The sequence below is a fragment of the Sebastes umbrosus genome, chromosome 4, assembly GCF_015220745.1.
Source record: "Sebastes umbrosus isolate fSebUmb1 chromosome 4, fSebUmb1.pri, whole genome shotgun sequence".
NCBI lineage: Eukaryota > Metazoa > Chordata > Actinopteri > Perciformes > Sebastidae > Sebastes > Sebastes umbrosus.
In genome coordinates, this window is record NC_051272.1 from 26215551 (window position 1) to 26438484 (window position 222934).

The window sequence follows — 222934 nt, forward strand, 5'->3', positions numbered from 1 at the left end:
TTACAAAACAACAACAAAAAACATGAACAACAACAAACAAATAAGAAACAATTAATAACAATATATTGCAATATCAAAGGATAAATGTAAAAAAAAAAAATGAACAACAACAAAAAATAAAAAACAATTAATAACAACATATTACAATATCAAAGGATATTTGCACTATCTGTTTATATCATGTTCATTTTTGTTTATAGCTTATTTTGTATATTGTATATTGGTAGAATTTCATTTTTTTATTCTTATTTTATTCTAACATTTTTATCTATTCTTTTTGTTATTATACTGCTTATTTGCACCAACAAAACCAAAGCAAATTCCTAGTGTATACCTCTTACACCTGGCAATAAACACCATTCTGATTCTGATTCTGATAAATGTAAAAAAAAACATGAACAACAACAAACAAATAAAAAACAATTAATAACAACATATTGCAATATCAAAGGATAAATGTAAAAAAAAAAAAAACATGAACAACAGCAAACAAATAAAAAACATTAATAACAACATATTGCAATATCAAAGGATAAATGTACAAAACAACAACAAAAAACATGAACAACAACAAACAAATAAGCAACAATTAATAACAACATATTGCAATATCAAAGGATACATGTACAAAACAACAACAAAAAAACATGAACAACAACAAAAAAATAAAAAAACAATTAATAACAACATATTACATATATTGTATATTGGTAGAATTTCAAAAAAATGTATTCTGATTTTATTCTAACGTTTTTATCTATTCTTTTTGTTATTATACTGCTTATTTGCACCAACAAAACCAAAGCAAATTCCTAGTGTATACCTCTTACACCTGGCAATAAACACCATTCTGATTCTGATTCGGAACTGTGCTCGGCGGTTTAGGAGGATAAATGAATCAAACCTGGCACCCCGTGGTAACCAGACGTCAGTGGTCTGCGGCTGAAGCGTTTAGTGAGTTTGCTGCTAGCTTTTGTTCGTTGGACAATAAACCCCCCTAAACCCAGTAGCTATCAGCTCAGTAACACACGGACAGAGATACAACACACACAGACTGCTGTGAGGTGTGCGACGTTGTTCAGCTCGGTGAGTATAAACAACACAAACACACCAGGAGACACTGAGGCATGTTACTGAGCTAGCTAGCGAGCTAACGCTTTACATGTGTGAGACTGAAAACACTACTAGCAAGTCTTATTGTTTACAAAACCTATTTCAGATGGATACGTGTGTCTTTAGCGACGTGAACACGTTCTTTCATGGTTTTCAGATAGCGTTATTCACTGTGGACATAACAATCGTCCTGCTCAGGGAGACACACATCAGACAGCCTGCAGCATGTGTCTGTCTGCTGATGCTCGCTTTGTTTATGCTGATGAAGTCGACACTTCTGTGAGGCTGCATGCCTTTGTTTCTGTCGTTCAGCTTAGTTAGGTGACTAGATAACGTGTTTAGGTTACAGATTCAGTGTTTTGAGTAAATGTTGTGTCACACTGGAAAGCAGTAAACTGTTATTTAATCTCGTGTGGCCCTATCCACGCTGAGATTGTGCCTTTAACGTGTGTAGCTTTAACACTAAGGATCCTCCATGCTCTCTCTGATGTGTAACATAAACTAAAGGCTTGCTTTGCTCAGGGAGTTCACCACGAACACTACATGGAACAATATGAAGTCTGTTTCATTAGTCAAACATTAAAAGTTAGGCCTTATAATGCAAGGACCCTTTATGTGACCACACACCAGTGTTTCTCAAAGTGGGGTTCGGGGACCCCTAGGGGGTCCGTTGCACTCTGTCAGGGGGTCCGCGAAATTATTTGCTATAAATTATTAAAGGGAACTTCTTACACGCATAAATCAAACCATGCACGTTCGCGTGTGGCTACGCTGTTCAGACTCAGACTCCAACACAAACTATACAGAAGCACCAAAACCGCAAAGTTATATCTAGTGAAGCCCGTCTGTTAAACAGTGTTGGCCGCGGTCGGAGGACGCGGGGGAGACCGTAGCTTTGGTCTCCAGGGCCGGGAGTCTCTGCTGTATTTTGCTCCTCTGCCTGCCTGCTTGCCTTCACTCACACGCTGCGCTCGTTCTCGCTATTTCGCTCCATGTGCATGCGCGAACACTCCACACAGCAGAAGAGTTAGTAGCTCTGACAATATCTAGTGAATGTGCAGTGGACGTTTGTGCAGAAATAAATGCTGCAGCTCCTCCAGACCACCAGAGGTTTCCTGTGTCTTGTGAAGTGACGGGGCTCCGCAGCGAGAAACGTTATCGTCGCCGACCAAAACTCCGGTGTCTCCCTCCGGCCGCGGTCGGGAGGCTGAGGCAGGAAAGGCCAACACTGGGATCAGCACTGATTCATGGAGAGACCTTCGTCTGGTCAGCTAACAATACTGCCAAGCAGGTGAAATATAGAGTGATAATATTTATTCCTGCTTTGGTGCCATTGTTTTTGGTGGAGAGATGGTTCCTGCCAAAACTGGAACAACCAATTTTTGCCAAAAGTAATAATTTTCTAAGGGACCCCTCTGCTAACATCCACTTCACTCTCTGTAGATTACTAACACAGCTGTGGATCTTTCCTCTGATTGTGGCGGGGGTCCTTTCCCTAGCTACTAATCTATATTTGCCTTGAGGTTTGATGCCATTTTTGTGGCTTGGTGTTATGTTGACTCAGGTTGTCCCAGCCTGTCTTTTACGGCCCTACCCTAACCAGTGGGGCTATTTTTACAGCCAACCAGTAGTTGTTAGCTGCATTGTTGTCTCACGCAGGCAGGGATCCTGCCCCGAGCCGGAACCGGTGGTTGAGCCCCCTCCCGTCAGACTAGACCAGCCAGGGGCTTTTAATTACATCGGCTACACGTCTATCACTTGTGTAGGCTCATATCTGCAGATTTGATCTACTCAATCATTAAGGTTGAGCAGGGTTAGCCATGCGTCTACACACATACAATGAAAGTAAGGATGAGGATTTTTTTGTAATTTCTGACTTATATAAACCTAATTAGTTTTGTTAATGTGTGCTCCAGTGTTTGCTGTACAACACATGACTTGAGCTAGTATACTACTACAAACGCATTGTCACCATGTTCTTAAAAAAGCCACATTTACTGTATTCCGGTCAGACAGAGTAAACCAGTTTACTCCTCTGCACTTGGGAACTTTATTCATATTTGGAGCAACTGGTGCTAAAACTTAGGAGACAGACAACTGTAGAGCTTCATATGTTGGCTGGGGGAGTTTTTTTCTTCTTATACAAATTTGAATAATGTCACTCACACAATGAACATAATATACTTTAACTTTGATAGGCCTGATAGAATGTAGTATAAGTAATGTTTGCTAGTGTAAGCCTACTACAGCCTCCATAGAGGAGGTGAGTTCATCATCCTTGCCTTCCATGTTAAAAATCTGTCTACAACTTTTTTGAGATAGAGCTGTAACGATTAGTTGATTAGTTGTCAACTATGAAATTAATTGCCAACTATTTAATCTATTAATTGGTTTGAGGAATTAAAAAAAAAATAGTCAAAATTCCCTGATTCCACCTTCTCAAATTCTAATATTTTCTGGTTTCTTTACTCCTCTATGACAGTTAACTGAATATCTTTGAGTTGCGGATAAAACAAGACATTTGAGAACGTCATCTTTGGCTTTGGGAAACACTGATCGTCCTTTCTTGCCATTTTCTGACATTTTATAGACCAAACAACTAATCGATTAAACAAGAAAATAATCATTAGTTGCAGCCCTATTTTGAGATACCTTATTCGATAACAGTCAGACAGACGTTGCCTTCGTTGGTTGTGTTGGCTAGGTTTAGGCATGAGGAGTGGGATTGGTTAGGGTTAGCGTAAGAATATCAGGGTAAGCCAATCAGAGGCTGAGTAGGAACACAGGGTTGAGAGAACATATCACTGAGGGGACATAGACACGCTCCCGAGGAGACGAGGACATCAACAGGAGAACCAGATGGCTTAGATTATTCTCAAGTGATTCGATAGTCAAAAGCAGGTTTAGATATCATCGTCACACGTATACATTGGGACTGAACAGAATCTGGACTTGTTTTATACACTGTTACTGTAAATCTATTTGTTTGTTTTGGCTCCTCTCTTCATGGTTATTGTACCAACTAGTATGCCTGCTGTTAGGTAGCACATACATATAATACCTGATGAGGTTAACTCCTTTACATACTTTGATGGGAGTGTTTGAGTTGTAATGACAGTCTCACAATAGAGTCATGCCTGCCAGGTTGAAATAGACTCGAGGTAAACACACACATGCACACTGCTTACTGCATAATCTCAGCTCTGGAACATGTTGTGCTCCCAGCGGTAAAGCTCAGCAGTCAGAGAGCAGCTGGTCCAAAGCACACTAGCAGTCATGCAGCAGGTTTTGTGAATGCCAATCGATGAAATCAATCCCCAGAATGAGGATGGGATGGTGCTTAGATTTCATGAATAAACACAACAGAAGACATGTCTTGGTGTAATATAGGAACAGAAAGGCCATCCTCAGTGTCCCTCTGGTGTAAGGTAGGAGGCAGTTACAGGCTCTGCAGGTCTTATGTAACCTGGGCTGGACCCTCAGTCAGCGTGGAGCTGGTTCTCATGAGCTCTGGTGTTGAGCTTGGCAAATGTGTAGGCTATGTGTGTATGTGTGTATGTGTGTATGTGTGTATGTGTGTATGTGTGTATGTGTGTATGTGTGTATGTGTGTATGTGTGTATGTGTGTATGTGTGTATGTGTGTTGGGGAGTCATATATCTCACAGCTTCAGGTCATTTGAGGCAGCCCAGCAGATTATTTTTGTGCCGGTTTCTGTGTATCTGTACTGTGTATGTGCTGTATTCGGAAAGTTCTTTGTGCGACTTAAGACAAGTTTCATTGCAGCATGATGTTTTTTATGAGAGTTTGTTTAAAGCAGTTCATAGTGTATCAGTTATGTGTTGACTTCATAGACTGTATATAAGAAGTGGACGTAGTAGGGCTGTCAAAGTTAACGCGATAATAACGCGTTAACACACATTTGTTTAAACGCTACTAATTTCTTTAATGCATTAAAGCAACTTGTGGTTTTCAGGTTGTAGCAGGCTCAGTTTTAAAGCTAGAGTGAAGATACTGGTATCATATGAAACTAGAAAACCTAAGAAATCCATTGGTCATAGTCAAGTCAGCACACTGACACACTGACAGCTGTTGTTGTCTGTTGGGCTGCAGTTTGCCATGTTATGATTTGAGCATTAATTTTTTTATGCTAAATGCAGTTCCTGTGAGGGTTTCTTTCTGGACTATATTTGTCATAGTTTTGTGTTGTTAATCGATTTCCAATAATAAATATATACATACATTTGCATAAAGCAGCATATTTGCCAACTCCCATGTTGATAAGAGTATTAAATACTTGAGAAGTCTCCTTTTCAGGTACATTTTGAACAGACACAAAAAACGTGTAATTAATTTGGACAATCATGCAATTAATCGCGATTGAATATTTTAATTGATTGACAGCCCTAAAATACAAATACTGCAAAGGTGATGTTTTGACCTTGATTTGGTTTGTCAGTCAGCAACAAATCTCAAAGATATGTGAGCAGATTTTCATCAAATTTCAATGGACAGATAGATGTGAGGCCAAGGAACAACTGAGTGGATTCATGCTTGAAAACAATGAAAAAATCTCCCTTTTAAGGTACACTTGAATAGATAACAAATGTGCAATTAATTTGCAATTAATCATGTTTAACTATGGACAATCATGCGATTAATCGTGATTAAATATTTTTATCGAATGACAACCCTAGGACGTAGTAGTAGTGACGTCACCCATTGATTTGTGGACTACGGTTTTGAAGTTGAGTTTCTACACTGGGTCTGTGGTTGGTAGCGATGAAACAGTATGTAAATTTCATATCACAATTATAGTGACCAAAAGTATCCCGGTTATCAGTATTATTGCGGTATTGCCACGTCTGGAGTTTTACCGTGAAACCAGTTACCGTTTCATCCCTAGTAGTTGGTTGTAGATGGCTGCATCTGTATTACTCTGTATAACTCAGCCAGGTCATCCATGCAGGTAAAATAAGATTTTATCTCAGTGCACATGCTCTATCTAGTATCAGGATTGTTCCCCGAGGGCAGCACTACCTCTTCATGAGTGGCTAAATGGGGAAGGAGTGGTTAATACCACATTCTACATCTCCCTGCACCCAACACCTCCCTTCCTTCCCCTTGGCACAGCAGAGGAAACACTTTCTCTGAACACTGCATGAGGGGATAGAAATAGAAACAAAGCCACTGTAAGGTTGTGTTCCTAAACCCTAATGTTGTAGGGGGCTAGAAATAAACTCGATCAGTGTTTTTCATGGCGTTTGGAGCAGGCAGCCAGCGCAGCCAAAATGTATACCACGGTGTGAGAGTGAGCGCGGGCCAGGGCGAACTTGATGTCGTTGAAAGCAAGTCAAGAAGTAGACTATGACGTGTGACTGAACGCTCTCTCCAGAGCTGTCTCTACGCCTGTACGTCACAGCCAGCAAAACAGCTCTGCTCCCTCAAGTGCAAAATGTTTTTACGACGTAAAACTTTCTGCGTAGGACTGTGGACTGAATGGCCATAATGGGTGAATGCAATTTTTCCAAGGGTTGGCTTGACAATCCCAAATATAAAGCCTGGTTGGCTAAGGATTCCGAATGGGAAAAGAAAGCTAGATGCAAACTTTGTGTAAAATCATTCGACATCTCCAACATGGGGGAGGCGGCAAAACTACTGTAGTCTTCACAAGACAAGTGGTCTGAAAGATTACAGAAAAGTCTGGAAATTTGAATTGGAAAATGTGTGGGGACCCTGTATCTCTGCAGAGGTTATGTTTTTGTCTTGATTTGGTTTGTCGGTCAGCAACAGATCTCAAAAACATACAAACTGATTTTCATCAAATTTCGATGGACAGATAGACGTGAGACCAAGGAAGAGAGACTGACATAGTCATGTCTGCATTGCACATAAGCTGACGGATATGAATAAGGAAATTGTTGTGCAATAAAGTGCAGCAATACATGTTGATAGGCTAAGGCTATATTGTTATGTATATGACCTTGAAGTGAGATTATGTCACTTCAATCTTGCAATTGAAAAGTCAAACACATATAATAAAAAAGCCTTGCTCAGTTCTGAATCTTGTTTTGCAGCCACAGCTGTGAAACTAATGGAGAATTGATTCCATATGCGGAGAGTATGTGTGTTTGCACTGCAGGGTCACAAGATCAATTCGCCATTAATCTGAATTCATTAATGTTTGTGGGTGTATGTGTGTGGGTAATGCAGGTAGATATTGCATAACATATATATATTGTATTTGCACTACACTCGTGTACTAACATTTAAATGTCGACAAGCTCTGTCCTGACTCCTAACTTCTCTTTTCCTTCCAGATAAAAACAGGAAATACTGCAGTGGAACTCTAAATTGACACCAGCATCTTCCTCCACCACTGCTCCCACCCTCCTCCCATCCGTCCCCTGCTCTTATTGGTTGCCTCCTCCAATTCTCAACATGGCGACTTTGTTCCTGCTCTGGCTGTGCCACTGACCTCCACCCTGGACTACCACCATGGAGAGAAAACGCAGAAAGAAATTAATCTAGCTGCTCAGGCCGTTTGCAGTATGAACTCATTTTTGGAGATCTGGACTTGAAATGCTCTGTCCCAAGCCCTAACCCCTGAACTAGGTTTTAGCTGCTCAGTTTTCATCTGAAACAGCACGCCTGCTGCTAGAGTCTCAAAGGGCCTGCTCAAACTGATGGTTTGCACTATATCAAAGCTCAAAATGCTCCTGCTTCCTGTGTGGGCATCCATGCTTTTGGGGCTGCTGATGGGCTTCCTTCCTGTGGTGGGGATGGAGTCGACGGGAGGAGCCCAATCTGATTCCGACCACGCCCCCAACACAGAGCCCCTCCCTTCATCATCGGACTCCAACTGCTCCACGTTAACCGTCAAACTGGGGTTCTCCTCCCGGGTGGTGGAACATGGTAAGAAGAAATTGTTCAAACTGCTGCATATGTTTTTAATTGTGTCTTTTATAAACTGTGGAAACGCTTCTGTTGGAAACATTTCCAGAGTTCCAAGGAGAATTTCTCAATTATTTAAAGATGATGCTTATAGTAGATTATTGCACTGGAAGAGAGAGAGGTTTTTATATTTATCAAGCAAGCAAAATGACACAGAAGTTGATAAGGTGGAGCCTCAAACACAGGCTGTCTCAATCCGTTTTTTTTGTTACATATGACTGAAATTCATTCAATAAGAAATACTTTTATTTATTCTTACTATAGTTTTAGTTATGGCTGTCAATTGATTAAAATATTTAATTGCATGATTGTCCATGATTATTCATTATTAATCGCAAATTTTGTGTCTGTTCAAAATGCACCTTAAATGGAGATTTGTCAAGTATTTAATACTCTTATCAACATGAGAGTGGACAAATATGATTGCTTCATGCAAATGTATGTATATATTTATTATTGGAAATTAATTTACAACACAAAACTATGACAGATATTGTCCAGAAACCCTCACAGGTACTGCGTTTAGCATAAAACATGTGCTCTGAACTGAAGTCCAACAGGCAACAACAGCTGTCAGTGTGTCAGTGTGCTGACTTGACTATGACTTGCCCCAAATTGCATGTGATTATCATAAAGTGGGCATTTCTGTAAAGGGGAGACTCGTGGGTACCCATAGAACCCATTTTCATTCACATATCTTGAGGTCAGAGGTCAAGGGACCACTTTGAAAATGGCCATGCCAAGTTTTTCCTCGCCAAAATTTTGCAAAAGTTTGGAGTGTTATTTAGCCTCCTTCTCGACAAGCTAACATGACATGGTGGTACCAATGGATTCCTTAGGTTTTTCTAGTTTCATATGATACCGGCATCTTCACTCTAGCTTTAAAACCTTAGAACCTGCTACAACCTAAAAATCCCAAGTTGCATTAATGCGTTAAAGAGATTAGTGGCGTTAAAACGAATTTGCGTTAATGAGTTATCACGTAAACTTTGACAGCCCTAGTTGTAGTATAAACTAGAGACACCACAACAATGTGGGAGAGATCAAGATAAAATGCAACAAATGTCCTAAGAAATTCAAACTGCAGGTACTTTATCAACTGAATGTCAAGATGCAACCCCATCTACAAGGCCTTTGAGACGCACCCAAATTTCAGTTACATCAATCATAACAGTGGAGCTGTCGTGCTGAGCCCCGTCCAGCTAGTTTGCACAACTTGCTATTCAGGTTCTGTCCTCAATGTATTCTGACAGATTAAATAAATACTGACACAGACTGACTTTTCCTGTTTGGAAAGCAAATCAAAAGATATTTTTGTTGTTTATTCAATGAATGATCTATCTCAGGGGCTTAGAAAGGAAAGACTTAAAAGCTAATGTAAAACACCTGACTGTTCATAATAACTGACAACAGGCACTTGGTTCCTCAGTGAGTTCTCACAGTGAAATTGATTCCAGATGAGATTTTGTATTATTTTTTTTACATTGTTTATTAGCTGTACTGTCTGTCCTTTTAAAACATCCTCTTCTCCCCTCTCCGTCTCTCCAGAGTACATCATAGGGTTCACGGGGTATTTCTCGGCCAAAGCTCGCAGCCTTTACATCAGCAGCGCCCTGCGGAACACTGAAGACGGAGCGCTGGAGTGGCACATCGTTCCCAGAGAAAACCCAGCCTCCGACTTCCCCAGCGACTTCGAGCTGGTCCACATCCGCCAAGCTTCGCCCAGCAACCTGCTGACCTTAGAGGACCACCCTTACATCAAGAGGGTGACGCCACAACGCAAAGTGTTCCGCACGCTCAAATACATTCCCTGTAAGTCTGACAATACGGTGTTATGGTGTAGGAAAAAGGATCTAAGGTTGGCACGTCCACTCAAGAAATCTAAAACTCAGAAAAGATACAAAAAGCTGTTTGTCTGCTACAGTTCACTGAATGTCTCTTTGTTTGTTGAGTCACAGAGGTTGCATTTCTCTCTCCACTGTGTTTGTGGTGTAGAAAAGGATTGTATATCTTAATGTGAAGTGCAGGCCAACTTGGGGGGTGTTGATGCTGTACAGGGTGTGTCTGTGTGTGGTGTTGGGGGATGGGAGGAAGGACAGAGAACGTCTGTCTTTGCTCACCCTAGGAGGGAGTAGGTGAGTCAGTGTGGTGGGGCTTGCCTGGACAGTGGGTGGGGGGTGGGGGGGGGGGGCACGCCCTGTGCCTGGCACTGGATGAAAGAGTCCAGTGTGCCCCCAGCCTGCATATACACACATGCAGTATCAGTATTGAGGCCATGTGTCTCTGAAATCTTTTATGTCCTGGATTCCTTGAAAAGGAACAACGAAGTCAGAGTCTTTTACTGATTTAAATCCCTGCTTAAACTTCACTTAGCTTTTGCTACGTTTATGCCCACATTCACTTCCTGGTTGGTTCTTATCAGTCATGACGTGTCCTTCCCTGATTTGTCACGCCCCAACACATGAACCTTTTCTGTAATATAACAAACGACACCAGCCTCGACCACCAGTGGTGGAGGCAAGCTATTATTCGATAGCTTTACATCAATTCCAGTGTCCAGCGTTTCTTCCTGTTTACACCGATGCTATACATGTTTATATATATATATATATATATTTACATTACATTTTCTTTCACATATGTTGAGGTCAGAGGTCAAGGAACCCCTTTGAAAATGACCATGATAGTTTTTTTTCGCCAAAATTTAGCTCAACTTTGGAGCATTATTTAGCGTTCTTCCCAACAAGCTAACATTAAATGGTTGGTACCAATGGATTCCTTATAGTTTATATAATAAAAGATAGGCACTTGACATCCGTGTATCGATACAATATTACAAAATATCGCGATACTATGCTGTATCGATTTTTTTTTTTTTGCCCCACCCTTACTACCTGGTTGCCTAAAAGAATTATAAATACACATAAAAAGCTATTTGCATTTTCAATAAAATTATTTTTAACCTAATTATTTGATACTTTAATGATAACAACAGACTCAAAGCGTGCACCTGCCCATATTCATATGATTTCTGAAAATAGAACTAGCTGTCAAAGCTGTCCAAGGGGATTTGCCTGCAGTTGTATTTCAAACAAAACGATTAGACTATTTAATTGACCAAACATATTGAAATATGCCAATTCTCTCCAAGGGAGCGCTGCGGCACTCAGTCCGGGAGCAGCTTCAGCTAGAGAGCTCTTTCTCCCCCCGCCTACAGTAGTGGGAAGATCTAGGCTAAATAAACAGACAGATTGTTTCAAACAGTGTTTCCTTATGTTGAATAGCAGCAAGTCAAGTAGCCCTTCATTAAAGACATGAGCCCTACATTCTGGGGTTTAGTTGTACACAGTTTCAAACAAAGTTGTCCTCAACCTCAACAAATCTTTTATTTGCAAATGCAATAAAAAAAAGTCTATGTAAATAATACTAGGGAGTATGGACTGCACAATGTCACACAAAAACAGATGCACATGGTTAAGGTCGCTAGGTGAGAGTATCAGTATAATAAATGTAATAATAATAATAATAGCTGTAAACAATGTTTAAAGGGAACACCATTCAAATTAAGAATTCCAATATGTTATTTCCATGGCCTAGGAAAGTTCAATCAGTATTTGTGAACATGAGCTGCTCTCTCTGAAAGCCAGAAACCAGAGAAGTAAGTTTCAAACTTGTGATGTCATAGGCAAAAGTCTCTAGTTGCTCAATAGACAATGAATGGGAGACTGATTTTTTGGACCCACAGAATGTTTGTTTTCTTTTTTATGCCCAAATGAGCTTTATTCTGTTGTAATGTTGTCAGTTGTGAAACAGAAAATGTTCCCATATACTCAGAACATCTTTCCCAATTCATTGTCTAGGAAGCAGTTCCACACTTTATACCCTATGACATCACAAGTTTGAGTTTTAGCACTCTAGTTTTTGGATTTGGGAGAGAGTTGTTCATGTTTACTAATATTTTTTGGACTGTCTTAGACCATGACATGACATGGCATGATATGACATGATATGACATGACATGACATGAATTTTAAAAATGGACGTAGTTCCCCTTTTAAAAAGAGCTTAAACCGGAGCACTCAAAGGTTGATGGAAATACTGCAGAGCAAGTTTCGCTATGTTTAGCTCAATAAGTAACCAAATGGTTGGTTTATTAACCGAAGTGTGTGAATTTATTCTGAATGCATGAGTGCGTGTCAGACATGAGCACCAGCTTTAGATTATGTGCATTGAATTGATTTAATACAAGCCATTACTGAATGCCATATCAATGCTGTAGTGTGGAGACTTTGACTGTTGTAATCAGTGGAGACTATTTGGATTGAAAAACCAAATAGAAAGATTGATCGCCTGAAGCAATCGGTGATTAAAAAGTGACCATATTGTCGATCTTTACTCAGCCTCCTCTGAATGTAGACTGCTGTAGATAAGACTTGAACCTGGTTATACAGTAGAATACCTGAGGAGGGATATGTGTTGCATGAGTCCATTTGTGAGTCCATGAAGCAGCTACCTAGTGAGGTAATTAATTAGTAAGAAAGATAAGAAAGTAGACCTCAGCTCTGCATTTCACTCCTACTTTAAAAACATAAGAAGGCCTGCAGGGCTCTGCTGCTGTTTGCTAATGACCTTGTGAACATTTGTTCTGTCCAAGTGATTCATATTGTGATAAGATTGGCTTAAATGAGGCTGGTGATCAGCAGCTAAAAGATGGAAGGAGGGAGAGAGACGGGAAGAGATGAGAAGTACAAGGGAGAAAATGAGGGACCAGAACACGATAAGCATGATTAGGTTAACAGGAAGATTGTGTTGTCTGCAGGGGGGGCTGTAGTGGCAGACGGGGCATGTAATTATTAGCTGCAGCCCTTCATGGAGGGTGAGCTGTTCATTGAACAATGCTGTAAGTCAAAAAATATCTCTGTATGTCCCAGTTAGCATTTCAAATCATAAAAGCAAGATACACTAAAATCTAAAATTCAAACCTGTAGTCACTTGATTACAGATAGTCGTAGACTTTTTAATTTGACCCTTGCTTTAACCTCTTCTACTCCTTGAGGGTGCAAGTGCCTGTAGCAGACTCAGTTTTAGAGCTAGAGAGAAGATACTGGTATTATATGAACCTAGAAAACATAATGAATCCATTGGTTCCATGTCATACTAGCATGTCGGAAAGGACGCTAAATAACGCTACGAATTACGCTAAATTTTGGTGAGGAAAAACTGGCCATTTTCAAAGGGGTCCCTTGACCTCTGACCTCAAGATATCTTAATTAAAATGGGTTCTATGGGTACCCACGAGTCTCCCCTTTACAGACATGCCCACTTCATGATAGTCACATGCAGTTTGGGGCAAAAACCATGCTGTTTTTTGCATGCAGTACAAATGTGTTATTTTTGCCTATTCTAAAATGGTGTGTTTGAATATTTCTGCATACGGGGGTCCTTAAACAGTCTTGGAATTGCATACATTTAGTATCACTGTAAAGCTGAGACTCTTGTGGATCCAATGAACCCAACTGTATTCATGTGTGATGATGTTAGTCCCCATAGTAGCCTTTTCATTTTAGTGAGGCCATTTTTTTAAACTTGACATCACTCTATACAATGACCTGTGGGGACCTCCAGGATAATCACAGCCTCATGAAACTTTACAGCCACAAACTCAAGACCTAGAGCATTCAGAGGATGGATGGCATTCCTAGGTAGATTGACAATAAGGAGGTTTCTGAGCAGTTTCCAAAGCAGAAGTGCTCGCCATCCAATCGCCCAAAAATGCAATTCTTATGAAATGTCAAAAGTTTTTGATACCAAATCACAGCATGGCTTTTTCTTTGGTGTTCCTCAAGGTCTTGGTGTCCTAATTTGGTATTTTGGAGGGATCATTGATCATTTTTATCCATTCGCTAGTGGTAAAAAAAATGGTTAAATTTAGCACCAAATCTGATTAACAAATGGTATCAACCCAAAAATTGCTGCAACAACTTATGAGACATAATAGAGCATGAGAATTGCCGTCATAATATACTAAACCCTTATACACTCTCACGGTTTATTTGAATGAATTAATTTATTAAGTAATCAATTATTTCTTATTTCTGAGCTGCATCTCAAATTAATCTCCAGGTTCCCAGCTTTCAGATAATGTACACCACTTCTATGTGACATATAGTGTAAAAAAGACAAAAAGCGGTCTATGAAAAAGAGTGGAGTGGAAAAGGTTAACACAGTTGATTGTGTTCTGTCTCCGTAGCACCCGAACCTGCTGCACCCTGCAACACCAGCGGCGGGACGCAGTCGTGGCAATCGTCCCGACCTTTCCGACGAACCAGCCTGTCACTGGGCACGGGTTTCTGGCACGCCACTGGTCGCCACTCCAGCCGGCGTCTGCTGCGGGCCATCCCCCGCCACGTCGCCCAGATCCTGCAGGCAGACGTACTCTGGCAGATGGGACACACCGGTTAGACCTCACACCTTTGACTTCTCTGATCGAGGGGACTGGGACAAACATCTGCCTCAGAATGTTTATATGATTAAGCAGAAATGAGGGATTACTTTTAATCAAAGAATGCTCATGACAAAACTAAGAGAACATCTTTATTTGTTTTTGCTCTTAAAAATAGTGTGCGCTTCTGGTATTTTGTTGCTGGAGTGATTTAAACTCTCTTCTGTGTGTGTGTAGGTTCTGGAGTGAAGGTGGCAGTGTTTGATACAGGTCTGAGTGAGAAGCACCCACATTTTAAGAACGTAAAGGAAAGGACCAACTGGACCAATGAAAAGACACTGGATGATGGTGAGGAGGAAGAACATATTGGTGGTGATGATGATGATGATGATGTTGTTGATGATGATGGCTGATGCTGATGATTAGGAATGTAAATGATAAAGACATCCATGTTAATTATTTTATTGATGATAGTTATTACTAGTACTACATTATCGGGATGTACTGTGTATGTTGTGTATTTGAGGCTGCAGCTGCACTGGGAGTGCTGAAACGAGACCTATAGAGTGTGTGTGTGAGAGATAAAGATGGTTGGGTGATGATCCATGTCTTAATTCCTGTTTTTCAGGTCTGGGCCACGGTACATTTGTAGCAGGAGTGATAGCCAGTATGAGGGAGTGTCAGGGCTTCGCCCCCGACTCAGAGCTGCACATCTTCAGAGTGTTCACCAACAACCAGGTACATACATGCCCTCAACATACCACCATGCTGTAGTCCAGTTGAAGTAGTATTGGGGAATGAGCCGTTCATATCTACATAGGGAGCGGGTCCTCTTCAGTCCGCCATGTTGTACCGCCATTTTTCTACAGTAGCCCAGAACGGACAAACCAAACTCTGTTAACTTTTCCTGCTTGGGCCGTAGTTGATAGTCGACTCTAGAGAGGGCAATTTGTGTTTTTGTGTCAGCCACTGTAGTTCTCCTACACGCTCGGGAGAGCTTTCAGTTGGTTGCAAACTGCAACCTCACCACTAGATACTGCCAGATCCGGCTCCTTTAAAGAAATAGTTCAATATTTTTGGATAATACGCTGAACATAACCTCTGTAAAACCACAAATTGTCTTTTAAAATGAGACTAGTTTATGTATGGATTAAAAAAACATGGTATGACATGTTAATTCCTGAGCTTTATCGGTGCTGGTAGGCAGACCCTTTACCTTTGGACAGAGCCAAGCTAGCTGTTTCCCCGTTTCCATTCTTTATGCCAGAAAAATTGTTAGGACCGGCGGCGGCGGGGGTGGAGACGGGGTGTTGAGCAGCAAAACTCGGAGGAGTGGCTTGTCATAATGAGAATAGCGCTGGTCCACCTTAACAGCCCACCTGAGCGAGCCTGAGCTGAAGTTGTGGCTAACTTCGGGGCTAGCCTCCTTCACTTTATTTAGCAGGTGGCAAGCAAGATATGGGAACTTGGCTTGTGTCTACCGACAGCCTAAACCATACACGCACTGCACTGCTAGACTCACAGCTATACTGTTATTTTCATACTCGCCGTCAGTCTGTTAAACACACATGCTCCCTTGCTCTCTTTTTCTCTCTCTCTCTCTGTACCGCACACACACACACACACACACACTCGCTAACGTTAAGCAAACAACCTACGCACTTAGCTATTCATTAAAGCAGTTTGCTACTTGTATAACACATTTTAGTTAAACAAACATTTTAAAAATACATAATTCCCCAATGCTTTGACCCGTCTTGGAGTCAATTTAGGCCTGGCAGGCCACCACGCTTGCAATACACTGGCGGAAACCCTGATGTTGAATGGGCAGACAATAGATTGGTTATAATCTTCTCATCTAACCCTTGGCAAGGAAACAAACAATTGTATTCCCCAAAATGTCGAACTATTCCTTTAAATAGTATTGTCAGGCAGTGTTATTTATTACTCGTAAATTTCAGGATTCACTTTTTTATTCAAGTGTTCAAGTGCAGCTTCATGCACAGTAGTTATACTGTCTGACCCAACAACAAATAACTAAAACTCCGATTACACTGATAGTGTAGTAAGCCTTCTCCACAAATCAGTGGTGTAATAAAGTCTGTCTTAGATCAGATTAATTTGTGTTTTTGATGCGTTGGAGTATGTGATGTTGTGACTCTCCTCACCTCCCAGGTATCGTACACCTCGTGGTTCCTGGATGCTTTCAACTACGCCATCCTGAAGAAGATTGATGTTCTCAATCTCAGCATCGGAGGGCCTGACTTCATGGACCACCCCTTTGTTGATAAGGTACAAAACACTAGTAGTAATTCAGAAACGGGATGGGTAATGTTGTCAGAAAGAGACACACTCAGGAATGCTAAAGTCACATGATTACATTTGTCCAGCTTTGACATTTGATATTTAACCAGGTCGATGAGAACTGGTAGCAGATGTTTTGATGTTTGTCTAGGCCTAGCAATAGTTACCAAGCCACCCTCCCTCCCTCTAAGTTACACCCATTTCATAAAGTGTTAATGAGCTGGGAGATAAACAGGTCAACTGTTGGCGCAAATGGGTCAAACTAGACAAGTAGCGTAGTAGAGCATATTGTTAAGATTTAAGTAAAGTGTGAAAGAAGCAGTCAGAGCCGTGCCTCTGGCAAATGATTGAAGTCCACTTGTACTATGTTTGTGATCTAATTGCAGTCCCAGTAAACAACATCAAAAGTAGTAATTAAATGTAACCCATTGGGAATACTATATTTTTTCCCAACCAATTTTCTTGTTTGATTGACAGGTGTGGGAGCTCACTGCCAACAGAGTGATCATGGTCTCTGCTATCGGCAACGATGGACCACTGTATGGGTATGCTAATCACTTTAACTCTTAATCCTAAAATAATGTGATCTCTAATCATCTCTCCTGTTTCAGTCAGGGTATCTGTCGGCCTTTTTTTTAAGTCTTAAACAGCACTGAATTCAGTTCCCCAAAAAAGGTCTCTTCTCTCTTTAAATGTAATTTACTAGGGTATTGAATATTTTTTCTTGCCTGCTTATATTGCAATTTTAAATTTATTTCAGACACACAGGAGGGTCTATAGCAATAAAAGGAAACAAAACATACAAGATAAAACCATAGCAATTCATCATTCTGTGTGCGTGCGTGCGTGCGTGCGTGCGTGCGTGCGTGCGTGCGTGCGTGCGTGCGTGCGTGCGTGGTTTGTGTTTGTGAGGGGGATATTGGATTAAACATCTACATTGACTTCTGGGCAATAGAAATCAAACATAACAATACGAGTGAAAAAAAACCCAGATACATGGACAACATGGGGAAAGCAATTACAAAACAGCAATTAAATGACCCTTTAAGCAACTTTTGAAACATTTAATAGATGGACAGTTTTTTGATAAATACCACTCTCATGTTGTAGTGCTGAGATGTGTTTGTGTCTTGTACATTAATTAAAGCAGCAGTAGGCAGAATATTTTTGGCATCATTGGGCAAAAAAATTCCTTAATTACCTTTCAGCATATTGTAATTCAAGCGTTCTGAGAGGAAACTAGACTCCTGCTCCTCCTCATGGCTCTGTTTTCAGGCTTTAGAAAATCTAGCCTGTGACGGGAGACTTTGGCCAATCACAGGTCATTTCAGAGAGAGAACGTTCCTATTGGCTGTTCATTCAAAGTAGACAGCTGTCAATCATACTACATACAATCAATACTGTTTAGCTGTAAAATGAGAACGTTTGCTCCAGCTGGTGGGCGGTGCTTGGTATTTCCTCAACTGATCTCAACATGGCTGCCGGGTCACAAACTTCCTCATTTTACAGCTAAACGGTACACTACAAGATGTTTCTGAAAACATTTTATACGAGAAATACACTTTACAGTAACAGAATATTAATTCATATTTGCTTGATTGTTTGATCGGAGTTCGCAAGTGATTGACAGCTGCTCAGAGACGGCAAGGCTCCAGCTCGGCTCTGATTGGTTGTTTTTTGTCTGTGAAATCTTGCAGATGCCATTAGGAGCACCGGAGGACACAGAGGCACATGATTTTTTTCAGATTACCTGTCTCATGCACTACTGTCAGGATATAGTGACCTTTTTTTTAATCATATTCGCTCCAATCTGCCTACTGCTGCTTTAATGCTTTGCAGCATTATCAATGTGATTTGTAGCCAAATTTCTTCACCATTAGTTCAAATGGATATTTTCCTCATTTTTTTCTCATGTAGAAGAATTTCTCTGATGCTGTTTAATGAAATTCTTGTTTAGTTACATAAAAAATGCTTACCTCCCCTTCACCACTTTGACCACTTTAATTATCCAAATGAACCCCTGGCCAACTGAGTTTTATGACCCTGCTGAACATCTGCTGACTCGTCCTTCTCCAGAAAAGACCATTAAAAGTACAAAATAGCACTGTCACGTTGTAGTGCTGCGATGGAACTGTTCTGTTAAATATTATACATGAATTAAAGTAAGTTTCTCTCTGTCAGCACCCTGAACAACCCGGCAGACCAGATGGACGTGATCGGGGTCGGAGGGATCGACTTTGAGGACAACATCGCCAGGTTTTCCTCCAGAGGCATGACCACCTGGGTGAGTCTCTCCAGGAACACGCAGACATATCATTCATCAGTTTTAGAGCATACTTCTACCCTCTGCTTTATAAGCTAGTCAACCGTAATATAATCTCCTGATCTCTCATCCATATCCCATCAGCCATTCTCACACACACACACACACACACACACACACACACACACACACACATACATACTGTACGTACACACACACCACTTTTTTATCAGTCATAGCCCAAAGCAGACATCTGCTTTGGGATCTGATTAAGACGTTCTGTGATCCAGTCAGTCTCTCTGCCCCCTCAACCACCGTCAGCCAGCCATGAAGAGGCACAGACAGCGCCCACTCAGTTCTCCAACCCGGATACATAAAACACATTTTAAAATGCAGCCTTTTTAAAGGCAGTTTTCTCTACTTTTGTTAGTTTTCTCCTATTTCCTAGCCTTTTTTTCACCCTCTATTTTCTAGTGATTTTTTTCTTTCTGCTCAGTCCAGTCCTATTTGTCTCGTCCTTTCTGTTTGTCGGCGTTGTGTTTACCAGTCTTTTACCAGTGTTTACCGAACTTTTCGCGTGGCACGATTAAATCCAAAGTTAATGCAAAGAGGTGAATAGACCATATTTTCAACAGTAGTAGTAGAGCTTAGGGAGAGTTGTACTGTATAGTGGCATTAAATTGCCTCTCTGTTTTAGCTGTTGCTGTACAGAAAACAACTGGTGTGTGTGTTTGTACATCATTTCAGTTAAAAACAATTGCACAATACACTCTAAACAGATAAACTGCAGTAAATGTTATATTTGGTTTCCTTCTGTGCTGCTTTAAACCATTTTAAAAGAACTACTTCTCAGTCACTGTCTTCATCTCATGACCTGTATCTGTCTCCCGTCTCTGTGCAGGAGCTGCCAGGCGGCTACGGCAGGGTGAAGCCCGACATCGTCACCTATGGTTCTGGCGTCCGGGGATCGGGGATGAAGGAGGGGTGTCGCTCTCTGTCTGGAACCAGCGTGGCCTCTCCCGTGGTGGCTGGTGCCGTTACTCTCCTGGCTAGGTCAGTATCATAAACTGGACTCTGATGTCATAAAGTGACGAATGTTGGATCTTTTTATACTTGCTAGAAAAGGCAAGAATGTAAAACCGTTGGAATTTTATTAGGTTGTTGTTCAGTCGTGTGTTTATCTATGTTCTCTAGTGGGTCGTTTAGGTGTATTTTACCAGAAGTTGGTTGTTAAGCTGTGAGCTGTTATTGGCAATTCGATTTTATTATTATTTTCATGGCGAGATATCACAGCTCCAGGCTTCTAACCGCTAGCAAGTTGTGATGATTTATTGTACTGACTAAATGTTCCTCTTGTGCATCATCTGAACATTTTTTTTTTGTAATTTGTCCAATACTTTATGACTAAATACCTGCAAAACTAATGCCGTTCCCATCAGCCTCAGGTGTACTTTGTGTTTTGTGCTAATTAGCAAATGTTGCCATGCTAACCCTCTAAAGTAAGATGGTGAACATGTTAAACTTTATACCTGCTAAACATCAGCATGTTAACATTGTCATTATGAGCGTGTTCGCCATCTTTTATGTGGTGATGTCCAATAAGTGTTGATTGTAAATGTAGTCGATTGAAGCGAGTTAATTCCTCAGTGCTGCTATATTGAATGGTAAAGCTGAGTTCTCCTGCTCCAAAATCTGTTGTTGTTGTTGTTGTTGTTGTTGCAAGAAAGAACTACAGGCTATTTAGCTTGGATTTCTAGTCTCTGCTTCTGGTTAGTCAGGGAGCGTGACATCAAGGCCAGACAGAGGGTCCATGGTGAAATTCCTGCCCTGGGTCTGACTAATAATTAGAAAATCCAGCTCTCTACAGTCTTGTGGGGTTCTAAAGTTAACTAAATGTTCAATATTTAAAATGTAAAGCGGCCAAAAATATGTATGTAATGTATATGTTTTAAGTTGTATTCTGGCAATCTAGTCATGAAAACATGTCTCTTGTAGCACGGAGAGTCACTGAAAACTGTGCTGAGTAGTTGTAGATGAAGTCCGGAGCTCTCTGAGGCTCTTCTGTGGGAGCTGAAGCGATGACACTCCCAAGTAAGAGTGTCCAATTTGAGGATGCCGTTCCAGCTGACCTGTAGAGGAGTTTGACATCCGAGGATACATGTAGGCTGTTAAAAAGCTTGATCTGGTGCAACGATCTCTCGTGCTGTAATCCTGAACATGAGCAGGCAGTGAAATGTGTCCCGGAGGAACAAGGCGTGTCGCTGATTAATGTCGGGTATTGTTCTCAGTCTGTCAATATTCCGCCTTTACACGGTGAAAGCCCTCTTGTTACATAGCTGTAACCGAGCCCATTTAGTGTGCTCATGTTGCCGGGCTAAACATCATACCACCCTTGCTGACAACAGGCACCTCTCCCCTCTCCCAGGGGGATGACACACACACACACACACACACACACACACACACACACACACACACACACACACACACACACACACACACACACGCACGCACGCACTAATCCCAGCCCATCCCTCTTCTTTCCTCCAGCGCTGTTCTGAATTAAAAGCCGTGCAATCTGAAACCAGCAGATACAAACTAACCCTGCCTGTCCTTCTCTGTCCTCCAGCACCGTCCTGAACAGGGAATTGGTGAACCCGGCCTCCATGAAGCAGGCTTTGATCGCCTCGGCCCGACGTCTGCCGGGTGTCAACATGTTTGAGCAGGGCCACGGGAAGCTAGACCTGATCAGAGCCTACCAGATCCTCAACAGCTACAAACCTCAGGCCAGGTACACGTCTCACAAATACAGGTCCTAAAATGGCACCGATTCATGGATTCAGAAACCTGTGTACACATAAAGACAGTCTGTTCCTCAGCTATATGGATCTAACCGTGTCCATAACTGTTGTCCTGCACATGTTGGCATATACACGACCATTACACACACTAAAGGAGCCACAGCCTTCCCTCTTGGGAGGAATAGGATGGGCTCAAACTGGCAGAATCAGAGTGCTCCACTGAAAATCTATCTCTTGAGTATCAAATACTCACCGCCTGTAGGCTTGCAATGTGGCTCTGAAAAGTTTGCAGCCGGCTCCTTCTTGAAGGACAGCAGCTATAGTCTGTTTTGGATCATAAACGTTACAATGGATTCCAATAGCGACCCAGAGTCACAGTAAAAATAGACAATTTTGGAGAAGCGGATTATCCTACAGGAGTAGTATGAGAAGTTTGTATTGACATTTTAAGATACAGTGAAGTATTCTACTAAAATCTTTCCCCATGATTATAGTAGCACCAACACACTAATCTGGTCTTAATGTGGCTGTCAAAGTTAACGCGATAATAACATGTTAACGCAAATTTGTTTTAACACCACTATTTTCTTTAACGCATTAATGCAACTTGCGGTTTTTAGGTTGTAGCTGCCTGTTGTTTTAGGGATGGGTCACGATTCTCGATCGGTCTTAAAAAAATATACATTTCCCTTGTATTAACTGTCGCAGTCGCTGCCCGGTAGTAACGTTACTACAAGTAAAGCGGCCCCTGGTAGTTTCAGCAGGTTGATCAGCTGTTCGAGCAGCGGAACATATCGTCACTCAAACCCGACAGAAACAAAATAAAACTCACCAAAACCGTCATGATTCTTCTTTCCACTGGCCTCTTCCACTGTTCCAACAATATGGTTGAAATAAACTCTTAATCCATAGCGTTAGATGGGAAAATGTGCCAACGCTGCATGTCGTTTTCCCCCCATGTTCCTAGTTTGTTTCAGTAAAAAACACATTTCTACAGTATCCTTTCCCTTTCTTGTCTCCTGCCAGTCTTTCTCCCAGTTACATCGACCTGACAGAGTCTCCGTACATGTGGCCTTACTGCTCTCAGCCCATCTACTATGGAGGAATGCCCACCATCGTCAACGTGACCATTCTCAACGGCATGGGTGTCACAGGCAGGATTGTCGACAAGGTGCACACACAAAACTACACTAATCAATACAAATCTTTTATTTTTCAGTTTCCTTTACTCCTTTACAAACAAGTCACGATTTAGTGACTATTACTTTCCAAGTTCCTTAAGAGGACAAGTGAAGGACGAGTTCCTTTGACTGACCTAGTTCTGCATCATGAGTTGTTGAAAACATCTTTGCTCTCTCCTGCTCAGCCCATCTGGCAGCCCTACCTCCCTCAGAACGGCGACCACATCGACGTGGCGGTCTCCTATTCACCCGTGCTGTGGCCGTGGGCCGGCTACCTGGCCGTGTCCATCTCCGTGGCCAAGAAAGCGGCATCGTGGGAAGGGATCGCTCAAGGTCATATTATGGTCACAGTGGCGTCGCCTGCGGAGAATGATGTGAGTCACCGCAGCAACACCTGAGCTCTGTCTTCTAAGCAGCTTTCACTTTTTCTAGAGCAGCGCTTCCCAAACCACATCGCTATCAGACGATGAGGTCAAGTACCCCTTCGTCAACAGCCGACTCATCATGTTCCAAATGTCTTTACTTAAAGGTCTTATTGATAACATTTTTATGTAGACGAATATTTAAAAACAAATGATACATCTACAGAGCCTTTAGAAAGGTGCTGAATAAAAGTATGTTTTTTCCTGATGGCTGGTTTACTTAATCAAGATACTATAAGGTGTTGTGTAAATTGCAGTAAAAATGGTCAGGAACGTTCATTTACGCATTACATTTCTCACAATTTATAGATAAGGCCTATTGTGAATTGGGTCTTGATGGTTTGTCATTTTTAATAAGTGAGTCACCAGGAAAAAAAATTTGGAAACACTGTTCTAGACTTCTAGAGTATCTATCTTGTGTAATTAAATACTCTTCTTTAGTTATAACCTGGTCATCTTCTTGACCTTTGACCCCTTGCAGTCTGAGGTGGGCGGTGAGCTGACCTCCACAGTCAAGCTGCCCATCAAGGTGAAGATTGTGCCAACTCCCCCGCGCAGTAAGAGGGTGCTGTGGGACCAGTACCACAACCTGCGCTACCCGCCCGGCTACTTCCCCCGAGACAACCTCCGCATGAAGAACGACCCACTAGACTGGTGCGTGCGTGCGTGCGTGTGTGTGTGTGTGTGTGTGTGTGTGTGTGTGTGTGTGTGTGTGTGTGTGTGTGTGTGTGTGTGTGTGTGTGTGTGTGTGTGTGTGTGTGTGTGTGTGCGTGTGCGTGTGCGTGTTTGCTTTAGTTCTCAGGACACATTACATGTTTTGACCTTTACCAACTGAAATATTATTGATTATTTTATGTTTCCAGGAATGGAGACCACATCCACACTAACTTCAGAGACATGTACCAGCACCTGAGGAGTATGGGATACTTTGTTGAGGTGCTCGGAGCACCCATCACCTGCTTTGATGCCAGCCAGTATGGTAAGAGCACACAAAATCACACACAACAGAATCAGAGGATTTCCAATTGAAGCAGCTCCAGGCACTTTATGAAGCTTTCTTTTTCTCAGTTTGCTTGTGGTTGATTCAAAGATAACAAGCTAATGGGCTGTTTGCTGTTGTGTCTCTGCAGGCACGTTGCTGATGGTGGACAGCGAGGAGGAGTATTTTCCTGAAGAGATCACCAAGCTGAGGAGAGACATCGACAACGGCCTGTCGCTCATCGTCTTCAGTGACTGGTACAACACCTCGGTCATGAGGAAGGTCAAGTTCTACGACGAAAACACCAGGTATTCACCTTGACTTTGACACTTTACTACTTCTGATTATTGATAGCACAGCAATAACACTGGCTAATGTTAAAGGAACATGAGTAGGATTTTCCTAAAAAAAAAAAAAAACAACGTATAGTCTCATACATAAATAATCCCTCTCAAGCGTCCCTTATGACCCACTCGAATGTGTGGCGTTTCTGGCTGTCAACCTCATAAAAACATAGCAATCAGGTGCCAGATTGTAAGCACCAGCATCCAAGAGGAAAAGGCAGAAAAAATGCAAACATAGCGAGGTGAATGCCAAGCAGAAAAATCTTGTTCCAAAACAAGAGTGAATCTGGGGTTGGCTTTCACCCACTGGCGAGAATCACAGAACTAGCGGCGATGAAGGCCGACTGTTGCGTCCCCTCACGTCGCCTTTGTCTTGGCCGACAAGATTCATTTGATCAAACTGCAAAGAGTACAGCCGACATAAAAAACTGAGTCCACTACAACCTAAAAATTAACGCAAGTTACGTTAATGTGTTAAAGAAATTAGTGGCATTAAAACAAATTTGTGTTAACGCGTTATCGCATTAACTTTGACAGCCCTAAAATATATATACCTGTTTTCAATAACTCCAGAGCGTTTTAAATTCCAAAAGTCAAAATCTATTGAAAAAAGATAGATGTAATCATTTCCAAAATCCACAACATGTTTTTATCGGACTAATTGTGCATCAGTCCATATTTGTTGGTGTTTAGCCTTTCAAAAACATTTCAATGTTCTGCTCTCGCGCTTAACGCACACAAAGGGAGGCACGCTTATTCATTAAAGAAAGTTGATTTAATGAAAAAAGAATAACTCATTTAATCCAATGAATCACATCAATTTATTCAAATTGAGGAATTTGTTCGAGGATTTTTTATTTGACTTTTTTTAGGGTGATGACATTCAAAGCTTCATTTCGAAAACCTCAATAGAAGCTTCAAATGTAAAAAAAAAAAGACGACATTCGGTACAGCCATAATATTTGTAAAAGGGGATTCTCCACATCCCTGCAGAAGTATAAAACCGTTCTCACTCTGATCAAAAAAACTAAATTGCAGCTCAGCAATTCCAGAAATCCAATAAGTAATGCAGAGTGTTTTGTGATCAATGAGTTATAGGAACAGTATTGTTGTGCACAAGTGCTCTAAAGTCCTCTCTGACTGTGATTGCTCTTGTCTGGGAAGCTCCCTGTATCTATTTCTTTAAAATGATCTATGTGTCCTCTCCCTCCATTACGAGACGGTTCGATGATTAAACCGCTATTACCTCAGAAGCTCCAGCTTTCACCAGCAGCTTCATCATGTCATAATGATAGCAGGATAAAGCGCATTGTGTAGTTAACAGCCTGCTGTATCACAGTTTCTGTCCGACTCCCTCTCTGCAGTGTTGCGTCCTCGCTCTGTAATAGATATAATATATCACGACTCCTCAGATTCAGAGCTCCTCATGCAGAGCTAGAAATTACTCACGACTCCTTGCTGCTCCATTCATATCCTTCCCAAGCTGTTGCACAATATCCAGAGGATTAAAAGAGTTAAATATAGTCTTTAGGGCTTCAAAATATTATGCTGAGTAATTCAGTTTTAATTGAATGGCGACGGCTCATTTCCGATTTGTTCATTCACTGCTGCCTTTTCTGGACCCCGAGACAGAGAACTGAATTAGGAACTCAGATTTTTTCACTTCATGAATGTACTGCTTTTGTAATGTTTGTATTCCTTATTGTTCTCTTATGATTTACAACATGTAGCACTGACAGCTAGTGATTTAAAATGGGTAACAGCAGTCCAAATTCAAAACGTTGGAGCCGAAGCCCTTCTGCTCCGAAAGTGTGACTGATAGCAGTTAGCGTGTGTTAGCATCACGGCGTTAACCTCTGGCCAGCAGTAGTCAGAATCACTTCACCGGCTGTGTGTCTCAAATACTCTCTGCCTTGTTAACCCAGCTGCACACGGACCACAGAGAGATGTGCCGATTGCTTTTCAGGTCAGGTAGAATCTAACGTTAACATTATCTCTGTTGATCCGGTTCGTTACCTTGCTTCCATGGCTGCAGAAGGCCGTGTTTGCATGCCAATTGGTTTCCTATGTGGCAGCGGGGTGTTGAAATGGGCAGTGGACGGGATCACACCACTAAAATCAAAAACAGATTGTCCAGACCGGGATGGAAATTTCAAAGGAGAACATACTGGCTGAAGCGTTTTTGTCGGAGAAGCCAGTATTTCAATTTAGCATGTTTCCTTAATCTCTGGTGACATCCATCCATCCATCAATCCATTATCCGTAACCACTTCTGGGGCGCGGGGGGGCTGGAGCCGATCCCAGCTGACATTGGGCGAAGGCGGGGTACACCCTGGACAGGTCGCCAGACTATCACAGGGCAGACACATAGAGACAGACAACAATTCACGCTCACATTCACACCTACGGGCAATTTAGAGTCAACAACTAACCTAACCTGCATGTCTTTGGACTGTGAGAGGAAGCCGGAGAACCCGGAGAAAACCATCTCTGGTGACATATCGTGGTCAATTTACGATTTATTACAGTGAATATATTACAGATTGGTCCTTTTTAAAGTTGCCATTGTTATCCCTTAAAACCTGCAACCGTGTGTTTTATTCCTATATTTCCTGCTTTATTTTCCTTAATCAATCCTCTGTATGCGGCGGATGTCAAACTGAAAGCAATGCTCAGTTCTGTCTTCTAATTTGCAGCAGTGGGTGATTTCTTATGTAGATTTATATTAGGGCTGTCAAAGTGAATGTGATAACGCATTAATGCAAATTTGTTTTAACGCCACTAATTTCTCTAATGCATTTACTGCAACTTGCGATTTTAAAGGTTGTAATGGGCTCAGTTTTAAAGCTAGAGTGAAGATACTGGCATCATATGGAACTAGAAAAACCTAAGGAATCCATTGGTACCAACTGTATCATACTAGCTTGTCGAGAAGGGGTCAAAGGAGTCCTTGACCTCTGACCTCAAGATATGTGAATGAAAATGGGTTCTATGGGTACCCATGAATCTCCCCTTTACAGACATGCCCACTTTATGATAATCACATGCAGATTTGGGGCAAGTCATAGTCAAGTCAGCACACTGACACACTGACAGCTGTTGTTGCCTGTTGAGCTGCAGTTTGCATTGTTATGATTTGAGCATATTTTTCACGCTAAATGCAGTACCTGTGAGGGTTTCTGGACAATATTTGTCAATTGATTTCCATTAATAAATATAATATACATACATTTGCATAAAGCAAGCACATTTGCCTACTCCCATGTTGATAAGAGTATTAAATACTTGACAAATCTCCCTTTAAGGTACATTTTGAACAGATAAAAAATGTGTGATTAATTTGCGATTAATCGTGATAAAATATTTCAATCGATTGACAGCCCTAGTAGATTTATATTTGTCTTGTATATGAATGGTTGTAGAAATGGTTTTCTTGATGTAACCTGCAGGCAGTGGTGGATGCCAGACACAGGGGGCGCTAACGTACCGGCTCTGAACGACCTGATCTCAGTGTGGGGGATGGCTTTCAGTGATGGTCTGTACGAGGGAGACTTCACCTTGGCTGATCATGACAGTAAGTCACCCACACACAAACACAAACACACCCTCTTCAGTTTCTGATTTCATTACTCCTCTGGTCACCTTTTAGTATTGTTTTATTCACACAGTCCCTCTCGTTCTCAGTGTACTATGCCTCAGGCTGCAGCATCGCCCGTTTCCCAGAAGACGGAATAGTGATTGCCAAGAATCTAAAGGACCAAGGTACCAGCGTCCCTCTTAAAGTATTGAACCCAGCTGAGCTTAGTGTAGCGCAGTGCTGGCCAGCAGCCACGCAGGCTGACAGGCAACTTTTTAATCTTTAGTTCAGATATAACACCACACTGTGTGTGTGTGCGTGTGTGCGTGTGTGTGTTCTTTTAACAGGTCTGGAAGTGTTAAAGCAGGAGACAGCAGTGGTGGAGGGAGTTCCCATCCTCGGACTATACCAAACGCCGTCTGACGGGGGAGGTCGCATCGCTCTCTACGGTGATTCTAACTGTATAGACGACAGCCACAGACAGAAAGGTAACTCCTCCTCAGTGTGTTCCAATGTGTGTGTATGCTTTTTCACTTTTTATTTACAACAACTGAGCCAATATTAATATTAATATTGTAATATTATCACAGACTGTTTCTGGCTGCTCGACGCTCTCCTTCAGTACACTTCCTACAGTATGACCCCTCCCAGCCTCAGCCACTCCCACAGCAGGGTAGCACCACCCACAGGCACAGAGCGCCCACTGCCACTGAGACTGGAAGGTGAAAAAGTGTACATTTCTCTGTCCTTGTTGTGTTGTGTGCAAAGCAGCTTTTAAGCCCTGCTTCAAATGAGTGCTATTATCATTCTAATGATTCAGATATATTCTTTCCATTCTTCCAGGCAACCATCTCTACCGCTACTCCAAAGTTCTAGAGGCTCACCTGGGAGACCCAAAGCCCCGCCCACTACCAGCTTGCCCCCACCTGTCTTGGGCGAAGCCACAGCCACTCAATGAGACGGCACCCAGGTAGGTCTGACAAAACACTAATTAGTTAAAGGGCGGGAACGTCTATTCCTTTAATTTTTAAGTGGAAACGCCCACTCAGCCGTTGAAAAAAGCAGTGACATAGGTTACTAAAGTAAGCTAATCGAAGCTAATCAATAAGTTTATGAATAATGTGAAGGCTAGACCTAGCTGAGTCAAAGTTTGGAAATAATTGAAAGTAATGGTTCGGAGGTAAAATTATTGTCTTTGTGAATGGAGTCTGGTGGCTTTGAAGAGAGCACAGATAACTGTTTCAGTTCCCCGTCAAAAAGGGCTGTCTGACGGCGAGGTAAAGCGGTTGTGGATGGGAGCATCAATTTAAGTGTACACTGTCTTCAAAGCCAGCAGACCAGACCCCATTCACAAAAACAGTATTTTTACCTCACAGAACACAAGAGTTGATGGTTTTACCGCTGCATTGATCAGTTAGTGTGTTTGTGTTATTGTGTGACTTTCGGATCTGAACTAACGTGGCGTCCACAGCAGTACATTGCTTAGCTTCCGTGCCGTTACTTCTGTGTGCTTCTCCAAACTGGGAGCGTGCCGACCGCAATATAAGTTACTGTATGTAATGTTAATACACTGACTATAAGGATGTAAATATACTGTACATGTAACAGCGTAAACATACAGAAACCTACAGTACATCAGGTCACATAGGAAAACGCTTCAGAAGGGCTTGGGAAAATAAGATTTTGACGCTAAAACATACATACTTTGACCAAAATTTGAATATTCAGATTTGAATACATAAGGAAACCCCAAATAATGGAGCCATCCTTTAATAGTTTAACATTCCCTTTTAGTCATATCTACATTTGTGATGCTAAATAATAATTTCTCAGACATCAGTTGTCAATCAAACGGTGTGTTCCGTGTTGTGACGTCTTTTTCCTTCGATTTCTGGTGATGAAATTTGAATGTCTGTGTGTGATGCTTGGATTGACCACGGCAGCTTTCTCTGCTATATTATATTTCTCAACATGTCTGAAAGAGATTACACTGAGTTATCTTGTTTGTGCACTCTGCCATAGTCAACATTTTAACAGTAACCTCTCCTTCAGTCACAGCACTACATAGAGGTAGAGTCTCCCAGCAACATATTTCAGTGGCACAATACTTTGAATCAGTCGTGGGGTTCAAAAATGGAATTTTTTGTTTTTTTCTGGCAGCAACAGTCTTTTTTCCAACCTGTCAGCAGAGTGAATCAGTGTAAAAGCAAATCAAATTCATTCATCAAGACCTTCTTAAACTCCAGACGTGAACGTACTGCAACTCCAGGTGATGTCAGTAGCTGAAATCACCCGGAGAACTGCAACCCATGCATTATTTATGATCAGCCTCACCTTTTCTGTCCCATTACTGCCGGCTTTGCGCACACTGGAACTGGTCTTTCTGCCGGCCCATACTGCCGTGAAACTACAGGCCAAAGTCCTTTACTTGCAGCAACTTTCTTTTTTTTCCATCCCGTCAACAGAGGGAATCAAAGTAAAATCAATCTCATGACGTAAAGCTTCGGTTTTGTGACGGACTCAACGCAGGCACACATTACACCGCATACGTTAGACTCTGTCTCACCTTCTCTCTTTCTTTCTTTCTTTCTCTCTCTGTGTCGTGCTCTCAGTAACCTGTGGAAGCACCAGAAGCTTCTCTCAGTGGATCTGGACAAAGTGGCTCTACCAAACGTGAGGCCTTACCGTCCCCAGGTCAGACCTCTGTCTCCTGGGGAGAGTGGGGCCTGGGACATCCCTGGAGGTAACACTCGGTTCAAAGTTATTACTAAAAGCAATCTGACTTGGGATTAGTTTTAAAGCAAAAAAAAAATTGTTAAAGACTTTTATACACAGCAATGGACTACATTGTTTTGAAACCGTTAATTTAACTTAACAGTAGCATTTGCAATAGAATTGGTATTAATATAAGACATAGAAGGGGACATTTGTCACTCATTCATTTTTTGTTTTTTTAATTTAACACCATTAATTATCCAAGTGGTTGGTTATTATTATGGTTATTATAAGTCTCAGCAATAAAATTTAGGATTTATGTTAAAATTTGCAGTGCAATGCTTGATAAATATATACAAACTGTTATTACCCATCTTGACATAAAAAATAATTACTAAATAATATCATTTAATAAAATCAATGAAGCATCTTATGGGTGCTTATGGGTCCAAACACCACTTGTCTTCATGTCCCTCAACTGTGGTCTCAATGTTGAGATACGTAAAATGAGCTAATTCAATTATATTATGACATTATTTCAAATGGAATTGTTCCATATACATCATTACTTTACACCATATTAAAAGGATTTTTTGTTTACAAATCATTGATATGATTTTTTTTTCATCTAAATGCACCTGTCTCACATTTCTGAGTCCTTACGTAACACTGAACAAATACCATAGTAAAAGTTTTATTCAAAGCCAAACAAATCTAGTGAAATCCACTATTTTTAGAAAATGTTTTTATATCAATATTTACAATGATGCACAATGATGATGAAAATTAATTTAAATTTCTTAAAAAATATTATAGAAATTATAAGAGCAAAATTATAAAATAAACATTATTGTAATGTAAGGACATTTAGTAAGAAAAAGTGATGAAAACCATAAAAAATAAACATGTTATGGATTAAAATCCTAACCACTATATGTAATCTTGTGTACCTGTTTATATGTGTCACATACTCTGATGGCTAAAATTAAAATTCATAGAGTTTGATTTTTCTTTTTCTATTTGGGAGAGTCAGAAGTGACCGTAGTTGCAGAAACCCCCCTAAATGAGAGAATGTATAAAAGGACAATCTCATCCATAGAGCAGAAAGGTCTATTTTCTCTCAAGCATGAAGTTAAATAGACTAAGAGATCCTTTTTTACAACAACTCATAGCGATAAAATGACATGTTTCATATTTCATATGTGTCAGTATGTATTAAGTAATATAGCAGGCTATTTAAATAAGATAAGATAAGATATAAGATATTCCTTTATTAGTACCGCAGTGGGTAAATTTGCAGTGAAAGGAGTCACTGCAGTGTGTCAGGATAAAGATGTTAAAGGTGGCTACTGAGGCAGCCCCATGTGACCTGTGACCTGTGACCTCATCCCCTCAGGGATAATGCCCGGTCGCTACAACCAAGAAGTGGGCCAGACCATCCCCGTGTTCGCCTTCCTGGGAGCGATGGTCGTCCTGTCCTTTTTCGTGGTCCAGCTCACGAAGGCCAAGAGCAAACCCAAGCGCAGGAAACCCCGCATCAAACGGCCCACATACCTCCAGCAGCAGCAGCAGCAGCAGACGACGACAACCGTGAAAAACCCCACAGTTTGACTGGGACTGCAACTCTGAGCTGCTGCCGTAGACCTGGCTTCACCTCCAGAACTGAGACGCTGTTAAACGGACAACTCGTGTTGAGCGGCAACATTGGAGGTGTGGAACTACATGGGAGTCTAACGGACCATTGAGACTCTTAAACTCAAGCCTGCCGGACGCGAACGTACCGCGACTCCAGGCGTCTCTTGGATGCTGATAACAGTTTTTGTGCCTCTTGTCTGTTCAAGGCTGTCCGTGGGTGTTTGTGTGTGTTTGTGGACTAATGAACAGTATTAGACAGCGTCACACACATGATGTAAAACACACAGTATACACCTGGCCCTAAAAATGCCTGATTTAGACAGACATGTCTGCATTTCCCTCTCTCTTCTTCGACCAAACTGTTTCTTTATGGATGAAATGTGTCTGACTTTTTATATTTATTGAATTTGTTCGTACCCTAAAACACATACTCAGAAGTACAAGAGACTTCACACACACACGACACATACTGTATGCACTTTAAGAATAAAGCAGTTGGCATACACACGGACAGAAACACACACACACACACACATACAATCATACTGATATTTAAACATGGATGATCCAAGTTGTCTTCTCCACTGTTTTGTAAGTCCTGCTCATATCGGTTTCGAATCACTGTCTTTTCATTGTTTTTATATTTTCTATAATGAATGAACTCTGGCCAGGCGTTCTGTTGATACCCTCCTTCATGATCTCATGGTCAAAGTAGCATTGACAGACTTGTTCAAATATATCTCATCAATTAAAAAGCATAATCAAAGTGACCGGCTTTGTTGTTTTTGGGCTTCTAAATGTTTTGGTTCTGGGGTTGCTTTTCAAGTCATGTCTAATGGCAATTCAAGATACACAAAACGTAGCACTTCTCATGGCGCATTCACACCAAGAGCGAGGCGAACTTTTCGTTCATTTCGTTTTGCATATTCAGTCAGTTAAGAGTTGAGATATTTCAGCTCAAGCGAGAAATTCCTTGTGAAACTTGTGCGAGTAAAGCAAGGTGAAAATTAACTTTGCTCTATTATGTGTCATTCCATTATGGCCTGTTATACTGATGTTTTCTTCTTTCCTTCAAAAACGGCTATTTTAACAGATAACAGTATAATTCAGACACCAAATGTATTATTAACATCTGAAATAGTTTTGGGCCCCAAAAGAAGCAGAATTAAATGATTAAAACTTCCATTTAGTCAATGTCCCCACAGTGTTGTATGAGTTGGAACCACTCTCCTTCATAGCCTTCGATTTTGAATTCGTTTTCCAGTCCAGTGACTCTCGATCATTATTGAACCACAACGGTGCAACTGGGCTCTAAATATTCAGTTAGTCCATTTTTCTTTGGGCCCTCTGCAGTCTACTCAGTGGTTAGATTGAAGAGGTTTAAACTGATTGCCAGTTAATAGCATGTTCAGCTGATACTCCAGTAGTGCTATTGTGAAGTTTGAAGAAAAGCTTTGCTAAAGCAACATGCCTGTTAAAGGGGAACTACACTCATTTTCAAAATTTAAACATGTTGAAAAAATGACCCTACTTCTCACTTGATTTATTACCTCAGTAAACATTGTAAACATGAGTTTATGGTCTCAATCTCTAGTTTCAAGTCTTCTTCAATCCAGCATGATGTTCATTTGGTAAATTATGGTCCCATTTAGAGTCAAATAGACCATAAAGCAGGGGATGCTTTAGGACGTGGCTACCTTGTGACTGGTCGCTACCACGGCGTTGTATTCGGCGTAGAACTTTAACTCTTTCACAGCATGTTTTCAGTTCATGAAAGTTAATTACAACCTTTTTGGTTGCCCAAAAAATGTCTTATTCAGCGTTCGAACTCGAGGCTTCAAAGCGTCAGTCCACCAACCAATGGGTGACTACGTCCACCTCTTATATGGTAAATGGTAAATGGACTTCATTTATACAGTGCTTTTCTAGTCTTCCAACCACTTAAAGTGCTTTACATTACATGTCAGCATTCACCCATTCACACACACATTCATACACTGATTGCAGAGGCTGCCATGCAAGGTGCCAACTTTGCCCATCAGGATCTAATATAAATACTCATTCACACACCGATGGCTGTGCCTTCGGGAGCATTTGGGGTTAAGTGTCTTGCTCAAGGACACATCGACATGTGACCGGAGCAGCCGGGGATCTGTGGACAACCTGCTCTACCCTCTGAGCCACAGCCGACCCACCGGCAGTATATTACTCTATGGTTTTCCTCCTGTGGATAGAGTGGAAATCCATGTTATTCCAATAATCACAGAGTTAAGTCAATACCTGTGAGCATGAACACCAAAAAGTAGAACACCAACGATGTCAGTGGTTATATAATGAAGAGACGACACCTGGAGCTTTTTCAGTGTGTGTAAGTTGTGTGGGGAAAAATTGTGATCATCGAAGCAGAATCATTAATCTTTTCAAGATAGGAGTTTTTGCCTTTATTCAACAGTAGACAGGTGAGAGTAATGACGTGCATTTTGGCCACCAGGACACCCTGAAGATTTCCTTCTTTTTAGGAGGAGCATGCTTGTACTTGCACACATGAAGACTGAATAAGACAAAATATATACAGTATATTCATCCAGTTAAAGCTGCTGTGGGTAGAATTGGAGCAAATATGATTAAAAAAGGTATTTTTATAGTACAGTATAGTAGTGCATGAGACAGGTAATCTGAAAAGAAATCATGTGCCTCTGTGTCCTCCGTGGCTCCTAATGGCATCTGGAAGATTTCACAGACCGGAGGAAAACAACCAATCAGAGCCGAGCTGGAGCCTTGCTGCCTCTGAGCAGCTGTCAATCACTCACAAACTCCGATCAAACAGTCAAACTAGGCAGCGCTGATCAAATATGAATCAATATTCTGTTACTGTAATGCCTATTTCTCGCCTCAAATGTTTTCAGAAACATCTCGTAGGGTACTGTTTAGCTGTAAAATGAGAAAGTTTGTGACCCGGCAGCCATGTTGAGAACAGTTGAGGAAATACCAAGCACCGCCCACCAGCTGGAGCAAACTTTCTCATTTTAAAGCTAAGCAGTACACTACGAGATGTTTCTGAAAACATTTGAGGCGACCGTTTGATTGGAGTTTGCGAGTGATTGACAGCTGCCTCCGTTGAATGAACAGCCAATAGGAATGCTCTCTCTCTGAAATGACCTGTGATTGGTCAAAGTCTTTTTGAAGACACATTTTTTGAAGCCTGAAAACAGAGCCATGAGGAGGTGCAGAAGTTTAGTTTTCTCTCAGAACACTTGAATTACAATATGCTGAAAGGTTATTATGGATTTTTTGCCCAATGATGCCAAAAATATTTTGCCTACTGCCACTTTAAAATGGGAAATAATTGTGAATTGCTTAGTCAGCAATGTCAATCAGTAACATGCTTCCAGTTTAAATCTTTATTTTTCTTGCAATTTCTGGCAATATGATGGAACCTGCCAAAACATTTGGCTGCAGTCACCACAAACAGAAAAGTGGAGGTTAATCTCGTGACATGAGTTAATTCCTTTCCATTCTGCAGGTTTGTGAAATACTGTTTCCTTGGCAGACTTTTGAGAAGGAATAATTGCATCTTTATCTGTGGAGTAATTATAGATTGAATGGACTAATACCATCTCACTCGTGGTTTTGCGTATTGGTTATGGGCTGAATTCAGTGATGCAGGTTGATTTCATCAGAGGTGATGTGCGTCGGTGTGCTCGGGGGTCTGGGCTTTGGCTCCTTATCCGAGCCTAATAGGCCAGATCAGCCTGTGAATCTGTCACCCGTCCTCTTGGATGACGGCCCCACTGGAGAATTAATCTCCCTCGGAGCCTTGGGAAACTGGGAAATGACCCCGGAGCCAGCTAGCTGTGCTAACAAGATTTGGGAAAGCTGGTGGTGAGTGGAGGTCACATGCCCTCTTTCCCTCCACGGTTCCCAGATGCCAGGACTTCCTGTCGGGCCAATCAGGTCGCCTGCTCACATCCTGGACAGCTAGTTGGAAGAGACACCGTGGCGGCTCTGAGCTGAACCCTCTACCCACTCAACCCCCCCCCCCTCCCATTCATCAGTTCCTGCCTCCTCATATGTCCTACCAGCCTGTACCTGTCCCCGTCCACTTCATCATTTAAGATCTGTGCGAGCATGAAAGGCTGGTTAACGTCTACACTCCTGCTTCCCCTCTTGCCACACCTGTTTGTTCACATGTCCTTCCTACTCCTTTCATCAGTCCTCCTCCGTATCTCCCATTTGTCCCCTCAGGGCCGAGACTTAAACGTAGCGCTGGCTGATTTGAGTTTTTAAAAAGGAGCCGTGACTCAAGTTCACATGACTTGGACTCGAGTCAGACTCGAGTCATGAATCAGACAACTTGACGTTTGACTTGAACACAAAGGACTTGTGACTTCACTTGGACTTTTAGCCTTTTAACTTGGACTCACTTGATATCCTGTCCAAGCCCGAAGATTAAAAATGATGATATAACAAAAGTGCACAGCGAATCAGCTGACACCATCTAACTCATCTGACAGATACGCTATAGCAATCGATGAGGAAGCAGCCGATGATGTTGTATGAGCAGGTAAAGCAGTACACACCAGCATAGTAGACTCTGCTTTGGTCCTCAAAAAAAATTGGCAACATGCAAAACATTTGCATAAAAATTACAGATAATGTTATTATTTGTATCATACGAATTAAATAACAAGGCACAGCCAATAACATAGGTTTTAAATGTTATTAAGTTCATGCGAAAGAAATAAATTAAAATTTTAACAAGGCACAGTGGTGCTTTTAGCAAAATGCTAATGTCAGCGCTCACAATTACATTGGCCCTGTTCAGACCTGGCATTAACATGTGTCCTGAGTGATCCGAACACAAGTGGACAGCTTTAAGTGCGTATTTTAATAAAACACAGTTGTACTGTCAGGATACAGTAGAGCACAGAAGCCGTTTCCATGCTGCGAGGCAGACAAGCGCTCGTTTCTGCCTGTCTGTTCACATGAGGAGCGCAAAGACCCGCGGATCCCAGCGTGACGACAGTTCAGTAAGCGGTCCTTAATGTGGCCCATGCAGGACACATTCGCGTTCACACTACTAAAAGAATGTGGCCATGTGTGGCCCAGACCACTTCTGAATGTGGTCTGAGCGATCGGATCTCAATGCGTTTTCAATGCGTCTTGAGTGTGTTCACACCTTTACTTAGAGCTGTCCACTTGCGATCGGATCACTCAGGACGCATGTTGATACCAGGTCTGAACAGGTCATGAACCATAGTACTGGACAAATTGAAAATGGTTGTGTTTAGAAGGTAAACAAATTGCGAAAACTTGCAAAAACTCTTGTGAGACTCGCTCCCTGACGACCTATCCTAACCTTGACCATTCAAGACCTTAACCATCTCGCGAGATATTCACAATTTGCGTGTTACCTTCTTGACACAACCATTGAAACTTTGACCTGATGATGAAACACAAGTGTTGACAGTGGCATCCCTGGAGCCATTCCACCAGCGTGGTTAATTAGGACTTAGACTTGACTACTTGGGACTTTCCAACAGTGACATTGTTCTTCTTCTTATCCAGTGACATCTTACGGCAGTTAAAAGGACCTCCATATTTACACTCCTCCCACCCATTATCTCCATACCCAGTCCAGGTTGGTGGCTCGCTCATATTCAAAGTGAGCTTTTAATTTTCCTTACTGTTCCTGTAAATTCTAAACGAAAAGGTTATGCATGCAAATCATCATAAAAATACACGATTCAGTCCACATCCTTCCTTTTCCTCAGAGAGCTGGCTTCAACCTTCGGGGTACAATCTGTTACCCTGTGACTGTACTGCAGGAAATTGATTTGTGTTGCTTTTTCATTTTCATCCATTAAAAGTCAGGAACTCAATTTCACGAATGAAATAAATTGAGGCTGGTGTATTTTTTAGGGATGAACTCAATGTGTTTTTGTCTTTTATACCACCAAATCAATTCTTTGCATGACATTTACAAGTTGATGTAGCCGCATTACCACTGCTGGACATTTCTCGACTATTGAGTAATAGTGACTGCTTCGTGTTTACTCCTCCTTCCAGGCCATACAAGCTTGCAGAATGATGAGTCATGTACAAAAACAATTCAGAAATCATTCTTTGTGTTGACATCAAAAGACAAAGATGATGAAAGCTTTTAATGTGGAGGAAAGACAGTGAGGGGAACAGGAAGTCTATAAAAATAAAAAAAGTTGTCACGAAAAACTTCAACAAGCCATTCAAATTTTGCTCCCCTTCCTATGTCACATGCAAACTCATTAGAATATCGCCCACGGCTTGAGAACTACCTTTGCAAAGGTGCACCATATTTTTCTTGCAAGCCAATCAAAGCAGACTGGGCTTTTTCGGGAGGGGAGCTTAAAGAGACAGGCGCTAAAACGGAGCGTTTCAGACAGAGGGTGAGTAGAGTTCTACAGGAATGAGTCCTAAAACCCGGAAATTAGTTAGCAGTTTAGCACTTCCGGTTCCCCCGTCTGAAAGTCAGTGGGTTTTTTGAATGGGTTTTTAATTAGATGCCTGAAATAAGGTCTGTAACTAACACAAGTTGGAGAGATTTTAACGTTTCCCATATCCCACTCGGGAATTTTGAAGCCTTAATGTGTCTTAAAAAAGGCGATTGCTAACAAGTGGCTAAATGAGACTACTAAACGTCATCACGCCAACTCGTCCTCCTTTACAGCCTCGTTGTTTATACTCATGTGACCGTGGTGTAGTTCGTTTATAGCCTAACGTTAGGTTTTTACATCTGACGATTGTATTCACACTTCAAAAATCATAAAAGTGGTGTTCATTTGTGAAGATTACCTTGCTGAACAAAACGTGTAAGTATCATAAACGTGTGTTTGCCGCAGAGCTTACTTTCTGCAATAATCCAAAACCGAATGGAAAAATCCTATTGGCTTTTTGTCGAGGGAACCAGGGCGATGCTAACTTCCTGGTTGGCCTAAAAAATTTCGTCATCCCTGGAGCACTCTATACAGGTGTATTCAGACAGACAGTATGAGAATAATAATGTGTTTTTTTTAACAATAAAAGCTGTTTCACACCAAGCTCAAATTTTCGTCCGGAAATTCGCACGGAAATTTATAAAAACTGATTTTGTGGGTTCTTATGAATGCTTGCAAACCCCTGTGAAACATTTGTGCAGGGGGAAAAATATTTGGACGGACCTTGATTTTAGAGGATTTTTGTGTGGAGTGGACACTCTTTAGAGGGAAACTCATTGAAAAATGGAACATGGATAATTAGCACTGGTGTGCATAGTTGTCAATGCGGTAAATCTGCATTGTACTGGTGAGAAACAGCTTTAAAGCATGTAAACGTGTTCTAGTAGAAACACAAAATACAAGGATGAACCTGAAAATGAGCATTATGTCCCCTTTAACAGCAGTAGGTTGTTGCATCTTTCTCTGAAGGTGAATAACACAGGTCTCTGTGCTTTACAGATAGATTTATTGGCCCGTCTTACAGCCTTCCAACACCTAAGTAAAGGCGAAATCTTGTTTGAAATGAGCAAATCAGGTGAGAAACCCTTCCCCGCCTACTCCACATCACTCATGACAGATATTGCTAACGTTTTGAACATTTGTCACAGCCTAAAGTGTAATCAGATTGGTTTCACCTACATAAAATGGCATCAATGATTGGTCTGATCTTTTGTCCACGTTGGACTCTATCACCTCCCTAATTCCTCTTACGTCTGACCTTCACTGACTTAACTGCATGTGATAGCCTGGCCAGCCGGGACGCAAGACATTCTGGCCCCACACAGACGTCCTCTTGCGCAGAGATTGTTTCATTCAAACTTTCCCATTCCCCACATTTTCTTCCCCCTCACTTATTGACATCACCATATATGACAGTGAGCCAGGCAGCCTAACACACACAGACACACTCCCACACATACTCACTGTCCCCCACACACTGCGTCTCTTAGTTATATGGGAATATTTTGAGGATTTTAGCAAAATACACAGCCAAAAAACATTTTCGAGATGTGTCCTGTCCTGTTTGTTCAGTCTTACCTGCTGCCAAACACACTGTATATAAGAAGTGGATGTAGTCACTGTGACCCACCCATTGGTTTGTGGACTCTCGTTTTGACAAGTCAAGCTCGGCATTTTGGCCATCTTGGTATTTGGCCGTTGCCATGTTGTTTTTTTGCAACCAGAAGTGACACGAGAGGGTGGAGCTGAGTACAACCGAACGCTGAATAAGACATTTTTAGGTGACTATAAAGGTTATAATTAACTTTCGTGAACTGAAAACACACCGAAAGGGTTAAAGTTGTAAGACGAGAACACGGACAACTCCCAGACCGGACAACGCTATGGTAGCGACCTGTCAATCACAAGGTAGCCACGCCCTAAAGCATACCCTGCTTTATGGTCTATTTGACTCTAAATGGGACCATAAACTCATGTTTACAATGTTTACTGAGGTAATAAATCAAGTGAGAAGTAGGCTCATTTTCTCATAGACTTCTATACAATCTGACTTATTTTTGCAACCAGAGGAGTCGCCCCCTGCTGAGCCATTAGCGAAAATGCAAGTTTAATTCACTTCATCATTAGCTTCACTTCTCAGAGTCGCCCACTGCTGCCAAGGGACTGCGGATGAAAGCTTTAAAAGGACTGTTTGTAACTTCTTACACGTATTGATCAATCTGGGTTGGTGTCCCATAAGCGCTCGCGTGTGGCTACGCTGTTCCGACTCAGACTCAAACACAAACTACACGGAAGCACCAAAACCGCAAAGTTATATCTAGTGAAGCCCGTCTTGCAAAACAGTGTTGGCCGCGGTCGGAGGACGCGGGGGAGACCGTAGCTTTGGTCTCCAGGGCCGGAGTCTCTGCTGTACTCTGCTCCTCTGCCTGCTTGCCTTCACTCAGCTCGCTCCACCTCACGTGCATGCGCGAACACTACACACTGCAGAAGAGTTAGTTTAGCTCTGAGAATATCTAGTGAATGTACAGTGGACGTTTGTGCAGAAATAACTGCTGCAGCTCCTCCACACTAACAGAGGTTTCCCGTGTCTTGTGAAGTGACGGGGCTCTGCAGCGAGAAACGTTATCGTCTCCGACCAAAACTCCGGTGTCTTCCCTGTTCCCTCCGGCCGCAGTCGGGAGGCTGAAGCAGGAAAAGCCAACACTAGGATCAGCATTGATTCATGGAGAGACCTTCATCTGGTCAGCTAACATTGCTGACAAGCAGGTGAAATATAGAGTGATATTGGTTTTAGCTGACGTGTGTAGCCTCACTGTTTTTACGGATGCTCGCTCACATTCATTTAGCGCGTGCACACGGGTGAGCGCGAGCAACAGGACGCTGACTTTCATTGACTTAACGGCCACAGGTGTCGCTGTTACATTCTTACAAACAGTCCCTTTAAACTAACTGTGATAGTCTGCAATACATCAAGTAGTAACATCTATGTTTACTATCTCAGAATACGTGGCCCCTTACAAACATATCAATAAAATAAAATAAATAAATAAATAGTCAGTGGGCTGACAAATCATGCCAAATTATTATTATTATTATTATTATTATTTTATTTTTTTAATCATGATTTGATCATGACTAGTTTGGGGACCATGGAGTCCCCTTATGCTGGAAATAATAACCATGGTGTGTTTTGTTATGATACGCAGAAAGTTATGGTAAAGTTGAAGCCTTTTCATTCATAGAAAATATTCATAGAGGTTAGATGCATATTCTTGTCATATTTATGTATTAAAATGTCATTAAAAACGTAGTACAGAGTCCCCTGTAGTTCTCTCTGCAACAGTGTCCGAGCAGCACCTGAAGGCAGCACCTGAAGGCAGCACCACCCGTCCTCCCTCCTGCCGGCTCTCCTCTCTCACTGCTCGGCCCTGGGTCCGGCCCACAGAGCCCCGCGCGGTGCTCAGGGAGTGGTCGAGAGCTGACCCGGCTGCTCGGGTGGGTGTATCTATCTCTGTAGCTTGAGAGGACGCGTGTGCGTCAGTGTGAGTTTTTTCCCGCCGGTGTAAGCATGGAGGAGTTAGCCAGAGAGAGCATCAGCCTGCTGGCTTCAGCCTCAGCCAAGCCGCCGCTGCACGTGTCCGCCGGGCCCCGGCTCGGCTCCATGGGGGCCATCTTCATCATGCTGAAGTCCGCTCTGGGAGCCGGGCTGCTCAACTTCCCCTGGGCCTTCGAGAGGGCCGGGGGCATCCGCAGCGCAGTCACCGTGGAGCTGGTAATGGAGGCCTTTTTAAAATATATAAAAAAAACATTAAATGAAGATGTTTCTGCAGAAAGTTGATGCAGCCAAACTGTTTTTGTTAAAGGTTATTTATCAAAACAGTTTGATATGTTTTTCATTGGGAGTTTGTTGCAGAGGAGATGCATCTTATCTGCTGAGTGCTGACTGAGGTCCACTGAGATCAATTAAGGAGATTGTGATCTGTCCCACCTGACAGGAGAGGTCATGGTAGACTTGACCTCAACCACCTCTTTAGATTCACTTTTATCAGTGTACTGTGGCTCACACCACTGCTTTACTGAAACTGATTTATTATATATAGCATAGTGTTCTGCCAAAGCCAGAAGTCATTGTGCGTATCCTTTTCACTCCAGTTAGTCATCACTTTGACCCTGGAAATTGACTTGAATCTCTGTTTTTTAGTGATGTGCAAAAAAGTTCCCAGACTGCCCAGAACAAATTATTTTTGTTCTTGGGGGTGGGGTAGACTTGATCTCAGCACCTTTTTAGATTCACTTTTATCAGTCTACTGTCGCTCACACCGCTGCTTTATTGAAACTGATTTGGGGATTTTGTATTTAGCATAGTCTTCTGCCAAAGCCAGAAGTCATTGTGCATAACCTTTTCAAGATTCAAGAGTTTTATTTGCCATTTGCACCTAATAGAAGTACATTGTAATTCTGCGCAGTTTACACCGAGTCAGCTTTAAGAAAAGAAAAAAGGTAGAATAGTCATCACTATATCCCTGAAAATTGACTTGAATCTTTGTCTTTTAGTGATGTGTAAAAAGTTCCCAGACTCCCCACAAATCCAAGGACAAATTTCTTTTTTTGGGGGTGGAGGGTGTATTTCCCATGTGGATTAGGGAAATTCTGCTTGAGAAACTGTGCCCTCTAGTTTTGGAGTTTGTCCTGAGAGAAATCAATGGGAAAAACTCAGTCTGATAAGCAAACCAAGCATTTCCTCTTTTACTTATTTTTGTATATCTACAGCTCAAACTGTCCAAGAGTTTAATAGAAACATATAAATCATTCCTTTATTCTCCTGCCTGCCCTGGCTGTCCTCTTTTATAACTTCCACTTTGTCTTTTTGGATAAATCACCTGGAAGTAGAGACAAAGGGCTTCGATTAAAGGAGACTTATGCTCATTTTCAGTTGCATACTTTTGGGTTTCCTACGGTTTGTTTAAATGTTTAATGTACATGCTTTAATGTTAAAAAAAACCTCTTCTCATACCAACTGTGCTGTAGCACCTCTTTTCACCCTCTGTCTGGAACGCTCTGTTTGAGCTGTCATTTTTTTCCTTGCTTGTAGGCGGTTTGATTTGACACCATGTGGTTTCCTTGTCATGTCCTCCAATTCCAAAGTTGAATGTGAAATCCAATGAGAAGTTTTTGTCCACCAAAACTTCTAAGATATAATTCGAACACAATTTTGATATTAAGTTTAAAGGTGCTCTATACGATATCCAGAGCATTAGTATAGCATCAAACAACTATTGTCTATGTAAAGATATAGAGGAGTAATGTCTACCTGAGCAGAGAATGAAGTCACTCTCCCTCTGAGTGTGTTGTAATCCGAGTTTATCCTGGCTTTGTTGACCTAGCCGCAAAGAGTTTAGAAGCAAAGAAACAAAACTCCAGTGTTTTTTTTGACAAAAACCTATGCAGCCGTTGCCATTTTGAGAGCCGTTTAGGCAATAGAAATGCTCCCAAATCTCATATTTAGCACCTTTTTAAAGCTGCATGTATTGATTTTTTTGTCACATGGAGGCAGAAAAATGTCAAAACAAGCTGACAGATGAACAGCCTCATATTACAAGCTCATGAAATTGGTAACATGAGTAAGGACTTATCTAAAACGTGTGGAAAATGCCAGCTGTGCCGCTTTCATCCTTTTTTTTACCAAGGTGCTTGGGATGTTGTGCTCCTGTCGCACCTGCCGTTACTAAGCAACCAAAACCTGCATGCTGCGATGGCGATGATGATGAAGTTGCGGCAATTAAGCAGGAAGTCTCACTGACTAAACTATGAAGATAAATGGATTTTGGTCCCAGCAAATGCTAGTTGCTAACATTGTCTGTCTGCTGTTTGGTGCTTTTTTTTGTCTAATTCAATTGTCTTCAGGTAGTTGATAAAAGCGGTGAAACTAAATAATACATTACATGTGCTGTAAAACCAAAACAGTTAGCTGAAATAGGCTAAAAAGCTAAATAGAGCTTCAGAAGGCCCCTTAGTATTATACACAGTGTCATTATGAGAAACCTCTTTCACACCACAGTCTGTAGCTCACTTTTTGAATTGAATACTGTTCAATTTAGGACTGTCGTTCAGACAATTGGAGGCAACACTTAGGCTTTGGAAAATTTGACAGTGATTGAGACAATGATTAATTGAAAAAAATGATATCTACATGAACTAATAATGGAAATACTAGTGTTGTCAATCGATTAAAATATTTAATCGCATGATTGTCCATAGTTAATCGCAAATTAATCAATTCTTTTTTATCCGTTCAAAATATACCTTAAAAGGAGATCTGTCAAGTATTCAATAGTCTTATCAACATGCGAGTGGGCAAATATACTTGCTTTACAAAACAATGACACATATTGTCCAGAAACCCTCACAGGTACTGCATTTAGCATAAACAAATATGCTCAAATCATAACATGGCAAACTGCAGCCCAACAGGCAGCAACAGCTGTCAGTGTGCTGACTTGACTAAGACTTGCCCCAAACTGCATGTGATTATCATAAAGTGGGCATGTCTGTAAAGGGGAGACTCGTGGGTAATCATAGAACCCATTTTCATTCACATGTCTTGAGGTCAGAGGTCAAGGGACCCCTTTGAAAATGGCCATGACAGTTTTTCCTTGCCAAAATTTAGCGTAATTTTCCTTCCTGACAAGCTTGTATGAAAAGGTTGGTACCAATGGATTCCTTAGGTTTAGTCCGCTACTACCGCCGAAAGAACGGTCGCGTTAAAGGAATTAGTGGTGTTAAAACGAATTTGCGTCAACACGTTATTATTGCGTTACCTTTTACAGCCCTAGAAAATACTAATCAAATAACTGAAGACAGCGTCATATGATGTTGGCTATTAGACCCTCCAATAATCCTCTACATCTTGATCTGGGATGACGTCCTGCACTACACAATGTCTAAAGATTAGTTCATTTTAAATATATTTAATCAATGGCAGTATTAACTGTTGCTGTTAAGCTCATTATGCACCGTTTTTGCAGCTTTGATGGGGTTTTCCTCCTATAATCTCCTAAAAAAAAAAAAAGCCTGGACAGTGTAATTGGTGCTAAATGAGGTCAAAGACCTTAAACCATGTCTCCCCGTTACACTACAATGGTTCTAAATATCTGACTGGACACTTGACGGTAACTTTAGAGCTTAATTGGATCATGGACTTTTCTAGTTTGCGCCCGAGCTTACTCTTTTACACTCTTCCAAAGTCCCTCCTACGTGCATTCCCTTCAGATTTTCTATGGAGCTTATTTGCATAATTGCTGCTGTCATTAATATGGCAATGTTGCAATGACTAATTCCAGACTTTGACCTTAAAGCTGTTCAGCAGGGATCTATAACCCTGGAGGATCTGTCCTCTCTCCAGTGTTTTTCCTTCCTGTTTAGGTTGTGTAGCTGGTGTTCTTATTGTTATTGGGGAAACACTTTATCTTCCACACCTCTCATTAGAGTCAAGTAACTCCCTGCTTCTTATTAGCATATTAGAAGAAGACGCTGACATTGATCCTGATGCATTGACCCAACCTCCTGGGTTGTGAAAGTAATGTCTTGGCACACCTCTTATATAAAGGGTTTGAAAGTTTTGACTGGAATGTTTAGGACGGTCACAAATAACTACCCCATTCCCTTTGGACTGTTATATTATGGCAGCTATAGGAAATACAAGCCAAAATGGGATAATATGGTTAAGTTGGCCGTGTCAGTTCATCTGTATCACTTCCATTTCATTCCATCCCAGGCCTCCAACATTCAGAGCAAGCACAAAGACATATTCTGTATATTTGCGTTTCCATTTGACATCCCCATAGGGAGGCCTTTCTAATAGTTCCTATCCTTATTAGTTTTGCCTTTGTGTCATTTTCACTATCTTCACTTTTCATTTAATAGACTTGTCACACTGCTTTACAACCTCAAAATGACACTCATCCACCCAGGCATTCAGCAGGTGTATTAGTGTCATTTGTATTTCAGTCAGGAATTATTTTTTTTTGCCTATTGTAAAATGGTTTATTTGAATATTTCTGCATACTGGGTTCCCTAAACAGTCTTGGAATTACATAAATTGGGTACGATTGTAAATCTGAGACTCTTGTGGATCCAATGAGCCCAATTATATTCATGTGTGATGATGTTAGGCCCCATAGTAACCATTTCATTGTAGTGAGACCATTTTTTTTTTTTTAAACTTGACCTCACTGTATAAAATGACCTGTGGTGACCTCTAGGATAATCACAGCCTCATGAAACTTTACAAACACAAACTAGAGACCTAGAGCATTCAGAAGATTGATGGCTTATTAGCTAGATTGACAATAAGGGGGTTTCTGAGCAGTTTACAGAACAAAAGTGCTCGCCATCAAATCGCCAAAAAATGCAATTCTTGCGGAAATCTCCAAATGTCAAAAAGTTTTTGATACCAAATCACAGCATGTCTTTTTCTATGGTGTTCCTCAATGTCTTGGTGTCTTAATGTGGTATTTTGGAGGGATTATTGATCATTTTTATCAATTCTCAAGTGGTAAAAAATGGTTAAATTTAGCACCAATCTATGTAACAGATGGTATCAACCCAAAAATTGCTGCAACAAATTTAAGGGTTAATTATCAAGATTGTTTATTTTATGTGTCTTTGTAAAAATGCTTTGATACCATGCTCAGCGGTTCGATCGCCACATCACTTTTTTCAGCATTCCAATGAGATGGTGAAGCGTCAACCAATCCTATGTTTTTGTTTCACACTGTTCCATTCCATCTAAAAAAAGAAAAAAAGTTCCCAGTGCTATTTAACGGCACAACTATGTGAACGAGCGCTTGAGCAGCACTTCAACGGCTACTCGCCGACAATGTAGCTAGCCACGCTGGCAGTTTTGTTGCTTTTGTCGCTCGTAGTGTGAACATAGCATTAGCTCCATCATTCTGCCTTCCTTCACCCCCCTCAGGTCTCCCTCGTGTTTCTGATCAGCGGTCTGATCATCCTGGGCTACTCCTCGTCCATCAGTGGCCAGTGCACTTACCAGGCGGTGGTGAAGGAGGTGTGCGGGCCAGCCATCGGTCAGCTCTGTGAGATCTGCTTCGTCTTCAACCTCTTCATGATCTCTGTGGCCTTTCTGGTTATAGTGGACGACCAGCTGGAGAAGTGTGAGTTGGAGAGTCTGTAGAGTGTGCAGGCCTTAGCACGAAGTACTGATTTGTACTTTTTTTTGTCGAATCTTTTTTAGCTTTATTACTTATACTCATTTTTGTAAATTACCCATTTGGGTTTGAACAGACCTCATTTCATAAATGGGAAAAGGAAACATTACTGTGATCATGAGCACTTTTTTACTTCTAGTCCGTTGCCTCCTTGAACTTGGCTTTGAATCTCTTGGTGTTTTTTCTGTTAGTGGCCCACCTCCACTATTCCTCTCTGAAGTAAAAACCGGTCGATAACGATCCCTCCCCTCCTCTTGTGTTAGAGAGGAGGAATCTCTGTGACCTTGCTTGGCTTTTGTCTCCTCTCAGTTAAAAGCAGATTTATGTCCGTTACTTGTAGCGTTGAGTCTAACCTGATAACAGATTGTGGTGAAATGGCCACTAATATTTGGCCACATCACAGTTGCATCTTCAGAAAATGATACCTCTCATGTTCCTAATCTTTAAGGCAGTTTGAATTAAATCTCTGATTATTTAGCATTTTCCATGCTTCCTAAATCTGTACTTATGTGCTTGCATGTTGTCATGTCTGTGTGTTGTTGTTGTTGTTTACCTGTCAGTGTGCGGCTCCCTGTATGAGCTGATAACTGATCTACCGGAGTCCCAGATGCCGCACCACTTCTACACCGACCAGCGCTTCGGCCTGGTGCTGCTCTGCGTCCTCCTCATCCTGCCGCTGTCCATCCACAAAGAGATCAGCATTCAGAAATACATCAGGTCAGTGTGGGAGTCATGCGTATGTGGTGTGGCAAGCTACACACATCCACATTTTTTTCCACACATACGGTTTAGAAATAAGACATAGCAGTACAGAATGTTTTGGATTTGAAATAGTCTTTACTATAATATTTTTGCCAAGTTTTATTTAAATTTAATTATAGAGTAGTTTTAGTGTGTGTTTGGTATAAAAACATAGTTTTTATTTTTGACAACATAGGACAACAACTACGGGCCAGATCAGTCAGAACCAGATTTCCACAAAATACAAATGCAAATTTCAATCTAATGTGCATATATTTCATGTGTATTTCCATGAATGCACTTAAAATCTGTCTCTATGAGCTTTTCTCACACTGCCACCTACATGTCAAAAAGTCCAATTTATACACAAGATATCTCCTAACCTAACTGGCAGATTGCCATTGAAAAAGCAGTTCAACACCCCCTGAAAATCATGTTTCTGCTGAGCTCCAATGGTTAAACTTCTCATCTTGCTGCAGTGATGTAGGAGTGGTGTTGTCACGATACAAAAAATATGACTTTTAAAAATATTAAATGTTTCTGTAAATGTTTTTAATTCAAAATGTACATTGTATGCAGTAATTTCATGTCCATCTTTGATAGTTAACTTTATATTTGCAAACCAGATATCGCTCATTAAACTGTATTTAATAAGGTAAAACAGCACCCCTGCCGGTGCATCGGTAACAGTTCAGTTGGACAGTGGTACTGCAGCACGGGAGGAGGTGAGAGGCTTCCAAAACAAAAACAAAAAAAAAACGATAATAAATTCAGATGAAGTTCTGTGAGAAGTTGACGAGAGAAAAGATGCTAAAATCAGGAAGTCACCACAGTAACAGGACAAAGCGCTGTGTTGTGTTGAAGTGGTGTGAATAGAGGGAGAAGAGTCACTCACCGGACTGCTTTTCCTATCCGTCCATTCACGTTACAGAGACACATGGTAAAATAATACTTTAACACGTGCTCTTTGGTAGATTATAGGTTTGCCAAATTACAGGAGATGCTTGGACAGATCCAGAAAAGATGGTGAATTTAATTTAACGGTACATTTGATCAGTAATTAGAGCCGCGCAGTTATTGTCCTTGTTTTTTTTTGAAGGGAGTTCTACTCAGACAAATGCTCAGAGAGAAAGACTGTGCAGCCGCTGAGCGGTTCATGACCTGCTTTAATCTTCTTTTCAACTTCACTTGTTGAATCCATCATTCTGGTTACCACTACAGTTTAGTTTTATAAACGCTTGCTCCCACCAGCAGCAAAGTTATAACTGCCTGCTCCTGCAGGGTCCCAGTCCTAATAATTAGATAGATAGATAGATAGATAGATAGATAGATAGATAGATAGATAGATAGATAGATAGATAGACACAATGTCACAATGTTTTCATTGTTCTATTTAACATCTATTTGTTTATGCTGAAGAATACTAGTCACACACTCTTTTGTCACAGTCATGCCCGTGTGTGTGTGTGTGTGTGTATATACTGTAGATAAATGACCGGCCCCACTGAAGGTCCGGACCCCTGCGGTCAGTTTCCAGTAATCCACTCATCTATTGCACTTTGATTTAAATGTCTCTGTTTGTCTGATATCTGTCTGAAGCAGGTGCTTTGTCTCTGTCCTCTCACAGTGTCCTAGGCACTCTGGCTGCTACCTACCTGACCGTCGCCATCATCATCAAATACCACACCTCGCCTGCTGTTCTGGTTCACATCGCCCCGCTCTACAGTGGTGGGTATGTATATATGTGCGTGTGTGTGTGATGGGATCCAGGGCTCCAAACTATCTATTTGCACCACTGGTCACAATGACTAGTGAAGTCAAAATGAGTTTAGAGAGTAGATGTGTCAGGCAAATTGGTTCCATCAGGAGTGCTGTGAATCATCGATGCTGTAGTTAACTGACTCGTTTTCAGTCCTGCACAGCTACATGTTTGTTATTTTAAGAACTGTCTTCCTCCTGTTAGCAGTGTTTTTTTCATGACATTATGGGAGTTAACCTTATTTACAGTCTTACAGAGAGTTAGATAAAAATACCGATACTGCTCTCATATTTGTCTATTAACCCCGGCTCTTTTTTTAGTGGGTGACAGGGGATGTTCAGAGGAGGATAAAAAGTCAACAGTAGATGTCACATAGAAGTGGTGTACATCATCTGAAAGCTGGGAACATGAAGATTAATTTGAGATGCAGCTCAGCACTGTGTGTCAAGTTGTTAAAGTCATAAATCAGAAATAAACAGGAATTAATTAATTATTTAAAAATAATTGTATTGGGCTAAGAACATTATAATGGAAGTATATGATGGCCATTCCCATGCTCTATTATGTCTCTTAAGTTGTTGCAGAAAATTTATGGGTTGATACCATTTGTTACTCAGATTTGGTGCTAAATTTAACCATTTTTTTAACACTAGAGAATTGATAAAAAATGATAAATAATCCCTCCAAAATACCACATTAAGACACCAAGACCTTGAGGAACACCATAGAACAAGCCATGCTGTGATTTGGTATCAAAATATTACTACATTTGGAGATTTCTGCAAGAATTGCAATTTTCGGTGATTAGATGGCGAGCACTTCTGTTCTTGGAAACTGCTCAGAAACCCCCTTATTGTCAATCTGCCTAGGAAAGCCATCCATCCTCTGAATGCCCTAGGTCTCTAGTTTGTGGTTGTAAAGTTTCATGAGGCTGTGATTATAGGTGGATTTGTTACCTTTGGACAGAGCCACGCTAACTGCTTCCCCCTGTCACCAGTCTTGATGCTAAGTTAAGCTGACCGTCTGCTGGCTGTAGCTCCATATCTAACAAACAGATATGAGACAAGTGGTAATCTTCTGATTTATTGATTGCTGTTGGGATGAAATGAGCAATTCATTCAAAATATGTTTTTGAAGAACACTACCAACCCTAGCTTTAAGACACTCTTGTCTGGCTCTCTGACTTCCCTCGGCTGCTGTTGTCAGCCGTGCGCCTCTGATTTGACAGATGAACTCTAAAGTGAAGTGTCTCTAAATGCCACGGCATTATGAACGGTGCCCTAATAATAACGGCTTATTTCTTCTTCTTCTCGTGGCATTTGTGAACTCCAGAAAAAAATGACTCTGGTGTCTCCTGTCTGTGTGCAGGATCAGCTCCTGGGCCTCCATGTTCAGCGCCATCCCGACCATCTGCTTCGGTTTCCAAGTGAGTGCAACAAATCTGAAATGTATTCATGTAAGAGCCTCTGAGACCTGCTTAACATGTGTTTGGAACATCACGCTGTGGTAAGGCTGGAGGCCACTGAGTGCGCAGCTGTTTGTGTGAAGGTTTATGTATGTGTGCCTGCATGCTTCAGTTATGGCTGCAAAATTGCAAATACATGCAAGCGACTACATTTAAAGAGGGATTCTCTAGCCTTGTAGTTTAGCAGTTTGGGTTTTACAATATTTGTCCAGGTCTGTCTCTGACATTTCTGCCTACACCTCAAAGGCAACCGTGTTAAAAGCTGTTCCGAACAGCAACACGTAAAGGAGGGAAAAAATCTGCTGCACGGCTCGCCTTGTGAGAGCGTGTAGTCTATGGATCTCACAGAAATGCGTGAAATGACCACGGCCTCTTTAGCGCACGGAATGTTTCAAAATGATATGCCGCCACTAATGCGTGTGCGTGTGCGTGTGCGTGTGTGTGTGTGTAAGATGGACTATTGACCGCATTGCTTGTATAAGATATTAAAGCTTCAGTAGGCAACAATGTTTTGAGATACTAACTCATTCCGATAAAGTTTCTCATTATAATGACTGACGGGATCTTTTTTTTTTCATTACATTGGCGGAAATGGGCTTCCGTACATATGAGACAACAAAGTCTTTGGATTATTCTAGAGAAACAGGGAATCTGATTCTGGAAAGGCACACTGATTATTGATTATTTTATAAATATAATGTTTCAGTGTTGTGAGCACCACAAACAAAATTCCATTCACTTCCATTGTATTGGGTTGGAGGCAGATGTTTCAGAGAAAAACCTGGACAAATAAACCAAACCAAATCTACATGGAGCAACACCACTAGAGGTAAATGAGTGCTTCAACATATTTGTATGATGCAACAGTGGCAGATATTGACGTGATACTGAGTGTGTTTTATCAATAATCTTAAGGAGCTGGACTTTCTCAGGACAGAGTGTTAAATTGCAGTAAAGGTCATCAGCCGGGGGCTGCTGTGCACTGCAGGATCTCTGCAGAGTGAGCATTTCATATTTAATAGCAGTGTAGAGTACGGGGAAAAAACGATCATTCTGTCAATCTAAAGCAAGACGGACTGATGTGTAACTTCCCAAGTTGCCAAGGTAACCCCTAAGGGACCCTGGCAAGATCTAATAAAAGGGGGGTGGGGGGGTGGAGAAGGAATGGACTGATGCATGTCCTCTCACACAAACACTCACAGAGACACACTCCCGCAGGGTGAGTGATTGCACTGCAAAGGGTTGAAAAGCGAGCTGATGAGATCCTGAGAGGAGTGGAGGAGGGGAAGCCAGGAAAGGTAAAAACGAGATTTAAAAGCGGGCGACGGCAGCTGGGATCAAGTGGGGACAAGAGTCTGTATCCTGACCTCTGTGATTGTTTAACTCACTCCATTGTGCCGCTCGTAGCCCATAGCCTTCATTTAATTCCCTATCTCATCTCGGTTCATCACACCGGCAGAGAGATCAGAGATAATAAGAACCTTTGGATCCCTACCCAGCACCGTGAGCTCCAAGCAGATGAGGAAAATCCAAGGTTGGCTGCTAGAGAGGCACATAATCCTGACCAACAACTAGTCTCTGTTTTATCAGTCAGTGAATCTGTGTTTGGTCTCACCCTGGAGTTTATTTCCAACCCAGTCTTGGAACCTATCGGCTATCGGTCTGACGGCGATTTAGCGTCTGGAGGCAACGTTCCGGTGTAGCCAGATAGATGGCATCTTTACTGATAGCTGGGCCTCTTCTGTGCGCCGGTCATTGTTTACCATGATATGTCATCAAAGATTAAGGAAACCTATTGAATTGAAATACTGGCTTCTCCAACAACAATGCCAGTATGTTCTCCTTTTGAAATTTCCATTCTGGTCTGGATCGTCTGTTTTTGTTTTTTACCAGTGTGATCTCGTCCACTGACCATTTCAACACCCCGCTGCCACATAGGAAACAAATTGGCACGCAAACACAGCCTTCTGCAGCCATGGAAGCAAGCTAACAATACTGTATCAACAGAGATAACGTTAACGTTAGATTCTACTCGACCTGTAAAGCCTCGGCACATCTCCCAGTGGTCCGTGTGCAGCTGGGTTGTCAAGGCAGCAGAGAGTATTTGAGACACACAGCCGGTGAAGTGATTCTGACTACTGCTGGCCAGAGGCTAATGCGGTGGTGTCTAGAAGGTAATCCTCAAATTGCGAAAACTTGTGCCAACTGCTGTCGGTCACACCGGAGGGGCGGACGGGCCACAACTCCAATGTTTTGAATTTGTACTGCTGTTACCCATTTTAAAACGCTAGCTGCCAGTGCTACATGTTGTACCTTTAAGCGTTCTGTCAGTTCCTGTCGGCCTACACATTGGTAATGCTGAACACATTATTTAAAAGTTTGTAAACAGGAATAAAGGTGCAGATAAATAATGTGTAAAATGTCACAAAGCACTCGCTTGCTGTACTACCATGTGAAAATGGCCAACGCCGGATTTAAGTGCAATCCACATGTTCACATTAGGGCTTTCAATTGATTAAAATATTTAATTACAATAAATCCAATGATTGTCCATAGTTAATCTCAAATTAATTGCACAATATTTATTATTGGAAATCAATTAATGACACAAAACAATGACAAATATTGTCCAGAAACCCTCACAGGTACTGCATTTAGCATAAAACAATATGCTCAAATCATAACATGGCAAACTGAAGCCCAACAGGCAACAACAGCTGTCAGTGTGTCAGTGTGCTGACTTGACTACGACTTGAAACTGCATGTGATTATCATAAAGTGGGCATGTCTGTAAAGGGGAGACTCGTGGGTACCCATAGAACCCATTTTCATTTACATATCTTGAGGTCAGAGGTCAAGGGACCCCTTTGAAAATGGCAATGCCAGTTTTTCCTCGCCAAAATTTTGCATAAGTTTGGAGTGTTATTTAGCCTCCTTTGCAAGAAGCTAGTATTACAAGATTGGTACCATTGGATTCATTAGGTTTTCTAGTTTCATGTGATAGCCCGCTTCAATCTCCTAAAGGTCGGTTGCATTAATGCATTAAAGAAATTAGTGGCATTAAGATGAATTTGCGGTATTGCGTTATCGCGTTAACTTTGACAGCCCTAGTTTACATATTATTTGGTATAAGAGTAGTAATGTAATGTATGTGTGGTCGAGCGACAGAGAGAGAGATGCACTCAGAGCAGATCAACTGTTTGACGATCGATCAATTCAGAGAAGAAATTAGTGGTAAAGTCACCTCATGTTATTAAATGAACATTGACACATACACACACTTTTTGCTCTCCCCACTTGTGAAATGAATCCGGCACCTCTGATCAGGATTGGGCATCTTACCGGGGACCGGGGAGACAAGTGGTGTAACGGGCACTGCAGCATTTTTCTTGCCATAAAAACAATTAATAGGTCTCTTCATATGGAATTATGTCGCTCGAGGAGGAGTACAGGGCGCGGTTTGACACATAGACACACAGAGAAAGACCTGCTAAAGGTCAGGCGCACCGGTGTGACCAATGAAAATGTTTTGTGGCACTTGACAGATTTTGCAGTCTGGAGCTGTGTAACTTGAGACTGGAGTTTGAGTTGAGAGATGACATCTATGACCGGATTAAGTAGCCAGTTTACTCTGCATATCAATGAAGATTAAAAGCTAAATCATCATCAGACGATAGCCAATGGGTTCTGAGACTGCGTTTCGGGCCAATGTGTTCCGTCTGTTTTGCTCTCCACACGGACTGTTTACCTGCATACAACCAAAGGCCGCTCAAACGTGATTGGTCAATACTACTCAGACTACAAACGGAAATCGGAACGCTTCCGGTACCAAAATCTTGTCCCTTTGCCTCCAGATTCTGCGTTCATATGCAGACATCGGTTTATAGAGATTAATTCCAACCAAACACAACACCAGTTGATCTCACCTTTAATCATCTTGTCTGTGTATTTTGTTCCAGTGCCACGAGGCGTCCATCACCATCTACAGCAGCATGGAGAACCAGCGTCTCTCTCATTGGGTCTTCATCTCTGTGGTCTCCATGATCTTTTGTCTCGTCATCTACTCCCTCACAGGTCAGACGAGCCTCTACTTCCCCTCTCCTCTACCCGATACACCCGATTTCTCTCAGTGCAACATCAGCACCAGAGGAAACATATGTAATAATAAAATAATAAAATGTGTGTGTTTGGGTGGTTTTGATACAGAGACGTCTGTTCCTCAGCTGTACTTTGTGTTTAGAGCCAACTGGAAAATGTCAGCATGCTAAACTGAGATGGCGAACATGTTAAACACTATACCTGATAGATTTCAGCAAGTCAGCGCTGTCATTGTGAGAATGTTGGCATGCCGAGGTTTGTATTTAACGTCCCTCTTTCTCTGTTGCAGGGGTTTATGGGTACCTGACATTTGGAAAGGCCGTGAAGGCTGACATTCTGATGTCGTACACCGGCGATGACATTCTGATGCTCATTGCCAGGCTGCTGTTTGGAGTCTCCATCGTCACCATCTATCCCATCATCCTGCTGCTGGGCAGGTCAGGGACACGGTCAATTATTAGTCAATTTATATCACTTCAGTTGAATCTTATAAAAAGTCTCAATCTTTCTCACTATTTCCCTTACAAAGTTTCTACAAAGAGAAAGTTTAAAATGTTTCCTACATGAGTTTTATTCAGTGGTGGAATGTAACTAAGTATATTTACTCAAGTACTGTACTTAAGTACAATTTTGAGGTACTTTACTTGAGTATTTCCATTTTATGCTTTCTACTCCACTACATCTCAGAGGGAAGTATCGTACTTTTAACTCCACTACATTTATTTTTAAATTTTAGTCACTAATTACTTTGCAAATTTAGATTATTGATAACAAATAAAAGTAAACTAAGAGGTTATAATATATTATTATAGGTTAAGCCACCCAGCAGTATTTAGAGTAATAAAATTAGCTCAACCCATACTGGCTATAAAATTAAATGGATAAACGAACAGATTAACTAACTAATTCAATAATATAATATATATGTTTCTGAAATAGGCCAGTCGTTATGAGTATTTTACTTTTGGTACTTTAACCCTCTGAGACCCACAATAGACTTGTTTTTGTCTTTTTTATGGCGATGCAGGGGGTGTTTAGGGGGAGATAGTAGGTCAACAATATATGTCACAAAGAAGTGGTGTACATCATCTGAAAGCTGGGAAGATTAATTTGAGATGCAGCTCAGCACTGTGTGTTAAGTTGTTAATAAATAAACATGAATTAATTAATTAATATATTAAAATAAATTGTGAAAGTACAGTACTTACAACGTTATGATAGAAGTATATGATGGCCATTCCCATGCTCACTTATGTCTCATAAGTTGTTGCTGCAATTTTTGGGTTGATACCATTTGTTACACGGATTTGGTGCTAAAAGGGACAATGTTCTGGCTGCATAAAGATTGTCTTTAGTCATACTGATTGATCAAACTCACACCCGCTCCTGCACATCAGATCAGTGATCCAGGACCCCCTGCTGAGGCGGCGGCGGAGGCGAGACGGGGTGGTGACGGCGGAGTTCGAAAGCCGCAGCCGCCTCGCGCTGACGGTCCTTTGGATAGCGGTGACGCTGCTCATCGCCACGTTTGTACCAGACATCAGCAAGGTCATCAGCGTCATCGGAGGGATCAGCGCCTTTTTCATCTTCATCTTCCCAGGTAACGCTCCGGTTACAGATTCATGTTCTCGCAAATGTGTTGCAACCTTTAAACCCTCTGATGTGTTTGGACAGGACTCTGTTTGATGTTTGCCATGCAGTCGGAGCCAGTCTCCTTTAAAACCAGGTGAGAATAAACTTCATTTAAATGTTAAAATGTGTGTCAATGTACATATAACATTATTTATAGAGCCTCATTTTTGGGATTAGTCTGGTGTGCAGAGTTTACAAGGTTCAAACTTCTCCCTCAAGCTCTTTACATAATCACTTCTGCCATTGTTTTGTGTACGAACAAGTGCAACACTAACAAACTTCAAGCGTAACATGCTCTTTCTCAGAGTCATAACCAATCTGAACACAGACACGAAGATATGAATATAAACGAATAATATAAAGACCCTACTTTTTAATTTTCTTCAATATCAAAGTAATCCAGTGTTGGTTGTCTGTACATCGATGGGTATGTTACAAACAGGAACTGCTAATAGCTAATTCTGCATACTTTTAATGGTGCAAATTTGTCAAAATGTAAACCAATGTAGGCAAAAAACAGGGCACAAGTTACTGTATAAAATGTGGTTTTACGGGACATAGTCTCCGTGACGTCACCCACAGGTTTCTGAAGAGCCATTGTGAAGCTCAAATTGGGTGGCTCCAGTTGTCGCCATCTCGGCTGTGCCGGCTCCCGGCTAATCCAAAAAATGGGCAAAGAGGTGGATTGTCGGTGGAGCTGAGGCGGGCCTGGGTGACGCAGCAGAGCAGACAGCTAGCAGCTAGCGACCTGGTACGACACCTGTCACTCAAAGTGGCCACGCCATCGATTATCTCGAACTTTGAGCCTTAATATACTTTAAACGGGTGACTTATATAAACATTCACCCCCCTGTATAGTTGTCATGAACGGGAAAATTAGCTAAAGAGACCAGAACCATTTTTTTTGCCAGGCCGTAAACATTTGATTAAATGTATATTTATTTTATTTCTGCTGTAAAGTTGGACATTTTAACATGGGGGGTCTATGAGGATTAACTTGCTTTTGGAGACAACCTCAAGTGGCCATTTGAGGAACTGCAGTTTTTGTCACTTCCATGTTGCCTTCATTTCTCATCTCCCGGAGGTTGCCGCTTGGTTATAGCCCACAGCTGACTAACTGACTCCATAATTGATGGGAGCGCAGTTGTGATTTTGCCTCAGAGGCAGCCCGATGACTGTTTTTTACTGACTGATCTGAGAGATGCTTGCAACATTTGCTTCAGTTGTTACATTTCTCTTTGTCACTTATACCCTCTCTTCTCCAGAGTCATCCTCACCGCGTGGGGAGTGGTGACCCTGCTCTGCGGAGCCTTCATCTTCGGCCAGAGCACCACCACCGCAGTCATGCAGATCCTCGGAAAGATCTGACTGTTCCTCCCCCCTCACTGATCCAGGGCTTTTGATGGAGACAGTGGTGAATAGGGGAGAGGAAAGGGGTTAAGATTTAAAGACCCCATGGTCACCATGGACATTAAAATGGACATGACCTCTGAACGAGCAAGTGGTTCCTCAAAACTTGTGGCCTTTAACACAATGGACTAAACCCAGTCTAAATGCCTCCCTCCTTCAGTGTCGAGGTATGTCACTTTCATTTGGGTTCATTGTTCTTAGTTGCACCCTGACGACGAGCTCTGTCTGCCTCCTGCCATACTGAGATGATATCCTTGAAATCCTCAGGAATTTCTTCAGTTTTCTGTATGCACCATATTCTTACAGCGGCCATTTTTCTCTTACGTCACGCTCAGCGTGGGAAGGATCTCTGTAAACTAGTCAGACTGATGATATGATATAGTGGTCCAAACATTTGACTTGTGTACCCCAGCTACATGTTGAAACAATCACACGTGGGCAGATAAGTCCCCAAAAGAATCAAAACAAAGCTTTAAGCTGATGGTGGGCAGGGTGTTATAAACACGTTTTTTAATTTTTGTGAACACATTATTTCACTTTAATGGTGGGCTTCATCAGTAGTGTAACATAAAACCAGCGAGAACATTGTACCAATATGAAATTAAAACTTGAAAGCTATCACAAGCTATCACAAGCTATCACGTGTGCCAAACACGAGGTGCAGTAAACCAGTAAAATGTCAATCATTTGCACAGTCTGCATGCTACCACCAGAATATGTGATGAAGGAAGACCTGTTGGTATCCACTGCAGAGCCATACAAGACTGAGTTGACAGAGGTTGCTTCAGGGTGCCACAATAGATGGGGAGGGAGGATATTTTGATGTTTCTGTATATTTGGATGTGAGTATGTAAATACTTCTTATGTCTTTTTTCTATGTTTAAAAAAAAAAAAAAAAGCATTCTGTTTGATAAATAGTTCATGATGAATAGAGTAGCCACATTAACAGTGAATATTGAGTTGATGAAAAGAAAATTGAATAAAATAATTTTTATATGAAACCTTTATTGAATGTGCATTTGTTTGCCGTTATTAGAAAATCGTGCAGAAATAAATAAATAAATGCATGCCATAAATACATACATTTAAAAATATATATAAAAAAAAAATGCATAAATAAAGTAATAAAAATAAATACATAAATAAAAGGGTAAATTAAACGGAGTAAATAAAAAGAAAAAAAATAAGGGAATTAAAACAAAGATAAATAAATAAAGAAGCAAATTAAAACGGAAATCAATTTGTCACATTTTATCAATTAATTAATGGCTACATTTATTTTGAATATTATTTTGCTACATTTAATGATATATTTATTTATCAAGTCATTTATTATTATATTTTTATAGGACATTATACATGCAACATTGGATATCAGATAGACTTTGTGATGTCACTGCTGATTAAATTTAACAAATGGACTGCAATTTAAAAAAAAAAAAAAAAAAAAAAAAAATTAATTCAAGATTTATTACTCATTTGTTTTCCAAGAATTTTCTGGAGGTGTCTCGCCACCATTCACAATTGATTTGATTGTCAGTGGTGAGTCAAATTAAAGTGCTGCTTGCTTAGATACATCAACAACACACTAAAAAATTGGCCGTATGCAGTATAGCATGCTTATGTGTGTGGTGTAAGTGTACTTAATTTTGCAACATTTCCAAAGTGGACACACTACAGACTCAAAATCTGCTTAGAATTAGTCTGGATTTGGGACACGTCATAACCATGACCAATACGCTGAATGTGCTCCTGTAATGAGACTCCATCACATCCTGCTGCAGTCCTGTGCTATGTTGGGTTGAGATCAGGTGAACTGGATTGTTTACAGCTTACCCCATTTTGAATGCTTATCAAACCATAAAGTAAACATTTGTCACGCAGGATGATTAGACTTCAATCAGGACAGAAACCCCACCAGAGGAATTTAAAGTAATCACAGATCTGCCAGAACCTTTCCGCATGAAACGAGTACTGATATGAATCACCAAAAGGATTTTAAATCAAAACCACAAAATCAGTTTTCACTTTTATAGTTTTATTGAATTGCATCACTCTACATTATCTAGAATTTCAACAAGATATTCTTTAAAGACCAAATATAATACTTGCATCCCTGCATTAAGTCTCTACACTTAAGAGAAAGCTGTTTTACTGAAACATACATTAAGAATTAATATTTCATTAAACATTGCCATAAAAGTGAATGTTCATTCTTGTATGCCATTTTTCTAATCATATATATTTTATATAATAGTCTCTGTCTCCTTCATAGGAATACTAGAAAAGAAAGAAGGTAAGAAATGCACAAAACCCATTGAAGAGTAGCATGGCCTAATACTACAGCAAAGAAGTTACTGGACATTCAGTTGACATGCACTCAGTTGAAGGATAGAAAAGAACACAGCCATAGAAGGGAAGAGTTACCGCCTTGACCAGTTTTTGGCAAATTCCTGATTGGCTTGGTATCGTGAGGTAAACCTGGTGACACGCTTCCTGTCCACCAGCTTCCCTACAGCTACAGAAACCGATGCTGCCTACGAGAGGCCTCATCTCCACATATTCTATCTTTTCATGTTGCCAGGAAACATTCAATCAAGGCCTGTTTCACTACATTTCAACGGCGTAACTCTTCCGTTGTATGACGAAGCACAGGTTGCACTGAGGAGTAGGATAGAAAAGAACAGGCTGCACAGTCTGAGGGACATTCAGGAATGTATCAATAGGAAACAGTATTGGCATTTCGGACAGTTCACTCACTATCTATCTCATATACACAACCCAACCAAGCTGGGCACAATGTACAGGAAAAGGAACCCCTCGATTAGAGCGTGTGGGCTGCATTCAGCTGAGCACTCGAGTACTGTAATACTATGGCTATATCAGTATAGTAAGTCACTGACATGTAAACATCAATCCATGCAATATGGCTTTATGTTTCTATTCAGAATACAGCAGCTCCTTCTCGAACGCAAACAAGATTTGGCAAAGGAGTGCAAGTAGTTTATATTTTTTAAGAAGTGAAAGATTAAAGGTGCCCTGTGGAGCTTTCTAGTAAATAACCTCAAAGTCCTGTTTACATCATTCAGTGTCTCAATGTTGCTCTGTCGTTAGCTTAGCAGAAGTTTAAGGTTCAGAACGGGATTAAACCTGTGTTGTCTGGAACAAAATCACGTGGTCTCTTATTAATGCCGTGTCCTCAGAAGCAGGGATTTAACTCACTGTAGGAATCTGAGGTTTAATTTAAACTTATTGCAGATGTGATTAAAGGGAAAGTATGTATTGACCCCTTTTCTGTTGGTAAACATGATGACGTATTTTATGGACGGAGCTTTAAGTGGAGGCAGAATAATTCTCTGAACATGTTGGTTAACGCTAGCAAGTATTGTTGGCTTGTGTTTTTAACAATGGCTGAAGAAAACACTAGTTTGTCTCAATATGTAAACTCACTCTCCAGGATCGCAAGTGTTAGTTAAGAAAGTTAACATTAACCAATGGGACCAGATTAGTCGACCCCTAGTGACCCAGCACTGCCGCTGGCCACTAGTCCGTTGTTGGGCTGTTGGGAAAGCATGGTGGAATTAGCAAGCTAAGCTAGCTAAGCAGCCAGCCGTCCGACCAGCGGGCTGGTGGCCAGCAGCCGCGTTGTAAACACAAAATGAGGGCGTATGAATCTTTGGATTAGTATAGTTAACTATCCTTCAGTAAAGTCAATCAAAAAGAGAGTTGTACAATATTGGCGGCTGCGATTAGCAGAAGGCTAAATTATTAGCAACATTTTCTCTCCATCTCTGAAATGCTTGTCCGTATCATCAGTCTCGTGAGTCATTTGTCACGTGACTCACGGGACTGCCGATACCGACGAGTCACTTGACTAACGACTCGCGTGAAAAAATAAGTCCAACGTTACTTTTAGTTTCACATTAGACACATACACTGGTCTCCTGGTTAAAAGTCTTGTTTGTTTGTCCCATCCACCGATCCCTCCCGCTCTGAACAGACTCTCACGCTATTAATACTACGTCACTTGCTCTGACCGTCGAATAACGTCGCGGGTGAGTTTACATTGGAGTTAGTTGAAAACCTGGTTCGTCACATAGTTGTTAAAGGGTGCGTCCGCGCGTCGGTTTCCAATGCCGTTGGGCACTTAACCAAACGGCGGCATTTGACAAAAACGGGTTGCACAAATCTGTGTATTAAACCCCTGCAAGTTCCGGTTTAGCTGGACCCGTTCTAAACTGCGGCTAGTCAGATGCTAAGTGACAGAGCAGCCCTATTGCGCGTATACTTGAGCACTAGCGGGCTGAATACATTTCCTTTCTCATAAAACATTTGCAAAACCATGTTTTGTTTGCATTGTCTACATCCATGTTTGCTAGCAGCCTCCGTCCTCTTCGCCTTTGTTGGTGCATTGCAACATTTCTTACCGCCACTTACTGTTTGATCAGCAAAATAGCTTGAAACCAGCAGCAAGAATGTGTATCCTGTCGCCTGCACCATACAAACAAATCAGGGACCAACTTGTAAAAACATTTCTTCATAGCGTTACTAGTGGTCAAAAACTCCACATGGTGCCTTTAACAAACACTGAGAGATTAGTAGAGACATTTCACAGATAAAGCCGCGACGCCTTTGCATGCCTGTTCTATAAGCCTACTGTAATACGTACTTCTGTTACAGTATATGTAATAATATTCAACACTTCCACATTCCACACAGTCCTGCCCTGCTCAATGCAGCCCAGCGCAGTGCTAGAACAATATTAGTACCAGTGTAGCTGGATCCCCACTCACTGCTACCACAGTACTGGCAGACGACAGACAGGCTGTCATTCACATGTGAAAATAGACTCAACAGTGAGGTGGATGGCAAGATGGCACCTTTTGAAATGAAAGTATAGGTAGAGCTATAAAGAAGGAGTGACTCATCAACACATCTTTAACCAGATAAACAGTAACACTATAAATCTTTTAAATACTCTCATCATACTCAATAACCTCTAATATACTGTATCTTCAAGTCACAATATTCACTCATTTTTACATTGTGCTTTCTGAGTGACAGTCTGATTGTATTACAGTGGTGGGTTTATGGTGGTGTTAGTGGGGGTGAGGTTAGGGGATTGAGTGTGGGTATTAAGACCTGAATTCAACCTCAAGGTCATCCCATGGTGAATGGATGGTTTCAGGTGAGATTTGCGCAGAAGATCAAGAAAGATCCGATGCAGAGGTGGGTCAAGAACGCAGGAATGGCCGAACAGAAAATGTGGCTTAAAGACTTAAAGGATAACTTCTGTATTTTTCAACCTGGACCCTATTTTCCCATGTTTTTGTGTCTAAGGGACAACACTTTTTGAAATTGGTTCAGTATTTAGGGAGAATGCTGTAACCGGCAGCCGCTAAACAAGCTGTAATGTAATAATTTTGGGCAACTTGCAGCGCCAGTTCATGTCCACTAAAAGTGCTTGTTTTTGCCACTGACAGGTTCAGATTGTTATTATAATATCATGGAAAGGACCCTAGAGAGAAATAAAATGCTTTTCTTACCTTTCGCTTTCCGCTTGTTACAGTGTCATGTGACTTGTTGCCAGAAGACAACGGTCGAGGCTTCTCAGAGTGAGACACACAATAACAAACAGACCAGATCAAGATAAAGATAAGAAAAATGTTTCATATCTCTGTAGGGTCTTTTTCATGATGTTATCAGACACTTATAATAACAATCTGAGCCTGTCAGTGGCAAAAACAATCACTTTTAGCGGATGTAAACTGACAGTACGAGGTTACACCCAAATGATTACATACAGCCCGTTTAGCGGTTGGCGGCTGCAGCTATCCCCCTCAATACTGGACCAATATCAAAAAGTGTTGTCCCCATTAGAAACATTTAGAGGTTCCAGGTTGAAAAATACCAAAGTTATCGTTTACCCTTGATTGATTTGGTTTGTTTAACTAATTATAGTTTTTCAGAGTGCTTTCCAGCATGAATTGGGCTGAAGGAAGGAAATGTTGCCACTTCACCTTCGATCACATGTATGTATAATTTACTGTATATGTACTTGCATGTATTTGGATTGTGGAAAGAAACCGAGGCCAATGTGAAAAGTATACGCAGGAGTCAAAGATCGACCCTGATCTTCTCTTGTACGACGAGACACTAGACTGCCAAACATGAACTTCATTGAATAATATTGTTGTTGGTCACACGAGAGCTGTGGCTTTAATCACAATCACAATCCCTGTCAGCATGACCAACACAGTCTCACAGCAGTTTGTGAAATAGTCACAACATTTAATTTATTTGATTCATGTACATGGACACGAATTTTCCCTTTTTTTTGTGACGCTCAGCATAACTTTCACCAGTGTCCTTGAGCGAGACGCTGAACCCCAAGTTGCTCTCCAGGCTGCTTTACAGCAGCCCACTGCTACTAATGCTTAGGATGTTGAGTCATAGGTATTGAGACTCTTGTCAGTTGGGGTTAATAGTGGCAATATACGTGATCATTGTGTGTTAGAGCTATTGATGCGGAGGTGGTTGATCTATCAGCCACAGTAAGCTAAGTGATGTGAAGTCCTATTTCAAAGTCAAGGTCATCAGTGATATGTTGTTAACTGAAAAGAAATCTAATAGCAATAGAGAAACTGTCTTTGATGCCGAGAGGTCCTCACTGAAAGACCGTTGGTGGGCATTTCCCTGCTTACTGGGAGTTTACATCACACCAAAAACAGAGTCTGAAAACCCTTTAAAAGCCCCTCTCCCATGTGGTGATGTTTAAGGCTTCTTATTCAATGTCATTCAGATGGGTTTAAATTTCTGATGGTTGGTATTCGGATTCAAACACGAGAAGCCGCAGCGCCTAGAAAGCTACTGCCACTTCCGCTGAGGAAACTTTGCACCATAGCACTAAAAGATGTCAATAAATACAAATATAATCAGAATAGAACAACATTTTCATTATGTACAATCTCTACTAGACTTACACAGCTAATATAAGCTACCCACCGCCAATTCAGACAAGGAATGCACAAACAAAAGGCGGAAATAAAACAAACGTTTAGCTCCATGAAGAACAGTGAGGTGCTGCCTTTATCTCTCCACTTAGTCTCTTCTGTCTCAAGGTAGCAGCAGACTCTTTGTCTAAGTCACAAATTATCCCTTGACAGCAAAATGATCTATTCATCTCACCTCTTAAATGACCCTGAAGTCAGAGGGTCAACCCCAACGAAATAAAAGCTACATGAAGAAATATAAATCACCAACTCTCTGAATGTTTCTCTACGTGTCTGTCGATCATAATCATCTACACACCCAAATATTTGTGAAGACTGACATCTTTTCATAATTCTGAACTGGCCCTCTCCTATTGACTGGTCTTTGGTGCCAGGCAATGTCACCATCTGATACAATCATGATGTCTGGCTTCACAGAGATTTGGGTTTAGGGTTCTGTTGCTCATTAAAACATGTGCTGTGTTTACACATGATAATACCATCATAGACATTACTCCCACAGCAGCCATTGTACATAAATGTACTTGATGTGAGGAAACTCAACAAGTTCAAGCGACAAAACAAATATATCTGAAAGATGCAAGTAAGCATTTTAAGCCTAAAGTTACGACCGTAACCCCGGTTCTCTGATAGCCTGAGTGTGCAGTGGGGATGTCACGATACCAGAATTTAGTAGACGATACCAATACCAGGGAAATATAGCGATTCTCGAAAGGTAAAACAATGAATCCCATGTACTTCAACATCCACTCCTTTATTAATGTTTGCATACTGGTTTTTGTTAGGAAGTTAAACTGGTCATAATTCCCAAAAACTGCAATTTACAAGATTAAATTTGAAAAAATCATGATAGTGTTAGAATTTACCTTCGCCCAATACTTATTTTTAGTACTTTTAATGAAGCCTGAACACACCATAATGTAAATCAATGACACCTCCTGTTAAAGTCAGCTGTTAGCTCCGAGCAGGATTGTGCTGCTTACTGGCTGCTAACGGTTAACATTAACTAGCTCTCGTCTCGATTTCAACAGACATTTGTTGTTCACGATGTAGCATTATCACAGAAAAATTAGGGTGCGTAGATAGGGAGTTTACAGTATCCCGAATATATTTTCTATTGTTCCCGGGACGATGGGACGTCACATTTTCAGAATTTTGGTGTTGACTTGGTACCGAAGCATCTGTTCTCGTGAGATCCCTTCTGTTCAGAGGACTATAACCTACAGTGGAGTATTGAGCGAATACTAATGTTAGCGGTAATCGTAGGAAAATACCTGTCAGCTAGTCCACAGTTATTGCCAAGAGATGAAATTGATTTATTTATTATGAAACACATTTAAAAGATATGAAGAAGGTATGTTATATCTGCCTTCCTTGTATTATTGAGTCCTTTTACCTTCAAAAGTCTTCTTTTCTTTCCCAAAAATCAGGGGTTCGCAAAATCGAGGTTGTCTTAAATTCAGACTAATATGGCATTTGGCCTTTTACAGCCAGCTATCAGAATCTACCAATGGTGCTGTCTTCAGGTCCTTCTGGGAAACTCTCAAATTGACATTATGTTATATGTATGGATGTTGTATATACTATTATATTGTATGAATACATTTTTATCAAGTTATTGAGCCAGTAGTTCTAGCTCTTGTCCATATCAGTGCAGAAAATCGTAAACTACACATTTAGTACTTATTCATTCTAAAAACCCATTCACTGCGTGCAAGGCCTTCATGGTTTTCACCGTAATATAAATATTTTTTGACACAACCCCAACTCGGTTACTTAGACACTCAGAAAGGTAAGTTTGACAGCTAGCTAGGGAACTAGCTAACCTTCAAGCTAAATTCAAGCATTCAGATTTCCTGAGATTGCGAGCTAATCTGGCAACTAGGTCTGTAGATAGTCCTTATTTTACTCAACACGTCCATGTGAGTTCAGAATGGCTGATGTGAGAATAATGTCCAAAGCATTTGATCAGTTACAAAACAAAAAAATGTAATTATTAGAACACTAAATGGGAGCAAATGTGCAATGAGCAGCTACTATGAAATAACTAGATGAGCTACCTGTGGTCAACCCTAACAGGAGTGGGGGAAAAAAAAGCCACGTTCCCGAATGCACTACCCAAAAACAGTAACTGCTACATGAAAAACTCAACGCCAGGGTCCTTGCTACATGACAAACTCCACTTTACAGTGGCCCAAAGCTACTTGAAACATGAACATGACATAATCCAATATCTTGAGCCAGCAAACTACTATGGTGAGATGCAAACGCATTAGTAATCTCACATTGTAAAATGCACTGTTTGTTCAATTTTCACTGCAGTTGACGCCATTCATTTGCACTGTGTAAACATGTACTTACAAAAAGAGTTGAGGAATGTGAGGGGTTGAAGGAGGGGGTTTGGGGGGTGTGAGCAGGTAAAACGCAGGGGAGAAAAGGAGGTTTTAGGGTTGGATGGGGAGTTCAAGAGGAGGTGAGGAGTGTCCAGGAGTCGTGGCGTGTCGTTGGATATCTTCATGCTCAGTCCCTGCTCACGCTGCACCAGGCGGCTGCAAACAGAGAGAGAGGGATGACGAGCGAGAAAGAGGTTAGAGAGAGAGAGACAGAGGTTTGAAAAGAAAATGAGGCCCAGAGGGGAGCGCAGACAGAAAGACGTGCGAGGGAATGAGACGAACAGATTGAATGGAGATGAGAAGAAATTTGGTGAAGTCAGAGACAAAGAAGTCAGAGAGTTAGGGAGAAGAGAGAGAAAAAATGAGAGTTAGACAAGAAAAAGGTCCAAATGGCAGTCTGCCAGGCATCACTTCAAGTCACTGACAGCCTCAGAGCTCGGATGCATGCCAGTGTCATTCGCTTTAAATGGTGCCAGGTTGCTTTAATTGTTCAGAATACCTCTGAGCTTCAAGTAATTACACGGCCAGCCTTACTGACTCAACACTAATCAGTTTCACAGGATTATGAGGAGACTGTACTATCATTCAGTCATCAGCCATTTCCTTATTTTCTATTCATTACTGACTTCTATTCTGTTTTGTTCTATTGTTATCTATTCAGCGCTGAAATGTTGAGTGATTTATCGCCTACAATTTTCAAAATTGGTCAATAATCAAAGTAATTTATCAAGAAAACTAAAATTACCTCTTGGGGGTTGAAAAAAAAGTGTTTTGTGAGGTGAAATCTAATCAGTTCATGCCTGAATCCAAGTGGACGTTTGTGCCAAATGTGAAGAAATTCCCTCAAGGCGTTCCTGAGATATCACGTTCACAAGATTGGGATGGTTGTGAGATCACAGTGACATTGAACTTTGACCTCGGACCACCAAAATCAAATCTGTTTACCCTGGTAGTGTCTAGAAGGCAACCTGTAGGTTGGGAAAACTCTCGCTAGATTTTTAAGGTTAGGCATTGATCTCGAATAGTTATGGTTAGGATAGGTCGTCGGCCAGTGAGTCTCGCAAAAGTTTTTGCAGATCTCAGATCAGATTTCGCAATTTGCAGGTTACCTTCTAGACATGACCGTTTATCCTTGAGTCCAAGTGGACATTTGTGCCAAATTGGAAGAAATTCCAATATATTATGTATATATGATATTATGTTCACAAGAATGGGACATTTGTGAGGTCACAGTGACCTTGACCACCAAAATCAAATCAGTTTATCTTTGAGTCCAAGTGGACATTTGTGCCAAATCTGAAGAATTTCGTGCAAGGCGTTCATGGGATATCTTGGGAATGGGGCGTTGTGAGGTCACAGTGACCTTGACCTTTGACCAAAAAAATCAAATCAGTTGAGTGCAAGTTGACGTTTGTGCCAAATTTGAAGAAATTCCCTCACAGTGTTCCTGAAATATCACGTTCACAAGAGTGATCTGGACCTACAGACAGACGTACAACCCGAAAACATTATGCATTCGGCCATGGCTATCGCCGGCGTAGAGGCATAAAAATGCCAAACATTCATTGTTCTCAGCATCTCATATGTGAGGATTTGCTGATTTTCTCAGCTTTACAGTATATCTTTATTATATTGAATATCTTTGGGTTTGGACAAAACAAGCTATTTTAAGGCGCCACCTTGGGCTCTGCAGAAACTTTTTTCTGTTATTTTACAAACTAAACACTCAATAACTCATCAATAAAAAAAGAATCGTCAAATTAAGAATGTTCTCCATTTAATTATTATTACACTTCAAGAAGTTGACGTTTATGACATACTGGATTCAGCCTGAATATTAATATTCACACCTGAATACTATGCAATTATAGCAGAACCCACAGATGGTTATCACTTAATATAAAAGAGTCTGTTCTTCCTGATGAGACTGATAAGAATAATATAGGAATAGCATAAACATTAGTTATCATATCCTATTATCAATATTATTAGTGAATATGTCCCTGTTTGTTTCCTAACAAACTTTATCAGACAGAAACCACATGTGTGCCAGTGAGCTCTGGCCGCACTGTTGGCAGCTACCAGAGATACAGGATGTCACTTGACTACTTCAAAGTCTAGTTTGGGTATTGGAACAGACCCATTCTTACTTTTAGGCCTAGTCCCACCTTCATGTGTAGTTTTGTAAATGTTTTTCATCCTTCGTTCTCAACAAAAAAAAGCTTGTCCACACAAGCATGCTTTAAAAAAAATCTTTGTCCAGATGAAAATACATAACTCTCCAAACTTGCGCTAGATTTTGGTGTGGAAAAACTGGAATGGCCATTTTCAAAGGGGTCCCTTGACCTCTGACCTCAAGATATGTGAATGTAAATGGGTTCTATGGATACCCACGAGTCTCCCCTTTACAGACATGCCCACTTTATGATAATCACATGCAGTTTGGGGCAAGTCATAGTCAAGTCAGCACACTGACACACTGACAGCTGTTGTTGCCTGTTGGGCTTGAGTTTGCCATGTTATGATTTGAGCATATTGTTTATGCTAAATGCAGTACCTGTGAGGGTTTCTGGACAATATGTGTAATTGTTTTGTGTTGTTAATTGATTTCCAGTGATAAATATATACATACAGTTGCATAAAGCAGCATATTTGTCCACTCCCATGTTGATAAGAGTATTAAATACTTGGCAAATCTCCCTTTAAGGTACATTTTGAACAGATAAAAAATGTGCGATTGATTTGCGACTAATCGCGATTAACTATGGACAATCATGCAATTAATCACGTTAAATATTGTAATTGACTGACAGCCCTAAAAGCTATCCATGTACGTGTGGACAAGGCCTTAGCCCGTAATGTGGATCACTCTCAAAACACACTGAATCCTACTCTTACACACTCATAATGTAAATGCCCATGTGTTTTCTTTTTTTTAACTCAGACTCAAACACAGACTCAGATTTGACAAGGTTTTTTCCACAGGCAAAGTAAAGTTCCCTCTGTTGTTGTACTCTGTAGTAGTCCACCACTGACCTGGCACGGCTACAGAGGACACGGTCTCCGGCTGGCACAGTGTATCCACCTTCACATGCTGAAAGGCTTTGTTGGGGGCCGACTGGAGGTGCCTGGAATCAGAAGGTAGGGTGAGAGAACACACACACACACACACACACACACACATAGCTACGCACACAACATATATGTGCACACGCATCTGCACAGCCACTCTTAAACGCACACATGGCCTCAAGCCGCTTAGCACGGCCCCTAGCCTTTACTGTAAGAGCTGAAATATTAATGGCAGCGGGATGCTGCGAGCAGTGGAGCAGAAACTCAGATCAGCAGGCAGCTACATCAGCAGCCTCTCCTCATGCCCAGCACCAGCACCATCACTAAATCATGATGACCTGACGCAACTCGAGTGCTTCAGCAACTCTGGGGTGAGCGAATGGCCGCAGAATGCTAATTAAATGTGGATGGAGGAATTTTTCCAACAGGCTCATGACAGTAATGGAAGAAAAGCGAGCGCTCCCTTTATTTGCCAATCACCAATCAATGAAAACAATGGCAGCAAGAAACGGCACGATCAGCTCCAAAAAAACTTTCAGAGGAGCCAGAGTGCTGACTTGCAGGCGTTTTCAGAATCAAAATGAATGTCCACACTCAGTAATGACTTTTAAGGTGCATTAGAAAATTACACATTTTGCACCAATGGGCCTTCCTCCGCTTTTACAGTTGTTTTATTCGGCCTATTGATTCGACTCATTTTTAGTATCGCAGCAAGACTGCTGCTTTAACTGCATCAATGCTTTTCTTACAAACTTGTTCCCACAAGTCACAGAAAATAAAAAAAAGGTCTTAATACTTGCATGAGCGACAGATATTAGCCAGGGGCTTAGGTTTAAGATTGAAATATTATTATTTTTAAGCCACTTGTGATTGAAAACTCACCTCTTCCACTCCTCCTCTCCATCCCAGAACTCGTAGACGACGAAGGATAAACCATCCGGCAGACGCACCGCAGTCACACTGGAGCAGAGACAGAGGAGAATGGCAATGAGTGGATAATAGAGGAGGCAAGGCGGTGAGGAAGTGAGAGTTATGACAGAATGGTGGATCAAGGAGGAAGGAAGAGATGCGGGTATACAGATGATTGATGGCATAAGTGAAGGAAATATATTAGATATAGCAAAAGAGAAAGGTGGAAAAGGGAGTAAAAGAGAGGAAAGATGGAGGATGGAGAGGTTATGAGGTAGTGGTAGAAAGTGGAGGAAAAATATGTCATGACAGGTTAACATTAAAGACATATTATTGGAATGAAAAAGAAACATACACGCAATAATAGTTTGGATTTCAGGAAAAAAGGATGGTGAATTGTTTCCTCATCCTGCACAATATTGATGCCACAGCACAAAACGCCATGATGAGGGCTTGAAGATTGCATTCCATCTATAAAAATGAAACTTGCAATAATACAATGGAACAATGTGTGACCAGGTCAGTGCATGAGGGAAGTTAGATGTTATTGGCCAATTCTATAAGGCACTTTAAAGGGTACATTTTACTGTAATGAACAAGGGCTTTAGTTTTGTTGATCACATGTCCACTGTACTGTAGTCTCATTTTAATGTTTATAATCTTAACATCTGTCTAAACCTTTGCTACAATATTACCATGAACTATTAAAACTCAGTGAATCATTGTAAGACAATGTCCTGAGATACAAAGAGTGTTTGACGTTGTTTGATTTAGTGCCAGTAAAAACAAAGTGGCGGCACCAACATATTGCAATCCCATTTTCATTTGACTCGATTCCATTTTTTTGCTCTTACCCCTGTTTGGTAATTGTCCAGCTCTAAATGCATAGAGATGAGAGGAGTGGAGCAGCTGAGGTTGTGGTTATGCAAATCAGGCGGAGCACTGCAATTTTGGCACTTGTTTCGGCATGAAATTACGCTTGCATAAATGCCTGCTCAGGGTACCTCTTATCACAAACAGAATTTTCATTCCAATTTTCAAAGCAATTTTCATGGTGCAAGCAGAGACCTCTCTAAAATTACACTATTATGCTTCTTTCACATTGTTATAATTTTTGTTATCTGGTACAAGCTTAAATGCCTAGGTACATTACCTGTACTGTTGTACTGCACAGCAGATTGATGAACTATTCCACAGAGTCTCTATAGTGACGACAGGTGTATAAAAATGGGCATCCTGAGCTCCATCAAAGATCAAATCAAAGGAATATTTTCTGTCATGTCAACAGCATTTGCAGTAGTGGCACTACTGTAGTGTATTGTATCATAGTGCGTAAATGTACACACATATGACTAACTGAATGCAACATTTTTAATCACTTAAGATTATACCCAACAGTAATAATGGGACAATATTTTACTGATATGATTGTCTTAAAAAAACTTCACATCATTACTAAGTGAAAGGAATTTCTGTGTCACCAGGAATGAAAATTCAACTTAAAAAGGAACCGCCTCAAGCTGGCCCCTTTCAACACAAAGGAGCAGCGGCTCTACTCCGAGCTCCCTCCGGATGTCTGAGCTCCTCACCCTACCTCTGAGGCTGAGCCCGGCCACCCCACAAAAGAAACTCATTGTGGCCGCTCGTATCTGCCATCTCATTCTTTTGATCACTACCCAGAGCTCATGACCATAGGTCAGGGTTGGAACGTAGACAAGAGGCTATATTTTACACATCACAGTATAGTAGATGACAACGATCCACTTCACTAGGTGTCCCTGTGTCCTCTTAAATGGCTCTTCTTTGTTTTACAGGATCTGGGTCATCATCTGGTCATCATCAGCTTCATGAGCAACACCTGGACCCGGTGTGGTTCCGGATATAAAAGCTCACCACTTTCACACAGGGTTCCTCTCTCGTCCCTCATGGAACGGCTGCCTTCTGTTTTTCTATTGCTACAGTCATTTTCACACATCCACACATGCTTACATGACTGACAAATGACTTCCACTTGTTTCCATTCTTAATTGTTATTTTTGTAAATAAATATGCTTATCTATTATTGTTAAACTCATCTGGTCTCCTATTTCTGTCGCAGCCTAGGGAACAAGCTGTGACATATGTCATAAAAAAGTCAAAGTATAGAATACCATGAAAAAGTCATAGTATAGTATGTAGAAAAAATAAAAATGTATAGTGTAGTATGTCAAAAAAAGTCATAGTATACAATATTTTGTTGAAAAAAAAAGTCATAGTATAGTGTGTTGAAAAAATAAAAAGTCATAGTATAATACGTCAAAAAAAAGTCGTAGTATAGTATGTCGAAAAAATAAAAATTCATAATATAGTATGTTGAAAATCTGTCATAGTATAGTATGTAAAAAAAAAGTCATAGTATATCATCTCGAAAAAAGGAAAAAAGTCATAGTATAGTATGTCGGAAAAAAGTGATCTTATAGTATGTCGAAAAGAAAAAAAAAGTCACGGTATAGTATGTCAAAACATTTTTAAAAAGCCATCATACAGTATATTGACAAAAAGTTATAGCATAGTATGTCAATAAAATTAAAAAAGTTATAGTATAGTGCCAAAAAAACATTTTGCCTATCACAATCACTGGAAAAGGAGCAGTTGTCTCTTGTTACTACAGTATTTAAAAAAAGATTAAATAAAGTTTCATTAAAGAGTTTTAATGATTTCTCAAATAATTTCAATGTATTTGTTTAACATACTTTAGTACAGTTTATTAATAGGATTATCATCTTTTAATGTATTTCTTATCTATCTAATATTGAACACTTTGGGGCTCCATAATATATATAAAACTAATTAATGATGAGTGAAATGTGAAAACCTCTGTTCATGGAAAATGTTTAGGCGCAACCAGGTATTCAGAGCCTCTGGACCAATGAGTATGATTAATAACATGTATAACTTTGCCACTTCTTGTATTTTCGTCTGTCTGAAGACTGGATTTGATCTCTCTGCCTGAGCAGTGTATACACAGTCTAAAAGATAGTTCTTTCCTGAACCTGAGGAGGGCACTGGGGGGACAGGCTGCTGCTACTGTATCTGGTAACTGTGAAAAGGGCTTTAAAAGAAATAACTTGAGGTGTGTGAGCTCCGCTGGAGGAAATGATAAAGTGATTGCGCATGTAATCACGCATTCACCCGTAAAGATAACGAACAGGGAAGGCAGAGACTAAATAAACTGTATATATTAGTTAGTTTGTGCAAGAATGAATGAGGAAATGAGGAGAGAGAAAAGGAAAGATACACAGTGACACAAGAGAGAGAAAGAACGAGACAGGACACAGGGGAGAAATGTCTATTCAAGTGTAATGAGAAGGCTTCCTCTATCAACAAAGCTTCCTCTGCCTCATGCATTATTTACTTCAGCTACCTACAGTATAAGCATTGTGCTGCCTGACTGTGCTTACTGATAAAGTAAGAGAGTAACAAATGTAACAACAAGCCAGTGAAAAAGATAATGCTAAAAACAAACAAAAAACAGAATCACCAGAATAACTGTAGTGATTCATCTGAAGGCCCCTTCCACCTGTGTGTGCTATTTATTGATCTCAGAGTGTGGGACTTACTGAAGTAAGGCTTTTTATTTGTTATGAACCAGACCCTGAAAAATGTTGAAAATTTGTGAATTACAGAAAATAGTGTTTGAAGATGGATGGATAAAGGTACTGATAGTAAAAGACAAAAACACTGAGCAAAACTGGATTTTCATTTGTAATGGAGCATTTTTACAATCAATGAGTTCATAACTTCTTCCTCTAAAAACGAATTTATCATGTTTCTACTTCATATTCACCACAAAATAAACCGCCTCGCAGTTGTATGCCTCCGCCAACCAGTCATGTTGCAGTTTACATCCAAGTCTGTCCAAAATCATCATTTTATCCCATTAGATAGTTGTGTGAAATCATCATAATTAGCATATAAGATATCATGAGAATGGGACGGACGTGACACGCACAGTGACTTTGACTTTTGACCACCAAAATCGAATAAGTTCATCTTTGAGTCCAGCAGCGTAACATAATTGTGATTGACTCCGGTGCAAATTCTTTTTTTGGGCCCTCGCCCCAAACACCAGCTCACGCTCGCAGACAATTGCTATGCCACCATGGAGAGGCTCACCATGCAACTCTGATACTGCAAACCAGCCTTAGATCAGCACCACGGACAGCAGCTAGGGTGTCAAATTTATCAATGCTATCTTAGCCTGCCCTGACCTCAGCAGCCAAATGTTATCACAGACACAGATTTCAGTAGTTGCGCATTTTACTACATATAAGATGTAACAAATGAAGAGTTGCAGCTTAAGAACCTTGTCCTTTTTTATTGGAATGTCCTGGCTGTGAGCAACACAGCGTGACCGTTTTGAGCTGAACTTTTGTCAGACACCCAGCTGTTTCTCGCCTTGAAATCATTTCACTACAAAAACCGAAATAAGGTGACAGCTAGCTGGAGGGAGCTCGCCAGGAGATTGCCTGAAAGTTTCCTACTGCTGTTGGCTATATTGTATATAATTTCCGTAAATATCTCACTATTAAACATCTGTTTTCTCAGAACGAATGAAGGGAGATAAGTGGTTACGTCACGTTCTTGAGAATGGGACAGATGTGAGGGTCAAGTGACCTGGACCTTTGAAGAACGAAACCTAATCAGTTCATCCTTGAGTCTAAGTGGATGTTTGTGCCAGATTTGGAGAAATTCCCTCTATGTGTTCCTGATATCATGTTCACGAGAATGGGAGGGATGGACAGACGGAAGGACGCACCAACAATCACCAAGTGTGCTTTGGTCGAACTCAACTGTAATTGCACCGAGTTTAATGTGAAAGAACGCAGATTCTACAGTTGTTCCTCCCCACCCCCCGCTCTCTCTCTGCCTCTCTCTCTGAAGGAAAGAGGCGGGGTCATGCGTCATCAACGCATCATCAGTTACACTGCGCATGTGTTATACCCAGAGGTCTTAATGTTCTGGCTGATCGGAATCCTTAAAAATATTCCTGAATCCAGATCGCCACCAAAATCAACTGGATTGTTCATTGTGCCACATCTCACCCCTCCAACAAATTTCATTCAAATCCATCGCGGACTTTTGGAGTAATCCTGCAAACGGACAAACAAACAAACCAACAAACCAACAAACCAACGCTGGTGAAAACATAACCTAGACCTTTGGCCTTGGCGGAAATAATTACTCCAAAAGTATTGAATATTATGCAAATGCACTATGTATTCTGTGCTATATGGCGTGGTCAAGCCTTATACTTCTGTCTCTGCCCCTCTTGCAGACCCTTTATCCCAAAGTACAGACTGCAGTAACTGGTGGTAGAAACTGTAACACTAATGGAAGAAATGCAGTAGAGCCAGAACCTTGAAGTCTTGCCAAGGGTATATGCAGAAGATTACTCTGGACTATGCATACATCATATTGAGTCTGAGATTTGGAGAAATCTCTCTGGATATTAGACTGTTTCAAAGCACCCTGAGGCTCCAAGTGGGAAGCACAGGAGGTTTATAATACACACAGTATGTGTCTATGAGACTATATTACAGGTACAATATTATACGCAGTGGGAATGCGGCATGATATTAGTATCTGACTGATCCAAACCACGTGGGAGTTGCAGCAGTTTCTTTCTCAGATTTTGGAACAATAATGACGAAATACCCACTCAAAGCTTCACTGAAAAAGTTTCTTTTGCGTGCGTGTGTGCATGAACACCAAAGAATACTGACACAATCCACAACCAGAGGAGGGAATATTTGTGGTAGTACTTAATAAAGTGAGAAAAACAGTGAGATTCTGACACTGAAAATGGAGCACATTAAATATTAAAAATGATTAGGGTTATGGTGCTGCGCTCTGCAGCAGCAGCAACAGCAGCGGCAGTCGTGAAAATGTAGTAGTGAGACTTACTGAAAGCAGTCTCTCTGAGTGGAGACATTCTTCAGGTACTGCTTCAGAGCCTCGCAAAAGTCGCCGAGCTTCTTCTGGGAAACCACCATCTCCTGACGAATCAGCAGCAAGGACTGCAGAGGAAGAGAGAGAAAGGGGATGTTCATTTTGTGCCGACATTTTTATATTACGTTAAGCCATTGTGTTTGTCACAAGCCGACAGATAGAAATACAAACATTCAAGTTATGATGCCTACTAGAGGAGGTGATATTTTAAACTGGCCCAGAGGGAAATGTTCTGGATATACACACTCAACACTATAACATGAAATGGACTCAATGATGACTTCAGCTTAAAATGCTTTTTAGGATAGGACTGTTTATAGTCTTTTGAAACTCACAGCTACAAAGGTGACCACTGACCACTTGATAATGTAGGATCATCCGTAACACCAGCCTATAATTAAAATGAATGAGGTTTATTCAAGTGTTCCCTTATTGCCATCTAGTATATGGTCTTAATAGTGAACCAATAATGGCGAGGAACAGTGTTTTGTGGAGCTCAACATTGTATGTACTGTAAAGGAGTTTGGATCAGATTTAACTATCAGCTATGATTGGTGGACAACCCGCTCTACCTCTGAGCCACAACCGCTGAGTTCACAGATACATTTAATACAAATGTTTCTTTGTTACATTGTTACACAGGATTGCATATTCAATATATCATCTTAGGCTACAGTGACTGAACAGTTGATTCATTTTATTGTAGGGATAGCGATGTTGGTCCAACATTTTGTTCCACACTGAAATATCTCAAAAACGAATGGATGGATTGCTATTAAATTTAGTACAGACATTTATGGGCCCTGAAAAATGAATCCTAATGACTTAGTTGATCTCTGACTTTTAAGCACCACAATTGCGTTAACATTTCAAAATCGAAATCTCGACAACTATGTAATTCAAATGATATTTGGCACATTGATGTGCCCCTCATGATGAATGTGACAACTTTTCAATTTCAATTTGTCCATTACTGCAAATCTAATGACATTCCCATTAGCCTCAGCTGTACTTTGTGTTTAGTGATATTTAGCCATTGTTAACAAGCTAAGCATGAGGCAGTGCCTTGCCACAGTACACGTCACCTGCAGGTAAAAGCAAAATATTCATAATCTCACACAGCCTATAGAAATGTTTTGATGGACGCGTCCTTGGGACCCAGCAGTCTATAGCTGCATTTCCACTAAGCAGTCCACTTCAGTTTATTACACATTAAAAAAGGTTATTTTCGTGTTTGAATTTGCTAAAGTTGGGCATGGTACCAACAGAGTGCTACAGGAATGAGTCCTAAAATCCGAAAATGAGTTAGCAGATTAGCACTTTTGGTTCCCTCGTCTGGAAGTCAGTGGGTCTTTTGAATGGGTTTTTAGTTAGATGCCTGAAATAAGATCTGTCATTAACACAAGCTTAAGAAATTTTAACGTTTGGTTCTACAACATTAGATACATCAATAAATATCCCACTTTTGAATTTTGAAGCCTTTATGTGTCTTAAAAAAAGGTGGTTGCTAATAAGTGGCTAAATAAGACTACGAAACATCATCACACTGACTTGTCCGCCTTTCGTTGTGTATACTCACTATAAGCTGAGCCAATATTAGAAGACACGGGACATCCTGCACAAACCTGCCGTTTTTTATATAGCCAAGCTACCATCAATAGCGACTGCAATATTTCTATTTACTCAACCGAGATAAAAAATAATGGCAGCCCGCAAAACTACGGCGTACACTACAGCGTACACATTAAGCGGACATGTTACGCCGGACACACTACGCCATACAATTGACAAAATGCAGACGAGTTTGGTTCCCGGTGAAAGAATTTAGCAAGTGTAACGTTGAAGATGATGTCAATGCAGTTCACATTGCGTCGCTACGGTGATCAGCTGAGAATCCCGCCTACACTGAGGGGGTACTATCTGCAGTGGAAACACTGCATAGAGAAAGCGCCCTGAGTTAAGTAGAGCAGAGCCGTACCATGCAGGTGAAACACGGCATATGACGCATAAGATGCAACTATAACATCCCCAGTGAACTTTGTGTGTTTGTTTGTGTGAGAGAGCGTTTGGACAGATCTTTTGTTGCAACACTTCTCTGTTTGATCTTAACTTTCTGTACAATACACTATCTCCCTTCCCAGTCGCACATTATGTAACAGAAGCTTTAGTTTGTGTGTGTGTGTCTGGAAGTGGTGCTGTACAATTAGAGCCTGGAGGATCATTTGCAATGATTTTATAAATCCCATTTATAACAAGAAGAACCACAGACATGCTGCTGCATTGGTTTTGATCTGACAAGATTAACTGCTATCTTCAGCTTTTTATGTGGCATCATTACTGTATACAGCTCACTACAGTACAATTAAAAATTCATCCACTATGACCTAGATAACTCCAGCAGTGTCTCACTGAGACACATTCATGCACACTCACATACACACTCAAATATCACATGTACACGCACACTTATGCACATACACACACTGTGTTAAAAAAATCTATCCTCAGGTAATCTTATTCTGTTAGATATGAATACATAATGTCTAATTCTTTCCTGCAGTTGACTTTTACTGCCATGTCTTCTTCTTTTTCACTGATAGGAATTTGCAACATTATCCGTAATGACTTGACAATCCTTGAGAGGCCTCGAAAAGTGAAAAGTAAATAAGCAAAAAACCATTGGAGTAAAAAATGATTTAAAAGAAGTTGTAAACACACCAGTCTATACAAGTGGGTTTTGAAAGCATTATAAAATGTTCCACTGACTCAGCTGACCTGATACTGAGGAGGACTTTGTTCCACTGTATTGGAGCTAAAACAGTTAAAACACGATTCCACATCATCTTAAGCCTAGACCGTAGAACTTTTAACCACCTTTGGTTGTCAGATTTGAGGGGTTTTGGTCAAGAATAAGGGGTTAAAAGTTCTGAAATGTAAAGCAGAACTATGGAGGGTATAAGAGTACTCAACAGAATTATAAATTTAATTCTAAAATGAATATCAGAAATACTTTATTGATCCCCGGAGGGGAAATTGGGGCGTTACAGCTGCTCTTATATGAACATAAAGAAATGTAAGAAAATAGAAATAAAGGAGTATGTAACATGTAAATTATGTACATAATGCTACAATATATTAGAAATACAATATAAGAAATGAGAATAAAAGCAATATGTACACATGTTTGCATTAAGACTACAATATATATATATATAACATATAACCACAGTGTGTATAAGTACATATAAAATGCTGAGAAGTGGGATCTATTAAGTGTGTTAAATATAAATAATAAATAATAATTCTAGAAATGTACAGCATAACTGCAGTATTAATGATTAGAATAGTTGGACCGCTCGGACCAAAGAGATATGTTCTCTACGTCTGGTGTTTGTTGGATTAAGATGTATTTGTCCCAGAGGGATATTTGTTTCCACAGCCAATACACTGAAACATACAGATATACACATAGCAACATACAGATATTCAGATCAGATAACACACAAGTAGTACACAACATCTTCATGTTTGTACTCATTCATCCCAGCTCACAAAGTGTCAGCGAGGCAGATTGTTTCAGAAGTCTTGCATTTGCATTCTGCACCATTTGTAGACAGAAAACCACTGCATCATTAAGATAAGTGAATAATGAACTGCACTGCAGTAGTCTAGGCAAAAAGAAATGAAGGCTACTGATTACTAATTGAAATATGATCAGGACCAATTACCAGAACTTGATTCTTATCAGTATTCAGGTGCAGAGGCAATCCAAACAGTTTTTTATTCAATTCTCATGAATAACTGAGAAACACAGCTGGGTGTCATCTGCGTAACGATGATATAGGACACGGTGTTGAATTGAAAAAGGTAGGTGAATAGGTTAATAATAACTATTGATAACTGAGGGGCAGCAAACATTATTGAAGTTCAAGCAACTCCTGTAAGTCTGAGAAACATATAGTGCAAACCATGGCCTGAACAAAGAAACCTTCAGTGTACGTCAGTGGTACAGTGGAAACTGCTTATAGTGATCACGGATATAGTGATCAACCACTTATATGGATCAAGAAGCTTAGAACAGAATCGTTCCTTTACAAACAGTGTTTAAATAATTTGATTATAGTAATCAAGTAGTCCGCTTACAGTGTTCATTTGGGGTCTTTTCATACATGAAAACATATAGAAAAACATTATAAAACTACGTTAGACTAACGTTAATTGAATTTTTTGTGTTTTTTACTTTACTCCCTTGATACTTTCCCTCGCGAACCGTCTGCTTTCCAGCTGGATACCTGAGGCTGATGCTGCGTGCACAGTGAAATCATAATGGGAAAAGTAAAGTAATTTTTTCCGAACGAAAAACGAATGCGCATGGAGAGCGCACCTGTGGTCGAAGCCGCCCTCGTCAAGTGGATTGATAACACCTCGTCACGTAACGTTAATGCCCCCAAAGTGAAACTCTGCCGACCAGCTCCGGCAGCTCATGCAGACCGGCCCCCGTCTCCCTCCATGTGGCTCCTGGGTGAAAGCCCGAGGAGCCCCTGCAAAGGGCCACCGTTCATCTGCATGCACGCTTGTGCTGCTGAGCTGGCCAAAAACGACAATGTCTCACCCTTGGTGAGGTAAAAAGCAGGAGAATTGGCAGCGAGCCAGTAAATAGCGAACCGTTTCATTACTTTGTATTCATGTTATAAATATACAAATGTCATAGGTGGTAATCTGCATGAGAAATGATGCACAAGAACAAAGATTATAATAATCATGCAATATAGTGATCAATTTGACCTGGACAGACGTGATCACTATAAGCGATTTCCACTGTATATGTTTTTGTGAAGGAAGCACCATCTCATGGTGACACCCTGCAATATGAATGAATGGGTGTGTTGCATGGCTGTGTTTGCAGGGGAAATTCTAGGTGGCTACATCTGTATGATATAAATGTATATGTAATTGAATAAAACAGGCAAAGAAATGAGCCTTGTGGGGAAGAACTGAAGTTATTAGCAGCAACTTTTACTTTTAAACTCTGTTTTCAAAGTCTACACACAAGCACGAATGAAACCTAGAAATGCATGACACATCACAAACTTTTTGACTGTGCTGAAATGTTTTAGTTGCATTCTTCCTTAAATATTTGATTAGTATTTAGCCACTTCCTCTCCTCTTCCATTTTCCAAAAGTACTTACTAGTCAATTTGGCATGGCATTGGCTTATCTTCCTCTCGTCCTACTTCATTTTTACCTCACCTAACCCTTTCTACCCAACATTAATCCTCTTCCAACTCTTCTATCCTTACTCCCTGTGCTTCTCTCTCTGTGTCCTCATTCTGTGTTTCTTCTAGAATACAGATATGATTCATCCTACTGTATTTATCTGTATGGAAATCACTACTGCTCTCTCTCTCTCTCTGGTTACCCTGTTGGTAACCCCTGCTATTTTTTTACCACTGTCTGGTTCGGTTTTAATCTTTCACTCCCGGAGAAATATCCCCGAATAATCTTTAAGATACTGGCAGTGACTGCAGACACAGGAAGTGCTGTTATCAGGACACATGTTACATATCAGATTATGCAGCTGTGTAACAGGAAATGGCTTGTTGAGAAACATCCTTATAAGAGAGAACTCGCTATATTTAGCAGATATTAGCTACAGCTCTTTGCAGCTTGTAGCTTCACACGCAGGCTCTAGGTGTTCAACACATCTGCATCCACTTGTGCGTAAGAGTGCCTCCGTCACTTTGATTGTCTGTTTTATTGGCATGTAATGACTGTTTATCTCTTGACATCCCTGTTTATCTGCTGCCATTAACTTAAATTGGTATCATGAGGCAAAAGCATTACTGCAACATGAAACTGCAAGAGTGAACACCTGGTTGTTCGTCCGTAAAGATACATGTTGTGTGCATGTGATTTATGAGGCGATGATTGCATGGGCGTGTGTATGTGTGAAGCCTCCATAAAAGTGATAGAACCTGACAGGCTTATGATGAGCGCTGTACAGACTACCTTCAGACATGAGCACACACACACAATACACACAGACATCCTACCAACTCAATTAGAAACACTACATTGCCCAGCAGCCTCTGTTAATCTAATCACTACCACTCCATTAACCATCCTGCCTCCCTGACCAAATCAGTACGATTACATCTGCTCCCCTCTGACGCTGTGGCCCTGCAGAGGTGATAAATCGTGAGCCTCTAACTCTCTGGCTTTGTCTGCACCGTACTGCTAACCTTTGTGGTCAGCATCAAAGGTATATCTATGAATGTAACAGGTCACATGACCTTTTTCTTCCAGGCCCTGTCCTTTTTTTCGCACTGAAGTTCAGAAACTTACAGTAACAGGCAAACCACTCTATGTCTTGATGGTCTGAGAATAGACTAACCAGATGAATGTAAAAAAGCTGAAGACTACAACTGGAGCAATCAGATTACAAAAATAGGGATAATCTAATAGCACAAGCAAGAGCACACATGGAACAGATTAGATATTGGTATTACAAGGTTTTCATGCATTTAAAGGAATGATTTGGGAAATTCACTTTCTTGTCAAGAGTTAGATGTGAAGATTGATATCACTCATGTGCTAAATAAGAAGATGGAGACAGGAGATGGTTATCTTAGCTAGTCTGGCATCTTGCAGTCATGGCAGGGTTGCCAGTTATTAGCTACAGCACATAACCCCTCTAGGCAACAATATCATTTAGATGTACAGAAGCTGCAGAATGCTGGGCGTTTCATCAGAAGATTCAGACTACAATAAAATAGATTAATATAAATGCCAATGAAACAGATTAATACAAATGACATGACGAAATCAATAAAGTCGTCGTGAATAGCTTTGATTTTGCTGGAATTTTAAGGACATTGGGCCTCATTCACCAACCGTTCTTAGGAAGAAATTTCTTCTTAAAAACGCCACTTCAGCAGTTTTCACAAAGATTCAGACATTCATTTATGTTTTCTTACTGTTGCATTAATTTAGGAAATTATAGATTAAATAGACAATGTAGAGTTACAGTGGTGGGCACATGTTTAAAATGCAGTTAAATGAATTGGAACATGATGATATTAAACAGTGTAAGAGTGTGTACGTTGGGATTTTCCCCAAACACCCACCAGTTTTGAAATATGCTCCTGTCAGAGGTCTGCAGCTCATTACTTTATATTGTTTAAGAACTGCCTTGAACTTTCAATAAATATGATATAATGGATGTGCTCTGCCAGCGTCTGTTCAGTATGTGCCTGAATGTGTGTTGTCAGCAAGAACATATATCATGGTCTTTCTTCTCACACCTATAGAGTCGGAAATCTTTTGCATGCAGTGTGTGTGTGTGTTTATGCACTATTGACTTTACAAGTCTGTTTGATTGGACAAATGACTGACTGTCACCATGTCGTAAAGATTCGTGGAGCCTTGTTCATAGGCTTCTATAAATATTATTGATTTCTGTCTTTTCCTGGGCTCCATCAGCATTCTCCAACCCTGTTTTTCTATCTTAGAGAGGAGTCCTTCTGCTGTTGCTGCCAACTACAGCTGAGTCCAGTCAACATTTTCACATCAGGATCTTGACCTCACAAAAAAAATAAAACATTGAAAAATATTGTCATAGGCATAGTGATTATTTTAGGGCTCTCAATTGATTAAAACATTTAATCGCGATTAATCGCAAATGAATCGCACATTTTTTATCTGTTCAAAATGTACCTTAAAGGGAGATTTGTCAACAATATGCTCAAATCATAACATGGCAAACTCAAGCCCAACAGGCAACAACAGCTGTCAGTGTGTCAGTGTGCTGACTTGACTATGACTTGCCCCAAACTGAATGTGATTATCGTAAAGTGGGCATGTCTGTAAAGGGGAGACTCGTGGGTACCCATAGAACCCATTTTCACCCCCCTGAAAATAGACATGACAGTTTTTTCTCGCCAAAATTTAGTGCAAGTTCGGAACTTTATTTAACCTCCTTCGCGACAAGCTAGTATGACAACTACAACTTCAAAAATATCCATTGCGATAATGCATTAAAGAAATTAGTGGCGTTAAAACGAATTTGCGTTAACGCGTTATTATCACGTTAACTTTGACAGCCCTAGTTTATTTATACTTCAATACCTCAATTTATACAATACCCTAATGCTGTCATGATAGCTGAAAGCATTTGGGGAATAAAGCATGAAGTATTGGAGAAAAGTTGTGTGACTTCAAACTAAATGAATTTCAAGCAGGAAGACAGCTGTAGCATATTAAGTCATCACACTGCCTCTCGGCTAATTTCAATTATTTCACTGTGTTCTGTGCACGGGCTTTCCGATCATCAAATGACCATCTTAGCGAAAGAATATCTGAACCATCTTACCTGTTTTGTTTCTATCTACTGTCATTTCAGTCTATGCTGCTTTGCAGCCTCGCCCCACCGTCGAACCACCACCAGTATCAAGGCCCCGTCTACGGCTCCCTAGCAGGATCTCTGATTGGCTGCTACTTATAGAACTGTATCCCTATACTATCAATCTAATCGACAGGGTCAACACCAACGTTTTTATCAATTAAAGCTTCTGCATTCATGTTAATGTGTGTCTTTCCTGATTAAACTAAAATAAAATTAAGTGTTGTATACTCAAGTGTTGGAGCACAGCAGCCAGTGATCTGCCAGGGACATTTTCAGATTTTTGCTCATCATTAAAACCAACTATGTTTACATGTTTTTGCGTGTCTGTAGCATCCTTTAAATGACTGATGGCTTTGTGATAGTTTCAAAACCAGTGAACAATTGGTGCAGTCTATGTATTAGGGCTTTACCGAATGTAATGTTTTTGTTTATCTTCAAAGCTTGTATTGAGGTTCTTGAATGAAGTTCCGAATGTCTGTTGTCATATTTTATGACATAATCATCCTAAAGAAAATAAGAAAATCCTCAAAAAAATCCGCAATTTGAATGAAGAGATTCATCATCAGATTAAATTAGTTAGTCTTTTTTTTGCATTAAATCACCTTTCTTTAATGAATAAAACTCGTCAATGCGTGCCTCCCTTTGTGTGCAGCAAGCGGGAGAGCAAACAATTTTTGGACTGCAGTGAAAATTTTTGAAAAGCTAAACGCCAACAAATATGGATTGAAGCTGAATATTTTGTTGGATAAATACATGAAAACTTTGGAAATGATTACATCTATCTTTTTTCAATAAATTTGACCTTCGGACTTTACAACGCTCTTGAGTTATTGGAAATGTTTAGATCACCATAACAATATAATACTAATAATATTAGCCCTAATCTCAATTCTGCAGAAATACTGGGTTCAAATAGAATGAATAGACATGCAAAAAAAATAAAAAAACCTGCGCAGCATTCGAATGTTGATTTAGATTTCAACTGTCAACGTTATGAAATAAGCTTTGAACTATGCGGTTCAGCCCTACCTCATTTTTGATACAACCTCTGGAGGGCGCCAAAGTCAGAAATTTCACACTCAGTGGGAGAATCCACCAAAAACTTGATGTCCTACAGTAAGAACATATACTGGCAAATGTAAGTCAGCTGAAAGTATGTCAAATGTAAATCCATTAAAAACTTGCGTCATGCTCTCTCTCTCTCGCTCTCGTCACATCTATAAACAAACCCCCGAGTGAGGCTTTGCACCAACAGCTGTATAATTATATGCGGATCATCCCCATCTATCAAGGGCACATACTGCACTCTATGTGTTAAACATGTGTGTGTTTTTAGCATGCTGTAGTGTGGGATGATATCCCACTGGGTATGAAAATGGGAGTAGCAGAAAGATGTGTGAATATGAGTTGTAGCGAAGGGGGGGAAATCAGTCTAGCGTTACCATGGGAACTGGGATATACCACATTCAGGTTTTCTTCTCACACCTTCTCTCGTTCTCGACCCCTCATCTCCCCACACTCTACCCCATTCTGTCTTTTCCTGAGGCCTTCCTTACCCACTTCTCCTCATTGCCCCAGTTCTTGTTTCTGACATCTCAAGGCACTGCAGCTTTCTGCCGCCTTCTCGATTCTTCTTTTTCTTCTACAATCTCCTGCTCTCCATATATTCTCCCTCTCTTATCCCCCTTCCCTCCCCCCTATATATCTTTTCTCTCTTACTCATTCTTCCTCCTCCTTCACCATCCCTTCTCTCTCTTCCCTATCTTCACCTCTCCTCCCTCTTTTCCTCTCTCCTGCTCCTTCTTGTTCGGTGCTCAAGGAATCCCTCATTAATTCAAACAAAAAAAAAAAGTAAGAAAAAAAACCTTCATTAATTCAGGGAAAATTTGCATATTTCTCCTTGGGCTGCAATAATAGATGGATGACTACAGTACAGTATGGTTTACAGTGCCCGACCTGCTGACTGCAGCAGTGGGAGAAGAAGAATAAATACCTTACAATAAGCAGCAGCAGTACAGTACAACCGTGGTTGTCATCCTTTTTGGCCTGCAGCACAACAACTATGTTGTTCTTTGGTTTCTTTGCTTTGTTGTTCTTTGCTATTCCACTTGATTACTAAAATAACTAGCGGACTACTAGTAGGTTGGCTCAAAGTGATAAGTATGTAACACAAAAGGATTTAAGATGTTGCTTGATTGCAAGACAATGGACCGATTGTAATGCATGTGGTAAGTTTCAACGCGAGTCAGTAGAGAAAATAGCTCATTGTATTGAAATTGTCTTATAAAAACTGAACACTAATTAGAAGAGTTGTCAGATTTTTAAAAAGAAAAATACAAAAGTCCTGTTATCTGGCAGTATTATTATTATTATTGGTAAAACAAGTAGAGGACCGGGATATTTAAAACTGCATTAATCTTTTTTTTTATGTCACTTGGTGTCAGAACTATAAAAAAAAACTGAAAGTCATGTTTGTACATATTTTGGGCTTGTTAAAGTTGTTGTGTCTAACAATTATCAGTACACAACAAGCAGACATGGCGCAACAATAGCATTCATTCAGTTGATTTGAGTTTCTGGCGAACTCACGAGTCAGGCTGTTCTCATACGCCGTTCGTATGAAAAGTAATGCACTATAATTTGTACATAACCCATTGAATTAATTTGTATGTAACCAACGTAATCGTGAGCCAGGACAGGTGACGTAGAATAAAGAGCAACAAAGTCTGCGTAGGGAGAAGGTCGAGGTGGATGGATGGGTAAAACGAACTAAGGATTTTCACACAGTTAGTTATTTTAACCCAAAAAACAATCTTTTTCTAAACCTAACCAAGTAGTTTTGTTGCCTAAACAGATCCTGCACTGCATGGGCTTACTCAGGCACACTGATCGCTCATGTTACAAGACATTCATAGGAGAATGCACGAAAAATAACTAGGGATGCACTGATACTGGTTCGGATATTGGGTCGATACTGACTCAAATAGCTGGATTGCATATCGGTGACACCGGGGGCTGATCTATTCAATTCAATTCTATGTTTATATACTATATACATTATATAATGGAATTTGAATTCCTGTTTAAGTTTTGACCAATTTGTTGCTACATTAAAGAGGTTTGCACTTGAACTGTAATTCCTATTAATTTTGAAGATTTTATTTTTACCAATTTGCTGGTGTATGATTTATTATTTTAATAATAAATAACAATTCAGTAAATGTATATCTATGTATTTATTTGTTATTTTGTTTTACAAAGTTAGGAAAGCAATGTTTAAGTCAAGCCTGATGCCTTACACATAAAAGAGTGATCCCAGTCAAATCCACACAATGAGGCATACAGCTTATTAATTAAACACTGGTATCAGATCGGTACTCAGTATCACCCAATACCCAAAGCCCAGGTATTGCTATCGTATCGGGACTGAAAAAGTCGGATCGTGGTCCCTTTCACATTACACATGGACATGTGAATAATTGTTCATACAAGAATATGAATTAGGGCAGCTTTAACTTGAGTGGTGATAGCCATCATGGGGTCTGTGTGGGTTTTTGTTGCGGGTTAGGTAAATTGGAGAGTCCAACTTGTGTGTGTGAATGTATGGGAATCTAAGAAAATCCCAAGGATATCATAGTCCTGCCAAGACTGTTAGACTGGTATCTTGGAAGTGCCATGCAGAAACGGCAATCCGCTCTTAGCATCTAAAAACCAGACACAAAGGAAGCAACAAAACAAATTAAGTGTAACGTGAACCTCCAATTACAGCATCAGTAAATGGAACCAGATTGTGGTTGTAGTGTGCAGCTCCCAGATGTTATTGTGTGTATTAAAATTCCATCTCTGAGACTATTGCTGCGATTATAACTGGGCCAACTTGCCTGGTGAAATTATGCTGAATGGCTGCACTGAACACTTTGAGGTTTCATAATGTACTAATGCGCTGCGGGACTGTGGGTTCGCTCATTCATTGTTGCCTGATAAAACAACAACAAATCTCCTTAGACACAGTGCTATTTATAGGGCAATTACAGAGATGAAGTCTCTACCTGCACACATCAGGGGGCATACAAAATGAACATCCAAAAAGCTTCTGGAAAATAGTAAAAGAATATGCTCCTAAAAACCTTTTTTTTACCTAACAGGTACCCTGCATATTCACATGTTCATCAGTGCTAATTAATTTGTATTCAATGGTACATAAGTATTTGCAGTGAATCCCTGAGGAGCCACCAAGTTACAGACCTTGTAAAGAAGACAAAATTGAAATAGCAGCTGCCTCCGCCACCTTCACTCAATCTTTTATCTGTCTCCATCTGACTAGCATATTCTCTCTAATGCTGCATGCCTTTCTTTTTATTCCTATGATTCTTTCTCTCACACATACTCAGAGATATCTTACGTACCAGCTCCCTGTGAGCTCAACCGATGCAACCTGCCAGTAGAGATATTCACCAGAGGTATCACTGTTCGGTAATGCTCTTTCACTTTGGTTCAATGTTGCTACATAACTCCTTCTGTATTCTGTGAGTGTATAACCTTGATTGTTCGTATGCAAAACAAGTTTTTTTTATAGATACTGTAATGACCTCCGAGTAGAGGATATCAGTAGAGGAATAACAACAAACTTTAAAAAACAAACTTCTTTTAAATGACTGCATGTATTTACAATATCACAATTTACTCTTTCTTGTCCCAGACAAATTTTGTTCTCCTGTGCTTATGAATTCCTCCAAACATCCATAAATGCATTCTGCTCGTTGCTTTCCCATCTGTCTTCCAAATTATTCCCTTTAGTCAATGTTGACATCTTTTGATGAGGAATGCATTTTTGGTGTGGAGCTTTTTCGGCATGCATCTCACAATAAACGCGTTTACAGAAATATATTTAAGCTCCGAGGAGTTCAGTTCAGGTTTGTTTAGGCAGGTGAGAACAATGTGAGTTGAATTTTAATAAGACACTAATACCTGAACCATGTGTTGGTGCTTATCCGAGAGCGCTGCGGTGCAGTGATGGTAGGAGTGTGAAAGTTAGGAAAACTTGCAATGACCCCAAAACATGAGGTTTTAAGCAGACAAATGACCTGAGGATGAAACCCAGTCTGGACTGATGCTCATATCACTCATAACCCTCAGAAGTTTTGCTGCTGCAGCCTTTTTTGGTCTGGTATGCCCAGTAAACTTTAGATAGATGCTGCTGTGAAACTGACTGATTTTGCTGACTCTTCTCTACTTATGCAACACTGTTACACTAAGTTTTCAGTAGGGAGTGCAGGTGTGGGGTGCTCTCAAACCCAAAATACATCAGCAGAACAGCGCAGTATGGAGCCCACACAACACTGTAAAACAATATGACAGCATGGTTAAGAAATGTGCTTCAGTCATCAGGATGAATAAATTGGCATAATACAGAGTCGTCATTCACGATTCTAAAGTGCTGTTGTTGATTGGAAGCTGCATTTGAACTTGAGTATTTCGGGCTCAGTTTTAAGGCTAGAGTGAAGATACCGGCATCATAAACCTAAGGATTGGTGGCTAAATAACGCTCCAAACACTACATTTTGGTGAGGAAAAACTGTCATGGTCATTTTCAAAGGGCTCCTTTGACCTTTGACCTCAAGATATGTGAATGAAAATGGGTTCTATGGGTACCCACGAATCTCCCCTTTACAGACATGCCCACTTTATGATAATCACATGCAGTTTGGGGCAAATCATAGTCAAGTCAGCACACTGACACACTGACAGCTGTTGTTGCCTGTTGGGCTGCAGTTTGCCATGTTATGATTTGATCATATTTTTTATGCTAAATGCAGTACCTGTGAGGGTTTCTGTTTTTTGTTGTTAATTGATTTCCAATAATAAATATATACATACATTTGCATAAAGCAGCATATTTCTCTACTCCCATGTTGATAAGAGTATTAAATACTTGACAAATCTCCCTTTAAGGTACATTTTGAACCAATAAAAAGTGTGCGATTCATTTATGAGTAATCGCGATTTATCATGGACAATCATGCGATTAATCACCGTTAAATATTTTAATTGATTGACAGCCCTACTAAATATTATAGGAAATTGTGCACTGCTCGCAATAATTATAAAGATGAAAATATATAGTAGACGACGTTCATACCTGATATTCACCAATTGCCTTGACTTGCATTTCTATTGTGTTAATGAGTTCATTGTATCCCCAGCCTTATCTGCATTCACTGTACAATCACCAAAGAGCTCTGTCTCTCACTTCCATTTACTTTCTGTCTCTTTGGATCTATAAATCTACCTCATTGCTCTTTAACTGCCTGGCTCTCTCCCTTTTTGTCTCTATTGTCCAAAGTACCTTAAGCCCCATTTCCACCGCAAAGACTTTCTCTCCGGAACTAAGAACCTTTTGAGGAACTCATTGCATTTTGACTGCAGGGACCAGGGTGTAAATTAAGTTCTGGGGACATTTTACGGAGCCTTTTTATCCCCCAAAAAGGCCCTGGCTGGAGGGGTAGTACTTTCTGAAATTACCAGAGCTTTCATGGTGGAGTTTGCAGGGATGACCGTCGCTGATTGGTGAAACACACACACAGCACTGCTGCTTCAACTGTACCGCTTCCTTCATAAAACAAGGAAGTACTCTAGTATCGATTTAGGACAATTTTAGGACGAGAAGAGAACATGTTTCTTTGTTTGATAACATAAAAAGTAAAGTTAGGCTCTGCTGTCGGCTTCCCGACTCGAGAAAAAGAGAGAGAGAGAGATCATGCGAGTGAGGTGCTGTGAACGAGAGAAAGAAAAGTTCATTTCTGATTGTTTCACAGCGTTAGCGTTCTAAAGCACAAATAAATAACCACCAAACATTCAACAGATGATTTACTGTGGAGACAGACGCACTTAGTTTCATTTTCTTCCTCTGCATTTCATTCTTTACGTGCATAAGTAAACATATGCAGCAGTAAATATCGTCGCAGTGAGACAGCTTGTTTTTTAGATGAAACAGGCGGACACACTGAACTGCAGGCTACAGAGTGTGTTGACTGCTGTGACCACCAGCAGCCCTCGTCTCATGTCATGTTGCTTTCTCATACGTTAGCGGACTAATTTGCCTAATCTTCACAGGTCTTTAGACCGCAGTGGAAACTCAGACAACAGTGGGCTGAAGGAACCTTTTAGTTTCTTGAAAAGTAGTTACAGGAACTAAAAGTCCCGGAATCGTTTGGTGGAAACCAGGCTTTAGTTATATTGACATTGTGATTCACATTCATTGAGCCCTACATGTGAGTGAAATAATGCCACACTGACTCCAAAGAGACGATTAAAGGCGCTAGGATTGACTTCAACCATAAATAGCTGTTTGTGTTGGTGTGTGTGTGTGTGTGTGTGTGTGTCGGGGCTTTGATCCTGAGGTTTCTCCCTCCTCCTCTGGGTAATTCTCTTGTTTTGTTGTTTGCTTTTATTCCCTCTGACCTTCTGCTGCATTCACCAAAATCTTATAAATTCCCTTTTGTTAGTTGTGAAAAAAGAAGCCTACTGTTTTGCTTTATTATTCAAATATGAATCATAAAATGTGTTATTGTTGCAGAGAGAATAAACAAGGTATGGCTTCATTTTGGAAAACAAAAATAAACACAGTACAGTTAAGTAAGCAGTCGGGTGGATACAAACCTGCAACAAAATGGTCAATGAAGTCAATTAAAGAGAGAAGAGAGGCAATAAAGACTGAGATAAAATATATAGAGTTGAAGGAGAGAGTCGCGTAAACACACACATACATACACGCCGGAACACATACAGTGAGCAAGCTGTCAGTTTTGCTGGCTAAAGTGGACTAAATGTGTTGCAGCAGTAACAGAGGAGGGAGGCAGGGGAGGGAAACAAACAGAGAGAGAGAGAGAGAGAGGGGGAGAGAGTGGGTTGTGGTTGATTAATGCACATAGGAGCGGTTATTGAATTTACAGAGAAAATCTTCAGTGCCAAGAACACAAACAGCCACCAGGGGATTGAGGCCATTCAGGGAACAAGTGCCACCATTCATACATCAAGACGAGAGAGAGTGAAAAGAACCAGATCTCAAATCTCACGACTCTTCTAACCAACAGACCTGCCAGACATGAATGATTTTGACGAGTCTTTTATGACCCAGTCACGTGTTTCTTTAGCATTTTCTTATCGTATGTGGGCTATTCATGCAATGGAAAGGAGTACTGAATAGAACATTTACACAGAATCCCCCGTAGTAACTCTTGCCTATTTCCTTCTGATGGGGTGGGAATCACCAGAGGCCACAAGATACGATATTATCAGAATACTTAAAGCGGCAGCAGGCAGAATATCTTTGCCATCATTGGGCAAAAATGACATAATAACCTTTCAGCATATTGTAATTCAGGTGTTCCGAGAGAAAACTAGACTTCTGCACCTCCTCATGGCTGTTTTCAGGCTTTAAAAAATCCAGCCCGTGAAGGGAGACTTTGGCCAATTAAAGGTAATTTCAGAGAGAGAGCGTTCCTATTGGCTGTTCATTCAATGGAGGCAGCTGTCAATCACTCGCAAACTCCGATCAAACAATCAAACTAGGCAGCGCTGATCAAATATTAATCAATATTCTGTTACGTTAATGCCTATTTCTCGCATAGAATGATTTCGTAATCATCTTGTAGTGTACTGTTTAGCTGTAAAATGAGAACGTTTGCTCCGGCTGGTGGGCGGTACATGGCGGCCGGGTCACAAACTTTCTCAATTTACAGCTAAACAGTACACTACAATATGTTTCTGAAAACATTTTATGCGAGAAATAGTTCATAACAGTAATATAATATTGATTCGTATTTGATCAGCGCTGCCTAGTTTCACCGCTTGATCGGAGTTCGTGAGTCATTGACAGCTGCTCAGAGACGGCAGGCTCCAGCTCGGCTATGACTGGTTGTTTTACTCCGATCTGTGAAATCCTGCAGATGCCGTGAGGAGCACCGGAGGACACTGAGGCACATGATTTTTTTTTTCAGATTACCTGTCTCATGCACTACTGTCAGGATATAGTGACCGGTTTATAAAAAAATTTTTTTCTAATAACATTGGCCCCAATTTGCCTACTCCAGCTTTAAGTTAATACAATCTTATTTTGCGATTTTAAACATTTTGCAATATGCAGAGAATTGCGATAAAATATATTGCGATTTGTTACCTTTTTTCAACAGAAAATTAAACAGTTTGTCAACATCTGTTGTATCTAATAAGATACAGTTTTCACTCTGGTCATCTTAAAGTTTTCATTCACATATCTTGAGGTCAGAGGTCATGTGACCTCTTTGAAAATGGTCATTCCAGTTTTTCCTCGCCAAAATTTAGCATAACATTGGAGCATTATGTAGCGTTCTTCCCAACAAGCTAACATATGACATGGTCGGTACCAATAAATTCCTTTGGTTTTGTAGTTTCATATGATACCATGACCTTCACTCTAGCTTTAAGACTGAGCCCGTTACAACCTCTGAAAAACAGAATAGCGGTCGCGTTGTTAAGAGGTTAATAGTTTATATAATAAAAGATCGATACTTTACGATACAATATTGCCACGCAAAATATTGCGATACTATGCTCGATTTTTTCCCCCCACCCCTACTAATTAGCATTTAATCATCAGTACACCACTAGCAAATTAATTTGGAGACATAATTATGACTGTAAACAAATAGGACCATTGCTGAAAAGAGGATGCCTCCTCTCATCTTAAAGGATGAGCCTGGCATTATTCTATATTTTTCTTACTGTCAACAAATCTCATGTTATTCAAAAAGAAGGAAAAACAGCATTTGTTGGTGATTATTTTCAGCAGTGGATTAATAATTTAATTTGATGTATTTTTATGTGAGTATTTTAGGCAGCAGGACAGTGTAGGGATTTACTCAAAATAAACTATGGTGATTATGTTCATCCTAAATAAGAAATGTCCTCCGGTCCAACGGTGTGGCTCACTGCTGTGTTTTTAATAGTTTTTGGACAACAATGGAACTCAATGGCACAGAGGAATACAATATCCGGCTTTGGATACAAAGACAATACTCCGTGCAACGATTCACAAAAATAGCCAGACCAGGGCGACCCCATAAAGACCAGGTATCAGGTATTTCTCAGCCCAGCAGTCTGTCAGTTACTCTGAGTTATAATGTGACTAGGCATTACTGTCGATATTTGAAAATTATATCAAAGAGTCAAAGGAAAAGACACAAAACAATGAAAAATGATTCCTTATTGAATTCAGATTGATGTTTCAATGTCAAAGAACACAGTGAATATTTCAGAGGGTGAAGCTTTGGCAGCATTTATGTCTATATTTATGACACTGTATGTGAATTATTGAGAATGAAAAAGTACCCAAGAGACAGTTCAGCCCCTGGTGGGAGGAATACTTGAAATATTGAGGAGAACAGTGATTGGTTGGAAAATTCAACAGCATTTACCACAGTACTCGACCTGCGGTTCAAACCACATCAAAAGTTAAAGGAGGCAGGTGGGCGGCAGGGTGGTGAGCTATACCTCTGACCACCCAGTGAGTGGAGAGGAAAGACGTTCTCCCTCTGGCAATAATATATTATTATTACATCAGTTTTGTTTATAAGGAATATCCTTGAAAAGAGCTAAATTGCTGCAGGCTTCCTAATAATAAAGTGTTACAGACTTATATGAGCCTAAGCCTTAGGTGCTATGTATAACAATTTTTAATCTCACTGTATCCTTGTGAAATTGAATGTGATATCTTTAGAAGCCATATCCCTTACCTTACACATTGTAAGTGCTAGTGTTTGTCCAAATTAACAAAGTATTACTCAAAAAAGCTGTTATTATCATTTATCATTTTGGTTTGGTTAAAGCAGATATCAATTTTTAATAATTATTTTTTTCAGTCTTTGGATGAAACTCTGCAGGAACGGTGTGTCACAATTTCATACTAAGAACTAATTGTATACAGCCATAGCATATAATGTCATTTGTTTTAGCAATAGAGTACCTTCTTCCTCTTTTGTATCATAAAGCAGTACAGAAGATATGAGCTACATGTTAAAGGGTAAGACTGGTAATATTCTGTATTTTTCCTATCAACAATGAGCAGATCCTGCAAGTACTTATCAGCCGAATGAATTGACGTTATCAGCTGTTATCAGCCTCATAGATATGGGTTAGAAGTGGCGGGCCTGCTACTCCTACTAGTAGGTGGCTGTTATCTATTCACAATGTTGATCACCGATACGAATACAAGAAGACGACGCTTATTATGACGGGAGCAAAGGAAGAAGTCAAGTGGGGTAATATAAAGAGCAACAAAATCTGTGTATGGAGGACGTTGGGGTGAATGAATGGGTCAAACAAACACATTTTCACCCAGGAGACTGCTGTTCGTGTCCCATGTGAAAGTTAACTTACGTAATGTACGTGACATAACCTAACCCAACATATTCTCATATGGTTCATATGATATCTCACGAAAAAGTTATTCCTCCTTTTTCGCTCGTTTTCCTACGAATGTCGAGAAACACGTGTCAATTTCCGCTCATTACATGCATACAGTCTTTTCAAAATAAACTTCCGTCTTCACAGGAAACAACTTCCTTAGGTTTAGATAACAAAATGACTTAGGCTCAGGAAAAGATCGACTTGGTTAGAATTAGGCAGCAAAACTACTTAGTTAGGTTTAGGCAACAAGATGACTTTGTTAGGCTTAGGAAAAGATTGACTTGTTTAGGTTTAGGCAACAAAACTACTTGTTTAGGTTTAGGAAAAGATTGTGGTTTGGCTTAAAATAACCCCGGAAGTGGTGTTACTTAAGTACATACGTTACGTGACAAATAAATCAACGTTGACTTCTATGTTCGCCGCTCTTTATGCTTCCTGATTCACGATTACATGAGTTACATACAAATTGATTTTGTGGGCTATGTACTAATTACAGTGCATTACTTTTCATAGGTATAGCTCTGAACAGTGTATGAGACACAGCCTGCCAATGTAACGTAACTCAGCGTATGTAACATAACTTAACTTAAATACCTAAGTACAAAATGATGAAGATGTTTTCCGAAACCTCACCAAGTACTTGTTTCAATTCACAATGTTAATCATGCCTGTAAAATGGCGACGATTTCACTTTCATAACGTGCAGGTAGGTGCTAAGCATTAGAATGGTAGTGATAACAACTGATAACACCCATTCAATTGGCTGATAACATTTGAAATGGGTGATCATTTCCTCAATAAAAGTACCTTGCATTCAAAAACTCCCCAATGAGAATAGCTTAGGAAGAATTATTTCAGGAAGAAAAGGCTCATTTGGAGCCGAATTGAACAGTTAAGCCTAAAGCTCACTGAACCATCTGCTGCTGATTTGTGAAAGAATGGAGAGTGGTGGTAACCTGACATTTAGAAAAGCAGTCAGAATATGATGATGTAATTGGAGAAAATGAAGGCAAGGGACCCCCCTTCACACAAACATCTTTACCACTGATGTGCTCTTGTGCAAAGCAGCTTATATCAACTGCTCCAGCGGAGTGCATCTGCAGGATTCAGAAAGCTACATGTAAGACTTTTAAGACCTTTCAATGGGCTGCTGAGCTAAAATAACCATTCCCTGGCTTCAGCTTAAGGAAAAAATAGACATTTAGGAAATACACTTTCTTGCCAAGACTTAGTTGAGAGGACTGATAGCACTCTCATGTCTGTACAGATATGTAGCTGGAGCCAACAGCCGGTTAGCTTAGTTTTTAGTCTAAAAGAAACAAATTTGTTTACCAGCACCTCTAAAGCTCACAAATGGAATTAACAATTCACTATTTTAAGGGGCATTATGTGCAAGACTATAGAAGACTACCGAAACGCCATTGTTCCCAGCCATATGCATTACTCCTTGTATGGTGAATTGTTGTTTTTTTACTTTAGTTTTTGTGCAGACTAAACAATTTGGATATAAAATGTAAATTAATGAGCTTTAGAAGTGCTGGTAAGAGATTTTTTTTTTTTTTTTTTACTGTTGAACAGAGTCAGGCTAGCTGTTTCTCCAGTTTGTTATCCAAGTAAGTTATCCACCTGCTGTCTGTAGCCTTTAGAGTGGTGCAGGAATGAGTCCTAAAACCCAGAAATGAGTTAACATGTTAGCACTTCCGGTTCCCTCGTCTGGAAGTCAATGTGTTTTTTGAATGGCTTAGATGCCTGAAATTAGGTCTGTGGTTAACACAAGCTTAAGAAATGTTAACGTTTTGTTCTAAGAGATAAAATACGTCAGTAAATATCCCACTCGGGAATTTTAAAGCTTTTACGTGTCTTAAAAAAGGTTGCTAACAAGAGACTAAATATAACTACAAGACGTCATCACGCCGTCTCTTCCGCCTTTACAGCCCTCGTTATGTATACCTGTGCTCATGCGACTGTGGTGTAGTTTGTTTAGAGCCTAACATTAGCTTTTTACTACTGGCTATTGCATTTACGCTTCAAAAATGACAAAAGTAGTGTTAATTTGTGGAGATAATTTTACAGAACAAAATGCATAAGTATCATAAACGTTTGTTTGCCACAGAGTTTATTTTCTGCAATAATCCAAAACCCAATGGAAGGAACCCGTGCAATTCTAACTTAAGGGTTGGCTTAAAAAAAAATACACGTCATCTCTGCACCACTCTATTGTACATATAGACACCATTGTAGTATCGATTTTCTCAGCTAACTCACGACAAGAAGGTGAATAAACATATCACTCCTTTAAAGTATATTGAAGCAGAGAAAATTGGCATGTTTTTTTTTTTTTTAAACAATTTATACATGTGGAAGAAGTTTCATGCTTAGTTTAATGTGAACAAACACAAATAAAAGCATTTGATTCTGTGACTATACTTTAGAAAATAACTTAATTCACTGTCTTTTCTTCCAACTCTGTCTTCCCCAAAAATTGCAGAGCAAAAGAATCTGCAAATAATCGTTCTTATATTATAATCTTACATACAAAAATACCCAATGACCCCTCTGCTGAATGAGATGTACAGTTTGAGTAACAAAGCATGTACCAGCTGTAAGGTGGGACCTTTTATTTATTTTTACCTACGTTGTCTCCATCTTGTCTGAGTCAGCACTGCTTGTGTTTGAGAATTATGGATAATTCAAAGAGCAGGCCCATCTGAGCGAGAGATGCTGTAGAGTGCATGACCTGCTCATACGGTAATATCCATATTTATAACCTCTTGATTCATTTTTTATAAGAGTCCTCACAGCATCCTGAATGTCTCTGTGAACTTCATTTTCTCCTTTCACCTCCCGACTGTTCCATTTATCTACAATTTATTGGAGCATACATTAAATATTTAAGCCATATGCAGAAGCGCTTACTCATTAATCACGCAGTAGGAATTTGCTTTTTCAACTGACATCTTTTCTTTCCTGGTCCCATTTTTTTTACCTTTAATTTTCTCGTTTATTTTTCTCTTTTTAGCGCGTCTCAGCTGAATTATTCTTAAATGCCAACTTGTCACCTCTCCTTTGTTTTCCCACACATTCCTTTCATTAATCTGTTATGTTTTTTTAATTGGTCTGTTCTGCTAATTATTTTGGAAAGTAGTTAGAGTATCATCTTTGTCTGTTTGGTTGTTGGCAAGATATCTTTAAATGTTAAAGAAAGTGTTTCAGAAAATCAGGTTGAAATGTGATGCTCGCTCCAAGGATTAGGGTCAGTGCTATAAACCCACATGTTTTTAGCGATAGCAATGTTGGTTGGTTTATATATTTAAAAGGATCCCCATTAGCTGATGCCAATATAGCACCAGCCAGTCTTCCTGGGGTCTGAAATCCATGATATCATATTTATCATATGCATACTTTATACAACATCACATTTGTGTCACGCTATGTTCAACTCGTATTCACTTTTAACTGTGTTAAATTAAGAAAGTGGTCATTCAAATTTCCCCAACATTCATTATTCGATTTTAGTGAAATATGTCAACAACTATTGGATGGACTGACATGATAATTTGGTTCACACATTCATGTCCCCCTCAGCATGAATTGTTATAGCTTTGGTGATCCTTTAACACTTCATCTAGCACCTCTGGTCAAAACTGTTGTTGGTTTATGACCAAATACCTGCAAAACTAATGGCATTCCCCTCAGCCTCAGATGTACTTTGTGTTTGTGCTTTTTAGCCAGTGTTTGCATGCTAACACGCTAAACTAAGATGGTGAACATAGTAAACATTATACCTGTTAAACGTGTCAGAATTGACACTTTAAGCATGTTAGCAGGCTGTGATTAGCATTTAGCTCAAACATGTTGATCTACTTCAAGTGTTAGAGAAAATAGGAGATAGAGAAAGAGTTTTTATTTATGTTGATTTATGTGTTTAAGTTTTATTGACCAATGTAATATGTGAACAGTTTTCAGTCTGCGACGAAAGAGGTGTTGAGTTTCTATTGTCTTGATGTCAAGAGGGAGTTCATTCCATCTAGTGATGGGTTGTTCGCGAACGATTCGTTCAAAAGAACAAATCTTTTGTGTGAACCAACTGAAGCGAATGACTTCCTGAAACGAATAATTAATTTCTCAGTTCAGTTTAGTTTGAAATGTACAGTATTGTTAATAATTTGTATTTGTACTTTATCTTGTAGATTATGCTCTTGATTTAAAGGAACAGTGTGAAGGATCTGACGGTATCTAGCAGTGAGGTTGCAGATTACAACTTCTCCCGTGTGCCAAACGTGTAGGATTGCTATAAGGCCGACTCAAAAATGTGAATGGCCCTCTCTAAAGCCAGTTGTTGTAAGAGTAGAGTGCTTGGAGTATGCGTGAATGTGGGAAGTGAATGGTGAAGCAAGAGAGAGAGAGAGCGGCAGTGACGGGATCGAGTAACGTTATCGACTCCGGTCCAAGCAGGAAAAGTTAACGATGTTTGGTTTGTCCGTTCTGGGCTACTGTAGAAACATGGTGGTGCAACATGGCGGACTCTGTGAAGAGGACCCGCTCCATATGCAGATATGAAGGGCTCATTCTAAGCTAACGAAAACACAACAACTCTTATTTTCCGGTGATTACACACTAAAGAAAACATACTTGTTAATATTATATTCCATTTCTGCCAATTTGTTACACACTGGTCCTTTAATATTTGTTTTTGCACTATAGTTGTAGTCTATATTTATTCTCTGGTATTTTCTTGTTGATATTGTTTATATTTGCACTCATGTCATTTATATTTCCTACTTCAATTATTTCTTGTTTTCATTTCAGTACCATAAAAAATATTAAATAACCTGACATTTAGTTTGATTTGCAAACGATATCTTGATTCAACCAAATTCTCCATTCCCAGTTCACTAGTTAGCGAGCTCAACTGAACATTCAGCTGTGTTTTAATTCAGTGAGTGGTACTAAGCGCAGAGCAGTCAGAGCTCCAGTCGAGCACTGAACGATTCAGTGAACAAATCCTTTTTACTGAACTGACTCTAGTGATTCAGTACACTTAAAAGAACTGCTCTGCCCATCACTAACTCCACCATTGTGGAGCCAGGAGAACAAACAGTTGAGACTTTGTAGAGCTGTAGCCATGCAGGCCCCCTTTGTATTGAGGGAGTAGCAAGTACAGCCTCACAAAACCACTACTGTGGCTGTAGACTCTTAGTCTTGGTGGAATATATGTGCTAGTGGGCAAGTCTGAAATATCCAGGTCAGCTGTTTAAAAATCATTGCATTCCTGTGATATTTTCTTGGAAGATCAAACCCAGGAGACAAACGATAATTTGCAAGAGCTTTGCAAGAGGGGAAATAGTTGAGCGTGTGCGTAGGATTGTGCTCTGTGCCGAGTGCCTTCTAGTTAATTATGTGTTTCATTTAGATAAACAGCTGTGCAAAGATGCTGCACTGATGAAAAACAGAGGAAATTACATATTTGTCAAATTTGTGCTGTTGAGGTAAAAAAAATATATAAAAAACCCACCTATTAAAAACATCCTTTCTTGAAAACAGAAATATGCTTGGCCTTAACTGTACTTTGGCCTTTTCTTTTTCTCATTGCCTTTCGTCATTTCTATGATCTCTCTGTTATTACTCTGTAATCTGCCCTTCTATCCCATTCACCCCTTTATATTTCCCTTTTTGTATTCCGAAAGCCTCAGCTTCTTTTATTGCTCTTCTCCCCCTTGCTGCTGTACCTCCAGAGGATCAAAAGACTGACAAGATACAGTGTATGTGATTGATTTACCTACTTCAAATGACAGAAATCATTGTCAGCCAGCCGCTCACTGCTCACGAGTGTCCACTACAAATAAAATGCACATGCTAAATCAGCTCCACGGCTGCAGTTTTAAAGTATCTCTGCATCTCTTATACTGTATATGATGCTATTATGATCCCCTGTGAGGTGATATGACTCACCGAGGCGTCTTTGTGCAGAGAGGAGGGATGATTGCTTTGTACTGAAAGGGAGAGGAGATGACGGGTAATCACGTCTGAATCTTTCCTTTAGTGGAGAATGGAAGGTCAGAGGGGGATGGATTGAGCTGTTGGAGGGAGGGTGAAATTATGTACAGGTGAAGAGGAGCACGACCTTGTTAGAAGTAATCTGTGTTTAGAAGCAGGAGAGGGGTTTTTACTGAGGAACAGAAGGCTGTATGATAAGACATGAAGGTGAAAGGGCGGTGAAAGGTGGATGGTAGAAGATTTGAAGGAAAATTTCATTGTGTTTTCATTTTTTGAGTTTAGGAATAAAAGACCAGGTTTATTAACCCCTTTTCACTTGGTTTCAGAGCATCTTGTGCCTACAGATGTATTTATTAGGGCTGTCAATCGATTAAAATACTTCATCACGATTAATCGCATGATTGTCCATAGTTAATCGCTATTAATTACAAATTGATCGCACATTATCTATCTGTTCAAAATGTACCGTTAAAGGACATTTGTCAAGTATTTAATACTCTCATCAACATAGGAGTGTTTTGCTTTATGCAATTGTATGTATATATTTATTACTGGAAATAGATTAAAAACAACAAATATTGTCCAGAAACCCTCACAGTTACTACAAAGATATGCTCAAAATCATAACATGGTAAACTCAAGCTCAACAGGCAACAACAGCTGTCAGTGTGTCAGTGTGCTGACTTGACTATGACTTCCCCAAAACGGCATGTGATTATCATAAAGTGGGCATGTTTGTAAAAGGGAGACTTCAGGTACTCATAGAACCCATTTTCATTCACATATCTTGTGGTCAGAGGTCAAGGGACCCTTTTGAAAATGGCCATGACAGTTTTTCCTCGCCTAAATTTAGAGTGTTATTTAGCCTCCCTCACGACAAGCCATGTTGTGTTAATGCGTTAAGGAAATTAGTGGCATTAAAACAAATGTGCGTTAACGCGTTATTATTGTGTTCATTTTGACAGTCCTAGCATTTATAAACAGGCACAACAGCTTGGAGGCGCCATCTGTGAGTAATCAGTGAAGTGTGCCTTCAACAAATGCAAATAACAAAAGGAAATATTACACATAATATGTCTGCTTATACATTTCCCTGGATTTACTAAGGTGCACGCAATTTATAAGGGTCAATTTTTTGTGGGAATATCTTCTGCCTCTAAAAAGCTGATTTGTGCTGATTTAGTAACAAAAGGCAAACTTTATTTGAAAGGAAAAGAAAGAAGTATAAGATAATAAAGGAGCACAACAACCAACCATTCTAATAGCTAACAATGAGCAGAGAGGGAGCTGCGGCTTTGTGCTTATTAAACCTGAACCTGACAGTCACTGGGCTGCTAATGCACACTGGCGAGTCCACTCTTTTAGTAAGACATTTACAGTGTGCAATTTGGTGGTTAGTTTTTCATACGAAAAATCTTCTTTTAATGTGATTTCATCTCTTTCCAAATTTTTTAGAAGTTGAAATTGAATGAATAATGATCAACCAAATAGTTTTTCTCATGTGGAGTTAAATGGTTGCTTTGTATTAGCATAATTTGGAATGACTTTTCGGCGTCCGGCGTTAAAGATCATTTTTTATTGGATGGTTGAGTGTAGAGGCAGACAGGAAATGAGGGGAGAGGGGGGAACAACTTGCAACAAAGGTTCCTTCTGAACCTTGTGATGGTTATGTGGTATGTGCCTTCAGCTACCAGTGTACTCCATCAGAACTGATGGTCTAATTGCTTCCTGCAGAGTGGGCAGTCCTATCTGCTGATCACTGTATGTGATTTTATTTATACTGTAATCAAAATGTCAAAAGAGATGAGTGCATGTATTAAGGACACGAGGGAGTATAAGTTAAACAAGACTCAAAACCGAGTATATGGCTGGACGGTGTATGGTCAGTCTGTGGGTTTGTGGCTAAATAACAAACAAATTGTCAGTGGTCATGTCTATAATGTTAAATCCAGCGGTACATGTCCACCAGGTCCGGCGAGGGCGCTAGAGGACGCGCTGCTCCAAACAACTGGCTGATCAAGCGGTGACGTACCCTATGGTGGAATACGCCTGATTGGTCCCTGCTTGCCATTTCAAACAGGAAACAACATGGCGGCCCGCTCGTAAACATTCTGTTATTTCGTCCAAACAATCCACCAAAATCTACTTCTGAAAACATTTTAAGCGAGAAATAGGCTGTGCCACTGCCGAATCTTGTTTCAATTTAGAACTAGATCGTCTATAGTTTCACCGCTTGGCCCAAGTTACGCATCGTGCTGGACAGGCTCATACACATTCTCTCAAACTCGCCGCAACACTCCCACCATGCACTGGGCCACTGCTTCTCCTGCTTTCCATAGGAAATTAATGGAAAGCGTTGAGACGCCCTTTCCACAGATCTACTGTAAATGTGTCAATAGAGGAGCACTCATGCCGGTGAGTGGAAACGTTGACGTGCCCCCCTGAAAACATAAACAAAGGACTATTCCAGCCTTTTCATTATGAAAAAGCAACGGCCAATGAGGAAACCCCAACTGATCTGTGGGTCAGATGTAAAGAGACCGTACTTCCTCCAAAGTGTATCTAAGCCAGTAAGTGCAGTAGGGTGAATTCCACTGTAGAGCTATACTATACAGTGAACATTCACCATGTTTTGTACGCCTGATAAGCTATCGACTTCTGAGGAAACGAGATGAAGCTCCTTACAATGGGAACTGCAGCAGAGTATTTTCCCAGTCCTAAAATGTTTACCCCAAAAGGCAAAAATTCCCTGTTGAATTCTGTTTTCTCTGTTTCTGTACAGCAGATAATCAAATGGACCCTGGAAAACAAGGTAATTGCTGAATCCTTAATTCCCTGAAAGTGTTTTAGAGGATGTTTTTCTTTAAGACTGTGACCACCCAGAGTAACTAAGCTTTCTTAGTATAAAGTTCATTATTTTTACTGGTTCCTCTATTTAATTTTCCTGTTTCTTACTTTTGCCTGTGTCCTGTCTTCTTGCCTTTATACATGCCCATTGTTGGGTGTATTAGGAGTGTTTCTTTGAGCAGTCTCTTATAAAAACCTTCCTGTGTCGGTGCCCATGACAACTGGACAATTTTGTCAGTGCTCTCACTGCTTGCTGGCAGCTAATGGGAAGCCATAAGTGGCCCAACTGCTGTGGGTAAAAGTGCAATAGGTGATCATTACACTGGTCTCCTGCAGGCAGCAGAAGAAGAAGATCTGGTTTTTAAGTCTTGTGGTACAGATCTGGAGCCAAATGTACTTCACTGATCGAGTGATCTTTTAGCCACACTAGCGGCATGGCTCTAGGGATAGCAATGTTGATCGGTTGGTTCACTTTTTTGGTCCAGACTATAATATCTCAACAACTATTGGATGGACTGCCATGAAATGTTGTACAGACACTGATGATCCCCAGAGGAGGAAGGAACAAGCTTTGACGGGCGTCTCTTTCCCTCGCCGTTGAACAAACGTAAACAAAAAGAAAAGCAGAAAAGTTGGATGAGTCACCTGGAACTGACCATTTGCAAGTCACATAGCAACACGCATGATGACGGTCTCCGCGAGGATCTAATTCTTTGTTATTTTAGTTTTTTCGTATAATTTGAAGCAAATACTAGCGGTAAAAATAAACTGACCATGACGAAACAAATAATTTTGAGGGAAATCCGTCTGTAGATGGGGCTCCGCCACTCGTGCAGAACCGCTAGCATGGCTGTAGATAATTCTGATACTTTTGTGTGACCAATTCTATCATTACTTTTATTTACAATGCAGGAATCATTTTTATAGTTTTTCCACTGTGTTTAATGTTCCTTTTATTTCATCCTTTATTTGAAGCACATCTGTTTTGATAACTGCCATAAACTAAATTATTTATTATCCTTCCAACATGCAGATCACACGTACATGTACGTGTGATGAATTAATGATATGTGCGTTATATAAATAGCCACATCCGAGAGTAATGGTCGTCTGTAATAATGGCTGCTTCGGCATTGTTGGAGAACCTCGCTGATGTGGCGCAATCTGAAAAAACTGCACTTCCTGCCGTTCTTTCCATTGACAGGTCTAATGAGTGGTGATATGCAGACGGATAATTAAGTGCGTGTCTTGATCCATTTATGGCTAACCGTGGGAGAGGAAATGAGGCTTGTCCCCAGTTCCACAATGATTGAAATCTAAAAAACTAAATCATGCATAGACGGCTTTGGATGGATAGCATGTGCATATTTCTGTCTTTGTGCCGACACAAAGTTTTAGTAGTGAAATGTGGGTTTTATGCGTCTAGCTGGTGTTGTCGTCATTGTTCATGAAACCACATGAAATATATATTTTCCTGGATCCATTTGTCTCTTGTTCTGGTGTAAATGTACTGTAACTTTATACAGGTTGCAGTAATGCTGCAGCATGTTTCGTAAGCAAGAATCAATATAGTGAACTACACCATAAAAAACACTCTCCCAACACATATATGACCATGTCTCATCTCATGTATCTTCATTGCATTACTGAGGGTCTTGTGTAAAGTGCATGTGAATACAACACATCTGTATTTCTCTAAGATACAGATTGCTCACGGCTTTTTGCAGCAGATCTGTAAGATAACATTTTGGCTTTATTTATTGCACTCTCACACTCTTATCTCTGCTTTACCGCAGGCACACAGGTGCTGTACGTATGCGATAGCGGTCTCGGGTGAAATTATATCAGAAAACGGTGTCAGATAGTTGAGCGTCTGTAAGTGAAATTTTTCTGATTTATGATTCAATACAGCCTGAAAAGAAAAAGCCCACACAGTGCCTGTGGCTTTTCTTATGAATCATTGATCATTATCACAGGGAATATCGCATAACCGAAATATGCAGTATGTTTCTGCTGCAGCTGATATGTTACTTTCTCTGTGGGTGTTAGATATTGTAAGGTAGCGTGTGATTCTATTAATTCTTACACAGAAAACTCAGTGTCTATAAATTATTCAGGTCTAGACAACAAAACAAAACAAGCACCTTTCCTGGGAAATAATTCAAAAGATCAGCGCCCATGGGACAGGCTCTGAGACCTGGATTATTTTTGGACGGCGCTGGTCGTGCGGAAGTGCTGTCCCTTGTTAATTACATCACAAAGTCATGTTGCAGCCTTGTAACACTCAGCCTGAGGTACTGCTGCAGTGGTTATTGGCCTTTGTAAGGCAGCAGTAAGTGATGCTGCACCTGCGGCTGTGTGTTGCAGTGTAAAGTACAATGGTTATTCCTTTAGTGTCTACTTACTGCGCTGGTAGTGCCATCTGTGTCTGTTAGCCTCTGGTGCAGATCAAACCACACTGTCTGCAAGGAGAAGCACAACAACAACAACAGCGGCAACATGTCAATCAACAAGACCAACGACAGCAACTACTACAGCCACAACTTGAAGCAGACATTAGTCACTCACAACGAGAGGTAGAGCAGAACCAGGCATGAAAGCAGGATGTGATGTCTTTTTAAGATGAAAATAAAGTTCAGCAGGGAATATGAGAGGAGGGTTCTGAGAGGAGGTGGATGCACGCCAATAAGAGAAGCCCGAAATGAAACAGAATGATTTATATCAGCTATGAAAGATCTAAACATACAAGAACACTGAAATGAAATCCAACTGAACATCATGATGTAGCATCTGTAGCTGGTAGGGATCTATTAAAATCATTTTTCATAAGCCTGTTTGCAAAATAAGGGATAATGTCATCAAGAACTCAACTGACTTTCGCTAAGCCCCACCCCCTTAGCTACGGTTGCTATGCCTGTCAAGCTTTCCATTCTGGCACGGCAAAATGATGACAGTGGCAGATTTGCCACTCACAATTGAAGGAGTAGTAATTTGTAGTCGACAACTTAAAGCTAAAACTTCCAGATGTTTCCAGAAGATACATTTTAAAACGAGAGGCCTGTAAAAAGGTCTTAAGTTTGCACATGCAGCCCAATCTCACTCCCAGCTCGTCAAATACAGCAGCTTGGTCAGTGGCCCTACACTTCAAACTATGACACTCTATGGAAGTAAAGGAGGACGTCAGGTTACGTAGTATAAAGAGCGACAAATTCCGCTTGGGGTGATGGTCAGGCGCGATGGATGGATCAAACAATCACGGGACTTTAACCCATGAGAGCGGTGTTTGTGTCCTGTGTGAAACCAAATGTCAACGTTATGTTATTTACAGTTAAGTACCTAACGTAACATTACTATGTCACGTTGTAACGTAGCCTGCTTAACTATGTAACAAGCGTACTTATTTTAACCCAAACCGTGATCTTTACCAAAATCGAACCAAGTTGTTTCCTGTGAAAACGGAAGTCTATTTTGAAAAGACAGTGTATGCATGTAATGAGCGGAGATTGACACGTGGAAGACGAACATGTGGAAGACGAACATGTGGAAAACTGACACTACAGCATAGACTGTATATAAGAAGTGGACGTAGTCACCGTGACGTCACCCACTGGTTTGTGGACTGCCGTTTTTGAACCTCGAGTTCGACATTTTGGCCGTCGCCATCTTGGTTTTTTGCAACCAGAAGTGACACATAAGGGTGGAGCTAAGCACAACCGAATGCTGAATAAGACATTTTTAGGCGACCAAAAAGGCTGTAATTAACATTCATGAACTGAAAACATACCGTGAAAGTGTTAAAGTTCTACGACATAAACACGGACAACTTCCAGACCACACAACGCCGTGGTAGCGATCTGTCAATCACAAGGTAACCACGCCCTAAAGCATATCCTGCTTTATGGTCTATTTGACTCTAAATGGAACCATAACTTACTAAATGAACATCATGCTGTATTGAAGAAGACTTGAAACTAGCAATTGAGACCATAAACTCATGTTTACAATGTTTACTGAGGTAATAAATCAAGTGAGAAGTAGGCTCATTTTCTCATAGACTTCTATACAATCTGACTTCTTTTTGCAACCAGAGGAGTCGCCCCCTGCTGGCTGTTAGAAAGAATGCATGTTCAAGGCACTTCTGCATTGGCTTCACTTCCCAGACCCGGAGGTAGCCCACTGCACCAGAGAGGTACCTAGAGCGTCATAGTTTGACACATAGGGCCACTGACCAAGCTGCTATTTGTCAAGTTGGGAGTGAGAACATGTTGGCACATGTTGGCACATGATGGCGTGATAAAATGCTAAAAGTTTGAGTCAAATGCTATGTGTACCAGGTAAAAAGTCAACATTCCCACTTGTTGATATAGAAGACATTGAAATAAGCTAGTGACCCAGACATGTTAATGTTTGCAGCTTTTGTTAGAGCAGATGAGCACTAAGTAATCCATTCCTTTCACTTTTGCTCTTGTGTTTTTGGTCTTGGAAAGGGTAAAAAAACACCCTCCAAGCTCCTGAGATAATGAGTTTTTCACTCATTAGCTTCGGAGGAGGGGTTTTAGCGAACGGTCAATTTCTCCCATTCAAGACTTAAGTGAAGGGGACACAATTAATAGTTAAGTTCAAATACGCTCCTCAGTAAAGACATTAGTAAAGCCAGGTGGGTTAATGGTACAGTCTGTCTGTGTGTGAAGACTGAGGATGATGAGACATTGATTTCTAGTTTTCTCCTCCACGCTCAATGTCTGTGAGCCAGAGTTATATAAACCTGTTCTAATAAATCACAGTAAGCGCTGCAGGTTTCTGTCACCAAGGTGACTGATGAGTATCACAGTTGCTACAGTGCATGAATAGTGTCTGCATCACTTACAGAGTGAAGAATGTTACCTAAAGCAGCAGGGAAAGTCGAAGGCAAAGGGGTCTAACACAGTGGGCATGGGATGGCCGACACACACACACACACACACACACACACACACACACTCGTACTGTAAAAGCTACCGGAAACATTGGTACCAATGGATTCCTTAGGTTATTGCGGTATCGTTAACAGCCCTACTTAAATGTGGATTAAAAACTCTGATTTGCTGAAATAATGTGTAGCCTTCTAAATTTGGCACACCTTATTTTTCATGAGCTACTTGATCTAAATACTGAAGGCCCTGATTCAAAACTCTAATGATCATTTTAAATTATTGATGTGATATGGTTGGAAGTTTGACTGGAAGAACGCCACTCCTGAAATTGATGCGATGCGACCCGCTAGGGAGAAGATGTGTCACTCTGTTGGAGACGGTGGGACAACAGAAACAGTCCAGTCTCGGTTGTACAGCAGTGTTAAAGGGTGATGCTTCTTTTATCTCATAAACAATCTTTGGCAGAGTACAGACACTAACCAACAACAGCCAAGTTTGATTTTGGCCTGCCATAAAAGGTACTTGCTTTTGTAATTTGCATTAATTAGCATATGACCTACTGCCGCCGGCGACAATTGTCATTCTAACCTGTGAAAGTGTCAGTGCCGGCTAAAAAGAGAAGCTGCTATCTGAATGTTTTGGACACCGCTACATAAAGTTATCAAAGATTCTTTTGCTGAAAGAAGAAGAGGGATAGCTGTATCACTTTGCTTGTCAGTATTCAGCCTCAGTATCACCTACACCAGATGTGCAGCGACAATCAAAGGCCATCATCCTGAGACTGATTTTCCCAGGTGAGAAACACATTTTCTTGTCTGTGGCACACAGAGAGCAATAAATAATGATATTTTGTAAGCAAAAGAAGAAAAAAACTCCCAGGGGAGCGTGGAAGAAGACAGCGAGGGAATCTGAAAGTCAGACTGAGCAACAGAGGCAACATGAATTTGCCACTTTGAGGACGGTTTGCAGGTAACAGGATTTCCAGTGTGTTATCACAGAGCAGTGGTAGCAACACTATTTTCATCTCGCCGAGCACCACATCACTCAGTGTGTAGCTGGCTTATTATTCACTCAGTAAACAATTCATGATTCACTCTGACGCAGTGTGATAATATCATTTCCTCTTGCAGACTCCACAGTCGTAATACTGAGATCGGGGCAGGTAATACCAGGCCAAACAGAAAGACAAAGACATTCAATACGCCTCCTCAAAGCCATATTTCGCTTTGATATGATTACTGCAGTATGTCTGGCCTTCTGAAAAATGTAATCCAGCAGAAAATGTCTATTCCTTTGCTTTTCTTTGGCTCTGATTGTTCTGAAAACACACTTTCCAACAAAAAACTTTGGTGACCTATTTTCTTTTCTATATGCAGTGTGTTTCTGTTATTCTCTGGAAGGGGTGTAATTTCTTCTTTTCACAAAGAAAATCTTTCGCCAATGTGGAAAATCATATGAAAACGCAACAGCCTTGCAAGACCTCAAAATACAAGTATGACAGGATAATGTAGGTTATTTAAATGTTCCATGTTGAGTCACTTCATTTCCTTCTTTTCTGGGTTTTAAGTTTGGCAAGAGATGAAAAATCTGCATTTTGAGTGAAATGCTCATTGAAATCATTCATCTGGATTGAATTGGACAGATTTTCTTAGCAGAATGGTGGTAGATCGTGCAAGACTTGAAAGGAAAAAACAATTTGATTCTGGTCCTTAAAGGAATACGTCACTCACAAAATGACCATTTGTAGATCAATTACTCACCGTGTGTTACCTTGAATTCTGGAAGAAAACAAAGAATCCGAAAACTGAATAAATCCTTGATGAATTGAAGTAATTGGGGTCCAGGTTTAACAACAGCAAAACTACATGAAAAATCTTACTATAGGGAATGGGAATCGCGGAGCATTCTGGAGGGAAGCGTGCAGAGCTACGGTTATCTGTCACAGGTCTATTCATCTGTCATCTGTCAATTGTTCATCATCAGAAATGTATAAAGTACGTGCGAAAGACAAATACTCATAGAAAGAGAAGTTGACAGAGGCAAAGAGGCCAAATATTACAAAATTGAAGTTAGTTTATGACATCAATCCTTATGAATTAGGAGGACCATGACAGTTTGCCACACATACAGTCACGGCCGTGTTTTGGCGTAGTGAACGCCTGTCAGCAGTTCAAAATATGTTAATCTTTGGAGGCCAATGTCCAATTTACAAATAGATAGGTATATGACATTAAGATCTAGAAGCCAAATGCCAACTACACAATCAGCTGGACAAAGATAAGCTAGCTAATGTTATGTTAACTGAATATTAAGAAAACGTCGGCTAATACTGCATATTTAATCTACCGGTATCTTGCAAAATGAAAACCATAACGTTAGCCTACTTTTGTATCTGACTGTATACTATATATACTACAATTCGGCTTTGAGTCTTATTCATTGTGCAGTGTTTTGTGTTATCTTTTCACACTTGCAGTAAACAGCCAGCGCATGGCACTCTTAACTTTATCCTCCAAAAATGGCCCACAAGCTGTTGGTAACGTCACATTCCCATTCCCCATTTAAAACACTTCCTCCACTACCATCTAATGCTTGCACAGGCTCGTTGCGAGACCGTTCGAGTTCGGACAAGTTGTGCGTTTGCGCAAGCATGATACGGTAGTGGAAGAAGTGTTTTAAATAGTATGATTTTGGGGAAAATGCATGTCTTTGGGAAGTAGTAAGTATACGACTGGATAAATGAGACTTGGATTATACTGCACAAGCTGTGTGAGAGTTTGTAAACGGATGCATCCTCCATTTACTTTAATTCAGTAAGGGTTTACTCTTTTCGGATTATCTGTTCACCATGTGGGAAAACAAAGTTTTCTTCAAAGAATTCCAGGTAGCACAGGGTAAGTAATTCATATACAAATGGTCAATTTGTGGGTGAAGTACTTTTATAACTGAAACGTTATCTTAAAAAATGCTTTTAATCTACACTCAAGACATGTAGGGGATATTTTCTTCGATGTCATAAGCAGTTATTTATTGTAATTTCTTAGTTGTACACTTCACAGTATATTGCCCTTCATTAGTCGCGTCCTATGTGACAGGAGTACGTCTGACTCATGGCTATCTGAAATTTTGGCCTCAAACTATCTTAATCTATCTGCTTTTGAAAGATGCATAACTACTATTTGAGCTTGATTAATATGGAAGTTTTTATTGGACTTTATTAGTTGTAATCCACAGAAGACATTCCACAAATGTGTACCATGATTTCTAGATATTTCACTATCCACAAACATGTGTTTTTGTATTTGTGTTGTGTGAAGTCACATCCACAAGAATAAAGGGCGATTTGCAAATACAAATAACTTATTCTGTAAATACGTATTTTTAGGTTTATATGTAAAGTGATATATACGCATTTGTGCATCTATTTCTACACGTGGAATGATATTTGCGCATTTGCAGATTGCTTCCTGTCATTTATGGGCCACGTGACATTTGCAATTTCCCTCCTGTTTGTTTACTGAATTTTTTCCAATTGGTACCGCAGCAGATCACCGATTTCAAATCATAAATATTAAACAGGTTCAATATTTACGATCAGATATCCTGTTGTTTGTGGGGAGCCCAGAGGACAGCCGATGACGCAGTCACGTAGGAAAGAACGATAGCTAATTGAGAAACCAAGCTGACTGAAGACGGAAAGACAACCACTGCCCTCATGGCGGCCGCAGCTAATGCATGAGCTAATGCAAAACGCGAAGCATAAAGTAGTAGTAAGATGAACCTCAGAAATAGAGGACCAACTTGTTAATTTGTGGCAACAATGCAAGTGTTTATTGAACGTGTCTCCATGACTTCATCGATCCATCCTTCGTGAATTATCAGCACAAAGTAGAGCAAAAACTAACATCACTAATTCTTGCTGCACGTCGTCTGCCATGTTTGTTTACAGTAAAGTCACTTTTTATCGCGGGAGATTTTGCGAGATTTCAGGTTTTTTTTTAGTGGGGACTCTTGTTGTTCATGAATGGAATCTGTTAATGTGTGGTTTGCTATTTTGGCCAAATCGTTGCTCAACACACACTGTAGGAACAACACTGTAAAATTCAACATTACATGTTGTTATGTGTGGGGTCTCCCACATTTTCAACATCCGTTAAGATTTTAAAACTCTTTGAGTGTGGGCCATCCTTAGCACCCGCAGAGGGAGAGCGACTTCATTCTCTGCTCAGGTAGACATTACTCCTCTATATCTTTACATATTAAATTATTTTTTGCTGCTATATTAACGCTCTGGATATGCTATATATATTTTACTCATTCATTAATTTTAATTTCATTGTTATTCATTGATATAGGCCTGCATTTGTTTACTGGAACTGGGACAGTGTTGGAAGGTGACCTGACTATGAGGCATCACTTTAGATTTGGCTTGTTGATAAATGGAAAAAGAATGGTGAAATTAAATCAACGTCAATGTCATCTCTACTCTTCCCTTTGTACAATTTTCAAGTTTCAATTAATTACTGGCTACTTTTCTGAAAACAACAACAAAAAAAAACCCCATAAATAAATCATTCGTAAGGAGATCCTGTCTTCATTCCTGTCTAAACAGGTAAAAATCAGACTTGACTGTGTTCAGTCATCCGTGAGACAAAGTACCTTTGTGCCACAGTCACTGTTAATGAGTCAGCCTCTGAGCAGAGTAATGGGCTCCCAGGAGCACTTCAGGGTCACAGGTGATTATTGAACAATTCTTTGGTGGAAAGCGTTTCAATAATTTCTTCTACAATGGAGGTCACTCGACTGAGTGAAGCAATTCTGCTTAGACCTGGACAATTTATTAGAACTACATTAAATTATCACCCAGGGCCAAGGGCTAAAGGTCGTTTTTAACCCTCTGAGACCCACAATAAACATGTTTTTGTCTTTTTCAGGGGGCGTACAGGGGGTGTTTAGGGGGAGATAGCACATAAAAAGTAGATGTCACATAGAAGTGGTGTACATCATCTGAAAGCTGGGAACCTGAAGATTAATTTGAGATGTAGCTCGGCACTGTGTGTCAAGTTGTTCTATTCATGAATCAGATATAAACATGAATTGATTCATTGATTAATTAAAATACATTACTAATGTGTGTAAGGGTTTAGAACATTATGATAGAAGTATATGATGACCATTCCTATGCTCACTTACTGTATGTCTCATAAGTTGTTGCAGCAATTTTTGGGTTGATACCATTTGTTACACAGATTTGGTGCTAAATTTAACAATTTTTTACCACTTGAGAATTGATAAAAAATGATCAATAATCCCTCCAAAATTCACAAGATCACATTAAGCCACCAAGACCTTTAGGAAAACCATAGAAGAAGCCATGCTGTGATTAAGTATCACAAAGTTTTGACATTTGGAGATTTCTGCAAGAAATTGGGTGGAGCACAAATTTTGCCTAATTTTCGAGCGTTATTTAGCTTGCTTCCCGACAAGCTAGTATGACAAAGATTCCTTAGCCTCTCTAGTTTGATATCTATACCTCTAGCTCTAAAACTGAGCCTGCTACAGATTCTGAAATACAGTAAAGTCGGTCAGAGTCGTGGTCGAATACATCGGTCTGTTCACGCAAACAGGTATTCTACTACATAAAACCTGATCAAACATTTTGTCTCTTGTTTTTTATTCTTCTTCTCATTTTCTATTTTCTTTCTGTGATTCCCCTTCCCTCCTCCCACACACTCCCCCCTCGCCCCTGGCAGTACATTGTGTTTAGTTATTCTTAGCTAAAGACAGCTGAGTCTGCTGGGGCTCCATTAGCCTTAACATGTTCAGTACTGGACAGGACGCAGGCAATGCAGAGGAACGGAGAGACAAATAGGGAGGGGGAGAAAGGGGGCAGGAGGAGTGAAGGAAGGGAGGAACGAGGTGATAGATGTAAAGATGGAGGAAGGAAGCGAGGAGGATGAAGAGGCATCTGGGACTAGAGAGCTGCTACAAAGAGGAGGAAGTATAGGAAAAGACTATTGCAATAGTTTGGACACAATGCCTTTAATTGCCTCCTCTGTCTCTTTCTTCATCTACTCCCCAACTCCGTCTTTTCCTCTGCTTCAGTTAGTGTTAGTTAACTCCTTATCCAACCCCCTGCTTCTTCCTTCATCGACCATTTTTCCTTTCTCCTGTTCTCTGCAGACCTTTAACTTCAGTATGCTGCTTTGGCATTGGCCAATGTAATATTTCCAATTTACAAATCCTCAACATGCTGACAATTTGGTAAAAAAAAGTTTAGTGTGAGGAAAAGATCACTGGCTTGTGCTGTTTGTAGTTGATAGAGGAATGGTAGCAGCCTAAAGGAAGAGTAGAGCTAAAAATAAAAGGAGAAACCAACAGTGCAAAAGAGTTCGCAGTCTATCAGTCTCTCTGTCAAGTATCGTCTAACTCAATTTTGATCAAAACTCATGTACTTTAATCTAATGCTTTTACACATACTGCACCAGTGCAATTATATTTCTTGATTTACGTTTCTTCACAATTTGCCAGTACAAAATAGGTTTATTTACATTTGATTATATTTTAATAATGTCTCCCTCTGTGTACCTGAATTTACATGTGGCAGGCCTCTATCAAAAATAAAATATTCATATCAAATGTCTATGATGAATGTCTGTGTCAACTTGAATCAACCGTTATGTGGAGACAAAAGTTGCTCCCTCAGAGTAAAGCATTACATGATTAGAGTTAAAGAATATGGCTGTTGGTTCTGTATTTTCCTTATTCTCAACAAATCCCATAAAAAGCCAAAACCAACCATGTTTTAGGGCTGGGATGATACACCTATTTCCCAATTCGATACTATCGCGATATTTGGATGCCGATTCGATATGAATTGTGATTTTTAAGTATTGCGACTCAAAATCAAGATTTATTGCAATTTTTTTGTTTTTTTTTAACACTAGACCATGAGAAAAAGTTGAATCATACACTTCTAGGGACTTTTACTTTGGAATATACCTAAATTGATACAGTAAAAATGTTTGATTTTCAGCATGTATGTAGTCAGAGATGTCCTGAAGTCAAATATATCAGTCATTGTCAGGCATTATTTATTAAAGATTTTCCCAGCAACACAAAAATTAAAGACCAAAGACATTTCCCTCACAAATTAGTGGTATTTTCTTTTTAATTTATAAGGGACATATAACATGTTTTATACTTCTGGAGAATATAATCCATTCAATCTTATTTCCATATATGGATTTTGTATACCAGTTGTTAACACCTTATTTTGAAAACTCGGACGTAGTCACACGTGTATACTTCCACTAACTTCGCCAAGTCCGTCGCTAGCTCTCCCGTCAGCTCCGTTCTCTTTATACATCCATGGTCATCTCCATTGGGGCCGTTTGAATGCATTTATCATAAATGTCAGTATATGGGTGCTTTACAGTTGTAGCGTCGGCCGATTTGACCACGGAGATGCTAGTGATGGCTGGCTTGACCACACGTTACCGCAATACGTTAACGTTTCCTGTCCACGACAGAGTTATCATGCAGCTTTAGTCATGGTGTCTAGCTCTGCTTTTCCTGGCAATGTTCGAAACCCAAAGAGTTTCCATACTTTACTGTATGTGTAGTGTTTACCACTTTGGATTTAAAATGTGAGGGTGCAGGTCGTATCTCCGCAGACCCTCCGCCGTTTTGTACTCTGTCGTTTCGGCTCGCCACGGTTTGCTTTGGTTAAATTATACGAAACGGATATGATGTCACGTTACTCAGACTACAACAATAAAAGCAGTAACTTCCTTCTACCTCCGCATAGACTCAAATTAAGCAAATATATCGGTTCTGGCACTAAAAAATCAATTTCAAAATTGTAAAAAAAAACTAAAAATTGTGATACATAGGTGAATCGATTTTTTTTCCTATCCCTACAATGCACTTGTCTGTTTCTCAAACCCTTCCAAAGGTATGCTGTGCTTATTTTTTGGGAGAATTTCTTTTTCTTGTAAATTACCTTAGCTTTACCTTTTCAGGACCTCTAAAATCATAGGGTCATAAGCCAAAAAGGTTAGAAACCACTAATATGGAGCAAAGAGCATTGTTCTGACTGAAGATGTACATTTAAAAAAAAAAAAAAATGGTTAAAACATCTGGGCACTATGGTTACAGCAAACCTTACTTAAACAAGAGTTGATGCGCTAGTGATTATTTACAGCAGCAGGACAGTGCATGTGAGATTGACTCAGAATAAACCACAGTGTGTGTTCATGGTAATGTCTCCCAGTGGAGATGTATTTTGGACAATAATAGAGCTCTGTGGCACAGAAAAAGAAGATATATCATGCTTTGGATACAAAGAAAATACTTGTAAACAGAATTAGAGTTGGTTTTGTTCTTTTCATGGGATTTGTTGACATAAGAAAAATACTGAATATTGCCAGCCTTGACATTTAAGACTTGGGCTTTGATTAAAGTTGGGGTTGGGCATGTAGTGGTTATGGTTAGTGAGAGCCTCCAGGGGATTAATGTAAGTCAATGCAATATCCTTATAAATGACCAAAACAAGCGTATGTGCAAGCGTGTCTGTATTCCTTACCTTATTCTCCAGTCGTCCGATTAGTTCAGCCAGGCGGTTGATCTGAGCGTCCAGACCTTCTTTCCTCACCTCGACTGCACCTGCAACACAAACATTCACAGTCTAAACACACCGAATGAACGAGTATGAATACAGTTTCTGGGTTGTGACTAGATCTGATGCATCTGGATTACATTTATTCAAATATGTCTTATACATATTGAAATCAAATTGCCCAAGTCACTTCCTCTTGCAATGTGTGTGCCCTTTAAACCTGAGAATAAACAATTTATCCATCCATATGTTATCCTGAATAAGGTAATAGCCTTTTGGTCATATTGTTGCACACAAACTGCACAAAATAGGTGCAATAAAAACACAGCTGCACCGAGCAGGTACTGCACAGTACATGAAGAATTATACCACATCATACTAAGCCATCTTTGCTCTTTCCTTCTCATCTCTCTCTCTTTTCATTTCCGTTGTTTCATCATGAATATTTCATGTAAAGTGGGAGTTCCAAAGTGGCTGATAAATAGGCAATTATATCTGTTTATCGGAAGGAACTTGGCCTGTTCAAAGACAGAAGAGAAAGGGATGGATGGGAAGCCAGCTCCTTTGAGGGTCTCTGTTTAGCTCTTATTCCAGTGTGAATTTTGGATACCACACTGGGCTCCTTGTAATTAACTTTGGTCTTAAAGCAATATTTCACTTTGGCAGAAAATGTTTACTTTGTAGCAAAAAAGACTGCCAACGGGGTAGAGGAGCGAGTCTATCATTTGCATTGATGCTTTTTAATATTTCATTATTAATAAATGAGATATTTAATCAGAACAGAATTAAGCTGTGTTTGTAACATTTTAATTGGTGGTACAGATTAGTGCTTCTTGTAGCATTTTATGAACACAACATTTTATTGTCAAGTATGAAGAAGTATAATGATTTCTGTAAAAAAATAAAAAAAAGGACAATGACAAACTGAGAGTGGCATGTCTTATGTCTCGTATAGGGCTTGTTAGCCTCATAGCGATCTCAAAATGAAAACCACATTTCCCATAAAACCGGATGGCTCCTCTTATGAAGATGATGTTGCTACATTCAGAATCGAAATCGTGGCACCTCTAGTGTTTACCGACAATGAAATGCTTCACACTGCACCTTTAACTACTGTATTTAACTCCAATAGTGAAATGTGCAGTGCAGAACTGCAATATTCCTTTTGTTGTTCACTGTCTTTGCTGATGATGGTTGCTTATTTGTGTGTGTTGGTACGACTAAAAAACAGTGACATAAAGAACACTAAAGAACGCTGAGAAAACATTTACTTTCCCTCTGATTCGCGCTTCTCTCTTCACCTTCTTGTCTCCTTTGTTTCGCTCTCCTCCCTTGGTTCCTTCCTCTTCTCCTCCCTCTATCTTCTTCCTCCCCCCCTCTCCTCTGCTCTCTCCTGAGCTGCCGTCCTCTTTTCATCCCCTGATGGCCCCCTCACAGCTAATTGGAGAGTTGGCTGCCCACTCTTCATTAAAAGCTTTAACAGCCAGTCAATTAGGAGCTACCTCCCTCCAAACACACACATACACACACACACATACACACTCATCAACTAAACCATAGTCTGTAACCATGGAGACAGTTGGAGTTAAAAGCCCAGTGGTCATTTCGATGGACTTAGAAAATAAGCATCCCGGTCAATTATAGAAATATGAGGAATTACAGCCTTCGAATCTAGTAGCGGGGTGAGGGCAGGAGAGGAGGGGGGTCTCTATTGACTTTCTCCTCAATTAAACCTGATTTGAGTTATTCCACATTCACCTAATTTAAATCTCCATTCTGTGTCAGACAGTATTTAAATGTGTTCATATGAATCATTAAAAAAGGTCCACTGTCGTTACACTATCTCTCAAATTACGGGACACAAAAGTTCAGTTTATCAACATGGGAGTGGACAAATATTGTCCAGAAACCCTCACAGGTACTGCATTTAGCATAAAAAAAATGCTCAAATCATAACATGGCAAACTGCAGCCCAACAGGCAACAACAGCTGTGAGTGCGTCAGTGTGCTGACTTGACTATGACTTGCACCAAAACTGCATGTGATTATCATAAACATAATGTAATAATAATAATGTCACACCCTGAAGAAGGCTGTTTGTGCCGCTACACGTGGGTTGTACTCAGCTCAATCTGAACATGTACCAGCATTGTTTTTAACATTTCATCATGAAATAGCCATTTGAATAAAAGCTTTTTTATTTTTTGACAGAAGAGTGCCTTGGACTCCCATTTTTTGAACCTATGATAAATATTTTTTAGTTTTCTCACAGAGCTTATTTTCTGCAACAATCCAAAACCCAATGGAAAAATCCTAGTAGCTTTTTGTCGAGGTAACCAGGGCGATGCTAACTTCCTGGTTGGCCTTCAAAAATACGTCATCCCTGCAGCACTCTATTGGTGCTCACAGGAAAATGTCTATGAAACATAAAATATATGGATAATGTCAAAGAATCTTCTCCATCCAGTTCCCCACAGGTAAGGATTTTTATATAAATGAACATGAACACACACACACACACACACACACACACTGTAGCCTGTGCCTGCGAGCGCATCTGTGCCTGTGAAAGCACTGAACAATAAACTGCAGTTCATTTACAATTAAAGCTCTTCAGTAAAGTGTCAGGAGAAGCACTGGAGCATTGCACACAGCAAACAACACAGCATCGGTTGCTCGACTTAAAGGTGGTGGAGGATATTTTTAGCTCAATTATTCTCTTTCACCCCTCTTACTCTTTTCCTCGCTCTTTGCTTCTTACCCCAGTCGTCTCCCACTTACTGCTTTTTCTTTTCTGCTGCTTCCCCCCCTCGTCTCACTGCAAAGACTCAAAACAATAATTCATTTTGCAGTAAAAAACAAACATACCTCTCTATATGCTATTATTACGTGAAAAGGGGAGATAACAAAACTTCAAGGCGACTTCATATGAATGCATGTAGCCGTAAGGTAAGAAGAAAGGACTCAGGAGTGTAGATACATACATATTGGAGGAGGTTGGGCAGTAGGACAAGGAGAGGGGGAGAGAAATTCATTAATCAATCGACTTGTCTTGACTCGAGACAAAGCGCAGCTGACATCAAGGTCCTCAGCTGTCAGAGATTTTTTACCGCCTACAGTAGCCTGCAGAAGAGGGGGGCAGGTGGGTACGCATTGATCAGGTTTTGGAACATTTCATCCGATATGCCAGGGAACTTAGAAAAGATATATCCTATAATTATGACTAATCGTTCGGCCGATTACTGACATTTTGAGATAATCGGCATCGGCGCGGCATGTCTGCGCTCAAGAGACCGATTACAAAAAACGTCTGCAGACACATTTGCAGGCAGCCTTGTCAGTGTGGCCGCTGCTGTGGAACGAAGTTAGCTCTCCCCCTTGTGTCAAAATGATCTGTCGACAGTAGGGCCGTTGGCAAACTGCAGCCCAACAGGCAACAACAGCTGTCAGTGTGTCAGTGTGCTGACTTGACTATGACTTGCCCCAAACTCTATGTGATTATCAAAAAGTGGGCATGCCTGTAAAGGGGAGACTCGTGGGTACCCATAGAACCCATTTTCATTCACATATCTTGAAGTCAGTGGTCAAGGGACCCCTTTGAAAATGGCCATGATAGTTTTTCTTCACCAAAACATTGCATAAGGATGGTACCAATGGATCCCTTAGGTTTTATAGTTTCATATGATATCAGTATCTTCACTCTAGCTTTAAAACTGAGCCCACTACAACCTTACAAGTTGTGTTAATGCGTTAAATAAATTAGTGGAGTTAGCCCTAGGATAAAATGCTTTATAACAAATTATAACATGTGTTAGTGTGTACTAACATATCATTAAATATGATTACAGCTATGTTAATGCTAAATGGGGGGTTTACAAATTCAGCCTTACAGTCAGTGGGCTGAGTAAGTTGCTAGAACACCGTCATCTCTCCTTCATCATCTGTTCTGAATCCTACAGTGCAGTGAGTCTAACAGTCTGGCTTAATGCAAAAATTACAAAAAACAAATATATCTGTTGCGGAAATAAACCAGGCCGCCGCTGTTCAATATTACTAAATGTCTTCATCAGAACATGGAGGCTGTACGATGACCGGAAACGCTGCAGTTCCAATTCCCGAGCCAGCTGGGAAATGCTGCAATCAAGCAGCGCATTATACCCTTCAGCAACAGCTACTGCCCAGCTATTGTGACGGTGAATAGCTGTAAATGTAATGACTATTTGTGCTGAAATGCCTCCCCTGACAGGTGACAGATGTTTGGACGCTGATAGAGGAGGAACTGAAAATCCTGTCAGTTTGAGCTGTCATCTGTGAACGAATCAACATTAATCAACTTTTATGCAGCACTAGAACTGAAGCACATAGAGAAACTTTGCATTTGCTGTAGATCAGACCCGTGCATACAGTATCACTGACACAAAACTCTTGAATGTCATTTATGTTTAACCTGTCATTGTTTCTGCACTTTGATGCCAGAGAACAGGAAAAAAAGAGAAGAAGAAAAGCTGGTGTGACGCACACAAGCAGCAATAATTCTATTTTTGTGCAACGTACTCTGCAAAATGAAATAACTTACAATAATTTCTTCATAATGATACTTATTTTCAAGGTTCAGCACAACCCTCCAGTGTGCTATCCTCATTAAAAAAGATGTTTTTGTTTAGCCACCTGTATACAGTATCTATAATTGGATGGTAGTATGAGAAGAAAATCTTACAATACGGAAGCTCTTCTTCAGTGTCAATGCACTTTTGGTAAAAACTTCTGAAATTCTATCTGTGTTAAAATAGATTTCCTGTCAGATGATAGAATATTTACTTCATTAATCTTTTTAAGATTTACACATAAAGTGCATTTTGAACATTCACTTTCAATGAGCAGCTGAAGAAATAAAAAGCAAGCAAATTCATTCTCTTCATTAATTAGGATGCTCCTCTGGTTTACCACAAGGCTCTCTAATAATAACAACAACTTTTTTTACTTTCTACCCAAAGCAAAAGCTTTATTATTTATCTCAGATGATCTTAAGGTCACAGAAATAACTGAGTAGATTTTAATTTGGATTTTTTTATCAGCAGTATGTAAAATCCATTTGGGTGCACTTGGTATTTTGCTGCATTTGAAAGTTTGAATAAATAAAGAAGGGTTTTAAAACCCCCTGAGACCCGCAATCCCAACTGACTTTACTGTTTTTCAGAGGCTGTAGCAGGTTCGGTTTTAGAGCGAAAGGGAAGGTACAGATAACATATGAAACTAGAAAACGGATAAGGAATGCATTGGTACCAAACATGTCATGCTAGCTTGTTGGGAAGGAGGCTAAATAACGCTCGGAAGTTAGGCAAAATTTTGGCGAGGAAAAACTGGCATGGCCATTTTCAAAGGGGACCCTTGACCTCTGACCTCAAGATATGTGAATGAAAATGGGTTCTATGGGTACCCACGAGTCTCCTCTTCACAGACACTTTTGATAATCACATTAGTTTAGGGTAAAAACCATGCAGTTTTTTAATGCAGTATAAATGTGTTATTTTCACCTGTTCTAAAAATATTTCTGCATACTGGGATCCCTAAATAGTCTTGGAATTACACAAATTGGGTATCACTGTAAAGCTGAGACTCTTATGGATCCAATGAGCCAGATGTTAGTCGCCAGAGTAGCCATTTCACTATAGTGAGATCATTTTTTAAAATTTGACATCACTGTATAAAATGACTTGTGGTGACCTCTAGGATAGTCACAGCCTCATGAAACTTTACAACCACAAACTAAAGACCTAGAGCATTCAGAGGATGGATGGCTTTCCTAAGTATATTGACAATAAGGGGGTTTCTGAGCAGTTTATAGAACAGAAGTGCTCGCCATCCAATCACCGAAAAATGCAATTCTTGCAGAAATCTCCAAATGTCAAAAGTTTTTGATACCAAATCACAGCATGACTTTTTCTATGGTGTTCCTCAAGGTCTTGGTGTCTTTATGTGAATATTTGGAGGGATTATTGATCATTTTTATTAATTCTTGAGTGGTAAAAAAATGGTTAAATTTAGCACCAAATCTGTAGCAAATAATATCAACCCAAATATTGCTGCAACAACTCATGAGACATAAGTGAGCATGGCAATGGCTATCATATACTTCTATCATATTGTTCTAAGCCCTTATACACTTTTACTATTTATTTTAATTTATTAATTAATTAATCAATTTATGTTTATTTCTGACTTATGACTAGAACAACTTGACACACAGTGCTGAGCTGCATCTCAAATTAATTTTCAGATTCCCAGCTCTCAGATGATGTACACCACTTCTATGTGACATCTACTGTTGAGCTGCTATCTTCCCCGAAACTTCCCCTCTATGTATATATATACAGTATTCACTGGGGGATACTTTATTACCCAGCAGCACTTTGGTTTTGTTTTATTGGACTGCTATGTCACTGTCAGTGCCCTGGGTCATCTCCTGCTCATATGGTCTCTATTAACACATCATATCTGCGTCAGGGTCAAGGGCCAGATATTATGAGTCATTTAAGGTGAGATACTACTCAATAAAAAGAAAATCTCTCTTATTTGATTCTTCCCTAAGGACATGTTAATAAATCATTTTGCTGAAAAAAACCTTGAAGGCATAAAGCGGTCAACAAGGACTTGTGTGTCATGATGTACAGGACATACAGGACAAGATGAGTATTCTGCACCTCTAACAACGTGACTTAAAAACCATCAGTCTCTTCTGTCACCTCACCTCTCTCTTATTTTACTGTCCCTTAAAGAAACAGTTCAACATTAAGTAACATGAAAAACATAGATACCACTCTCACTCTCACTAGTGCAGTGCCCGTTCAAAACGGGCCGAATGCTTGGCCTGTGGTTTGCATCTTTCTCGAGAACCACTCATAGAAACAACTTCACACTTGACACTGCGTTTCCTTGGGTCCTCCGCAATACACCTGCCACGACACCATAGTGGTGGCTACTCAAGGTCAGAAACACCAGTGAAATACCGTTAAAAAGGGGCAGACTCTACCATTAGGCAACTGCCTGGGGCCCCCAACTAAAAGGGCCCCAAACAGCTATAGGTTTATTGTGATGTTTAGATGTTTAGAAAAAATATTGAATTATGTTACAATTCTAACTCACTGTACCCTGAAATAACTTACAACTGTATACTACTTACTGTGTACTTCTACTTCAGAGAAAAACATTGTAGTGTGTTCTACTCCCGCCCGCACCTGCAAACATTCTGTCAATAAATAGTGATATATAGGGATATTTGTGTTTTGGTGAAACAGCGCCCCCGCCAGCGAATCTGTATCAGTTCAGGCGGAGAGTGGTGCTGCAGCACGGGAGATGGCGCGAGGCTTCCCAAACAAAAACCCACTAAATGATAATAAATTCAGAAGTTCTGTGAGAAGTTGATAAGGGAAAAGCTGATAAAATCAGGAAAACCCCACAGTAAATGTAGAAAACGCTGTGTTGTGTCGAACTGGTGTTTATGAAGAGTCCCTCTCACCAGACTGCTTTTCCTTTTGGTAAAATAAAGATGTGCTCTTTGGTGGATTATGTGCTGGCCGAATTACAGGAGATGCTTGGACAGATTCAGAAAAGATGGTGAATCTAATTTTGTTGGTACAATTGGTCAGTAATAAGAGTAGGATTTTCCCTTAACAACTACTCTGTGGATTTACAGCATTTGAAGTTGTACAGTGCAACACTTGGATATTTTGTCTACTGAAATTCAGTCCCTGTGTTTATATTCTTGTGTCCCTGTGTATTTCTACCAATGTAAGTAGTCAGTATCAGGGTGGTGCGAAGTCTCAAGCAGGAATAAAAGACTCTTTTGTCATAGCACAGTGTGTGTCATGTATGAGGACGTATTTTTAGAGATATAGGTTGAAGAGTTAACTGTTCTTTGGCAGCGTGCTGTCAGATTCAAAGCTGCGTGAGAATAAAGAGCCATCACTGCCATGCCTCATCCAGTCTGACAGCTATGTCAGAATCTGTGTGTGTGCGCGTCATCCCGATGAAACAAAAACGATTTATAGAAACCAAGGTAACTGTTAGAAACACTCTCCTCACTTAACGGCATCAGTAAGCCCATAAATCACAAGATCCCATCGAGGCAACCGACTCGTGTAAACCCAATTTGTGCTTTAAGTTCAAGTCACACACGGCTGGCCTTGGTATACATGATGTGTAGGTTGTAACAGTGAGCATTTCTACGTTTTACATCAGTGACTCTCAAAGTGGGGTCCGTGGTAACCTCTCAGGGAGTCCGCGAAATAATTTGCTATAAATTATGAAATTGTGCTGGATCCTTAAAAAATCCAATAAAACAAACCTATTCTGTCCATTACTCCCACCCACGTTGTAACATGATGTGACATGTGATTGTGACACACAGCAATAAGTCCATTATTTTTATATTATTAATATTATTATTTTTTTATAGGTTGATGCATTTCTGAAAGTCAGCTTTAGACTGGTACATTTAAACGTCTGGATTCATTAGGACTATGTCAGTCTTGCTACTGTTCATTTTCTGGAAGCTTTTAAGATCAATTACTTGAAAAGTATAAATGCTGTCAAGTTTTATCCAAATGCACACACCTCTACAAATGCAATTTGGATAAAACTAGCGCTGTCCCAAATACCATTTTTTGGGCTTCGAAGCTTCGGTGAGAAATAGCTTCGGGACTGTGCTGCTGTCGCACTACTGTACACACACACCTCTCCACAGAACAAACAGCGATATCTGTCTGAGAATATGAATAATGAATAATGCTGTGGGATTATTCCTTATTTCATGGGCTATTTTGGGATTTATATATTATTATTACATACTTATATAATTTATATATAAATCTCCCCTGTAAGGGATCCCTGGCAACAAAAAGTTTGAGAACCCCTGTTCTACGTGACCTGTTTTGGGAAACGCTGTAGTTTTCTGCTTCACAGATTTAATGCAGTGTGAGGGCCACGTATCGAACACTTGTTTATTAAAACACAGAAGATCGATCTCTGCTCTACTGATCACTCAGCAAATCAATAATGGCTTTGACAACAGCTCTATTGTTTGCTCCATAGCACTCAGTGAGATGTTACCACTGAAACACCAGCAGCTTTTTCCATTTCTTTTTAGATGTTTTTTTGATTCGGGTTGGAAGGTACATTCACGTGCTGTTGGTATTTCAATACAGAAGATATTATTAGTTAAATGTTAATAAATCATTACCACATTAAAGGGACTGTTTGTAACTTTTTAAGCGTATAAATGTAGCGGGTCGCCACACATGCGCCTCTCCTCCTCTGCCTGCCTACCTTCACTCAGACAGCGCGCGCGTTCTCGCTCAGCTCGCTCCACCTCTAGACGTGAACGCGCGCTCACTCCACACTGCAGAAGAGTTAGTAGCTCTGAGAATATCTAGTGAATGTACAGTGGATGTTTGTGCAGAAATAAATGCTGCAGCTCCTCCAGACCAACAGAGGTTTCCCGCGTCTTGTGAAGTGACGAAGCTCCTCAGCGAGTAACGTTACCGTCTTGTTACCTACCGGGTGCCGGTGTCTCCTCTGCTCTCTCCGGCTGCGGGCGGAGAGAGCAGGGAGACACGCTGCAGAGCCCCGCTGCCTCAGCCTGCACTTAGGCAGGAAAAGCCAACACTAAGATCAGATCTAAATTATGTTCATGGAGAGACCTTGGTCTGGTCAGCTAACATTACTGCCAAGCAGCTGAAATATAGAGTGATATTGTGGTTTTAGCTGACGTGTGTCGCCTCACTGTTCTGAGCGATGCTCGTTCAGGTATATTTAGAGCGAGCAAGCGCGAGCTCGACGCTGACTTTCGTTGATTTCACGGCCACAGGTGTTGCTGTTAAGAAGCATTTCTGAAAGTTACAAATAGTCCCTTTAATGGTCATATTGATAACATTTTTACGTAGATGAATAATAATAATAAAAAATAATACATCCACAGAAATTTTAGAAAGAAGCAGAAAAAAAGTATTGCTTTTCCATCAAAAATGATTATGATTGTGAATTAATCATTTTAAAAATGTTAACGGGTCCAAAATGATTGTTTTGTTTATCCCTGTGGAAGATAGTTGACGTTCGTTCCCACTTCTAACAAGGCTCGTGAGCCAACAGTATAACAACGTTGGTATCAAGTGGTATCTCTGGGTCGTCAGCGATCAAGTTGCTAATTATTGTGAAAAAAAACCCCGGATAAATGGCTGAGTTTGACACTAGTGTCTCCATCAGGCTGCAGAATACTTGAATATTTACTATGGCAACAAGTGACACTCTGACCATGAAATATATTCAGGTTTTGCCAAAAACTGGCAACCACTTGTTGTGAAGTGAATGCAATGGAACGGGGGAGAAAGAATGCGTCATCGAGTGGCTGAATGTTATAAATAGCACCTTTCAATTCCAGATATCATTGTAAATGTGTGAGATTTTGTTAAAAGTACGATTAATTACATTACAGCACAAACAATAAGAGGGTGTTGTTTTCCAGTACAACTACAGAAAGCGCAACATGCCTACACTGACAGGACACAGCAGCTATACCAGTGGTTTTGTATGTTTTTACCTATATACTATAAATCATGCATGCTCTAAAAATATGTTGCTTTTCCAAAGCATACAATAACTTCAATGGAGTGTCCATGGGAACTCTGATATCTATAATTTGACAATAGGAAATAGAAAATATACAGTATTGCCAGTAACAGTCAGTAATAGCAGTAATAGTCAAAGCATTTCATATTGATTATTGATGAAGCTAGAGCGATTCAATCTAATGATGTCCTTGAACCGAGCAATGCATTCGAATTGGCCACCCACTACAGTATACACATGGAAGATGTAGAACAGATGTATTATCAATGACATTTGTAATGTTTGCCACAGTGTGAAAGTAATTTTCTGACTTTAAATTGTTCAACTTTTCTAACCCTGCTTTGCCCTTTGAGACTTTCCTCTCCCCACGCCTTGACTCAACTGTATTTTCTTTCTTCTTCTGGGAAGTTTGTGTTGCGACAAAGTGATGCCGTATCTCAACAACTTTTGAAGTGTCATTTCTTCAGTAAGCAATTTGTTCGAGTGGGTGCAAAGTGTCAAGGCGGGCGTGCGCTGCGCTGTTAACTACCAGCTGGTGGAGGAAGACAGAGAGAGAGAGAAAGAGAGAGAGAGGACGGCTGTAACAGATTAACGGAGTGAGAGAGAAAGAGGAAGAATAATGAGGGTCCTGCACATCGTCAAAGAGAATTACCAGCCTCAATCAATTTGGGTCTGTTTTAGCTGCTGTAACACACACACACACACACACACACACACACACACACAACACACACATACACACTCCATTAAAAACAGCACTACATGGCAGATTTGAAGTGTTAAGTGCTGACTGGACTCATATACATACTTAATGGTTTGACAGAAATTCATATACTAACTAGAGGTGGGAAAAAAATCGATTCACCTATGCATCGCAATAATTTTTTTAACGATTTTGAAATATATTTTTTAATACTAGAAGCTACATCTATATATATGCAGTATATTTATAGTTTATGTGGAGATAAAAGGAAGTTACCGCTTTTATTGTTGTAGTCTGAGTAATATTAAGTCATATCCGTCAACCAAAACAAAGAGGGTCCGCTTGGATACGACCTGCACCCTCACAATTTAAATCCAAAGTGTTACACACTACACATACAGTAAAGTATGGAAACACTTTGGGTTTCACTCATTGCCAGGAAAAGCAGAGCTAGACATCACGGCTAAAGCTGCATGATAACTCTGTCACAGACAGGTAACGTTATTGTATTGCGGTATCGTGCGGTCAAGCCAGCCGTCACTCTCATCTCCGTGTTCAAATCAGCCGACGCTACAACCGTAGAGCACCCACATACTGACATTTATGTTAAATGCATTTAAACGGCCCTCATGGAGCTGACCATGGATGTTTAAAGAAAACATAGCTAACAGGAGAGCTAGCGATAGACTTGGCGAAGTAAGCGAAAGTATACACGTGTGAGTACGTCTGGTTTTCAAAATAATGTGTTAAAAAAAGGAACTGTATATACAAAATACATATATGGAAATAAGATTGATTGGAGTATAAAACACTACATGTCCCTTATAAATTCAAAGTAATAAATTAATTACTAATTTGTGAGGGAAATGTCTTCATTCTTAGATTTTTGGGTTGCTGGAAAAAAAATTAATAAATAATGCCTGACAATGACATAATGATATATTTGACTTCAGAACGTCTCTGACTACATACATGCTGAAAATCAAACATTCTTACTGTATTAATTTAGATATTTTCCTAAATAACTTTCCCCATGGTCTAGTGTTATAAAACTTAACAAAAATCACAATAAATCGTAATATCGAATCACAATACATATCGAATCGGCACCCAAGTATTTTGATAGTCAAATCGGGAGATGGGTGTATCGTCCCAGCCCCATCATTAACCAACTCTCTACCTTCTTCCTTTGCTTCTTCAGCCTTCTTTCCATTTCTCGTTCCCTCACCTTCAACTTCTTCACTCTCCCTCCTTCCTCCCCTCTTTCTCCCTCCCCCGTCTCACGTCTCTAAACCCTGTTCCCTCCACCAGTTTATCTGCAGTACGCTGTCCGCTGTAGGAAAGCTGCAGCAAACCTGTGCAGGTGGCTGATTGAGGTGTTTTACAATGGAGAGTAAATCACGTAGGGGTGAGTGTGTGTGTGTGTGTATACAGTGGATGAAAAACTGCTGAGTGGCGGGCAGAGTTTGATTTGCGCTCACCCAAAGTGATGTCCCCTCACTAAAGATTGTGGATATGAGGCTAATCATACAGTACAAGCGCATGACGGATGGTCTCCAACCATAAATTCAGAGGAGGTGCTGCAGTGTGTGTGTGTGTGTGTGTCACCTGAAGCAGTGTTGATGGTCCTGACAGCCTCCCTGGCGCTAACTCTGTTGTTTGGGGGATAGTCAGGGACGATGTTTTCGTTGCGCCTCTCTGACATCCGTGGACTCACCTTGGCAGGTAGATGACTGAAAAACAGAGGGAGGGAGAAGGGGGAGGAAAGAAAACAGGAATTAAATGATGAGAAAATAGTGTGAGATCGTGGAGGGGTGAAGGAAAGATCCACAGGAGATGATGAAGATGTATAAGGGATAGGGAGATAAATAGAGGGTGATGAAAATGGGATTAACAAGATGAACCTGTTTCTGTGTGTGTGTGTGTGTATGTGTGTGTGCTTGCGTGCGAGCCTGTGTGTGAGCGACAGACAATTTAACCAGAAAAGATTTGCGCTTGAAACACTGTTTGGTTTCCATTATCACTGCTGACAATCTGAGTTTTACACATAATGCAATGGTACATGTGTACAGTCATGAACACAAACAAACACACACACACACACACACACACGCAAAGGCATTCCAACAGCCGGACACAGTGACGCCCTCATTGTCTCACCCTGATTGGCTGTGCTGCTCGTCAATTGCGTCCACGGCACTCTCCACAGAGCTCAGGAGAGACTGGATCTGATTGGCTGATTCCTTCAGCAGGAAACGGGTCACAAACTGCTCCACGTTGGTTCCTCTCTCATAAACCTGAGGAAACAAAAGAGAAGAAAAAATACCATGATCGTGTATGTCATTTATAAACCTTACTTGAAACTAGAAGCGAGTCATTCAGTCAAAGGTTTTCAAGGTACAGTGTGTAGGATTTGGGGACATCTAGCTGAGTGAAGACCCCTCCACTCACTCCTCCTTTTCCAAGACTGTGGTAACGTGAGCCGCCGAGTGTAAAACCATAGTAACGCCGTTCGCCTTGCTCAGAGGCCATCAATATCATAATAACACTACTTTAGGAACGGAAGTCAGACTGGCGGTACCACGGTTTTGAACTCTGCAGCTCACATTACCACAGTTTCACAAGCGTGTCAGAGAACTACGGTGACCTTCAGGTAATGTAAAAACGTGAACAAAAGCGAAAGGCTCTCTCTAGAGCCAGTGTTTGGTTTCTCCGTTCTGGGCTACTGTAGAAACATGGCGGAGCAACATGGCAGACTCTGTGAAGAGGACCCGCTTCCTATGTAGATATGAAGGGCTCATTATGAAAAGCTAAATGCCACCCGTCACTACTATCATCTTCATATCACCATTAACCCTTACCCATACCCCATCTTACACAGTTAATACATAAGAGAGGAAAAGTCTATGTCTGTGTTCTATGTCTGTCAGCTCCTTGCTTTCTGTAACTGTTGATATTTGTCTGTTTACATGCATGTGTCCACTGTTGTCTGTTTATATGTTGCACTACTTTTTTTTTTTTTTAAGTAACATTGTTATCTTTATGATTTAGATTATAATTATTATTAGTATTATCACTTTTTTTTTCCTAATTTGAAAAAGAAAGTAAATTTAGTCCTCCGAAGAGGGGGGGTGGTGGTGGGCTAAAAAATAAATAAAAGGGAATTTACAAACTACTATAGAGTAGGGTTCGCTAGTTGGTAGAAAGTTGTTCTTGTCTTTTATCTTCATTCCCATTGCATCCCATAAAAAAGCTAAGCTAACGAAAACACAATAATTCTTAGCTTCAGGTGATAATACACAAACATAGTTATGAATATTATATTCCATTTCTTCAAATAGATCCCCCGAAATATCACAGACTGTTCCTTTAATACCAAAATGTCCATAAAAAATCTATTTAAAAAAAAAAAAAAGGGTTAAAAAAGTCCCTTTATCCTCTGTCTTTCACACATCACAGCGCAGCAGCTTCTCTTCTCACTGTGTTCCCTTCACTCCTCTGAAAAGATTTTCCTGCACAAATCTCTCTGAGTTCCTTCCTTGCATCCATTTGCCGGTCGAAGGGCTTCTCAAGGTGGACAGGCAGCGTGCAGGGAGGCAAAAATAACAAGTAAAAATAGACTAGTATCTTTCACTCTCTCTGCTGCCGTCTTCCCCCTCTCCTTTCCCTCACACTCCTCAATCTTCTCCTCTTCTCCCTCCGAGTCTCCCCCTGATTCACTGTTAGGACTTTGGCCTGAAAGTTTGTTTCAAACCTTAAAAAGCTTTTAGTCTGAGCTTAAAGCCTGGCCCGTGGGGAATTAGAAGTGCTGTTTTGAGGTTATACTGTATATTGTTTCAGATTCAGCAGGAATAACGCACGGCCAGACTGAAATGTTATCCTCCGTCTCTTATTAAACACAACAGCATTATGACAAATACAGAAATATGGCTTGAAATCAAAGCAATCTTCAGTTATCAGCGTCAATCACTACTCCAAACAACACTGACTCTCGTAGACAAACTGAACATTGCAGATCATACATTCAGCTCACACAGCATTGATCCATAGGTAATCAATCATTCTCATAGACCGGTTTTAAATTGTCACCACTGCTTCAATGAAACCTTGAGGAGGAAATCTATTCAAAGTTTGAAGTTTATTAACCTGAGCAAGACTTTCTCAAAGAGGGGAGTGAAAAAAGAGATGACATCCTGGAGACAGCATCAAAGAGTCCCTGAGCTGCACTGCTGACAGGGTGAACATGGTGAACAGTCAGAGGAGTTGGCTGCTTCAGATAAGACTAGAGCTCCTGCTCTAACTCTTATGACCTTATCGCTGCCACCTTTTAATTATTCAGGGATTTGACTGTTCGCTAAAAACACCTCCCTCGAACGGTGACTGTCCAATCGTAGCTTAGCAACCGTAACTAATGGCACAGCAGGGCTGTCAAGCTTTGGATTTCTCCTCATGTTGAAATTGTGTGTACGAGACTCTAATAAGCACAATTCTGTGCTTTTAACCCTCTATGACCCACTTTAGATCCCTTTTTGTCAGTTTAGGGGGTAGACGGGGTCTTTAGGGGGAGATAGCAGGTCAACAGTAGATGTCACATAGAAGTGGTGTACATCATCTGAATGCTGGGAACCTGAAATTTAATTTGAGTCTGTCAAGTTGTTCTAGTCATAAATGAAAAATAAACATGAATTAGTTAATCAAAATAATTTGTGAAAGTTTAGGGCTTAGAACGTTATGATAGAAGTATATGATGGCCATTCTCATGCTCTATTATGTCTCATAAGTTGTTGCAGCAATTTTTGGGTTGATATCATTTGTTACACAGATTTGGTGCTAAATTTAACCATTTTTTAACCACTCAAGAATTGATAAAAAATTATCAATAATCCCTCCAAAATACCACATTAAGACACCAAGACCATGACGAACACAACAGAAAAAGCCATGCTGTGATTTGGTATAAAAAACTTTTGACATTTAGAGATTTCTGCAAAAATTGCATTTTTCAGGAATTGGATGGCGAGCACTTCTGTTATGGAAAGTGCTCAGAAACCCCCTTATTGTCAATCTACCTAAGAAAGCCATCCATCCTCTGAATGCTCTAGGTCTCTAGTTTGTGGTTGTAAAGTTTCATGAGGCTGTGATTATCCTAGAGGTCACGACAGGTCATTTTATACAGTGAGGTCAAGTGAAAAAAAATGGTCTCACTACAATGAAATGGCTACAATGGGGATACCCAATCATACCCAATTTATGTAACGTTACGGGGCTTCCAGCGTGACTGTCAACTGGTGCAGACTGTCCTCAATACGTCAGGGGTCTGCGGGAATGTCGACAAACCCACCCGTCTTGAAACACGGACCCTGTCTCATTTACCAAGCTTTGTGGGTGTGACTTTTTGCCGTGTCATCAACGTTCATATACAACTTATGTGTTTATGATTAAATTGTTTACTAGAGCACAACGTCCACCCACCAGAGTCTCACAAAATCCTGTGGGAAACACTGTATTACGTCGTCCAAAACTGGATGTCCCCCCCACTTCAAAACTCATTCCGGCGCCGCTGGGACCAGTTCTTTCAATAAATGTGTATTTCAAATGGTAAATCTGCCACTATCTGCCATTATCACTGTAAATTGCATGTGTGCTGTCTAAAAACAGAAGGTGAAGCAAAAGTAAACTAAGGGGGGTGGGGTTTAGCAAACAGTCAACTGACTTTGAGGCTCAACTTTGATATTTCACATTTGACGATTACTAGAAACTGAACCGTCAAATTTCACGTGCTGCTCAGACATGTTTATGGCCAAAGACGTGTCGGAATAACACACAAAAACCTCACTATCAAACTCCAGGCCATCATTGACTACATATGCACTCCAGAGAGCAGAGTCAGTCAGTCATGTCAGCTTTACTGTCAGAAGTCATGGTGCAGTGGTTCAGGGAGACAATTAAGGGTCCTGCGCACTCAGCCGTTCTCTGCTGCTCTCTAATCAAAGACAAACGCTCCCGTGAGACGCAGAATCACACAGGCCGTATTGACTTCCATTATCACAGTCAATGGCACACGTGTCTTCACACAAACACGCATACACTCAAACATGCAAGCACGCAGACTTAGAGGAGGCTAATGTGTGGAATAGTCCAGTCAGCCTGTTCTGATTTTCAACAGCATCCACTCAGAGTGTAAAACACACATCTATCTGTAACACAACAAAAATCCCTATGATTATAGAATTTAGGCCTGTGGTACCATTTTTTATTTGCCATTTTACCCTGATGACTCACTAATGACTACCATGCTGAGATTCAATTACCAAAGTGGGATACACGTCTGAATAAACAGAAATGATAAATAGGAATTTTGTCGGTTTTCTTGAAGAGATTATGAATGCATTATGAGTCCATTATAGGCACTTAGTCATTAAATAAGAAAATGCTGATAGATTCTTGATACGGCACAACATTTATTTGGCATATTGAGCATGCTGATATATTTTCTCTACAGCGTTATGCAGGTTAAGCACTCACATTTATTATGCGTCACTAATTTCTTTAATGTGTAATTGCGATTTATTTTTGGGTTGTTGCATACGTTCAATCATGCCATACTAGCTTTTCAGGAAGAAGGCTGAATAACGCTCCAAACTTAGGCAAAATTTTGGCGAGGAAAAACTGGCGTGGCCATATTCAAAGGGGTCCCTTGACCTCTGACCTCAAGATATATGAATGAAAATGGGTTCTATGTGTACCCACGAGTCTCCCCTTTACAGACATGCCCACTTTATGATAATCACATGCAGTTTTGTGCAAGTCATAGTGAAGTCAGCACACTGACACACTAACAGCAGTTGTTGTCTGTTGGGCTGCAGTTTGCCATGTTATGATATGAGCATATTTTTTATGTTAAATGCAGTAGCTGTGAGGGTTTCTGGACAATATTTGTCATTGTTTTGTGTTGTTAATTAATTTCCAAAAATCTGTGACTATGACGGGGGAACGCTCACTCCGGTATGCCATAATTTTACATTTTTGTAGGGAAGCCGTCTGGTACTCCACCGGGGCAGCCACTCCTCCTCCACCGTGGTCACAACAACAAGCGTCCGTGGAAGCTAACGTTAGCTAACGTTCGTTTGAATTTGAATCGGACATATCTGCAATATTGTATTGACTTTTGACGTTACCTTTCCATCTGAGGGCTAACCTCTAACGTTAGCTAGCAACCAGCAACGCGCTATTTAATAGAGAGCTGTCAAGGGGTCTAATGTTAATGTTCACCTGCCCGACATACAAAGAGTTGCTGTGTGACTGGTTGTACTAATAACTAGACCAAAATCCAAGTCTCCAGTTTTATATTAACGTTAAACCTGTTGAGGAATCGCTAAGGAAAAGTGTCTGGCGGCGGCCATCAAGAGGGGCTCACGTAACTCTGACCGGAGTGTCAACCAAACAAACCGTGATCCCCCAAGTCAAATCACACTTATGTCTGATTTAACATAATCAAATCTCACACTAATACATCATATAATAATGGTATCTGCTGGTCAAATCTGCAGGGGGTCTAGTATTGTCAACAAGAATGTACAAACAATGCAAAATCTACGTTGATCACAATGGTTGACTGCAATCTTGTGACCGGCTGCCAAAGTGGTTTGGCCCCCTGAATGCGCACGCATCCAGTAAGGTATACATGTATGTAGACAATAAACCCGTCTATTGGCAACTGTAACATAGATATTTGTAGATTTTGGGCAATTTTAGTTACTTTTCGAAACCAACAACCCAACAGTCACACCTGCATTCCACAGTTATTGGCCGGTTGCGCTCATTTGTCTAAGTGGGAAAAGCCCTAACAACTCCTCTTCTGAGAAATGAGGAGTAAGATCATAACTGAACAATGGTGGACAAAGTGTTGAGCTTGGCGAGGTCAAGAGGATACCAGGGGACAAAATTTTCTGCTGGGCCCCTGTTTACCATCTGTTACTAACACTCTGTCCCATTTGTAGCATTTTTCTCTGCTGGATTACCACTGGGTCTCAGTTTTTGTATCATAATTCAATGAAAGACATTCAGAACAGGAAACATAAGCACAAAACTGAAATGATAAAGGTGTACACAAGGATCCTGCACAAGACAGGCCACAAGATAAGGTATACAGTATGAAGTAGGACCCAAAGCTTTATCATCTGATACTGTACTTCAGTGGTTCAGAGACACAAAGCAGTTGCCCACTTTGCCCGTGTGGTGATCCAGCGTTGCCTATGAAAATCAAAGTACTGATGAATGTAGTGTAAGTTTATTTGTATCTTCTAAAAAAGGCAGTGTGTTGTGAAATTGAAAATTCTATTTAAAAATTTGCTCCACAGTTCACTCCGTCTTCCTCTCCCCTCACTTTCTTCCTCTCTGTCCTTTCCTGTATATGTCTATCATACCGTCTCACCCTCTGCTGAGCGTGTCCCACGGGGCCAGGCTACAAAACCTGGGATAGAAAAGCTGTGATCTATAATTCACACAGATCACTGACCCGGGAGAAGATACCGTCACAGAACACACCCTGGTGATTAGCCACAGTGTGTATTATTGTTAGCATCTGCGAGCGTGTGTGTGTGTGTGAGTTCAAGGCAGGAGGAATGAGTGTGTGTGCTCGTGTTGATGTGCCTGGTTTTGTGTGAAGATTGATGACAGAGCTCTCCAGAACGTATCACACCTACAGTATAATGTTCAATATTGTCATTGTATATATTTTCACACATCATCAAAGGCTTCATTTTAAATAGCACACACAGGTTATATGCAGAGAGCTGCAATGTGCCCTGAAATAAGTGGCTTGGATTGTGTGGCCACTGTTTTTAGCTATCAGGGTTTTTTTTATAACAAAGTGGAGGTGACGTGTTGTTTATGAGATCAGAAAAAATGTATCTGGTAGGAGTAATTGACCGAGCCAGCAGGGTCACTAAGCCGTGAGTGTGTGTAGAGTGTGTGTATTTGTTTCTGATCTCATGTGTTTCATCTCATCTTCTGAAGGTTAACAAGAAATCTCCTCATTATCATCCACCTACGCATCTGCACATATGTACAGCACAGCGTTCCTTTGCAGCACACACACACACACTCTTTTGTCATAAGATGGCGGTGGCTGATTACAGGGAGTTGTAGGTGGTAATCAGTGATTATAGAGGTTGGTCTAGTTAGGGGTAAATTATTCCATCTTCAGTGTCTCAGAAGGAAATGTGGAAGCTTAGTGGAGATATGGAGGTGACAAGAATGTAGGCTGATGAAAGACTGAAGCGTACACTATGCAATTCAAACCAGACATATAATATTACACTGGCATCTAATCAGAAAAAAACACAAACTCAAGCTTCAGCAGTAGTAGTATGTTGGTGTGCAACATGACAAAGCAATACAATTATAAAGTTGGATCATGAGGTATACTGAGCAACAAGGAAATAGGAGTTAGTACTAGAGTGTTTTTACTGCATTTTATCTGCATTTTATCTGCATTGTGAAGGTCTTGAGATTCTGCTGATAAAATTTTAAATGGATCTGGTGAATCCTGTAGGAGAAGATTTGAAAGTCCCATAGCTGTAAAGTGCCTAAAATAGCATATTGTCAGATGTCAAGTCAACTGTTTTGTATTTTTATGTATTTGTATAGCACATTTAAAAACAATCACAGTTGACCCAAGTGTATAACCAATGACATCATTCGAGGTGTCGACTATTCCTTCGCATTTTAACGTCACACAACCAAATTTGAAACTAATCTGATAAACCCCTTTAGGAGAAGTTCGAAAAAGTTTGCATGAAATACATGAAAAACTTACAAAATTAAAAATGTAACTTCTGGTTGGTCAGGGCTAATAAAATCCAATAGGAAATATGTCCGAAGAGATGAGAGAATGTTCCAACTAAGGCCTTCCATGCTAAACAGGTATGAACCCAATGCTGTATATTCTCTCCGTTGGGCCCAAACAACACAGGGCTTTCACCCAGGAGACTGCTGTTAATGGCCCGTGCGCTAAGTTTCACTTTCACTTCACAATCAGTTGTTCATTCATGTCCTGTGTTCACAACGGCAAGTCACATTTGCACTGTAAAAACATAGTCATTTTAAGCCCAACTAAACTAAAAACTAAACTAAACCTAGCTTAGTGGTTTTGGTGCCCAATCCTGAGCAAGTGTTTCTGTTTAATTCACACCATGAAGCATGTGTTTACTGAAAGAGAAAAGTGACGTTAAGGGGTTGTTACGCACGTGTTTAGAGCGACAGAAAAAGTGACACTGAATGGTCTGACAAAGTTGGGATGACATTCACAAGATTCCACCTCGCTCAAAGACAACCAACCAATCAGAGCCAAGTACTCTCTAACACAGTTGTCGATCATATCCAAACTGCAAAATATTCCAAGTAGGGATCAGATCACGTTGCTGGTACAGAACAGAGCAAAACAGGTGAAACGCATTGGCCGCAATGCAATCATGGAAACCATCGGTTATCGTCTGACGCCGATTTAGACAATCCGGTCGTAGTCTCTAAACTCGCGTCTCAAGAGAAGAGAAGAGAAGAGAAGAGAAGAGAAGAGAAGAGAAGAGAATGCACAGCTTGTAGTTTCCAGCGTGTAGCCTGTGAGCAGTTTTCTGCTCGTGCTCTTCCTTTCAACTGGTCTTCAAACAGCTTCAGGCAGTACAACGCCCACATTTCAGCCTAGTAAGGTATGCTCTCTGGAGGTTTCCTGAGCTGCCTATTTTTAGAATTTTTATCACCTTCTATTGGTTTGATCTTTTATTTGCCATGCTAACCAATAAAAGTTGTTTGTGCTGCAGCAATTGTCTGCTGTGAGAAGTTGTGTTGTGGTGGTGTTTCTTTTATTTCACAGCTCAATAGGTATCAACTTCTATTTCACAAGTCTCTGCAGAGCCAGCATAGTCTCTCTGCAGTAGGTCTCTATCTGCGAGGATAACAGAGGTTTGATGTGTTGGGGAAGCACAAGTGCAGCTCCCCGGCTGGCCCGCTACCTCCGAAAACCCCCACAACCCTGCCTCGGCTTCACACATCAACCAATTAAAATGGTATCCTAGCAACCCTAGTCAATATGTCTCTAAGCAACACCATTTTAGCAGTATGCAGGAAATGATATCTGAGCAGCAGACCTCTCACACTGAGAATGATATTGCTTTTAAATGTCTCTTCCCACTGTCCTGGTATCCCTCAGTAACCACAAACTCTCACAGTCTCGTAGCTTTTTTAAGTCAGTGTGTCACACACACACACACACACACACACACACACACACACACACACACACACAGCCTGTTTCTCTTGGTTATTATTCTCCTCTGCTCCTATCCTTTTTCACTATACCATCTTAGCTCCTCGTGATGAGGACATCCCAGCTGCAACAATCACCATAGAGAGTTCAGCCACGTGCATGTACACCGCGTGTGTGTGTGTGTGTGTGTGTGTGTGTGTGTGTGTGTGTGTGTGTGAGAGAGAGCGTGACCATCCGCTGCCCCTCCTCTGGAGACATCTACCAGTCCATTAGCAGGACACTAACCTGCATGGACACACACACACACACACTCTGCACTATCAGCATCTATCCTCTGCTAATATTTTGTGGCCGCTGTCTGTAGCTGTAGCTCCTTAGAGCATGAGACATAAATCTAACAGGATGGACACATACAGGGCAAATCTTCCCTATAGGTAGGGCTCCAGACTAACTTTTTACATTGGTTGCACTGGTGCGCCTAACTTTTTCATTTAGGTGCACCAGCACATAATTTAGGTGCACACAGATTTTTTTACAGTGATTTTTTTTTTCACTTTTTACAGGGGTCAGGTGTAACGGGCATCACAGTATTTTTCTTGACGTAAAAACAATCAACAGTTCTGTTCATTTTGAATTAGCAGTTGTTTTTTTGGTTGTGATGTTTCCTCGAGGAGGAGTACAGGGCGAGGTTTCACACATACACACACACACAAAGACAAACCTGCTAAATGTCAGGCGCATTGTGCGACCAACAACAATATTTATTTCCATTGAGTTACATTTAGGCCTGCAGGATATGAGGAAAATCTGAGATGTGCGATAACATTGTTCAATATCGCAATGACAATATGACTTGCGATAAATAAACAAATATTGAAGCGTGCATATTAGCTATACAGATACATCTATTTTATATATAACTAGGCTAAATGTGGTTTACAACAGTAATGTTTACAACAACAAAGTCACTATATAAAGTCATTAATATCTCACTGGAAACAAATCTAAAATGTAAATTAAAGAAATAATATTCCTGAGTGAAGTTTATAAAGACTGAAGAACACAGACATCAGTCAGTATCATTCCTTCTGTCCTCTGTCCTCCTCCATCAGTCAGTATCAGTCATTCATCCTGTCCTCTGTCCTCCTCCCTCTGCTGATGTGATTCACTGCTGCAGGTAACTCTAACCCTGGTGGAGAGAGGAGGGGCTGCTTTGTCTTAGCCAGCAGATGAGTTTACAAGTAAGATATGTGTCAAACTAACTTACTAACAGTTAGACTACACAGCCTTCTGCCAGCTTTAGTTTCAGCTTGTGTAGCCGAGGATTTTGTGCTCCTACACTTTATGAAGATAATAAATTAATAACACGCAGGCTACGTAGTTTGCACCGCTTCACGCCTTCCGTTCCTCCCTTCACAATAAACTCCCCGGACACACAGACAGTTTCAGACAGCCTTTTGCGATGCGTTCATCACGCATGTTCACATCACGATGACGATGGAAATAGGATTTATCGGTCAGCCCTATTTACATTATGGTGTGTTTTATTGGACGATGGTAAATTATAATGCTATCATGATGCGTTCAAATGTAATCTTGAACTTGAATGAATCCAGTTGTTTGAAGGAGATGTTTTCACAGCAATATAAAATAGATAATAGAGAGGGAAATACGACCTGTTTAACTTCCTAACGCTGGCTTCAAGCAGCTTATAATATATAATTAGAACTAATAATGCCAAGTTGTGTTTTAATTGAAGCAAATTGAATAGTTTGTTTTTATATAAATAACTACTATAGATGGCAATAACAAAGTGAAAAGATAATATTTAGATTTTTTTACGGCTGGAACGTAGCACAACATGGAAGTGAAATTGCAATAAAAAAAAAAATATTTTGTCCCTAAAATCTATGACTAATTGTGATAAATAATCGTGATCTCAATATTGATCAAAATAATCGTGATTATCATTCTGGCCATAATCGTGCCGCCCTAACGTAAGCTAAGCAGCGTTTTCAAACCATTCACTGAGCTAACGTTAGCCTTATTATCTAGCGAGCAACAGCTGATAAAATCTGCCAGCGATAGTTGTGATTCCAGTCAACAGCTAGAAATGAGAAGCCTGTTTTTGCCACGGTCTGATCATAAACTGTATATGAGCCACAGACACCAGAAAGCTAACTGTAACAGGAATAGCAAGAGGAACAAACTCATCATATGTTGAACACAGCTATAAAAAAAAAAAAAAAAGATAATAATTTACCAAATATTTGGTTTATTGGAGCGATTTAAGTGACAGTTGGAAGTGTGGAAGTGGTTAACAGCAGGCAGAGTGCCTGAGTTTGTTTCTAAACAGAAGGCGAGCCCACTAACAGGCATCAGAAACATACAGGCTCTTCAGATATCATGCCAGCTTCATCAGCCTTCAGAGGGAGACGAGGATGGAGGGAGGCAAGGAGGATGATGGTGGTGGAAGGCGAGAAGAAACAGTAGGAGGGAGAGTAGGAGCTCCAGGAAATGGAGATAAAAGGAGGCGGGAAAAAACTGGAAGTTCAGAGGGGGAGAAAATCAAGGGGGTTATAGGAGAGAAGGAAGACGATGTACTGTACATTGTGTTGAGTTTTCTGTTTCTTTGTGTTTTACTTCCTCACTCCCTCAACTCTATATTTAATTCCTAAGTGGAGTTCCTTTCTCTCTGTTCTCCTTTCACCCAATTACCCATCCATCTCTCATCCATCGCTCTCTTTCACACACACAAACACACTGGCTTTCTCTTTCTCACTCCTACAGTCCTCTGCATTATTCATGCTTTGGGTGTAACCTCATCAGTCAACACACACCCAGCTGACAACACAACACGCACTCTGCCAGTCCTCTTTCTTTCCCTCTCACGGTCACGTACACACTCGCGCACAAATTATTCATGTCCACATCATTACCAGTTGTGGGAGACACTGAGGATGCAGTCAGTCAGTCAGTCACATAGTTGGTGGATTGGACGCTCACACTGTCCAGCTGCGCTATGTGCAGAACAACACCTCGCAGCTAAACAAGGTACAGACAGGTATAATGTATGTACAACATGCTGGCTGCTTCCCTGCTGCGTTGTGAGGATGAAGCTGACGGGAAATACTCTATCTGCAATGCTAATGTAGGATAGATAGAGAGGAGGGAGAGGTTGTTCTGTTACAGTACAGACTGGTTTCATGGATGGAGATTTAAATGATTATTGTAACTTCTGATCTGCAGGTTAAAAATCAACTGCTGCCTCATCAAAAAAAGTACTAAAACCTCTGCAGCTATGAATAACTTTGGTAAATTGGTTTAAGGTATAGGCTACCAGGCAGTCCTTATTTATATGACTATGTGTTGTTATAGAACAGTGTAAGCTTCCTAAATACAAGTAAGATGAGCTTGATTTTTATTGAAATAAGTCTATAAAAACAGAGAGGATTGAAGAAATGTCCAGCGCTAAGATGAGAGGATCTGCAGAGAGCAAAGACAGCCAAAGCTGACAACATCTGTGCTGCTCGATGGGAAATGGGGCCCCTAGAGACACATGGGGATTGATGAGATTTGGATTTATACACAGACAGAGCCTCATAGTAGCTGAAGTGTGTAGTATACAGTGCCGACGTGCCATTTTGAACATAAAAACGGCAGGTTGTAAGTGGCTGCAATTGGCAGGAGGTGATGTGTGTTTGTACAGTACTATGTACATAGTGTACTACATATACGTAAGTGTACTAATGGAAGTATCCAAATTGAGACACAGCTTAAGACTCTACAGCCATGCTATAGCATCTCTGAAGTTGTACTTATAAGCACAGCAATACTTGATCTAAATGCTAACATCAGCATGCAAACATGTTCACAATGACAATGCTAACATGCTGATGCTAAATGGGTATAATGTTTACCATGTTCACCAGTTTAGCATGTTAGCATGCTAACATTTGCTACTGTAATTAGCACTAAACACAAAATACAGCTGAGACTGATAGGAATGCCATTTGTGTTTTATATTATATTGCTTTTTTTAAAATGTGAAACTAATGCTGACCTTACACCAAACAACTTTTTAATCGATTTCACTGTTGCAGATATATTTCCAATGTCGGAATAAAAATCACAAGTGTTTTGCTAGAGTTGCAGCATGCTCCTGTGATCTCGATCGATTTAGTATAAGGTGGTCATAAAACTCAGTGCAAGCTCGTAATGTCAGTCCTTTTCTCGTCTTGACGTTACGATAAAATCAAACAAGTTTAATATCACCGTAAGTTCAATGACATGAACATTGTCAACAACCAATAGGTCCGCTCTCTCCAGCACCAAACAGGAAGCAGCAAACGGGGTAGGAAGTAAACATGGAAAAACTGGTGGAGTTGTGAAGTGAACAAGAGTGCCACTTTGATATGTTCTCCCATTGGTACCACGATAGAGTGGAGAAAGAAAAAAGCTGCAACTCTCGAAATCCCCGGTGAGTAAATAGTGACCCTGCAAGTTCCCCAGTCTTTGCAGAATATTATAGTCAGTTACTAAAAACTGTGACTTAAGACACATGGTCTTTAGATGTGAGAGGGTGTCAGACTTTAGTCTTTTAAAAGTCTTATCAAAGTCTCCTAGTGTGTGGTAGACATAAAGTGAGCATCAATACGAAGACTACCTGGTGACAGACTGTTAAGTTTTTGCATTTTTGGATTCTCAGTAATAGAGACCAGCGATGAGCAGAAGGGTGTACAGCGGAGATGCTAGGACCTAGGACTCTTCAACATGTTGTTTTTACTATCAACAATCTCCACCAGCATCAAAAACGTCAGGGAAAGCCCAAGCTTACCAATCACAATTCTTATGGTCTTCATGTGGTATCTCTGTAGCCGCCACTGACGTGACCTATGACTGGTAGAGCCAGTGTTAGTGCTAGCTCTGTCTGTAGCTCAGTCATACACAAGTGCAACAAAAGTCTTACAGGAAAGAGATAAACTATAGGCTATACTGACAGTTGAAAGGTTTTAGGAAATGTACCACTCAGCAGCTGAATGACGAAATGAAACCATGTAATCAGGAATCAGTTTCACTGACTGAGCTGCTTAGCTTCCTCCTCATCCAGACAGTGATGGCAGCCATGAGAAAAATGTGGAGCTGTGTTTTTGACCTCCATCACCTCTTCCTCTCACTTAGTCTGACCTCTTGCCTTATCTCAAACTCTGCTGTTATATCAACTCTCCTTCAGCTTCTTTTTTTGCGCCTTCACTTGTTTCTTAAAGCTGCAGATGGGAAGTTTGAGCAAATGTATATAAATCTATCTCTCTCTATATATATACATATATATATATAATGTATATATATCCTGACAGTAGTGCACAAGACAGCTAATCTGTGAAAAAATCATGTACCTCTGTCTCCTTCTAGTGCCCCTAATGGCATTTGCAAGTTTTCACCGCGCCCGAAGGAAAACGGAGTCGAGAAGTCTCTAATGCAGCTGTCAATCACTGCTTGCAAAACTCGCAAACTCAGATCAAACTGTCAAACAAGGCAGTGTTGATCAAATATGAATCAGGATTATGTAGCGGTAATGCCTATTTATCGCCTCAAATGTTTTCAGAGACATCTTGTAGTGTACTGTTTAGCTGTAAAATGAGAAAGTTTGCTCAGGCCGGCTTAGTTTTGGCTCGTCTGTTTTCAACATGGCGGCTGGGTCACAAACTTTCTCATTTGCAGCTAAACAGTACAATAAAGGCCCAGACACACCAAACCAACATCAGAGAACTAATAGTGACAAAGGCCAACTGTTGTATCGCCTCATGTCACCTTTGTCTTGGCCAAAATGTTGCACTCGAACACACCGCAAAGACTACAGCCAACAGCCAACTACCACTATTCGTAATTCAAAAAGGGAAACCGGAAGACCGAGGACGGCGGATATACTGTACAAGCCATTGTTACGATACGTACATGAAACAAAGCGCCGTCTGCTGACCATTTTCACACCACTCTCCCTCACCACTTAGCTTCATTCCAGATGGCCATGTCGTTGTGAAAATATGCGTGTTGGAATGATCAGATAAGATGAAGATGAAAAATCTCTCTCTCTCTCCAACTCTTTCTACACATGCACCTTGTGAAATTCTTTCCTCACCCTGACTTTTCTTCATCATTAATTCCCTCACTTGCCTCCTCTCCTCATTCCCCGAGTCTAACTTCTTTAATACCCAGCACACTGGCGATAGCATCTTGCTCCTTGGTTACCAGGGAAACGGTACCCAGGTCACCAGGTTCTAAAGGCTGAGGGATGCGCTTGCTATCAGAGTTGACACCACTTAGTGTTACATGTGTATATAATATATATGTGTGTGTGTGTGTGTGTGTGTCTGGGTTACTGTGATTGCAGGAATGCCCTCAACTGAAATCCCTGCACCAGGTGGCACTCACCTCACAAACACACACTCAGGAGTACACACTGCTGCCTGTGCACTGCTGGGAAATCACCTTGGGACAATCGGCAATTTGTAATCATTAAACCTGCCATGTAGCTACTCTATAAGGTGCCCTCACTTTCTGGAACAAATTATCAAAGGGGGAGCTTTTACTAAGTATAAGCATTATAATTAACTTTGCACACAATTTTAATTATTAAAGCAGCAGTAGGCAGAATATTTTTGGAATCATTGGGCAAAAAAATCCATAATAACCTTTCAGCATATTATAATTAAAGTGTTCTGAGAGATAACTAGACTTCTGCACCTCCTCATGGCTCTGTTTCCAGGCTTTAGAAAATCTAGTCCGTGACGGGAGACTTTGGCCAATCACAGGTAATTTCAGAGAGAGAGAGCGTTCCTATTGGCTGTTCATTCAACGGAGGCAGCTGTCAATCACTCGCGAACTCCGATCAAATGGAGAAAAATGTTATAGTGTACTGTTTAGCTGTAAAATGAGAACGTTTGTGACCCGGCAGCCATGTTGAGATCAGTTGAGGAAATACCAAGCACCGCCCACCAGCATTTTGCAGCTAAACAGTACACTACAAGATGTTTCTGAAACATTTTACGTGAGAAATAGGTATTACAGTAACAGATAATGGATTCATTATTGATCAGCGCTGCCTGGTTTGACCGTTTGATTGGAGTTTTTGAGTGATTGACAGCTGCTCAGAGATGGCAGGCTCCAGCTCGGCTCTGATTGGTCGTTTCCTCCGTTCTGTGAAATCTTGCAGATGCCATTAGGAACACCGGAGGACACCAGAGGAACATGAGTTTTTTCAGATTACATGTCTCATGTACTACTGTCAGCAAATAGTGATATTCATATTTGCTCAAACTTGCCTACTTCAGCTCTAAGTTAACAGTATTATTTATTCATGTATTCAGTTACATGTTTGACTCTGATAACCTTGTACTGCCTTATGACAGTTTCGGGGCTCCAAATAGTACATTAAGGGTGTGAAAAGCTCTCAAAAGGATAAAAGTTCAAGAACACAGGCTCAGCTTTGACGGTGCAACACTCCACCACTGCATTTCCAACATACTGTACTACCTTTGCACAATCTTCATCGGAAAGCCCATTAAATCCTGATGAATAAGTGATGAACGCTCTGCAGAGAATCATATCGTAGCCACTGACTGAGCCAGATGACGTGTTTTACACATTGACTTCTGTTTCATCCTTTTATTCATCACCCTGTCAACCTGTCGTCACGTCCCCCTCGCCTCACCTGCTCTCCCCCTTCTCATCTTTACTTCTCCTTTCTTCTCCTCCCAATCTCCTCCATCAATCTTCCTCCCCTCTTACTCTCTGTGCCTTATTGTGTGCGGACCAAATGGCCTCGCTCTGCCCCGTGATCCGCTTCACCTTAATCTTCATGAAGAAAGGAGAGGATGAAGAGGATGAGTCGGCGATGGCTTGGGGGTGGAAGAAGACAATAAGAGCGGAGATGAAAGAGGAGAAGATGAGAGAAAAGAGAGGTGGGAGGAAGAGGAGATGAGGAGGAGTCAGATGAGAAGCAGCTAAAAAGCTCATGGAGGGTCACTCACCGGCGCAAAACGATTTTAAAATCTAGTCTGAGAGAAACTGTGTGTGTATGTGTGTGTGTGTGTGTGTGTGTGTGTGCGTGCGTGAGTGTGCATGTGTGTGTGTGTGTGTGTGTGTGTGTGCGCCTGTAGAATTGTCAATGAGTGTGGCGGCTCGTTCAGCGGAAGCTTGAAAAAATAAAGTGCTAATGAGAGTGGCTCATTAAACAGCATTTATACACGAAAGACAGGACAGGAGATGTAATGAATTTTCCCTCTTTTTGTCACCTGCTTCAGCTCTCATCACCACCAACACACACACAACACACACACACACACACACACACACACGATCCTCATGGGAGAGGCCGTTATTTATCTCCACCTGCTGGAAAGCCAATTAAAATTGTTTTCTGGAGCCACTCCTAATTCTTATAACACCATAAAAGCTTTCAAAAAAACAACATTGGATTTGAAGCATTTCAACATATTTGCTCCATCCCTGTGGAATATATATTTGTTCTCTAACACCGTCTAAATCATGACATTCAGAGGTATAGTCGGGAGATGCTGCTAAGCAGACATGCAGGGGGGAGGGGAGGGGGAAGAATGCTTTCTCAAAATCCTTCTTGGCCAAACAAACTGTCAGACTTTACTAAAGTTTTCTCTTAAACTTCTCTTCGCTGCTCATAATTGTTGATGGCTGTCATCTTTGATCTCGTTCACAAAAATTAGGACTCTCGGAAAGTAGAGAGTTGCCAGAGGAACTACAGTGAAACTGTCAGGAAGTCGTTAGAGATGCCGAATGAGGCCCAGTCTGTCCTGCGTATGATGCTGGATGACGACATGTGAGGGACCAGCTTGCGAAAAGCTGATAGATAGCCAAGCGATCTCTTAACAAGCTGGCTCGATGTGGACTTAAATTATCTCAGACCGGTCTCCAGGACAACTGTCACCAAAGTATCCGGTCTCTATGGCAACTGTCACCATAGTAACCTGCAATAACTCTTGAGGTGATGCCACGCTGACATGGGCTGAAGTGGGATGTCATGGTACAAAGTTGACAGTTTTTTTTGTCTTTTTTTTTGTCCTACTTAGAATTTCCACTTGCGTCCACGTACTTTAAAAGGACCAGTGTGTAACAATTAAGGGGATATATTGGCAGAATATTAATAAATATGTTTTCTTTAGTGTATAATCACTTGATAAGAATTGTTGTGTTTTCGTTATACCTTAGAATAAGTCTTTTATATCTACAAGCGGGTCCCCTCTCCACGGAGTCCGCCATGTTGCAGAACGGACAAACTAAACTGTTAACTTTTCCTGCTTGGGCCGGAGTCGATTTTATATCGCTCTGGAGTTATTGTCAATGTTTGAATCAAACGAGTCAGAAACTATCTTATGCAACACCCACTGGAATCTACTTCTACAAATAGCAAAATACTAATAATATTAGTGTAGCCTGATCTTTATCTGCAGCTGTGCAGAAGTACCGGTTTTAACAGCATGAAAAAAACACTGCACAATATTCAAATGTTGATTTAGAATTTGAATGTTATGAATGAAGCTTTGAAGCTTCCAAACATTCGGTACAGCCCTAGGACTGTTTTATATTGATGAGTTTCATATTCTGTTTACTGATTAGGAGGGCACTCTGTCGCTGTCCATTTACGGGGGTGCTGAATCCGAAGGCTGCATTACGCACGGCTTGGCAGCCGGGCACTGCCGTAGAGGCAGCTCACTAACAGTATCGTAATGCATTTCAAGGATAAAACATGAAATTGACAACCTATCTAATTACACTGAGTTAAAAGAGGTGTTGATTTAAGTTTTTACTTACAGCGAAGATTCTGGTACAAAATATGAAGTGGGCTCCAAAACTTGCATTCCACAACTAAAGGACACAAATGAACTGTACTTTATGACTTAACAATGAATCACAACTAAATATTTACTGTTTTTAAGACTCACTCAATCAGGTTGAAGCAAGAAAATTGACCTTTTTCACATGTCAGTTTGCGAGCATGCACAATACCAGGACCCTGGAGATGGCTCACATAAATGGAATACATCCATTGTTAATGTTATTGATTATACCTCTGCATTTCTTCCTATGACCTGTTAAAATGTCTGCTGTGAAAAAGACATATTGTTGGATTTATTGGCACAAATTATTTATTTAGTTTTTCCCCTGTTGTTTATTTGACAATCATTTTGAATAAACCTGCCCCCCCCCAACACAGGGATATATTTTAATGTACTGTTTATTGGGTTGGTTTCAAAATTGGCACAATTTTGCATTAACAATCAGTTGAGTCAATAAAATGGGTATGCAATAGCACAGTTAACAGACACAAAGCAGATCATACTCTTAATATATATCTTAAGTTGCTGCAGTAATCTTTCCATCTAAAGATAATTATGTCTTTGAAATAACTCTGATGCTCCCTTTGTTTATTAGCAGGATAATTACAATTAATACCCGGACTGATCTGATGTGGGATCAGAGGTGATTTGGGTTTATTAATCACCACTAATTACTTTATGGTCCTCGCATTTGCTGAATCTCATGAGCCTCTTAAGACGGGCAGCGACGACTGCCTCCACTAATTGATGCCTTGACAGTCAAAATAATGAATACTGCATGATGTGAATGGAAATATCACATTTACATTAATTATTAGCGCGTTGGTTGTCCCTCTGGGAGCGCGAAGGGAAGGATGACGAGTGATGGTGACACAGGCGGAGAGTATCTGTATCGCTGTGGTTTAGCAGTTTACCCAGCTGCATGGATTACAGCTGTGGATGTCAAACTTTTTCTTAAGGGATACATTCAGATGATGTATATTGTTAAACGATAGCCGATAACGTTAGTTAGCTAGCTAGATTGCCTATCTCCGGACATGGCTAGTTAGCCAGCTAGCTTGTCTGGAGACTGACAGGCTAGCTGGCTAAAGCCTGCTCTCTTCCCGGCGAAGTAGTCTCCTAGCAGCGAGGAGCGAGGCAGAGGGACCGCGACGCAGCGCTGTCTGCTGTTGAGCTCATTTCTGTAGCATGGTGGAATTAGCAAGGTTGCTAGCTAACTAGTCAGTCATTAAATGAGTAAAATTGAACAACTTAATGCCTCATCCACACACTCTTATCACAGCGTAGGAAAGCACAGTGCTACCGCCAGATGAGTGATAACTTTGTTCGGCTCATTTCCTGTGTTGCACGGCAGCATGGCAGAATTAGCAAGCTAAGTTAGCTAAGTAGCCAGCCGTTGGTGGTCAACGGCAGCGCTGTAAAGATAAATTGAGGGCGTTTAAATCTTTGGATGCCTATAGTTAACTATCCTTCAGTGAAGTCAGTCAAAAAGAGAGTCGTACAATATCGGCGAAGCGTTTCAGAGATGGAGAGAAAGGGTTGCTAATAGTTTAACACACACATTTGAGATGACATTGTTTGTCATCTCAAATGTGTGTGATATCTTGAATCGGGACCCAACAACACAGCAAGATGACATTTTCGACATGTAACTTTAGCCCACTGCTAGTGTTTGCCTCCAGTCTTTCCTTTGTTTTGCCTCCAGCTAACACCTTGACGTAATCATGACGTTGACAAAAAAAGGGTCTGTAGATTATGCAGGTATTGCATTAGGTACTGTAATCTTACAATAAAGTAAAAAAAAAAGGGAGGAATCACTGTATCTGTCTGTCTGTACCATCACCTACTGTATCTTGAGAACTGCTCATCCAATCTACTTCACATTTGGTGGGTGGATTGCTGGGGACCCCATGGAGAGCAGTGTCAAATGTGGTGCAATTTGACCACATGGTGGCGCTATAACAACTAACTTTAAGTTTTGGCCTTTAACCTGAAGCTTTACTCCAAAGAAAATAAATTAATTTTCCTGGATTCTGTGGGGCCAGACGGATCTATCCATATAAGCCACGCCCATTTGCGTCTAGATTGATTTTTCACCATTTTTAATTGTGTCCAAATCTATGTTTTTTGCTACTCCTCCTACAAATTTGGAGCCTTGACAATTGTCACCAAATTTGGTACAGAACATCTCTGGACAAAGCCGGAAAAAATTACATTTTTTGCATTTTTGATGTCCCAAACAGTTTTACCATAGCTGGCCCCTCAAAGTTAGCTCAAATGCTGTAGGCAGGGTTTATATTACGAAAAAAGGCAAATCTTCTAAATGCTTAGTGCTATTGCGACCACATTTGGTGGACGTGTATAGATATGATGTCTGAGGTACCATGACAAATTTGGTGCCATTAGGCCAATAGGTGGCAATGTAGCAGCATCATCTAGCTATAAAGGAAGTATCCTATATGTACAGTTTGTATGTATGTCAATTATGTATGTATGACTGTCCTTCGCATATCTAGAGAACTGTTCATCCAATCAACTTCACACTTGGCGAGTGCAAGCCAATACTGCGGTTCTTGACAACGCTGAAAGCAGCATTTTTGGGGGCCAAGCAATTAGCCCCTTCCGGACGGGCACGCGCTCCGAACAGGCCCTGCGCTAGAATGTTTTAATCCAGGAGAAGTCTGCTTTTTTTTTAAATCCTGTCCGACATTGCAAAAATGTGGCAAGGTTTTTGCACCATAGCAGAGCCAATACTGCTGGGGTATAAATTTCCGCTGAATATTCTGGAGACCCTTTTTATTCTTCTTCTTGTCCTTGGGTTCCAGCCAAGTGCTTGAAAGAAGAACCCCCCCTACACTTCTGCACAGTACCGTAGGTAACAGCAGAGTACAAAGTCTGCCTTCCTATTCCACTCAGTCTTCCTCTGTGTCTATATTCATTGAGGTGAATGGGGAGCTAATCAATTCTCACTGGGCTCTGAAAGGCCAGGGCTCAGGCTACAGCCTTCTGCTCAAGCTAATATCACGCTCTGTCTTTTAGCTCCACCCACTCCGCCTCCTCACATCTGCCTCAATTTTCTCCAGTGTTTAAAATGGATGTTGTCTTGAAACCTATTTTTGTAATTTTTAAAGTAAACACAACAACCAATTTGATGCATTGCTTCTACTGTTTTCTGACTGATGATATATTTATTATATATCGCTATTGCTATATCTTGACATGTACAGTATGGGATTATCTATCTTTTTTTGAACATGACAGAATGGGGGAGTGAGCGACGAGACAGAGAGGAATGCAGTAGATGGGGGGGCAAGGTGGGGAGGTGAATAATGAGACCAACAGTACAGAAAGGAGGCAGTTAAAGGTAAAGACATGTGCAGGAGGAAAAGATACAGAAATGAGCATCACTGGTGTTCCTATTTTAAAGGGGAATGTTAAACTGAAACATATGCAGCTTTTACTGCCAGTCCAGTGACTTAGGCTCTTATCTGTACTTGTGGATTAGCACTCAGACTATCCACTTAGACCTTTGTCGAGGAGCAGATAAGCTCCAGCCTCTGAAGAGGCACCCTTTGAAACAAGAATTGGCTAACCATGAAATACTAAAAGTGCTGCTCAAATGGCATGAGGAGTGATTTTGAGTAAGGCTACACTCACACTAATACACACACTGGACGGAGATCGTTTTCGATTTAAAACGTTGTTTCAGAATTAATCGCCCTCCATACTACCACGCCTGAAAACGCTTACCACATGACATGTGTCAACAGGAAGTAGCACTGGATACGGGAATTAATGTAAAGTGCTCGAATAATAGCTTTCCTCCTGCGCATGTAGGCAGTAGCAGCAACATAAAATGCTGAATTTAACAGCACAACAGCTGCTAGCATAGACAACAAGGTGAGCAAGGCTTGTAACTCGTTATCCATGTTGAAATTAACCACCGGTGGTCGAGGCTGATGTCGTTTTTTTTCCTCCGGAAAAGGTTCACGTAATGGGGCGAGACAAATCAGGGAAGAACACGTCATGACTGATAAGACCCAATCAAGAAGCGAACGTGGGTGTCTGCATCATCGTTTTCAAAGGTCTCTGTTTCTGTCCGTCCAGACTAAAATGCGAAAACGCCAGAGTAGTGTGGACGCTAGGGATAAACATAGCAAAAGCTTTGCTTTTTAAAATGAAAACGTATAAGTGTGGATGTAGTCTAAGAGGTTAAAATTTGGTAGTTAATCTGCACCAGTTGATTTTAAGTGGACAAATGGGTTTTTAAATTTGTTTTTGTTTTAATCTAATTACTATAACAGGTGAAAAATAATAAAAGTACATGCTATCAACACTGCCAGTACTTGTATACAACATCATATGTTTGTTGCAGACTACATTTCACAGCTCAGGTACCAGCTCTGTGGGTTCTTAGGAACTTGAGTACCTCGTATATTTTTAAAAAACCTTTCCCTGAATTTCTGTATAATTAAAATAAATACAAATGAGTTTAGATGGTGTTGAAATCTGATATCTTTTAAAAACTAGAAGGGATAACTTGTCTGACTGTCAACCATAATCAGTGTTTCACAGTGGCTAAGTGGCATAACCATATGTGTTCTGATGCAGCTGTTGGAGGCTAAAAGATGCACTTAGTTTCCTCCAGACAGCTGGTGGTCTGGATGGACCTGTGGACTAATGACCTACTATTATCGGTAATGTTCAAAATCTCTGACTGCTGTATATCACAGTAAGTAAATGTGCAGACACATGTGTGATGCTGCTGTCTTGTCATTTTATAGACTAACTTTGTGACACATTTGACTTGAATTGGCTTTTATGATTAACAATGATGTAAGATTTTCGCCTTTATTTGAAAGTTGACAATGTGAGAAAGAGGGGTATGACAATGCGGTACCCAGACGCAATTGAACCGTGGATGCTGCTGTTATGCGAAATGCGCCTTAACCATTAGTTGGGATTCAGACCAAAAATAGCTCTATGTTAAAACAGCACAGCGGGCTGCGCTGGTGGGCACGTGTTGTTTAAGGTGCCTGAGAGAGACAATGAAATACAATCTAGGAAGTCCAGTTTAAGTAACAGATCAATATATTTAAAGGCTTATTAGATGCCAAAACACTGCACACCGATGTGCAATACTCAGGATTTAATTCGTATTACACCCAGAACACACCTGTCACTCAGTGACAGACTTAAAGGGACTATTTGTAACTTTCAGAAATGCTTCTTAACAGCGACACCTGTGGCCGTGAAATCAACGAAAGTCAGCGTCGGGCTCGCGCTTGCTCGCTCTCAATATACCTGAACGAGCATCACTCAAAACAGTGAGGCGACACACGTCAGCTAAAACCACAATATCACTCTATATTTCAGCTGCTTGGCAGTAATGTTAGCCGACCAGACGAAGGTCTCTCCATGAACATGATTTAGATCTGATCCTAGTGTTGGCTTTTCCTGCCTAAGTGCAGGCTGATGCAGCGGGGCTCTGCAGCGTGTCTCCCTGCTCTCTCCTCCCGCAGCCGGAGAGCAGAGGAGACACCGGCACCCGGTCGGTAACGAAAGGGTAACGTTACTAGCTAAGGAGCTCTGTCACTTCACAAGACACGGGAAACCTCTGTTGGTCTGGAGGAGCTGCAGCATTTTTTTTCTGCACAAACGTCACCTGTGCATTCACTAGATATTCTCAGAGCTAAACTAACTCTTCTGCAGTGAGGAGTGAGCGCGCATTCACGTCTAGAGGTGGAGCGAGCTGAGAACGCGCGCGCTCTCTGAGCGAAGGCAGGCAGGCAGAGTTGGAGAGGCAGCGGCCACACGCGAACGCGCATATGTGAGCGCACATGTGTGACGACCCGCTACATTTATGCGCGTACAAAGTTACAAATAGTCCCTTTAAAGTAGAGGCAGAGAAAAAAGAGAGAACATGAGAGCAACACAGAGGCAGAGGAAACACTACAATGCAGAGAGTAGAAGAAAATCTAAAAATAAATGTCTGCTAAATGACTGAAAGCTGCAGCTTCTGGGCTGTAATTGAAACAAAGATAGCAGAGAGACAAAGTTTAGCCTCCAAGCTCTCTCTCTCTCTCTCTCTCTCTCCCTCTCTCTCTCTCTCTCTGCAGTAAAATCTATTGTAGCCGTGAAATCTGAAACACAAAACCTCCATCAATATTTGACTCGTCAGCAGTGTCTGCGCTTTAGTTCGGCTATTTGACTCTTTAAGCCGGTCCATCCCTTACACAGCACTGTTGGAGCTCTGCCACACTGCCCGCAACGGACTATATAATGATATCACAGCCCCAGAGAAAGGAGAGAGAGAGAGAGAGAGTGTTACAGGGGAAAGGACAGTATGAATGAGAGCGAGAAGAAAAGAGAGCACAAGAGATACAGCGTTAGAACAAGAGAGACACTCAACTGATTGATTGAACAATAGCTGCTCATTAGAGAGAAACTAGCCTGAGGTTGTGTGTGAGGGAGGGCAAGTGTGTGTGTGTGTGTGCTGCTGAATGGCCTGCAGTTGAAAGAAAGATAAAGACAGAGCTGTTGGATAGAGATATCGAGACACACAGAGAATCAGAGTGCTAAACACACACACACTGAAGCAGAACTCGAACATGAACATGGATATGGCAGAGTGGCTGTGGACCAGCTGCTATATATAGCACATGGGAAAAACTAGGATAACACATTAGTGTTCTCCAGCTGACTGCCATACACACACACACAAACTCACACACACACACACACTCATACTGTACACTAACAATCTGAACCAGCGGAAGGGTGAACCTTGACATGCCATTATTTTGGCCGCACCCTCAAACCCGTAAACACATCATTACACCTGATCTATGAGAATAGACTCACTGTACATTGCGCTGTATGTTTGGAGGGTCAAATGTGGACACAGTGCTTCTTCCACATCTGTATAACTGATGCAGAAGACACACATACTGTACATATCAGCATGTACAGGTTGTGAGGGCACAGAGCCAGACATTTGACATTCGGTTATTGCAAGAACGTACAGTACTGCTCGCCAGTGAAGTTAATATTAAGTTGGGTTACAAGCCAACTATATTAAAAGGCGAAAGTAAATATCAGCAGTCTCCATTAAAGTATTTCCATTTAAAAGAACACACACATCAGACCGCCACATACGGGTACTTCGCTAAAGCAGAAGATCCTATAGAGTTCAATGCAAACTGACGTATGTTTGGATTGTAATTTTGACAAATCCGTATGCTTCATCTCTTGTCTAATAATTATTTTGCGATCTTGCCTGAACCTGAGCGTTTGCGATATTTTAATAAATTAAGGTTGATCGCCGCCATGTCCCTTCAGTCTTCCCCCGTCCAACACAGTGGCCAGATATTGCTTATATAGACATCTATATTGTACATATTTGATTGAACCACGCTAGCCTAAGTGTTGTCTGTAAATAACCAGCCTGTTAATAGCCAACTGTTTGATCTATAGGCTGAGATGTAGTTGGAGACAACGGTATGATGCTGCTATAACGTTAATGTTTGACTGTTTTACTGCAGCAGCCTCCCACTCAAGCTAACGTTAGCTAGCCATGCTAGCCACTGTCACCAGCATCATTTAGTGATTTACCACACTGACAGTGAATATTTACGTATCGTATGTGCCTCAAATCTCAGTGTGAAAGTCTCAGTTAACCCGCTACAAAACAGCTTGTCGTCATTTTCCGTTTTCTATCCTGTGACAGAGAGTTTCGTTCCCCTGAAAGGGAGCGCAACATCTGCGATGACGCAATGCTGGTCTGGTCTATAGCTTGGAGCCATGAAACCACTCAATCATATCTTTTTTAGGACACGGCATGGGAACAAATTTGGTAAATCCATGTTTTGGGATTTATTGTTGGTGCAACCAACTACACAGCAACTCTTCGGCATAGCGTAATTACTATTACCTCTTTGTCCACCAGAGGATAGCGTGTCAGTGTCACGTTTTGCCTTGCCAAAGCGTGGATAGTACATGTATTAAGGTGCAGTACCAGCATGGGGCAACAAAACCACCCACTTAGGTATAGGCAACAATACCACTTAGTCAGGTTACGGAAAAATGCCATGGTTGGCCTTTAAATAAGTACATTACCTAAGTAAAATACATACGGAAACAAGGTAACATCACTACAGAAAACATGGGACAAACATCACTACGGAACAAGTGACAAACGTCACTAACGTAAACAAAACACCAGTCTCCTGGTTGAAAGTCCTGTGTTTGTTGGACCCATTCTCCTCCCCTTCCGCCTGCCATTAGAGGTCTTTCTCCCCTTTTATTCTACAGTATGTCATCACATTGCAGTCAGTACAGACTACATGGCGTGAAAATGACACGCCTAAAGCAAGAAGGGCGTTCTTATTACACACTTTTGCCTCATCATTATCATTCACAGGCCTTTTCGGGCCACACACACACACACACACACACACACAAACACACACACACTGTTACCTTTTTGGTGAAGTCCATGGCTTTGAGGATGGAAAGGTTGAGTGTTTCCAGCGAGGCCAGAACTCCCTCATAGTCCCCCATGTGCTTGGCAAAGTAGTCTGTACACACACAGGCAAATTGGCACGAGATTTATACAACTTTTGGAGTCCCAAGATTATTTGCAGTGGTTAGCTGAAAGGGGCTGAATTGATATCGTATATCTTAAAGAAAAAATAATTGCATTTCAACTGAGAAGTACTTTTTAATAATAGATAAGAGAGAAAATGAGGGCAGCGAGTGTGTCTGTGTGTGTGTGTGTGTGTGTGTGTGTGTGTGTGTGTGTGCAGTCCACTTACCACAGAGTTCCTTAGTGTCAACATTACTATCACAGCATAGCGGAGGAGCAGCAGAGGGAGAGAGAGGGAGGGAAGGAAGGAAAGTAGGAAGGAAGGAAAAGGATGGAGAAGAGCAGGGTCAGAAACAGAGGAAAAGCTTTTTGCATGCAGCCTCAATAACTCACACACATACATTCACACACACACACACACACACACACACACACAGAGTCTGAGTTTGGCAGGCAGGGAGCGATCTAACAAGACTCTCTGACAGGAGTCTGAATCAATCCACTGCCATCATTCATGCTCAGTTCACTGTGCGGGGACTCATTTGGCAGTGCCAATTCTTCACTGGCATAAAGAAGACTTTCCCTGGTTGACTTACCAGGAGAGACAAAAAGAGAAGAACAAGGGAAGAGAGGCAGGGGCGGATAGAATGAAGGAGGGAAAAGGAAGCTGCCAAAAGAGGGATGTGAGATGTAACTGATGATGGGAGAACTGGAGACAGAGGAGGAGACAAGCAGAAAGACTCCATCTGTCCATCTGTTCATCTTAATTATAAATTAGTGTTCAGTAAATGTTGCACATTAAAGGGAATGTTAGAAAAAATACAGTAAATGAGGTTTAAAAATCACTTCATTGCTATTTGATATTCAAAATATCAGTAAAAGTCCATGAATGATCCTTGTTACTGTAGACAGTCTGATTTGATAATGGCTCATTTTATTTTCTTAAGCGGCAGTTTCGCCGGGTTGTACCAGAATGAATCCTGATCCAGGACAGTGACAGATGGGCTTTAAAAATATCCACTAAAAGTCGAGTTTTACCCATAATTAAACGTGTTTTCCTGTTTACCAATGAATATGTAGTTTAAACTGCCTTCGGGGATGTTTGTCAGTGTTGTAACTGTTCCAACATTTGGTTGGCTAAAAAAAAAGTGGCAGATGTTTATTATCCAAATGGTAAATCCAGATGCTGCATTTTCACAATGGAAGTAATTATGTTGTTGCAAATGATACAGGCGCCAATTGGGTTACTAATAAGATTTATCATCCCTCAAAGTTTCATATTCCTTGGGATTCCAACTTAGGAATTTAAAGAATTTCATATTGAATTGTTTTTTATGTCTTATTGCTAGTTTGTACATATTAAAGAGGCACATTAATATATATGCTAGGGCTGTCAAAGTTAATGCGATATTAACGCGTAAAATGTCAAATGTTTTGCGTTAATGCCACTAATTTCTTTAACGCATTAACGCAACTTGCGATTTTTAGGTTGTAACCGGGCTCAGTTTTAAAGCAAGAGTGAAGATACTGGCATCATATAATATAATATATATACGTATATATATATATATATATATATATATATATATAAAATCATAAAAATAATGCACCAAATTTCTGCTAAATTTTGGCGAGGAAAAACTGGAATTGCTGTCATCATCGGAAACTAAAAAAAAATGGAATCCATTGGTGTCATACTAGCTTGTCGTGAAGTAGGCTAAATTACGCTCCAAACTTGCGCTAAATTTTGAACTGGCATGGCCATTTTCAAAGGGGTCCCCTTGACCTCTGACCTCAAGATATGTGAATGAAAATGGGTTCTATGGGTACCCACGAGTCTCCCCTTTACAGACATGCCCACTTTATCATAATAACATGCAGTTTGGGGCAAGTCATAGTAAAGTCAGCACACTGATACACTGACAGCTGTTGTTGCCTGTTGGGCTTGAGTTTGCCATGTTATGATTTGAGCATATGTTTTATGCTAAATGCAGTACCTGCGAGGGTTTCTGGACAGTATTTGTCATTGTTTTGTGTTGTTAACTGATTTCCAATAATAAATATATACATACATTTACATAAAGCAAGCATATTTGTGTTGATAAGAGAATTTAAAACTTTTTTCAAGTTTTTTTTGACCAATCACAAGCAATACTGGGCAACAAAAATGGGACATACTTTCCCTCAAAAAGATAAAAAAGGAGGGATTAAAATATTTCATGTAAAAACAGACATGCAGGGAGGATTTGACGGCAGAGAGGGCTGAAGACAGAATGGAGAGAGACGTGATGGGCAGACTGATAGAGAAGGATGTAGGCCGGGCAGATATCTCAGAAAACAGCGTGATAGGGAAAGAAAGCTGGAGATGGGAGGAAACCAGAGAGTGACAGAGACAGGGAGACAAATGACTGGGAGCAGGACAGCGCTCAGTCTTTGCCGGCTCCGTCCCTCCTCTCCATCCATCAACTTCCTGCTTCAACAGGAAACGCTTACGCCGTCATTTCTTCTTTTACTCGGACCAATCAATAACCTTATCTGCTGTCACATGATAATGCTGAGGCCTGCCGTGTGGCTGCCAAGTCTACTTAACTGTAATGAGAAGAAACTTTTCTGACTGCATGCACTGCAGTGAATAAGATTTATAAAGCGCGACCATCTACGAGAGGTAGGGTGGCTGACGTCGGAGAGATGGCTGCGGTTGCATGGTCCGCTTGCTGCACTGATTTAAAAAAGAAAAAAGAAATCTCCTCTAATGGCCGAGCCTGCTGGAGGATTTATATATTGAACCTAATTCAATTCTACAACAGCTATAAAGGTCAGCTTTTGTTCTGCCTGGTTTCATTTTATTTCAAGGCCCTGCAGGTTTCCGAGGTGTAAATTAACAGAGCCACTCTTTTGATTACTCAGATCCCACTGTGTCAGCACACTTCTCCTGATTGCAGGCTGGATGAGCCGATTGGTTGATTATAAAGGGTCGATAAATTGATTTAATGAGAGCCAATCAAAATACAGTGTCCTGTGGAGCAATTAGAGGTACTGTAGAGAGGTTAACGTCCTGGGGTATCAGGATGACTAATGCAAAAACAGATGAAGAGAGAGAAGAAAATAAGGTAAAAGATATAAAAAAAAAAAAAAAACAGGTAACATTGGCATTCCTCAGTTTTCACTATTCTTTCATTATTTCCGTTTTTCTGTTTAGTAGGGGTGGGAAAAAAACGATTCCCCTATGTATGGCAATTTTTTAAACAATTTTGAAAAGAAGAATCGATATATTTGCTTCATTTGAGTCTATGCAGAGGTAGAAGGAAGTTAGCGCTTATATTGTAGTCTGAGTAACGTGATGTCATAGCCGTCTCAAACCAAAACAAACCGCAGCAAGCCGTAACGACAGGAGGGTGTGGAGGGTCTGCATGGATACGACCTGCACCCTCACATTTTAAATCCAAAGTGGTAAACGCTACACATACAGTAAAGTATGGAAACACTTTGGGTTTCACACATTACCAGGAAAAGTAGAGCTAGACATCATGGCTAAAGCTGCCGGCTAACTCTCTCATGGACATAGTCGTATTGTGTTAACGTGCGGTCAAGCCAGCGGTCACTCGCATTTCCCTGGTCAAATGGGCCGACGCTACAACTGTAGAGCACCCATATGCTGACCTACAAAATTAAATGCATTTGCATTTGCAATGTTAAAAGCATTCAAACGGCCACGATGGAGCTGACCATGGATGTATAAAGAGAACAAAGCTGACGGGAGAACTAGCGACGGACTTGGCAAAGTTAGAGGAAGTATACACACGTGACTACGTCCAGTTTTCAAAATAAGTTGTGTGTTACGTGTCAACAAAGGGGACCGTATATACAAAATACATATATGGAAATAAGATTGATTGGATTATATTCATCAGAAGTACAAAACATGTTACATGTCCCTTATAAATTAAAAATAAAATACCACTTATATGTGAGGGAAATGTCTTCATTCTTTCATTTTTGGGTTGCTGGAAAAAAAGTAATAAATAATGCCCGACAATGACTGATATATTTGACTTCAGGACATCTCTGACCACATACATGCTGAAAATCAAACATTTTTACCGTTTCAATTTAGAGATTTTCCAAAGTAAAAGTCCCTAAAAGTGTTCCCCAAAAGATTCAACTTTTTCCCATGGTCTAGTGTTAAAAAGATTAACAAAAATTGCAATGAATTGTAATATCAAATCGCAATACTTGTATCACAATACTTGTATCACAATACTTGTATCACAATACTTGTATCGGAATACTTAAAAATCCCATTACATATTGAATCAACGTCCAAGTATCGTTATAGTGTCGAATCGGGAGATAGGTGTATCGTCCCAGCCCTACTGTTTATCTCTTCTCCCTTCATCATTTTTTCATTTTCATATTGAAAGTGTCACCTAACGTAAAGGGCTTTTGGTACAAAATGTTCCCCATAAAAAGAGCTTTCGGAACTGGATGTGACATTTTCTGTCTGCAGGATAAATTACATACATTTTACCTACTCATGCACACATGCACACACAATTGAAAAGTGTGATACTGAGGCTGTGTAGCAGGAGAGCAACTGCGTGCATCTCCCCTCTTTTTCATAATTGATAGTGAGATGTGATCAAAAACAAAAGTCACGGTGGAGTGAGCACACAAACACCTACACACGCATAGATGTACAAGTACTGTATGCAGATCTATTTCATGCAGCTACACACAGCCATCTTGCATGCTGTAGGCAAACACACACACACACACACACACACACACACACACACAGTAGTGGTGTAGTAGTGCTGACCTGGTGTTATCAGAGTCGATGGTGTGAAACAGCTTCTCCAGCTCTTCCTCGTTCAGCGTGCCATCGGAGAAGAAAGCCTGGAACTCATCCAGAGACAGCTTCCCATCATCTGCAGGAGACAAACACACAGACACACACAACTGTGAAATCATTTGTAGTAGGAAGCATCCCCGCAATGAGTTCCATCAAAGATCTTGACATTTGTTTGTGCCAAAAAATTCAATATTAGACAATATTATTATGGGGGAAACTGACAGTTACCATCTTCATCATATTAAGCACTCCACTTATGGTTTTGATGATGTCCCTTGTAAGTGTGTAAAACTATGCCTTTCACAGTTTTCAACTGTTTAAAACCAGCTCTGTGATACCTCTGACCGATAAATCGTATTTTCATGATTGATATGAACATGTGCGATAAACACATCGCAAAAGATTGCCTGAATCGCGAAGAATGAAAAAAAAACATTTTATTTAGGGATGGTTACTGAAACCCGGTATTAAACCGTCCCCCAGGGTTAAAGACCCTAGTAGTTAGTATAGTATATTATAGTTAGTTTAGTATATTATCACGCTGCATCCTCTCCACAGTTCTCCACACACACATACATTCTCACAGTGAGGTCAGCGAACAGCTGTTCAGAGAGGCCGGTATCGGCAGGTCTCGGTGGAATCAGAGAAGTGAACCAGGTGAAGTCGAGTTGACGACAACTACGCTCATACCTGTAAGTGCAATAAAACCTTTGCAAGTATAAAGCCATGATATGTTATCATTACACCTGTTCAACAAGCATAAATATGATGTAAACATATATATACAACGATATTTCAATAGGCCCTGTCTGCAGTCTCTCATCTAGGGATACCGATTCCAGTATCGGGTATCAGGTCCGATACTGTGCTCATGTACTCGTACTCGCAAAACGGCTCCGATACAACGGCATCGATACCACTTTACAGCAGCGCGATGTTAACCTCTCGTCACCATCTTTCGGGTCCTCACGCTCGACCTCCCCGACGGTGCAGACGAGACGGGACGGTGGTGTGCCAGACCCCGCAGGGCCGGGATCCCACCTCAGCCGGCGCGCTGGCCTTCACTTTCATTGCGCCACGGGGTTTTGCTTGCACCCTCTGACTCGCGCGTGCGTTAGACAGATACCACTTTTTTCAGACCAAGTACAAGAACTTACATTTGGGTACTCGCCGATAGCTGGAGGGTGTGAGTGATACACGGCAGGCTGGGGAGTCCCGGATACGAGGCGGTGCGCCGCGATTGGCTCTAGGTCGGCTTGGGGCGAAGGTGCTTCCCGTGGATGTGGCCAAAGTGTCACCGGGATGGACTGTCCTCAGTGTGCCCCAACCGCATCGTGCCCCAGGGCGGTGCTCGGCCCACGTAAAAGGCGACAGGGGTCTGCGGCGATGTCTGCAACCCACCCGACCCGTCTTTTAACACGGACCAAGGAGTCTAACGCACGTGCAAGTCAGAGGGTGCAAGCAAAACCCCGTGGCGCAATGAAAGTGAGGGCCAGCGCGCGCCTGCTGCATCCCTATATACTACATATGTACAACAAAAGCTGTCTGTATGTAGTCTAAGCGTTTAGCTTAGTTTGCCACGTATCTTAAAATTCTTGTAAACTTATCTGCTGGCTGAGACAAAGCAGCCCCTCCTCTCTACCAGCGGTAACGTTACCTGCAGGCAGTGAATCACATCAGCAGAGCGAGGCAAACAGAGGACAGGAGGAAGAACTGATACTGACTGATGCCTGTGTTCTTCACTCAGTATTTTGATGTTGGGAATATGATTTATTTTGTTAACATTTTAGATTGTTTCCAGTGAGATATTAATGAGTTTATATGGTATGTTTTGCTGTTGTAAACAGTTGCTGCTCCAGAAATAACACATAGCCTAGTTATATTTAAAATATTCAATTCTAATTGGGTTGTGAATTTGAAGACAACCAAGCTGACAAAAGTGTAGCTAATATGCACATTTCAATATTTGTTTATTTATTGCAAATCATATCGTCATCGCAATATTGACCACATATATGGCACATCTCAGTTTTTCCTCATATCGCGCAGGCCTAGTTACAACATGCATAAAGCGGAGAAATCACATTGCCCCAATCCTTACTTCCTCTCACCTTTTATTCAGAATTTATTTCATGGTTTTACAGTATTTGTGATTTTCTTTTAAGCTGAAAAAAAGCTGTCTGGGCCTGGCACTGATCTGCATCTCAGACCTTTCAACCTCAGATACTCTGGTTCTTAAGAGGGCATTAAAGCCATCCACTGTGGAGCAGCTACACAGAGGACATGATAATATGCTTACAAAGTTTGTATTATTTAAAATCACTGTTCAAGATACACTGTTAGTGTATTCTAGGCAACCTGTATGTCTTTAGTTGCCCCTATTTTGTTCTAAATTATTTTTTTGTTGTCATGATTATGATGGGAATTGTTATTTTTATTCAGTCTTGATATTTAGTACTTGTTTTCTTTGCTGTGCCATGTTCCCACCCTCACAAACACACACGGACACAAATGCTCAGTGTGATCCCAGCCTTCAGTGCTTTCTCAAGCTGCTGTGAAATCAATCCAGCACGGGCTTCAGTCTGCTACAAACCTTTAGCTGTATCCCCGCTGTCTGGCCGTCTCTGCACTTTGCAAAGCACACAATCCTGATTATGTTTCAAGGCCTTTTGGGAAGCATCGATAACCAACAAGCTCTTGAAATAATACTGGATTTCTGCTTTTGTTGACTCGAGTATTTCAAACGTATGTTGCCACGGTCCTATGTTCCCAGGGGGATTCATTTCCTCAATCTGATTTGTTTTATATTTAAACTGTTCTTTTCTAGTGTATTGATTCTGGGAGCACACATCTACATCACTGCAGCAGGGCGAGAAGTTTAAACACTACAGGTCAACAAAAACAAGATATTCAGGGGATGTTGCTCAGAAAGTCAGAAACATTTTAAGGTCTTTACTTCTTTCCCTTTAAGGGAGATATGAATCTGGTCTCACGTGGAGCCATTACAGACCCTTTTCTGATACATCTATGAAAAATGATCTGTTCAAAGATGTATTCCTCCTGTACCTCTGTTTCTCATTTTGCAGGAATTACACTCATATTGGATGTTTCTGCAGCACACAGTGTACTGTACTGTTAATGCACAGCAAAGAGTAAAGCTGTGGTGGTCCCATTTCACACCAGCAATAATATTTTTATTAATATTTACCCATGACAACAATCATTTCCTAACCTAAACCAAGTAGTTGGAGTTGCTTAAACTGAACAGGCTGTTCTCTTTTCCTAGCCATACAAACGAAAAGTAATGCACTAGAATTTGTATATATCCCACAAAATCAATTTGTATGTAATCCACGTAATTGTGAACCAGGAAGTATAAAGAGTGACAAACGGCGCGTAGGGAGGAGTTCAGGGTGGATAGGTGGGTCAAAAAAACAAGACTTACAACCAGGAGACCAGCGTTCGTGATTTATTTGTCACGTAACTTCCGTACGTAAGTTACGTCACTTCCAGTGTTTTATTAACCCGAAACCACCATCTTTACCTAAACCTAACTAAGTACATTTGTTTCCTAAACCTAACCAAGTTGTTTCCTTGTGAAGATGGAAGTTTATTTTGAGAAGACTGGAGCGGAAATTGACACGTGATGCTTAACATTCCAAGGAAAACATATGAAAAACTTTTTGTAAGATATCATACGAATTGTTGTATGAGGATACACTGAACTGAAACTACTTTCACAGGGCTACTATTTGCTCCATACAGTAGGACCTTGAGATAACCACGTTAGGTGTGACTTAATTAATGATTTGTAGCAGGTTTTTGTTATGCATCTAGATCCAACCAATACTGCAGGGCACTTTGTACCAATCCATCAACCAACCAACCAATGCAGTGTGAGCTTTTCTGTAGTAGAGTGGTGGCGCTGCAGTAGGGAGTGGCTATTGGTGGGCTTGACTCCATCCTGTATCTGCTTTCTAGTATGCCTGACTGTCTGCCTCACCACATGATGCAGAGCTAGATATCAAATATTAATTCCCCTGCCCTCAAAGTGTGTTTGCCCTTGAGTGTGGCTGACTGAATGCAGCAGGTTGAGCTCTGGGACCACTGCAGAGCGCTGGGAAACCACAGGGACAGGAGGACTAAAGCCATACAAAGGGTTGAATACAAATGTGCTGCTCTTAAGTCTGCCTTATAAGTTATCTATTCCCTCTGCTCTTTCCTCAGTCACAGGAATAGGCAAGCATATGTTTATGCATTTCTCATGTTACTACCAAGAATTTATTAATTTTTTATTGCCCCTTTCTTCTGCTGCTATTTTCTTGCTTCTGTTTTTTTTTTTTGCCTCCTCCACTCCAGCGCAGCAGGAGTGTGGCTGACACACATCCAGCAGAGAGACTGAGAGCTGCACCCTCTGGCTTGGCTCGAGTTTTGACCACTCAGGAGAAAAAAGGTTTTCGAAACAGACTAACAATCTGTCAAAAAAACTTCCAGAAACTCCACAACCATAGCCAGCCACACTCTTTTTGGCTGTCCTCTCCACCACACTTCATACTAAAGCAGGGACGGCACACCTATCTCCCAATTCGATACTATCATGATACTTGGCTGCCGATTCAATATATATTGTGATTCTACTAGTATTGCGATTCCATATTACAATTTATTGCCATTTTCGTTAACTTTTTTTACACTAGACCATGGGAAAAAGTTTAATCATACATCATGTCCTGAAGTCAAATATATCAGTCATTGTCAGGAATTATTTATTGAATTTTTTCCAGCAACCCAAAAATCAAAGAATAAAGACATTACCCTCATAAATTAGTGGTATTTTATTTTAAATTTTTAAGGGACATGTAATGTTTTATACTTCCGGTGAATATAATCCAATCAATCTTATATATATGTATTTTGTATATACAGTTTTTTTTTTTCAAAATAAGGTGTTAACAAAGGGAACTCACTCATCTTCCAGCGGTTGAAGATGAATGAGTTCCCTTTGTTAACACCTTATTTTGAAAAACGGACGTAGTTACACGTTTATACTTCCGCTAACTTCACCAAGTCCGTCGCTAGCCCTTGCCATCAGCTCTGTTCTCTTTATACATCCATGGTCAGCTCCATCGGGGCCGTTTGAATGCATTTAACATAAATGTCAGTGTATGGGTGCTCTACAGTTGTAGCGTCGACTGATTTGACCACAGAGATGAGAGTGACGGTCGACTTGACCGCACGTTACCGCAATACAATAACGTTACCTGTCCATGACAGAGTTAGCATGCAGCTTTAGCCATCATGTCTAGCTCTGCTTTTCCTGGTAATGTGTGAAACCCAAAGTGTTTCCATACTTTACTGTATGTGTAGTGTTTACCACTTTGGATTTAAAATGTGAGGGTGCAGGTCGTATCCATGCAGACGTTCCGCCGTTTTCTACTTTCTGCGGTTTGTTTTGGTTGACGGATACCAAACAGATATGACGTCACCTTACTCAGACTACGACAATAAAAGCGGTAATTTCCTTCGAATGAATGAATGAAGCAAATATATCGATTCTGGCATTAAAAAAATCAATTTCAGAATTGTAAAAAAAAAAATTGCAATACAAAGGTGAATTGATTTTTTTCCCACCCCTACTTCATACCTGTCTCCCTGTAAGTCTCACCATATCTTTTATCCTCCCCTCTCCTCTAGCTCCTCGTTAGAGAAAACAACACAGTCAAAGCTGACTCTCCAATGTTGTGCCAAGTTGATTTCTGCTGCATACGATGATGCCAGGTAAAGAATCGACGCTTGGCATAACCTTTCCCCAACAGAAGGCATGTTTGTTTGAGACGGACTTCTGAAATGCCACTTCTCGTGTTCACAGCACCGGTCCCACTCTCCCTGTCCGCCCAGGCTCGACTGTTTATTTGGACTCTAAGGCCATGACTATTTCTAACCTGCCCTTCTCTGGCGCAGCAGTGGAGCAGCGCTGAAAGCAGAGGCACTGGTGTTTAATTCAGTAGTGACCCAATTTACTGCGTGCAGTCAGCTAGCCTGGTTAGACCCTCTGAGGAATTCTCCAGCAACCCACCAGAAATGCAGCAACACACACACACATACACATACACACCACTCAAGTGAAGCAGATAGCTAACCCCATTTGTGTTGCATTTACCAAATAGGGCAGCCAGGCCATCATGGTCAGCTACTCAACAGCATCCATAGAACACATCAGCTGCTTCCCATTATTTGTGTCCTGGTCCTCAAGCCACCAATTCACCATGCAACTCCTTTAAGAATACCCCATTATAAATAAAGTACAATAACCCTGAAAACCACTCTCCTCACCAACGTCATAAATTGGCAACAGACGAGGCAATGCAGCAGTCAAGAGCGTCCACTGTAGATTTTCTGAAATTACCATTATTTTACTGTCTAAATTGGACCAAGGAGAGAAATCGTTTTTATGCAAAGGAAATGACCCGCAGTCAAAATGTCCTCTAAAACAACAGGGAGGAGATGAGCAAGCACTATTTTAACACTGTATCTGATTCCAGGTAGTTTTCATGATCCAGCTTGGGGTGAGATGTGTAGGTGATGCTAGAGGCCAGAGTTACACAATGGTGAAATGTAACTGAGGATATTTACTCAAGTACTGTACTTAGGTAAAATTTTAAGGTGCTTTACCTGAGTATTTCCATTCCATGCAACTTCATACTTCTACCCCAGGACTTTACATAGGGAAATATGGTACTTTTTACTCACATTCATCCACTCTAAAGAAAAGGTTTTGGAACATTTGGGATATTTGCTTATTCGCTTCCTTGCAGAGTTAGGTGAGAAGATTGGCACCACTTCCATACCTGGCACAGTGGCATACATTAATATGAAGCCACCGCCAGCAGCCAGCTAACTTAGCTTAAACAGGGAGAAGCATAGATGTATAAAAAGAACTGGATACAGCGTTGGAGATGGAGCCCCGTTCAATCCTATGACAGTTGCTCGGTGGCGCATGAAGCAATAAAACCTCGACTTCCGAGTGTAAAATGACCTGGATCTTCCGGTGATCTTCTGAATTAGGCCCATAGAGCAGGCGCAGTAGCGTTTCCTTTAACCCCGCCTCCCAGCCCTCGGTCCGGCCTCAGTCTCGGGCTCATTCACATGAACGGAGGAAGGAAAATAACTCTGGATTCTGCTATTAGTGCATTTTACAACTTTTAGGACCTAATGGTTTAAATAAGGGCTGTTCAAGTGTTTGTACTGGGAAGCTGATTTACCTCAACAAAAAAAAAATATCCGCTGATTTACAGACGTTTCTTTCCCGATGTAAGTCTATGGGAAAAAGCCTTTTGGATCCTATGGTATAACGTGACGGACACGGAAGTTGTAATTCCACCGTTTGACCACTAGGGAAATTTGTTTCAAAGTCCAGCGCTCCTCCTGGGAGCGTGGGGGGAACAAAATCCACCTTCTAGAACCTCTAAAGCTCACTGATTATACATATCTCATTTGTTTAAACCGTGCAAAAACGAAGTGTAAAGGTGACAAAATAGCATTGTACAGATTTTGGGGTAAAACGTATTCATTAGTGAGATTTAAAGATGCTGGCAAATGGAGTTTGTCACCTTCAGGCAGAGCCAGGCAAGCTGTTTCCCCGTTTCCAATCTTTGTGCTATGCTAAGCTAACCGATTGCTGGCTGAAACTTCATATTTACCGTACAGACATGAGTGGTGTCAAAATCTCAACAAGAAAAAAATGTGCATATTTCCCAAAATGTTTCCTTTAAATGGTTAGGTGACATAACGTTTTCCCAAATCATTAATTTCCCACAAAACTCTAGGAAAAGGGAAGACACAAGGTATCTTGGGATAGGAATAATTTGGATATGTGTACCATTGTTTGTACTATTACACAAGAATAGACACTTGGCCTGCCAACGTTCAACACTGCCAGGTCTCCTCTATTGCTGCATTTTTAGCAAACACAAAGTCCCGTACTGCAAATGTACTGGCAAGATTAAATTATGGAAATCAAACACAAACATTCACACAGACCTACATGGGCAGAGGGTAATGTTTACCGAATCAGTGCGAGGGCTTAGGTAGAGAACCTGCTGGCTATCTCTTTTTTTCTGTTCTTGTTTAGTCTCGTATTGCTCTTCAAAGAGACAGCCTGCTGTGTTGTTCTAAGTACGATGTAATATACTCATGCAAATCTGTGTCACTGTTCATTCAAATCTGCTTGTCAGCATGGGGATTGATAGTTATTAGAATTAGATCACAACTAGAAAGTTTACCTCTGAAAGTGGATACTGCCAAAGGCAAAAACAAATCTTCCCTCCATATTACGCAGACTGAAATTAAACCCTGCTTTATTTCCTTGTAATGTCATGTCATTATAACGCCCAGAGAAGGAGTCAGGAACAGCATGGCATTTTCAGACCTTTTCTTTCATCAAAGTTCTTCATTTTGAAAATACCACACGGGAATTCAGAGGGCCCTATAAAAGCCTCTTTGTTCAGCCAATCATGGAAAAAGGCAGATCTGCATAACTCTGGTGCCATCTGTAGTGTCGCAAATTACAGGTGGTGAAAATGGCATCCACGCACCCCGTCATTTTCCGGCTGAATTGATTGAGGATGATTCAATATTTGATTCACCTTTGGTAATCATGACAAGATTCTTGCTTGACTGATTTAAATTACTTGGGTTTTTTTTTGCAGTGCAACCAACCAGCATTAAAGTCACAAATAAAAGAAATTGTCAAATAAAAAAAGACTTCCTTTTTTGCTCTGATCACTCACTTTGATTTTACTGATGTGTCTACAGGTATGGATGATGATCCGATTTTACATTCAGATAAGAACTATTGAACTAATTTAACTTTAAAATATTATTCAAATGAAGAAATGATTGGTATATCAACGATTACTACCCAAATCACATCACATTGACCATGTGCATGAAACATAAACTAGTCTACGCTGTGAAATCCTTTGATTCTTCTGTTCCAGTAAGGCCGTGTTCAAACCAGTGGTCAACTCTGGGGTCTAGAGATATTGGACCATCTCCAGGTCTTTTTCCGAGGGGGTCTTTTATGAAAATCAAATTAGGCACATTAGGTTCAGGGTCTTCAACAGGTCCGTTTAGAACGGGTCCAAAATAAGACCTCTACCTGTAGCAACATGGTCACACTAAAACAGAGCCTTGCATTCTTTGCAGCCCATGTCTCTGCTCCAGACTAAGGCTGCCACCAAGCCGATGGTCGGCCGTCAGTGAGCGTCTGTCGCCTTAGTTTTTGTGGTGTGTTCAACATCGTCAGATTTAGTCTACCCCTTTGGGAGGTTTTTCGGCCGATTCAGCATGTTGAAGCGGCGTCCAAGCCCTATGGTGAAAAAAAAGTCACTCTGATCGGCTGTTCAGCTTCAGCGAATCAGTGCGCGAGAAGAGAAACGGAAGTGAAGAAAGCAAGCAAACGAGAATAGTCATGACAGCAAACACAGAAGGCTCTTCTCATTTTTCATCTCATCCAGGATCGGAATGGCAAATGCCGCTTTGTTTCACGTACGTATCATAACAACGGTTTGTACATCCGCAAGTCCTCGTTTCCATTTTGAATGACGAATGCAGACTACTCCCGCCCGCTGGTGTGGAGAGTTATCTCCTCTCACGCAGGCGTAGAACGTTGGCGCTAACTGGCCACCGGCTGTAGTCTTTGCGGTCTGATCAAATGCAACTTGTCGGCCAAGACGAAGGTGACGGGAGGGGACGCAACAGTCGGCCTTCATCGCCACTAGTTCTTTGATGTCGGCTTGGTGTGTCTGAGCCTTAACTCCCTTGAAGTCAAGGCTTCCCCTCCCCCCTCACGGGGAGAGACTAATCCCTGCTCTGGAATAATACCAGCATTTTTGCATCAGCGAGTGGAGCCTCTGTTTGACTAACGCGCAGAGGGAGTTGATGTCTTCTGGCCCATCAGGACAGTATGAAAGGGTTGAGGTTGAAAACTCCAGGGTAGAGACATCAGGATTTACGACACAAGATATACACTAATAAATACCTTGAGTGCCCGGTGTGTGTGAGAGAAAGAGAGAGAGAGAGAGAGAAAGAGAAAGAAATGAAGAAAGAGTGAGGGGACGGTCAGAGCGGTGGACCTACTGCGCTAACAGCTCTCTCTTTTCTCAGTGCAGACTAAAGAGAAGCAATTAGCACTTCCTTCTTCCTGCTGGGCTCCACATCCTGCACACAGCACCGAGGAGGAAGAGAGACCAAGCGTGCCTTTCCTTCACTATATGTCTGAGACACACACACACACACACACACACACACGTACAGCCTGTCTCCACGTAATCATGTTTGTTTCTAAAGAAGTTATTTGCTATTGCTTTCCTCTCTCCAGTCCTCTCCTCTCTTTGTCTGTCTTGCTGTTTATCATTATTTTTAGGGCGCTACATGATGGGTTGTCATAGCAACAAGAAGAGGGGAATTGACCCTCCTTTCAGGCTCAGGATTTCACCATCTCCTTTGCTCACACAACAACTTCCAATCCCCTTGATTTAACTATTTCTTGTCTTTCTCATCGGTTCCTCTCTCTCTCTCTCTCTCTCTCTCTCTCTCTCTCTCTCTCTACTTCTACAGCCACAATCACCTGCTTTGTCAGTTAGAGATTTGTTCTGTGAGCTGGTATTTCCTTCTTTGTCTAAATTATCTCTCAAATAATTCTTATCAGCAGCCATTGGGGAGAGGAAAGTGTGTGTGTGTGGGTGTGCGTGTGTGTGTGTGTGTGTGTGTGTGTGTGTGTGTGTGTGAGGCTGCCAGTGAGCTGTTTCATCTGATAGATGAGGAACAGGAGTGATTCTCACCAAGCTGTCAGCTCTTGTCTTTTCTCCCTATCCATCACTACAGCCCACCTGGACCACACACATACACATACACACACACACACACACCACACACACACACACACAAACACGTAAAATTTGGCATCTCAATTAGCACTCCCTGAAGAAGCATTGTCTGAAAAAAAGAGCATCAATGTCTTACTTTCTAACCAATCAGCTTCCTCAGCTGTTGACGGGAACGTCTTGTTGGCCAGCTCTGCTGACGTGTCCTTGAGCAAGACACTGGATTAAAGTGTCACAACATTATTGACTTGTGTCTTTGCAGTCTGATTATTAACAGATGTTCTCATTCACATTGACACAAGGCTGCTCAGTATTCCTGATTAACACAACACCATCAGAGATCAAGTGAAGCCAAAACCTTTGCAACAATCAAACGCGCCCTCAGTACTGTCAACACTTACATGTATTTTTATGCCATTTATTCTTCATCTAACTTTTGGTTCAGACGTCCATTTAAAAAGTTCACGAGAGCCGAGCAGTCGTACCGTACGTCAGTCTCACCCGACCCCAACAACTAGCAGACTGAGCTCCTTGTGGATCATGGAGAAACCCTGACGACAGGTACCATGTTAGCCCTGCGAGATGGTCATTCCGTTACTCTGCAAACTGGGTCACCAACTCGACCAGACTTATCGGATCTAACAGCGGACACAGTGACTATGTCTGAACTTAATACAGGTCATGTAAATTATTTTAATCATACTCCATTTGGATATTGGCTTTCCTAACTTTGTAAAAGAAAATGTAACAAATAAATACATATATATAATTTTAGTGAAATTTTATGTATTATTAAAATAATACATTTATTTAATAGTTAACCAGCAACTTGGCAAAAAAATCTTCAAAATTAACAGGAATTACAATTCAGGTGTAAACCTTTTTAATGCTGCAACAAATTGGTCAAAACAGGAATTAAAATTCCAGTTTATAATGTATATAGTATACAAACATTATATACACAATGTATACACAAATTGAAAATAATAGATTGTCCATATTGTCACCGATATCCGATCCAGCTATTAGAGTCAGTATCAGCCCGATATCCGATCCGGTCACTAGTTTGCGGCCGGCTCTGTGCGTTGTACACAAACCAACTCGCCAACAGTTTGCGGAGATGCACGCCCAAAAGAAAAGCCCACATTTCTGGTTGGAAGGAGAAACACACCTACTTTTAAACATAATGAAAAACTTGGTTATCAACAGGTTCTTGGATATGCGCAAATATCGCTACGCCGACTTTTTCAAGAAGGTGGTTGAAAGAGGGAAGCTGTGTTTGCGTGGTCGACATAGGTTACGTTATACACAGCAGCGTGTAAACAGGAACGTTAAGCAAAAAACTAAATATTTTGTGTAGGGATGCTAATTTTGAAAAAAAAAATGAACCGATAACCGACCCTCGTTAACCGATTACTAACCGATAACCGACAAGATTAGTGCGGTGCGCCAGTGCTGCAGTGTATGAGCACAACAGACAACTGAGTCCCCAGTTCAGCCGTCAGGGAGAGTTACTGTAGCAGCTACGGTGCTGCGTGTAGTGTTGCTGACGTGCAGCCACTTTCCAGGTAACTCTCCACCATTTAGTTACGTTTAGCAGGTTGTCAGCTGTGTGTCTGCCTAGCTAAACGATTCTCTGTCTGTCCGGCGTAACGATAGCGAGTGGCCGACAAACCGTGTGTGTGTTTGTGCTATTTTCACAGCTGAAGTGTTGCCGGTGTTTTCGTGCTCGCCATTGTCACACGCATACGGTCTGTCGGCGCAGCGTAAAGTTAGTGAGTGTTCAACAGACCATGTGAATGTGGGATTGTCGGTGGCGTTATAGCTGTGATTGCAGTAGCAGTGTGTGTACAGTATATTTGTCGTGAATAAATGCTACAACTCCTCAGCTCAAGACCGGAGCCAACTTCTTGTATCTTGCAACGCCGGCTCAGACTCTCTTAAGGTGGACCAGCTTTTCTCCTTAAAGAGACAAGTTGCTCCTCTGAGTTTTGCTTGGCTTTTTAATTAATTATTAATATGTATGTCAATATTATGTCGTTTAACGGTTAAAAGGTTAATTATTAACATCCCTAATCTTGTGCATGTAAACAGAGTTTGTAGACAAAAAGGCTCCAAAAAACAGCAGTAATCATGGACAACTGTAAGGGCAGCCAGTTCCATTTCCTGTTCATTCAATTCAATTTGGAGGACATGTGAGTTTTAAAATAAAACTTAAATTAAACTTCAATACTTAATATATGATCTTGAACTGTTTAATATATCTATTCATTTTATTTTATTTTGGCAACTTCATATTTTTGGCTCATTGCTTTATTATGTCTACAATAGGGTTGGGCGATTGGATGAATATATCAGCTATTGGCGACTGGCTGGGTACATCGCCAGTTGTTGTTTTTTTATGCTGATTTTTTGGGTGATGTTTGTCATTTTATTTTTCTAATTTAACGGTCTGCTTCCGAAGAACTGAGAGCTACGTGAAATCAGATCAATAGATTTGTTTTAATAATGTTTCTCTGACAAAATGTCCAAGGTAACTGAGTGTTCTCTGTGATGGATAACCACTAAAGTGAGTCCATCTGAAGCTACAATCTCTGTCTTGTTCCAAGGTACCTGTCCATCACTGAGACCCACTGGGAATCGTTTCAGTTTCCGCACTGCCAGTACAACATGGCGTGTCAATTTGTAGTTAATGAGCTGCAGTAAGACACTCACAACCATCATTGTGGTCTTTCAACAACATAACGTTGGTTCAAATGTCTTGAAAGGCACACAGCTAAAATTCATTTGCAGTGTGTGTGACTTAACGAGCTGCTTTGTGTGCAGTCGAAGCCTCACAATTTTTAATAAAACCAGAGATGTGGGTCATAATTTTTTCCTAATGAGAAGGATATGACCCTCTCTCCATCTCCTCAATGACAGATGGTTCCCTGGTGTAAACAATACCAAGTCTGTCTGTCTGGATGAAGAGATGAGCCACAGTAAATGATCATCATTCACTCTTATCTATTTTCTGTCTCAGCGGAGAGTGGAATGATATGTAATCATCATCAATCTGCTGGCTGAACATAATAATGTTATTATTAGAGGAGTGTGGCTGCACACAACACAATGGGTGTAATGGTGTTGAGAAAATGTGTGTGTTTTGTACGCACAGTTCAGGAGTTACTCTGTGTGTATGTGTGGGTCTATCCTAATGATGAGTAATCGTAGGTGATGGCAGATAATAGCGGCATGTCAGTGCGCTTGTGAGGATGATGCATTCAGGTGCCCGCCTTCGCCGCGGATCCTACCATCTGAAACCCATTGGCAGCCTTCTCCTGCTTCAATCAGCCCTTTGGGGAAGCCTCATTTGCACAAAGGGTGTTTTATGGCTCCTGTTAGAGCAGATACGCTCCTTCACCAGCCCGTAATTGACTACCATTGCCCACGACGGTGCGTTTTTAATGCAGCATGATGGTGCTTAATGGCAGATAATAGAACGCCAGCGCACTAAACAAGGTCATTTCTGCGCTTTGTGTCGGCCCTCTTTGTTGTTAATGTTATCACATGGCGCCCTGGTGGTTCGGCAGATTAACGAGTTTGCCAGGGAGGCTGTCCATATTGTGTCAATGCATAGACAGATTTGTTCTCATTTCAAGCATCAAAGTATCTTCTTTTACTTAAAACGAAGCGCCCTAGATGTGAGCAAGGAGATGCTACATGTACCTTTTTTATGCCTCTGACTACAATTACTGAGTGCTTTGTGGACTTTTGGCTCTCAAGCTGTAAAGTCGAGCAGTGTCCGAAATTAACTTTTAGACTCACCGGCCAAGGGGACTGGTAGATGAAAAAAATCCGCTGGCCAAAATAATAGATTGCCTTTGTGTGTCACATATACATTTGTTTCAGTACATTTCATTGAGATAATACGGTATTATGTTGAATACAAACTAAAAGAAGAGACCAGTGCAACATTTAAAGCAAAATAATTTAAATATATTGACGGTTGATAAAGTCAGCCTGAATACTAGGCTTGGGCGGTATCTATTTTGTATACCTTCCTGACATTTCACTGGGTATAAGCTACCAGAGGTGGGACCAAGTCAGTTTTGCAAGTCCCAGGTCAAGTTCCAAGTCCTAAACTTTGAGTTTCAAGTCCTAAAAAAGACATAATACGCTCTTCACCAAATGTAATGTCATTTTAACAACAGAGTAACTGGCGCCAACTAGTGCTCAGTAATGCAACGTTAGTTACCTCCGCCAAGGCCAAAGGCCTAGGAAGGAGGTTATGTTTTTACCGGCGTTGGTTTGTTTGTTGGTTTGTCCGTTTGGACGATAAGCGATCCAGATCATAATCCGGCTTCGAAAAACTCTCCGAGTGCACTTCTAGTTCTTCATGGTTTTCTCCTGCAACTTGATTGGATGCTGTTGGATTGGTTCAAACAAAGTGGATCTGGGGAGTTAAGTGTAAGATAATCAAATGCAAATAAGCAAAAATAAGTCCAACAAAAAAACACCGCTTTTCGGCCTAGCCTTCTGGGATTTACTCGCCAAACGGAAAATTTAATTGCATTTGGCGCTTGGCGGGTTTTAATTTCAGATCCTGCTGATGAGTAAATATATTTGTATTGCATTTTAATGATTAATTGATCACATTTTCAAGTAACTTGCCCAACATTGGAAATAAGTCACATATTTTCAGTTTTTTTTTACTTGACTGCTTGACAGCTTATTTTAAAACCCTCGACTGATTATAATCAAGAGATTAAAAAATGCACGGATAAACAAAAAAGTGCCTCCTCTCATAATGTAGTTTTTAGGTGTTGCTGTAAGCAAAGACAAATTTAATCACCTGCTGGGCCATTCCCTCTAGAGCTCAAACCTCACCAAATGTTCAACTATTCACAGACATCAGGGAGCTCCATTCACAACATCAGCCTTCTCATTACCGGCTGCAGCTTGTCAGCTCAGCGGTCCAGGCCTACAGTAGGTCACAGTCAGATGAGACAGTTCACCAAAATTTAACCATGATGTCTGAGACGATTTAAAGTGCTCCACAACAGCAACAATTACACTTAACAGGCTGGAATGGCAGTTTAGTTTACAAAGAGTTTCACATGACCAACACTTGTTGTCATGGCCTGCGCAGAGTAATGATTAATAGAGCTGTAGAGAATGAGAGATTCAGGGAGTTCGACTCAATGTGAGAAACAAATGGATAGAGGGAATGAGGAGGAATCATAGAGAAAGAGAAATAGGAGAGAAAATGAGAACGTGTTGGCTTCCCTTTGCTTTCCACGCTCTTCCACACATGTTCCCTTCCCTCCCTCCTATTTTCCTCCTCCATGCAACCAGCTTTCCACTCCTCCTTCCCCACTCAGAACTACTCGTGAAAAACTCCTTTTTATTTCCATAGGGGATTAAAATGTTTCAATTATATTTCCACCCCATCCTCCGCCCCTCTCTCTCTCTCTCTCTCTCTCTCTCTCTCTCTCTCTCTCTCTGCCACGGAACGCGGCATCCTCATAAAAGACAAGATAAGAGAAGAAGGGAGCGGAAGAGGAGGGTCAAAGTTTGCCTTTATTAATTTTCTGTCAGCGAGCAAAGCCAACGGGCTGAAGGTAGATGAGCGGCAACGAGGCAGACACACACACACACACACACACACACACACACACACACACACACTCTCTCTCTCTCAACAGCGTGGATCCGCTCTGGTGGTGTTCGGTGCGGCCCAAACAGCTTGACAGATACACATCTTTTTTAAATAAGATGAATAATTTACATTGACAGCTAATTTTCTATAAGACTGGGCTCCCCTAGCAGTTCTAGATAACATTTGCTCATTCCAATTTAGAGACAGAGTATTCTTTTGTCAATCCCTTGATGAAACAGAGAAAGTCACAAAAGAGCAGGAGATAACACCACCTCTACACTACTCAATATACTTCTGCAGAGGGAAACTCATAACGCATAACGTTTTAGCTTTGAGACGACAAATCAACAGTTGTGACTGAATTTATATGAGCTGCTAATATCTGTCAGCTGAAAATGGAATTGCTAGCCTTTAACCCCTTAACACTCCGACGGCACGCTGGCAGGCACGGCCGCTATTCTGTCTTTCAGAGGTTTTTACAGGCTCAGTTTTCAAGCTAGAATGAAAAACTAAAAAGACTAAGGAGTCCATTGGTACCAACCATGTCCTGCAAGCTTGTCGGGAAGTACGCTAAATAACGCTAGAAAGTTGCGCTAAATTTTGGACAAAAAAACTGGCATGGCATTTTCGAAGGGGTCCCTTGACCTCTGACCTCAAGATATGTGAATGAAAATGGGTTCTATGGGTACCTCCCCTTTACAGACATGCCCACTTCATGATAATCACATGCAGTTTGGGGTAAAAATCATGCAGTGTTTTGAATGCAGTATAAATGTGTTATTTTCACCTATTCTAAAAATGGTGTATTTGAATATTTCTGCATTCTGGGGTCCCTAAACAGTCTTGGAATTACATAAATTGGGCATCACTGTAAAGCCGAGACTCTTGTTGATTCAATGAGCCCAACTGTATTCATGTGTGATGATGTTAGTCCCCATAGTAGCGATTTCATTGTAGTGAGACCATTTGTTTTTAACGTTGACCTCGCTGTATAAAATGACCTGTGGTGACTTCTAGGATAATCACTGCTGCATGAAACTTTACAACCACAAACTAGAGACCTACAGCATTCAGATGATGGACGGCTTTCCTAGCTATATTGAAAATAAGAGGGTTTCTGAGCAGTTTCCAGAACAGAAGAGCTCGCCATCTAATCACCGAAAAATGCAATTCTTGCAGAAATCTCCAAATGGCAAAAGTTTTTGAAACCAAATCCCAGCATGGCTTTTTCTATGGTGTTCCTCAAGGTCTTGGTGTCTTAATGTGGTAATTTGGAGGGATTATTGATCATCTTTATCAATTCTCAAGTGGTAAAAAATTGGTTAAATTTATCACCAAATCTGTGTAACAAATGGTATCAACCCAAAAATGCTGCAACAATTTACGAGTTCTTATACACTTTCACAATGTATTTGAATTGATTAATAGCTAGATTAATAACTAGAACAACTTGACACACAGTGCTGAGCTGCATCTCAAATTAATCTTCAGGTTCCCAGCTTTCAGATGATGTACACCACTTCTATGTGACATACTGTTGACTATTGATCTCCCCCTGAACATCCCCTGTCCCCCACCCCTACCCTTCTAAAAGAAGAGGACAGAATGGTAAGGGGTTAACTTGACAAGCGTGTTATGTCTGTTAATCTTGGCAGCAGTGGGATTTAAATACAAGATACAGAGATGAGGTGCCGTGCAGGGACAGCCAACATGCTGATTTGTCATTGCATCATGTCCGTGGTTGAATTGAACACGAATAATGTCGGAACGGATTGTTCTTCTAAATCTTTGCATGAGAATGTCCTGCGGTGTCTGAGTGATATAAAGAATTCAAATGTATTCATTTTGTTCATGTACATATTCCTATTCAGGGTCATCGGGGATTGGAGGCTATCCCAGCATGCTTTGGTTTTGAAGGGAGAGGAACACAATGGGCTGCTCGCCACTGTTCACACAATGAAAGAAAACCTTATTCAAACTCGTGTCGGGGAAAAAGAACCCTGAGCAAACAGATGCAAGCTCCATACAGAGGGGACCCGGTTTGGGATTTAAACCCAGGTCGTTCTCGCTGTGAGGCGACGTCGCAAACCGCTGAGCCACGCTACAATTAGAATTTTGAAAACAATTCTCTGGGTGATGTGACGTGGGTGTATGTCTGTAGCTAACAGATGTTGTACTAGATGCCAGCTGCGAGGTGAATATTAAATCTAACTTGACAGTAAATCAGTGAAGTGTGTCGGTAATATGGGAGCAGCTGTGACGTGACAGCAGAGGCATAGATGCAGGTGTGGAGGGAGGCAAATATAAAATTAAAATCACACTAAGATCAGAGGTGACTAATGGCGAGACTGCTTTACAGAATACTTCCACAGTGTACAGCAGTCATAATGTTCAGCAGGCACCATAAGGGCCTACCGCATACACACTTAAAAGAATTAAAAAGTTGGGAAAATTGCTGTGACTTAAACCATAAACTGTATATAAAAAGTGGACGAAGTCAACCATTGGTTTGTGGACTGCCGTTTTGAAGCCTCGAGCTCAGCATTTTGGCCGTGGCGATATTGTTTTTTTTGCAACCACAAGTGACACAAGAGGGTGGAGCTAAGTACAACCGAACGCTGAATAAGACATTTTCAGGTGACCAAAAATGTTATAATAAACTTTCATGAATTGAAAACACACTGTGAAAGGGTTAAAGTTCTAAAAAGAAAACACAGACAACTCCCAGACCGGACAACGCCGTGGTAGCGACCTGTCAATCACAAGGTAGCCACGCCCTAAAGCACACCCTGCTTCATGGTCCATTTGACTCTAAATGGGACCATAACTTACTAAATGAACATCATGCTGTGTTGAAGAAGATTAGTTTTGAAGAAACTAGAAATTGAGACCATAAACTCATGTTTACAATGTTTACTGAGGTAATAAATCAAGTGAGAAGTAGGCTCATTTTCTCATAGACTTCTATACAATCTGACTTCTTTCTGCCACCAGGAGGTTGCCCACTGAATTCAACAGAAAAATGTTACCAAGTCAACAAATGACACTAGCCGTGTTACCACTCAACTGTTTAAATTTTAAGCAAACTTTTAAAATGTCTCACAAAAAAGTCGACTTGACCATCTAACCTTTATACATCCATGCATCTAAGCCATGTACGATACGAGAGAGGTCTTCAGGAATTAGTTTCAATTGGGCAAGTTTTGATGGTTCTTTCATGTCAGCTGGTATTGGCCATGTTTGGCCAGCTGATCATGTGAGTTAAATGTTCGCTATGTCAGAATTTATTTGGAAAAAGGTGTTTTCATATCCCATTTAACGCATTCACTCTTTTTTGACAAAAGGCAAAACCCACTTCAAGCGAACGTAAAAACTTTTTTCCACAATTGAGGAAGTTTAATCAAATTTTGCCGTTTCAATACAGCTCTCCTAATGCAATACTTCAAAATGCACATCAAAATATGTGAATGGAAACACGGCTAATGACCACTTTAGTTATGTATGGCCATTTGGGCAGCTTTCTGGGCTTAACTCGGGCAGCAATCATTTTCTTTATCATCAATTAGTTGTAGAAAATAGCGTCCAACACAATTCCCCATGGCCCATGGTGACGTCTTCAAATTGCTTGTTTAATCTTAGCCGGGGTCCAAACCCAAAAATACTTATATCACTATTTAACAGTATATATGACAAAAAAAGCAGCAAGTCCGTATTGTGAAGGTGGAACCAACACTTTTGCTGAAACAAGACTAAGAGTCTAACCTGAGCCATACTAGCAGCTCCAGGGTTTCTGCCAGTTTATTGCATTTGAAAATTTAAATACTCAAGTCTGGACCAAAGCGATAGACCGATGGACCTAATGTCCCTAGAGCCACACTGCTACACTAAACCCACCTGAAAAGCAAAAAGAACATTTTGTCTCAGTGTGTCCTCAGAGTGGGCGACACCTGAGTCGAGATTACGAAGTGAAGGCCGACAGCTGCCCACAGTTTGTGAGAAAAACAAGTCCTTAGCAAAGTGCTGCTAGTCTTGTGTAGAGGAATGCTTTTGGGGGGGCAGAGGAAGGGTGGGTGGGTGGGGGTTAACTTTGGTGTCATGGCAACAGCAGCCCATAAGGCCTCATGGGAGGAGAACAGAGGGATGCTGTAACCAGGGGCAACTGAGTGGTAACTAGGGTTACTGTTGCCTTGATCTTGAGGTAAACTGCTTGTTCGGTGCTTTATTAGAGAATGCTAAAAGAGGGCAAGAAACCTAATTTATACCTTTATGCCCAGTGGTTCTCGGCTCTGTTAGGATTAATTATCACCTCGCTCTTTCATTAGTTGGCCGGTGAATTTAAATTTAAATGCACTTGTATCGTAAGCTTTATCTTTCCAGTGATGAATAGTTCATCTCACATAACAGTGCAGATACAGTAATACAAAGTTTGGAAAATCACAATATAATGCAGTCACTGTTTGAGTCTACTCCATCCTCCCCTAAGAGACCTTTAGGCAGAGTTATTATGCACATGACACACACACATTCAGACACACCCGACGAGGCCACGGTGTTAATTATGAGGCACGTAAATGTCATGTCATTAAGTGCCCCTGGTGCTTTCAGGCTCATAACAGAAGACCCCCACTCCTCCAATAATACACACAGATGGTGTGCACAGATACTAATCAGAGTACACACATCCTCTCCTGAGTGGCAGCTCCCAACCGCTGCTCATTAAGAGCGAAAAAGTCAGGAATTAGCAGCCGCTGCTAGATTCTCTGCCAATAAGAAGCCCAAGGAAGAACAAACACTGAGCTGCTTTGCCTCTGATCATCAACACTGCCAATCATCTACCGTCGATGCGTTCACCATGGTAACCCCATTGCTTTTTGACGCTGAGGCGCCTCACTTTTCAAGTGCTGCGGCAGGTACATCCTCTGCTAATAATGGTGTAATCCAGCAGCAAACAAATTTAATAACGAGATAATGGTTGCTGCCTCCAAAGCCTGCATTGTCAGACGTCACATGCTTCATTACTTTTCTCCCTCAAAATTGACACCCCATGGAGCAGCGCTGAGATTATAACTTGTGAAAATGTAAAGAGGATGAAACACACTGCAGGCAGATGCTCTTCAGTTCTGACTGGCCAGAGACTCTGTAGATGTCCTTGCAAGCAGTGAACAAATGTGCGACATGTAAATGAATAGTGATATCACAAAAATAAGGATACGATGCCAAACACACTGAGATACTAGAAGACATTCACACTTCAAAGACTTGTGGTCCAATTTAAAGTTTGTGTTGTGCGCTGCTAAGTTAGCTTCATAAGCTAACTGAACCTTTATTATTCAACTGACTTGGGCTCCATACTTGCACCTGTGGCATGCTAAAATCCAAAAGAATACAACATCTGCCATATTCAGAATAAAGCTCTTTAGAAGGGTCATGTCTAGAAGGTAACCCCAAAAAACTTGCAAAAACTCTTCCAAGACTCGCTACCCGACGATCCAAAAATTAACCATTCAAGGTCAATGCCTAACTTTAACCATCTAGCAAGAGTTTGACAATTTGCATACCTTTTAGCCGCAACTCTTAAAAAAGGTGCTAAATGCAAAATTGGGAGCATTTCAATTGCCTCCGCAAGGCTCTCAACATGGCGACAGCTGAGCCCGCAGCTAATGATGCTAACAGCACTAACAGTTGAAACTACGGAAAAAGTGCTGACAGAGCTAACGGTGTTACCCTGAGGGAGAACGGGAGGGTGGGTGCTACGCTTCCATGACGTCACCATTGGTCAGGACGGCATTATCAGCTGTAACGGCTGTATGAAATCAGTACAGAGCAGCGTCCGTGAGCTTGTATGCTCACATGCACAAACATTGCTAAAAGTATGCTGTGGCTGGCTCGGCTATGTCCACATGGAGAAAGCATGGAGAAGCTCAGATTACAACACACACAGTCCATTTACATATTTTGGAGTTCGAACGCATTGGAAATGTTTATTTTTTTCTTCTCCCTAATGTGCAAAACAAACCGAACCGTAACCGAAACCATGGGCCAAAAATCGTAATACAAACTGAACCATTGGCTTGCTAGAGCACCTTTAACATTTTTGTGTGATCACGTGTCAGTGAGTTTGAAGGATGTAGGAGAATGTGAAACACAAGCAAAACATGGATAAAAGCATGGATAAAGGGGTTTTTGTTTAACTTTAGAGTTTAATGTGGGTGTACCTTCACCAAATGAAGTGATGAATTACTGATCACGTGCGCTGTGCACACTGAGCTGCAGATTGCCACTGGATTGCCAGTGACACACCCTCTACTGTGCCTCGCCACCAACTACGGCATCCTAGTGTCATCAAATACTAAACCAGCGCAGATTAGCAAAGAACGCCTCAGAAAAATGCCACGCAGAGTTGTTGTAATTTTCAGTCGACACAAAAGCTGCAGTATAGCGGTTGCCAGGAGCAGTTATCCTTTTTCAACCTGACTGAACAAATATGCAGAGCTAGTTCTTTGTTCGACAATTTAATACACCCATCAACATTTTTGCGGCGATGTTTCTGTTGCTGTGTTTTCATGGATGTAGCTATGACATCCCCATTGTTAATCCTGCCTCAAAAGTTCTAATTGGTTGAACGTTATTCCAACCGGGGAAATGCCGACAATGAGCACAAAAGCAGACCTGTATGAATTGTTGACTTGTTGGAAATGTGGGCAATGAGTCCGAGGTCTGGAACCAGGCTACTGCAAAGTAGCTCCGCTGTGAGTCAAGTTTTTGTTCCGAACCAACACAGAAAGTTCTGCAAGCAAGAAATAGATATTTGAGTAACCCTGATTATATCCTGTACATGCAAAATACTTCACAACTCATATCATTCCAGCCGGTAACTGCAGCCTACTAAAGGTTAAAGTAATTTTACTACATTTTACTTTGGGTTTAAGTGAGTGCACACATCAAACTTGTAAAATTGGTTGACAGATGAACATTTCGAAATCATGTACGCACGCACTCTGATCTCATCACTGTTTGTTTGTTCAGATTCTCAAGAGGATCTTTGCTTGTGAGATTGGTTGAGAGGGTCACATCAGTGAATCAATGATTGCCTTTCACACCTCACACACTTAAGTAGAGAATCTGGTTGGACTGATTAAAGGCTTTGCTATGTTCCTGATGACTTGTTTGGTCTCATAATTTCCTTGGCCTTTGGTTTCAATCTTTTCTCATCAATCAATAATCCGAGGACTGCTTAGAGACCGGAGTGCAGGTTCGGTAGAGGTGATTGTGAAGGTTTCTAACAACCGGTGAAAAAAGGCTAATCTGATGATTATTTTCCACTTAGGGTTTAATTTTCTTTATTCAATGATAGGTTTAAGTGCTTTTTGGTTTGGTAAGTCTATGATTTAGACAAGCATAGAGTTTAGAGGCTTATTTGCACCACAAAGAATTCAGCAGGCAATTGAATATTTTTATGCTTTGGACTACAACGGTTTGTCAAGCCTATTATAATCTTTGTCTTGCCTCTATTTGGGAAAACCGTGGTCCAAGGCTCGGCACTATCGCTGGAGGATGAAAACAAGAAGTATAATGTTGCTAAGGATTCAGTGAGATACGTTGTGAGCTACAACTTGAGCCCTGTTGTTTTACTTTTTGGCAAATTTGCACAATTAAAAGTATACAGAATTACCTGTGGCAGTTCCTGTTTGCAATGTACCCATGGATGTACAGACAGCCATCACTGGATTACTTTGATACAGAAGAAAACTGAAAAACGTTGATTATTAGGCAGTCTTGAGTTGAGTTATGATTACAAGAAGTACAGATTTGGATGCAAATTGCAGCAATTGAGCAGCTTGATAGTGCCTTAATTGCCTCCATGAGAGCTTCATCACTTCCCCCCTTCAACTCTCCCAAGGGAAGCGCGCTTCATAGTTTGAAAAGCTCTGTTCTACACTAGGGCTGGGACAATACACCTATTATCACGATACTTGGGTGCTGATTCAATATGTATTGCGATTCTACAAGATTTGAGATTCGAAATTACGATTTATCACGATTTTTGTTAACTTTTTTAAACACTATAGACCATAAGTAAAAGTTGAATCATGCACTTCTAGGGACTTTTACTTTGAAAATATCTAAATTGATACAGCAAACATATTTGATTTTCAGCATGTATGTAGTCAGAGACGTCCTGAAGTCAAATATATCAGTCATTGTCAGGAATTATTTATTACATTTTTTCCAGTAACCCAAAAATCAAAGAATAAAGACATTTCCCTCACAAATTAGTTGTATTTTCTTTTGCAGGTCATATCCCCATGGACCCTCAATTGTTCTACTTTCTTGTTGTTTTTTGACGGATACAGAACGGATATGACATCACGTCACTACATCAATAAAAGCGTTCACTTCCTTCTACCTCCGCATAGACTCAAATGAAGCAAATATATTGATTCCGGCATTACAAAATTGATTCGATGAAAAAGTGCTGATCTTTGAAAATATGGCTGTTTTTTGCAATGAGGCTAATTTGCATGGAAAAGAATATGTGCAACCGTGACGCCATTTGCTTGGCAGCGCAGTTGGGGGTGCATTTCATCCTTTGAGGATGCTTTGAGAATTACACCGTTTCTTTTCATCTTATTTGTGCAGGTTTAGCGGCCGCAAAAGCCGTGCAATCCTTTTGTGAATTTGCCCGTGAGATGTGCTTTGGAGAGGAGATCAGGAGCTGAAGGGAGGATGGAGAGAGAAAAGCGAGGGTAGAACAGACATAATTACACAGGCATGGGGAGGAACTGTAAGATACACTAACTGAGAGAAGAGTAGAGGGATATACAGTGAGAGATCAGGGGAACGGGTAAGAGAGTGCTGGCAGAGATCGAAGGGGTAATATGAGGGAAGAGTTGGGAGGACAGGGTAGAGAGTATACAGAAAGGGGGTGCAGTGAGGAGAAAGAGATGGACGAGGATGCCAAATGCCCACTCATCCCACAGGCAGCTCAGCTTTGTTTTAGCAGTGCTGCCAAATGTGGCTCGACCAGGGAGTCCTGCCACGCGAGCACCGAGTTTAAAAATCCTTGGTGCAGCTCGCACTGCAGAGAGGGAGGAGGAGGGAGAGAAATGATGAACAGAAAAGAAGGAAAAGACAAGTACGCAGGATTTTGTTTGACTGACAAAGATGGAAAAATTAAGAAGGAAGAGCAAATGAAAAGTGCCAATAGCGCCTCAGGACTCTTTTTGTCCAAAATAATAATTTATACTTGAAAATTCCTAAGAAAAACTGTTAAATATAATAAAATATCTGTGGTACACATTAAAAGAAACCCAAACTTTGGTTGCTTCTTTGCAAAGTTCAGATATTCCGAATCTTTTGAAATGAAAAACTGAGGCTCCACGAGATAAAAGACTTCTATTATATTCTACTCTTACTGTATATCGGACCGATTTCAAAACGCCGTGCCCAAATCCAACCATCCTTCCCTCTTCTATCCTTAAAAAAAACATGTTTCTAAAATTACAATTCTATATCTAAAGTCTTCCATTTCAGCTCTGTGCTCTTGCCGTTTTTATACGGTACAAATATATTAAGTGATCGAGGCTAAAAGAGGTGGGATTGATCCCGACCCAGTGGAGGGCAGAAAGCGTCAGGTGAGGAAAACGTCTTCAAAGGGCGTCTTAACTCGCAGCCTTTGATCCACATCCAGACGACCAAGACAGTGAACGAAGAGACTTCAATCCTCTCCGGTCTCCTCCCTCCCTCGCTCTTTCTTCTGGAGGCCACCAAAGGAACCTCCACACAATCCTTTTTACTTTTCTCTCCGCTGTTTCCTTCACATCACATCACAGCGGCACCACAACATTAACTCATTCACACCTACTGCTGTTTGTTACTGAAAACTAGGAGCCCTGTTATATCGAGCAAAACCGGGTGCCTAGTCAAGATATTTTACTGTGATGTTTAAATGTCTCATTTTGTAGACCAAGATACTATTAAGTTAGCTATACTACAGAAAAAGTCACTTTCTTTGATCCCTGCAAATTCAGGAATAGTTTAGCATTTGCTTGCCAAGAGTCAATCAATACCACTCTCGTATACTGTCTGTACACTAAATATGAAGCTGAAACCACCAGACGGTGAGCTTAGTTTAGCTTAAAGACTGGAAGCAGGGGGAAACAGCTTGGAAAAAATCTGCATATTTCTAAAGCTCACTTAACCCTAAGAGACCCACAATAGTTTTTGTCTTTCTTAGGGGGGTATAGGGGGTGTTAAGGGGGAGTTAACACATCAGCAGTAGATGTCACATAGAAGTGTGAACATTATCTGAAAGCTGGAAACCTGAAGATTTTAAACAGTTTGAGATGCAGTCATTAATCAGAAATAAACATGAATGATGATTGACAAAAATGATCAATAATCCCTCTAAAATATCACATTAGGACACCAAGACCTTGAGGAACACCATAGAAAAAAACGTGCTGTGATTTTGTATCAAAAACTTTTGACATTTGGAGATATCTGCAAGAATTGCATTTTTCGGTGAGTTTTAAAGCGAGTACTTCTGTTCTGGAAAAACTGCTCAGAAACCCCCTTATTATCAATCTACCTAGAAAAGCCGTACATCCTCTGAATGCTCTAGGTCTCTAGTTTGTGGCTGTAACATTTACCTCATTGGATCCACAAGAGTTTCAGCTTTACAGTGATACCCAATTGTGCAATTCCAAGTCTGTTTAGGGATCCCAGTATGCAGACATATTCAAACATCATTCTTAGAATAGGCAAAAATAGCACATGTATACCACATTCAAATAACTGCTTCTTTTGTCCAAAAGTGCATGTGATTATCATAAAGTGTGTAAAGCTGTGACTCATGAGTACCCATAGAACCCATTTTCAATCACATATCTTGAGGTCAGAGGTCAAGGGACCCCTTTGAACATGGCCATGCCAGTTTTTCCTCGCCACAATTTTGCAGGATCATTTCTGTATGTAGAGGCTGGCAAAACAGGTTGTGTTTTTGGAATATTTTATGTATGCAGATGACTGGGTTATATTTTCTCTCTGCTATAGAGTGCTACAGGAATGAGTCCTAAAGCCCGGAGATGAGCTAGCATTTTAGCACTTCCGGTTCCCTCGTCTGGAAGTCAATCGGTTTTTTGAATGTTTAGTTAGGTGCCTGAAATAAAGTCTGTGGTTAACACAAGCTTAAGAGATTTTAACATTTTGTTTTATGATATAAAATGCATCAGTATCACACTCGTGGATTTTGAAGCCTTTATATGTCTTGAAAGTGGCTAAATGAGACTATTAAATGTCATCAAGCCAGCCCGTCCGTCTTTACAGCCTCGTTGTGTATACTCACGCTCATGTGACCATGGTGTAGTTCGTTTACAGCCTAACGTTAGATTTTATATGTGCTAAACATATCCAGGGTCTGGCTGTTCAGGTATTACTGTAGCCCCATACTGCACATCTATAGTAAAAGAGCGGTATAATGATGATACTATGAGGATGTTATTGTGTCAGCCAAGATTGAATGCAGCATAAAGCGAAAATGTTAAAAGCACATATTCCTTCAAAGTAGCAACTTTTAGACAGCCCAGCACTGAGGTGCATTTATTTGCTGAGTAAACAGAGAGTGAGTCTAGCCCACACACTTCTGTTATCATAGGTTTACCTTGCAATGCCACACACAACAGAGATACATACACCTCGAAGACAAAAGCCACTTGAGCTGAAAAAAAAGTGAGTTGAGACAGCAAAAGAAACAGAGTTTATATTTCTTTCACTGTGCACTGAAGTCCAACGCTGCAAGTAGTGGACTGGAAATAATTTCAGTGTTTCAGCACCATACAGAGTTTTAATTAAGTGATTTTAGAACAACCAGCAACGCATCCGCAACCCTGCAGCCAACACACACGGAAATACTGAGTGAATGTGGAACAAGAAAACTTTCTGTCGCCTCTGATTTTCTCTGCAATCACTCATTTTGAACAGAAATATGGCCAATCATGCAACAGCAAGTGTCATTAAGGTGTATTTGTTTATTTCGTCAGACGATTTCACAAGCATAAGATGATGGTGATTTGAACATATTGGTACAGTTATCCTGCCAAAACACAAAATAATAATAAGGGATTTAGCCCTTTTTTGTGAACAGATTGCAAATAATTTGCATTGGGGCTTCGTTTACTCCCCGCCCACACCAACTATGGGGAGGGCGTTAGGTGGGCAGCACAGCGCGGCTAATTTAAAAAATAATTATTAGGGAATTATGATTATTTTGGTGCTCTAGGCAAAATTCCCGCGTGACTTTAAAAACAGATCGCAGCTCACAGCTGGCGGTTACGTGCAGTGGTCGGCTTGTTATTAACACGGTGTGTTTCCGTGTAACGTATCAGCGGATGCCTCTCTCATTCAGCAGCTTTGTTATGTCTGTATAACATTACACAACGTTTTCTGTCATCCCTTCAGCTACAGCTTTGTTCTTTTTCACCGCGGATGGACAGCAGCTGCCGCACACACATCCACACAGGTATCTCTCATGGCGGGGCCATGCGTCATCAATGCGTCATCAGTTACACTATGCATGTGTCATACCCTGTGGTCTCAATGCATTTGCTGATCGGAATTCTTAAGAAAATTACTGAATCCGGATCATGATCCGGATCGCAACCAAAATCTAATGGATTGTTCATTGTGCCACATCCCACCCCTCAAAAATGTAATTCAAATCCATTGCAGACTTTTGGAGTAATCCTGTTAACGGACAAACAAACAAACAAACAAACCAACGCCGATGAAAACAAAACCTCCTTCCTAAGCCTTTGGCCTTGGCGGAGGAAATGAGGAAGAGGCAGGATTTTGGGTAGCTGACAGCAACAACAACACACTTTGTGTCTGCGATTTACACCTTTTATTTGTTAGTTTAATTTAAGGAAACAATGAATTGGGTTTTCCAAGAAAAAAAGCAGAACAGTGAGAGCACATCCTGACTTTCTTCTTGTGTCCTACAGCAAAAACATTTTCCTCCCTTTGTTTTTCCTTCCTGTCACTCCGACAGAGCTTCCCCCCTCTTTTTGTCTCTTCTGTCTCCCTCGCCGTGCAGCACTCTGGGGCTTGTTAGCACCAGCGTCAGTGATTAAAGACCGCAGGTAATTAGATACACATGACACCATTGTGACTGACTGGCTGACTGATGAGCTGCAGCGTCTACCGGCAGACGAGCCCAATGTTTTACTGTTCACTCTACTCCAGATAGAGACTCAATGCACATGGATAACCGATCATTTGAGTGCCGTGCATGACATTTGAGTTTCAGTTGTTCTTTAAAATTAAATAGTCTCACTGGATACTTTAAAATATGCAGGTATATTTGGTAATAAAGCCTGTCTGTTGCTATAGTTACAGTGTTGTTTCAGCCCTTAAACCCTCAAGACAAGTCATGTTTTCACTGAGGATGTTTTATCACTTATGGACCAGTTATCTTTGGCACACATCATCTTACCCAGAAATTGGTGACATCAAGTGACAGCAGAAATAATCCTACAGTTTGTTCCTAATTTAAAAAAAAATCTCCTATTGGTCCAATTCTCAACTTATCAATTATCAAACACAGTTCAGTTTGGATTTAGGACTACTCTGTTTGAGGTTGTTACCTGAGCCGGTTGATTATTCTGATCAAAGATGCTCATGAATGATTGTATGATTAGCTCTGAGGTTGTTTTAGTAGGTTTCTAGGTGAATAGATTACTACTACTATTTACTAGGGGTGTCCCAGACTAAAAATGTACATAGTCGAATCTGATTGGACAAGTCTTGTCCATCGTCGCCTGATCGTCGAATCAGGTTTTGTTTGCTCATTGAGCCCCGCCTGTTTAAGCTTTATATAAAAAAAACATAGTAAAAACAACAAAACTATTGGCTGAGATACGTGGGACTATCGCTTAGCAGTTGTTTCAGAACAATGGACAGCGCTGCTTGCTGTGTGTAGTGTGCCTGTTTGCTTTTTGTGGTTGTAAATATTACTTTCGTCCCTAATTCCATTTCACCCATCGTAGCTATCCACAGACAGAAAGCAAACGACAGAGAAGCGAAGGGACAGTCGAGAGAGAGAGAGAGAGACGCAAACTTCTCTCTGCTAAGTTTAGATAATCGTTCATAAATTCAAAATATATTTAGCGCTCTGATATTACTATATGCGAGCGCTCTGATTAATACATGTATTATTTGTTTTTAAAAACAATGGCCTTATGTTCTTGTTATATAGCCTTTCTGAGGTCATTGCAAAGATGCTGCTCCGATGGTTCGGCAAAATTGGATAGTGCATACATGGCGGTTTACTCACGCACACTAAGGAGATTGATTGAAAGCACATGAGTTATTTTTCATTTTTTATTAACAATATTATTAATAGGCTGATATTTAAAACAAAATAGGCTACATATCATGATTACGAACCAAGCAACTTTATGTAAAGTCCGACATTCAGCACCCCCATAGAGCCAGAATGGAATGATCCTTTGTTCAATAACCCCTTCTATTTACAATATAAAATTAATTCATTAATAAAACATTTACTTTATCAGGGTTACTTTGACTCATGTTTCCATCCTGGTTTCACAACGATGGTCGATCTGCATATTTCCTGGGTTACTACTTTAACATGTGAGGGCTATGAGCGGCAGACGAAGTGGCTTACACCAACTGCACACAAACTGAACTGAGGGACCAGCTCGTTGATATGAAGCCCGGCTGTGTGAAAACCTGCGCCCAGCCTGGCATGACTGCATATCTGATGGAGTGAATGGCTGTCTGGCTTTCCTACTAGAGGACTGTCTGCCAATTCAGCACTCTGCTGACAAGCCAACCAATCAATACAAAGTCATATTCAAATTAAATCAATGTGATGAAAATTCACTTTAAGGAATAGTTGGAAATTTTGGGCAAGGAAATGAGAAGACAGCTGTCCCGACTCTGCAAAGATAAACAAAATCTGCCTACCAGCACCTCTGAAGCTCAGTAATTAACACATTATATCTCATTTGTTTAGGGTGGTTTTGTTAACTTTGGACATAGTCAGGCTAGCGGTTTCCCCCTCAGTCTTTATTTTAAGCTAAACTAACCCTCTACAGATATAAGAATGTTATTGAGCCTCTTATCTAACAAAAACTACTGCTTTAAGGCTCCACTTTTGAGGAACGGGAGTCAGAAGAGGTCTGTCTTCAAGACTCAATTTTAAAGAAATTGTTTGATATTTTGGGAAATGTGCTGATCTGCTGAAATGTTTTGTTTGTTTGTTTTCGACAAGAGTTACATGAGAAGGTCGATACCACTCTCATGTGTCTGCACTGTGGATCAAGATCAAGATCATGCGAGAATCGCGGGATCACATGTCACACGAAAATCCATCTCTCGCCAGGCTTAAAGTAAAGCGTTTTCGTCAAGCCCCCAGGGAGAGCACCGGGCTTTGAAGCAAATTTTCATAGTGGCCAAATGTTGGAATTACAACTTCCGTGTCCATCACGTGATGCCATACGGCCCAAAAATACTTTCTTGGGAAAGAGACGGGCTAAGGGCTTGGCTTAGGCGTGTGTGAGGAGAGATGGACAGGCGACTATTCGTTCTAAACAACAATGGCAGCTCCTGAAGAGGTTGGCACAGATGCTGCAATTGCAGTTATATCAGAACTGGAGGGTATTTCTTCATTGAAAGTAGGGATGCTCATTTTGAAAAAAGTTCTTAACCGATAACCGACCCTCGTTAACCGATTATTAACCGTTAACCGACAAGATTTGTGCCTCGCATGCACCTGCAGTGTATGAGCACAACAGACAACTGAGAACCCAGTTCACTGTCTGGGAGCGTTAACTTAGCAGCCACGCTGCTGCGTGTAGTGTCGCGGACATGAAGCCACTTTCCCAGTAAAAGTCTCCACCACATGTTTAGTTTAGTTTAGCAGGTTGTCCGCTGTGTGTCAGCTCGGCGTAACGACACTCTGTCTTCCCGGATTAACGATAGCGATTGCCCGATAAACAGTGTGTGTATTTGTGCTACGTGTGTACAGTTTATTTGTCGTTGAATAAATGCTACGAAACTACTGCTCCTCCGCTCCGCTCAAGTGAGCCGGAAAGACCGGAGCCGACTTCCTGTATCCTGCAACTCCGGCTCCGCCTCTTATGGTGGGTTGTTAAGGTGGACCAGCTTTTCTCCTTAAAGTGACGAGCCGCTCAGCTTTTTGATTAATTATAAATATTTCTTTTAACCGTTTTAACCGATAGCGTTAATCGGTTAAAATGCTTAATGTCGGTTAACAGTTAATTATGAATAATCCTAATTGAAAGAAGAACAAAGATGGAGAAGATGTTTTCGCTCTTCTCCCTACTGGCTTCGGCAAGCGTTTGACTGACAGGTAGTTCATCCAATCCCCTGCCAAGTATTTTTTGAAAGTGTCTGCCCTTTTCCAAACCGTTTCCAATGATAAATTCTCACACGGTCAACAAACCATCCGGTGGGTCAGGTTAGAAACAGCTAGCCGGGCTCTGTCCAAAGTTAAAAAATATACCCAGAAGCACCTCAAGCTCACTAACTAACATGTTGTGAACCAATGAACCTCTCTCTTGTAAGTTAAAGTTAGGCTTTAATGTGGCAAACAATGTGGATTGGTGATTAGTCATTATAGGTACACTGGTCACAGTTCTGCTCTCTCCAACTCACTCAACACAGTCAATGCAGAAAGTTGTCACCACAGTGAGCAGGAATGAGAGGACAATGGACATTCACTGAGAAATAATGATGTCTCTATTTAAGGAAGCATATGCCCACCTAAAAAGTTGCTAGATTTGTCGGTCGGCTCTTATTAGATAAAAAAAAAAGAAAATCACAGAAGAAGTCTTAAAAGTTACCAAATCTATAGAGAAAAGTTGGCAACACTTACTATAATTTGTATGACAACCACAGAGAGAATGATGTCACATAATGCTGAACCCAAAGTGCCTGGGATTGAAAACACAGTAGTCAAGTGATACCGGACAAGAGATGAATGGAGTAATGGCAACTTGCTATACTTCATTAGCTATGGCAGAGTGCAAATATTGTTGACAGAGGGCTGTGATGGTTCTCTAAGCAATGAGACAGGTCTGATTTATGAGATATGATATATGAACAGAAGCTTGTTATGGCCAGTGGAAAGAAGATTAATTGGGCAGAGACAACAGTAACACATCCCACTATCTTGTAGTACTGAGGTATGCTTAAAAAATATTTAAAGGTCCCATATCGTTCTCATTTTCAGGTTCATACTTGTATTTGGTGTTTCTACTAGAACATGTTTACATGCTCTAATGTTAAAAAAAAACTTTATTTTCTTCATTCTGTCTGCTTGAATATACCTGTATTTACCCTCTGTCTGAAACGCTCCGTTTTAGTGCATTGCAACAGAATTGCAACAGAATTGTGTTGCCTGGCAACAGTTTCGATCCATGTTTACTTCCTGTCAGCTGATGACATACACATACACTGCAACCAGGAAATAAACTGGGACACATTTAGAATGTTAACGTTTAGAACCGTGTAATGGTCTAAATATTGTATATTTGTGACATCACAAATGGACAGAAATCCTAACGGCTTGTTTCAAATGCACAATTTATGAATATGGGCTGTGTGTATTTCTCTGTATATTGAGCACTTCGATACTTTCACAGGATTTATACAGCACTTAAACCTGCTTTATAATATAAAAGATATGGAAGTCTTACATTTTACAATATGGGACCTTTAAGTGAGATACAATTTGGGCAAGAATCATTCAAAAGTGTGAATGATTCACACTTTCTCTTCAGTAAGGAAGAGAAAAGCTTCAGCTTTCATAGAGGTAAATGTAAAGTGTCAGTACCAGGTTTCCCAGATGATATTGAGGGGAGGAAATTTACATCTCTCTCCTCAATTTATTGTTAAGACAGAATAAAAGGACTGAATAGGGAGCATGAGCTATGATACCATGGCAGAAAAAGAGAATAAACAGAGAAAGAGGACAGATGATCCCGCAATGGGAGTGCACAGCTGAGAGTACTTGGGCACCAAATACCCAAACAACCAAAATAACTTTCATTAATTTCACAGTGAAGAGCTCTGTTTGGCCACACTGAGCAGAAGCAGCTGCACCCTCCTATTTGCCTTTAGCTGTAAGGTTGTAGTTATGTCTGGTCATGACAGTATGGATAAACAAGCCTCCCCAAACGCCGTCTGCTTTCTGTCTGTATGTCAAACACTGTGACGATAATTAGCAGATGGCTGGTGAGTCACACGGCGAGAAGCAAGAAAAACTAAAAGCTCCCCACTAACTGATGAGAACACTGATAGAACGGTTCTGTGTCACTGGTTGTGTCGGTGTGTCTCTCCACCAAGTTGTCCAAGATGTCATTGTGAAAATGAGGCAAAAGGCTCACACACAACCATGGTTGACACTCACAGGTGTTTCCACCTATATTACCTAATTAGACCTCTTCTGTGAGGTGTCTGAAATCACTCCCTCGTTCACTATATCATAGATATTCAATAATTTACTCCATAGTGAGCAGTAAATTGAGATTTTGTACACTGGAATCATTCTCATTTTGCGTCTTCACTGACTGACAGCTGAATTTCTTGCATCTATCCTATGCTATAGAGCTGGGACTGTTAGTAGAACTTCCTACTGCACTGCAGAGTACTGTACATGCCATGGAAACTACGTTTTTCATTCAACTATGGACATTTTTGAGGGCACTATATAGAGCTTAAATGTCACACAAAAATGGTAGACAGTAAATATTAGGGTTGGGAAACAAATCGATTCACCTATGTATCACGTTTTTTTTTTTTTTTTTACAATTTTGAAATAATTTTTTGAATGCCTCCATCAATATATTTGCTTCATTTGAGTCTATGCAGAGGTAGAAGGAAGTTAACACTTTTATTGTTGTAGTTTGAGTAACGTGACGTCATATTTGTTCCGTATCTGTCACCCAAAATAAACCGCAGTCGGCCGCAGCGAGCCAAAACGAGAAAGTTCTAGAAAGATCTAAAATCTAAAGTGGTAAACACTACACATACATACATATGTTACATGTCCCTTATGAATTATAAAATAGAAAATACCACTAATTTGTGAGGGAAATGTCTTTAGTCTTTGAATTTTGGGTTGCTGGAAAAACAAAAATTCCTGACAATGACATAATGATATATTTGACTTCAGCACATCTCTGACTACATACTGTATATGCTGAAAATCAAACATATTTACTCTATTAATTAAGGTATTTTCCAAAGTCTACTGTGAAAAGGCCTATACTTGCAGTGTCCACTGAGTAGTGATGGTCTGATACAAATCCGCAGATAAATAGCTACATGTTTGGGATGAATGTCTTTAAAACTTGTGTGTGCATTCCTTTTTACAAAGTCCAAAGCAGGTAAAAGGGTAAAACATAAAAATGTATTCATATTACAAATTAAAAGGTGCACAAGTTTAATTACATTTTGTGGCTTCAGGATTCAAGATTGAATGTGGTTTTGAGTTCATTTTTGGAAGTGCAATTAAAATGCAAATACAACTTGATGTCATTCAGTCAGCAGTGACGGAAAGCAATGCAATTAAAATAATAACCCCCAGTTATTATTTCATAACATTTCCATTCTACTTGCGAAGATTAAGATTCAAACAGCAGCAGCTCGGTGGACTGTGTCATATTAGAGGCGCTGCTGCAAGTGCAAACAACAAACTAAGTGCTGTCAAATGATGCAACTATTTCATAGAATTATTGGCTGCTGAAACACTCCACCTGCTGCATAACAATGTCTTTGAGTCAGCTGCGATAATCACAAACAACACACGCCGAAAGTGCACGTACACATGCACGCACACACAAACGCAGGCAGTACTGATACACTTATACTACACACTAAGCACTGATGAAAGATTCTCTGTATTTGAAGTCGACGTGGATGCATAATGCAGACACAGATAAGTAGTTAGTAAAAGAACATGACACCGTGGGTTGGTTCTTCTGACCTCCCCAATTTTTGGAGTCACCAGCCGCCACTGACACACATTAATGCACACACACACACACACTAATGGCTGTTTCAGCAGCTCGGGGGCAGGAAGGCCGGCCCTGAAATCTGTGCTTTGAATGTAAAGACAGAACTCGGCCAATTAAACCTCAATTACTGACCCGTTGTCAGATATACGGCACACTCGCTCTTATTCCCTTGCTCCTCTTCGCCCTGCTCTTCTTTCTCTTTCTCTCAGTTCGCCTCCTCTCCCTTTTAGACTGTGCCACCTCCTGCCTCCCCTTCTGTCAATCTCTCCCTCCCCACACCTTCTTTTCTTTTAACAATTCTCTCCTCTCCCCGTTAGCATCTCCCTCTCTCACTCATTAAAACAGTTCCCCGGTCTTCTCCCAGGAGAGAGGAAGGAAGGGGATAAAAATAGCTCTTCTTCAGCTTCTGCTCGCTGGTTCTTCTTTCTGTGTTCCATACATCAAATAACTATGTTTCCTCATAATAACCATTGTATCTTCTTCTCTTTGTTCCTCTCTGACTCTCAGTCTCTCCTTTCTCTTGCTCTGATGCTCTCCACCCAACCACACTCATATCTGCCTCTTTAAAAGACAGTTTGTAGCTGTGTATTTCTAGCAGCAATGGAGTTGTTGAAACACCCCAAGAGACTGTTGTCATGAAATTGCACACAATCCTACAGCTAGCGTGGTGTGGGGAAATTATTTATGCCATCTCTCTCTCACACACACACACTGTGTCAGAAATTAACTTTGACTGACCGGCCAAGGGGACTGGTGGATGAAAAAAATCCACCGCCCATATAGCATATTTTTTACCGGTCACATAAACATTTATGTCAGTACATTTCATTGAGATAATGAAGTATATACTAAGAGAAAAGGCCAGAGCAAAATTTGAAGCAAAATAATTTAAATATATTGACAGTTAATCAATTGAAGCCAGAATACTAGGCTTGGGCGGTAACTATTTTTTCATACCTTCCTGACATTTCACCAGGTATAGGCTACTAAAACAATAAATCCCATGTACTCCAACATCCACTCCTTTATTCAGTCATAGAGTTATAAACATGATCTTCACAAAAAGAGGGACATGCAGTGGTTTTATTCTGAGCTGAGGGTGACTTGATGCTGTGTAATATTTGAATGTTCAAAGAAATAACTGGCAGCGCAACCGACTAATATCTTTAAATTCTGACAAACCTCAGGGTTTGTTGAAGAAAACCTGCCAGCCAGCAGACCAAGGGCTTGAGTTAGCTCTCTTTCTGGAACTGAAAATCCAGAGTTTACCTCATCTCAGGCTTAATTAACTCAGAGTTTTTACTAATCCCGCTTTCTTAAACAGGGCTCAGGAAACCTATGTGGGTGCTGTCCATGGTGCTGATTCCCTGTGTGTGTAAACTACAGCAATAAAACATCTGTTTCAATGGACTGACTAACACATGCATCTAAACCCAGGCAAGCAAGACACAATAAGCAGAGTAACGAGTTACATTTACTCTTTTACATGTACTCAAGTAACTTTGAATAAAATGTACTCATCCGAGTAGTTTTAATGCAGCATACTTTTTTACTATTACTTGAGTAGATTTTTTAGACAAAAAGCATTACTTTTACTCCGTTACATTTGGATGCATTCATCTCGCTACTTATATTTATTTTATGCATTCATGATCCGTTAAGAGGCAGCTGATCCAAGACCTGCTGGTGTTGTGTTATCCTGCTGCAGCGACGTCTCCACTAGACGTTGAAAGCAGCATGGCTGCAGCTACAGCAGGAGTTACCCCACATTATGGCTTTCATTATGGAGGTGGTGGGAGAGAGGAGGATGATGGCTAAGCTGTCATGCATTCCATAATGGAGAATGACTCCCACCCCATGCAGGACACCATCTCAGCTTGGGGAGCTCCTTCAGCGACAGGCTGCTCCACCCAAAGCGTGTGAAGGAGCGCTATCGCAGGTCCTTCCTTCCTGCAGCTGTCAGACTCCACAACCAGCACTGCTCCCAGTAGACCACTTACACATACACTTACACACCAAAAACTGACAATAACCTGATATTTTCAGGTGGAATTTCATTCATTCATTCTCACTGTGCAATATCATTTTCCACTTGTGCAATTTTGTTAATAGTCTGTTTATTGTCAATACTGTATATACTGCTCCGATTTTTATACTATTTAAATGGTTCATATTTTGTTTCACTTTGTTTAGCTCTTTTTTACTGTGTTAGCTGATGCATCTTGTTTTTTTATGACCAATCACAGTTTGGCATTGGGCAGTGGTATGACGGTAGCCTCATTTGATTGGTTAATCCCTCAATTTTTATTTGTTCCCAGTTCCGGCCTGGCCTTCTCACCCTTTTCTGTCCTTCTTGTCATCCATGCTCCTCACGGACATGACATTGATCTACGGGTCTACAGTAGGAGTGCAATATAGTGTTTCACCACACATATTCACCACGGGCCTTTCTCAAACCGGATACTTTCTATCATTACAAACACTCCACGTACAATTGACTGCCAAGTAGGTTTTTACACGCAAGCAATATGGTAATTTGGGGCATAAACAAGAAACATAAATATAGAATAGAAAAACTAGTCGCTTACAGTCCAAAATGGCAGAAGCGAGCTTTGCTGTTGGGCGCTGATGTTGCAATGGAACGAATAAATAACTTTCACTTCTTAGCAATATATGTTATTTGACATCGATGCAGGCTCGCTGTCGGAGGGTTATATAACCCACTTCCACTCCCCGCTAATTGGTTGGGATGGCACCTAATATGGCGGACCCTTCACGCGAACGCACAAACGGAGTGGAAATAGGTAGGAAGAGGGTGTAGGGGATAGTTTGAGAAATTTACCATATAACATTTAGAGGGGCGCTGTTTGAGTCATTGTGAAATACTCAGTGAGAATGAAGAATTACTATGAAGTGTTTTTATTAACTGCAGACAGAGAGAGCTGCTTTATCGTTGATACAACTGGTCTGTGCTCGGGAAAAGATCAGCATGAAATGAAAATGTAAATTTTGTTGTGTCTTAGCTGATGTTCTGTATCTGAGTAGTTGGTAATTAGGTAGCACAAGCATTTAAACCGTTGACAGCTGATGCCACAGTCTGTTGTAAAGGCACGATCGTCTCTTAGAAGAACCCCAGGCGAGATAAAAATGTCATCTACAGCAATGATGTCAAAAGTTAAATCATCTGTAAAAATTGTTTATGTTCGCTCCTCTACCACTTCAGTTGAGAAATGGATTTTGTGCAGTGTGTATCTACACACACACACTTACACACACAGAGCTATCGTGCTAATAACTAACGAAACAGAGGTCAGACAGATGACTAAGCAACGGCTAAATAAACCGTCAAGGAAGTGCACATTAAAGTGAACAGATATCTTCTTTACAGAGATACTTTTTGGGAACGTAGCCGTGCTGGAGAGGAGGCAAAGAAGTAATCAGTTATTTGGATAGCAGACAAAACCCCCTCCCCACACACACACACACACACACTGGAAGAGCAAATGACCATCTGGCTGCTATGAAAGCACAGCTTTTTCTGCTGTTTCCTCATTAGTTAAATTCTTTTTAGTCAACGACAGTGGTACGATAAAAGAGGAGAGGAGGGAAAGGATGAGGAGGAGGAATAGATGGAGAGAGCAGGAAGAGATATAAAGAGATGAAGAGATAGAGAGAGAGATAGTAGCAGTACATGCGATGCCAGAGGGTATAAACAAATCGCTCACTGGCACAGCAACACAGTAATATAAACTTTCCCCTTTTAAAAACACTTTCACAACACGCTAAAAATACAGCAACACTGCAGCAACAGCAGTGGCTCAGACAGACAGAGCTTAATGCTTGCTAGTATTCCGCCACACAAAAGGCTTCAGAGACAATAAATCTGTCTGTGTTGGAACACAATAATCTGTCAGAAAACCTACCCAACGAGGCCAAAAAAGTTCAGGAACAGGTTGGTGGTTAGATTCACTTCTTGTGACTTTATGCCCCTGGAAGCAAAACTGCAGGTATGAAAACAGAACTGATCATTCAGAGAGCACATACTGTATATATAAACCTCTGCCAAGGTTGTCCAATCCTCTAAGGTTGTTATTTTACTGAAAAAGTTTTATTAAAGCAGACATTTTGACTTGGCATTGCTTGAAAAAGAACAAGGATAACTCAACATTTATACCAGTGAGCAAGTATGCAGAGTGCTCAAAGCGGGCCGGTAATCACCAGTACGCAGTACCGGCACTTCTTCATTTTACTCTTCGGCGTACCATGACTTTTTCTTGCACACCTGCACTTCTCACAAGCTGTCAGTACTCTTTACTGTCCTCGTCACATCAGGTTCTCTGGGAGATTCATAATGCCGATTCATAACGACGCAGCGCCAGCGTTTTTGTGCCGCGCCTCATGAGCCGTATGACCATAAAACTATGTGGAGAACATCTGGACGAGCCGATGCAAAGCATGGGGGAGGGGGGGTGTGTTGCTGTGATTCATCAATACAATGTTCACGTCCTTTTTGTAAAATAATTAGTGAACTTTTCATCATAACTTTTAATATTTGTGAACAAATATAATTACTTATATTACTAATATTTTACAGGGTAAACATTTCAAGACAAATTAAATCTTCAGACAAAGGCTGTGATATATGTATATGATAAAATACTCATTAAACTTGTAATAATAATGGACTAAAATGGCGTAAAATTGTATTGGTTTAAGTCAAAAACCTTAAAATTTTCTTAGGGGAAAACCCCCAAACCCAATATCTACTAGTATCTTTTATTCACTGTAGAAATTGAGAATTTGTCTCATTATCCTGCTGTATAATATGTAGTAGTATCCTGACTGAGACACTGCTCCTAAAACCTGAATGATACCCTACTATAGGATACAAATAACACAGGAAAGCACTTTAACTATTAACACTATGGGTAAATATACAAACACACCTCCTTAACCCCATAATGTTCCAGTTGGAATATTATTGGAGTACCTACTATAGAAGATGCATAGCCCAAGTATAATAACAATAGCAATAAAACCACAGCTGATTATGACTGACACAGTATAACATGCTTAACGAAATAATGAGTAAATAGGAATACGTAGCAAGAGATTGCTGATACCGGCCGATACACACGGCAACATGTGAATAAGAGAGCACTGGCACTTGTTTTTTCCACTTCAAGCACAGAGTATGCACACTACCTGGGCCCTGGGACACCAAAGTGGAATGCAGCCATTATTAATGTTATTAGTGACATCTGTGTGTGAATAGTAAAAATGACACCAATAAGAAAGGTCAATAAAAATGTCTAGAAATTATAATTTGCATCTGGATCTCCATCAAAACAGACATAGAGATGGACAATCAGGAGATACCTGTAGCACTTTTTTCAAGTCCAGAACATGACACGAGAAAACTGTGAAAATTATCAAAAATGCCTTTCCTTATGTTCAATGCTGAGTAACCCTTAAAAAGAATCTTTTAGTCTGTTGCACAATTAAAACATCATGGTAAAAGATGTACAATAATAGGGCATCAACGGTAGAAGGATATCCATTAGGACAGCCATCATCCACTATTCAATGTTTTTTACCATGATGTATTAATTGTTGGAACAAATTAAGACTAAATTATTTTTCTTTTTATTCTTTTCATTGAAATCTGGTTTTAATAATTATAATAAGATCATGAGTACTGCATAGCGTGTGCCTCTTAAATCAGGGCCTATCAGATGAAATCACACTGTTTATCAACATATATAATTTTACATATTCCATTATATTAAACAGTAAATCTAGGGAAGTGCTATTATGGATAATGTTCAACAAATACATTATATGAACTAATAAAGAAAATGAATGTGTTCACTCACCATCTTTGTCAGCTCTTCTGAATATCTGTGAACAGACAGCAAGACAGTGTAGTTAGTATCATTGAAAGTATCTGCAGTGAGCAGCAGGACGTATAAACAGGAAGAATGTACATAAAAGAGGAAAAGAGGGCAGTATCAACAGCACTCCTTCAATTCAAAGGAAGAAAGAAAGTTACTTTTTAGTGACTAAGTAGTAGTTACATGGGGTGGACAGAATAACATAAATACAAATGTAAAAACAAAAAGAAACCTATAGAGTTAATGCAACACTTTTCTACCACAATCTCAATGAATTTATTTGCTTTCTTCAAAAAGTTCCACCCAACTATTATTCATTTACTTTATTATTGTTATTATTGTATTTTACCCCCTTGTTGTCTGTTTCCTGTGTATTGTACTTTTTAATTTTTAGTGGGAACAAGTTGTACTGTTCTTACATATTTGAAGGTTCCACTAAGACTCAAACCTGCATCACACTTGATAAATATTCCTCCAGTCTGTCCCTGACTTGAAAGCAATCGTCAAGTTGTATGTTTGGCCTTGTCTCTTTCCATGGCTCCACTGATTCAGCTTTGTGATACTATTGGACGATAGGAAACATTTGACACAAAAGTTTCACCAAAACTCGGATTTTTCAGTAAAACATGACTGCCCCATCCTAATGAAGTTGCTTAGTGTGCAACCGTGACTTTGATTTCATCAAGTCACATCAGCTTTAGTGGTTTCACTGGTTTTCCAAAGGCACTAGACTTTAGACTTCCTCTTTTGCATCACACTTGTTAAATATACCACAATAGTAATGGCCACTTTAAGCACTGTGGGCTCGTCCGGGAATTGAACCCGGGACCTCTCGCACCCTAAGCGAGAATCATACCCCTAGACCAACGAGCCACGAAAAGCTTTTCTTGCAAGATTGGTCAGTCTACCGTTTTCCCAGTTTATACTATTGGATTGATACATCCATTCATTTTCCTCTCCTATCCAGGTCAGGTCAGTGGAAGCAGGCTCTGCAAAGACGCCCAGGTGCTCTCCTCCACTTCTGCTTCCTACAGATCTTCTTAGGGGATCCCGAGGCATTCTCACGGCAGATCGGATACGCAGTCCTTCCGGTATTTTTTTCGGTGTGCACCGAGGTCTCTTCCCAAGAGGACGTGCCCTGAATATCTCACAAGCATCTCAAGTTCAATATGTAGGTGCAGCAGTTCTTTTCTCACTTCCTCTTTAGAACATCTGAGCTGCTCAACTGCCCCATCCACAATCTCATTCTTATAGTCAATACCTGAAACTTTGGCTATGCCTAACGGTCCGAATGCTAATCGTCTGCCGAGAGCTATGTCTTCGGATTTCCGATAAAATCACAGAAGTTGAATGACTTTACTGTCTATAAACCATACTTCCACTTCTTGCGTCAACAAAAATGTCTACATTCCACCAAGACTTGAACTTGGATCACTGATTTTAGAGACCAGAGTGCTGACCATTACACCATGGAACCCAGGTCAGGCATGCTATTCACATGATCATCAAGACATGCAACTTCTTGTGTTGAAGTCAATAAAAAAGTAATTTCTCCATCTGGGTGAAGTTGATTCTTTTGTGGACTTCAAATTAAGGATTAGGTATTAACCCGATGACGTCAGATTTGAAATAAAAATGGCAATTTCCAGCACAATGACGATTCTAGGGATGCACCAATCCTGCTTTTTCAGGCCCGATACAGATACTTGGGCTCCGGATGACGCAGCCATTTTTGTGGGCTCGTCCAGGATTTGAACCTTCGGCCGCTCGCACCCACAGTGAGAATCTTACCCATAGACCGATGAGCCACGAAAGGCCTGTCCTGTGCGATTGCTCAGCATACCATTTTGCTAGTTTATACTGTTGGATTCATCCACGCTCTCTTCCACTTCTTCGTCCTCCAGGTCTTTTTAGGGGATCCCAAGGTGTTCCCGGGCCAGATTGGATATGTAGTCCTTCCAGTATTTGCCGGGTATGCACTGAAGGTATTGTACCAAGAGTACAGAAATGCAGAAGTGCCATAGATACGCATTTTTGAGGTGGTTTAGAAATGTTGACACTATCACATAGTTTAGCCAACAGAGAGGTGGCTAATTGTTTAGGACGGTAGGGTTGAGTTGAGTTTTCTAAAAAAAACTGTTCAGTTAGAGCATGAAAACAATGTTATGTCAAGTTGTCAACCACAAACTAAATTGGCTCTGCGTTCCCATTCACCGTGTACATAAACAGTAATCCCTACTCCCTGTTCAGGGAATGTCAGTTAAGGGAACCTCCCTCGACAAAATCCCTCCATTGGGAACACCCTGTCACCAACGCAGATGGTGACGCACTTTGCTAGCACTCCAGTAAGGTGCAATGACTGATGGGTAATCTTGCTTGTCAATTGTTCAGTTCTTCCCCACATAGTTCACAGTTCCCTTTGAACTGAGCATTTTTACTCCCTACGGTTTGGAATCTTACTTAACATGAATGCTGAAAGCTGAATAACCTGTGCAGTCCACTTTGCAGGAAACTAGAAGGTGATCGGAACGCACCCTTTCTTAACATCCATGTTTGGTACGGTACATCATTTCTGAATGAAACTAAATTATTCTTTGATCTTTTTCCAGAAAAAGGTCACATTCAGAATACTCTACATCAGTGTTTTCAAGGAGGTCTCTGGCTATAGAGCAGAACATATACATTAATTCCAATTTCAGCTGAAGCGACAGATGGTTAAACACACGTAATGTGGTGTTTTCTAAGTAGAACAGAACGTCCAATTCTTCGCAGCAAAAAGAACCCGGTGGGTGAATTACTGCAAATAGAAATGTTTGGTCTTCCATTCAATCTGTTAACTCGTGCAGCGTGTACACAGACACTAAATCACACACAAAAACACACAAAGTGTGTCTCAACCAGATAAAGTGCAGCGGTGTGTGATAAGACTTGTTAGGAGCCACACGACGGAAGTTTACTGGTGTAGCAGAGGATAAAAACTCACAATTATCACGTACAAACACAGAACAAAGCTGAGCTACAGAGTCATGATTACTTGCTTTATGTGTGCACCGCACTCTATGCATGTATAAACACACGATTCTGGGAGCTAATTTATAACTTCAGTGAAAGCCTCGTTCCCTATGGAATAGAAAGTGGCAGGTCTGGTATTTCATCAGTGTTTCAGAGTTTGATGTAAACTGTTCCTACTGACAACTGCCAAGAGACAGAGAAGAGGTGGGAGACAGAGAGAAAGACACGGTGAGGGGGATGCAAAAGATGAAATGGGCAGACAGAAAGAAAGTGAGAGGGAGATGCATGGAGTTACACAGTGTGTGTGTGTACAATGATTCATTTCATGCATCAATCATGTCAATTGTGAGCAACCGATTTAGGCGGCAGAGTATTTAGCCATATTTTGCCCCAAATAACTTAGAACACAGTGAACATACAGATGGACGGAGGAGAAGTGGGCTGTAACTGTTCTTGTGAAAGACGAAACTGACAACTTTAACAGACTTAGTCTTTCCAACCTACAGGGGATGAGTGGGTGGGGCATCTCTTAACTTATCCCAATTATACAGACAGGATGTGGAAGTACACCGCTTACTTTCCAGCACTCTTGAGAACAGAACTGGAGCAGAGATTATAAGAATTATTACCTAAAAAAGTATATGAACTGTCAGAAAAAAAAAATCTTAAAGAGACAGTGTGTAACATTTTCAGGGATCTATTGGCAGAAATGGAATATTAATAAGTATGTTTTTTTTAGTGTATAATCACCTTAAAATAAGAATTGTGTTTTCGTTAGCTTAGAATGAGACGTTTCTATCTACATACGGAGCGGGTCCTTGTCAGTAGCTACCCGATTCGTCGAGGCTGCTTGATTCGTTCTGCGCATGTGTGGGCGCGCCTACCCAGTATGCCTTTCGAGAAGACCCGCCCCTACTCTGCCTCTGATTGGCCACTGGCTTCTAAACCTAAACGCTAACAGTTGACAACATCAGACAGGTACATACGGGTACTTCGCAAAAAACTCATGCAAAGATCCCATAGATGTCAATACAAATTGATGTTTGGATTGTAATTTTTTAAGTTTGTATACATTCATCTCTTGTTATACAAACGTTTGTTTTATACACGCGTATAATTCATTTGCGATCTTGCCTGAACTTGAGCAGGTACGAGCTCGCTGTTGCGCCAGTTTATGGAGCTTCTCAACTTGTCAAAAACGTCAATCGATTTTCATAAAACTGCCAATATGTGAAATCTACAAAGTAGATTTCTCAAAAATTCTCAGAAGGGAATTTAATGATGAAAAAGCATAATGGTGTTCAGACCTGGTAGCCTTCGGATCGCTCCGAAGCTCCAGTTAGCATCATAACTAGGCTATCTACCGCTTAGATTTACAAGCCAGTAGCCAATTAAAGACAGAGTAGGGGCAGATCTTCTTGCAATGCATACTTGCCCGCACATGCGCAGAACGGATCAGGCAGCTGGGACGGATCGGGAACTGACAGTTCTCTCTTCACAGAGCCGTCCGTCATGTTTCAACAGTAGCCCAGAACGGACAAACCACTGTGTTAACTTTTCCTGCTTGGGCCGGAGTCGATAACGTTACTCGCTCCAGAGTTAACCCCCGTCACTCCACTCAGCCACCGGGAAACAAGACCGGCAAACCTCACTGCTGGATGCCGCCAGATGTTACACACTGTTCCTTTAAGATTGGACAAGTTTCGTTATCAGCTGTTAAATGGAACGTCATGAGAGAGTGAAAGTGTTTTACAGTTCAAACTAATAATCTCTGACTCTCTCATTTAATATTTCAAATAAAGCTGAAATGATTAATCAATTGGTTGATCAAGAGAAAAATAATCTGCAACTATTTTGATATTTGATGAATTGTTTTAGTTGTTTTTAAAGCAACACTAATGTTCAAGACCACCAGGATGCGAGTTTAAACGACGGAACTAATCATTTAGTAATGTACAAGTACATTAACTAATCCAGAGCTCCTTCACTTTACAAGTGTATTGCTTGTTAAATTGTACGTATGTGGTGCATTCAGGCAGTGATGCAGCCGTCTGAACAGGCCAAATAGAAAATCATTAACTGCTGAGATGCACAACATTCCAAATGACAAGCTGCTCTGCATTGTTCTGCTCTCCGGCTGCACCCTAGGGCGCACTCAGCTCCAAAGAAAACAGCCAACTCCGGAGCTGCTGGAGACAGACGAGCTTGGAGAGGAGGGAAAATGTCGCGGTGAGGAGGCGGCATGTGTGTGTGTGTGTGTGTGTGTGTGTGTGTGTGTGTAGAGAGAGAGTTTTAACAGAAACACAGAGTGAGAAGAAAATGAGAGACAGCTTGAGAAACAGAAAAAGATTGAACAAAATAGAAACAGAGGGAAGAGACAGAGGGAGGGAGACTGTTACATCCATCTCCTAACCTTATTAAGAATGGATTGGTTGAGGAGGGAGGAGAGGAGGCAGACAAGAAGGATATGGAGGAAAGGATAGAAGAAAGGAGGGGGAGAGGACAAAGGATGAAAGGAGTTTAAAGAATAGAAAGAAAGGTGCACAAGGGGTTGAGATGAAGGAGAAGATGAGAACAGCAAAGGATGAAAAACAAGCAAGAAGGGAGGGTCTAATGAGCAGAATGCACGCGCACGCACGCACGCACACACACACACACACACACACACACACTGCAGCAATCACTCAATCCCTTCGGTGTGGACTTCTTCACCATGATAATAATGCTGCGGTCAATAATATTGGAAAATGGCAAAAACGATTAACATTTCAAAGTTCAAGCCAACGCAGGAAGTGAGCTGGAGAGAAAATGCCAGAGAGAGTTCACTACTGATGTCAGAAGAAGGCGGCTGGCACGGTGTATCAACCAATCAGTGTGGGTCTGCAACACGGTCTCACAGCAGTTCATGAAATAGTCAAGAAATTTAATCTATTTTATTTGTGTACATGGACACGAATCTATCCTTTTTTAACACATGACTTACAACAACGTATTTTTGTGCGTTTTCCTACGAATGTCCAGCGACACGTGACACGTGTCAATTTCCGCTCAAGTCTTTTCAAAAATAAAACTACTTAGTTAGGTTTAGGAATAGATCGACTTGGTTAGGCTTAGGCAACAAACTACTTAGTTAGTTTAGGAAGAGATCGTGGTTTGGGTTGAAATAACACCGGAAGTGCCACAACTTAAGTATTGAGGTTACGTGACAAATAAATCAACTTTGACTTGCGGTTTCACACGGGACACCGTCACTGGTCTCCTAGACAAAATTCCTGTGTTTACTTCTCGGTTTACATTTACTTGGATTACATACGAATTGATTTTGTGCTGACCATCCCAAAAAAAATGTGAAATTTGTGTCTATGTACCCGAATCAATACATTACATTTTGTGACTATTTCACGAACTGCTATGCTACTGGGCTGTAGTATAACTATCATGCTGGGGGCATCAGGTAAAATGCAACAGAAAGGCAACAATCTTGTGGAAAACATTAAACTTCAATAAGAAATGAGCAGGAGGTTAACACAATAAGAAATCTACGCAATAAAACAAGATCTCCCCCAACTGACACAATCAATGAGATACAATCTATTCCAGCTTTTTTCAATTGAAACTGATTTTAGTGTAAACCAAAGCAGAGCTTGTGTTTTAACTGTGCCTGAAGTGGTAAAACAAATGTGGAGAAAATGTAAAAATTAAACATTTTCTTAAACATCTCCTGCCTGTAACCCAAATTTCAGAAATACAGTATCTATCTGAGAGCAGGTGTCCCGAAAGCAGACCAGCTGTTCCTGGGTCACACATCAGAAACAGGTCAAAGAGCCATTTTGGGTCCTGACTCAAACCCCGCTGTACTGCATCTGCCTGATTGGACAACCTCAACCGTTCGGGGAGGGAGTATCGGCAGCAACACCCCCATCAACCCCTCCACACACACACACACACACACACACACACACACACACACACACACACACACACACACGTATAATCCATTTACTAGGGTACTAGGATACATTGGCCCTCTGGCCTTGATCGTAATTAGTTTCCCATGTACCCCTTCTTTATTATTCTATTTTGGGTCGTGGTTAGGGTCTGATGAAGCTGAACTACTTTTCCCTTTTGTCTTCTACCACATTAAGGCATTAAAGGGGAACTACGCCCATTTTCAAAATTCATACATGTTATTCCTATGGTCGAAGACTGACCAAAAAATATTAGTAACAATGAACAACTCTCTCCCAAATCCAAAAACTAGAGTGCTAAAACTCAAACGTGTGATGTCATAGGGTATACAGTCTAGAGCTGCTCCATAGACAATGAATGGGAGACTGATTTTATGGACCCACAGAATGTTTGTTTTCTTTTTTTTTATACCCAAATGAGCTTTATTCTATGTTCTCAGTTGTGAAGCACAAAATGTTCCCATATACTCAGAACATTCCCCTGGGTGCTCTCTGGGGCATCAAGAACAGTGGTTCTCAACCACCAAGTCGCTCCAGGGGGTCCCCAGAAAAATGGGGAATAGTTTATTTTCAATATTTAATTCACTATAGAAGTGAGCCCAATGTGAGTAAGAGTCATAAGAGTGACTAATCTGATCATAGGTTTCACTTCCTCCACGGTTATCTCCTCAACTGTAGTCGACAACTATAGAATTATGGTCTTATCTAACGACCAAAATATGTTCAGATGGAAGAAGCAAAATCTTATCAAATGGGGGTCCATCACCTAATGTGTATCAACTAAGGGGTCCTTGAGACAAAAAAATGTTGACAACCACTGCTCTATAACATATTTCCCATTCATTGTCTATGGAGCAGTTCCACACATTATACCCTATGACATCACAAGTTTGAGTTTTAACACTCTAGTTTTTTGGTTTTGGGAGAGAGTTGTTCATGTTTACTCATTGGACTGTCTTAGAGCATATGGAATAACATGTATGATTTTTTGAAAATGGGCGTACTTCCCCTTTAATAGCAACATCATCTGCTCTCCAGGGAACAGATTTTAGTGGGGCGGTGATGAAAAATGACCCAATAGTATTGATGAGCCGACCTAAATCGACATGCAGGCGCTGCGTAATTGCCACTTCCAACACAGAAAGGGCTGCTTTATCCTCTGGCTTCTGCCTCAGAATTTAATATTGGATCAGTGTTCTCTAACAACGGGATCAATAAAAAAATATAGTAGTAAGACATTTTGATTAACAATTAAAAACTACATTAAGCACCCAAACAGACAATATGACTTGTGCCACTGATGCTGCTTGATGCGCGTCGGACTTTCTCTGAACTGACAGTAAACCATCGCCAAAAGTAACGCTACTATACAGTATATACTACACTTCTGTATTAATAGAGAAAAAGAAGTGAGCCAAGCTTGAGGGAGTATTGGTCAAACAATACTGTTGATTATTTAACACGGGACGTTTAATTTGGATAGGAAGTGTATAATGAAAACCCCGCCTATGACACTAGAGTTGTGATGACTGACATTTTCTTTCAAAATGACAAAAAACATCAATGTAATAACAGTGATGTATTTGCTGTCATATGATCCCCTTCTTGTTATCTCTCTCCTGCAGACTGATTGGCCATACTTCATAGTGAGAAAGTGATCGGACACTATCCAGACATCGGAGGAACCGGAAAACAGGCTTGATCTCCGACAGACACGTGTCATCATAGCCTAAAATAGTGCACATGAAGCAGGTAAAATCACCCGCCTGCTCTGCTAAACTCGAGCTACAAGCCTTCACAATGTGAGATCGTTTCTGTGCGTAAGTTAATGAGGGACACAAATACCCCACACCTCACCTCCATACCATCATTGACACACACCTGAACTGAATGGACTGTAATGCTGTGCAATATGCTGCCTTCCACTGTGTAATTGTCTGAAATATATTAATTATTTATTTTTTTTAAATATTTTTATGAGAGTTAAAAGTTCTTTTAACATGTTTTAACAATATCCTGTGTATTTGTATTCTGGGGGGGGTATCGTTCTTATGCAGAGGGTAGGTTAGTTTATTTATTGACTACACTGAGGGCGTTTTATATTTTAATAATTTATTTATTTATTGTGTTGAGTTGAATGTGCTACTTATTTTGTACTGTAATTACCTTGTGCCTTTTCTACCTTTTTTTCTTTTCTTAAAGCTGACTCGGTGTAAACTGCTCAATTCCAATGTTCTTAGGTGCAAATGGCAAATAAAACTCTTGAATCTTGAGGTGCGCACTGCGCCGGTCGGTCCGTAAACGCACCGCTCACTGGATGTCTTCACCCTCACCATCTCCATCTCCATCTCCATCCAACCTGTTCATGCTGACCACTCTCTCTCACTCTTACTCTCACATACTCACATCCAATATGACGGAGATGCCTCTCCGCGGTTCCGGAGCGAAGAACTGCTCCTGAGCCACGGCCACCTCCTCCTTGCTGGAAGCGTACTCCCGGCTGGAGATGTTCTTGTTGTCGCTCATTTTGGTGACGATCCAGCGGACGAGCCCGTCGATTCCACCGGGCTGGGCTCCGCTGTTTCCGGACTGCGCTGCCGTCGCGGACTCGCTGTCCTGACCGGCTACGGGTTTCGTTGGCTGCAGCTCGCGGCTTTCCTGGTCTCGAAGTTTGGCTTGTTCTTTGTTAAGCAGTTTGTGGACTCCGTCCCTACAGTAGCGCGCTGCCTGCTCACACATCCTTTTTGCTGCGGAGCGCTCATGCTGAGCTCTATGGGGGAGAGAGAGAAGCCCCCCCCACCACCTCCCACCAACCCTGTTACATCACAGCAGCACCCAGCCCAAAACACACCCACACACCCACACACCCATCCTGCATAGCCTCCATACCTCCAAGATTATCTACAGAACGAAAAATGGTCTTTACATTCTTATGGGGACTGATGTTTTTAAGGTTTGGAGAATGTATAGTGACTTTGTTGCACTTACTGGTATTTACTCATGCTGTATTAAAGGTCCCATATTATAAAAAAGTGAGATTTTCAAGTTTTTTTTATTATAAAGCAGGCTTAAGTGTTACAGACGTAGGCAAAGTTGTTGGTAACGTTCCGTTAAAGAGAGAAAAACCCACAATGGTCACTGAAATAACTTGAAACTGACAAAAGTAATAATAAATACAAATTTACTGAAAATTAACTAATGAAAATCAGCTGTTGCTTTTGAATTGTGGTTCAACAGAATCATTTTAAAAAACAAACTGATGAAACTGGCCTAGACAAAAATGATGGTACCCCTAGAAAAGATGTAAAATAATGTGACCATAGGGACATATTAAACTAAGGTGTGTCCTGTAAATAGCATCACAGGTGTCTTCAAACTTGTAATCAGTCAGTCTGCCTATTTAAAGGGTGAAAAGTAGTCACTGTGCTGTTTGGTATCATGGTGTGTACCACACTGAACATGGACCACAGAAAGCTAAGGAGAGAGTTGTCTCAGGAGATCAGAAAGAACATTATAGACCTTCATGTTAAAGGTAAAGGCTATAAGACCATCTCCAAGCAGCTTGATGTTCCTGTGACTACAGCTGCTCATATTATTCAGAAGTTTAAGGTCCATGGGACTGTAGCCAACCTCCCTGGACGTGGCCGCAAGAGGAAAATTGATGACATATTGAAGAGACGGATAATACGAATGGTAACCAAAGAGCCCAGAACAACTTCCAAAGAGATTAGAGGTGAACTCCAAGGTCAAAGTACATCAGTGTCAGATCGCACCATCCGTCACTGTTTGAGCCAAAGTGGACTTAATGGAAGACAACCGAGGAGGACACCAAATCATAAAAAAGCGAGACTGGAATTTTCCAAAATGCATATTGACAAGCCACAAAGCTTCTGGGAGAATGTCCTTTGGTCAGATGAGACAAAACTGGAGCTTTTTGGCAAGTCACATCAGCTCTATGTTCACAGACGAAGAGATGAAGCATCCAAAGAAAAGAACACTGTACCTAATGTGAAACATGGAGGAGGCTCGGTTATGTTATGGGGCTGCGTTGCTGCATCTGGCACAGGGTGTCTTGAATCTGTGCAGGGTGCAATGAAATCTCAAGACTATCAAGGCATTCTGGAGCGAAATGTGCTGCCCAGTGTCAGAAAGCTTGGTCTCAGTTGCAGGTCATGGGTCCTCAAACAGGATAATGACCCAAAACACAGCTAAAAACACCCAAGAATGGCTAAGAACAAAACATTGGACTATTCTGAAGTGGCCTTCTATGAGCCCTGATCTAAATCCTATTGAACATCTGTGGAAGGAGCTGAAACATGCAGTCTGGAGAAGGCACCCTTCAAACCTGAGACAGCTGGAGCAGTTTGCTCACGAGGAGTGGGCCAACATACCTGTCGACAGGTGCAGAAGTCTCATTGAGAGTTACAGAAATCACTTGATTGCAGTGATTGCCTCAAAAGGTTGTGCAACAAAATATTAAGTTAATGTTACCATCATTTTTGTCTAGGCCAGTTTCATTAGTTTGTTTTTTTAAATGATTCTGCTGAACCATAATTCAAAAACAATATCTGATTTTCATTAGTTAATTTTCAGTGAATTTTTATTTATTATTACTTTTGTCAGTTTCAAGTTATTTCAGTGACCTTTGTGGGTTTTTCTCTCTTTAACAGAACGTTACCAACAACTTTGCCTACGTCTGTTTATAAATATTGTGAAAGTACCGAAACACCCCAATATACAGGGAAATACACACAGCTCGTATTCAGAAACTCTGCATTTGAAACAAGCCGTCAGGATTTCTGCCCATTCGTGATGTCACGAATAAACAATATTTAGACCCTTGGCACAATTTTAAACGTAAACATTCCAAATGTGTCTCAGTTTATTCCTGGTTGCAGTGTATATGAATGTCATCAGCTGACAGGAAGTACACATTGACCCAAGCTGTTGCCTAGCAACGTAATTCTATTGCAATTCCGTGGAAATGCGCTAAAACGGAGCGTTTCAGACAGAGGGTAAATACAGGCATATTCAGGCAGACAGTATGAGGAAAATAATGTTTGTTTTTTTAACATTACAGCATGTAAACATGTTGTAGTAGAAACACAAAATACAAGTATGAACCTGAAAATGAGCACGATATGGGACCTTTAAGACACTATTTTACATTGCTGTGGTGTACAATGTACAATTAACCGCTTATTTTTTTTTCTGTTCAAAATGTATTTGGATTTTCTTGAGTCCTTTACATAGAAATCAGTCCACAGGCTATTATAGGCAACCAAGAAAGTCAGGAAGGTCTCAGTTTTTAATGTTATGTTACAATCCATTCACACATTAGCAATACAAAACGATTAATAACTTGTCACTAGGGCTGTCAATCGATTAAATTATTTAAACGTGATTAATCGCATGATTGTCCATAGTTAATCGCGATTAATCGCACATTTTTTTATGTGTTCAACATGTACCTTAAAGGGAGATTTGTCAAGTATTTAATACTCTTATCAACATGGGAGTGGGCAAATATACTTGCTTTATGCAAATGAATGTATATATTTATTATTGGAAATCAATGAACAACACAAATCAATGACACATATTGTCCAGAAACCCTCACAGGTACTGCATTTAGCATAAAAAATGATGCTCAAATCATAACATGGCAAACTGCAGCCCAACAGGCAACAACAGCTGTCGGTTTGTTAGTGTGCTGACTTGACTATGACTTGCCCCAAAACTGCATGTGATTATCATAAAGTGGGGATGTCTGTAAAGGGTAGACTCGTGGGTACCCATAGAACCTATTTTCATCCACATATCTTGAGGTCAGAGGTCAAGGGACCCCTTGGCCATGCCAATGTTTCCTCGCCAAAATGTAGCATAAGTTTGGGGCGTTATTTAGCCTCCTTTGCGGCAACTGAGCCCGCTACAATCAAAAAAATTGCATGGTGCGTTAATGCATTAAAGAAATCAGTGGCGTTAAAATGAATTTGCGTTAACGTGTTATTATTGCGTTAACTTTGACAGCCCTAATAGAAATAGAGGATTTGTTGATTGTTGCTTTTCAATCTTCGGTCTGGGTTTTGTGAGCGGTCAAGTGACATCCATCCATGTTGGAATAAAGCTAGCGCCTATTTAGGACTATCTGGAATACAGTACATCACTCTCCTCCTAGGCTCCGAAAGCAAGCAGAAGCTTGTCTTTTGTTTAAAGTCTCGTGTGAACAAAGACGATGTTATATTCCCCTCCTTCCTTTAAACAGTCACAGAGGAAGGTGTGGACCATTTGTCCCAATGGGAGGATCAGAGGATTTTCTCTGAGAGCTAGAGTAAGAGGAGTGTCTCTTGAACTGTCAGTCCAGCTCCTCATTAGAGGTTTAGGGGTGTGTGTGTGTGTGTGTGTGTGTGTGTGTGTGTGTGTGTG

The 222934-nt window shown here is 40.7% G+C and overlaps 3 protein-coding genes, 1 long non-coding RNA gene and 1 other non-coding gene across 6 annotated transcripts; 3 read left to right on the forward strand and 2 right to left on the reverse strand.

Moving 5' to 3' along the window:
* The first annotated feature begins 914 nt into the window (after positions 1 to 914).
* mbtps1 (membrane-bound transcription factor peptidase, site 1) lies at positions 915 to 33499 on the forward strand. The gene is made up of 23 exons (XM_037767464.1): positions 915 to 1086; positions 7433 to 8027; positions 9615 to 9878; positions 14317 to 14523; positions 14746 to 14856; positions 15137 to 15246; positions 16684 to 16800; positions 17290 to 17357; positions 18994 to 19096; positions 19977 to 20128; positions 21705 to 21866; positions 22903 to 23047; positions 23243 to 23431; positions 23961 to 24133; positions 24343 to 24458; positions 24610 to 24766; positions 28252 to 28376; positions 28487 to 28564; positions 28727 to 28867; positions 28970 to 29101; positions 29223 to 29349; positions 30992 to 31122; positions 32491 to 33499. Exons 2-23 carry the CDS (start codon positions 7799 to 7801, stop codon positions 32703 to 32705), a joined length of 3252 nt encoding a protein of 1083 aa, XP_037623392.1. The 5' UTR covers positions 915 to 1086; positions 7433 to 7798; the 3' UTR covers positions 32706 to 33499.
* Positions 33500 to 42770: 9271 nt separating this feature from the next.
* On the forward strand, positions 42771 to 60531 carry slc38a8a (solute carrier family 38 member 8a). Its single transcript, XM_037765956.1, has 10 exons — positions 42771 to 42974; positions 48177 to 48375; positions 48990 to 49146; positions 50798 to 50902; positions 52298 to 52355; positions 56354 to 56468; positions 56782 to 56929; positions 57890 to 58092; positions 58167 to 58218; positions 59390 to 60531. The coding sequence occupies exons 1-10, from the start codon at positions 42771 to 42773 to the stop codon at positions 59490 to 59492; spliced, it is 1344 nt and encodes a 447-aa protein (XP_037621884.1). The 3' UTR covers positions 59493 to 60531.
* A 4655-nt stretch (positions 60532 to 65186) lies between these two features.
* On the reverse strand, positions 65187 to 219315 carry necab2 (N-terminal EF-hand calcium binding protein 2). Of its 2 annotated transcripts, XM_037766614.1 has the most exons (13): positions 218915 to 219314; positions 209511 to 209535; positions 167009 to 167117; positions 162419 to 162444; positions 162084 to 162181; positions 134625 to 134761; positions 134073 to 134197; positions 121106 to 121185; positions 110011 to 110067; positions 78868 to 78980; positions 72895 to 72972; positions 71977 to 72068; positions 65187 to 69096 (listed from the first exon to the last, which is right to left on the reverse strand). In XM_037766614.1, the coding sequence occupies exons 1-13, from the start codon at positions 219245 to 219247 to the stop codon at positions 69068 to 69070; spliced, it is 1302 nt and encodes a 433-aa protein (XP_037622542.1). In that variant the 5' UTR covers positions 219248 to 219314; the 3' UTR covers positions 65187 to 69067. The 2 variants fall into 2 exon arrangements, with proteins under 2 accessions (XP_037622542.1, XP_037622543.1); XM_037766615.1 differs by lacking the exon at positions 110011 to 110067 and having other exon boundaries at positions 218915 to 219315.
* LOC119486541 lies at positions 154706 to 176522 on the forward strand. Its single transcript, XR_005206550.1, has 3 exons — positions 154706 to 154942; positions 170860 to 170865; positions 176512 to 176522. It is a non-coding gene; the product is annotated as an uncharacterized LOC119486541 (long non-coding RNA).
* trnap-agg lies at positions 210330 to 210401 on the reverse strand. Its single transcript has one exon. It is a non-coding gene; the product is annotated as a tRNA-Pro (tRNA).
* Positions 219316 to 222934: the final 3619 nt, after the last annotated feature.

Excerpts from the sequence above, each read along its gene's own strand:
- slc38a8a (XM_037765956.1), top strand. The coding sequence starts at position 42,771 with ATGGAGGAGTTAGCCAGAGAGAGCATCAGCCTGCTGGCTTCAGCCTCA. Across the intron at positions 49,147-50,797 it reads AGCATTCAGAAATACATCAG|TGTCCTAGGCACTCTGGCTG; the intron begins GTCAGTGTGGGA and ends GTCCTCTCACAG. Across the intron at positions 52,356-56,353 it reads CCATCTGCTTCGGTTTCCAA|TGCCACGAGGCGTCCATCAC; the intron begins GTGAGTGCAACA and ends ATTTTGTTCCAG.
- necab2 (XM_037766614.1), bottom strand. The coding sequence starts at position 219,247 with ATGTGTGAGCAGGCAGCGCGCTACTGTAGGGACGGAGTCCACAAACTG. Across the intron at positions 167,118-209,510 it reads CAGAAGAGCTGACAAAGATG|ATGATGGGAAGCTGTCTCTG; the intron begins GTGAGTGAACAC and ends TGTCTCCTGCAG. Across the intron at positions 121,186-134,072 it reads GACCATCAACACTGCTTCAG|GTGCAGTCGAGGTGAGGAAA; the intron begins GTGACACACACA and ends TTTGTGTTGCAG.
- mbtps1 (XM_037767464.1), top strand. The coding sequence starts at position 7,799 with ATGGTTTGCACTATATCAAAGCTCAAAATGCTCCTGCTTCCTGTGTGG. Across the intron at positions 19,097-19,976 it reads CCAGAGGCATGACCACCTGG|GAGCTGCCAGGCGGCTACGG; the intron begins GTGAGTCTCTCC and ends GTCTCTGTGCAG. Across the intron at positions 28,565-28,726 it reads CAAGAATCTAAAGGACCAAG|GTCTGGAAGTGTTAAAGCAG; the intron begins GTACCAGCGTCC and ends TTCTTTTAACAG.